We start from the raw sequence: 288,358 nt of genomic DNA, 5'->3' as shown, positions 1-288,358 counted from the left end.
TTAGGTTGATCCTATGTTGGCATACCTATGGATCAAAACCTTTCATGTTCATATACTCCTATGCAAATATATCTTTAAACTCCTTGAATAACTTTACTAATTGTTGCTTGAAGTATTTCTCCATAAAAATACTATTTTTTTTGTCTTAATATTTGTTGTAGTATCCAAATTCACCTCTTGTACATCATCTTCCAACACCCTTGTTGATTTACTCATAGTATGCTCAAATTTTGGTCATGCATTAATTATTTCCTATTGAATAGCATTCTCTAAACCCTCTTTAGTCTCTATCAGTTGCTTATCTTGTATATTCTAAACTTCGTCATCATTATCTTGGCTTTCTTGCATGGTATTATTGGTTACTTTCTCTAAACTACTACTTTCTTACATCATGTTACCACTTTCCTATAGCAAATTTATAGTTTCCTATAGCGAGATTATAGCTTTTGCAATGGGCTTGCAATTTCCCATTGCAGAGTTGCAAGTAATACATTATATTTTGCTAAGATCTATTCCACACCCACTTCAAACGTTGAATAACAGTAGAATTAGCTTGCAAAAATAACTCCTCTTCATCATCTCCAATTTCAAGTGCCACACTAATAGTCTATGCCACTAAAGGCTGAAATTTGGATTTCTAAATAACTTGGTTAGCCATAGAAGGCTTTACCTCGTGAGGGATTATAAATATGTATGTTCCTCAATCTTGCTTTAATTTAGACATTCAAAACCATGGGCTTCCCAATAGCATATGATAAGAGTGTCCTAACCCTTCCATCTAAAGTACAACGAAAATAACCTTGAATTTCAAACCCACAACTCTTATAAGCTAGTTCTTCAGAATTCGTGAAGATTGAAGCCTCCTCTAGTCTACCATTTTGACTTGAAAGGGTGCAAGCACTAGTCCTTGTATAAGAAATGTACAACTCTTCATGAATTATGTTCACCCCTAATCCTCCATCCAACAAGACAACATCAAACTTGTTGCCCAAGTATTCCACTTGGATAGTCAGTACTTTATAATCCACTACCTTTGACTGGGTGGGGATCATTGATTGACAACCTAGTATACTATGTTGGTTTTGTACATATTGCTTCCAAACTCTCACTTGGTTCATCGTGATCTTTGATAATAACTTCTCCTTAAAACTTAGAATCAAATCAAGAGTTTGCTCAAGACATAGTTGTAAGGGGGATCTAGCCAATGCTTTGGACAATTTGTCTGAGCCTTGATAGTGCTCATATAAATCCAAACTTTCTTTCGAGCCACTCTATTACTGCAGTTTCTACTACATTACTTGTTGCTCTTTGTCATATTCTTGATTTTTACTGCAAGAACCAAGTCTATGTTCTAAGTTTACTTATTTCTATTTTTATTTGCTATCTTTGCACCTCTTCTGTAGCCCCTTCTCTAGCCTTCTCTTACAGATCCCAATCCTTTTTTTCTTTGCTTTGGCTCTTGTAATAGCCAAGACTTCAGTGTCCTCCTTTGGACAATCTTCTACAATGGCGTAATTGGAGCAATCACACTCCACATGCTAATCCAACACATGGTTTCCTATAACCTTTTTCTCCTCACATGACACCTTTGTTATCATGACTCCCTTGATTCTTTGCTTTATCTATTGGCCTATAACTATCTCTCTATGATTTTTGTAGGGATTTTGACTAAGAACACTACTGTGGGTGCCAATAGTTATTGTTATTCTACTCCTGCTAGTCACATTTCTTGCTAATTATTGGTCTGTATACCTCTTTCAGCCCATGGTATACCTGTAATTCATAGTTTGGTCTTGACATATGTCCTTTCCATCTACGGTAGTTGCACGATATTCTAGCCTTTGCTATACATTATTAGATTGTCTTAGTTGGTCATTGCCGCACTATTTTTGTGGTTGGCCCTTCCTACCAAACCCTCTGAATTCCCGTTGTGGTGCCATCTCAAGAATTATTTGATTTGCAGGTGCTTCTATTGGTGTTGGTTGCATCTTTGCATTCCTTATAGTTGGATTATACCAACATTCATGCCCAATTTTCTTACAAATGGTGCAAGATCTCAAATTCCTTTGGATATTTACTACTTCTATATCCATCAATTACTTTTTATTTTCTTCTCTAGCTGTTTTTCCAAGGCTATCCTCTCATCTTTTTTCTTGATTTTCATCTTATCCCTAGAGTATTCTCAATCTTTCTTTGACTTTTTTTATTTCTTCTATGCCTTATTTTCCCCCTTTCATCATCTCACTCACAAAACTCACTATCACAGTTTGATTTGAAAAAGGAAGAATCCTTGCCATCATTGTTGTCATCCATATCAAAATCATCAAATTTGGAGTCAGAAGATTCCTTCCTAGCCTTCTTTTTGGACTTGCTCTTTCCAAGTCTCTTCTCTATCCTTTGGGCAACATGAGCCAACACATCTATAGTAGCATTTGCTTGCAATTAAATGTTAGCAAATTACACTCACAATAGTTTTATCCAAACCCTTTACAAAGTAAGAACTCTACAAATCCAAAGATGGTATGTCTACAACATCCAATCTTGAATTTTGATTAATAATATTGTACAAGCATCAACTTTTATTTGATTTGCTTCAACTTCTTTAACACATTTGTAGCTGTTTTATATTTTTTGAACCTATTCAAAATGCATTTTTGAGTGCATAATAGGTGGAAAAATGACCAACTTTATATGTGTTGTACCAATCCATAGCCTTACCCTTAAAAGGAAAGGTTGTAGCAAATTACTGAATTTTAACTTGATCCCCATACATATTATTGAAGCCAATGGCAAGCCATCTTGTCTTGAACTGGGTCATATGAAAATCGGGATCTTCTTTCTAGAAAACTCAGAAGCCCTAACCTAAGGGTTAATTGGTGGATTTGAATTCATTATGGGTTGTCTTCTTGGCCTTCTCAATAGAGCTAAGGGATTGAAAGTCAGAGATCTAGCTAGCACTATAGAAGTCTACAAGAAGACCACTCTATCCAACACTTAATGTTGCAATCTCTCAACTACTTGATGAGGAGGAGTAATTTGAGTTTGGGTAAGAGGGATTGGCTCCTCTTCTTTTATAGAACCAGTGGAAGAGTGATATACTATAGAGGCACCCACAAAGGTACCCATGTCCTAGGAATCCTTGGTATGGATTATATCTCCTTCTTCATCCAGGATTGTAGATCCTCCTACTTCTTCTCCTTCATCTTGCAATGGTGCATGCTATTGTTTCTTTGCAAAACAACTCCTACAATCCTCTAGATTTTCTCCTTTATCAATGTGGCAATTGAAAAATAGGGGCAATTCTCTAACATACAAAGAAAAATGTACAATTGACCCTTTGAACCACATCATCTTGCTACAAGGATTCACTAGAAATTTGGTTTTTGGCAAAAAACAAGATTGTTTTAAATGAGTTTTAAACAAGAGGTTTAGTGCGACAATGGCAAGATTGCCAAAGTGTTACAAACCTAAATCTATGTAGAATGCATAATAGGACTACATTGCTATATGAGAAAATACATCATACTACTATAGGCATTGTAGAAAATGACCTCATTGCTTTAGGAAACAAACATTCTCAGATATAACACCATGAGATAAAGAACAAACAATACTACTATAGTAGAGCACAGGAAATGAAGCTAAAATATGGTGCAAACTATAAGGATAGATTTCATTATCAAAATCCCATCATTCACTATGTTGTGATTAACAAAGAGAATGAGAATGCCCTTTCAGGCCGTGCTTGCCTGATCAAGAACTACCTATAACCATACATGACATGAATCCTAAAGTCCAGTTGCATCAACGGCTAAATAGACTAAAGTCAAGATACTAAGGGTAATACAAAGATTAAGATAAATATGATATCTAAATCCATGGCTAACAATGGCATCTACCGTTAAAGAAACATTTGGGGAGATTCCCATAACACCGTTGTCACCTTAGTAGAGGTATTGTACAAAATAATTTTTCCATTTTAGTGGGCTTACAATGCACAATTTGATCCTCACACCCCTAATGAGATGGGAGCCCCTCTCTCCCAATCATCTACTATCATGTTATGTTCCCATTGACCACTTCTCCCATCCCTCCATTTTAGTATTGCATCTTATTTTCCACTTAAGTTTTACGAGTACTAGGGACCATAACTCTATGGACCCCCTTAGCTTAGAGAGAGGAGAGACACTATTGGTTGGATAGAAGGCTCTTTGTAATATTTCTACTCTTTAATTAAACTCCTCTACAAAGCGAAAGGTAGAGCAAGGAGAGGATGGATAAACCACTAGTAGAAACATACTCACACACTTGCCCTTGTCAAATTTAGACCCCCCCCCCCCCCACTCCCATGCAAAACCCTAATCCATCCTCCCTATGTAAAAGAAACCCTTAGGTCCCTATTGAAACTCTAGGTGCCAAAAAAGAAGTAATAGAGAAAAAATAAGCAAAGTACAAAACAAGAACTTAAGAGGAGCAATCATTGGCCCATGTCTCAACCATTTGAGGCTACCTCTCCCCATCCCCTATGTATTATCATGTCAAGTTGGTGACACAAGCTAGAGCTCAAGTTACCTTATTTTGCACCTTCACACACCTCACACAACTATCCCCAATGTTAAAAGCGACAACTTTGGTTGTCACAACCACACAAAGTTTTCTCTTTTGTTGAGGTAGCATAAATTTGAGCTTGGAAAAATGAGTTAGGACTTTATAATCTTTGCAAGATATGGCTAATGATGATCATAGTAACATGTTCATTTATGTCTAGGGACTCTCTTTAAAAGCATCATGCATTTAAGAACTTCATTCATTTTGCACTTTTTACCTAGGCCTTAGTTTTTGCATTCATGTTTACATTTTTAAACATTAATGACTATGTGCTTGTGTTTGTTTTCATGTGTGAACCTCAAGAAATGCACAAAAGCATAAACAAATCATACATATTCTTAGCTCTTCTTACAATGGTAAACAAAGAACACACAAACATACTCCTCCCATGCAAGCATGTCCCCATGTATGTTTGTGTGGGGGGGATGCATGCGCACACGTGCGTGCACATGCATGCATGCATGCACACAATGTTTGGTTATGGTGTGAGAATCTATGCATATGCATGTCTATATGCTATTTTCTTTGGTATACTTTTATTGAATTTGATACTGGACTTGGCTTTTCTTTTATATTTTTTGTGTATAGGATGGCTTGCCTTCTCATGAATCTTATTGAGTATTAAGCTTATTAGAACTACCAATTTAAAAACAATCTTGTTGAACATGCTTATTTATTTAATTCACTCATTTTTTCCATATATGGTCGATGCATGTTCTAGGATGTTTAGACATGATGCTAACACTTTAATGAATGTTGGCATGTTTAGACATGAGTGTTAATGCTAATGTTGCACATTGAAGAGGGACATTGCAAAACAAAATGCATCAAAAAAGATAAAACGATATCAAAGGAGACTTGAAAGTGAGTCCAAAGAGTTTGTAGATCCACTACATGGCCATATCGCAATGAGAATTCAATGTATGTGCATAAAGTATGTTTGCACATTGATCTTAATTGACTATTTTGATTGCATGTACATGTGTAAATGCACCACTAGCCATGTTTGTTTAAAGTGAGAATATAGAGTATGCTCATGGTTTGGACAGATGGGTGTGCCTAATTGTATGGTGGGTGGTGTGCTTGCACACATGTGCATGTCTATAGATGATGGAGAATGAATAGACCCATATCCCTATATAGTTCACACAATTTTGTAGCCATCTCGCTATGCAAATATTTCCAATGCATAACTCCTATAAAGCCCCTGTGGACTTGCACACATGTTAATAAGATGTAGACCTTTCATACAATTTAGATAAACAATTATGCTAACTTGATGACTACATGATGAGTGTAAATTTTCATCTTTTGTTTTTTGTGACTGAAAAGGAGAACAACTACAATGATAAACTTTTGGTGCGCAATTTGCAAATATAGTTTCTCTCTAGTACACTATTTGTGAATATAGTTTCTCTAAGTCATGGGTGGCTATTTAAGGAGTGTAACTTGATGTGTTGTGTTTTTTGGGAATGAAAAGTGGAGTAGTCAAGATGCCAAACTGCATGAAGCACAATCAGCAAGCATGGCCAGAACACCAACTAGGTGAGCTAAAAAATTTAGTATCTCTAGTAAAAGTTGAATAGAAGTGAATAGTCCACTAAATGGCAAACTTGCACACGCTTTCCTCGGTAGAACTAGTGTCTCTCAGAGTATGTAGCACATATAATTCTTGTGAGTGAATCTCCTACACAAAGGCACCATATTTTGTAATGGATGTAATACAAGTTGGGCACCAATTCTTCTTCTCCCCTTTCCAACCTTCTCATCTTAGATTTTTATTAGAAAGACACATGAAATGAGGATCTACCACATCCATTTCTCATGTCCAAATGCTTTTCTTTGAAATACAGGCTATAGCATACTTAGATGTGGCATTTTTCTCAAGAGAGGACCGTAGCTAGCATCTGTATTACTACTCTAGTGCCATGGATAGTACGAGAGATTTTGTAGACACCCTTGCATCCTTAAAGTATGCATGCAATTTGTGTTGATGTTCCAATACCACGGATAGTATATGAGAGACTTTGTAGACACCTTTCCATTCCTGGACTTTACATATATTCATACATTCCTAGAGTATACATATTTTCATACCCACAAACTAACTAATAGAGCTATTTTTATAACAAGAAAGAAAAGCAAGTAAGATAGTATTCGAGATTGTTTGGTTCAAAACATGTAGAGGAGAGGTTGGGTTTCATAATCATGAGCACTAGCAAATGGAGTGTACAAGAGTAGGAAGGAGATGAAGAGGAGGGGTAGGAGAGCACATGGTGGGAATCACTCTCACTCTTGGGAAGAACACATGGGGGCAATCACACCCTCTCTCTCTCTCTCTCTCTCTCTCTCTCTCTCTCTCTCAATATTGACCAATCAAGCGTCTGAGGTGGTGAGGCCGGGAGCTTCCTCATCCTTCTGGGTGGGGGGCGTCTCGGCCTTCTTCTTGGAGGCTTTCTTGTTGGTGGTGGCGGGCTTTTTTTGGGGGGGCGGCTGAGGCTTGGCCTTGCTTGTCGGAGTGGGGGTGTTCCGAGGGGGCGCCTTCTTCTTCATGGGAGGCGCCTTCGCTGCCGCAGCCCCCTTCTTGCTCCTGGGCTTCGTCTGCTTGTTAGGCGCCATTGCCAAGAGCTCTCTCTCTCTCTCTCTCTCTCTCTCTCTCTCTCTCTCTCTCTCTCTCTCTCTCTCTCTCTCTCTCTCTCTATGGATTACAAGAAGACTCTCGTGCCTCTCACCACCAACTCTCTCTCTCTCTGTGGATTACAAGAAGACTCTCGTGCCTCTCACCACCAACAAAGAGAGAGGCAATCAATCAATCAATCAATCCTCTCTCTCTCTCTCTCTCTCTCTCTCTCTCTCTCTCTCTCTCTCTCTCTCTCTCTCATGAAGAAAGCCTTAGAGGAAGTCCATTTGTTGTGGTTGATGCTTAAGAGGCAGCAAATATCAACACACCTCTCACTCAAAGAGTGTCTTCCCCCCCCCCCTCTCTCTCTCTCTCTCTCTCTCTCTCTCACTCAGGGACAACAAATATCAACACACCTCACCACAAGAATGCCCTCCCCCTCTCTCTCCCCTTCCATTTTTACTCCCCATGTTAGCATTATTGGTCCCCTTTTAAATCATTGCTACAAACCCTTTCCCTTTGGTTTTACCCCAATTCCTTGGACCCACTCATCACCACCACTCAATAGCCTTTACTTGACTAGCCTCCCTTTAGGTGGGTAAAAATTCCCTTATGCCGACATCTTCAAACATTTACAAAAAATTTTGATATCTCCAGTTTTTCTTCTCGCACGAGAATTTGAAAGGGTCTACACTCATTATGAGTGTATTTATAGATGATTTCACCAAAGGATAGTTCATAAGAATTCTAAATAGAGCACTCGCAAATTTAGCTTATTTCCCTAATTTAAAGAGTAAGGAGCATATTGGCACCAATAGATTACTTGTACCTCACAATCATGTATTCCTACCATGGTTATCCTCATACATTCTCCCATGTGCACACTTTAATAAAATAATTAATGCACTTGAGAATGTTCTTTACTTGAGTCAACAATGTCTTTCTCATGACATGGACATACCACAAAGTGCAAACCAATTATTCATCATAAATTATATAAAAGTGTAGTTAACAAATTGAACTAAGTCAAAATCATGACATAGATTGTGCCAGATCATGTAAAATTATGGCATCTTTGAATTTTGCATAATCTTCAACAACTCGATCTATGTATAGAAAGATAATTTAAAGATTCTAAAACATGAATTATAATGTCAATTAGTATGTAGCTACACTAGGTATTTTATTTCTTGTGCTTCTTGATTGAAGTCTAATGTTTGCTAAGCACTTTTGGATTGCTAGTATAATGAGAAGTGTTCTATGGGACCCATATTCATTTTGCATTCTTTGAATTGGAACAAAATCCCCTTGTCATTTTGCAATGGTTTTCTCACTCATGAGATGCACAAACTTCCTTGCCATTCACATCCTTGCTTATGAAAAGTATCCTATTATTGAATCGTGTATTCAAATGAGTATTCAAATCAAACAGCAGAATATGTGGCCAATTGCATGAAAAAAGAACTGAGAAAAGAGACTGTGAAAATATCTCCCATGAGATCACACAAAATCACCAAAGATGATAAAGAGGAACAACAAAAGGGAAACTAGTCCTTCAACAACTCATTGTTGTTGATTTGCATCCTAAATGTAAAGTGATTTATAAACCCATGATATGAAAGTTTGATATGATATGTAAGGTTGTAGAGCGATATGAAACCTTGTACATCTTACTTTTGAACTGTAACTTGCACCACCCATTTTGAGGGTACCCTTTCTAATATTGTTGGGTGCTTGTTTCAAATTGCATTTGTTGTTGTCAACTACATTGTTCTTTTCATGTGTCATGCTTGAAGGATCACAATCAGAGTTCACTTTCTTATTCAAATCAATTAAAGCTTATTTTTTCTTGGATATCATACTAAGACTATGAGAATGTAATGCAGCCTATTGCAATTTTGGAGCAGCAAAATCCTTGTTTCTTGTAAAAAAATATAATGCCTCTCACCAAAATGACCAATTCTATATTAGCTATGTAAGGAAGTAGGAACATCATTACTAAAAGGTAACCTTGAAATTTTCATGGTAGCTAAGGCCAATGTTTGATCAACATCATGTCATTTTATTATTTTCTTTTATGTCCTTTGCCATGCACAAGAGGAATCTAGATAGTTACTTTTCGTACTTCCTTTAGTTAGTTAACCCATTCTCTTAGAAATATGCTATCCAAATCATGCATTAAAAGATTTTTATGTGTAAGATGCTTATCATTCACTATACACATTGCTTATAAGTCCAATTACTCACTTACTCTAAGCACATAAAGGCCTATTAATATTTTTATTTGATTGCCTATATCTCGCTTTATAATGATAGTAACATCTTCCTAAGTTCCTAATCCATAGATCTTTTGGACAAAACACGCAACAATACCTTTAAATCCTTGAAATATATTCTAAAAAAACATAATATTTTTAAGAATATTTTGGTAAAACTTATGAAAATATCTTAAGTATTCGTAACTCTTGCATCCTTTCTTGAAAAGTTCTTATTAAGTCTAATAAACTTTTCTATCCTTGCTCTTCATTTTTTCAAAAAATTAGTCAATCTCCAAATATTCAATATTCCTTTAACATAAGCCTATGGAGTTTTAAGTGTAATCTCACTCCCTAAAACTACCTTAATTTTTTATTTTTATTTTATTTAATCAAGAGGTCGTCACAATCAACACATACATAATATAAGGTTTATATACATGTGGAATGAATCCATTATTTCAAGTAAGAGCTATATCAATAAGAAAGTAAATGAGAAGTTCAAAACTACTAGGTTGTTGAATCACCTTGTCAATACCTCTTTTCACATGATTTGGAATGGAAAAAAGTTGTTTATGTTAGTGTACTTGGTTAACAAAACACCTAAGAAAATTTTGACTAAGTCTGTGTTGGACACAAACTCATCATGTAAGACAATTGTTGAGTGTATACGAAACATTACATACTAAAGAATTGATCTAAAACCGCCCAAAAGTAATCATGTTCAACTTACACTAAAATGATTTGATTTAGATTCACAATGGAAGGGAGATGGCACAGGATATGGAGGCTCAATCCATCTTCTTCTTCTTCTTCTCACATTTTCACTCAATGAGTATCTCCCAAAGTGGATAGATACTTTGACTTTTGGATACTTTACATAGAGCTTCTTTTCCATTTTCATACAACCATAGGATATGACTCAAGCTATGTAATATTTCTCAACACTCCCCCTCAAGCTCAAAATGAACTTGCATATATAACACCCCATGTGCACTTCTAAAGTACTCAAACTTACCTTTACCTAGTGCTTTGGTAGAGATATCCATGACTTGGTCATTGGTCTTGACATATACTAGGTCTATCTCTCCATCCGTGACTTTCTTTCTTATGAAATGATAGTGCACTCCAATGTGTTTTGTTCATGTATGATAGACTAGGTGCCTATCTTGATAAGCCAAAAATGCAATAATTATAGAGTCATCTTTTGGATGTTACCACAAAACGTGTTATTTGAAGGAGGTTGGCTAACCCTAATCTCTCTCTCTCTCTCTCTCTCTCTCTCTCTCTCTCTCTCTCTCTCTCTCTCTCTCTCTCTCTCTCTCTCTCTCTCTCTCTCTCTCTCTCTCTCTCTCTCTCTCTCTCTCTCTCTCTCTCTCTCTCTCTCTCTGTGTGTGTGTGTGTGTGTGTGTGTGTGTGTGTGTGTGTGTGTGCGCGCGCGCGCACGTGCGTGTGTGTGCGTGCGTGTGATATTAAGAAAAATATAACTAATAAACTACACATACACACACACATATAATTATAATAACTTTATAAAATATAGTAGGCTATTTCATATTACTATGATAAGGAATAAAGAGGTAGAATTTAAGAAATTTTCATAATTGGAACAAATGCTTATTAGCTATTCTTTCTAATAGGTTTTCTACTTTACTCATTTATTTTTCTATATTTATTATCACTTAGAAAAAAGTTACAATGTTATATTTAACTAATTTAATATTATAATGCCAGTGATCTTAGTAGTATAATTAAAACTAGATATTTAAATGATAAATTCAACTTAAATATATGCATTTTCTAATCATTCTTGCATGAGTTGGGAAATAAAAGGCATTATCATGACATTATTTTAATGTGGCAAAGGAAGTAGAACTTAGGCAAGAGATCACGGAATCATTATGAGTGACTTCTTACATCTTACACTCACTTGCAAACAAAGGCTCCATGACTTTGATTCCATCAAAGTGAAGGAAAAAAATAGAAGGGAAATTTTTTTGATAGAAAAAGGTGGGACTTGAAGGGGACTTGACAAAAGGTGAAGCTCTCTTTGTCTTCTTCTTTCGTGATCACACTCACTAGCTTGAGTTTTTCACACACGCACACACAATTCTCTCTCTCTCTCTCTCTCTCTCTCTCTCTCTCTCTCTCTCTCTCTCTCTCTCTCTCTCTCTCTCTCTCTCTCTCTCTCTCTCTCTCTCTCTCTCTCTCTCTCTCTCTCTCTCTCTCTCTCTCTCTCTCTCTCTCTCTCTCTCTCTCTCTCTCTCTCTCTCTCTCTCTCTCTCTCAGCTTCATGGGCTCCCTATGTGTTTCATCCTTTTGGGGGGGGGGGGGGGGGGGGGGTAAGAAACTAGCTCAAGAGTGCACAGGGTGGGGTGTATTTTTTTGTTTTATTATGATCAAGGGGAGGGAAGACTTTGCATGCTTGAGGGGGGGATGGGTGGGGATTTTGTGTGCTCAATGGGGGGTGCCAAGTGGCAATACCATGGGGGATGTGTGGAAGGGGGAGGAGAAAGAAGGCTACAAGATATGGGTGATCATGGCCACCATTGGGGAAAAAGATGGCGCATGAAGGAGGGGGTTGGGGGGTCACCATGTGGCCAAGGGGTGGGGGCCCCCCTAAAGGTGCGGAGCAACCCCTCCCCCTTATCTTCTATCATTAATCTTAATTGTTCTTGTTATTATTTTTTCATGTTAATATTATTTTTGAAGCTAGCTTATTTACTTAGTTAAACTAACCTAAGTTACTAACTACTAACTCTACTAACAAATGTCACTAACTGTGGAAGGGGGAGGGAAAAGAAGGCTACAAGATATGGGTGATCATGGCCACCATTGGGGAAAAAGATGGTGCATGAAGGAGGGGGTTGGGGGGTCACCATGTGGCCAAGGGGTGGGGGCCCCCCTAAAGGTGCCGAGCAACCCCTCCCCCTTATCTTCTATCATTAATCTTAATTGTTCTTGTTATTATTTTTTCATGTTAATATTATTTTTTAAGCTAGCTTATTTACGTAGTTAAAGTAACCTAAGTTACTAACTACTAATGCTACTAACAAATGCCACTAACTTAATTGATTAGATTACTAACTTATTAACATTCATGTTTTAAGGCTCATTCGTTCAGAGGGGGGGGGGGGGGGGGGGGGTATATGGCCATATGAGAGGGGATATTTCTAGTAAGATTGGGGGGACCATAAGGTGGCTGTGCCCCCCCCCCCCCCCCCCTCCAACTTCCCTGTTGCACATGAAGGAGGGAGGTGGGAGGTTTCCATGTGGACAAGGGGTGGACCCCTCCAAAAAGATAGCCAACTGGCTAACAACTCCTCCCCCCTTATCTTCTCTTCTTAATCTTTATTGTTATTATTAGTACTTTTAATTTTATTATTTTAACTAAAGGATTAACTTAGACTAATATAGGCTAACTGAACTAACTAACATCACTAACTTTATTAATTAGTTTCGTAACTTACTAACATGAATCATGTTTTAAGGTCATTCATGCATGAGTTTCAATCTGTCATGCCTCAAGCTTGTTTATTTCAGACTTTTAATCCGATGTCATTCCAGGATTTTATTCATGGGACAATTTTGGTCCTTTCCTAAAGCTTGTTGGTGTGAGAGTTTCGATCAATATAAGAGTCCACGTGGATGTCTAACAATGTGGTCTCATAAGTGGGGGAGAAAAGAGTTCATCCATGTGTGAAGAAAGATATAAGAAAAATATAATGATAAGAAATTAGGCTTGGCATTGGCTATGTTACAGTCTCTTTCCCTTAGAGAAATCAAGATGTTCTTATCTCGAAGGTGATCCCTTTGGAAGAGGGATTCCTCATTCTAGATTGCATCCTGCTCTTCATGGAAATCTTTCCATTGGACTAGATATTCTTGCAAGATGCAATTTCTTAAGGGTTTTTCTCTAGTTTCTAAGATTCTCTCTAACTGAACCTCAAGGACTCCTTCGATTGGAGGCTACAATTTAATTGTCATCAGGACATGGTCAGGATTGGAAACATATGTTCTTAACAAATATTCATGGAATACATCATGAATTTTTTAATGAGGAAGCAGGGCTAATTTGTAGGCATGTTACCAATACATTTTGTATTCGTATGTACCTCCATAGTATCTCAAGCTAAGCTTCTTGAACTTCCCAAGAGATAATGAACTCTTTTGGATCAAACTCTTAAAAATAACATATCTCCTTCTTTGAACATGTCAACCTTGGACTACCTTTATATCTAGATGAATGGCTTCAACTTGCTCCTACATCTCTTTAGAGCATTAGACCCTCACGGTTGGATAAAAGAAGCTAAGGGGAGATATGCATTCTTGTTTATATAATGGTTGGATGGCGATGATGGGATCTGAAATGGGCCGGCACTGGCTCATGCACTAGCCGAACCTCTATCATGCGCTCAACAACCCCACGACCTCGCGGCCAGGAGTGTGGATGACACATACATCATCTTCCCAAACATCTTGCATTTGTATCACGTCTCGTAGTCCAACTAGCACTCCTCAGAGGGAGTCCCTAGCACATTGCCAAATAGCACGAAGTACAAACATAAGAGGTCCTCCCACGACTGATTGCCGCTGCCTCATTGCGACTCTCCTACACCTTGGGGATTGGCCCCTCGATGCGTCGCTAAACATATATAACATATGAACACAAACTTCTCTCTTTTATGATTCACATATTTCCAGGAGATATACCATGCTTCCTCACTTTACTTTCCCCTAGACCCAACGCCTAGCCTACAGCTTGGACAACCTTACTCACTCAACATTGGTCATGTTCCCCTAGAAAGCAATTGCCATGCATCCAGGAGGTATTATCTGATACCTTTTAAACTTCTTTATGATTTATGCAACTTGTGAATGTCCACGTGCTCAAACAATTAAGAAAATCAGCATTTGTGCACATGTGGAAAACATTTCTTTCAATGAATTTGACTATTGCTCGTATGCGGTGTTGCATGAACCTAGCACCGAGAAACCCTCATGCTACTAGGTCCTTAATTTTCAATTATCGACCAACCTAAATAGTATGCATAAAACCAACAAGATTTCCATCATTTCATTTAGCATTTAAACACTTTTTATACACTCTACCCCCTCATCCGTTTAGGTTGTGCATGTTGCATAGGTTTAGGGTTCATTTTCCATGTTCTCATTATATAAAAGGTAATAGAAACTCACTAAAGCATAAAGGTAGGGCTGAACTGAGGCTAAACCTCATACTTCAGACCCCCCATACATCCACAAATATGGTTCTTATTTTTCCTTAATTTTCGGTACTCAAAATCCATTTTTCCCCTATTTTTAGTGGTTTTTCCCTATTTTCTTTGTATTTTTTCCATTTTTCTACATTTTTTAATTACTGAAAATTCAAAACAGGTTATGGGCTGCGGCCCTTAGTTCATTTGCAGCAAAAAGCACAAGTTTAGTTGGTGTGTCTTACTATATTTTCCATTTATATCTCAAAAACACCCAAATTTTCCATATTTTGTGTATTTTACGGGTTTTACACTATTAATTTCATCCACAATACTTATGATTTTTTGACTTCAAACAGTTGGAAGACATTGCAAACAACATTATAATGCAAAATCATCCCATGGGAACAAGTATTCATGAAGCAAATTGCATAAAACATCAATTTCCTTTGTAAAAATGAGATTACCGTTCTTTGCGGGTTGCGGGTTTTTATTTGCCATATCTCGGGACTAATTTCCAGCCACCATTAATGCTCATGACAGTCCACAATCAGCAATCTTCCTTCCTCTTACACCACGAAGCAATCCGGTCTTCATTGGACAAGCATCCGTCATCCATTCTTCTTCTTCTTCACCACATGAATTTGCCTTTAGGGAAGAGAGAGGGAGGAGAGAGAAATACTAGATTTCCATCTCTGCATTCAGGCCACCATTGGAGGAGAGAAGACAGGCGATAGAGTCCACAGGCAGAGGGGAATGAAGCCCCATAATTGATTAGGCAGGGTGTTTGTAAGCTGCATGATGCCTCCCAACCTCCCATGGCGCAAATTTCGGCGCCACATAGACGTCGTTTTCTTCCTCTCCCTCATGCCCACGATTTTTCATATTGCATGTCTTTTGGTTGGGGGGTTAAAATTCCCTCGAAGGGCAACCCCCCTTTGGTCCATGTTGTGGCCACCCTTTCAAATCTTGACCATTTCTTGGCCTTTTCCCCGTCTGGACTCGGAATTGAGCTCTGAAAAATCCTGGGTGTCCGGCTTGGCATCCTGCATTGGCTAGTAACTCTTGTGATCCCGCACGACAGTTTGAAAAATTATGAAAAATCAACAAGTGTCGCTCGGGCGCCTTTAAAGCACCTTGGCGCTTAAAAGCGTCCTAGATCGAGCCACCGCCTTCGACGTTGAATATTTTTCCCTTGATATTTGTAATTTTTAGCTATTTTTAAGCACTTCTCGGCACCAAAATTCCGCTTTCATTGGCGACCACGGGATAGGGCGACTTAGGCCGTCGAATCCCTCACCAGATATGCACAAAACAAACAAAGGGAGCATCAAGCTGATACAAAACAAATAGATACTAAACACATCACAACGCTCACCCTACCCCCTGACAAAACCAAGGCATGACATCCACAAGGAGTAGGCCTAGCATAATCTGATAGAAGGTCCGAAGCTAGTCACTGACCAACTGCTCCAACACGGCCAAACTAAAAAGAACTATCAAAGAGGTTGCCCGAAGTGGTGGTCTGAACTACCTACCTAACTAAGGACAACATAACTAGGAGCTCCTGCTAGGTGAGGTCTCCTATAGCCTGAGCAAGAAGTATTGTCTTTCAACACATTCCTTCCTTTAAGGTTTTTATTTTATTTGTATACTCGGGCATGTAAAAAGGAGGGAGCTGAGCGTAGTGACCCAAGGAGAACAGGGCATCGGCCTCAGGACCTGTCTCGGTACCCAAGAACCTTCCAAGCCTTCGCAAGGCAACACTTAATCCTTTTCTGACGCTCACTTTTATTTTCATTCCAACCTTCATTGTTTTCTTCTTTTTCAGCTAGATGCCACCCCTAGGAAGACAAGGCATCGGCCTTGGGTCTAACTCGTCCCCAGGAACCTACTAGGCCCTCGCTAGGCAATGATCAACTGCATATAAGTTTTTTCCTTTCTTTTCTTTGATAGGGGTTAGAACCCCTTTTTTCACACCTTCGTATATTTTTTTATTATCTTGGCATATATTCAGGGTTTTATTTTCTTTATCATCATTAGTTTTCGTCTGCATGCTTCTCTAACGACCTCACAACTAACAAGAACTCCTAGAACTGTTGCCTAGCAGGCTAGCAGAACAAGGTCACTAGGACTCCCTTCTAGCACAGGTCTTTCAATGCTTGGCAATGACTTTATAGGAGGCAACGACTACTCAGACCTCCCTCAAACATACTGAACCTAAACCGCGGGACTTCATCCCTTGGATGCCGGTCCCCAACAAGAAACGAAAAACCCCTCTTACAGGTACACAAACACATATAGCATAAAAACTACAGTACTCATAAAGGAAAGATTTCACCTGGATAGGGCCACGAGAAGTGTCCATGCCGCGACAAAAGGCTAAAACTGGCCCTCTTGGCCTAATGAAATAAAACACTTCTCCACAAAACTTAATCGGCCCTCTTGGCCTAACGAAATAAAACAGTAAAACCTCGCAAAACTGGCCCTCTTGGCCTAACGAGATCGAACAAAATAACACCTACACATCCTTCCCTGGAAGAATCCAAATATACAATAATAGGCTCCCTCCAAGGAGGAAAAACAGGCTCGTAGCCCTAAACTAAATGCATAATGTTATGGCCCATCCCTCCTGCATAGATAGCAAGAGGCGTACGCATAATATGTTGTCTAATCAACCTATGGATCCCAGATAATAATAGTAGATTGGTCTCGGCTACTCTTTGCATTACCCATATCAACCATCGTCTGCCATATACTGCATGTTCTGATAACATCCCCCACAAGCGACCAGGTCCTGTTTCATCATTGATAACAATATCTAGACTAGGACCACAATTAAAGAAGAGGTCTTCCTCATAAGCAAGATTTGCTAATGAATCCGCAAACTGATTCCAGTAACGTGGGATCAGCTGAAAAGACACTCTCTCAAACTCCTCAAGTAGGGTCATAGTAGTCCAATGATACATACAAAGAATGGGATTCCGCATTGTGTATATCCCATCTAGCTGATTCAGGATCAACTGGGAATCCCCTTTTACTAACAATTGACGAATACCACCTTGTTTGGCAATATGCAGTCCCATAATCAAGGCTTTATACTCCGCCATACTGTTAGTGAATCCTACCCCAAGATAAGCAGCTAACTTCATCGTCACTCTACGTTGGGGATCTCGGATTACGACTCCAACACTTCCTTTTTTAGTAGGGCCCTTGGACGCTCCATCAAAATATAGTGTATACGTCCACAATGGGTTTACATAGCTGGCCATCACGAACTCCTCTATTCGTAATTATGGTAATCAAAGTTTAGCATGTTGAGAGGATGAACCGACGCCTCCATCCCACCTTCTTCATTGAACTCAACAGGGATACTTGTCAACAGTCGTAAACAGCGATGGCAGAAGACTTTGATCTCCCACACAAAGGTTCCGTCTTCTTGCTCAATCACTTTATACCCTTTGCTCCACCAGATGAGTTTCCCCTGATGGTATCTTTGCTCCAGATATGGGTGCTCCAAATAAGGGATTAACTGACCCATCCACCAGCTTTTAAGCTCTTTTTCGCAGGTCTCAGATCATTCCTAGCAGGGACCTGCAATGCATTTCTTTTGTATTAGCATACTTAGAAGTAATAAGGTTTAATCTTATTAAGATTAACCTTATTCTTAAACTCTACTCCCTGTAGATCAGCTAATAGGGCTGTAGACCTATTTTTCCCTAACCTGACAATCTTGTAGGGTCCATCCCATTTAGGTTCCAACTTTCCTGGGAACAACTCCCTATGCGCATCGTAATACAAAACCAGTTGTCCCTTCTTAAATGTATACTTCTTCACTTTTAGGTCATGCAACGTTTAGCTACCTCTTGATGTAATAGGCTTTGCAATTTAATTTCATTTAGGTGTGCTAAGGTCATAAATCGCTCTAATAGGGTGTCTTCACTATCCAAAGAATGGTTTATTGCGAATCTAATAGTCGGCAACTCAATTTCTAAGGGTAAAACGCACTCTTCACCATAAACTAGTTTGAACGGCGTGTGGCCAGTGGCTCGCTTGAACTTGGTATTACATGCCCATATTGCCACATATAGCTTCTTATCCCAGTCACATTTCTTTTCAGATACGACTTTTGATAGGATACCCACAAGCTGCTTGTTGGTACTTTCAACCTGTCCATTTGCCTGTGGATTATAAGGAGTCGTTTTATTGTGCTTGATTTGCCAAGCCTCAGTCAAGCTTTTGATCACCTTATTCACAAAATGGGTTCCACGGTCCGACACTAATTCTTTCGGTGGACCAAAATGGCATATTATCTGTTCTAAAAGAAAACTAACAGTTTCTTTAGCATCATCTTTCCTTGTTGCACATGCTTCTGACCACTTTGTGAAGTAGTCAGTTGCTACAATAATATACCTCTTTTGCACAGTCGACGACGGAGTAATAGGACCCACAAAGTCTATTCCCCACTTCTCAAATGGAAGTATCGCCATAATAGGGGTGAGTGGTCTTTTCCTATTCTCTAGACTATCATGTCGTTGACAAATATCGCATCTCTTAACATACGCGAACGCATCCTGGAAGATGGCAAGCCACCAATAACCTGCTCTTAAAGCCTTTTGTGCTGTAAGTCGTCCAGCAAAATGACCTCCGCAAGCGGAATCATGGCACTCTTCCAAAATGAATGGCACCTTGTCAAGCATCACACATCGGCGATAGATGTCATCAACCCCTTGCCGATATAATGTACATGTGATCAAGGCAAACTTTAATGCTTACTGCTTAATTTTCCTTCTCTAAGCTTTAGATAGTTCGGATCCAGCCTCTCCTGTCGATAAATAATGCGTTATTGTAGCGTACCAGGAGGGAATAGACGCCGTATCTATCTTAAATAACAACTCCATGTCACTACCTTCAGCCACAGATTCTTTCGGCTCCCCAAAGTCCACAAGACATTCCACAATTCCCTATAACCTTGGTGGCTTACTCCTGATTTCATAATCAAACTCCTGCAAAGTGATTAACCACTTCGCTAAACAATCAGGCGGCTACAGCTTATTCATCAATAATCAAAGCTCCTCCACCTTCGTATAAAGCATAACTTTCTCATAGATGATATAGTGCCTGAATTTCTTAGTCCCAAAGACCATCGCAAGACACAACTTCTCCATGTAGGTATAATTGATCTCTGAAATGCCCAATTTTCGACTAGCAAAGGCTATCGGATGATACCACTTTTCCTCCCAGATTTGGTCTAAACAGCAGCTGATACTATGCATGTAAATATATAGAACACCTCGCCTCTTTTAGGTGCCTTTAAAACGGGTGCTTTGACTAGCTCCTACTTCACATCCTCGAAAGCTACCTTACAGGGGTCACCCCATACAAATAAACAGCTAAAGGACAATAGATTTGTAAGTGGCAACATTCTTTCTACCAAGGCATTTATAAACCTACGGTAATAACCAACTGAAGACAGAAAGCTATGAACTTCTTTCGGAGTGCGTGGTGGACCCATGGCAACTATGACTTTGACCTTCTCGGGATATATTGCAATTCCTACCGAACTGACCACATGGCCCAACAAGAGCCCATAAGGTACACCAAAAACACACTTCCGTGGGTTTAGAGCGATGCAAAATTGCCTACACCGCTCAAAGCATCTTCGCAAAATAATCAACTACCTTTCTCTCACGGTGGCTGCCCCTAAGTCATCAATAAACACCTTCAACTCTTCAGGGGATATGTCACTGAATGTCTTATCTGATGTTCGTTGCCACGAACCAAGCGCATTGCATAAATCAAAGGCCATCACATGGTATGCAAAAGTACCAAAGACAGTAATAAAAGTTGTTTTCAACTTGTCCTCCTCTGCAATTGCCATCTGGTTATATCCTGCAAAGAAATCCATAAATGAATATATCTCCCTACCCGCTAATTGATCCAAAATCTGGTCAATGAATGGCAACGGGTAGTAATCCTTAATCGTCTGCTTATTCAGCTCTCTAAAATCCACACATAATCGAATTTGATTATTTTTCTTCTTTCTGATCACAACTGGCGAACACCATTCCGTGTGTTACACAGGAAAAATCAAACCCGCTCTCCGAAGCTTTGTAACTCCTCAAACAGCCCGTCCCTAAGTTCAAAAGGCATACGCCTTACTTTCTGACGCACAAGATGACTGCCTTCTTTTACAGGAATAGTATGAACAACCAAGCTGGGAGGGATGCCTCTCAGCTCATCATAACTCCAGGCAAAGATATCACGAAATTCTTGAATCAAGGACACATGGTCCTCCCTTTCTACTGAACTGAGCATAGAACCTAATTTGATTGGCCGCAAATCATTTGGCGTGCCAAGGTCTACCTCTATTGGTTCGTTCAAAGTGATCTAATAGATGTCTTCCATGGTGGATCCCTCTTTGGACTCATCACTCAATGATGTCTCACTGGCGGATAAATCCTCTAATGTCTCCAATTCTATGGAAGATAGAGAAGCTCTCTCACTCTACGGGGACTCAGGATAAACATCAATCACCATGCGGTGAGCACCTCTGCCGAATATCAGCCGACCGGTGGGTATATCCACTTGGCAGTCCGCTTGCAAGATCCAAGGTCGTCCAAGTAATACTTGGTAACTTGGACGCCCTGCAAAACGAATCACCCTAAAGTCCAACAGGCATTCTACATTTGCAAGAGTGACATGGACCTTAATAATGCAGCCTTCCAGCTGTCTCAAACTATCATCCGCCATTCTGAGAATTGTGGAGGTATCTTTCTGGATCGCAAGACCCAACCTTTCCATCAGTTCAGAACTCATAATGTTAACAGATGATCTCGTGTCGACAATGGCATAATCTACTAATATCCCATCGACATAAGCTGCAACCCTTGGGCAATGCTTCTCAGCATGCCCAAACCAGTCATCACCAACTCGCGCAATACCCAAAGGTTCTACGATATACCCAGTACGCAGGATCTTTCTAAATTCCTTGCGTACTCCTGGGGAAAGCTTAATAAGCTGTAAAAGGTTCACATCTAGCTTGACTTCGCAAAGAGAGCTCGCCAAATCGAATTCATGATAGTTCAATAGAGTTCGCTTTTCACGCCAAACCATCCGCTCTTTAGGTCGCTGAACTGGCTTTATTGCCTCTTTTTTAACTTTCACCTTCTTCCTCGGTGGTTCCTTATCCTTCTTAGCATTGGCTTTACTCTCCACGGGCTTCAGAGGTCCCCCTTCCATGGCAGGATCCAGAACTTGCGTTCCTTTGTCACCCTGTTTAGGGTTTCCGTTGACATGCTTATCCTTGTCGGCCTCTCTGCCCTTTTGACCTCTTATAAGGACAGCTCGCAGATTAGAGGTTTTAGCATCATTAACGTGCACAGCCTCAATCAAACTAACCCCACTACCACTAGGCAGCTCCTCCACTGTAGCCTTTGGTCATTGGAGTATTTGTTTAGGTCTGTCTTCTCGCTGGGAATCATTTCCTTGCACAAGATGATTAACAAGCTCTGGTTGCTGACTACCTCACTGGAGGGAACTAATCTTACTCCAACAAGTGGCTGCTAAATGGTCGAATTTTCCACAGATGTCGCACTTGGCATTTGGGCAATTTCGTGGATAATGTTGCCCACCACACCATTTCAGCTAAACCTCAAAGGTGCACCCTCATCTGGGTATCTAATTCCTATCAAATTTTGTTGTTTTTTAAGAAAGTTGACATCAACGGCTATTTATCGATACTGCTCCGTAATCATGTCGGTATAATGCTTCATCATGTCCTTAACCTCGCCAAGAACATTAGAAGCACTCAACTCGTAGCCTTGATCATTACCCTGTCGTTCCATCAGCCTAACAATTCGATTAGGCACTGGTTGTTGAACCACAGGCATGATATTAGGATTAACTACCTGGCCTCCACCATTTGGAGCCATTTGACTACCCGTAGGCATCGACATGCTAGGGAGAGCTGGTAATAAAGGCACATTCTGCATCATATTCCCTCTCCCATTAGGATTAGCCATCACTATCCCTTGGCTACTACTGCCATTGGCCGTCACCATGTTATTTCCCAATGCTAGACCCATATTCGAATTGGCACGAGAGGCATAGGCTGCCTGTAGTTAGGATTCCACTTCTTGTGCTCGTGTAATGGCAGTATCTATATCCCCCAAAGGGACATTACTCAACTGCAACTGGATATTAAAGTCCAAACCATGCAGAAAATGTTGCAATTGGGCAGCTGCGGGGATAGGAATAGAGGTGTCCAACTTACGAAAAACCTCTTTTAGTTTCTTTGCATAAGCGCGAATATCCTCGTGTGGTTCTTGGGGGGTCACGTTAAGTACACGCAACCAATATTGCCCACCCCTTTCAGGGCAAACTCCCTTCGAAAAGCTCCATAAAATGAATCAATATTCAATATGGTTCTGGCTTCTAAACCATGATACCATATGGCAGCTCTTCCTTTGAGAGTCATGTTGAAGAACATCATTAAATGTCCTTCTTCTTGGATGCGACAGTTAAACATCAGCTTTTGAAACTCCCTGATGTGGAGTTCCGCATCTTCCTCAACTAGCCCATTAAAAATGGGTAGCGGGTAACCTAAAGCCGAAAAATCTGTCCTTCCTACAGGAATTTCAATGGGCTGCGCCATGACGGAAATTGGATTTGCACTAGAAATAGGAAACGGTGGGGTTACACCTCCCGCACTTGATGTACACTGGCTTATGGAAGGAAGGGGAGGACTAGAGCTCCCACCTTCTCCTAACTTACTCCTTGTGGCACCAAGACCACTAGATCCACTCCCTCGTAAGGGTTCAGCACCGCTACGCTTAGGGGAATATCTCCTAAAAATTTTAGCACGTCGCCTAGCTCTTTCATCTCTCTCTTGCTTTGGATTGCGGGTAGACGATGCTTATCGATGAATAATGGATCAACCTCAGTATCCTTTGGCATAAACTGCTAACTGTACCCTAGACAACTAGGACTCGAGGACCACCACTTATAAGCGGCTCCTGACAGACGCACCACTGATGGGACCTGAAAGGGGCAGGCACTGGCTCATGCACTAGCCAAACCTCTATCATGCGCTCAACAACCCCACGGCCTCATGGCCAGGAGCGTGGATGACACATACATCATCTTCCTAAACATCTTGCATTTGTATCATGTCTCGTAGTCCAACTCTAACCCAACTAACACTCCTCAGAGGGATTCCCTAGCACATTGCCAAATAGCACGAAGTACAAACATAGAAGGTCCTCCCACAGAGCTGACTGCCGCTACCTCACTGCGACTCTCCTACACCTTGGGGATTGACCCCTCGATGCGTCGCTAAACATATATAACATATGAACACAAACTTCTCTCTTTTATGATTCACGTATTTCAAGGAGATATACCATGCTTCCTCACTTTTCTTTCCCCTAGACCCAACTCCTAGCCTACAGCTTGGACAACCTTACTCACTCAACGTTGGTCATGTTCCCCTAGAAAGCAATTGCCATGCATCCAGGAGATATTGTCTGATACCTTTTAAACTTCTTTATAATTTATGCAACTTGTGAATGTCCACGTGCTCAAACAATTAAGAAAATCAGTATTTGTGCACATGTGAAAAACATTTCTTTCAATGAATTTGACTATTGCTCATATGCGGTGTTGCATGAACCTAGCACTGAGAAACCCTCGTGCTACTAGGTCCTTAATTTTCAATTATCAACCAACCTAAATGGTATGCATAAAACCAGTAAGATTTCCATCATTTCATTCAGCATTTAAATACTTTTTATACACTCTACCCCCTCATCCGTTTAGGTTGTGCATGTTGCATAGGTTTAGGGTTCATTTTCCATGTTTTCATTGTATAAAAGGTAATAGAAACTCACTAAAACATAAAGGTAGGGCTGAACTGAGGCTAAACCTCATACTTCAGACCCCCCATACATCCACAAATATGATTCTTATTTTTCCTTAATTTTCGGCACTCAAAATCCATTTTTTCCCTATTTTTAGTGGTTTTTCCCATTTTTTGCATTTTTTAATTACTGAAAAATCAAAACAGGTTATGGGCTGCGGCCCTTAGTTCATTTGCAGCAAAAAGCACAAGTTTAGTTGGTGTGTCTTACTATATTTTCCATTTATATCTCAAAAACACCCAATTTTTTCATATTTTGTGTATTTTATGGGTTTTACACTATTAATTTCATCCACAACACTTAATGATTTTCTGACTTCAAATAGTTGGAAGACATTGCAAACAACATTATAATGCAAAATCATCCCATGGGAACAAGTATTCATGAAGCAAATTGCATAAAACATCAATTTTCTTTGTAAAAATGAGATTACCGTTCTTTCGGGTTGCGGGTTTTTATTTGCCATATCTCGGGACTAATTTCCAGCCACCATTAATGCTCATGACAGTCCACAATCAGCAATCTTCCTTCCTCTTACACCACGGAGTAATCCGGTCTTCATTGGACAAGCATCCGTCATCCATTCTTCTTCTTCTTCTTCACCACATAAATCTGCCTTTAGGGGAGAGAGAGGGAGGAGAGAGAAATACTAGATTTCCATCTCTGCATTCAGGCCACCATTGGAGGAGCGAAGACAGGCGATAAAGTCCACAGACAGAGGGGAATGAAGCCCCATAATCGATTAGGCAGGGTGTTTGTAAGCTGCATGATGCCTCCCATCCTCCTATGGCGCAAATTTCGGCGCCACACAAACATCGTTTTCTTCCTTTCCCTCATGCCCACGATTTTTCATATTGCATGCCTTTTGGTTGGGGGGTTAAAATTCCCCCAGAGGGCAACCCCACTTTGGTCCATGTTGTGGCCATCCTTTCAAATCTTGGCCTTTTCCCTGTCCTGACTCGGAATTGAGCTCTGAAAAATCCTGGGCATTCGACTTGGCATCCCGCATTGGCCGGTAACTCTTGTGAACCCACACGACAGTCTGAAAAATTATGAAAAATCAACAAGTGTCGCTCGGGTGCCTTTAAAGCACTTTGGCGCTTAAAATCGACCTAGATCGAGCTGCCGCCTTCGACATTCAATATTTTTCCCTTGATATTCGTAATTTTTAGCTATTTTTAAGCACTTCTCGGCACCAAAATTCTGCTCTCATGCGACAATTCCAATACTTAGCTAAAAGGATCCATTATATGCAAACTTAACCAAGGGAAGGTACTCTTTCCATGTTATTGGCTTCATATTACAATAGGCTCTTAAAATGTCTTCCAAGACCTACTTTACCCTCTCTATTTGCCCATCAATTTGGGGTTTGGCTCTTGTGTTGGATGATAAAAGTAAACCTCTTGCAAAGTTAGATAATCTCACCAAAGCTTTAGGGCATGAACAAATGCTAGTAGCTCAAGATCATGGTGGTTCTAGAAAGACCTAAGGCTTTTAGATTCTCCTTAATCTTCTTATCCAATTTACTATCCTCTGTATTCTTCTTGATTCTATTCTTTGGCTTATTCTTCTTGTTCTTTGCTGAACCTAGTTTCTTTTTCTTCTTTCTATGCTTCTTCCTGCTAGACTCTTCATCAACCGAATTATTGGATTCATCTTCTGATGTTGAACTCAAGTCACTCTCCTCATACTCACTGTCATTATCTAATTTTGAATCTAAATCTAATGAATCCTCATCCTTGTGGGTCTTTGATAAAGAAATACCAAGCCTTCTCTCCACCCTCATAACTGTTGAGAAATTACAAATGATGTATGCTCCAGGAAGAGATGTCCTAAATCCCATATGCACATTAAGGATAGTGGAGAAGCTGGAATGCTATAAAGACATGTACTTGGTTCACTTTTAAATGTAATGCTATTGTCATTTCAATCAAGTGTTAGTGTCATTGTCCTTACACACAAGAATGTGTTTATGAGTCCAAGTCTCAATCTTGGAACCTAATTCACTTGTGTGACAATTGGTCGTGTTTAGTTTATGTCTTCATGAGTTTGTACTTTGAGTTCCAACCTCCATAGCTACAACCATACTCTAGATCTATGTTTTCTCACTTGGTATCAGAGCGTAATTGAGCATGGCTTAGCATGTGCTAGCTCATCTCTCTACCCCTATAGGTCTCCCCTCACTCCTCCTAGCTCAGCTCCACCTTAGCTTGAGTACATGAGCTCCATTTCCTCACTTTTGTCCATCTTGACTAGTTGGCAGCCATAGCCAACAGGACCTGCAACCATTTGAGCTCCTGGATCTCATAGTAGAGGCCATATCTCCACAAACTTTCTTCTAGACATATCTTTCTACACTCCTTGTGCTCCTTCCTGGCACCTTACAGTGCAACATTGGTCTCTCTAGGCTCCAACATTGCATCTGATCATCGCACTATCATATTGTGCCCTGTTAGTGGTCGTACCATCAGTTCTTTCCCTGCGTGCTGCGGACAGTCTTGTGAGTATAGGGCTTCTAAAGCCTACTCTATAGAGCACCTTCTCACAAAATATCTTGCGGAATGGGTTATGCATCAAGATGTTGCAACTGATTTATCAAGCACATGTGGAAACCCTAGTGTAGGACTCCATAGCCTTGAGCTTGAAACTCATAAACAACTTGAAATTCTCAATCCTGACAAGCTACTACCACTCTAATTTGAGTCTACACTCAGTTCCCAACAAACCATCACATTAAATCAGCAAGCAAGAGGCAGATCAAGCATTGACACCCATCACTAAGCTCAAGAATAGTAGCCATTGATACTCAACTAGTGACATTTGACATTGATCTTCTTGTGTCTCTTGGCACATTGACCTACAACTTTTTGCTGGTCATTTGAAGTTGATAAGCATGACAGAGCTTGAGCAAATAGCAAAGTTCAACAGTGAGGGCTTTCATGCTTGGAAGGAGAAAACCATATACCATCTCATGAGGAAAGACCTCTGGGATCTCTTTGAGGAAGATGATACTGATGACAATGCTAAAGAGGAAGATGCTGTAGAAGAATAGCCTAAAACAAAGGCTTGGAAGAAGATGAACAACAAAGCTCTAGGTATTATTGCATGGGGTCTATCAAATGATGTATTACACCACATCTCTAGCATCATGGATGCAAAGAAGGCACGGGAAGAACTTGACAATATCCTTGGTACACAAGCAAAGAACTCGAAGGTAAAATTACTTATGCCGTTTTATAAGTTGGATGTAAAAGACAACTCATCTATGACTGTACACATCAATAAGTTCAAGATCCTTAAAACTCAGCTAGCAACTCTTGAAAAGAACATTGATGAACATGAGGCAATAGCAGTGCTACTTGCCATTGTGAATCATGAACCATATAAGAACCTTATTTCAACACTAAGTAATGTTCCCAGTCTCTCACTCAAAAACATTGAGCAGTCACTGCTTGATGGAGAAAGCAAATTTAAAAGCAAAGATGAAAAAGAAACTAGTTCAATGGAAAATCTCTTATACACCAAAGGAGCTACTAGACCCAAAGGAAGAGGTGGAGGATTCAACACCAACAACAAAACTTGGATGGCATGCCATTACTATGATAAGACTGGTGGTCATATTGCCAATGAATGCTTTCACAAGGAAAGAGCACAGCAGATGCATAATGACCACCACCAAAGTCAATTCATAAATGAAGAAGAAGAAGATGATGATGATGATGCTTTCGTTACCATCAACAACTCTGACAGATTGTTCTAAGGAATTTTGTTCCCTTAGTGGATTTACTTTGTAAAAACCCTTGCCAAAGATGTAAGGTCTCAAGCTTTAACTTGACTAGGCTACCTATGAGCTAGTCTCCCGGGTCAGGTTATCTGTAGGGGGGCAAAATCCAGCAAGTGTAAGGACTCGTCATTTGAGGGGGGGTGTTGAGAAATAACAAATGATGTATGTTCAGGAAGAGATGTCTTGAATCCCATATGCACAGTGAGGATAGTGGAGAAGCTGGAATGCTATAAAGACATGTACTTGGTTCACTTTTAAATGTAATGCTATTGTCCTTTCAATCAAGTTTCAGTGTCATTGTCCTTACACACAAGAATGTGTTTATGAGTCCAAATCTCAATCTTGGAACCTAATTCACTTGTGTGACAATTGGTCTTGTCTAGTGTGACAATTGGTCTTGTCTAGTCTATGTCTTCATGATTTTGTACTTTGAGTTCCAACCTCCATAGTTGTAGCCATGCTCTAGATCCATGTTTTCTCACTATAACAACTCTTATCATGGTATATAGTGTATCTTTCAGACCCATCTCCACATTAGCGATTGGATTCTTGATTTTACCCCTCAAACCCTTAGTGAAATAAGTGATCTACATCTCTACTGTGATGGTGCATCTGCAATATCGAATCTATTAAGCATGTTCTTAAACTTTTGAGCATAATTCTCAACTAGCATATCCTTTTGCCTTATCTTTTTAATATTTCTCAATATGTGCCTCTTTCCTAAAAAATTAGCTTCCCAAAACTTAAGGTTTGAAGGCGGTACTATAGATGACATCTTTCTTTTTGGTTTAGTATCAAGGCCTATGGATTGTATACTAATTGTCTCTTTGCAAGTGGACCAAAAAATGTAGTACCTACCAAAAGAACATCATGTATTCTTCTTATGGTTCCTAATTGCTTCCTTTCCCAAAGGCACTTGCAAAAGGAACATCTTCTAGAGCTAGATTTTTAGATTCAGGTTCCTCCACATACAGATCTTCAACAGCCTATTCATGAAGGTGTCCCTCTAAGTCTTCTTGCACCTTTTCATCCTTCTAATACTTCAAATTCTGGCTCAAACAAAAACCATTGATTTTCTCTTCTTAAGGCCTCTCTCAATTCTCTCACTTACGCTCTTGTGATAATCCAATTCTTTTGTGGCGTGCAACTCCCCCTGACATAAATGTTGTTGCCTGTATCAACACTTCAAACATGATCACTACTATTACCATCTTGTAATCCTATAGCCGATTTTGTAATAATTGTTTCTGGGCTTGATGCCTAAATCATGAGAATTATGCCTTTGAAGTCAATAGGATCACTAGAGTGCTATGGCCTCAAAAGACCAAAACAAAAACACAAAAACACTAGTTTTGCCTAAAATAATCCTACTACTACAAAAAAAATCTTGAATTGATTTACAAACATATTAATCATTTACTCTTCAAGACTAATATGTAGACATAAATATATATATTATAATCATTCACAGAGCATTGCTCTCCTAAAAATTATCAATTAGCTGATTTTTCTTCAATAAATAGCTTATTACATATAGCACTAATTTTTAGGAAACAAGAACAAAGTAGTAGAATCGAGCATCAACAACCCTATACAAGTGCTACCTTGAAGATATTTCATTCTTCACAACCAAAAACATTTGAAAAGATACAACTAGAATACCCAAGATAGGCACCACCTTTTCAAATGAAGTCTCATGACATCCAAGGTCACTTTACATATGTTGATTTCATGCACCTACATGCTTACAAGTACTAAGGTGAAAAGTACTAAGGTGGGTGATGCAATTCGAGCCCTAACAAGATGTCTTGATAGTTTACTAGATTTTTTTGGTAGGTTTACTTGAGCTCTCTTAGGATAGGAAAATCTCAAATTTGATGGCTCTAGAAAGACTAGATAGTTCTACCTGCAGAGTTTCTCAATCAAGGGTTGAGCTCTCAATAAGGCATCTTCAAGATTGTAGGTCTTCATGTTCTCCAATTGATCATTGAGAGATGGATTATATCCTTGATAGAAATGGGTGATTTATTGGGTCATTGTCATGTTAGGGGCATACTTTAGAAATGGGTGACCTATTAGGTCATGGTCATCTTGGCGGCATACTTCAAAAGTGTTATGAAAGCAAGAATAATAGCCTTCCATAGTGTGACACCTCCTTGTTCCAAGTTGAAGAATTCATCCATTTTGTGAATCTAGTATTATGGGGACAAATATCTTCCCTCAATAGCCACTTTAATCTATTCCCATGATTGGGGAGTTTTGGTGACCACCTCATCATGGCACCATTGCTTTTACAATAGGTGGGATTTCCTCGTGTGTCAGAGTCATGCAATCATAGCTTGGTTAGCTATTATTGTTGTTGAGAAATAATCTTCCATTGTTCTAGCCATGTCCCAATAGCATTAGTTTTGATCTTGGCTTCCTCACCATTGAATTTTGAGGATTTTACTTAACTAAAAACTTTTACACTTGAAGACCTATTAGATTAGGTGGGGGTGTCCTAGGAATTGAGTGTGAGCTACCCATATATTGAGTCCATTCCTCTATCTAGGTTACATCTTCTTCCAAGAAATCAATCCAGTGGATTAGGTATTGTCATAAGATGTGGTTCCTTTAAGGCATCTTAACTAAGGTTCCTTTGATGTCATTAAAGATAATATTTCCTTTCCCAGAATGAATACTTTCCTAATTAAGGACTAGCCAATCCATGCCTAGGAGATAGTCATCGGTTCCTAGGGACAAGACCCACAATTTTTGCCTTTTATATTGGTTTCCTAAATGGAGTTCTACACTTTTGATTATTTGGGTTGAATAGGCTTCTTTTCCATTTGCCAATTCCATTATCAGCTTTCCAATAGGTTCAAATTCTAGCTGTAATTTCTGTATACACTTAGGAGACATGGAGTGAATGGCACCACAATCAATGAGAATTTGAAAGGAATTACATTAGTCCTCTTAATGAACTTGCAAGATGGTTTATTAGTGTCTAGCCTCTTGATTGTTTATGGTTGTATGGATGGTGCCTCTTTTTCCTTCTTCATATATATTAGAGTCTTCTTCTTCTTTCCCAGCCAAGAAAAAAGCTCGGCCCCCTACATCCTATCCTAATCCTCGTCCTCACCCATAGTTATTAAAGTTCCCTCTTGTTAGAGGGTTATGAGAAGGACCTGCATTGGCATTGTTTACCTTAGCGGGGCACTGGGCTCAAAAGTGGCTAACTGGTTGCACCTAAAACAATGGGGTTGGGTTTCTTTATTGACATTGGTATTGAGGGTTAGGATTGTTGTTGTTGGGGGTGGTTTGACATGTTGTTTACAAGGTTGAGATGATCCCAATTTTGATTTTCCATTTGGAGGTCCATTCTAGATGTCTTTGGATAGGAAAACCCTCTATTTAGAAGGTGTGGATTGCCTAAATTTTGCATCTAGAAAGCGAGTCCACCAAGGACTAAGCTACAATAAAGCATCCTCAAGGTTAGAAGGTCTCATGGCTTTAGGAAATCCATTAAGTGGTGGGTTTAGGCCTTGACAAAAACAAGCTACACACTATATCATTGTCATCTTAGAGGCATACTTTAGGAGGGTAACAAAGAAAGAGGCTCTTCCATCCATCGAATCCTCTTTAGATTAGTCTTGACCACAAATACAAAGTAGATTAGTATATAATGTGGAAGACTAGAAAGTCATGCAATGGCTCCTTATGAATCTATATAATGATAAGGTAAGTTAATTTAAATCGCAATTCTATTTAAGACAAGATTACTCAGAGAAAAGGAAGGAAAAACTAAATTGTATTATTCCCTTATTTATATACAAGGGCTTTACTCAAAATTCATGTGTCTCATATGAGATCAACCAAGGATCCCTTTAAGGATCTATCAATAATTTTATGTTATAGAATATGTGGCTAAAGGTCTAGCTTAGTTTAGAAAGTGAGGCATTTTTTGTCTAAATAAAATAAATCTTATAATTGTCTTGGAAAATACTTCCAATGATACTCATAGAGATATAGAACTTTAAAGTGTTATTTTGAGAGTAATAGTGGTAGAATTTTCTCAATAATAAGATAGTGAAAGCATAGAATGAAAGATAGGTCAACTATGTTAATGGAAAGAAAATAGTATGACTAAAGCAAGTTAAATCATGAAATACAAAATTATCAAAGCTCAACCTTTTTGGGAATTAAAGAATATCCATACACAATATATTCACCATATTTAGTGCCACATTGACCTACATTTTCTATTGAAAAACATTCTTTTAGGTCTAGTATATACAAAGAAAAATGATTGAATGTCTCAAGCTTGCCACATCTAATGGCACTAGGTACTACATTACTTTCATCTAGGTCTGTCGAAGATGTTGTTGTGGTACTATCGACCTTGTATTGATATTCACATGATTTCTTCGAGCATTAGTTGATGTCCAATATGCTAAAGCTTAACCCTATGAAAAGTTCTCTATTAGGTAGTATTAGAAAACATATAATCTCGTGCACATATCCAAGTTTCTTCTTAAATTTCTGCACACCTTATTCTTAAAAAACCGCATGATGCTAGACATTCTTTCATCCTCCAATAATACACTTAAGCATGATATCATTATCACTTTAGATATGTGATTAGTACTTTTACACATCTACACCCCTTATCTAATGGGGTCCATTTTTAATTATTAAAATTTAAACATTCAATAAATTTGTTAAAAGAAAGTAAAAATATCAAAGTAGCCAACAAAACATTAAGAATACAAATGACAAGTGTTGAACTTTGATTTGATATAAAAATATGACTAATAAACAAGATGTCGCTTAGTGCACTAAGCATAAAGTTGGGAGACCTAGATACCATGCTTAGTGCACATGCCATTAGCTTTGTCTCCTAGTCTCCCCTTGAGGGAGACATGGTTTTTATCAATACTGAGATAAGGATCTTGTTTGTTGCCAAGGACTCACTTGGGAACCACTATTTACTACTTCTATTCTTATGAAATATCCCTCCTTAAAATTATGAGCATAATTTGAATTGCTTTTATAGAAAGTATATATTCACATGCATAATATTATCACTTTAGATTTCTTAGATGTACAATCTACTTTAAAAACGTCTAAGAAGCTTATATAACCATGGAGATCTATTGAGACATCCTCATTTGTATAGAAAAATCTAAGAATATCATTTGTGAGCAAGAGAAAAAACAAGTGGATGAGGATTGATATACAAATATGAAAGCAATAAACTCTCAAGGATGCACCATGTGACCTCTATAAAATCTCTTTAAATAGCATCAATCAACTTCACTTTAGAGGTTCTTTTAGTATTTTATATATCCTTTTTATTGCAAAATACCCATCTAATTATAATGTTTTTCATTATACCATGCATATGAATTGAGCAAATTTTAATACATGATTGATGCTACCCAATGAGTTAAACATGTCTAAATATCAAACATTCCAAAAAGGTCAAAAGAGAAAAAATATGAGGAAAGTTGAGAAGACATCAAGAAATTGTAGAATGGTATCTTATTATCAAAGAGACACAAGCTTGATTAATTAAAGAGATCAAGAGGAAGCATATGAATGAGACATATTCTTATTAAAAGAAAGGAGAGGGCCAAGGGCATAAGAACATTGCAACATAATATAAAAGTGATAATGTTGGGTCTACCATCATACAAGCAAAATCTTTGGATATGTTTCAAGTCATTGTTGAATTTATGATGATGATGAGTCATATGGGGAAAGTAGGGTTGAAGCCAAAGTTAAGACAAAGTACAAAACAATGGATAAAAAGGTGAAGCTAGTTGTAGCATCATTGCCTCCGGAGAGTGAAGACTTAATTAAGTTAGCTTCCAAATAGCCAAACCTAAGAGATCCAAGGAAATTTGGCCATAAATTCACATAGGAATCTCTTGAAGAACTAAACATTGGTAGTATAGAGTTTCTCTTTTTTAGCAGCTTTATAGATATGTCACCTAGGCATGGCACCTCTTTCACATTTCAATCACATGAAATAGGCTGTGTGGATCCAAGAGTAGTAGCACCCGTGGTGATTTTTACCATACCACATATACCCTAGAATTTGCAACCTACATCAGTGCACTGGGCTCTCTTCCCTGAACTCATAGATCTATTAAATGAAAGAATAAGAATGGGTATCCTAGAGCCTTCATTTGCACCATATTGTAGCGCATGGTTCACAGTGTGTAAGAAGAATGGTAAACTCAGGTTTATATAGGATCTTCAGCCAATGAACAAAGTGACCATCCAAAATGTGACTGCAAGACTAGTAGTGGATGAATTTGCAGAAGCATTTGGAAGCAAAACTATTTATTCTTTGGGAGATCTATACTGAGAATATGACCAATTCTAGTGTGCATTAAAGAGCAAAGACTTGACTACAATGAAGACTCCACCACTTGGCTTGGTTTTTATGTCCATTACCATAGGGATCCACAAACTCTATGCATCATATCTTGGATGATGTGCCCATTAAGGGCTGTGCAAAGAAAGAGAAGGATGAAGAGTTGGATGAATAGTGTTGTAGGAAGTTTCTCAAAGATCATATATTAGATTGTGAGAAAATACTTGATAGGCTTGAGGAAATAAATCTAACCCTCTCAAGCAAAATTTAATATTCGATGGCTCTAGCGATGGTGGTGATGGTAGAAGTGGAAGTGGTGGTGCATATATCTAAGGATGGAGTAAGAGAACTATGTGGAACAAGAATAGAGGGGTTGCTAAAAAATCTCACTCAAAAATATTGCTTCTTGCCCTTCCCTATCAAGATGATGAAGAAGGAAATAGATATGCAATGAGGTCTCGTACAAAAGTTTCAAATGAAAGACAGAGGAGATATCCATAAATTAAGAGAGAGCTATGGGGTGTTATGATTACATTAAAGCATGATAAAGAGTACTCCATCGATACTCCGATGATAGTAGAGATAGACTAATTTGCCTCTAATAGGCATGATTACTAGTTTCTCTACTCCAAATATATCCATGTTAAGATGGATTGCTCATATAAATTCAATGAACCATTAGTTTAGACATATTGCAGGCAAAGAGAATTTGGTAGTGGATATGCTATCTAGAGATAGATATGAGCATGAAGAGGCTATGCTAGCAAAGAATGATGAGAATAATATTTCCACCACCATAATGGATCATAAATGTTAGGTATTTTCTAGAGAATATTTTGTGGAGGAATTGTATGAGGGTAAATGGCCATAGTTTGGCTACCATTACAGCATTCTATTCTTACTTACTATGAAAGAACCATACATAAGACATCTACTCTCTAAAGTAGATGTATGGTAAAAGGAAGAAAGATGAGAAAGCAAGGTTCAACCTCCTAGAATCCAATATGATAACCCAAGATATTGGACGAAATGCAAGAGAGTTTGGCCCTAATTTTGGTCCAAGAAGGTTCTCTACCCAAAGTTACAAAGAAAGACAATGGTCAGAAATCAAAAGTGGAATGTTACAGACGTAGAGAAAAGGGTTATATCTCCACAAACTATCCAAACCCTACAAGATCCATGGACTACAAGCCCTTATGTAGTTGATGTAAAGGAGAAGACCACATTGCTAAAGACTATCCAAGTCTCCAGCTCTTGCAAAGGCTAATGCCATTTGATAACCAGATAACCAGTAGAAAGCTCAAGAGCCAACCTCCAACTTGGTGGAATTGGACATAGCTACAATTATGTGTGCCAAGAAAAGAGAACCAATAGTTTTAAAGAGAATTTCCACTTACAAAAACCATAAAGTTCAAGCTCCCAACTAAGCCACAGAGCAGTACAGTACAATGCAGAATAGTCCACTGCAACAAAAGGATACAAAGATAGTCCAAGACACGTAGAGCCAGAGGTCCATGGGATAGAGGAGGTAGATGTACCCCCAATGATAGAAGAATTTTAGATGCTATCATGTCTAGAAGAAAGAGAAAAAATGAAAGTGAGTATAGCCCCATTTCCTAGCCAATTGGAGAAGCCCATAGATCCCATAAAGGAATATGACTTGGTTAAGGACCTAGATATCTTTTGCCCTAATCTGACATTCTAACAACTATTGATGCTATCTCCCAATCGCTAAAAAAGATTCAAAATCATTCTGACATGAAGATGAGGCTCAAGGTTTGCCAATCATGCATCTAGATCAAAAGCAAATAAAGTTATGGAGCCTATGAAAGAAGTAGATGTGGCCAATGCCTTCCTAGATCCTAGCATCTCAATAGAATGTTGTTTCATTGCAAGTGCACTGATTGATGGAGGTTCCTTAGTGAACACAATGGCTGATGTGATGATGAAATATTTGGGCCTATAAGGCATGCAGTTGAATCAGTGGCTCACCAAACTAGTGGATCAAAGCAAAATTAAGCCCTTAGGCATCCTCCCATATGTTAAGGCCATAGTGGCTAGGGACGAGACTATTGGCTTACTTACCTAGTGGTAAAGCCTAACTCTTATGGAACATCTTACCCTTTGTTGCTAGCTATTTAAAGCTAGAGCAAGGATTGATTGGTTTAAAGGAACCCTAACCTTGGGCATGGGACCAAATAAAGTGGTTTTAAAGCTATATGGTGCTAAAAAAGGACATGGGTCCACCTCCATAGAAATCTCAGCTGACCGTTCTAATGAAGATACAAATGGAACATCAACAAAAGAAGATACTATTAAACATATATTCTCAAAGAAACTAGAAGCATAGTCCCTAACAGTGGGCACTGTGAGCCAACTCCTAGCAAAAGAAAAGTCATTGTCAATGGGTGAATACATTCGTCATGAACCCGGGGTAATTCTAAAATTAGTTCTGACATTAAAATTGAAGCATGGATGTACTACTCCTGTTACTACATGGCCATCACAGAGCCCAAAGCAAAAGTAGAAATAGAAGATGCAACATACAACTTATTCTACTGTACAGATCCCCTTCAGATGCAAAAATAGGGATAGAAGAGAAATATATCAAAATTGAAAATCAAGATTCAAACAATGAAGAGAAAGAGTGTGTCCTATTAGAAGTAGATATAAATGGCAATGAAGTCCTAGAGACTTCAAAAGATGAATAGCCCTTCCTATTGGATGGCATGACGATGGTTCCTTTTAGTGTATTCAATGGTCCTCAGATTGTGCAGAAGATGTACAAGAAGTGGATTAAGAAAAACAAGCTTTCCTTTCATAAGGGTTCTTGTCGCATTGAGATGCCTTTCTCATGAGAAGATGATGATGATGATACCATTCCTACACGTGAGAACATGCATGGGGTTTTGTTCATACCATGGGGCTCATTGCTACTATTTATACGAAGCATAGTGCAACATAGTGGATCTAGGTACACGTCTTTCCACGCATAAAAATTTAAATTTTAAAAAATTTATAAAGAAAACAAAACAAACACAAATCTTTAAAAAATTAAAAAGTATTTAAAAATAGATAAAAAATTTGAAATTTTCTATAAAAACTTGATGATCTCATTACGAAAAAATTCAACAAACTCGTTGACAAAAAAAACAATTAAAAAAACAAAGAAAAAAATCCAAATAAATTTTATTAAATTTAAAAAAATCCGCACCAAATACCAAATCTTGTGTGTGCGTGCGCGTGCGCGTGTCCATGTGCGTGTGTGTGTATGTGTTTCATTATGCTACAAATTTGCTAATTGTTGAATTGCCTTTTGAAATTTTTTAAAGGACATGCCTATTGACTTTTTATGTGCGCATTTAGATTGTGGTGCATACACACACCCTGCAAGAATTAATTTTTTCTCTTTTTTTATGCACAACAAACGACATTTAATTACTAAACTTAACCCAACTAATCACATTTTCCACGCACATCTATACCCAATATACCATTGAAATGCAATAAAATAAACTTGTCATTCATATTGCACATGTTTCATGCACTATACATACACGTTTTTTATTTGTAATAAAAGGAACCAACCGTCACTCATACACACTGGCAACAAAAAGTGCTCCACACACAATAATTTTTAAGAATGAATTTGCATTTAGAGACCCTCACAGTCGGATATGAAGTTCATGCTATGTTTCATGCACTATGCAAACTTAGTAATTTTTAATGAAGAAAAGAAATTGTTGTTTCCTTTTATAAGGTTTAGTACCTAATAAAAAATTCACCCATTGGTAATAATTTTTTAAAATCCATCGAAAATTAAACTTGAATCTAAACACTTCTCATTCATCACTAATTCAATGAACACACTACGTGGGAGTGTGGATGATGCAGTCTACTAGTCAATCACTATCAACACAATCAGTTTAGCCTTGGTTCAGTTGTGTCCATGTGTTATGGTTTGTTTGGTTTTTGGTATTGTGATGACCATGATATTGTAGTTAAGGATATGATATTGGTTTTTGGTATTGTGATGATCATGATATTGTAGTCAAGGATACGATATGTATGTTTTGTTTTGTTTTTTTTTTTTAATTTGCTTGATACAAGGATTTCAGGGTACATGTGCATTGCATATTAGGAAGCTTTTGATCGTATCAGTGGGGGTAGGTCATGTCAAAATTTATGTAGGATGTGGTTTGCTTGGAGTGGTCAATGGTCCTATGTACGAGCTAATATTTTATCAATCTCTTATCTATTTTTGTTTCACCATTTTGCAATGTTTTTTTTCTGTATATGTGGTGTGTGTGTCTTATTATCATCCGAATAGCACCTCAACCCATCCAATATGTTCCTCTGGTGGTTTGTAGAGACTATTCCTCATTGTTGAAATCAAACTTTATTATTAAGGCTAGACTTTCCAATTTTGTGGCTCTTTCATTTCCATTGATTCCAAATGATCCTGCTCTATGTGATGAGTTCTTATCCTCTTATAGAGCAAACATGCTAGTTCTATCTGAGATACCACTATTACGATGATACCTAGAGGCTTGGGAAAAGTTTTGTCTCTTTCTTACTGTGGACAAGTTTTTCCAACTGCATGTTAGCTCTTAGCTAATGAGAATATTCTCAAGGTGTTGCAGAAACATACCTATACCATCCTAGATCCTAAGAAAGTTTTTATTACCTCAGGTGTCTTAGTAACAAAGATCTCTAATCCATTTTGAAAGCTATTGTGTTAATTTCTTCAAGACAAGTTTATGCTTCTCAAGACTCTATCCAATTACCTATCCAAGGAGTTGTTCACTACCTCTAGAACAGTGCTCAAAGGCATGATCATTGACTAGAGTTCATACCTTTGTACAAAAACAGATCAACATTTTATCAAGGTCACTAGGGGTATTGTGACTAATGTCACCTATAGATCGTATTTGTATGCTTTTCTGACATACTCTACACTTGCCAAGGAAACCACCACCTTCTAAAAACCCTCTAGTGGTTCCTCCTCCTCCTAGAGAAGATCCTGAATCCACCCCTAAAGATAGTTGTCCTCCTCCTCCTATGGTGATACAAAGAAAGTGCTTAAAGGGTGTGGTGAAAATTGTTCTAGTTCCAGTTCCTCCTGTGTTAGTCCCTACTACATCAAGAAGTGCTCTTCCTCCTACATGCCTTACATTTACAAATTTGTTTCATGCACACAGAGATGGTAATATAGAAATATCACTTCCTTCTCTACACCATCTGGTCGTAGCAGGAGATGCCATTCCTTTCTTGTGTAAGGATATTCAAAGCTCTATAGAGATATTAGCTTACTACTTATATTCAATAGATATATTCTTCTTTTTATGAGGAGATGCAGCAGTCCAAGGAGGAGTTATGCAAGGCCACTATAGAGCTTGCCTCCACTAAAGAAACCCTCTCTGATCTATTCAAACAAAAGGAGTAGTAGACTAAATTGTTAGAGGCTTATAAAGTGGAGATATTCTCTTTGCAACCCTAATTAATTGAAGCAAAAACTCAGATAGCTACTATTACTGAGGAAAAAGATCATCTTTCTAATAAAAACCAAGAGTTCAAAGCTTTGATTGCTGCCCATATAATAGAGTTATAGTTAGCAAACTCCACAATTGATAGTCAGGATACCAAGATCCAGGAGTTGCACTCAATCATGCTATGTTCCATCAAGTCTTAGGGTACCCCCTGTACCTTCTTTTTCAACTATGGACTTGGCTCCTCTCCAACATAGTGCAATGCTATGTTGGGATGAGACTTTACCCTACAAGTGGAGGGGTCAATGTGTTTATCTTCTTATCATTTCTCACTCTCTTTGAACCAAATGTGATATGGATTGGCTAAGATTTTGGTTTGTTTTGCATAAGTAGCCACCCATAACTGATGTAGAAACTTGCTAGGTGACCTTAGAAGTCATTTAGAAACCTTGCTCTATAAGTTGATCCTTGTAAGAATAGAGTGGAGCTTCCTCTCCAAGGGTAGACTCATGCGACCTAGGGAGCAAAATTTAGATATTCCATGAGAGTTCTGAATGGAGATGCAAAGGCATATCTCTTGATGAACTACCAAAATCATACCATCAAAGGTTGTTAGATAAGCATGTCACATATGGTATCAAAGCAAAAAGAAATTCTAGCCATGAAACTTAGGTATAATTGTTTGCATGCCTATATAAATTATGATTAAATTAATCATCTCTTGTATAAAATGTCTTATCACTAATCATTGATGAATTTTTATGAAGAATGAAACCAAGAGACGTTTCCTAATGTTCCAAGCTATGTTCATGTTTGCCATGCACTCTCTCAATTTTTATTAGAGAGATCAATTTATGTGGATTTTGGAGTGTATGTATGACCCTCCTCCTTTGTGTGAGAAATAGTGTTGAATGCACAATGGTGTATACTGTTTCATTAACGCTGATTGCCTTGCTACATCCAGAGCAACCTCATGCAAATTAGATGGATAGAAAACCTTAAGATTATCAAATTATTCATTTTGGAGGAGTCTAGATTAAATCCACCCTCTACATAAGTGCACAATGGATTCATCAAAATTGTTGTATCTATGAACAAGTAACTCATGATATTCTAACTAAGCATCTCACTATTCTAGGCGGCTCTCACCATAACAAATACTATAAAGAAGTGTTCCCCAACCTTCCTTCTAATATAAAACTCTAGACATTTTCACTAATCCTCCAATTTATTAAGCCATTATTGTATCTAAATTTCATGGATAAACCTTGTAAATATAGAAAAAACCCTATTATGATGCATCACCTTTTGGCTATTGCAATTATGAATAATAAATATGTCTTTAGATTTTCTTTTATTTGTGAAAGTTCAATGTTTCCTTGAGTCTTATGTTGCAAACATGTAAAAGTCTAAATAGAATCTCGGATGAATTGTACAAAATTGAGTATGTCTATTGTAAATCCAAGACATTGCACTTGCCCCTAATCCTATCGAGGTCCAAGATAAGAAATTTCTCCTTAAACAAGTCAAGCCACATGAGTTTAACAATAAGGGAAAAGATGTAGAAATAGATGTCAAGGTATAGATTAAGTTATGGAGGATTATTTTCTCGTTGTTGAAACTAGTGCTTTGAATTAGGCCATGATAGCCAAGCTTAACGTGACAAGGGAAGCTTGGCTATAGCGGAAGCAATGGTGTCAAGCCAATGGGACATTCGAGTTGGTTGCCACATGGAAATACTTGAAAGAAGATGTGTGCAAAATATACCACCATATTACTATAATATGAAAATGAATGAGTTATTTTCTTTGTACCTAATGGGGTTAAGTTTTGAAGCCTAATATTCCTTGAAACTAACTTAGCCTATCTTGAATTAAAATATCTATAAAATCAAGAAACAACATATGAGACAATTAGCCAAAGCCATGCCCTACTAACCTACAGCACAATGTAGCTATAACTGAATTGAATCAAGATACAAAGAGAATCATGATGAAGGATAAATCATGTTGACTATCTTGAGGTTGTTGTTGCTGCTACTAGAGCTCAATGATCACAAGGAAAGGCTCAAAGCAATGTGTCTAGAAGGCTCTTAGTAAGCTTGAAAGGTTAAGAGCTAATCAGAGAAGCAATAGGATTGATGTATATCTCATTGAGTGGCTACCATGAAAACTAAGAATGAAGCTCTATTCTTGGGTTGAAGTAAATGTTGATGAAGCTTCTCAAATGCCTACTTTGATACCAATAGAAAGTTGGAGCAAGAGTGAGAGCATAAGTGGAAGCAAGAGCTATGGAGGTTCAAGCAAGAAAGAGCAAGACAATATGTGGAAACTCCAATAGTCACAATGTGTGACCTACCTTTCCTTATTCTATTGTCATAGAAAGAATAAAGAATAAAGTGGCTATGATGGGCGGCCACCACCTACAATGTAAAGGTGTGTGGACACTATGTATAAAGTAAATATAGGTGGCTAGGCACAGGTGGCCTTTAACCCCTAACACACACACACACACACACACACACACACGTCATTCAATTTCTCCATGTCAATTTATTCTCTAGCCTTAGTTTTTTTGTGCCTCTCTCTCTACTTTCTCTCTTACATTGAGTTTCTCTCCTTCTCTCTCTCTCTCTCTCTCTCTCTCTCTCTCTCTCTCTCTCTCCAAAATATCTCTTTGTTTTTTCATTAAGTTTGAACTAATTATTTGAGAGACCTCTCTCTCTTCCCCCCTCCTTTCTTTATTCAGTTTCTTTCTTGGTCTCTTTGTTCTCTCCCCTTATTTTTTGGGTCTCTCTCTCTCTCTCCCCCCAAAACACACACACACATAGTTTGTTCTTTGTTAAGTTTCCTTTTTTGTATCTTTGTTCTCTCTCCCCTTATTCTCTAGTGAACCTCTCTCTTCACCCCCAAAAAATATCTATTTTCTTTTTAAAGAAGCTTGAGTTAATGAATCAAAATACCCCCTCCCCCGAATTTTTCTCACCTATCTCTCTCCCATCCATTTCCTTGGTCTCTCCTCTCCCCCTCTATATTTTCCTTTTATTCTCATGATGATTGAATTAATGATTGGAAATCTCTCTCTCTCTCTCTCTCTCTCTCTCTCTCTCTCTCTCTCTCTCTCTCTCTCTCTCTCTCTCTCTCTCTCTCTCTCTCTCTCTCTCTCTCTCTCTCTGTGCTTACTTTCCTTTGCTAGTTGGTTCTATTGACTTGTCCATTGTGTGGAGGAGAGAGAGAGAGAGAGAGAGAGCTAAAATCCCAAGCTTCAAAGAAGATGTGCCACCCATCCACAACATCATCACCGATTGAATCACCTCTCAATGGCCCACTTTGCTTGCTTGCAATACTATTGTGGCTGCCAATCTTGCTCTACTCGATACCATTTTCAATGTCCCCTACTCATCTTCTATGCTATTGGCTTACCACGCTACTTACCCACCATGCTCCTCTCTTTGCATTGTTGGCATCTATCACTTCTATTGCATTGCTTTGCTTGCCTCCATTTCATGAGAGAGAGAGAGAGAGAGAGAGAGAGAGAGAGAGAGAGAGAGAGAGAGAGAGAGAGAGAGAGAGAGAGAGAGAGAGAGAGAGAGAGAATACAAATGCCATTTTTGGCATCTATTGCTTCTCTTTTACACTCCTAGCTTTGAAGGGAGTGAGCTCGGAGTGGAAGCATCGAGTGAAAGCAAGAGCTATGGTGGAAGGAGCAAGAGCAAGAGAGAGAGAGAGACACGAGATGTGGAAACTCAAATAGTCACAATGTATGACTGACATTTTTCAAATGTCACTGAAAGAATAAAGAATGAAGTGATAGTGATGGGTGCCTGCCACCTGCTATATATAGGTGTGCAACTATTGTCACTGTAGTAATATATGAGTAGCTAGGCATAGGTGTCTTTATCCCCAAAAACCTCCCAATTAAAGGTGAGTGTGTCCCTAGAGGAGAGAGCAAGAAAAAAGTGACAATGTACAAATATACATAAGTACAACAGGATGAGGAAATATGTAATCTCATCCAATACCCATTAACTTCCTAAGAAAGGCAAAACGCTCCACTGAGATACTTTTCGTGAGCAAATCTGTAGGATTTTGGTCAGTTGAGATCTTGACAAGGTCAATAGAATTGTCCTCAATGACCTTTCCAATGAAGTGGTAATGTCAATCTATTTCTTCTTTGTATGGAAGACCGATTTCTTGGCTACTTGGATAGCACTCATAGAATCCAAATGCAATATAGAGACCACATTAGTAATATCGAGGTTAGAAAACCTAACCAGAGAGCCTCTTTGTAAGCCTCAATGGTTTCAATATACTCGGTCTTGGTACTAGAGAGGGCTATGCATTTTTGCACCCTAGACATCCAAGAAATAACACCTTGAGCAAAGATGAAGACATAGCCATAGGTGGACTTCCTACTATCTGCATGTCCTGCATAATCAGAGTCAATGTATCCCATGACTCCTACATCCTGGCCACCATAACATATGCACATAGCTATTATACCCTTTAGATACCTCATAATACCCTTGATGGCATCCCAATGCGGTCTGCCAGGTATAGCCATATAGCATACCACAACTCCCACTGCACATGCCAAATCAGGACGAGTACCCATGATAGATTAATAAGGGATCTTTGCCATCTTATCCTTCTGCTCATTAGATTGCAAATAATCCACCCCAACTAGCCTTCACAGGAGAAGGTAGAGGACAACTAATAGGCTTACCATCCTCCATATGAAACCACTCAAGGACTTTTTGAATATACTCCTTTTGTGTGACAGATAAAGGAGGCCCTTAGAGCGATCACATGTGATACACATCCCAAGAATATGCGAGGCCTATCCCATGTCCTTCATCTCAAAGCTCTTCTTGAGTTGGGTTGTCAAGGCATCCAACTCATCATGAGCTCTCCCAGCAATAAGCATAGTGTCCACATAGAATACAAAAATCATAAGGTTGCCATCATGAGCCTTCTTCGTGTATAAACATAGGTCCACAGCACTACAGCTATATCCTTGTGAATGTATAAAATCATAAAACTTGTGGTACCATTTCCTAGGTGTCTGCTTAAGGCCATATAGGCTCTTTCTCAACTTGCGCACTCGGTGTTCCCTGTTGTCTTTTTCTTCAAAGCCCTTAGGCTATTGCATATAGATCTCAACATGCAAGTCCCCATGTAAAAAAGCCATCTTGACATCCACTTGATAAAGTTCTAAATCTAGCTGAGCAACCAATGCTAGTACCAAGCGTAGGGTCATCATTTTGACGTTAGGAGAAAGCACTTCATCGAAGTCAACACCATATTCCTACTTGAAACCCTTAGCTACCAATCTGGCCTTATAAGTGTGCTTGGGGCATCCATGGATACTTTTCAGCTTGTATATCCACTTGCATGGCAATGACTTATTACCATTAGGCAAAGGAACCAAATCCCATATATGGTTAGTCTGTAAGGAGTCAAAATTTGACTACATAGCCCTATCCCATGAGTGATTATCATCTCTCTGCAGCATGGTCTCATCATAAGAGAGGCTCGCTTGCATTTGTCACCATAACATAATCCATGGAGGGTGTAAAGTGCTTAGGCTGATGTGTAGAGTGTTTCAAAGCAGGCTAATCCTGCACAATAGGTAGGGCTTGGGCCACTCGATCATCAAGACCTCCTCTATAACCTAGTAATCACAGTAGCAATGCAAGGGGATCAATTGATTAAGTGTACAGCAATAGCAACATCCTCGGCCCAAAAGTGCTGGGATAAGCCTACTTGGCTAAGCATACTAAGGATTCTCTCTTGAATTGTCATATTCATGCGTTCAACAATATCACTTTGGGGAGGGGTATAGAGAGCAGTTAATTGACACTTAATATCCCACTCATCACAAAATTGCTTAAAAGCTTTCGAGACATACTCATCCCCATTCTCAGACCTTGTGCATTTTAACCTATACCCAAACTAGTTTTCAACAAGAGTAAGCTAAGGCAGAAAGGTAGACAATACATCTTAGGGTAAGCCCAAACCTTATGTGAGTAATCATCAATGAGTGTGTTGAAGTAGTTTACACCACCTAGTGGGCTGATAGGTCATGGGACCACATAGATCAGAATGAACAAGAGCCAAAGGCTCATCTGTGCACTCAATGCCAAACTTCTTATGCGTACTATGTGTTTGCCTACCATATAAACAATGATCACAATACTCAAAACACTTATAGTCTAGGAACGGAAGATATTACAAACTAGTAAGCATTTTCATTCCTTTCAAAGACATGTGCCCAAGGTGATGATGCCAAAGAGATACATGTGGAATTGTAGCCACAGCAAAACACAGTCAACTAACCTAGATACAAGCGAAGGATAGAGGATACTAGGCTTAGCACCACGTGCTACAACAAGATTCCCACAGGTAATCTTCCATGAGAAATCACCAAAAGAGACAACATAACCTGCATCATCCAAGGTGCCAATAGAGATAAGGCTCTTTGTGAGAGTTGGTACATGACATACATCATGACATTGCCCAAACCAAAACACAGTTGGATATCACCAATACCAACTATCTCCAATACCACATCATTACCCAAATGGATAGATCCAGTCATACTGCAATAGAAGTGAAACCATTCTCTATGAGAGGTCACATGAAAGGGAGCCCTTGAATCTATCAACCAACACTGAGTATAGCCTGACAAAGCATCAACTAACTGTGAAGGATCCAAAGAAGAATCTACCAAGATAAGATCATCAGATATATTAGGTTGCACTACATTAATCTCCTTAATCTTGACAATAGACTTGCTAAGCACAATGTTGCGATCATCATTCTTATCCTGCACTTTATCATTTCCCTTTTCCTTGCACTTGTCTTCATGAATTTTATAGCATTGTGGCCAAATATGATTTGCTTTCCCACAGTAATGATAAGTAAGACTGAACTTACGGCCATGAGACTTACTACAAGACTATCTACATGTCCTAGACTAAGACCTATTAGAGTCTCTACCATAACCATTTTCATCCTACTGGCCTCTCATAAAATCAATGCATGTGATGTATGGGAAGTATCCACATTCTTTCTATTCACCTCTTCTATCAAGAGGGCACTCTCAACATCCTGTAATTTCAGCCCATCCTTAGCACAGAGAGCTGTATGGAAAGTATCCCACAACTCAGGTAGAGTACTAAGCAAAAATAAAGGATGCAAAGTATCCTTGAGCTCAATCTCCTACGAAGCTAAATGGTTGATGATGGAGTGAAACTCATTCAAGTGTATAGACGTAGAATTCCCTTTCTTCATGCTAAGGTCCATCAAGTGTTTTGGCCAATACAGTTGAGATATAGGATTGTGCTTGTCATAAAGATTCTTAATACGTGTCCAAAGCTCACATGCAATCTAATTTCTAGCAACAACATTGTAGTGAACCTGCTTAGAGAGTGATAAAATGATTGTGGACTTGCATAGCTCATCCACTTCATCCCCATGCTTAGCTGCAATGTTTTTGGGTTTGGCACCCCTATTTTTGAGTGGTCTAACCTACAATTTTTGCACTAAAACCTACCATATCTGGGTCTTCCAATAGTTGTAATTGGTCCCATCCAGTTTCTCAATATTGAAGATAGTACTGTTAAAAGAACCACTAGCCATAATGAGACGAAGAAAGTACACAAAAGGGCAAGACATCGAGCTGTTATAATACCCTACAAATCAGCCCTAAAACCACTGTTAAAATCAAACAGGAGATAGGAGATATTGCCAAAGTAATGAGCTGTCCACAACTTGTAAGCAAAAGATTGTCAAGTCTAGTTGACTACCCTTAAATAGAATGCATGAAACCAAAATGACATGTTGTAATAAACTGCAGCAATATGCCAACAACCAATTGTGAGCAACCAAGAAGGAAGAAGCCAAGACTAAGCATCACTGAAGACTGCCACAATTGCAGTGTGTTAGAAACCATATATGCAATATGCATATATGTCATCCATAGGGTAGGTCTGAAGGGTAAATAAAGAGAACGATGCATAACCCGCTAAGCTCAAGCTCAGTACATAACCTAGAAGCATATAAATACCACTGACAACACCATGACAGACATAAGTATAAGGCCCAAGTCAAGAGATTAAATCAGACCACGATAGGGTAACTGCATCCAATAAATATCAAGAGAGCATGTACATGTCACAATGAGTCCCATTGTCTCATTGTGATAAGCTCGAGCTTAGCTATATAAACCAAATGCACTGTAGTACATCCAAATGTTAATGTGGCTTAGTACATAAAGCCAAGTAGCTTCCACTAAAGCAAAAGTCGAATTCCAAATGAGCAAATAAAGCTCAAAACATCATGGTAATGTCATCCATACATCCAAGATCCATACATCATACAACTGGAAGCATAAATCCCAATATGTAGTCTTCAAGCCCAAAACTACATAGCCCACTAAAGAAACCAAGGCATGCAACCATAGTCAAGATGAATGTTGCCTAGCTCAAAATTGAAGCTCAAGAGCATATTCAAGTACATAGACCAATGCTAAATATCAATATAGTTGTATGAAGCACTTGAATGATAGCCAAGAGCAATAGGGATTTAGTGTTCCTAGAGAGAAGCTTTATATCCGTTGTATTACAACAATGAAATCTTTGCTAAAATAGAGTCAAAACAAGCTCAATTAAATCCCAAAAGCATTCTAAGACATGTGTCAAGCATCCCTAAGTGTTAAGCTAACATGCGGGCATCAATACCAAGTCCTGGAATCATAAAATGATAGGAGGCATATGCTTTTCCTAGATACATGACATTCAACCATGTTATTATAACAATGAAATCTTTGAGAAAATTGAGCCATAAGTGAACTCAAATCAGTCCAATAGGATCTCATAACATTGACTTATCATCCTCGAAGAATCTGACATCAATAAGTGTGCATATGGGCATCCCAAAAAGCATATACAAGCTCCAACATGCGAGAAAACTCTGTTTGGATCTATATAATAGCAAGTGTGCTACATATTTCAATAAGGAATGGAGGTTGGGAGCTCCAATATGCAAGTGACCAATGCCGGAAAGAGTCTAAGAGATTGCACAATTGTTGGGGGGTGTTGATGACCACACGGGAGGCAGGAGAGACACCAAGTTGATCAGGGAGGTGGGCTAGACAGCCAAGCACAAATCACGCTAGCTGGTTTGGTGTGGCTGTTCCTATGGCTAAGTGGAATGTGGCATAAGGGGAGCTCTAGTAGGTCCCAAGGAATTTGAAACAAGCCTCAAGTGATGGGAGAAGTCGGGAGAAGATGAAGCTCAATGCATACCTTAAAGGTTGCTTGTCCATGACTGTGAACTATTGTAGGTATTCGAATGGAAGTTGAAGCAATGCTGGGTTGGGGACTCGAGCTCTCAGGGAAGCTGGCTTTGATACTAATTAAAGGGAGTGAGCTCGGAGTGGAAGCATGCAAGTGGAAGCAAGAGCAAGAGCTATGGTGGAAGGTGGAAGGAGAGAGAGAGAGAGAGAGAGAGAGAGAGAGAGAGAGAGAGAGAGAGAGAGAGAGAGAGAGAGAGAGAGAGAGAGAGAGAGAGAGAGAGAGAGAGAGAGAGAGAGAGAGAGAGAGAGAGTGTGTGTGTGTTTCTTATGGTTGCTAGATAGAGGGAGAATTTCAAAATTTTAAATTTGGTAAGTTTCCCTTATCCTCTAGGTTTAGGAAGTCCTCTAGAGGTTATCCATGTGTCTTTAAATGCTTACATTATGATATTTTAAACAAAATATTAACATTTTTGGGTTCTTCTTTTGTGGGTCTTTGCATGAAGTTATAAAGCATTTTGATAGGTATTTAATAAAATGATTATGATTACTATTACATGTAAGACTTTCCCATTGCATGCTCTTACTTGTAGAGGTCTTAACTTTTTCTTTGTTCACCTCCTTTTTTATTCAATGTTTTGTTTTTTTTTTCATTTACTCGTGGGTTTTCACTTGGATTTCTACTTATTCCATTGCATATTTAATGGGATGATAACTGTTAGGCTTACATGTAAGGCTTGCCATTGAATGATCTTACTTGTAGAGGTGATAATATGTCTTCTGATTGATTGATGACTCACGAGTTCTTGTTCTTTAAGTGCTTTTTAAACTTATTCTCTTACTTATGCTTTTAGCTTGCACTTCTTATTTTTGAAGCGTCATAATTCTTGTTCAAGTAATAGTCTTTGATCTGTGTTTATCCCTCAATGAATATGGAGGACCATAGCTGATCCTTGGGTCTTGTTGCTTTGACAATGTAGTAAAAGCTTGCCAAGACTTGCTAAGCTTGTGCAATGTACAAAGTGATTATGGCTACACTAGGCTAGCCATGAGAGTTTAGACTAAGAGTCTCAATGTAAGGCTTGTTATACACTGAGCATTGGATGGGCAGTTCATAAAAAATAAGCATTCGTTGAGCAACGTGTCATAAGACCATTCAATTCACTTTTCACAGTTGATGGACAATTATGGGCGAGGGATCTCTCCTCCCCCCCCCCCCCCCCCCCCCAATTAAATAGGGCATGCCCAACGTACTATGATACCACACTCATTTTAAAAAAGAGAATTTGCGCCAATCCACGAGAAGGAAGGCTCTATACCAATGGGCCAAGCTACATTTGTTGTTAAATGTGGGAGCTGTTAGGTGTGTAAGAGGCCTAAGCCCCCACATTCAACAGATACAAAATCCTTTTGCGTCTAACAAATTACAACATAGTGGAAAATCTGGGGGTAGCTAAACAATTCCATCCCCCACCAAATTCCATCACTACCAACCCGCTGTGGCCCGTGACCCTTAACTGGCTTTGACGGACGTTCAAACTGAAAAGAATAAATGATCGACTGCGAGCCAGTAATTGACGGGCGTTCAGACAGAAAACAGTAAATGATCGATCGCGAGCAAGCAAAGGAATAAAAGCAAGGTGCCTCATTTTACCCACATTGCACAGATAGATAAAGAGAAGATTACTTTGTAAGCTCTTGCTCCTTCTTTCTGTTTTGGGTCTCTTCATCTGCGTGGTCTTCTATCAGATTGATCGGAAGAGAGAACAGTTACTTCTCGAAATTTCTCCTGCATGCCTGATTGAGCTGATACTTATTCGCTTTCAGCTTGAATGTAGGTTGAAGTTTAATGTTTGCTCAAATTTGCAGTAAAATCTCCTGAAAGCAGAAACTTCAACAAACAAACCATGCCCCATTCCTCAACGCGCGAACGTTCTGTTCGTTTATATAATTAGGAAGGAGATCAAGGTGCCCAAATGAGACATCTACAGATCGCTGACAGTATACAGTCAAGCAGATAGGCAGCAGTCTGAGATCAAAGACACACATAAAGAGGGAGGGAGCAGATACAATGCTGTATCTGCAAGCATCCCAAGCAGTCATGACACATTGGTTTATAGGTTGAGAGAGTCATGGGGAGGCTGTGTGAAGGCAGGTACTACAAGGATTTCTGGAAATTGTGAAACAGCAACAGTACTATATAGATGACCAAATTCCTCAATTAATCAATTGACACTTGAACATGTAGGGACCCTCAAGATGGGGACTTATTGATAACGTTTCACTTCTGACCGCAAATTTCAAAGTTCAGGTTAGAGCTCTGCCCAGTCGGTCAGTGCTTCTAGATTAACTCCATGTCTACAAGGCCAAAGTCTACAAGACCTGTTCAAATTTTCAGGTTAGAGCTCTGCCCGGTTGGTCAGTGCTTCTTGATCAGCTCCATATCTACAGGGCCAAAAACTTAACACATGACATAAGGTTTTGGGGGTTGTAGTTCAAGGGAAAGAATGATCAAGTCTGACATGTAGTATGTTTCATTTGTAGAGTGATGCTGCATAGCTCAAAACAAAAAGCAATTTAAGTTCGAAATAGCTATTGATTCCTTTGTTACCATGCATTGCTTATTATATACCCTAGTCAAATTGCGCCTTATATATCTAGGAAGTAGCTTTTAGGATGTAAGCCAAGTAGAAGAAGGTGAAGACCCAACATTGGAGGAAAACATAGAGAGGGCAACAATGCATGTAGAGATGTGTCCTAGCATAAGTTGGAATATTATGAAGGATGTTATAATTAAAAATGGCTCTTTAAAAGTAAAATTATTACTTGCAATTTTTTTTTTGTTTTGGTTGATTGAAATTGGCTGTGATTTGCCTAGTTATGGCTATTGATGAAACTATTCTAGTTTGGTTAGGACTGGTTATGGGATTCTATGGTTAAAATGTTTAAAGCCTAGTTATGGTGGCTGGTTATGTGTCATTAGGGATCAACCAATCCATTCCTAGCAAGCATTCATAGGCTCCTAAGTTCATTACTTTGAATCCTGTGTTGGAAAGATTCTCTCCTAGGTTAAATTTCACTTTGCTAACTTGCTGAGTAGAAATCACTTTTTTTTCCATGGTTAAAAAAAAATTCCACAAGAAACTTTGATGCAAGTACTATGTCTATTCCTAACCTTCTAGCACACTTTGGTGAGATGAATAATTGGATACTTCCATAGTCAAATCAAAATCTTAAAAAGTTTTACCTTGATAGGATGTTGGCGTTTGAATCATTGAAAATTCTTACAAATCGTAAGTTTAAGATCAAGTATGAGCAATTCTCTGTCAATGAAGGACTCATCTATTTTAGCATAAGGCTATGTACTCTTATGAGTAAAGTACTCAAGAAGAAGATACCATGTGAAGCTCATGATTCCCCTTTCTTAGGATATCCTAGCTATGCTAAGACTCTCAATATTGTTAGGAAAAGCTACTATTGGGAGAAACCCAAAGGTGACGTGCTTAAGTATGTTATTGAGTGTTTAAGCTGCCACAACGAGTGAAAGCTATGAGTGTGTCAAGATGCCAAGCAAGCTCTAGCCACTTGACTTCCCTCATATGAATGGGAATTTATCAACATGGATTTAATAGTTGGGTTACCTCTTGTTCAAGGAGGTTATAACTCAATCATGGTGATTGTGGATATGCTAGCAAAAGTTGCTTATCTTATCCTAGTCAAGACCAACTAGAGGATAGAGATGTTGGAGAATGAACTTCTTTCTCTTAAAATAGTGGGCTGAAGAGCTTGTTCCCTTTATGATTGACAATGGCTGCATGCAAAAGTGTCTACCATGGGGGAATAAAAGTGTATCAAAATCTTGGACAAGGGATAGCTCATCAAGAGGAGCTATGCCACTAGGACATGAGGATCTTTTGTGAGGCTTAAAGTTTTCAATTGAGAAATGGCCATATCATGTTGATGAAAGTTGTCTCAAAGAGATGTGTCTTAGGACTACATGTATCAATAGACAGTGAACTACTAATCGTGACACTTGTCAATGTGGAACTTGTTTGTGAAAAATCATTGATTTGTAGCATACGGAAACTTGTTTTTGACAGTGAGATTTTGAGAGCCATGTAGTGCACACACTAGTGCAGCTCTCGTCCAAACCGGTCTTGGATCCAATTCTCAAATGCATTGCCACCACCAAACAAAGTGTAGGGTGACTTACAACTAATAGGCCTTCCCAAGCACAAAACATGTTGAGGCAAGGAAGATCAATCCATGATTTTCAATCAAAAGCTAGCAGTTTTGGTGGTAGAGGTTATGGTTGCCTCCACCTTCTTAACTTCCACCTTGGAAGTCCAGCCATTCTTGTCCTTTGTGCCTTAAGGGTGATCTTGTTTGTGGCACGGTCATCTCCTGTCTATTAACCCGGCACTGAGTTAGTGAGGAGCATTAAGAGTTCTGTGTGGTCCTAGTCACTTTGGTCAACTTTAGTCAATACCCACATTTTTGGGCTTGCTTATGTTTATTGGGCCCTGGACACACTTTTGTGTTTCAGGTTTGAGGTCATGTGCCTACTTTTAGGCAGCCTGTTGACAGGGCGTCATCACATTAGTTATGTCCACAACTTCTTCCTTGTCTTCCACTTCCAGCTCTCTAGCCCAAGGTCCTCACCATTGGAACAAAGTGTGGTATGTGCAGGGGATGTCCTTGCCAGTTTGAGTTCTTCATTGCCTTCATTCTTGCTCTCTTCAGTTTTCTTGTCTCCCTGTGTGCATGTTCCTTCTTCAGTACAATTTGACACAGTATCATCACCTTTCCTTGTGAATGGGGTTTGAGTTCTCGATCAGCCACCTGAGTTTCTGTGCTGCCAACCATATTTTCAGGCTGCACATTCTTTGCCATCCCCTCCAGGTCTTTGCCACAGCCTTGTGCCATCATCAACAAGCTTCTTGGTACCGAATTGTTGTGTTTCCTGCTGTAGCTGACTGTAGCAGCTGGATTTCATCCTACTCCAGCCTCATCTCAGGCAAACACAGCCTCTACCAACTGCATTTTGCAGCCACACTGCTCCTGCGGCTGCTGTCATTGGATCTGCTGCTGATTGTGTCAGATCCCATGCTGTTTTGGCCTGTTTGTAGCAGTCCACTGCTGCTTTTCTGCCTGTTGGAAATCCTCTGATAGTTTGGGATTTGCTGTTTCATGTATGCTGGTGCTGTTCATGTGTGAAAAGCAGCTGTAGGCACTTGTGTTTTTGCATGGAGAGCCGCCTTCTTCAGCTTGGAGTACCTACGTTTTGGTCGATAGTCATCTTTTGCAATTTGTGTTCCTTTCTTCAACATCTTGATGGTGTTCTCTTCTGAGTTTCTCAGTCTTTTTGATGAAGCATCGTCTTCTACCTCTTTGTCCAGCCCTACCATGATGGCTCCATGAAGTAAACCCTGTTTTTGTCTTTTAGCACCAACAATGCAGATTCCCTTACAATCGATCTCCTAGAGGCTTGTAAGTTGGATAGCACTGACTATTCCATCATGAGATGTTAGACTTTTGTCTCGAAGCCTATTCCTCACTTGGTAATGATCGAGAGGATGGAGAGTGAGTTGGTGACCTGCAAACAATTGATAATTTTGTGGAGCCAGGGAATCACACTGCTGATCCGTGTTCCCTCCCCCACGTACAATGTGTTTTATTCTAGTTTGATTACCTCACGGGCATGTGAGACTTTGACATGGGAGGAGTTAATTCCTATGGTGCTAGAATACGAGGCTCAACATTTTGAGATATTTGGTGGATTTGGGACGATCATGAGAACCTTTGTAATAGGTCTTCTAGTGGAGGAGGAGGAGTGGTGCAAGGGTGAGGAGGAGAATATGGTAATACAATATTCATTTTTTGCAAGCTCCAAAAGATGTCAATCTATTCCATCAAGTCTACTACAAGCAAAAGACATATATGTGTTTATTTGGCAGGACATGGTCTCTCCAATTTGTTGCCTTTTGTCCTCATCTTGTGGCAAACTAGCAAGCTTGCATGATGATCTTCATCCATCTTGCTTCAATTGTGCTGCTATTGTGACATGCTATAGTTTTGATTTTCCTTGGTTGGTTTTGGTGAGTCTTATGTTTGTATACAATGCTAGCTTTGCATTTATTATCCATATATAACTTGAAGGCCATTCCACTTGAACCATCAATAAGTACTCCTAGCACATCTATTATGCAACCTAGCATTCCTTGGTGGGTTTTGGTGAGTCTTATGTTGGTATACAATGCCAGCTTCGCATTTATTATTTATATATAACTTGAAGGCCATCCTACCTAAACCATCAATAAGTACTCCTAGCACATCTACTATGCAAATTAGCATAGCCTTTTCTATGGGAGGATCTTCCAACTGTTGGTAGTTATGTTTGTCATGCATTGTCATCTCCTCCTTGTGAGCCTTAGTCTGAGTCAGATGGGGATATTAGGAGTTTTGACATGTCTGTCACGTGCTTTGACTGAGGAGGCAGCTCGTTTTAGAGTGTGCATTTTTTTTTTCAATTGTTTGGTGTTTGGCACTTGTGTAGCCCCAGATGGCTGTGGACTGCCACACCAGCATTTATTGTGTAGTTGCCAGCATTTATTGCTGCCATGTCAGCAGTTGCCAGCAATTTGATGCCTTGTCAGCATTTTATGCACATTGGACAGCATTTATGGCCTTATTTATTGCTGGTTGGCCAGTTTCCAGCATATTAGGCTATTTATAGCCGTACCCACTAGTTGGCAGATCATGCACTCCTTTGCTTCACAAGAGCTCCGTCAAGTGGCTGGAGTCTTCTCCCTCTTTGGCGTGGACAGCAAGCTGGATATTCTTTGTCTCCGTCACCATTGGTGCTATTGTCCATTTCAGTCTTATCCAGTGCCCTCATTTTCGCTTCGGGCTGCGTGCAAGGACTGATCAGTCCACTCCTTTGTTCAGCATTCTTTTCAGTTAGTGCAGATTTCTTTCTTCATCTCTTGCTCTCTCTCTCTCTCTCTCTCTCTCTCTCTCTCTCTCTCATGTTTGTAGTTCTCTTCTGTTGCGCACTCACATGGTATCAAAGCCGAAGTGAGTGCCCCCGGGGCTGAAAACACAGATTTTCAGCCACTTGCCCCTTGTTGGAAATGCATATGTCCCCTCTCCTTCAGTGGTTCCCTCGTACCTCCCCACCCTCTCAGAGCGGGACGATATCGGTGATGCGGGTGTGGATTCCTTGGCCCCTAGTGTTTTAGAAGGGGATTCCCAAGATTGTGAGGAGCTTCTTCACCAGGGGACTACATCGACGGACTTAATTGGCATTGACACTCTTCTTGTCACCCTTGGATTCGCATCTTCTTCGGCCTTCAGCTCCATTGTTAGCCATTGACCTAACATACTATGTTTGCCCTTAGCATGGTTTAGAGCCTTAGTCTTTACTATTTCATGTATGAAGCAGTCTTAAAATGCCTCATGAAGTTGATGCCTCACGAAGTACAATTTGTAGGTAGTTGTAAAAACGTGACTTGATGAGGCACATTGTGTCATTCTCATTTTTGGGCTCTTCTCTGATGTTCATGACCTGTGTATGATGGATTTTCATTATTATATAGTAGATCTGATAGTCGGCGCCATTGTTCATTGTGTTCCTATTTTATTCTCAGCATTTTCTCTGTGTTCTACTTCTCATTCTCTGATTATGAGTGCTGAAGTTTATATTATTATGTCTCTTTTTTTTTTTTTTCCCCTTTTCGTAAAAGGTAATTGTATTATGTCTCTATGTGATTATCTTTGAGTTTCTATGAGTTTCTAATATAAGATTAGGTATTTTTTCCATGAGGCTTTGTCTATCCTATTATGTATTCTATATAGATAGGGTAGCAACACTTTGGCAATCCTGCAATGATCCTACCATGTTTTTCTGAATCTTTGGTGTGGAAGTTTAACAACAAAACGATTTCAGATGATGCCATAAATTTGAAGCTATGTCAAAAATGACCGTGTTTTGGGGAAGACAACCTAATTTGCTGTATACAGTTTGAAATGTTTTCTAGGTGCAAAATTTGTGTAGAGACTTGAATCAATACTTGAGATTTGTGAAAAATGACTTTGTTTTTTTGGCCGAGACTAATTTATTGGCCACTAACATCAGAGGTGATATTAGAGACTAGGCATTAATTAATTAATTAATGCCAGTCTAAAAGCTAATAATTGCTTACGGATACTTGAAAGACAAATTGACCTAGCCAATTCAATTATTGGATGGTGAAATTTATTTTATGAGCACTAGAATAATTATTAAATTAATTTTCAAAATTAATATTTTAAAAATTAATTTGATAAGTTAGATAATGTTGGAAAATTGGATTAGAAGGGTGTCACTTGGCAAAACTTGCCTATGCAAGTGGAAAAACGTTTTTAGGGACTGGTGGAAGTTTATTTCGGCCATTGTGAAAGAGAAGGAGGTTGTTAGAGAGCAAGGAGAGACTACTGATGTCATTTGCAGCCACGAGGGATTAGTCCTACAGTATGTGATAGTAGTTTGGAGCCCTCCAGGAGCAAGTGACAATAGCCCAAGGTCCGTCTGGTGCAAGTGATAGTATACAAGTGGGGGCACTAATCTTTTGGTGGTCCTAAATTGAAGGTGATAGCTTCCATGGTTGCTTCAGTAGCATGCAACAATAGCTTTTCAGTGTTTATCATAATGAAACTCTAAAATTTCTCTCTCTACAACCTTCTCTCTCATTCCCCAACCATTTCTCAAGTTATCTCAGCATTTTTCAGCAGTTTGAGCCATCAGAGGAAGAGATTTCAGTCAATCTCTACTGTAAACCCTAATTTATAGCAGAAATTAGGGTTTTGACAAGCACCTTGGGATATATGCTTAAAATTGAGTGCCTAGGACTTGAATTCGAGCAGGTGAATTTGAGGAATTTCAGGGGAGATTCAAGAGGCCAACCAGCCAATATCATATTTGAGGTTGAATATGTCTTTCAAGGATCAAGGTGCAAGCATTCCCAAGCAAACCAAGGGGCAAATTGGTTTGGAGGCTTGGTGGTCAATGTTAATAGCAAGAGGCACTTGGATTAGATGAGGAGATTAGAAGATCTTAGTTGTACTCCTTTCATTTGCAATATAAAATAAAAAAATACTGCAAGGGATGTCAATTTTGGGGCCAACAAGGTGTCCAATGTCCAAGATAATAGTGGTAAAGTGTGTATTTTCAGTTTATGTGAATTTTATGCTTGCTGTAATTAGTACTTCATTAGGTTATTTACCACCCTATCCAAGGAGAAAGGCTAGTTTCAAGGTTCCATTGCCGAGAGACCATTGAATCCGTTGATTTCGTGGGCCCGAGACACTTGATTGCAAGCCAAAGCTTTGTGCTAGTGCTGAATTTTGCTCTCAGTTGAGAAATTATAGAAATGTCTTCATACAGTGATGATGTCTCTCAGTATGAACATTCACATGGAAATGAAGGAAATGCAATGCCTGATCTTGGATAAGACTTAGGCCATGGACAACAAGTTGAAAATGTTGTTGTTGGGCAAGATATAGGGCCTTTAAGGTATAATGACGCTGATGACTAGCAAAGTGAAGAGGAATTTGATGACTAATTTAAGAATCGAATGAGGATTGCAACAAATCTCTTCGCTTAATTGGCAAAGGATCCTTAGTTCACCTGATTTTTGAGTACTCCAAAGAGGGACAAAAAGGACAAGAAGAAAAAGTCATCTTCTACACCTTTGGGACAATAAGGTATATCGAAGGAAGTGCCAAAGCCTTCATTTGAAGCTCCCAAAGATGTTATAGAAGCAAAATAGTTAGTATCTATGAGGCAAGGAATGCAAATGCAAGACCATCATGGTGTCAAAAATAACAAGTATGTTGTGTTACCATGTCAAAATAAGCGACAATGTAAAGAGACAGTAGGGTTTGTGGGGAGTAACCTAGAGTATGTATGGCAAACACTGAGAGAGAAGAGAAACTCAGAAACACAAGAAGAACACGGTGATGATGCATTGAATCATGTTATGAGAAAAAAAGCTGATACAATAGAGTCGAAGCTTAAAAGATAACTGCACTGTCCTGTTTGAATCAGGCGGCAGCACCCATGGAAATTTGCACAGTGAAAGGAGCAAAATGTAGTCCTCAAGGTAATGGGCTATGAAAGTAATCACTAGAAGGTGAAAATGGAACTGTTGAGGAAGCGAACTGCAGTTTTTTGATGTCGTCAGGGATGTGGAGGTGATCACTAGTTGTTAAGGGAGCGAACTGCAGTTTTTTGATGTCGTCAGGGATGTGGAGGTGATCACTAGTTGTTGAGGGAGCGAACTGCAATCCTCTAATGCTAGGGAGTGAACTGGGTAGTACAATGCAAATCCCAAAGTGTTGAAGCTGTCAAATGTAGGGAGAGCAGTCTAGATGTTGACGCCAAGTGGATAATGATGACATCAGATGATGGAGGATGAGTTGGGCTGCAAAAACGTAGGTCCTTGTAGCCTCTGTGATAGATGAGTGATGCCTGGTGATGGAGGAGAAACCGGGCTACAAAAATGCAAGTCCTAGTAGCCCCTGAGATAGATGAGTGATACTAGGTAATGGAGGAGAAGCCAGGCTGCAAAAACGCAGGCCCCATTAGCCCCTATGATAGATGGGTGATGAAATCACCAACGCTCGATGATGGAGACTATCACAAGAGGCTAGGATGCTGATGTCAAACTGGAGATGATGGTGCCAGGCAAGGAGCAGACCTCCAAATTGAAAAACGTAGGTGAAGGTGAGCTTGATGGAAAACGGCGCTGATGCCAAGCAAATGATGGTGATGCCAAGTGGAAGATGATCCAAATGCAAAGCCTGATGTTGGAACATGGCACCTAAAGTAGAAGAGGAAGGGTGAAGGTAGCCACAAGATACAAATTGCAATGTTCTCCTAAAGGGGTGTGAGGGCAATGGAAGGGGCAAGTGAGAGAAGGGAAGTGATGGTGGTGACCAAAGAAGGTGGTCAAGAATGAGTAAAGAGAGGTGGTAGGAGTGAAGAATGAATGAAGTGACTACCTATTCATAGGTATAAGCTATCTAGGGTGGTGCACCATTTTGTGGGTGCCCACTGAAAAAGTGGCCAAGATGTGGACACTGGCTCTTTTTGGGGTTGTCATTGTAAAATCTTAAATGAAGTGTGTAAACTGAAGAAGTGGTTTCTCAAGACATGGAAGTGACAATCGAATGGATGACAGTTGGGCATGCATGTTATGATGGGGTAGCTAGGATACTTTGATGATAGCATGCTTTTTCGTGCTATGGTTGGACAAGGATGGCATATGGGAATGTATGGCATAAATCCCTATGGTATGCAATAACCAATGCATGGTGTTCAAGGCCCAATGTATGCGAGTATGGCTGGTAATATACGTAACCCCATGTATAATAATGTTGGCATGATGCTGGGGCACAATGTGGCAAATTTGGCAATGCATATATGCAGCCCATTGTGTTTGGGACTCATGGCATTAATACTGGTCATACAAATGCTCTGTATAGTGTTGGTCACGAGGAAAAATGTAGCTAGTAATACATGCAATGTATGGGAAAATGTATCTTTGTATGGTTGGTAATTTGCAAATTCCCATGCACAATCACATTGCAATGGTCCAAAGTATGCAAACAAGAATGTTTCCCAATGCATTGGTGCTCCTAGCATGTCAAATACACATCAGGGGTTGGTCAATTAGATGCAATGTTGCATATAAGTTAAGTTGGAATTACAACAATGTGAAAGTATAAAGCATCGCAATGCTTAAAGGGAAGAAAGGCCAATAACCCTAGTGGAGGTTTGCGGCAAGGAAAGTTAGAGGTTAAGTTTCCATATGCTTCTTGGTGAAGCTTCAGAATTACTCACCAATGGATGCAAAATAGATGGAAGAGAATGACTTGGCAGACTATTCTCAGTTGTTGCAACTTCACTCGGATGCCTTTCAGTTAGTGCCGACTTCAGATCAACTTGATGCTCAAGGGGGAGGTAGCACTTCCATTCCTGTAGTTGTGGACAGCTCTCATATGTAGTGGATCTCAAATGTATTTAGCATATATCCAAGGTACTGTGTTGACATAATGTCTGCCATTGGATCACTACTTAGTGTACTAGTCATTGTGAGATATATGCAAATGAGTATGGTTGTTACTGTGGCTTTGAAACTATACTTTTGCATAAGTTTGGGATCAGTTCATGATCAGGTGGACATGAGCTTTTGCCCCAGTTTTGAGATAAATTACTGATCAGTTTCAGTTGAGTTTTTGATAAGTTTGAGAACCGTTTATGGTCACTTTTGGGATCAGTTTTGCATCAATTTTTGCATTAGTTACTGATCAATTTTTACCATCACTTTGTGATGAGTTTGGGATCACATTTACAGCAGTTTGTGGTGATTAGTTCTCAAATCAGCAAATGATTAGTTATGATCAGTTTATGCTCAATTTTCAATGGTTTACAGCTGGTTCCATGGACAGCAGCATGTTAGTAAATGCCATTGACAGTTTCAATCATGGTTTATGTTGAGAATATGCTTTACTATGGTTGTGAAGTTAGAACAGTTGAGAAACATGAGTTATGGATACATCCAATAGGTTTCTAGCAACAGTTTTGGGCTAGTTCTAAGTATTATCGGATGTTTATGTTGATTGGAAATTTTCAACAAGGTTTGGGGCATATGGCTTGGTTAGACAATAATGGCCAGTGTTGTGATTGTGATGCCTTATGGAAATTCCAGTGCAGTGTGCTTTTGGTTTGATACTATATAGTGTAATCGAGGATGATTGCAAGGATTTCAAGGGGAAGGTCTGTCATGGGGTCATGAAATTTTGAGATGCTTTAATCTTATTGATAACATTTGATTAAATTATTAATCAAATGTGCACGGTTGTTTAGCACATATGATGCATATGGCAGCTATTTTATAGTAACAGGCTAAGGACCTTGAGGATGTAGTGGATGTCAAAAGTAAAAATTATTATAAGTTATGCTTGATAGATACTAGGTGGTACCCGGTCTTAGATTTTGGCCTAGACCAATTTATTGGCCACTAATGTCAGAGGTGACATTAGAGACTAGAAATTAATTAATTAATTAATGCCAGTCTAAGAGCTAATAACTGCTTAGGGATACTTGGAAGACAAATTAACCTAGCCAATTTAATTATTAGTTGGTGAAATTAATTTTATGAGCACTAGAATAATTATTAAATTAATTTCAAAATTAATATTTTGAATGAGATCCTTTGATCTCCTTCGCTAATTCAAGTGTCTCTTGTTGTCAAAACTGACCAGCAAGCCTTCAAACCAATCTGCCTCTTGGTTTGCTAGGGGATTGGCCATTATCCTACTCCTTGAAAGACAAATTCAGCCCCAAATCTAATATTGGCTGGTTGACCTTTTAAATCTCCTTGAAATTTCTCAATTTCAGTTGTCGGAATTCAAGTCCTAGGCCCTTAAATTTGAGCATGCATATTGAGGTAGTTGTCAAACCCTAATTTCTGTTATAAATTAGGGTTTACAGCAGAGATCTTCCAATATTTGTATCTATGATGACTCAAATGATAAGATTTTGCTGAGATAACTTGAGAGATGGCTATAGGATGAGAGAAAATACTGTAGAGAGAAATTTCAAAGTCTCATCGTGAGAAAGGCTGAAAAACTATTATTGCCTTGCTCACCTAGTCAGAGTTTTTCTAGCTATCCTAAGCTCTTCGCCTATCATCTGTTTGGATCATCATCTGAGCTTCACAGTGGAAGCACACAGGTGGACAGAGCTATCTTTGTATTAGTTTGTTTGAAATTAAAGTAGTTTCTATTTTTCTTATATTTGCTGTGTGTTCTCTACTCCTTGCTCAGATTCTGTTCATTGTGCCGTGCAATTTCTACACTTTCCTCCACTTGTGTGCTTCCACTCAATCTCTACCTTTCATATGTTTTCCCTTAGGCAAAGGACGTAAGTCTGCCACCTACAGCTTAGGACCACCCAAAAGGCTGCTGCTTCCTCTTGTATATTGTCATTTGTACTAGAAGTACCTTGGGCTGCTATCATTTGCACATGGAGGGCTTCAAACTGCTGTTGCCTATTGTAGAACTAGTCCCCGATGGCTGTAAATCACATCAACATCTCCTTGCTCTTTAACAACCTTTTCCTCTCTCACAATAGTTGGAATAGACTTTCACTAGCCCCCAAAAACGTTTTTTCCACTTCCATGGGCAAGTTTTGCCAAGTAAAGGACCTTGGGTTGCTATCATCTACTTGGAGGGCTCCGAATTGCTATTGTCTATGGTAGAACTAGTTCGTGGTGCACATGCGACCTTAGCAGAGCTCTGGACTTCCATCATCCACTCCCTCCACGGCCGATGGGACCAGGTGCAAGGCGAGTCCAGGGCTTGTCAGGAGCTCCGAGGTCACTTCATGCGCACTTGGGGTGGCCAGGGTCTATTCTTCGTGATGCAGGCAGACAACCCTAGTTGGCGATATACTCCCCCCCATGGCTTCTTGCCCCCATCCCCCCCCAGATCGCCTTGAGAGGCTTGTATACATGATGTATTGGTGACTTTGCATCAGCTCTAGCTAGCCTGTTGAGCATGAGCACTCTATTGTAATCAATTTTTTGAGTAATATAATTAGCCACATTTTACTTCCAAAAAAAAAAAGAACTAGTCCGTGGTGGTTGCAAATCACATCAGTAGTATCTCCTTGCTCTCTTTCAACCTCATTCTCTCTCACAATGGCTGGAATAAACTTCCACCAGTCTCCAAAAATGTTTTTTTTCCACTTGTATGGGCAAGTTTTGCGAAGTAGCAGCCTTCTAATCCCATTTTTCAGCATTATCCAGTTTATTAAATTAATTTTCAGAATATTAATTCTGAAAATTAATTCAATAATTATTCTAGTGCCTAGAAATTTAATTCCCTTAGCCAATAATCAAATTGGCCTAGCCAATTTGGCTTCCAAGTATCCGTGAGCAATTATTAGCCCTTAGGCTAGCATTACTCAGTTAATTAATGCCTAGTCTCTAATGTCACTGAAATTAGTGCCCAGTGCCCAGTAAATTGGTCTAGGCCAAAATCTGGCACTAGGTACTACCTAGTACGTATCAGACATAACTTATTATAACTTTTACCTTTGGCATCAACTAATATTTCGAGGTCCTTGGTTCTACACTAATTAATTTGCACCTCACATGTGCAAGTTACATTATCACATTTGATTAACTTTAAAGCAATAAAACTTCATGTCCTCATGATAGCAAACATATGGCTGACTGATCAAAGGGAGAGCCTAGAAAGCGATAGAGAAAAGGGCCCATTGATTGGGGCCAGGACTCCTATTATGATCCTCATATGGAGCTTGACAGACTCCTAACTCAACATGAAGATCTTGAAGAGGTCCTAGGCTAGCATGGCTCTTGGGGATTAACCTCCTTTATGTCTTACTCTTTTCATGCCAGCTCTAAAATCTTCTTGCTTGTCAACCTATAACTTGGAAGGGAGAGAAGAGCATCAAAGTGCATCCAAATCTCCAAATAATCTGGCCAGGCCTCCACATGAAACTAACTTCTTGAAGACTACCACGAGTCACAATACCTGAGAGAGCGGTGACCATGGTTCCCACTTGCATATAACCGGCTGCCTGACTATTTGCTCTAGGTTTTTCTTCCCCCGTGCAACAAACCCTCTCTGATGATGCCCACTGCAAAACAGTTAATGAAGCCAATGTTAAGGCCTGTAACTCTCATGTATGCAGAATCCATGTCATGCCAGGCTTGCATGGTCCTCTTAGTATAGTAGTTCATCCTTGGAGTCAATTCTTTTCATTTTGGCCAATAAAAAGAGTGGCCAATTAGATTACTGAATGAAATCCAAGAATACACCCCATGGTTTGGGGGGGGGGGGGGGGTGCTGCAAGTGTTCATCGGTCTTTAGCACATGAACCTAACCATTTTTACACATCTGATGGCACAACATGGCTACAAAGGACATTTTTAAAGGCAATTAATCTGCCCTGATCCAGAAATATTGTGAGTCACTATTTAACATGGCCACAATCAACTGTATTGGTGGTGATGAGAGTGTGATGTCCACCCAAATGTCTGAATAACAACGGCATAATGCTAGGTGGATGGTTCATCTTTAATGAATGGGCAATTTGGGTAGGTGAATGGGTTGCTGAGGGAGGAGGGTAGACCTCTTTGATTACTGAACAAACCGTCTTTTGAATTTGTGTTTTTTCATGCTGTGCAGGTGCAAGCCTGGCCCTTCTTGCTACATGGGAAATAGGCACTTGCCTATTGTCCGTACTCCCAACTTTTTTTTGAGTGCCTTGTTGCCTCATTTCTGTACTCCAAACTTTTTGGAGTGCCAAGCAAATGCTGTGCCATTTTTTACCGTAGGCACCTGAGTTGGTTTCTTGTGTTTGAAGATCCGATGTTTGTCCAAATTACTTATTTGCAAAGTGACAAACTACAGTGTTGCTCAAGGGATAGACTGCTACTGTGGAATGGGTGGGAAACCAGACCTTACATAAGATGTTACTGACCTTTTATTTTGTTGAAGAAGAACAAATATGTTTTAGAAGACGTTTCTGGAATTTGCTGTGTAACACTTCATTGTTTACTATTTGATACTATGCCACTTCTGGCACATAGACTATTGGAACTTGGGTCAGAGAAGTGCTCTGCATGGGCTCTAGCCATGCTGGAATGTGGATTTGGTCAAAGCCAAGTGTGAATATCATGACTCCACTGATTGGCATCCACCGTCCTTTTGGTAGATCCTTGTAGTCTATAAGTATAATCGCCTTTGGTGAGATTTTGGTTAACTAACTGGTGGATCTATTTCTTGAACAATTCATCCATGTAAAGCAATGGCTGATTGGTAAGTGTCTATTTTCATGGTGTTTTCTGGAAATTCAGGCCAAGAAGACTTGGGGCATCAATTGGCTGACATCTTTCTGATCATTTGTGTAAACGCTTCATCACTTGGAAATGGTAAGTCATCCAGAGGTTACTGGGAGTCTGGGACTGCTGATAGAATTTTCTTCTTACAAACTGTAAAAACTGGGTCAAAAAGCTAAAGTCTTAACACCTTTAGCTGTGAAAATGTGTTTGCAACTCAAAAATCAAAATTTTCTGAGATTATGAATCTACTGCTGGATTTTCATTCTTACAATTTAGGGAGTAGGTTGATGTTGGCTGAATGTGCATGTCTCAAACGGAGCTTTGTCTTAATGCACACAATTTGAAGTTTGATGCCTAAAATGATTTTTGCAGTGTCCAGATCATGAAGAATCTAATATGCACATCCTGGTGACTGGGGGGGCTGGTTATATAGGCTCCCATGCTGCACTTCGGCTTTTAGAGGAGGGTCACAGGGTGACAATTCTGGTTGGTATCTCTTGATCTCCCCATACCTGCATCTGTTCTTCTATATGGTAAAAGACTTTGTATATGTGGATGCAGGATAACCTATCAAGAGGAAACTATGGAGCAGTCAAGGTCTTGCAACAGTTATTCCCTGAGCCGGGGAGGCTACATTTTGTTTTTGCAGATCTGGAAGACTCTAAGACTGTATCCTAATTATTTAAGCCTCTTCAGTTGAAATTTGGGTAATGCAAAGTGCAAAGTAGCTCTGTTTGAAAAATTTCTGTGATTGAGCAGCTCCGTTCTCTGCGTGATGCATGATGAAGCTAGTAGTCTGCAATTTCCTGTTGAGAGCTCATTTAGTCTGCCCACTGTGAACAGCATCAATTTGCCTTAGTGGCTTGTTTGTCTTTCATCTTATGAGCAGCTTGGAGATAATAGTTGCAATCTCCTTTCTTACAGGAGAAGCTGGATCTCTCATTTTGTTATGTGTCCTTGCATGGTGGGTAGTTATCAACCAGTGGAGATCTGTGTCTCGTGCTGATTGCAACTGCTTGAGTTGCTCTATGCCATGAGAATTGCTTTCATTCCACATGGGAATGTGAAGACATATGCCATGTGCGTGTTAGATTAGTTTTCTGACAAGAGATCTCATGTTTATCACTTGTTTGGTGGTTTTTTGATTTGATCAAGACTTCATCTTTTTGATGAAGGAAGCAATTAGAATCCATGGCAGAGTTAGGAGATTCTTCCTTCAAGATGTCTTCTGTTCATGCTAACCTCCACAGCAAACTCTCTTGGTACTATTTGGGAGATTATGGACTGCATTTTTTGCATATGATGAAAGCACGGTGCACTTGAATGCTTGAGGGCTCTGAGGTCTGTAGTGCATACATCATTTGTGGCATGTGGAACAAAATCATCCACCACGTTATTGAATCCTGGATCATGTTCAGCATATGCATAAGCAAAAAGAGAAATTCTTCACAGACTCTTTGCCCATTATGTATTCTTCTGTCCTACAATTCAGGAACACATTTGGCCACAGTGTACCTCAACTTGGTTGAGAATGCCATACCTACTGGGAATGGCTTTTCACAATTGCCATAATCTCTAGATATTTCTTTTTACAATTGCTACTATGTGATTATTATGGCACTGAAGATGGCATGGTCTACTCACACAAAAGTCCCTATATCTTTGTCTACTTCTATGAGTTGGAGAGTGGCTGCTGACCTGTATTGAGTCTATGTAGTTGGGGACATTAGTGTTAATTTCATGTTTTTTTAAAGTGACATCTAATGTGGGTGCGTGGAGTTACCTATTTATTAGAAATTCTCAACAGAATATTGAACATCATTGCCATGTGAGATCTCTGGGTGTAAAAGAAAATTCTACATCATGGTCCCAAGTATTGTTGAATGCTTTCCTCTGTGCTTGTGCTACTATTGGGTCTCTTTGTATCTAAATTTAGGTGGCCATATTTCCACTCTGTTTGAAATCCTGTCTATTTATGATGTCTAAACCTTCTTGGTTTTATAGGCACTCAAGTACCTAAGACCTCAATGTTGTACAGATTGTGTTTGATGCTCTTCTTAAGCACATGTTGTGTTACTATTTGTGAATTGACAAGTATACTGGTATTTTTGGTGTTGATACTTTATCTGCTTGATGCATACTAGTCTGGATTGTCTGAACCTGAAATTTACTCTGGTGACATTGAGATCTTTCAAGATGCCTGACACAAGGGAATTTTATCAGAGTGTGTGTCATACCTTGATTCAGTACTGCAGGTGAAAGACATTTTCTCCCATAGTACTTTTGATGCAGTATTGCATTTTGCTGCTATAGCATATGTAGCAGAAAGTGTGGATGAGCCTCTTCGGTAATGATCAGTTTAGAATATTGCTATAGTTGAATGATCTTGTAGACTCTTCATTCTTTCAAAACTTGAATTTCTGGTAACCTTAATAAAAAATTTCTCCTAATTTGAGAGATCTATATTGCAGATTAATAAGTGATTGTGGCATGGAATGTCTTTCAGTTACACTTGTAGATTATTTTATTTCAGGCTAACTGATTTCTGCATCTATGGGTCTTGTGGGTCAGAATTGTAGTGGGCAGACCGCATAACTTTTAATTCAGTTTACATCCCAAATGGGGCCTTTGGCAGCAGGCAGAATGTAAAAGAATGAATAAAGTCGAACCAATGGGTGCATGAAACCCACTGTGTTGGCAGTTAAACCTCCCTCTAGAGAATATGGATGGATTACATACAAAGTCCAAGGCCAGGGCCTGTTTGTGAGAAACTAGCATAATGAGCAGAATTTCACCATTCAATGATCCCTCCTCACTTACATGCTTGCATGACCCTAAATGAAAATTCATGTGCAGCCGCATCATATACTAAAGTGCAGTGTATCAAACAATAGAACAGCTAAACTTTTGCTTGTGGATAGTGGTGCATCTTCACACGACATATGGTTGGGATTGGATCTATGACCTCCGTTCCAGAGGGGACAATGTCACCATTGGTTACAACTAATTAATGCCAGTTCGAGGAGTGGAGATGATTCCCCTCATTCGAGATCAACATGACTCTTCTGTCAAAGTTCTTTATGTTCGTGATTTAGGTTTTAATCTTTTTCTGTTCATGGTTTGACATAGCTAGGGGCCAATAGAAGGATGGGAGACAAAATGAAAGTGGATAGTCAACCATGGCTGTCCTATAACATGTACATATTGCATGGTGAACTAAATTGGTGTAAAATTCTTCAGGTGACAGGGCCCAAAAATAACACAAGCGGGCCAAAAAATAGGGCATTGATCTTAAACTAGACAAAAGGGGAAAAATTGGATAGAGCTCCTACCGTCTCCTTTGATTCTATGTAGGGTTCACAAATAGGAGATGTTGTGAGCTACTACATCCTCCTTTGATTCTATGCTGAGTCATCATTGATGGCAAGGCTGTTGAATAGAGACACGTGGCCTATGAGACAGACACCTTTAGAGATATGGATGATAGTGTGGAATTGTAATGGTTACTAGGTTCCATTGGGATGATGGAGCTAGTCAGATTCTTCACCATCCCCCCTTGGAGCGGATTATACCTACCTATCCCTCACAATATCCACCTTCCCATGCCCACAGGCTCCAGCCACCGCCCACATTGAGTCCACCACCTTCTATTTCACATGTGAGCTAGTTGATATGTACAACCATTACGTCTACGATGGGCTCATAGAGTTTGAGCACACTGCTTCCCTAGGGGCACTCACCTTCCAGCTCACCTCCATCCTACACTTGGCCGCTCCCTAGAACTTCCCACACTCCACATGCACTATTGGACTTATATGAGTGGGACCATGTCCTAGAACAAATGGTTTGATGATAAGTGTAGGGAGCTACACAAACACCTCCAGATTTGAAGAGGGATAGGATTTATTATAGAGTAGAGTAGTTTATTATCGTCCTCGGAAGGCCAAATTATGACCCATGGACCTTTCCACATATACAATGATTCTCCTCCCCCATGGTAGGAAAGGGTAGCTACGGTGAAAGAACGATCTATGTAGTGTGGTTCTTCTGAAAGCGTAACATGCGGTGATGAGAGCCCCTAACTTCGATATAGGAGTAGTAGTCAAAAACTGGTGAAGTGGCCCTTGTAAAGGGATATCAAAGTCAGCCCATATGTGTGCATTTGCTGGGCATGTCATAATCATGTGCTCCTCTGATTCTACACTCTGTAGTCCACACAACTTGCATAACCTCGTTTCTCTTCTTACTTGTCCACTCCATGCACCTGTCTCGATCAATAAAATGTGTGATCGAGTTCGAAGTCGTACAATACTCCGTCTAAATACCACTGAGAGCGGATTGGCTATGTATGGCTGCACGTGTGCCTCTGCCTGCATGTAGGATTTCCAACATGAAGGATAGATATGCATACTGTAATAAGCAAGTTGCCATTTGCCCCCTTACTTTGATGTTTTGCTTGGTACGCTCGTAAGAGGTCTGATTGAAATGTGTCCATGCATATATCTTCGGATGCCATATCTAGATATTTATCCACTCCCTACCCTTTAAACCATTTTCGAATATCCAACACCCATCCTGTTGAAAGTACTTTACTTTTCCATATTTTCTGTAGGCGTGTGCTAGCATCCCAGGCCCGTTTGGGGAGCCTACTGTTATCCATTTGATGTACTCGGGTGGCATATCTCAGTACTTAGATCATAGCATGTACCTCAATTGGCTGACGGACAGTTTCCAAAAGCATAAGTACATATGGTGTGGTGCTTTTGATGCCCAAATGTCTATGAATAAAAGCTTTCTGTAGCTTCTCAATGTCGTTCCATGCAGATGAGGAGATGTTTCCTCCCTACACTTCCACTCCATATAATACCGTCTGTAGAACATATATATAAAAAATCATACAATGTATTTTCTAGCATTTAGTATCTATACGGCTACAGTCTTTTTCAAAGTGATAATACTTGCTTTTCCCTGCCGCTAATCGCAGCTCCACACATGTATGCCATCTGTGGTCTGCAGGTATCTCAATCCCCAAGTATTTGAAAGTAGATACTACCTCTATAGGCTGTCCCGCATAGTGTACTTTTGGTGGGGTCTTTGATTGCTTGGTGCGCACAACCATTAGCTTTGTTTTTGTTACATTCACCGTCAAACCACTATCTTGACAAAACCGTTCAAGAATCCCCATGAACTGTTGCATATGTTCCCCAGTACATGTAAAGAAGATCACATCATCTGCATAAAGTAGAAGCAAGATGGCAAACATACCAATATGTGGGCTTTTGGCTTCCTCTTCATTCATAGCCGTGAGAAGTATTTTCTTCCTTCTATACTCTTGCAATTTCTTCATCCCCCAAGTTTCTAGTAGAGAATGAAACTGGGGTGCTCACCTTAATGGGTGAATGCACTAGTGACCCATGGGCTGGTGAGTGCTCATGTGTTTCTTCCACTACTTCTTCCCTCTCTACATCTCCCACAACTTCCTAGATTATGGCAGTTAGCACACCCCCAAATGCTATGTTGTCTGCTTTGGCTATTGGTTTCTTTCTTGATGCCTCTATTGTGGAAGCCAGAGACTCCCCACCTATTGCTCTAGGGCCCATGGGGCTAGCGCTTTTGCTTAAGACTCAATGGTCTTACTCACATACATAAACCAAATAATGTAGGGGAGAGAGGGCAACCTTGTTTGACTCCCATATTACTCTCAAATACTTGTGATAGCCCATTGCAACCTTTGAGGCGGCACACCACTCGTTGATATATCCTGTAAATTCCCATACATAGATCATTTGGGACCCCTAATTCTTGCATTCGTTGCCATAAGCCAACCCTTGGTATGGTGTCAAAAACCTTCTTAAAATCCACAAAACAGCAATACAAGGTTGCTCCCTCAAGGCGACTCTCATCCATAAGCACACGTAAAGTAACCAAATGGTCTATGGTGTTATGACCAGGGCGAAAACCTGCTTGTCCATAAGCTCGTTTGTTATTACTTTCTGCCCATTTACTCAATTGCATTTCCAAGATAGTGCTGAATAGCTTTGCCATGGCTGAACTGACCATAATCATGTGGTAGTTTGTGAGCAAAGTGCGATCTTCTCCCTTATACAATGGTTCTATCCAATTCTCCTGCCATTCTTGGGGAAAACCATATGCAAAAGCATGATGTATCACATGCAACATAGACAATCTTGTCTCCTTTGTTGTCCATTTCAACATCTCCGCATTCAACTGCAAAGTATCACATGCTTTTCCATTAGCTATCTTGTTGAGGGCTGTCTCCAATGTTTCTAAAGTGAACAGAGCACTAAATGGCTGCGTATGTACATCACATTTGATGGGCTGTACCCTTTTATACATGTAAAGTTCTATAACATACGATAGCATGTTAGCATCTGTAAAATCTCCCATAACACTTGACCATTTGGTTTGCAATCTTCTCCATGCTTGCCTTGGACATTTCTCAAACTCCCTAGCATCTTCACTTTCTTTCACCACTACATATTGTCATCGCTTTTTACGTGTGAGAGCATTATATCGTTTTTCCGCCTCACTTCGTTCTTGACCCTTAGGGAGGATTTTCAGCTTTCTACGTGCAGCCTTGCATTCATCATTAAACCATTTCTTGCATGGCAATCCTTTGACATTTTTGTGACTGCTCATTTAACATTGCATCTCTCAAATCAGCCCATGTGCTCCTAGTAAGATTTCTCATAAGACTATCTAGGTGACCAACATATGCTTGTTTCTTGTCTACATCAATACGGAATGCACTAGTACCTACTGTGTCCCTTGCATGTCCTACCTGGTGGCAAATATCAAGTGTCAAGCCCAAAACTATATGATCTGATTTTGGATGTTTTTCACCTAACCAGGACTCTCTAATCATTCATAAATCATTCATGTGTACCATTGCATAGTCTACCACACTGGAATCTCCACTAGCTGAGTAGCACGTGTATCCTTCAGTATCGGGGAAACAATTCATACCATTCAATATCGGCATGTGCAAATCATTAACCATATCCCTCAAAGCACGTCCATGAGCATTAATGTCTGTATCCTCAGACTCTCTATACCAACGTGCATCTACATCCACAACCTCTTTCTTGTCTAGCTCATCACACACTATGGGCTGAAATTGCATACGTCCAATTCACACATTTAAGTCACCTAAGACCATCACATGTCCTTGTTGCATATATTTGCATGCATCCATACTCAAATCTTCAAAAGGTTCTTGCGAATCCACTTCATGTCGTGCATAGAAGGGGGGACTCCTTATGTGGAATGTAACATCCCCCAATGTACATCGGTGTAGTGTGCTTGAGTGTAATCCACATATACCGCATATGTCGATCTACTTTGCATACATTAATCATTCCTTCCATATGACATTTGTATATGCATGCAACTCCTCCTTGCTCTCTTTTTCCTACATGTGGCTGATATGCACTATGAATTATGTACCCTGGGATATCCGGAATTCTACATGTCTCCCGCTCCCATGTCTCGGCGAGGAACACAATGTCAGCATCACCAACCATAGCATTATACAATTTCAAAACAACACCTTCACAAGCGTGCAGCTCCCATGGGTCGCGCATCCCTATGCATCCTTTGAAGTGTTATCACTAGATTTCTTTCGCTTATTGTATTGCTTCCGACGTTCCTCCTATTGCATGGGGTTGCGATTCTCATTTACATAAAAATCTGTTCCCGTAGAGAGGGAGACTCGTAGGCAGATGAGGAGAGTGACTTGATGTAAACGACGAACATACGAGGAGGCACAATATTGGGATTTGTAGCACTTATTCATGAATAGAGATGTAGCCACAGGATGGCGCAAACTGCGGGAGCCAACCCACATCTATCGGTGACTCGGAGATATGGCACTCCTATGCAGAGAGACTATGTGATGCAACTCAACCACTGATTTCTCAGCACTGGAGTCTCACCTAACCACATCCACTCTCCTCACAGATGATATGGATAATGGTGATGAGAGTGATAAGAGTGCCCACAACATGGACAATCGACGGATCACATAGGTATATAGGGTGAACACTTCATTTATGCAATGGACATCTTGGCTCCTCTCCTTGCTTTTATGTTTAATAGGGCCCTAGTAGAAGGATTCCTAGATGAGTGGACCAAGCATACCATTGTGTCTATTCACAGATCTAGAGATTCTCTAGATCTTGGTAACTATAGGTCCATCAGGGTAGGCCACACAGTGGCCAAGATATATGGACTAGTGATATAGGTGGAGCTGAGCGCCTATGCAGAGAGAGGGAGATTGAGAGCAGCAGGACAGGCTATATTCAAACAGGGGGTCCTCTACACCTTTGACAACATCTTCACCTTGAGAGGCATGACTAAGTAGGTGAAAGTGAGGAGGAAGAGACTCTATTGTTGCTTTGTGGATTTCCACAAAGCCTTTGATACAGTCCCTTGAGATAGACTACTACAAAGGTTATAGACATTGGGGATCCCATTGGATATGACTTGGGGCATCTATGCACTATACAAGAGGGTGATAGATTGAGTGAGATGTCTAGGACTTTTAGACATGGTATGTAATACCATTGGAGTGAAGCAAGGATGCCCTCTTTCCCCTACACTCTTTGGACTCTACATCGATGAGATAGAAGACTAGATAACACGAGGAGGATATAGGGTGGACATAGCAGGTACACTGGTCTCTATTATGCTTTATGTTGATGATATTGTTCTGGTCTCTAAGTTAGAGGAGGGTCTACAACAACATCTCCATGTCCTTCATGAATTTTGCACATGGCATGGAATCCAGATTGATAGGTAATCTTCGGGAAACCAAGATCTTGATCTTCCACACATCATCCCTAGTGAGGAGGAGATCAGTCTTCACTTTGGGGGCCAAACATGTAGAGATTGTGGACTTATATGTCTACTTAGGGGTCACATTCACTGCATCCGTTGGGAGATTCAGCATGGCAGAGGCAACTAGAAATCATCTTACACAAGGATATGTAGTAGCATTGACCATGCTGGAGAGACAATGCAACTAGGCACACTTCCATGAGCCTTGCACATGGAGATGGCTATTTGAGACACATTGGTCACACCAGCCATGATGTATGGTGCATTTGTTTGGACACCTGGTTTGGCTACATCTCTATGGACACGGATTGAGAGACCACAAATCATCATGCTTTCATGGATGATCTGCAGCAAACCATCGGCACCACATGAGATCATTAGAGTAGCGTTTATTGCACCCTCCATGATGTTGGAGGCTCGTTTTCAGACCATTGGCTTCATACAGAGAGTATGAGACATGCACCAAGACAGACTACCTAGAAGAGCTTTCAAGGCCTCCAAGTAGCTAGTGTCATGAGGATGTGTATTTCTAATGCTTAGCTTTGGCATTATTAAGTTGTGCATATGTGAGGTGAACATGTGAAGTGCAAGTCATTTAAGTCACTGTGACGGCCTTAGTAACCCAAGTGAACATTGGGTGACATTGGCAAAAGTTGTATAAAGTTATGCCAGACAAGAAGTTGTGGGTGCTTGGTGTTAGTTTGGGTCTAGCCCATTAATTTGGCCATTAAATGTTGAGTGGTGACATTGTGGGACTAGGCATTAATTAATAAATTAATGCTAGTCCAAGGCCAATTAATGTTGGGACCATTAGATGTCCCATGGGGGTTAGCACATTAATGGTGAATGGACACTAGCCAGTTATTAGGCAGGATCAAATGAATAATTAATTAAATTTCAGAAATTAAAACTTGAAAATTAATTGATTAAGCTGGAGATTACAACTAGAAGGCTGCCAAGTGGCAAAACAGGCTGCCACTTGTCAAAATTACCCATACAAACTGGGTGAGAGCTGTTTGGGGGACTGCTGGATGAAGGTCGTTCCAGCCATTCTGAGCTGTGTGGAGGCTGAGAGAGATAGGGAGAGTGCTGGTACAGTAGGTGCCAGCAGTCCCAGAGCATTCCTAGCTAGTCTAGAGGAGATCCCACCCTGCTACCTCCATCAGGAGGCCAAGGAGCAGCAAGTGGCAGCTTGGCTGGCCTCTCCAGAGAAGGGCGACTGCCTACAGGGGCTGGCAACAGCATGATGAGGCTCCAGACCAGCAGGCGACATATTTGCTGTCCCTGCTCAGGGTAACAGCTGGTGTGGGCACTTGTGCATGACAGAATTGAGAAATCTCTCTCTCTCTCTCTCTCTCTCTCTCTCCAGCTTTCTCTCATCCTCTAACAATCCCTCAGCTTGGGGTGGAGCAATTGTAGAAATTGCTGCTGAAACCCTAATTTACCGCAGAAATCAGGATTTCCACAGCCACCTCGAGATATGTGCTCAATTACCAAAGACCAAGGTACTTGATGTAGTAGCTGAAGGCATTAATTTGCAGCTGATCTGAAGTATAGTTCGTTCTCCAATTATTGTGGTCCACATGCCAGAGATCAAGGGGCAAATTGGTGCCCAAGCAGTGTTGGTCAATTATGACAGCCATTTGTATTGAAGATTGAAGGAGCTCTGTGTATTTCTTTGTGTGCTTCAACCTTATAGCAATACAAGATAAAGAAATGCTGCAATTGGTGCCAGCTATTGGGGCTGATTGGGTGTCAGCTATCAAAGATTAAGTGGTAATGCTTGCTGTAATTTGAGTTAAATGAGGTTATCACCACCCTTGCCCAGAAGGAAGGCTGGTTTCAACTAGCTCAAGCAAGACATGAGACATCATAGTACGCACAGGTCAAGTAGTGGTTCATGAGATACAGGATCAACATGGACTATCTCCCCCCCTTTTAGTATGACTGTGATCCCCCGTTGTACACCTCTCACACTAGTAGGAACTTGGTCACACAAAAGGATCTTTACCAGCTGCACATATGACATACATGGATCTCACCCATGTAGCCCTTTCCCCTAAAGATGTTATACTATAGGGACCACCTAATGATGACTACAATAGACGGTTTCATTGAGAGATGTGGATACCTAGACATATACATGCAACATGAGATGTGGGTAGCCATTGGCCAGCTTAGGGTCTCGTCTCATCAGCTTGTGATCGAGATTGGGGGAGCAGCCACCATCCGGAGAGCCGAGGAGATCTACAAACTATGGAAAAAGGGGGTGGAGAGCGAAGAGCATTACATTTGGAGATGTAGAGCCTAAGTATAGTTTGGCTAGGTATCCCACATTATCTAGAGGAGACTTCTCCCTCAAACTTGTGATGGAGTCCCTAGACCACTGTGCCTTGGGTGAGTTCCTAGTTGAGATTCAAAGGCTTTGCACATCATTACAATTAGGCACCCTACAGAGAGGGGGGCAACATTCACATCTCATTGATTTCTTCCAGATAGTGATCACACACACAACACCTACACTGAGGGGGTGATAGTCTAGAGAGCTGAGGAGATTAGAGCAATATGCTGATTGCGGGTACCATATACAGAGGCTATACCAGAGAGATGAGGGAGATTTTCCCTAGTGACACAAGTAGTACGTGACAATGTTGAGGGATCAATCTTGATGCTTCCACCACACAACTAGACGCGTACTACGCCATATATCCATCCCATTCTCCTCCTGTTGTATCTCTACATGGGCATCTTAGCTTCTTTGCATAGTATATTACTGATTATCTGTTAGTATGTCAAACTTTGATATCCAGTGATACATTGGCCCCACTCTTAGTACAGATGTTAGAATTCCCAAACAGTTGGACAATTTATACCATTGTATCACTTTATAGGGTGGAGATCCCATGGTCCCTTTCAATTACAGAACCATAATAATTGGTCACTACCTAGCCAAGATCTATGGCATCATCCTTGAGTATGAGCTGAGTAGTTGGACAAAGAAATACACGTATAGAGCCACATGATAGGTTGGTTTTAGACGTAACATTGGATCATATACTCACAATCAGGGCTATCATAGAGGAGGAATGCACATGGGGGAGGAAGATATATTGCTACTTTGTAGACTTCCGTAAAGCCTTTTACATTGTCCCACAAGCTAGGCTTACAAGGAGACTACAAGGAGATTGGAGTGCCAAAGAAGCTAAATCAAAGACTACAAGAGATTGGAGTGCTAGAGGACTACATCATCTTTAGCTTTCCAATTTTGCTATAATCTCTCTCTCTCTCACTATTACCATTGTAGATGATTCTGCCTTATATTTTGGTCTATCCCCATATGAGCACTATTTTGTTTTGTACATCACCTTAACTTCTTTTCATAGTATATCATTGACTATCTTTTAGCATGTCACACTTTGATATAAAGTGATGACCAACATTGAATATGGTTTTGTCTCATAGGCCGATTTTGGTCTCAAAAGACATTAATATATCTTTCTTTCTTTCTCTCTACATGATGCAAACCCTGACATTCACTATAGGATCTTACCCTGATACATTGCACATAGTAGTAGGCATAACCTTTCCACACTCACAATCCACATAGAGAGCGACTAGTGGATTGATGCCTCAAAACAGTTGGTATGGTGACAAGTGTAGGGAGACCAGAGCTCACCTACAGAGAGAGATAGCCTTGGGATCCACCACCTACAGCATAGTTGTTAGGTACGAAAGGTACAATACGGTACAGTAAGATAAAATATGGTACTAAATGGTACCTTATGATTTTATAAGGTACGGTACGATATTAGTACGAAAAAAAATTAAGATGATTTTTTAAATAACAAAAATCATAAATCATTAAATGATAGATCTGTTAGAGATCATTGCCAGGCAGGCAGGATTGCCTGGGCTGGCAGTCCGACTGCCTGCAGCCCAGTCGGCTGCATTTTAATGCAGCCGACCGACCTGCCCTATTTTCTGGCGCCCCATTTCAGGCAGTTTTTCGGCTATATATTGCCGACGTTTCCAGCAGTCTGTCCACTCTTCTCTGTCGCAGATTACAGACCGGTGCTGTGCAGTTTTCTGTCTCTGTTCACAGATTTCAGACAGCAGACAGTGCAGACTGCAGCAGACTTCGAGGTGGACAGCAGGTCGCATCGTCGAGGTGGAGACACGCAGTCCAGCGCACTGCGCCCGTGTATATCTTTGTATTCAGCATTCTTTATACAGCAGATCTTCATTGTACACTGTCTCTTTCTCTCCCTTTTCTCTCTGCGTCCTCTCTCTCTCGGTCCTACGCTTCCACACCGCTGCACTCTGACATGGTATCAGAGCAGTGTTTGAGGGCTGACTGAGCGCAGAATCAACCTGAAGTGGAGTTTCCATGGCGACACAAATTTGCGTTTTTTGCATTTAAGGGCAGACAGGAGGGCTGCGCCTTGGAACAAGGCTAAAACGAGTGTGGGCGCACAGGAAAGGAGTATAGGTGGTGGATTTGCTGCTGTTTACTGCTGTTTGACGCGGAGGAAGTTTTGAGTTTTCAACCTAAAAGTGCAGGTTTTGCTTTTTCATCGCCTCCGGCGGGTGAAGAAGCTTCAGGACGCGGAAGAGCCTTAGCAGGTTGAGTTTACCCAGTCAGAGGGGGCTGCTTTTGCGTTTGAGAAGGCATTGCAGGTGAAGATGTCTACAGAGATGGACTTGGAGTTCCAGGCGATTATGGACCGGAAGGTGCCTGTCCTACCGGCTCTTCCTACAGATCAGAAGCTCGACGGCGACAACTACCGCATTTGGCGCGTTATGATGTTGGCCATCCTTGAGTCCTATGATTTAGCGGAGTTGGTACAGGAGGATATTGACCGGCCTTCGGTAAGAGATGAGTCCAAACTCTCTTCCGATGCTCGTGTGGAGTTGGCCAGGGCCCAGTCTCATTGGGACAAACTGAATGCCAGGATTCGATCCTTTCTCTTTCTATCATGCACTACAGCCGTGATCGCTCACATCGAGCACTTGACGGTGGCTCGTGAGATATGGCTGGAGCTTGATCAAATGTACAATCGGATGACCCTGATGAAGAGGGTTTCTTTGGAGGTACAGATGCGGACCTTGTTCGTCAATAAGTCTTCTTCGCTAAGGGAACACATTAACAAGCTAAGGCAGCTACAGATGCAGGCTCAGAATGCGGGGAAGCTGATTTTCTTCGAAGACATGGCGATCACACTATTGTCCCAGTTGCCGCCACGATTTGGTACATTTTACTCTGCCCTTATTGCTTCGGGGCAAGAGTCTACTCTTCGGTGGGAAGAGTTGGTTCCTATGGTCTTGGACCAAGAGGAACAGTTAAAGGGACAGAATGCTTCCAAGACGGAGGCGTTGACAGGTCAAGCCTCTCAGAAGAAGGGGAAGGACCAAAAGAAGAAGAACGGGGATAACAAGTCCAAGAAGGACAAGGAGAAGGACAAGGACAAAGACTCCACATGTCATATTTGTGGAAAGACTGGCCATTGGAAGAAGGATTGCCCTGACAAAGACTCGAAGGACACCAAGAAGAAGGAAACCAAGGATTCTGGAGCGGTGGCTGCACCCTCATCAGCTGCATTTCTACATTTAGTTGTCATTGAGGACGCTTCACCGAATGCTTCTGATGCTGCGATGGCGGCTCCCCAAGCTCGAGAGTGGATTGTTGATAGTGGTGCCTCACGGCACATGACTCCTTCATCAGATGGTGTTGCCCAGCTGCGACCTTCGCGTGGGCAGGTTCTCATTGGAGACAGCTCTTTAGTTTCTATTGGAGGTCGGGGTAAGATGCAGCTTATTCCGGATAGACGAGGTGGCACCCATACCTTAGAGGTCTTGCATGTACTAGGATTAGGGTACCATCTCCTTTCAGTTCATAAGATTTGCTCCCTTGGTCTTTTGGTGGAGTTTGACAGTTCTACTGTGCGAGTCCTTGATCGTGAATCAAGGAAGGTTCTATCATCTGGATATGAGGAGAACGGCATTTACAAACTGAAGTCTTCCACTGCCCTCTCTTCTCTTCTTCTTACCTCACAGTCACAGTCTGAGTTATGGCATGCTCGGTTTGGTCACCTGAACTATGACTATCTTCGGAGGGCGTCACGTGGACAACTTGTTCGAGGGTTGCCGGATATAGTGGTGAGCCAGCAGCCATGTGTGTCCTGCATACGGGGGAAGCAGCATAGAGATGCCATTCCCCACACCGCTTTGCGGCGGTCTACTTCACCGATGGAGTTAGTATCTACGGATCTATGTGGCCCTATGCGGAATGAGTCCCTGCGTGGGAGCTCGTAATTCATGCTGATCGTGGATGATTATAGCAGGATGACATGGGCCTATTTTTTGGCACTAAAGTCAGAAGCTTTCTCGCACTTCAAGGATTGGCTTCTCTTTGAGGAGAACTGATCAGGCCGGAAGTTGAAGACCTTGCGATCCGACAAGGGAGGTGAATTTGTGTCTAATGAATTTGCTCGGTTTTGTGCAGATAGAGGAATTCACCAGGAGTTTGCCAATACCAATACTCCTCAAGAAAATGGTATTTTAGAACGGAAGAACCGCAGTGTGATCGAGATGGCGCGCACCATGATGGAGCACCGACAGACCCCTTAGGTTCTGTGGGCCGAGGCTGTGGCTACTGCAGTCCACATCCTTAATCGATCCCCTACTTCGGCCGTGGAAGGGATGACTCCATTTGAGGCTTATTTTGGGACGAAGCCAGATGTTTCTTACTTTCGGGTCTTTGGGTGTGATGCCTATGTTCACATTTCCAAGGCTCACCGTGATAAATTTGAAGCGGCTTCCCGCAAACAGGTATTTGTTGGCTACAGCTCCCAGTCCCAAGGCTACCGACTGTATGATCCCGTCAAGCGGGATGTATATACTAGCCGTGATGTGCGGTTTGTGGAGGTTCCGGCTTCTTCAACGGGTGAGGAGCACCCCGTTCTTGGAGATCCAGGGGAGAGTTGGGCTCCTTCTACAGTTCCACTGGAGCCCGTGCCTTTTGATTATGATTCTGTTTCTGACACAGAGTCTACTGTTCCACCGGACCCTTCTGAGGAGTTACCACCGATGGACATTCCAGAGTCTTCTACTGATGGAGAACGACGAGGGGAGGTTCGGCCTCCTCCTCGCTGGGCCCGTGACACACTCCGTGATTCAGGGATCGAGGGGGTTCCTGAGGAGGGGGGACCGCAGGATGGTCCGCGGCGGTCACGGAGGCACCAGGCGCATTCTTCGGAGCTTGTTTGCTCCAATTATTGTTTGATGTCCCGTGTTATGCAGGATCGAGAGCCCACCTCCGTGAAGGAGGCTTTACAGTCCGCCCCATGGAAGAAAGCTATGGAAGCTGAGTTGGAGGCTATTGAGAGGAATGGCACTTGGTCACTTGTGCCACGCCCCCCGAAGAAGAAGGTGATTGGAGTCAAGTGGGTCTTCAAGACCAAATATCTCAGTGATGGTACTTTGGATGAGCACAAGGCTCGCCTTGTTGCTAAGGGTTTTGCCCAGCACCCAGGGATTGACTGTCATGACACCTTTGCCCCCACAGCTCGTATGGCAACCATTAGAGCTGTTCTTGCTTTGGCTGGCCATAGGAGATGGCCTGTTTATCAGTTGGATGTGAAGTCGGCCTTCCTGAATGGTGATTTGAAGGAGGAGATCTACGTTGAGCAGCCTCTGGCTTTGGTTCTTCAGATGGGAAAGTCTACAGGTTGAAGAAGGCCCTGTATGGTCTCAAGCAGGCCCCCCGCGCTTGGAACGAGAAGATTGATTCGTTCCTTCAGACTCAGTTGGGATATCGGCGGTCCAAGGCCGATCCGCAACTGTATGTTCACACTTCCGAGGATGGTTGTGTGCTGTTTGTATTATATGTTGATGATTTGATTGTCACAGGTGATGATGCACAGCAGGTCCAGGAGACAAAGTCAGCTTTACATCGGACGTTCGAGATGACGGATTTGGGGCTACTCCATTTCTTTTTAGGCCATGAGATTTATCAGTCTCAGAGGGGGATCTTTCTCTCCCAACAGAGATATGTACAGGAGCTCTTGGTGTCTTTTGAGATGGCAGATTGTCGGGCCCTCTCTACTCCTATGGATCCGAACTGGAAGGCCACTTCCCATTCAGCTTCTCCTTTGGCGGATGTGTCCCGCTATCGATAGTTGATAGGGTCCTTGATTTGGCTTCTCAACACGAGGGTTGATCTATGTTTTGCTGTTGGGCTCTTGGCAGGGTTCATGAGTGAACCTAAGACGGTGCATTGGCAGGCTGCTCAGAGGATACTTTGGTATCTCAGGGGGACGTCTGATTTGGGGATTCATTACCCCGCAGGGACAGATGGGTCAGATCTCGTACTTGCAGGTTGGAGCGACTCGGATTGGGCCGGTGACGTGGACCACAGGCGGTCTACAACAGGTTACTGCTTTACTTTGGGTGCAGGTGTTATTTCATGGAGTAGCAAGAAGCAGCCCACGGTAGCCCTTTCGTCTACTGAGGCGGAGTATCGGGCCGCGTCTTCCACCACATGCGAGGTTGTGTGGCTTCGGAGATTGTTGGAGGAGCTTGGGTGCCCCCAGACTCGTCCTACATTGCTGCGATGTGACAATGAAAGTTGCATTGCCTTGGCGAGGAACCCTGTTTTTCATGCCCGGACGAAGCACATTGAGATTCAGTACCACTTCATCCGAGAAAAGCTTCTGGATGATACCATTACTGCGGAGTATTGCAAGACGGAGGATAATCTTGCGGATTTGTTTACGAAGGCGCTTCCTCAGGCTCTACTTCGGCAACATTCCAGATCCCTCAGGCTTCTGCCCTGCCCCGGCTCTGAGAGGGGGTGTTAGAGATCATTGCCAGGCAGGCAGGATTGCCTGGGCTGCACAGTCGGACTGTGCAGTCGGACTGCCACGTGGCAGTCCGACTGCCTGCAGCCCAGTCGGCTGCATTTAATGCAGTCGACCAGTCGACCTGCCCTATTTTCTGGCGCCCCATTTCAGGCAGTTTTTCGGCTATATATTGCCGACGTTTCCAGCAGTCTGTCCACTCTTCTCTGTCGCAGACTACAGACCGGTGCTGTGCAGTTTTCTGTCTCTGTTCACAGATTTCAGACAGCAGACAGTGCAGACTGCAGCAGACTTCGAGGTGGACAGCAGGTTGCATCGTCGAGGTAGAGACACGCAGTCCAGCGCACTGCGCCCGTGTATATCTTTGTATTCAGCATGCTTTATACAGCAGATCTTCATTGTACACTGTCTCTTTCTCTCCCTTTTCTCTCTGCGTTCTCTCTCTCTCAGTCCTACGCTTCCGCACCGCTGCACTCTGACAAGATCATAGAATATATGTTTAAAGTGGAAATAGCCATTTCATTACAGAATAAGATGAATATATGAGGGTGACCGTCGTGGTTGCATGGGCTGTGCAAAACATGCGATACAACTACAGTCTAGTATATCTGATACAAAAAAAAGAGAGACCTATGAATCTATGATGAGGTATCACTATCATCATTATCATCATCATCATCAGAACCATTTGAGTGCTCATTAAGAGAGTCTAAAGATGACTCCTTGGCATCCGATGATGAGACATACTCATACTCATCCTCATTGATGAGGTTATCATCATCATCAAATGATGGCTCCGTAGGTGGCAGCTGTGTAGCCAAGGGGGAGATGTCATCATGAGGCACATGATGTGAGCTACTAGAGCCCCGCCTTACATATGTTTGCAAGCCACTCGAACCACCCCTCCTCTATGATGGAGGGCATTGAATGACCATGCCCTTGCTACCACCTACTTGAACTCCTCGCTCAAGAGCACGCTGACTACGAGTGTCACGAGTATCTGTTGCTATAAGCTCTCTATAGAGCTTTGCAAAAATCATCTTCTCCTCCTCGTCTACCTCCTTATGTATACTCAGAAGAGTGTTGCCCGTCAACTTGAATGCATTAACATTCACCTAGACAATGCAGTGATGTACGTAAGATTGATCATTGTAAATGCTAAAGTCTAAATTGTAAAGTATAAAGTATAAACTTCAAAGCTCAAAGTTTAAAAGTTAAAACAACAAATTTTAAATGTTATGGTTAAGTGTTTAAACTTTATCTGCTTCGGACCACCCATTCTCATCATAGCCCTCATCATGCGTAAGTTAGTGCGGCAATAGACTGGCCGCTCTAACTGTCGTGTGCTAAGCCTATTGCGAATCTTTGTGTGAATAAGAGAATAGAAACTCTAGTTTCTCTCACATGCACCCGAAGAGCAATCCTGGGCAAGGACCCTCATGGCTAAGGGCTGAAGGGTCTCCATTGCATATCCAAAGTTTCCAAAATAAAGGCTTCACAAGTGACTCTCTCCTCAAACAAGTGGGAGAAGCAAAAACCACATGTCCTCTCCGATCTGCATAGCATCCTAGCTCCTTTAGCATTGCATTGTGGTCATCCACAGGGACCACATGAGTCAAATAAGCAAGCTGGTCTGAATGGAACTCTCTATCATCCATGACCGCCGGTGACTTGTAGGTTGGATGTACCAATGCGGCAAAACCATGGGTAGGCATCCACGCCCATCTCCTCTCTGGTATCTCTAAAACATGTGCACGTTGTGTCTCTGTGATCACCGTACAAGCACGTGCCTCCGCCAATGCCGCTCTAAAGAAGTGAACGAGAAGGCCCATGGTGGACCCCTCGCATACGTAACACCCTATAAAAGGGAGTCACAACAATGACAACGTCACGAACTTTTTGCCAAAATTGCTCATTAAGGCACAAGCGTTGCATGGCTTTGGCCTCCTTTGTCTCATGCTCATTCCACTTATTCCATAGAGTGGACACCACTGTCACGCAAGGCGGACCGCACCTCATGAAGGAAATAGCATTGAGTGGCTATCTTATCTTGTGAGGTTGAGCCTTAAACTTATCACCCTTTGGTGATTGATCATTCTTGTACTTCATCACATTGGTACTGTAGGGGGATATTAGAATTTGCCAATTCTAGACAGTGCCCATGTAATTCGTGTGATGTGGACACTTTGATAAGTGTCAACTTTAGTGTGTGTGTACCTAGTGTCTTGACATTAAAGTGGTGACACTAGGGACTAGAGTAAGTTAGCTGAACTCTAGTTAGTTGGTGGAAGGTTGGTTAGGTCAACCCTTGTCCTAACTTAGGCTGTACCTTCACTCTATCTTTTAAGTTCATTAAGTGCACTCTACACTCTTGCTTCAACTTACTCATTGTCATTGTCTTGTTTCTCTCTCCTCCATAGGTAGTGCATTTTCTCACACTTTTGTTGAACTCATTTGGCATTGGTTTGTTTGATTACGTGGGCCATTTATACACACTTTGTGGATGGTATGCAGGGAGTTGTAAAGTAGTGGAAGAGATAAAAAATGTTGTCTCACTTTTTAAAGGGGTTTTGACGCAAATTAATGGATAGCTTCAAACAAAGAAAGGTGGTGCTTTTCAAATGGTCCACAAAAAAGGGCTAGCTGTTGACATGGTTAGTGCAAGGTCATCTTTCTTTTATTGTTCAAACTAAGATACATTTTCAAAACAAAGGAATATGATACTTTTCAAATGGCCCACAAAAAAGGGCTAGTTATTGGCATGATAAGCACAAGGTCATCTTTCTTTTATTGTTCACACAAGGATTTGGAGACTTAGTACCATACAAGACTTTGCTTTATTGTAAGAGCCTCTTAATAAGTTCAATAGAGATTCTTTACATTAGTCTTCCTAGGAGTGTTATAATCACTTGAGGTAATGATCTAGGCCTAACGTCTTGATTTCTATTGAGTTACTAGACATTTAATGATTCTTTGTTCCTACTCTAGGCTTATCAAAGACAGTGGTGGTAGATATGAAAGAGTTGGAGATAGGAGACTTTTAACACCATAGTGGCTTAGGATGTCTCAATGCAATATATGAGCAAGTGATTGAGCAATAGAGAAGACATGTAGTAGTAACAACAATGGCCATATGGCTAGACTTTATCCAATTTGAAAGTCCATCAAGGAAAGCTATAGGGAGACCTAGAAAGGATGAGGAAATTTGAGAGGCATCTCTTGTTATTTTGTGGCAAGGGCCACTGTGTTCTTGAAACAATAAATTGCATGAGCATTACCAATTACTAGAAATTAGTCCATATCCATTTCCAAGACCTTCACTTGCATGATTTCCATTCTAAACTAGCATTCAATACGTCTTTGGTTATGCTACATGAAGGCCCAAGAAACTTGCATGAAAAGTGAAGACACCTGTGAAGATATACTAGGGTTTGCATTGAGGAAACACGACATGTATGACCAAGATTGAAACACAAAGACTCAGATATAGACAAGCAAAACTCAAACCCTAAATGCAAAGTGCAAAATTGAGACATAGAGACAAACACAAAGAGAAGAAACTCTGAGGTGGATGAATGCTATAAATGAATGCAAGAGTGTATAGAATGCCCAAGGGCAAAGCAATGATGTTTCAGAGAGTGACGTCCACTAGAGATGGTTGCCAAATATTGTGACTATTAGTTGGAGTGCCGAAGACGAGGAAAACACCAAATGCCGATCACTAGAGAGTCAGAGGCTTGAGGCGACAATAGTAGATGATGCTTGATGTAGTGGGCAGTTGAAAGCTGCAAATGCAGCAATGATGCAGCTGCCAAGAGGATGGAGATGGTCGCCAGTTGTGCCATTAGGTGAAGGGAGGGGGCAACGTTGATAGCAGAAGTCACTTGGAATTGAGGAAGGGTTGACAACTATCGCCTAGCTGATGGAGTGTCAAATGGAGACAGGAGGTAGTCTGTGAGCTCGTTGTGGCAGATGGACCAGACGTAGCAAAGAAGTGAGAACCTGTACAAAAGGGATGAGATTGAATGATGGGCAGCTTGTCTATTTACAGATGTTGAAGGGTGCCTCAACAATTAGGGTTTTGGGGGACAACTGAAACTCTCTTGAACCACATAACAATTTTGCATTTTTCATTAAGTAAGTGTGTTTTGGGGCTGTTTAAAGATGCTAATCAGCTGTAAACCGTGTTTTAGCTCAATACCCCCTCTCAAGCCCAAAATTGAGCCGAAAAGAAAAGGCCAACAATGTTTACCCCAAGGTGTCCCACCCCAAAGCAGCCAGGGCATTAAATAAAAGGTACACGTCGGTTGCCGAGTGGCCTACGAAGACTACAGAGGTAATGGTTATCTTACCAAGGGAGTCCAAGTAGTGACCCCAGAGAAGAGAGGGCATCGGAGAAAGGGTGCTCAACTGCCTAGTGGCCTACCAAGCCCTACGAAGGCTGATGGAACCACAATGAACTATTTTTTTGCTTATCTTTTTTTGGCTTTAAAAGTAAGTTGAAAGTTTATTTTGTGGGTAGCAGTTGATTAAGTAACAATGACCCAAAAGATGAGAGTAGAGATGGTATACCCAACACATCACAAAACAGTACAAGCTTATCCATCCACTCGAGAATATTGATGACGAGAGAGAAGTGATGAAGTATCATGTGAAGAAGAATGGTAGTGTAATCCGTCGGAGGAAACAACTTAGGATCCATGTATTGGTGCTTTGCACAATGGGATGTATAGTATGCTACATGTTGAAGAAAGCTCATGCAGTAGGTGCCACTTGGATAATGTCTCTTGTGGGAAAATTATTTACTTGCCCAAGCGCCCTTTACAAAGATGATGAAATCATGCGATGCCGAAGAAGGAAGAGGAGCTTGATGATGTTAGGCTTCATGTGGTGCTGAGAACCATGTGGATGAAGATGATGAAGCATCTCTACTGGAAGAGGAAGGATAGAAGTCACTGCCATGATAGCATTAAGAGAGATGTTGCATGATCTGCTGCAAAAGGGGAAGCCTCCATGTTGGTAGAAGAGCAAAACTACAAGTAGATGGAACCATGAAAGGAATGGCACGTAGCTTCTATCTCTAGCACAGGAAGGACTAGTGCAAACGTGCATGTTAGCCCTACACTGAAGTACAAACCCATGCAAAAGAGAGCAAAATTCGCAAGCACAGAGTTGAGTAGTGAGATGCTTCAGAAACCAAAACTGAAAATAAAGGAAAGCAAAACTAAGTGCAATGCAATGAGAATATAAGTATGCAACAAAGGTGTAAAAAGGGAAAGGCCAAGTGTATGGCCACCATGGCATATGGTGAGGTGGGGCAGTGGTCCTAGAAAGTGCAGTGGATACCTTAGGAATGGATGCGTAAATTGCAATAGGGGGGCCACTAGCAGACCAATAGGCTAGTCCTTCAGGAGTAGTAAAGGATATAGGCTATTGAGGCTATCTCTGTGCCACATTTCTAGTAGCCATTGGGATAGACAGAGTAGAGGGTGCAGCAGCGGGAGGCATAGCCCCATTGGATTGGCTTGTTGGAGTGGAGACAATTGCAACAGTTTGCTGTGGTTTTCTAGGTGGAAGACCCTAGGCCTTGGTACGACACTCCTCGTCCACATGGCTTGATCTTTGGTAGTGTGTGCAAAACCTATTTTTCTTAGGGATTTGCTGGCAAAGGAGTCATGTTTCTTTGGTTCCGTCGGAAGAAGGGGTATCACCCTTGCTTTGGCTTGCCTTTTGCATCTTGCAAGTTCTTGCAACTGTTGGTTTTCCGTCTCAAAGAAGAGGCAACCAACCCTCACCCTGTGCTGGATAAAATGGAAGTATTTGTCGGGCAACTTGTTCAAGAAGAACGTGACCTAATCGTTGTTTGACTTCGGGGAGCTTGGCAAACTCAGCAAGTAATCGCTGATATTCAGCCAACTTGACTTTTAGATCATCTCCTTCCTTAATGGAAAACTCTTGAAATGTTGTGGGTAAAGGCGCCTGTGCCTAGCCACCTATGTATTACTACACCGACAGTTTCCGTACACTTGTACACTGTAGGTGGCAAGCGCCCATTACTATTACTTCATTCTTTATTCTTTCAGTAACATTTGAATAAAGGGGAGGCCGGTCACACATTGTGACTGTTGGAGTTCCCACATCTTGTGTCTCTCTCTAGCTTGCTCTTGCTCCTTCCACCATGGCTCTTGCTTCAGCTCATGTGCTTCCACTCCAAGCTCACTCCCTTCAACTAGTATCAGAGCCATCTTCTCGGAGAGCTCGAGCCTGCCGACCCAACATTGCTTTAGCTTCCATTTGAATGCCTACAGTCATGGGCAGCCAGAGCTTCAACCTTCAAGGTATGTTTTGATCTCCCATTGCTCCAGCACCTACTAGGGTCTATTGAGGCTTCTGCAGGGCATCATTGGGCCTGCCTTGAGCCCACTTCAGTGAGCATTCAGCTCAGCCATAGCAGCAGCCATACTAGACCAGCCAGTGTGATTTGCGCCTGGCTGTCCACCCACCTCCCCAATCAGTTTGGTGCCTCTCTTGACTCCTGTGTGGTCATTGACACCCCCTGGCACTTGGGCAACCTCTTGGACTCCTCCGGCATTGGTCACTTGCGTATTGGAGCTCCCAACCTCCATTCCTTGCTGAAATATACAGCAGACCTGCTGTTATACAGGTCTGAACAGAGTTTTCTTAGACATTGAAGCTTGTGCATGCTTCCTGGGATGCTCGTATGCACATGTATTGATGCCAGATACTTGAGGGATGGTATGACATTGATGTGAGATGCTATTGGACTCATTTGAGCACACTTTTGGCTCAGTTTTCTCAGAGATTTCATTGTTGTAATAATAGGGCTGAGTGTCCTTTATCCGGAAAAGCATATGCCACTTGTCATTTGATGCATTTGGGGCTTGGTATTGATGCTTGAATGTTAGCTTGATACTTGGGGATGCTTGACACATGTCTTGGAATGCTTTTGGGCTTTGATTGAGCTTGCATTGGCTCAGTTTTAATAGAGATTTCACTGTTGTAACATAGTGGACAGCAAGCTTTTCTCAAGGAATACTAAATGCCTATTGCTCTTGAATGTTATTCAAGTGTTTCATATACATGTATTGATGCTTAGCATTGGTCTATACACTTGAATATGCTATGGGATACTCTTGAGCTTCAATTTTGAGCTTGGCAATATTCATCTTGACTATGGTTCAAGCCTTGGTTGCTTCACTGGCTTATGCAGTTACAAGCTTGAAGACTATATCGGGTTTATGCTTTCGGATGTATGCTCTATGGATCTTGGATGTGTGGATGTTATTCACATGATGTTTTGAGCTTTGCTTGCTCATTTGGCATTCAACTTTTGCTTTAGTGGGAGCTACCCGGCTTTCTGTATTGAGTAACATTGGCACTTGGATATACTACAGAGCATTTGGTTTATATAGTTGAGCTTGAGCTTATCACAGTGAGACAGTGGGACTCATTGTGACATCCACATGCTCTCTTGATATTTATTGGATGCAGTTACCCTATAATGGGCTGATTTGATTTCTTGGCTTGGACTTGGTACTTATGTGTCTCAGGGTGTTGTCAATGGTATTTATATGCTTTTGGTTTATGTATTGAGCTTTTGCTCAATGGGTTATGCATTTCGTAGTTCTCTTCATTTACCCTTGAGACTTACCTTGTGCATGATGTCTATGCCTATTGTATATATGGTTTTTGACACATTGCAGTTGTGACAGTCTTCAGTGCCGGTTGTTCCTCGCTTCTTCCCTCTTAGTTGCTCATAGTTGGTTGTTGCCATATTGTTGCAATTAATTACAGCAACTTGTCATTTTAGTTTTATGCTTTCTATTTGAGGGCAGTCACCTGGACTTGATAGTGTTTTGCTTACAAGTTGTGGATAGCTTATTACTTTTGATAGTATCTTCTGTCTTCCGCTTGATTTACCAGTGGTTTTGGCACTGATTTGTAGGGTATTACAGCAGCCCTGTCTTGCCCTTCTATGTACCTTCTTGGTCTCATTATGGCTAATGGTTCTCGTGACAATGCTATCTTCAATATTGAGAAAGTGGATGGGACCAATTACAACTATCGGAAGACCAAGACATGGGACGTTTTATTGCAAAAATTGCAGGTTAGACCACTAAAAGATGAGGGTGCCAAACCGGAAAACATTGCGGTTAAGGATTGGGATGAATTGGATGAGCTATGCAAGTCCACAATCATTTTATCACTTTCTAAGCGAATTTACTACAATATTGTAACTAGAAATTAGATTGCATATGAGCTGTGGACACAAGTTAAGAATGTTTATGACAAGCACAATCCTTCATCTCAAATGTATTGGTTAAAATGGTTGATGGACCTTCACATGAAGGAAGGGACTTCTATGTTTGCACACTTGAATTAGTTTCACTCCATCATAAACCTTATAGCTTCGCAGAGGAGATTGAGTTTAAGGATACTTTGCATGTTTATTTTTGCTTGGTATTCTACTTGAGTCGTGGGACACTTTCCATATGGCTCTTTGTGCTAAGGATGGGTTGAAATTGCAGGATGTTGATGGTGCCCTCTTGACAGAAGGGGTGAACAAAAAGAATGTGGATGCTTCCCCCCGTATGTCACATGCATTGACTGTGAGAGGATGGAAATGGCCGTTGCAGAGACTCTAACAGGTCTTAGTCTAGGATATGTGGATAGTTTCGCAGTAAGTCCCTTGGCCGTAAGTCTGGTCATTATTGTGGGAAAGCAAGTCATATACGGCCATAGCACCATAAAATATGCGAAGATAAGCGCAAGAAAAAGGGAAAGGGTAAAATGTAGGACAAGAATGATGATTGCAGCATTGTGCCTAGTAAGTCTAGTGTCAAGTTTGAGGAGATTAATGCAGTGCAACTTGATATATCTGATGATCTTATCCAAGCAGCTTTTTCTTTGGATGCTTCACAGCTGGCTGATGTTTTGTTAGGCTATATTCAGTATTGGTCGATAGATTTAGGGGCTTCCTTTCATGTGACCCCGCATAGAGAGTGGTTTCACTCCTAGCGCAGTATGACTGGATTTGCCCGTTTGGGTAATGACCTGGCATTGGAGATAGTTGGTATTAGTGATGTCCAGTTGTGTTTTGGTTCATGTAGCATGTTCACTCTTCATGATATATATCATGTACTCACTCTTCATGATATATATCATGTACTGGCTCTCACGAAGAGCCTTATCTTTGCTGGCACCTTGGATGATGTACGTTATGTTGTCTCTTTTGGTGATTTCTCACGAAAGATTGGCCGTGAGAATCGTGTTATTACACCTGGTGCTAAGTCTAGTACCCTTTATCCTTTGCTTGTTATTTGGGTCAGTTGACCATGTTTTGGTTGTGGCTGCAGTTCCATATTTATTTCTTTGGCATCGTCGCCTTGGTTTTATGGCAGACAGACATGTAGTATACGTAAGAAGTCTAGCATGAAGTGGATGGGTGAGTCTTTGGCTGTTGTTCATTCGGATGTATGTGGTCCCATGCCCTATCAATCGCTAGGTGGTGCAAAGTACTTCGTCATCTTCATTCATGATTACTCACATAAGGTCTAGGCTTATTGTATCAAGTAGAAATTGGATATCTTGTCTAACTTTGAGCGCTGGCTTGCTCTTGTTGAGAACCAATCGAAATGCCTAAGGTCAGATAATGGGGGTATGTCTCAAAAGCTTTTGAGTAGTTTTGCGATGAGCAGGGTATTGAGCGTCAGTTGACTGCCTGCTATATCCCTTCCAGAATGGTATTACCGAACACATGAACATGACGATTCAAAAGAGAGTCCGCAGTATGCTTAGCCATATAGCCTTACCACAACACTTCTGGGCTGAGGCAGTTACTACTACCGTACACTTGATTAGATGGTTCCCTTGTACAACTATTGATTGCGAGGTTGCAAAGGAAGTATGGACTAGAAAACCTCCATTCTATGCTCATTTGCACGTCTTTAGTTGTGAGGTATTCTGCCATGTTCCCAAGGACAAGCGTAATAAGCTGGATCCCAACTCCATGAAATGCATCTTTCTTGGTTATGGGGATGCATGTGAAATGGGTTATCGTCTATGGGATGTGTAGGCTCGCAAGGTTATCTGTAGCCATGATGTCATTTTTCATGATGAAAAGATGCATAATAGCTCGAGTAGGTATTTGATGTACGCAGGGTGGTCTTTTTGGAGGAGCCTCCTGTTTCCATATAGCCAACTAGACAGCCTGTAGCAACTGATGCTCCAGTGGCCGAGGCCCCGCCTGTTTGACTCCTTATAGACTAACCATACGTGGGATTTGGTTCCTTTTCCTAGTGGCAAGAAGGCATTGCTAAGCAAATGGGTATACAAGTTGAAAAGTATTCTTGGATGCCCCAAGCCCATTTATAAGGCCAGATTGGTAGCTAAGGGTTTCAAGTAGGAATATGGTGTTGACTTTGATGAAGTTTTCTCTCCTGTGGTCAAAATGACGACCTGGTATTAGCATTGGTTGCTCAACTAGATTTGGACCTTTATTAGATGGATGTAAAGATGGCTTTTCTACATGGGGACTTGCATGATGAGATCTATATGCAGTAGCCAAGGGCTTTAAAGAAAAGGACAAGGAACACCTAGTGTGTGCAAGTTGAGAAAGAGCCTTTATGTCCTTAAGCAGGCATCAGGAGAATGGTACCGTAAGTTTGATGCTTTTATGCATTGACAAGGATATAGTTGTCGTGCTATGAATCTGTGTTTATATATGAAAAGACTCGTGATGGCAGCCTTATGATTTTGGTCCTCTGTGTGGATGATATGTTTATTGCTAGGAGTGCTTATGATGAGATGGACACCTTGAAAACTTAGCTTAAGAAGAGCTTTGAGATGGAGGATATGGGAGAGGCCTCGTATATTATTGGAATGCATATCACGGGCGATTGCTCTAAGAGACTCCTCTCTTTGTCATCACAAAAGGAGTATATGTAAAAAGTCCTTGAGTGGTTTCATGTGCAAGATGGTAAGTCTATTGGCTGTCCTTTACCTTCTCATGTGAAGGTTAGTTAGGCCAATTGTCTGCAGTCTGATGAGCAGAAGGCCGAGATGGCCAAGATCCCTTATACATCCTCTGTGGGTAGTTTGATGTATGCCATGATAGCCACTTGTCTTGACATAGCATTTGTAGAGGAAGTTGTGGTACGCTATATGGCTACACTTGGCAGATTGCATTGGGATTCCGTCAAGGGTATCATGAGGTACCTGAAGGGCACAACAACTGTGTATATGCTATGATGGCTATGATACATGAGTCGTGGGATACACTAACTCTGATTATGTAGGACATGCAGACAATAGAAAGTCCATCTTTGGCTATGTCTTCACCTTTGCTAGAGGTGTTGTTTCTTAGATGTCCATGGTGCGGAAATGCACGGCCCTCTTTACTACCGAGGCCAAGTATGTTGCAGCCACTGAGGTTTGTAAGGAGGCTCTTTGGTTAGGCCAACCTTGGTATTATTGATGTGGTTTCTACACTGCATTCGGATTCCTATGAGTACTATCTAGTTAGCCAAGAATCCGGTCTTCTATGAGAAGACGAAACACATTGAGGTGTGTTACCACTTCATTAGAGAGGTCATTGAGAATAGGTCTGTTGACCTTGTCATGATCTCAACTGACCAAAATCTTGTAGATGTGCTCATGAAAAGTCTCTTAGTGCGTTTTGGCTTCCTTAGGAAGTTGATGGGCGTTGGATGAGATGATGTCTTTTCTCATCATGTTGTATTTATGTACATTTTTACTTTGTTACTTTTTCTTATTCTCTTCTCACTAAGGGCACATTTGCCTGTTAAGTGGGAGGTTGTTGGGGGTAAAGGCGCCTGTGCCTAGCCGCCTGTGTATTACTACATTGACAGTCCCACACACGTGTACATTGTAGGTGGCAGGTGCCTATTACTGTCACATCATTTTTTATTCTTTTAGTGACATTTGAATAAAGGGAAAGCCGATCGCACATTGTGATTATTGGAGTTCCCATATCTTGTGTCTTTGTCTCTCTCTTGCTCTTGCTTCTTTCACCATAGCTCTTGCTTTCGCCCGCGTGTTTCTACTTAGGGATCACTTTCTTCATGAAGCTGAAAATCGAGATCGATATGCCGAGTGTGATCTTATGCTATCAATGAGATGACTCTAACCCTCAGATGCGAGTGAAAAATGCCATAGTTGAGAGTGAAATTCAAGAAGCAATCTCTACATTAACTCAACATAGGCCGTGGCATTGTGGGCTCTTCATTGATGGATGTGATTAGGGTGAGCTAATCAAGGGTTCATCATAGGCTCAGTACCAACGACAAGGTCCCAAAGTCCCTGAGATTCAAGCACTTGTTGCATGAAGTTTGACCAAGCGGTAAAATTCAACTCATTAAAACGAGTCTTATCTATGAAGGCATTCTTGGCTGTTGCAACAAGAGTGGTAGTGCTAGGAGACAGAGAAGGTGGGTAATGGGGGTAGGGGATAAGGTGGAGGAGTGGAGTACACGTGGGAAGCAATCCTAGAGTGCCCACCATGCATATGAGAAGTGTGCACAATGGATCCAAATGTGGGCATGGGCGGGGCATGGGCGGATTGGGTATGAACATAGTAACCGCTTGAGGAGCCCATAGTGGAGGGATAGGGACACGGGGAGCAAAGGATGGAAATCCTTGCGTAGGAGTGACCTAAGGGATGTGTGACGATAGTCCATAAGTAGAGAAGGGATATCCTTGCGTTTGAAAGGTCGTGTTGGGGGTTGTGAGTATTCGGGGGCAGTGAGGGGGATGCTTATCATAGCCATCCGAGAGTGTAAGGATGTGGGAAAATAGGGATATGTGGATGGTATAGTGTTAAAGGGTGGCATTCCCCCTAACGATGCACCAAGAGGTGGAGTGAATGGAGGATAGGTAGATGGGGGGATGGGGAATAAGAAAGTGCTAGGAGCTGAGATGGAAGATCCAACCCCTAATGTGCTATGAGCGGAAGTGGGGTGTAATCCCAGGTTTTGGAATGAAGATGCGAATAGATCAAAATGTGGAGAAGATAGTGGTGGGATGGGAGAGAGTTGAGAAGTGTGGTTTACTTGCTCAAATGAAATAGATGGTAGAGATATACCTAATGAAGGGTATGTGCTTCGAGAGCCTCCTCTATTAAAGCTAATATAATGAAAATCATCTGGATTTTGCACAACAAAAGAAGAAACAGGAGAAGGTTTTGACTCATATGACTCAAAAGGGTGATATGAACATGACATAGGACCTGGCTATGATGAAGAAGATGGATTGCCAAACGTGTCGACTGTCGTGGTCCCTCCAAGATCAGAGAGATGGCCAATCTAACCAATCGGTCAAAACGGAGTAGTAGCACTTGTTGGAGGGGTGTAAACTTGATTGTACGTGATGTGCAAGTACTCCTTAAACTCCTCATCTGTAAGATAACAAAATCATGAAGAAGAAGATGGTAAAGGTGAAGGTGTGTCTACCTCCTCCTCGAGACCATAATGCCTTCTCAGAGCCTCCAATGATGGAGAAGCCTTACAAGGCATCATAGGATCCCCAGAAGAAGGTGCTTGAGACATTATGAGTTAGAATTGAGTCGCGTGTGAGTCTCACACAAAGACTAGTCTCCACAATCACCACATGCTACTCTTTAGAAGAGCACTAGCTCTCATACCATGTGAAGATATGCTAGGGGTTGCATTGAGGAAACATAGCATGTACGACCAAGATTGAAACACAAAGACTCAGATAGAGACAAGTAGAACTACCCTAAACACAAAATGCAAGATGCAAACACAAAATTCAAAACTCAAACACAGAGACAAACATAGAGAGAAGAAACTTTGAAGTGAATGAATGCTATAAATAAATGTAAGAGTATATAGAATGCCGAAGGGCAGAGCAATGAAGTGTCAGAGAGTGATGTCCACCTGAGATGGATCTCAAGTACTATGACCACCATTTAGAGTGTGGAAAAGAGGAAAACACCAAACCGTGATCACCAGAGAGTCAGGGGTTTGAGGCGACAACAGTGGATGATGCTTGCTGCAGTGGGGGGTAGCAGAAAGCTACAAATGTAGCAATGATGCAGCCACCAAGAGGATGGAGAGGGTTGCCAACTGCAGCCACGTGAAGGGAGGGACCAACGCTGACAACAAAAGTTGCCTGTAGCTGAGGAAGGGCTGCCACCATTTGTGGCTTGGCTGATGGAGTGTCAAACGCAGGTAGGAGGAGGTGGCGATGGCAGATGAACCAAATACAACAAAGCAGTGAAATCCTGCACAAAAGGGATGAGACTGAATGGTGGGCAGCCTGTCTATTTATAGATGCTGAAGGGTGCCCCAAACATTAGGGTTTTGGGGGACCACTGAAACTCTCTCGAACCACACACCAATTTTGTGTTTTTCATTAATTAAGTGTTTCTTGGGGCTATTTAAAGATGCTAATCAGCTGTAAAGAGTGTTTTAGCTTAACAGTACCTTCATGTGATGAGTCCTCTTAGTGAACTGCTACTGCTCAATCTGAGTGAATTAGTTATGTCCTTATAACCAGCTGCAGGTGTTGGAATGAATACCACAGCGTCCTCTTGAAGGATGGTTTGAGGGAGGACATATTTTTGATGGAGAAAAAGTTAGGGAACTGAAGAGATGACTTGCAAAACTATGAAGGAAAGAAAATGTCAGGTGGGATGTGTCTTGAGCCAAGGTGTAGTGAGATCCTGAAAGCAATTCAAGGATGAGGTGTGAAACATCATTACAGTGAGTCCTAAGGTTATGTGGTTGCTCAAAAATGCACAGTGAAGGCAGGAAGGTGCTGGTCTCAAAAGTTGTGCAGGTGAGAGTAAGGTGGTAGTGCTCTTTATAGCAAAAATAGAGGGAGGGTAGGGATAATGATTGGGTAGTGAGGCTCTTGACAGATACAATGGTGGAATTAGTGGTGAAAGGAAAGACAGAGGTGCGAAAAAGGCTCTGAAGGCAGAGCAGGTATGGTCATCGTTTGCTATCTTCTATTAAGAACCTGCCTTTAAACCTTTCTTTCCTTGTGAACACTGTAACGGATTTGTAATATTCTCCATCCTTTGAAAAGTTTTTGGTTGATAAAACAATAATTTCAAGTGACAAGAGAGTGTGTTTTCCAATGGTATTTTCAATGTAAACCGAACTGCTTTATGAGAATCTAACCCTCCATTCACTTGCAGATATTATCAAAACATTACTGCAAACACCATCGTACTTTTGGAAGCTTTGTCATCACAGAATTCAGTGAAATTTGTTTACTCGAGCACATGTGCAACATATGGTGAACCGATTGAAATGCCTATCACTGAAGAAACTCCACAGGTAAGAGGAACAGCACGTTTAGTGAGTACTAAGCATTACACTAGTATGAAAGACGGGCTTTAGAGAGCTTCAAGCTGGCTGTTCTACAGGTTAGCATCCTTGTGCAAAAGATGGTGTAGAAGAAAGAGCTTCATAGGTTGCCATTAAATCCCTTCTCCTTTGTAACGAAGAAAAGTATCTGGTCCTTTTGAACGTGCATATAGGCACACTCCCTCTTCACTTTGCATCCCCTTAGAGTTTCTCCAAGTAACCTCTCAAAGAGTGATTAGTGTTGGGTAAATTGTCTAAATGATCTCTATGAAAGTAGTCCTTTGGGAATGTGTAAGGTAGGATTTGCGGTCTCTTTTTTCTTGATATATCTGAAAAAAATATTTGTCAAAGTAGTGCTCTACTAATACATTCTTAGGGTTTGCAGTTCTTTTTTCAAGAAAAGAAGATCTTTCTATTGCTATTAATAAACACCTCTGTTAGATAAACCAAGTTCAATGTATAATATAGATCATGTATAGGACAACAATGATGGTAAAAAAAAAACACATCTCCAAGCTATCCCCTCTTAGTGAAACTACTTGGTTGACCAAACATGGAGTTTCTGAAAAGTGAACTTGAAGCAGATCCTTTGAAAGTGCCTAGGTGAAGATATCTCTTCCAACTTTCCCGAGTGTAGCCAACCACCAATCTTGATGCAGCAATCTGATGTAGACCACTCTGGCAGCAGTGTAGACAAAGAGGACTGTCCCGTGCAGGAGTTACGAAGAGGACAGATGATGACATAGGGCTGAACACAGCTGGGCAGCAGGCTGGGGTGACAACTGCAGCAAGATGTGATGGCTGCATTAGCTTTGTACATATCATGGGCTTTGGCACTCTTCAAGTGGCCTATTAGTGTGCATCTTAATGGTCACTTTCTGGGCCGCACATGCCCAGTTGGGTGGCAGCATTTATACTCTTTTGGCTTCTCATAGGCTGGCCAACCTGCTGCCTTCTCAGGTCCACTCTTGGCTATATATAGCTTATAGCCCCCACCCCCTCCTCCACACACTCGTCTTGCATCACACTTGCTTTCTTGGAGAGACGAACTGGAGGCACTGCTGCTGGGGTCACCTGAGGGCTGGTTACCCTAGTGGTATTGTATTTTTGTTCTTATGGTTTCTGTGATGGATTCCATTGCTCATTCATGATCCTATCTGAGTTCTTTGATCTTCTCATTCATTGTGTTTGTGCTGTACCTTGTGTTTGTTGATTTTGCTTCCATTGTGCACTCTCACATGATATCGGACTTGTAGCTTCCTATATTCTAGTGCTCTTGTTTGTTGTATTTGGCTGATTGTAGGTGATTAACAGCTGCGTTTTGACTGATTTGGAGCTGCTAATCATTCCACTCACACTTCTTTCTCATTGTCTTTGCTGGGTGGCCTGTCTACACAGCAAGACAGCTTGTCCACAGTGTGGATAGCCTGTTTTGGTGGCTGATGACAGCTTATCCACTTGTCTTCTCACCTAGACCAGCTGCCACCTTATGTTTTAGCTGCCTATGCTGATGTTTTCTTGCTTTTGACTGACGATTGGCTGTCGACATTTGCTGCTCCTATGTCAGGAAAAATACCCGAGGTAAAATGCAATGTACAAGGAATCTTGTAGAGATTAGCTGAGTATACACAGATTCGATGGTATCTGGTGGGCTATAATGCCAGACCATTTGTGGGGCAGTATGAAAAAAGATTCCCGAGTCCTAGGTCCATAGAAAGGCCTCTCCTCTGCTCCTCTTCCTCTCAGAGCTACCCTGCATCCTCTCTCGTCTCCTACAGAGTGTGGATGATCTCCATCCAAATCCTCGAAAGAGTCTATGTTGTGGATATGTCTTGAAGATCTATAGCATGACTGCACCTCAAGATCCAAATGTACCAGGCTATACCAGGGATCAGCTCCCGTCTCTGACAATGTCCTTGGTCCAGACTCCACTGTTCTTGCAAGTAATTTGGAGTGGGGATCTTGGTCAGATGCTCTCCTATAATGAAAAAAGAAAGGATACCTTGAACATCCTCATGCCCATTGTACATTGATGTTGTAAAGTGTGAGATCCAAGTTCCCAGTTTTTTGCACAAATGCTTTATTATTTTCTAACAAAAATTCAGCTTATTCCTCTCTAAATACATTCATGTTGTTCTTAGTGCTTCGTTGACAAAAAGAACCCATCTTCTTTATCAAACTATCATAGTGTAGCTTTATGTGCCTATATATCTCTGCTATGTTATTGACTTTGAAAAATTTCATACAAATAGTCTCTTGATCATGTTCATTGAATGCCTAAAATTACAGTCAAATCATATTATCATCTATTTTGATAATTGGAGTTTAAAAGAGTAGACTCATAGAAATAAAAACATACATTTTCAATGGGAGTGAGGATTTTATCACCATATTCATGGCGTATATCATCAAGAGCCTTTTAAACAAGTAAGAAGTTAATATTCTCAAAAAGTCATTCATCTTCATTTAGAAACATATCTATAATAATGATTTTTACCAAAAACTACTTTAAAGCATACCTTGACTTTGTTTAAATTTTTATTTGTAAAAGAGGATTGCAAGTAGCATTGTTGCATCTTTTTTGTCATTTGGAACTTATCTTTTGTTACTTTACATATACATTTTAACACAAACATTGCAAATAAGGTACTTACTTTACGTGGTCTCTTACTTGTTTTGTCTCAAATAGTGTTAGAAGAGAAGAGGTAGTCTTCTCTTCTCTTCAACTATAGTCGGTGGTAGTTGATGCAGACCATATGAAACATATCTCCATGCTTTAATAATAGTACTTGTTGATCTTACCTCAAAGCTCCTCTCTAAGTCTTTGGTCCTGATCTCTTGAAAAATCTATTGTATGTTGGGTTGCCATGGTCATTTTACACTTAATTCACAAAGTGAGATCAGCGTTCTGTGCTTGAGAGAGGGTTTTCTTTGTTTAATTTAGTCTTTTCACACTAAACATTGTTTATTATTGATTTTAGTCTCAATAGTACATTTATGTTTGCATTGTCCTCTCTTGAACCTTTGAACTCCCATTTTAATTTAGGCTCTTTGACCACTCAGTTGTCCTGGGCATCTCTCTCCACTTTCCTTATTTTTATCTTCATCTTGGGAAATGGGGGACATTGCCAGAAGTTGTTGGGCCTAGTGTGTGATCTTGGCTCAAGATATTGAATGTGCCCTTGGAAATGACTTTTGGTATCATGGAGGTTAGAGAATTAAAGCATTTAATACTTTGGTCTAAGGTTAATGAAAGTTAGAATACTTTCAAGCTCAAAGGGCTTAGGATTTTAAAATAAGGATAGGTAATGGTTAGTGAACCTTTTTTTCGAGAAAAGAAAATTCTATTAATAGTACCTAGGAGAAATCCCCCTGAGAAAAAAATACAAGGTACAAGGCCCTCTAGAGACAGTGTTTGTTGAGAAACTCTTCACCTATGTTTTGTGTTTTGCGTTTTTGCGTTTAGGGTTTCACAGTGGAAAACCCCAAAAAGGGGTTAAATGCCCATAGTGGGGCGCCACCCTAGTCAGTCTCTTGTCTATTTATAGGCTACTTGTGTCACTCATTCTTTACGGCTAATTCATTCAGTCCGTCACCTCTTCTCTTCAACCTCTCCATTGCCCCCACACCTCTTTAGGAGGACATTGTGGTTCATGGTTCATAGTTGTCTTCATCATATTCCTTGTGCTACGACATGCTTGTTCCCTTGTATCGCATTCACTCCATGATTCAAATCTTCATCATTCCATTCATCAGGGTTTCTTATCTCTTCTCTTCTCAGTGTTTGCTGAGTTCTCTTTGTGTTCCTCCCTGCAAACCCTATTGTCTCGCTGGTATGTTGTCTTTTGACATGTTATCAGAGCTAGATCTGCTCAAACAACAGCAAAGATCCTCCACTCCAGTGAAGGCAAAGACTGGTGGCGGGTTCGGCATCCACTTCTCTTCTTCTTCTACTACATCAACACCTTACCTGGCGGCTGCTCTCCATTGCACTTGCTGTTTTCTGCCTGTGTTTCAGCCTGCTGACAGCTGGCGGCTCCTCTCCCTGCTGTTGGCGGCTCAGCCAGTCTGCTGGGGGTTGTTCTCTGCAATCCGGCAGCTCTTTCTGATCTGCTGGAACTTGCGTTTCCAGCTGGCAACTCCTCCTCAGCCGGTGGCTCCTCCCTTTAGCTGGCGGCTCTACCATATTGCTGTACCCTGCATTTTTCTGTTGGCAGTTCCATTCTAGCACCTACTTCTGTTGCTGAAAGCTGCGTTTGCAGCTGGTGGCTCTTCCAAGTCAGCCAGTGGCTACTCCTGACTATTGGCTACAACCTCTTACTGCTGATAGCATCCACCTCCCACTGGCAGTTCACTTCCAGCCCTTCCATTACCCTCCCACCCTTTGAGTTAGACATTGCGGTTCATGCTTCGCACTGCCCTCGTACCCCTTTAGGTGGACATTGTGGTTCATGGTTCATGATTGACCTCTTCCACCTCTTCCTTCTTCAGCAAGGCACACTGGTACCCATTGCTTCTTTACCAAAAGATGACCGGTCTACTGGGTGCTCCTATTGTGGCATCACTGGACACAATACTGATGCTTGCCGACTTCAACCTTTGCTTCCCACCCATTGGGAGTATATGCGTCTCTCACCCGACACTACTTGTGCCACCTCTCCTTTCTGGGCCACTGAGATTGTTCTAGTACTACAACCTCCTAGAGATTGTCGCAATCCTAGCGGCAGTGTTCTCCCATCTATTTTTAGGAACAATGGCTACTACGGCCCGCAGTTTTGTAGTCTGCTCCATCTAGAGAGAGAGAGCAATTGTTTGGTACTGTCTCCTCATTAGTCCGCTCCTTCGAGAGATAGTGGTTGCTTGATTCCATCTTCTTTGGCTTCCCAGTTTGCTCCATTGGGAAGTAGCGACTCTTGCCCACTCGTTGCTCAATTTGAGCCCCGCCCTTCTCCACCCTTGCCTACTCAGGTTGGAGAGGCCACCTCTGGGAGTTTTTCACCACCCGAGATATCTTTTTTGGCATGATTGGCGGCACTTCCTTTGTCCTTAGACATTTTAGAGTCTGTGATCCATGAGTTTTTGGATTTTCTATCTACCTCTGAGGGGGATGATCTTTGTTTGCCCTCCGAGGGGGCATCTACATCTATTGCGACTTCAGAGGGGGCTCCTATTTCTCCAGTTTCAAAGGGGGTCCCCACCCACCGCTCAATCCTTTGCACACCTTGGTAAAGGACTTTTACCTTCTTCGTCTACCCTTGGATGGGGTGGCTTCCTTCCAACAGTCATCTCACCTATTGATTCCCAGGATCTCAAGGATCTCCCTAGATCGGGGCCTTGGAGGTTTAGCCGCAACTTGGTGGCGAGGTCTTCGTATTCCTTCCCGCATGGATGCACAGAGTTAGTGGCTTCTCTCCTGAGGTTGAGTTTCGGGTTCTCCAGTTCACTTTCTCTACTGTTCTTTACTGCAAGTTACCTTTCAGGTGAAAATCTTGGATTTTAGGGATCCTCTACATCTTCTTACTCCTCTTCTTCTTGCCTTGGTCACTTGGTCAACATGGAGCCAACTTACAAGATCGAGTACGGCAATATCCTTATGGTTCTCGGCACCACACAAAGTCTGACATTCCTAATGCATTGCATGATCTCATCATCTTTGTACTAGGGCGCTTGGGCAAGTGAATAACTTTGCTACGAGGGACATTGTCCAAGTGGCACTTGTTGCATGAGCATTCTTCAACTTGTAGCATTGCATCTCCATCTCACTCTTCTCTTGTTTTCCTTTTTGGGTTTGAGAGGGGGTGTTGAGAAACCCTTCACCTGTGTTTTATGTTTTGCATTTAGGGTTTCACAGTGGACATCCCCAAAAAGGGCTGGACGCCCATAGTGGGGCGCCACCCTAGACAGTCTCTTGCCTATTTATAGGCTGCTTCTGCCATTCATTTTTTACGGCTGATTCATTCAGTCCATCATCTCTTCTCGCCAACCTCTCCATTGCTTGCACACCCCTTTAGGAGGACATTGCGGTTCATGGTTCGTGGCTGTCTTCATCATCTTCCTTATGTCACAACACCCTTGTTCCCTTGTATCACATTCACTTCATGATTCAGATCTTCATCATTCCATTCATCAGAGTTTCTTCTCTCTTCTTTTCTCTTCTTAGTGTTTGTTGAGTTCACTTTGTGTTCCTCCCCGTAGACTCTACTATCTCACTGGTATGTCATCTTTTGACAGTGTTTAAGTACATAATAAATACAATGGTTGTGTGAACAACCAATCTTGTGGGCTACAGTATCAGACCATTTAAGGGACATAGGATCCTTGGATGTCTCCTCATCTTGTCTATGACCATATTCTTGGTGCTTTGCCATATATACTCTTTCTCTCTCTCTCTCTCTCTCTCTCTCTATCCCTTGTATAGCCGGTGATCTAGTTAGTGTTTGGACCCATGGTGTGAAAAAATTACTGATCTCTTTTAGGCTCTCATCTAAGTCTCTAGTTGCATGGCTTGTTGAGGAGGGTCTAGATCTTTAAATGTGTGAGACTTACTCTCTAAGGTCGTCATAGAACAAGTGCTTTGGAATCTTGACGCTGGACTGGTTCCTCCAACTCTCTCAAAGAGAAGCAACTGAATCAATGAGTGATTTGAGAGGGTTGTGCTGGGTATGATGCCTACTCGACTCCCCCTATTGATAATTGGAGGCCTAGTTATCTACATAAAATCGAACAATCCTATAGAAGGTCCTAGCTCATATTGCCATGTCTCTCATAGAGAACTGAAGTGAGCTTGTATGCCTACCAAACTTTGCTGTGAACCATAGGTACAGTAGTGCTACCACACGTGACTCAAATGAGAGGCAAGGAATACTTGTATCCAAAGCTGAATGTGCACCACTGTGGGTCGTTCCAAGTGTTGGAAAAGATGAGTGATGTAGCATCTAGGCTGAAATTTCCTTAACATTGGAAGATATATAATGCCTTTCATGTAGCTTGTTGAGATCTTTCATGGGGATGTGGCAGAGGATGTATTTGCTGAAATATAGCCTGCGGTTGAGCAATTGGATGACATTTTGGTGCTAGAGCAGATCTTGGCACATATGAAAAGGAAGGTTAGAGGCAAAGTCTCTAGATGCTACTTGGTGAAGATTTGAAATTACTCACCTATAGATGCAAAATGGATGGAAGAAGATAGATCTCATCCTCAGTCGTTGCAGACGATGCATTTTAGTCGGAGCTGACATTAGACTAGACTCATTCAGGTTTAACAGAGCAAAGTGTCCACAGTCCTACTAGATACTCAAATGGGAGGTAGCACTTCTACTCCTTTAGTGGATCTTAGATGCACTTTTCTTCCTTCCAAGGTATTGTATACTAACAATATTTCTGCCATTGGGATTAATATTAAGTGTACTAGTTAGAGTGGTTTGATATGTAGATGGATATAGTTTTTTCCATGGCTTTGAAACTATATATTTATATCGGTTATGGGCAATTTGCAGCTGATGTATACTTTGCATGAGTATGATGATACATCTTTGCTTGAGGCATTGTTTATACTCAGTTGTTGCATTACTTTACTTCAGGGGTCAGATCATTGTTTGTTTTTGGCATGTGGATGTATTACTTGTGGTTTTGACAGAGGTTATAGTTCATGTGTGGATTATAACTTACTTTTGCTGGCTGGAAATTTCAGCATGCAGCAGGAATTAGTTTGGTTAAGAAATAGGTACACATTTTTGACTATGATGTTGCATGCATTGCTAGTGGTAAGATATGGTTTTATCTGAGTGCAATGGAATTGAGGGTGATTTCAAGGATCAAAGGGGGAGGTCTATCATGGTGACGTGAAGTTTCAACTTATTTCTCTAAAACAATTAAGTTGTCCGCATGTGACATGCATTAAGTGGATGTAAGTTAATTATGGCTGTTGGGAAACATTGATAGACAATTTGCCTTGCGTGATATCTTGGTTTGAGATAGAGCTAAATGGGCTCGTCCCTGAGCATGGAAGGTAGCAGCAAACTAGGTGAAGACTACGTTTCAAGAATTAGTGTCCCATACCACCAGCCCACACCATCCGTATGGATGCGTCAGCCTTCAAACCAAGAGTCCAAGAGTGGTGATTACATGATGATGTGCACAATAGGGTGTTGAGTCCGATAAATAGGACTCGGCTGCCCTAACCTCGAATTGCCCTTAGCGCATTCGCGCTAAGTCACTTCATGACCATTGTGACTAATCCTACTAGCACCCATTTGGATGTCCAAGAATGTAACAACTATGATGTCATCAAAGAATGTGCGAATGAAATGCTTGCATGGTCAAAACATTTGATCCACAGTGTGAATGTTGCAAGCATATTTGTAAGCTGGAATGGCATTAGCCAAGAACTCATGTAACCCAAAAGTGGTGGTGAAAGCCTGTCTTGTGCATATATTCTAGCTGTATATGTATTTGATGATACCCACTTTTAAGGTCTATCCTCGATTGTACTTTTGTCAACCAATCAAGGATATAATCAATCCTTGGTATAGGGAATCTATTTTTGATGGGGCGCAATAATCAATATACTTTTGCCATGAACCATCCTTTTTTTGCATGAGTATATTTCGGTGAAAGGTTGATAAACATGGCTGAATTTACCCTTTTTCCAAAAGCTCATTGACTTAATTGATTATTTGGGTCTTGACTCTTTCAAGTGGTAATTCTCAAGGTAAGGAGTCACAAAAACAATCTTGAAATTCATTTAAGAGGTCTACTCTCTCGGTATTTAGCATTGCAACATTAGACTTAGCATTATGTTTGCTAATATCCTTTGCAAAAATCAAGTACACGGAAAAATGATTTTTTATTACCAATGAAATTGCTGAAGCATACATAAGAGAAATAGACTCTCCCTTCAACTTTACATCAAGAACATGCTGTCTTCCTTTGTGAGTGAGAGCGATTTTCCTATTATATACATCCATCGTAGCATGCACTCTATGATACTATGGAATATCCAATAATATAATGTAAAAATCCTCATTGTCGGCATATGATTGAAAATGAAGACAATTTTCCAGTGATAGGGCTGCCTGACTCTACATGTCTATAACAAGCCAAACTAGCCTCACCCAGAGGACCCATCGTGAGTTGCTCTAGGGTTTGTTGAGGCCTAGAGTTCAAGAGGGCCATTTGCTCAATTGCTTCATCAAATTTGGACATCATTTGGTGATGGTTGGTAACCATGTCATTATGTCTCTCCATGTGACGAAGCTCATGATGATATAAAGTGTGGTTGAGTAGGTTGTAGGGATCCATATCAGACACTTCCTCATGCATATCACCATGGTAATCTTGTGTTGAGATAGGCTCATCATTCATGGAGGTCATGGAGTCTCTAATCCCCCTTTGGAGCTCTTCATGGGGCTTACTTTTGCCTTTCTAGCCAGCCATCTAGATGTAATCCATAGGACCCACCACTGTTAGTAAATGGCGTGTAACTTTTTGGTGGAAAACTCCGATTGGTGAGTCTTTGATGCCAACTTGACTGCCAAGTTTGGAGAGCAAAGTTGGCATGAGCACTTGCATAAAAAAAAACTAAGGCATGTTGATTTCCCACTTTGGCCCAAGCATGACATAGCTCTGAAGCATTTAGATAGCTTTGAAGCATTTGTATTTAGATGCTCACAAACAAGATTTGATACCAATCCAATTATGTTTTTATGCTTCTTGACTTTTTTATCATTGTTAGTTACAATTTGTATGAATTTTAGACTTATGTTTTGGGCATTCATGTGCTATATATCCCTCTTTCTCACAAACATAGCATTTGTTTGCATCATACAATGCCTTCCTTTTAGTAGCTTTCCTGGCACTAGCAAATGTCCTTTTGCCTTCTCTGCTTGTTCGAAAGAATAACTTGGACTGATTTAAATTTGTTGCCTGAAATTTAGTCTTGATGCCCTTATTTTTAGCATTTCCTTTTGAAGCATATTTTTTGCCCCTAAATCCTATGATATGGCTTAAGATGTGTTTGCATTTTTAGTCAATTCATAATTGTGCCATGCTAGTTAGTTTTGTCTTTGTGCAATAGTCATAGATTTCTTTGGATAGACCAAAATAGTAAGTCTCTATTTGCTCAACCACTGTGACCTCATGAAAAAGAGCTAATTGACAAAGTTGCCCAAAATTATTGTATACTCTTCCCAATTAGCACATTGAATTGCATCTAATTTGTGAGTCATTGAAAAGAGAAAATCTATTTAAAGCTACACCCAAGTTGCTAGTGCCTTGCCTTATATAAAAAGGGTTGTCGATCATTGAAGTGTATTCTCTTAGAAAAGCGGCTACCTTATGCACTTTAAAAGTGCTCGAAAATATTACTGACAAAGTGTTACCATATTTCGGTAGTGATGTGCGTGAACACACTTAGGATGATTGGGGCACTTTTTTTCCTCTTTAGGAGGTTCTTTTCCCTCGGCCTTATATACATGTCTATTTACTTTAGGGCATATGAAGTCTTGTAAATATTCTCTATTGATACCTCTCGATACACTTTTAGTTGTGCACTCTTAAGCTTCTTCTCCTAGTGATTCTTCTAGTTGTGCACTTGCATTCATGCAATTCTAAATCCAACGCGTGGTATTAGAGCGGGCTTTGAATCTTGGGTATAGTCATCAATAGTCTACGCTTAATTTCCTCAAGTTGGGATGAGACTTGATGAGCGTTCGCAGATCGACAAATATTGCAGGTAAGTGGGTAAGGAGTTGGCATCGTAAGATTTTTGATTCGGGTTTGTTTTGGCCTTTGTTGGCACTAGTCCCAATATTGTGCATGCTATTTCATCCTTTAATGTAGAATTTTGGATAGTAGTCAATCCTATAGATAAGAGGTTTTATAGTTTCCTTTGTACCATGCTATATAGCACATGTTGGTTTTGTGGATATTTTCCTCTATATAGGTGACTTTTGCAACAAGCATAGTCAATGGCCATAGCTGGCAATAATGAGATTTTGCATATGTTATCTATTGAGGACAAGTTGGATGGAATCAACTATCCAGTATGGGATTATATATGTGTTATGTATTCGCTTATGTAAGACAAGTAAGGATGCTTGGGATATACTTGCACGTTGGTATCCAAGAATAAATGAGACTTGTATTGCTTATTTGTATAAGCAATTAGGGAATGAATATATGGATGATGGTGACTCTATGGATAATTTTTTGACAAAGATCAAAGATCTTAAGGAGCAGTTAATTGCTGTTGCAAATGAGATTTTGCTAGATAATTCACTTGTGTAGACTTCTCTCAATGCTCTTCTTGATTCTTATCACAGTTTTGCATTTACTTCTTGTTGGATGATGAAAGGCAATCTGAATGCTTTGTCATTTGATGAGTTGGTTCTGTTTTGCTTCAAGAAGAACAATCTCAGCAAAGTAGGATCACTATGCGTGTTGTAGATCAAGCTTTTGTGCTTAGTTAGAAAGGTGAAGGAAAAGTTGTCTTTGCTACTAGTAGAGTAGAAATCTGCAAATGCTGTTGAGACAAAGGAAGATAATAAGGATGAGAAGAAAAATGAGGATAAAATCTATTGCATGTATTGTAAAGGGAAAGATCATGTCAGTAATGATTGTCCCAAATTGGCTACAAAAATATCAAGAAAAAAGAGGCGAGTATGGCTCTTGCATATGCCTCTTCTTCTAAGTTAGAATCTCCAAATGTTATGTAGGATATAGAGTGGGCATTTAGTGCACAATGTAGCTATGATCCGTGACACACATCGATTAGAGGGAGGGCTTGGGATTATAGACCTAGAGTATCAGAGTATGGCCCTCTTGGGCAAGCTAGTTGTCCGCGGCCTCACACTGGGCAAGTAAACCTAGAAGGTCTTATTGCAGGAGGGCCTTCAGGACTGTAGACCGAGGCTTGGCGGTGAGTGGAGGCCATCCTTGAGATGAATCTTTACGTTATCCCAGATCACCTTTCCTACGCAGCTTACTCTGTGTATGACAGGGCCTTCGTAAGGCCCTAATCCAAAGCCCCCCAGGCTGCTAGGAGGAGATAGACCGTTAGCCACTGATTTGGAAGCCCTAGGTCAAAGATCAGGAAGGGACAGAGATCGGCGAGCGCCCCCACATCCAGTGGGCTGGTTGGGAGGCCGGCCTGGCTCGTACCATTAGGACATGGCGGGAGGTGTATTGGATGGCGGACGAGGAGGTGCTGCACTGAGTATTAGGCTGCCAGAGAGGAGTGGAGTTAAGAAGGAAGATAGACGTAGCAATACCTCTGGAGTGGCTTGCTCCCTTGATATAAGAGCTGATAGAGCTTGGGGAGGTATGGGCAGCTAGGTTTTCACCAATAGGCATCTCCCTACAGGTGACAGGTAGATTGTGCGTGTCAAGAATCGCATGGTGGGGGGACTTGCTCAAGATGCTGCGTCGAACACACACAGAATGCACAAGGAGAAGCTCACTCAAGAGACAAGAAGAGAGATGGAGGCAAAAAACGTTTTTTTGCTGGTTTCTTCTTCTTCCTCCACTCACTTTACAATGTACACAAAGTATAGATAAGATACAACATAAAGGAAAGTGATCTACTAAGTCAAACAATGCATAACTGACTACACTAGTCGACTGGCGCTATAACTATGCCAGTTGTAAATAGGTGTAACAACCTGAATATAATAAGTAATGAGTCAGTGGCCATGTGAGAGTCATAATGACTACCGACGTGCTAAGTGTAGACGTGTGGACCCATCTAACGAGGCGGTCCATCATTAATGTCCGCATGTGTTGAGCTTGTCATCTCAACACTCCCCCTCAAGCTCAACTGCATCTCTGCAACTCCAAGTAAGCTTCGAAACTTTTGAAGCTTCTTTGTACCCAATGCCTTCGTGAAGATGTCAGCTATCTGATCTTATGTGCTGACATATACCAAGTCAATCTCACCTGCTAGTACCTTCTCTCTCACAAAGTGGTAGTATATCTCAATATGTTTTGTCTTGGCATGGAACACAGGGTTCCTAGCCAACTGTATACTGCTCATGTTGTTATAATAAATGACAACTGGATCTTCCACCTGCACATCTAAATCAGCCAATAACTTTTGCAGCCATACTACCTCACATGCTGCAATAGCAGCACCTCTATACTCAGCCTCTGTACTCGACAAAGCAACTGTAGATTGCTTTTTGCTGCTCCAAGTAACTACTGCACTACCAAGAGAGAATATGTATCCGCTGGTAGATCTTCTATTAGACATACTACCAGCCCAATGTGCATATGTGTATCCAAACACCTGTACATCTATACCTGCCTCATAGAAAAGTCCATAATGTAATGTGGACTTCACATATCTCAATATGTGTCTGACTACATCCAAATGTGGCTTTCTAGGTATTTGCATAAACTGACTCACAAGACCAACAACGTAGCTCAAGTCTGGCCTTGTAATGGTCATGCAGATCAAACTCCCCACTATCCTCCTGAACATAGTAGGGTCTTCTATCTCATCCCCAACATCAGCACTTAACTTTACATTCTGCTCCAACGGGACTGAAAGTGGTTTGTATGCTGTCATACCATACTTGGACAACATATCCAAGCCATACTATCTTTGGGACAGCCATATACCATCATCATATCTGATCACCTCAATGCCAAGGAAGTACCTTAGCTCACCTAAATCCTTCATCTCAAACTTCTTCTTCAAAAAGTCCTTGACTTCAGCAATCCCACTATCACTATCACCTGTAATAATCAAGTTATCCACATAGATGACTATGATGACCAAATCTGCATCTCCCTTTCTCACATAAAGTGAGTGATCAACATCAGAAACATAAAAGCCAATATTGACAAGATACTCTCTGATCTTGTCAGACCATGCTCTAGGTGCTTGCTTGAGCCCATAGAGCGTCTTCTTCAACCTGTACACATACGTGGGATGCTCTAAATCTTCATAAGCTGCTGGCTGATCCATATACACTTCTTCCTCCTGCAAATCACCATGCAAGAAGGCATTCTTCACATCCATTTGCTGCAACCTCCAACCTTTGGCTGCTACCAAAGCAATCACACATCTGACAGTTGCCATCCTAGCAACTGGACTGAAGGTTTCTTCATAATCTATGCCATATGTCTGGGCATAGCCTTTTGCAACCAGCCTAGCTTTGTACCTACTAATAGAACCATCTGCATTGTGCTTAATCTTATAAACCCACTTACATCCAATAGCTTTCTTGCCCTTTGGCAATGATACTAGATCCCAAGTCTTATTGGCCTCTAATGCAGCCATCTCCTCATCCATTGCTGCATCCCAATGAGCATGACCAACAGCCTCCTCAAAACATGTGGGCTCAACATCCTCAATCACTTTCACCATATAAGCATAATGGTGAGCTGCATAACCTTCAAAACCAAATCTGTTAACAAGGTATCTCACCCTACTAGACCTGCGTACCACTGGATCACTCAATGGAGTGTTTGCATTGATGTGTGCTCTCTGCACACTTGGAGTCCTCACTGAAGGAATGCCAAGCTCATCATCCAAGCTCTTTGAGCCACTGGAGTCTCCATCAAGAACTGCATCAATGCCATCTGACACTTTATTCTTTTATTTGTCTTTACTTGTAGTGCTACTAGATGCACCTGAAGATGTAGAGCTACTCCTTAGTCTCCCAGACCAAGGACTACCAGATGATGTCTCTGGTTCACTAAGAGTCCGTAATTCTTGCTTTTCAGCCTGTACATGAGTGTCATGATCATCATCATCATCATCATCATCCAATGTATCACCACTAGATATATACCAACTGCTCATTTCATCAAAGATGACATCCCTGCTCACTCTGAACTTACATGTGAAAGGGTTATAACAACGATACCCTTTCTGCTCTAAAGAGTATCCAATAAAAACACATTTTTTTGCCTTTGGATCAAGCTTCTTCCGTAGCTCATCTGGCACATGAACGTATGCAACACAGCCAAATACCTTCAGTGCGATACATCAGGTTTCTTGCCAGTAAAGCATTCTTCAAGAGTCATACTATGAACTGCAACTGTGGGAGTTTTGTTCATAATATAAACAGCAGTATGAACAGCCTCAGACAAAAAATGCTTAGGCATATTCTTTTCAGCCATAAAGGCGCGTGCAACTTCTGCAATATGCCTGTTTTTTCTTTTTGCAACTCCATTTTGCTGTGGGTTATACCTGCATGTGAATTATCTCTTTATCCCATGAGATCTTAGAAAATCACTAAACTCAATCGAGAGGTACTCTCCCCCTCCATCTGACCTCAAGCACTTTACTTTTAAGCCTATTTCTCTTTCAACTGTAGCCTTGACAGTTCTAAAGTGCTCAAATACTTCACTCTTTTCCTTCTTAAAATATACCCACAGCTTTCTAGAACAATCATCAATGAATGTGACAAAGTATGAACTGTCTCCAAGAGATACATTTTGTGTAGGCCCCCAAATATCTGTATGCACAACATCAAGGACATTTCTGCTTACATCTCTGTCATGTGAAAAGGGTTATCTTGCCTGCTTACCAAACTGACATGCTTCGCATACCTTATGAAATTCTGCAACTCTAAATGTAGGCAAACTTGTAACCAACCCTTTGGATTGCATTAATTTCAGCCTTTGTACATTTGCATATCCAATGCGTTTGTGTCAAATTTCAATATCTGCAACAACAGCTTTTCCTTTAGTATACATAGCAGCATTTATGGTAGGAATTTCAGTATCCAGAGTAAACATACGTCCAACTCTACTTCCCTTTGCAACCAACTTGCACTTGTCATTGAAGTCTTCTACAAAGCAGCCCTTTGCATTAAATCTGATTTGCAGCCCTTGCTCTATCATCTGGCCGATTGACACCAAGTTCTTTGTAATAAATGGCACATATAATATAGCTGAAAGACTCTTTGTCTTACCATCATGCAAGGATAAGGGAACTTTTTCAATATGTGATATTGGGTGGCATGAATCATCACCCGTCTGCACATAACCTGTATTTTGCAAATCGTGCATCTCTCCAAATCATTCTGCATGGCTGGTCATATGATTGGATGTACCTGAATCAACATACCAAATATCATCATGTGTTCTCTTTCCTGTAACAGCATTCAGCATATGCTGCATAATAAACAGACGTTCATTTTTGTCTTCATTCTGTCGTGAAGACGATGCATAGTTTCCTTGCTACAACTTACCACTGCAAATATCATCTTTCTTAGCATAACATTGGGTTGCTATATGACTTGTTTTGCTACAGTAGTGACATACAATACCAGAGTTGTTAGAACCTCTGTTTTGCCATCCACCTCTTCCTCTAAAGCTCCCCTTGCCTCTAAAGTTACTACGACCTCCTGAAACTTGCATATCACCAAATTGTTGATTCAATCTGTTTTGCTGGTTGTCACTACCATGTCCTGTACCACGGCCTCTTGAAGAGGACCTGCCACGTCTCCTTCCTGAACTGGAGTAGAAAGCTTGGACTTGTTCACCGCTTTTTTCAGATGTCTCACTCTGCATGTTGATCTCTTCAGTAATCATAAAGGAGATCAACTCATCGAAATCTGGAAATGGCTTTCTGACATATATGGAAGTTACAAAAGATTTCCAAGCCTTTTCATTGTTAAGTCCACCCAACATAGACGACACCAAATCATCATCATTGGGCATTGCATCAATCGCTGCCAAGGCATCTGCAATGCTCCTTACCTTCAGTGCATACTCATTGATAGACATCTTCCCTTTTTTCAATGTATTCAACTCTTGCTTGAGTTGAATCTTTCGTGCTTTTATATTTACAGAAAACATACTTTCAAGTATGGTCCAAGCTGTATATAAATTCTCCACATTTTTAATATGTCCCAGCATATTATTGTCAATTACTGCAGACAGCCAATACATGACCTTTTTGTCTTTTGCATTCCAGTCCTTCTGTGCCTTTGTCTCTTCTGCAGTTGGAGGATCACTCACCTCTGGCTCCTTTTTTTCACCTGAAACAAACTCGTAAAGGCCTTTTCCAATAAGGAAGTTCGTGATACGGAACTTCCATGAAGGGTAGTTGTTCTTGTCGAGCTTCTCAATGATGGGATTTTCACTGTTTTCTGCCATTATCACAAAACTAATACCAAATAGCAAGCAAATCTTCTGCAACCCTCGACCTATAGTGTATAGCAATATATCAGGCAGCCTTTTTCACTGTCTGCTCAACAATACATGCAATCTGCAACCAGTTTGCAGATAAACCTTGTGTTTACTTCTTGCAAATACCTCAAAAATTACAGATTCGCAATCTGTAACCAAGCACCCACTTTCGGTCAGTACAGCCGAAATCACAGTGTATCCTAAAATTGCTGTCCGCAACCTTGCGGCTCTAAAACGGGGCCTGAAATGACCTCGAATGGCCAAAATAGCAGCGGAAGAGCCCTAAAGGGCCATTTGCAAAATACACAGCGCTCTTCACGCACACCAAATCTCACTGCAATTTGAGATTATTGCTCTGTCCTGCTTCTGGTGCCTCCACAGGCACTGTCCAAGAGAAAGAGTGGAAGAATGGGAGAGCTTCTTGCCCGTGGCTTGCTTGCTTGAACCTTGCTTCTTCTCCTTCACTTCATCCTTCGAAATCAGCCTCTCTCAGTGGCGCGGCTCTGATACCATGTCAAGAATCGCGTGGTGGGGGGACTTGCTCAAGATGTTGTGCCGAACACACATTGAATGCACAAGGAGAAGCTCACTCAAGAGACAAGAAGAGAGATGGAGGCCAAAACGTTTTCTTGCTGGTTTCTTCTTCTTCTTCCACTCACTTTACAATGTACACAAAGTATAGATAAGATACAACATAAAAGAAAGTGACCTACTAAGTCAAACAATGCATAACTGACTACACTAGTCGATTGGCGCTATAACTATGCCAGCTGTAAATAGGTGTAACTGTTAGATATGATCAATGCCCCACCCTCATAAGGTGCTACCAATGATCTATGGTGCTCAAAGTTATAAGGCCCCCATTATGAGGAGAAGCCAAATGTGAGCCTGGACATTGGTTGAGTCCTGACTTGTATATCAGATGAGGTCTATGTGACCGGATGGCAAAAAGGTGACTGTTGTGGGTCTAATCTTTAGGTTAGACGGAGTGGTTAAGCTGGTAGCAACTCGAGGCACATTGCATTGAGTTGCGTGGTAAGGGAGTTAAAAGGGGCCCCTATTGTGGGGTCCGGGGGCCGCGGAAGCGGCCCCTGGCTGGGGGGTCCCAAGGGGGCCAGCGGCCCCCCTGGCGGGGGTCTGGGGGCAGCGCCCCCGGCCCGATGGTAAAGGGAATATTCCCTGGCCGACTAGTGGAGGCTCATATGGTAGGTCGGTCAGCAGGCCGACCTAACGACCTTCGCGGGCTATAAAAGCTAAACCCCTTCGCAGCCATCACTGACTTATCTTTCACCCAGTCAGAGTTATTATTCCAGCTAGCCTTAAACTCTTCATCTATCTTCTGTCTAGATCGCCATCTAAGCTTCACACAGTGGAAGCGCACGGGTGGACAGAGCCATCTTTGTATCAGTTGTTTGAAGTTAAAGAATTTACTGATTCTCCTCTTATCTGTTGTGTACTCTCTATCTCTTTCTCAGATTCTGTTCGCTGCGCCGTGTAATATTTTACAGTAACAACCTGAATATAATAAGTAATGAGTCAGTGGCCATGTGAGAGTCATAATGGCTACCGACGTGCTAAGTGTAGACGTGTGGACCCATCTAACCAGGCGGTCCATCATTAATGTCCGTATGTGTTGAGCTTGTCATCTCAACAGTGCGGTGCCTTGCAGGGGACTTTCTTCGCCGTTTTGGAGGGGGGGCATCTGGCCCTTGACAGAGGGCAGCAGGATGAGGAGATAGCCACCCTTTCCTGGAGGAGGATTCGGGTGGTGGGCCTTCAGGGGAAGATATGGCGACTGGACTCCTATGTTTTCTAGAAGGAGCTCAGGGAGTGGCGCCTTTGGATTTGGGAGGGCATACCACTTGATGAGCTAGAGTGGGATCCAGGAGAGTGGCTATGGCCTGCCACTGCGGTCGCTAAGAAGCCACCCCAGGTTCCTAGAGTACACTGCCAGGATTAGCAGACATGTACTGATGTAGGAGGATATGGATTGGGCACCATCACGTAGTAAGCACTTGGCGAAGCACAACATCACGGAGCCTTTCCGACGGACCTTCTGGCGCTGCCTATGGGATAGCTGGAGGTCAAGGAGGGTGTCATATTTCTTATGGTTGGTGGTACATGGAGGCTTGGCGGTGGGAAGTTGGCTTGTCCAGATGCAGGAGGGAGGTTGTAAGCGCTGCACATAGCGGTCTCTAGATACCCCAAAGCATTGCCTTTGGTCACGTGAGGAGGCACAGCTCGTGTGGAGAGGAGCATGCCGCATCCTTCGCCGTACAGCACCCAACCTTGGATGTATCTCATGGGGAGCTTTCTATTGGCAAGCGGTTAGCCAGGGTCGTCACCTTCTGTATGAGGCCGGGATGCAGGACACGATTTTCATTATCGAGGCGGGTCGTACACAGTGATCGGTTTGGAGGCTCTACCCATCCACCAGGTACTAGAGTCCACAGCAGAACACTCGGAGGTATGGAAGATCATAGGGAGTCTTACTGGATGGCATATTGGAAGGCGCGGTGTCGAGAGGCTTTCGGCAGAGAGAGACTTTCAGTACAGGCGACCTTAGCAGAGCTCTAGACCTCCATCATCTACTCCCTCCGCGGTTGATGGGATTAGGTGCAGGGCGAGTCAGGAGCTCCGTTGTCAATTCATGCACATGTGGAGCGGTTAGGACCTGTTTTTCGTGATGCAAGTAGGCAGCCCTCGTTGGGCATACCACATTCTCTCCGCCCCCGCCCCCCCCCCCCCCCCCCGCCCCACAGACCGCCTTGAGAGGCTTGTATACATGATGTATTTGTGACTTTGAATCAGCTCGAGCTAGTCTGTTGAGCATGAGCAATCATTATAATCGGTTTTTTTTTTAGTAATATAATCAGCCACATTCTACTTGCAAAAAAAAAAGAGGACCCATGACACATTACTTCTCTGTGCAGTCTGTTCACGTCTCTTGAGTTTGCCTCCAAGGACATTACTATGACATTTGCCAATAATTGCTCTTATCTGGATAAAGGAGTTAAAAAATTTGTATTGACGGTTATTAATGGCAATATTTTCATACTTATGGATACTTTGTATGTACCAAAGATCAATAAAAAATTACTATCAATTTTTGCACTTGCCAAGATTGGTTTGATTGTGAAGTTTGTTGGTGATAAATGTACAATTCATGATCTCTCTTGTGGTGATACAATTGTTGTATTTGGTTCACTATGTTATGGGCAATACAAGCTTAATAACTATGGTAAATGTGTGGAAGACGATGCATGCACAGTTGCAAATTTGCAGGTAGTTTCAATGCAAAACTTCGGCATGCATATTTTGATTATTTGAATTTTACTAGTTTGCTGCGCTTGCAAAAATTTGGTATGGTTTCTTTATTGCTTACTCTTGAGGCACCTAGAAAACACATTTGTGAAGGTTGCATATTGGATAAAATGCAGTGTGCTTCATTTCCAAGAGATGGTTCAGTCAAAGCTGTTTGCAAACCTATAGCTTGTAAATAGTGATGTTGGTGGTCCAATGCAAATGATATCTTTTGGAAACTACCTATACTTATTACTTTCATTGATGACTACTCTAGGCATGCATAGGGATATGGTTTGAAAGCTAAGCTCGATGTGGTTTTGTGCTTCAAGTAATTTGTTAGCATGGTTGAAAATTTGTTGGGATGTAAAGTGGGTACTTTTTGTTTTGGTCTGGGGGACATATATGTCAAAGGATTCTAATGCATATCTGGTTGAATGTGGGATAAAACACCAATGTATAGTGCCGTATACACCACAACAAAATGGTGGAGCTGAGAGAAATAATAGATCTTTCATGGAGATGGCACAATGCATGATTAGTAGTCACGCTTTGCTACATAGTTTCTGGCTTGAGATTATTTATGTGAAGTCTATGTTTTTGATAGGTGTTCCACTAAGCCATTGCAATCCATCACTTTCTATGAGGCTTGGCATGGTAAGAAGCCATCTATGGCTTGTGTGTTGGTTGGCTCAGCAAAGGTTATAAGCTATATTTTCCACAAAGTAAGTGTATCTTGGTTAGTTGTGATGTTGTCTTTGTGAAATATGCTTTTCAAGCTTTACTTTCATGTGCGAAAGAGACAGATGTATGGTCATAGGATATCTCATCTCAAGGGGGAATCATCACTACTAGATTTACATGCTTTTTTGGATTCTGACAAGGATCATTGTTACGACACTTGTGCATCCATAAGTGGTTTTTGCTCCATGCTTGGCAACTCATACATATTCTGGTTGAGCAAGAAGCAGCCTACTATGGCCACTTCTAGTTGTGAAGCTAAGTATAGGGCAGCTTACTGTTGACTTTGTTCGGCTCAAATGCCTTTTGGCTAACTTGGGTGTTGGGGTAGTTATTTGTCACTACCATCTTCACTTATAGTCAGAGCACATGGAAAGTTGCATGAAATCCAGTGTTCCATGCATGTACTAAGCACGTTGAAGTGCATGATCATTATGTTAGGGAGAGATTCTTTGCAGGAGAGATCAGCGGGGCCTATGTGCCAACACAAGACAACCTTGTAGATCTTTTCACAAAGGCTTTACCTCATGAGAAGTTTGAAGCTTTCTGCAAAGCTTTGGACTTACTTCCCTTTGTGGATTGATCTAGTCTAGCGGGTTTGGCACTTCGTTGTACATGAGTGCTAGCTCTTATTCACCACATCACTCCCAAAGGGGGATTTGTTACCATATTTCGGTAGTGATATTTGGAATATACTTAGAATGGCTTGGGCACTTTTTTCACTCTTTAGGAGGTTTCCCTCCCCAACCTTGTATATACACCTATTCACTTTAGGGCATACAAAGTCTTGTAAATCTTCTCTCTTGATACCTCTCAATACACTTTGAGTTGTACTTTCTCAAGCTTCTTCTCTTGGCCGTGCACTTGTATTCGTGCAACCCTTAATCCAACACAAGTTAGGGTGCATCAAAATTTTGAATCAAGGTCAAAGCCTTCAATCTATCGTGTACACGATTAAAGGTTTGAAGTTTGACTGCTGCCTCATATGCTTTGTAGTCTTCAACTTGATCCTTCCATGATTCTTGGAAAGACAAAGATACACACTATTCAGGTGCTAGCATTGAATAATTTTAAATATAGGGACGTTTTAGAATGACACCATTACATCCTGGTTTCCCAATTTGGAAGGCTGTACAGTGAACGTGGATACAGTCTTAACTGTCACAAAGCTCTGCCCTTCAAAGGACCTCTGTTTATTTGCTCCAACTTTGAGTGTGTCCAATTAGTATGTGATGACTGTCTGTCAAGAATTCCACAATGACAGTACATGCTTGTATTGTCTCTAATATATTTACTGTGGATATTGATGTTGCTCTTGCCAGAGTCCTTGCTAACAGCTAATTCTGATACTCCTGTGCCCTGGTTTTTCTTTTCACATAGTTTCCAATAAACCCATATGGAAAAGCAAAGAAGATGGCAGAAGATATTATCAAAGATCATGCTATCAAATCCAGTATGGGTGCTGTCATTCTCAGGTTAGATCTCTTCTACAGAACTGATCAGTTGTTTCTGTGAGGGTCAACTAGTACATAAACGTGGTAACTACAAGGTGCAACACATCCTAACAAGTGCAATCAAAGTTATCCCATGTAGGAAACAGATGGAAATTACCTCAGTAAATCAGTTGCATATTTTTCTTTCAGAAGCTTGATATAATAACTTTTTTGGGGCTTCCTTACAGATATTTCAATGTTATAGGATCTGATCCAGGGGGCAGATTAGGTGAAGCACCCAGACCTGAATATCGCAAGTACGGACGAATTTCTAGTGCTTGTTTTGATGCAGCAAGAGGAATCATTCCTGAGATTCAGGTACATTGAAAACCTGCAGTTCTTTTGTATTGTTGAAATGTTTCTGTCATACTGCTTGTGTTTGACACACTGTGAACTTTATTTGGGTACTACAACAGTTTCCTTTTTAAACTGTTCAAGAATTTGATTTCCAAATGTCAAACGTTGTATCAGTGATATCAGCAGCTGTTGTTGATAAAATAGATTTTTTCTTATATTTATCCAGGAAAGTTTCTATCATTGGCTCAGGAAAGAGTGTAATCCTCATTGCAAGTAGAGATTTGTCTAGCAGACTTGCAGATACACAGAAATGCTTGATTAATTCAGAAATCTATAGTATGTTTAAACCTATCCCAAGGAGGCAAAAAGTTTCCTGAAAACCAAAAACTGCTTGCAAAAAGATGTATCCAAAAGTTGAGACTTGGAGTGGCCTGAGAGTCTGTCAAGGAGCTATTTGTGTCTTGGCGAGAAAGTGACCAACAGGGTAAGCAAGCTCCTCTTAAACATTGCCATAGTGACAGCCTAGAGGGGAGCTCATTCTTTCATTGATAGACAAAGACTATGCTAAGGTTGTTCTCCAAGTGCTATACAAGGAGGAAGCTCTATTTTGTAAGGCTTTTGCCTCAGTAAGCAGATGGGAGGAAAAATGGGGAAGATGGCTTTTGAACTTCCAATTGTAAGATCTGTGTTCTTTTTCAGGAGGGGAAGTAGTTGGCAATTTTGAAGTAATGTAGTATCTTACCAGTTTGTATTTTGTTAGGTATGCTCAATGTGCCACCCGGTCCGGACTGTTCCTCATGGGGGACTGTTATGGCCATCACCCTTCTCTCAAGCCTTGATGAATACTTCACTCTTTTGTTGCTTGGATTGGCAGCACCTTTGGCCTAGTCATGCAAAGGAATAAGGCCTTTTTTGATGCCGTCTCAAAGGGTCCTCCCTAATACCTATTGCTTAGGGTCTTTGTCCCTATCATTTTATCAACATCCTTTCTTGGACTGTTAGGATTACCTTTGTTTATAGAAGGCACCTCACCTAGCTAGTCTTCTACTTAGGCCTCCCAAGGCAATGCTTAAGTTGTAGGATGTTGGGTTATCTTGCAGCAAATTGCCCTAGGACACCTCGGAGATGGACCTCTTTTCAATATGAGGAAGGTAGTAGACCTTAACCTTGCAGAAGCAGCAATGCCAAACTGAAGTGGACAAGGACACAAAGATTTATAGTAGCGGAGACATGCAATGGGGTAGTGAAGAGTGGTTAGAGATCTCAGACATACTCCCTCGAATGGTAGCTATGACCCTTTAGCCACCTATTCTTGTGGCTTCCTAGGAGGTAGAGGTAGAGACGCCCCAACTCACTGCACCTAAGATGGCTGATCTATAGTGCATTGTTGATGTACCTATGTCTCCAACCTTTAGTGGCTACATAGACTCCTTGACTGAGAGACGTGCATCTCCATCTCTTATTGTCACTAGGATGTGAATTGAAATCAATAATTTAATTAAAATGAACTCTTCTTCTAATACCCCTAGCTCTTGCCATGGTGATTGTTGCATTGATAATGAAGGATTGACACTAGGCATACACTAAGCAATTGTACAGGCTATGTGGTACAAGTGAAAGGCAAAAGAAAACAAGGGGCAATGTGAAACTTCCATTAAATTGAAAGTTTGCACCTTAGTATTAAGTTAAATTAAGTGCAAAGTAACCCCCTTGTCATTAATGTAGCTTGTGGCATTTGTGGCATATTAATGTATTTGGCAAGGCATGTGTTGCCATTTTCAGCTCCTCTTCTTCCTCTTTCGCACACCATGCCCTAAGCCTTGGGTGTTGGGATTAGTTTATTGCAGTTTTCTCTCTCTCTCTCTCTCTCTCTCTCTCTTTTGGCTATGGAGAATGCAAGTGCAACATGTGTGGACTAAAACCAGCCTTCCTTTCGTGGATGGGCGGTGATTTCCTAATTACAACTTAGTTACAACAGTAACATTTATTACAAAACTAAGAAATGCAAAATAACTTACAATCTTGGACAATGGATACCTTGTTGGCCCCAAAACTAGCGCCCCTATCCATATTTCTTTAACTTTATTGAAAAAGAAGTTGATATACAATAGGATTCTCCCAATCCCTTTTGGTATTCCAACTCTCCTTGCTGCCCAAAATGAACAGCAAGTCTTCAATCTGATTTACCCTTGATTCGGGCAGTCAATTGGCCTTCACCCGCTTTGATGGAGATGGAAAATGCCTCAGATTTATTGATTTGTTGGTCCCTCCACTTGAATTTGACTGAAAACAGCTTCAGCCTTGTTGAATCCAAGTCTTGGAGTTTCCAATTTCTGGCACGCTTCTTGAGGCTACTGCTAAACCCTAATTTTTGCTGTGCAGATTAGGGTTTACAGTAGATAAATCTGAAATTTTTTAGACTGAGGTGATCTCAATGCCGTAATCTTCAAAGCAAGGCTATGAAAAGATTGGGAAATAAGAGAGAATGTTGAAGAGAGAGAAAATTCAGACTTTCTTCGCAGAGAACTGAAGAAAATCAATCATTTACTGCTGCTGCCTTGTCTCAATAGCTTTTAGATGCAAATAACTAAAGAAAATTAGTCATTTACTGCTGTTGCCCTGTCTCAACAGTTTGTAGATGCTATCACCTATTGTTGATTGGTCTTCTCTTGCCCCTAGGTATCTCAGAAGATTCTCCAATGGCTGCAAATCAGACCAGCAGCATCTCCTCCTCTCTTGTAGGCTGAATGTACTAAGATGTCTCTCTCTAGACTCTAAAGACGTTTTTTAGACTTGCATGGTATTTTTGATAAGTGGTAGCCTTCCCAAATGATTTTTTCAATATTATCTATAATTAAATATTAATTTTCAGTTTTTAAATACTGAAAGTTAATCTAATCTAATAATTATTTCAGTGCCCAAAAAAATAATCTGAGTGGCCAATAATTAAATTGGCTAGGCATCTTCCATTGCTTAGTGTCTTTGTGCCATCTTTGACCATCAGATTGGCCTTTGGTATCATTAAACGCTACTTCTCTAGTATCATCAATTGACACTTATGGCCAAATGAATGACTTAGGCCAATAACTGGCTCCAGATTCCACCAAGTACATGTGCGACATAACTTATAGAAAATTTTGCCTTTGACATCTCGTGATTTCCTCAGGTCTGTAGCTTGTAAATTTACTCTAACCTTAGTTACATCTCACATGTACAATATTTACCTAACCATGTGATTAGAAATTAATCCACATGTTATGTGAGGTTTCAAAAATACATGTCCTCATGAGAGTCCTTCCCCTAAAAATCCTTGCAATCATCCTTGATTGCACTATCAGATGCATTAAAAGAAAAATAGTGGATTGGAATTTCCACAAGGCATCATAGTTAACACAACATTGCACACTGTCGCTCAACCATTCCATATGCCCAACACATGTTAAAAATTACCGCCAATTATAACATAACATAAGACTCACAAAGAATCTCACAAACATTGCTTGATTATTGTATGACATTTCTATTTCTCATGAGCTCAACTTAGCTCGCAAAACCAAACCATAGCATAGCATAACGAAGCATAAATCATGGCTATAACATCAATGGCATCATAACATATACTGTTGTCCATGAAACCAGATGTAAGCCATTGAAAACTAAGCATAATCTGATCATAAATTGATTACTTGCTGATCTAAAAACTTATCACAAACTGCTGTAAATGTGACCCCAAATTGATCATAGACTCATTGCAAAAAATGACCAGCCATAGTTATCAGGTACGAAAGGTATGATACGGTACGTTACTAATTGGTACGTACCTTATGATTTTATAAGGTACGATACGATATTAGTATGAAAAAAAATTAAGATGATTTTTTAAATAACTAAAACCATATATCATTAAATGATAGATCATAGAATACATGTTTAAAGTGCAAATAGCTATTTCATTACAGAATAAGATGAATACATGAGGGTGGCCATCGCGGTCGCATGGGCTACACAAAACATGCAATACAACTACAGTCTAGTATATCTGATACAAAAAAAAGAGAGACCTATGTCATATGAATCTACGATGAGGCATCACTATCATCATCGTTATCATCAAAATCATTTGAGTGCTCGTCAAGAGAGTTTGAAGATGACTCCTCAGTATCCGATGATGAGACACACTCATACTCATTCTCACTGATGAGGTTACCATCATCATCAAATGATGGCTATCTAGGTGGCAGCTGTGCAGGCAAGGGGGGGATGTCATCATGAGGCACAGGATGTGAGCTACTAGAGCCTTGCCTTATATATGTCTGCAAGCCACTCAAACCACCCCTCCTCGATGATGGAGGGTGTCGAATGACCATGCCCCTGCTACCACCGACTTGAACTCCTCACCCACGAGCACGCTGACTGCGAGTGTTACAAGTATCCGTTGCTATAAGCTTTCTATAGAGCTCTGCAAAAATCATCTCCTTCTCCTTGTCCGCCTCCTTATGTATACTCAGAAGAGTTTCGCCCGTCAACTTGAATGTATCAACATTCACCTACACAATGCAGTGATGCACGTAAGATTGATCATTGTAAATGCTAAAGTCTAAATTGTAAAGTATAAAGTTTAAACTTCAACGTTCCAAGTTTAAAAGTTAAAACAACAAATTTTAAATGTTATGGCTTCGGACTACCCATTCTCATTATAGCCCTCATCATGTGTAAGTTAGCGCGGCAATAGACTGGCCGCTCTAACTATTGTGTGCTAAGCCTATTGCAAATCTTTGTATGAATGAGAGCATAGGCACTCCAGTTTTTCTCACATGCACTCGAAGAGCAATCTTGGGCAAGGACCCTCATGGCTAAGGGTTGAAGGGTCCCTAGTGTGTATCCAAAGTTTTGCCACCAAAATAAAGGCTTCACAAGTGACTCTCTCCTCCAACAAGTGGGAGAAGCAAAAGCCACATGTTCTCTTGTGAGAGAGGATAGGATCGAAGCTCAGCACACAAACTCAGTAGACAGTGTGAGAGTGAAGTTCGACACCCAATGCAATAGACTGAAAGAGTGTACCCTAAAAGTGTTGAAAAACTCTTCACCCTTCACCTGCAATTTGTGTTTTTGCATTTCTGTGTCTTGCGTTTAGGGTTTGCAGACCCAAAAAGGGGCGGCATCCTAGACTGACTGTGCCTATTTATAGGCCGCTTTCATTCATTCCTTACGGCTGATTCATTTAGTCCATCATCTCTTCTCTCCAGGCTCTCCACTACCCTCACACCCCTTCAGGAGGACATTGCGGTTCGAGGTTCGTGGCTGTCTTCATCATCTTCCTTGTGCTATGGCACCCTTGTTCCCTTGTATCACATTCACTCCATGATTCAAAACTTCATCATTCCATTCATCAGAGTTTCTTCTCTCTTCTCTTTTCTTCTCCATTTTTGCCGAAAGTTCACTCCGTGTTCCTCCCCGCAAACCCTACTATCTCGCTGGTATGTCATCTTTTGACATGGTATCAGAGCTAGATATGCTCAAATAGCGGCAAAGATCCTCCACTCCAGTGAAGGCAAAGACCGGTGGCGGGTTTGGCATCCACTTCTCTTCTTCTTCTGCTGCATCAAAATCTCATTTTTATAGATTTCAGGTGTTTCAGCTTGCTGTCCACATCCCGTTCGCGGAGGACATCTCAGTCGAAGCTGTCCATTGCTGCCTCCATCAGTTGGCGCATAGTTTCCAGCCCTCTTCACGTAGTTTCGAGCTGATTCCAGCCGAGCGACTGCTGTTCCTATTCAGATCTGCTACTATACAGCGTGCCACATCAGCATAGTCTTGTTGCCTATGTTTTTAGTATTTCTCTCTCCTGCAGGCTGTCCTGCCTGCGTTTTTAGTCTTTCTCTCTCCTACTGCTTGCGTTTTTAGTCTTTCTCTCTCTTGCAAGCTGTTCTGCCTACGTTTTTAGTCTTTCTCTCTCCTGCAGGCTGTCCTGCCTGCGTTTTTAGTCTCTCTCTCTCTCTCTCTCTCTCTCTCTCTCTTTTCACCTGCATTTTTCTACTGGTTGCAACCTCTTATTACTGGTCACATCCTCCTCCCACTGGCAGCTCACTTTCAACCCTTCCACTATCCTCCCATCCCTTGAGGCGGACATTGCGGTTCGTGTTTCACACTGCCCTCACATTCCTTGAGGCGGACATTGCGGTTTGTAGTTCATGGTGGCTGATCTCTTCCTTCTTCAATAAAGCACACTGTTATTCATGACTTCTTTACCAACAGATGACTAGACTAGTGGATGCTCCTACTGTGGCATCACTGAATACACCACCGATGCTTGCCGACTTCGACCTTTGCTCCCCATCCTCCCGGAGTACATGTGTCTTCCACTAGGCACTCCTTGTGCCACTTCTCTTTTCTAGGCCACAGAGATCGTTCTGCATCGGCTATCAGAGTACTATGCTCAAGGCAATAAGACACATCCAATGCGCACTAAGTCCTTTTGAGCACATGGAGAATCGATTGTCGCTACGACCTCCTGGAGATTGTCGCAATGCTAGCGGCAGTCTTCTTTTACTTATTTTCAGGTACAGTGGCTTCCACGACCTACGGCTCTGCAGTCCGCTCCACTGAGAGACAATGATTGTTTGATACCATCTCCTCGTCAGTCTGCTCCTTCGAGAGACTGTGGCTGCTCGACTCCTTCCTCTTCTTCGGCTACCCAGTCTGCTCCACTGAGAGACAATGGCAGTTGCCCACCTCTTGCTCATTATGAGCCCCACCCTTCCCCACCCTTGACTACTCAGGTTCGAGAGGCCATCTCTGGGAGCTCTTGGGCACCCCAGATACCTTCTTCGATACGATCGGCGGTACTTCCTTTGTCATCAGACATTTGGGAGTCCGTGATCCTTGAGTTTTGGATTCTCTATCTACTTCAGAGGGGGATGCTATTTCTTTGCTCTCAGAGGGGGCATCTACTTTTTCTTTGACTTCAGCGGGGGCCCCTCCACCTCCCACCTCAGAGGGGGAACCTACTCCACATGAAGTTCTTCACCCATCCTCTACTTTCTTGGGGTGGCTGTCTTCGACCAGTCATCCCTTCTATTGATACCCAGGATCTAGAGGGTCTACCTAGATTGGGGCCCTTGGGACTTCGGCAGCAGCTTGGTGGCTAGGCCTTCATATTCCTTCCAGCATGGAGTCACGGAGCTAGTGGCTTCTCTCTTGAGGTTGAGTTTCGGGTTCTCTTGACTATCTTCAAAGGTCTCCTTTTAGGTGGTATTCTCAGATTACAGGGTGGATCTTCTTCGTCACTTGGTCAGCATGGAGCCACCTCCCGAGATCGAGTACGGGCATATCCTTATGGTTCTCGGCACCACACAAAGTCTGACATTCCTCCTATGCATTGTATGTTTTTATCATCTTTGTAATAGGGCGCTTGGGCAAGTGAATAATTTTTCCACGAGGGACACTGTCCAAGTGACACCTGTTGCATGAGCATTCTTTAGCATGTAGCATTGCATCTCCACCTCACTCTTCTCTTGTTCCCCTTTTTGGGCTTGAGAGGGGGTGTTGAGAAACCCTTCACCCGCAGTTTGCGTTTCTGCGTTTTGCGTTTAGGGTTTGCAGCCCCAAAAAGGGGCGCCATCCTAGACTGAGTATGCCTATTTATAGGCCACTCTCTCATTTATTCCTTATGGCTAATTCATTCAGTCTGTCACCTCTTCTCTCCAGGCTCTCCACTACCCTCATACCCCTTCAGGAGGACATTGCGGTTCGTGGTTCGTGGCTGTCTTCATCATCTTTCTTGTGCTACGGCACCCTTGTTTCCTTGTATCACATTCACTCCATGATTTAGAACTTCATCATTTCATTCATCAGAGTTTCTTCTCTCTTCTCTTTTCTTCTCCATGTTTGTCGAGTTCACTCCATGTTCCTCCTCGCAAACCCTACTGTCTCGCTTGTACGTCATCTTTTGACAGAAAGTACAAGGTACAACCCTTAAACCTTAGGGTTGTAGGGGGTGTTCACACCCAAACACGGTAAGTGCACGTAAATGTGTGTCATAAGCACATACAAAATAATACCATAAGTCTGGGGGAGAAAACCTCTCCTACCGAGAGTAAAAAGTGTCCCAGTGTTCTACTGATCCTGAGACTCCTATGTGAGCGTAGGCGTAAGTGAGGCGTGAGTGAAATACCCAACAAATCCCCCTGGAGTGAAGAGTGATCAAGAGTACAAGGATCATCGGCCACCAAAGGAGATCAAATTTAAAGCATGGCGAAATGCTTCAAATTTTTCACGAGGAAGAGCTTTGGTGAAGATGTCTGCCACATTACTGGTGGTAGGACAATAGACAAGGTTGATATCACGTGCATGTAGCCTCTCTCTGACAAAGTGATAATGTATCTCAATGTGTTTCATGCGTGCATGAAACATTGGGTTCCATGCCAGTGCAATGGCACTCTGACTGTCAGTGAACAAAGGAGTAGGTTCTGTAACAGATACATCTAGATCAGCTAGCAAGCGTCTAATCCATACGCATTCAACTGTGGTAGTGAAAGCTGCCTTGTATTCAGCTTTACATGACGATGTGGCAACAATGGACTGTTTCTTGCTAAGCCAAGATATGCAAGACGAGGCAAGAAAGAAACAATTGCCACTAGTGGAGTGACATTAATCATAATCACCAGCCCAATCAGAAGCACTGTAAGCATGTAACTGCAGTGGTCTCCCCTTGGCGTAAAGAAATCTAAGAGATTTAGTACCGTGCAAGTAACGGAAGACATGCTTAACAGCTTGGCAATGTGACATGTGTGGCTGATGCATATATCTGCTCAGGGCTGAAATTGCAAACGGTATGTCTGGCCTAGTGTTGCATAAGTAAATAAGACATCCAACTGCTGGAGCATATGTGTGTATATCAAACAAATCACTGTCATCATGTAATGATAGCTTTAGTCCAGGTTCCATTGGTGTACAGATTGACTTGCAATCCTGTAAGCCAAACTTCTCAAGAAGTTTACGAATGTATCTTGATTGTGATAACCCAATACCTCTAGCATCATGTATGAACTGAATGCCCAAGTAATAATGCAAAGACCCCAAGTCTGACATGTCAAAAGTTTATTGCAAATTTTGTTTAAATGCTGAAATTTGATCAGCATGTGTCCCTGTAAGCAAGAGGTCATCAACATAAAGACAAATTATCAGCATGGATCCCCCTTCTTTACATACGTAAAGGATAGACTCAGATGAGCTGTTTATGAAACCTTGGCTAAGCAAGAAAGCATCTATCTTTGCATACCAAGTTCTAGGAGCTTGTTTTAAACCATATAAAGCTTTTTTCAGCTTGCAAACCAAGTGCTCCAAGCCCTCAACTGCAAAACCAATGGGCTGCTGTACATATACTTCCTCATGAAGTTCCCCATGTAAAAATGCACTTTTAATATCCAATTGATGCACAGTCCATCCATAATGAGCAGCCAAAGCAACCATAGACCTCATGGTCGTCATACAAGAATTAGGAGCAAATGTCTTCTCATAGTCTATGCCTTTCTTCTGTGCATAGCCTTTGGCTACAAGCCTTGCCTTGTATTTGTCAATGGATCCATCTGTATTCCGTTTCAACTTGTAGACCCATTTTGTTCCAATGGCTTTCTTCCCAAATGGCAAAGACACCAAATCCCGTGTTTGATTCTTAGTGATAGAATCCAATTCAGCTTTCATCGCTGCCATCCAATGCACACTCTCTTGTGCATCCTCAAAACATTCAGGCTCCTCATCATCAAGGGTGCTTGCTGCCATAACGAACTCTATGGTATGTGCAGTATCATGCATACGAGCTTGTCTTCTAGTATGACCAGCCATGGGTGCATCCACATGACTATCTTTCATAGTCTGTAAATACCATCTAGGCATTTGTCTTGCCTCCTGACTGTGCATAAGGTCTTACTGAATTTCAGTTTCAGCACTTTGCTGAATATTTAAATCAGCCAATGGTTGATTTTCTGCATGTTCCAAAGGAGCAGCTGGCTGAACATTGAGTTCACTTGCTGAAACTCGAGCTGAATCACCAAATGTAATGGGCAACAGCCCTTCAAATACATCACGGGCAGCCTGATATGTGTCTAAACTAGCCAAGGACAATTCTGATTTTTCATCAAATAGTACATCCCTACTGACAAACACCTTCTTAGAAACAGGATCATAGAGTCTGTAGCCTTTGCTCTCACTACTATATCCCAAAAAAATGCATTTAACAGCCTTGTTATCCAACTTTTTTCTGAGTACCTTTTGAATATGTGCATATGCAAGACACCCAAAGGTACGAAAGTGTCCAATAGAAGGTTTCCGGCTGTTCCAAGCCTCAAAAGGTGTAATTTTCTTCAAAGCTTTGGTGGGGCATTTGTTCGAAACATGGCAAGCACACATGATTGCTTCCATCCAAAAACTGTGAGGCAAGCTCTTTGCCTTCAGTATACATCTGGCCATCTCCATGAGTGACCGATTCTTCCTCTCTACAACCCCATTCTGCTATGAAGTATAAGCAGTAGTGTATTGATGGACAATGCCCTTCTACTTCAAAAAAGAATTCAGCATTGAGGACAGATATTCCCCCCCCTCGGTCCAACCAGAGAGTCTTAATTTTACAACCAGACTGGTTTTCAACAAGTGCAATAAAAGCCAAGAATGCATCATACACTTCTAACTTTTTGACCAAAGAGTAGACCTAGCAAAATCAAGTAAAGTCATCAATAAAAGTCACAAAATAGTAACATCCTCCCAATGACTTTGTTTGCATAGGCCCACATACATCTGAATGCACTAACTACAACCTGGTCGTTGCTCTAAAAGCAACATCATGGGGAAATGAAGAGCGATGCATTTTTCCCAAAATACATCCTTCGCACAAGTGCTCAGGTGGTCTCTCTAGTAGAGATAATCCATCTAGCATCTGCGTACGCTGTAAGAGCATCAAGTTGCCAAAGTTCACATGCCCTATCCTAGCATGTCATAACTCTGCCTGTATCATAGTAGGAGTAAGAGTGGATGTCAAATACGTTGACTGATCAATTGAAAGAGCATCCAACTCGTATAACCCATGACATAAAGTGCCTATCAAGACCAAAGTCATGTGCGCTTTGTCTCGCACCATGCATCTGTCATCATCAAATGTGACCTTCAATCCACAACGTGCCAAAGAAGAAATAGAGAGCAAATTCTTCTTTATGTCTGGCACAAATAATGCATCTTGTAGGCAGAGAATAGAGCCATCAATGACTGTAAGCACAATCTCCCCAATACCTCGGACAGGGTATGATTCATTGTTGGCACACTGTACAGACTTGCCAATTGGAGCAGCACTAACAGAAGCAAATAAATCTCTACGAGATGTAATATGCCTAGAAGCACCACTGTCAAAAAACCAAGTGCCTGCATCCTCAGTAGAGCTAAATGCTTGATTTGCCCAAGAGGTGTCATAACTGCATGTGTAAAAATAATAGTCCGTGTCTGCAACAAAGGACAAGGACTCAGTAGCAGTGGAAGGAGCATCAGAAATAGACATTCCTGACTCCTCCTCCTCCTCCTTGGCAATGCGCTTTCTACACTCAGTGATGTAGTGGCCTGGCTTCTTGCAATAATGGCATTTGCCCTTTTTGGCTTGCGTGCCCCCTTGTTTTTTACTTGCCTGTGACGTGCCAGAAGTTCCAGAACTCTACGGAGCATTCTTCACTTGGCTGCTTTTGCCCTTCTGTCTAGCCATAAAAGCCTGCTTAGAAGCTATAGCATCCACACCACTATTTCTTCTTGTTTGCTCCTCCTCTAGAAGCAAACTCACTAGCTGAAGAAAAGTGATTGGCTGTGCGGCAATCCTCATAGTGAGGTTTAAGGCTGTATGAAAAGCCAAGTACGAAGGAGGTAATGAGTTCAAAGTGGTAGATATCATTTGTACATCCGAATAGTACTCATCAACATTCATGAGTTGCTCTCGCAAGTCTTGAATTTTGTTCAAGTGATCCTGAATAGAATCACCTTCATCCATTTTCAATGTCTCTAGCTCTTTTTTTAAGAAAGAGATGCGAGTCTCATTCTTGCTTGCAAACATCTGCTCCAAAGTTAGCCAAGCTTCTTGTGAAGAAGCTGTTGAACGAATGTGGGGGATGATTGACCGTTGAACTGCCAATGCAATCAGTGACAAAGCCTATGCATCCCATGTATCCCATGCTTTTGGAGCTGCTGATCTTTGTGGAAGTGGCTGAAGTGGAGCAGGTTGAGGTGCCCATTGTGCACGTCCTCCTGGAGGAGGAGTAGCTAGAGCCACAACTCCAGGTCGAGCTTCTTCTCCACTGACATAATCCCAAAGATTTTTGGCCACAAGTACATTCTTGATCATGAAGGACCAAAGTGAATAGTTATTTCCATCCAGTTTGTCCTCTTTGGATACATAGGTGAAGACATCTCCTCCGTGATTTGCCATGATTATCAATTACCAAGAAAAAGCACAAGAGCAATGTCAAAGCAGGACCACACTAGAAATGTGAAAATTTTCAAAAATTACAGGAAATAACATTCTGCAATTAGTATACAGAGATGCACTCTGTCAAAACTTTTTGTAGTGTACGTAGTCCAACGTGCACTTAGTGTTTGGCAACACTGTACCAGCAAAATCCCCAAATTTTATTGCCTTAGACGTGTTTACAACAATCTTTCTATGACTATAGTTGCAGTACATATGCCAATGTCCTCAAAAAATTTAAAAGCCCCAATTTTTTTTTTTGAATGTGTCCAAAAATTTGCATCCAGTGTATCCCAAACACGTTTTTAAATACTGTGCCTGTTGCGTAGGAACCCTTGCTTCCAAAAATTGCAGCTGGAATTAAAAAATAAAAGAAAACGTTTACCATAGAAATCACGCGTTGACTGGCACAGTTTCATTAGTAGGTGTCAGGTGGGTTCGTGAGGTACAGGCGGTACTCAAGTTGAGCTGGCAGCGGGACGGACATTAGCAAATGGACAACTAGCGAGCTAGCGCAGGAGGTTGCAACTGACGTTACGAGGCAGGCTAACGAGCGGCCATTCTCAGGCGGAGGCAGCGTGATTGATGGGTTGCAAGATCTAGGTGGTGTTGTGGTAAGACTGGTGGCCGACGTAGCGGGTGCCGGCTAGAGCGGAGTAGCTACAGAAAGAGGCGCAGGCAGGAGAGCGCATACAAGGGCTGCACTGATAGGGTTGGGGCGTCACAGAGATTTGGCGGGAGCAACACAGAGGGCGGGCACTAGTCACAGGCGGTGTCTTGGTCGCAGTCAGAAAGGCAGTCAAGTTGATGGAGGTGTAGATTGACTGAGCAGGAGTAGGGGAGCTCCAGAGCTGACATTGGACAGGGGACAGATCTAGTACTGAGCAGGGACTGTTGGAGGTTGAGCGGCGCTCAGCTGCTCAGCAAAGTGAGAGCTCTGATACCAAATGTGAGACGACAGGATCGAATCTCAGCACAGAAACTCAGTAGACAGTGTGAGAGTGAAGCACAACACCCAATGCAATAGACTGAAAGAGTGTAGAGAGTACAAGGTACAACCCTTAAATCTTAGGGTTGTAGGGGGTGTTCGCATCCGAACACGTTAAGTGCCCGTAAGTGTGTGTCATAAGCACATACGAAATAATACCATAAGTCTGGGGGAAAAAATCTCTCCTATTTAGAGTAAAAACTGCCCTAGTGTCCTACTGATCATCGACACTCCTATATGAGCATAGGCGTAAGTGAGGCATGAGTGAAATACCCAACACCTCTCTGATCTGCATAGCATCCTAGCTCCTCTAGCACTACATTGTGGTCATCAATTGGGACCACACAAGTCAAATAAACAAATTGGTCTGAACGGAACTCTCTATCATCCATGACCACTGGTGACTTGTAGGCCTGATGTACCAATGCAGCAAAACCATGGATGGGCTTATGCATCCACGCCCATCTCCTCTCTACTATCTCTAAAACATGTGCACGCTGTCTCTGTGATCACTGTACAAGCATGTGTCTCCGCCAATGCCGCTCTAAAGAAGTGACAGAGAAGGGCCATGGTAAACCCCTCGCAATCACTCATACGTAATACCCTATAAAAGGAAGTCACGATAATGACAACGGCACAGACTTTTTGCCAAAATTGCTCATTAAGACACAAGCGCTGCATGGCTTTGGCCTCCTCTGTCTCATCCTCATCCCACTCATTCCATAGAGTGCACACCACTGTCTGGCGCAAGGGGCACCGCACCTCATAAAGGTGCTCCAGCAATAACCACATGTAAGCAAAGCGAGTTGAAGAAGGCTTCTTCAACTCCAGTGTGCTATGCTTATGATACATCGCAAGCACCTTTACCTTACCGTGAAGAATGTGACAATTGATGTAGCTTTGCGGACCACCCTCTTCACCCACCTGAGCTTTCCAATGTTCTCCATAAGCAAGTCCAAACAATGACTTACACATGGAGTCCACACAATCATAGGAAACTTGGCCTCAAGCAAACGGCCCATGCACTGATAATTCGATGCATTGTTAGTAACAACTTGCACCACATTTGAGGGGCCCACCTACAACCACGGTCCACAATTTACAAATTACAAGTTACATATAAATCAAATTTCAATTATGAATCATGATATTATCATAATGAAAGAAAGCGAAACAAATTTAAAAGGCAAATTGCAATGTATATCTCAATGATAGCTTGTCGAATGTGGTGGTAGATGAACGCGTCCGTTGTTTTCCTTTCTCATTAGTAAGCATAGGAGTTGGTCCCGATAAGCACTTCCTCCTCCTCTTGTGGATCCCCCTCTCATGTTAGCGAGAATCTTCTCCGCAATGTTTTGAGGGATCTCCTTGCATGGAGCAACTTGCCTTCATGTCTTCGAAAGATGTTGGAGAAGGCGAGTTGCACTACTTGTATAGTACTTTCCGCAATACTTGCACGTCTAATGGTGGGAGTTGGACTTCTTTGTGTTCCTCTCCACATGGATCATATGCAAGGCCTCATACTTCTCACAAGTCATGGTGTAACTTGTCTACTTGTTATCTTCAGGACACATCTTAGCTGTCCATCGGAAAGGATGTCTAGAAGGCTCCACCCGGCACTCCCATGGAATGTTACGGGGCTTGCGATCTAGGGCTTTCAACGTTTGCCACGTAGCGGAAGTATTCCGGCCGTTCCCACTTAGGACCAACCTCAATTAGGGTTTTCCCTATTGGTCATTTCCTAACGGCAACTAGCGTCGAACCCAAGCGAACTACTTTATGCAGAAATGCCAGGTCCGAAGCGGATTCACGTTGCACTTGGTTCAAGGAGAATGGGAAATGAGAGGGATGCGAAGCTCAATCTCTCTGCCATAAGGCATAGTCCCATTCCGTTTCTCCTAAAACAGCATAAATTGGAATCAATTATAACTCTAGGTCAACGCTTTTGTTGTGTGTGTTCTTTGACGATCTTCTGGCTGTCCATCGTGATTTGAGAAAAGTTCCTGGCCAACCGGGACCACCCATCCGTAGGACGGACCTATGGCCATATCCATCGCACTTTCCTCAGGTTGTTTTAGTTATCTAATTACCTAACACATTTAGTTGGACATGTAACAATCAGCTTCTTTAATTAGCCCGTTAGGCACTGGTTCTTTCACGTAATCATATCACTGGACATAGAAAAACAATGTCAAACAAGTTCCTTATTAACAGGTTATCATATTTATCTTTGAAATACATAAAGTTTAGCCGTAGGCTTATCCACAATCCGCCCGAAGGCTATCCAACCATCCATAGGGATTACTAATTCAAGTTTCCGCCCGTAGACTAGTATGCGGGCCTCGGGATCCAATCTTGAGTCACGTTAGGCTCTTGTGCAGGGCCCGGAAGGCGAGGGATTTACGGCCAAAGCCCCCCAAGGCACCTAAGCGTCCTCTTGCTCCAAGTAGCGCTCAACAAAATGACCTCTCGTAGCGGGTTCGGTCTACCTTCCCAGCGCGGTTAACAACCCCCTTGGTTAGGGTCAGGCAGGTAGTCGGGGGTAACTGAAGCTGCCTCTCCCTTCAGGCCTTCAACCTAAGGCATTAGATATCCATTTATCATTTAATTCATTGGTCAAACAAAGCAAAACAGTGCTCTTAAATCTGTAACAAGCACAAACATTTCCATTGGTCGTTTATTGTTGGCCAACTGCTAAGGAATGAATCCTTCCTTTCGAATGCGTCCAGCACTCAATCCGAGATGACTTGCGACTTGGCAAGATCCCGTATATCCTGGGTTAGGGCGTACCCTATTAACCCGAATTGGTCAAATTTTAAATTCATAGGTTATTTCAATTTATTGGCTGGTCTTTTGCTTCCAAGCAATTATCTTTACTCAAGAAAGATACTATATTAGGATGATTATTCATCCTCTTGCAAGATAACTTGCGTAAGGACCTGCCAACCTCATTCCGAGAATTGGCCATTTCCTTGTGATCCAATCACAAGATCATACGACTTTGCACTTGTTGCACAAGTGTGGCATCGAATTATGGGACTATTCTATCCATCAAATGGAGTCACGAAACAATCTGTTCGTGATTACATTAGGCTGACGTTGTTAGTCCTAGGGTTCTAAGTTTCATCTTTTTAGCGTAAGATTCTTAGGAACAAACCTTAGATCACTTCTCAAGTATGTTCCGCTATCCCTACATTTAGTGAATGTGGTTAAGTATTTAGGGTATAGGAGTTTCGGTTTTAGCAATACGTGCGACTAGGTCACGTGTTAAATCCTAGTGAGTTCTTTGGAATTGAATTAACTCTTTCTAAAACGAGTACTCCACGGGTTTAGTTGTTTAGGTTTATGCTAATTTGTTTAAATCAAGTAGATAATTACACTATCATTTCCATAAACACCTGACTCATTGTCTACGCGTAAATTGATTTCATCCCTAACTTATCGATTTAAGATCAAGCATAGGTTAGGTTATAACCTAATGCCAATTAATCATCCTATAACTTGCGAACAAGACTCATGCTAATCAAGCATCCTTTTTCTAATAATTATGTAGTTGAAAAACAATAATTGATGAATTTATGCAACTTAGGAATCATTTCATGCCTTGCACTTTATTATGAATTCTTAGCACTTCCCATGACGACTCATTTCAAAGAAGATATGGCCTAATAACGTGACATGATTTTATACTTCCATGCTTAAATGGAGTGCATTATCTTAATTCCGTTTGTAAATATGGACAATAATCTAAGTTCAGTTCATTAAATACATAAAACTACTTGCTAGGAACGCATATTAATCTTCTGCTCACTTTATTTTGTTCATTTTATTAGAAACACTAATGACTGAATTCCTCCGTCGTGAATTAATTTTTTTAAATCATTAAGACGAAAAATGCATCCTATTTTCAAAAATCATCTATGTCCAATTGAATCATAATGACGTAAAATAAAATTTGGAAGAAAAACCTGGACTTGTGGTGAGATGTCCATGTGGATGCTAGGAGACGATCCTCCTGCGACTGTGCCTTGGGTTTTCTTAGGAGGCATCACGAATGCAGCCTTTCCGTCGTGGATGCAGCTTTGCGAACTCTCTTTTTGAAGTACCACCGTCCTTTATGAGTCTTCTGTTCTTCCTTTCGTAGAAGCTCTTTGAAGGGATACTTGTGGAGGAGGGAAGAACCACGAAAAGGGTTCAAAACCGGGAAGCGTGTGTTTCGAAATCCTCTGCAAATAAGGCCCATTAAAGCCATGGGAAAGGCTTAATGGCCTTTTAAAGACTCAAAAGAAAGGGAGATAAAAGGTGTAGAAACCCTTACGAGGGCTTTTGTATGGGGAAAGATGGTGTAAAAGGACCCTTATCACCCTCTTTTTTTTTTGTAAGGGAGTAGAACAAAAGGGTATAAGAGGGTCCTTAGGGAGCCCTTAGGAGGGAATTATTGCTAGGGTTGAACAAAACTTAAGGGTTCATATGACGGTCCCTTACGGAAAAAAATTCGGGGGGGGGGGGGGGGGGGGAAGGGGCCGAAGGGAGCCCTTAGGGAGGAATTTTGAGGGAGGTGGGGAAAGGGCCTAAGGGAGCCCTTAGAGGAAATTTTCAGGGGGGAAGAAAAGGGCCTAAGGGAGCCCTTAGGGAGATTTAAAAACACGGGGGAGGAAAAAAGGACCTTTAAGGTCAAATCTTTTTGGGGGGGAAAGGGGGCTTCTTAGAACCTTAGAAGCTTCCCCCCAAGAAGGTTCTAAAGCTTCTGGGCCACGTGGGGGAGGGGGGGGGGGGGGGGAAAGCAGATACCGATTCGGCGCCGTGCTGACGGGATGGGGGCGCGGACTGCGATGGCAGATGGCGACGATGTCCTGGCTCATGGCGACAATCAGCGCCTCCACTCCTTCTCAGCAGCGGCATGTGGCGTGAGCAGCTGCATGTGGCGTGAGTAGCTGCACACAGCGTATCTCCTGGCAGCCCTTCCTGGCTAATTACTCCCTCTCCAACTCTCTGATAGCGGCCACCTTCAATCTCTCCCTCCCTCACAAATTGAGCACAGAGATGCACTCTCTCCCTCTCTGTAGTATGACGGCGTATATCGTCGTCTTCTTCGATCTTTGGCGGCCACCTTGGTTTAAATAGGGGAGGGAAGGGGGATTCTTTCTCCCCTGTGTGGCATGACGCATGGCTCGCCCTTACTCCAAGCTCCACCAAGGAGCTTAATCACTTCTTCTATTTCCCTTCCCCTCCAGCTCGTTAGTCGGTTGGGGGAACAAGGGGAATTTAAAAAAATTGTCATTTATCCAATTCCATTATATTTTATTGAGGCAGTTCAGGCGTGCCTTAGAGATGTTACATTACCCCCTTGGAGGAATCGAGATGTCCTCATCTCGAGATAAGCTGGGGATATTGATGGTTGAGAGTGCCTTCATCTATCCAAGTGGCATCCTCTTCGGGATAGTCTTTCCACTGGATGAGACATTCTCTCAAGGTTCTGGATCTCAGTTGTCTCTCCCTAACATCTAAGATCCTGTGAGGCCTTAGTTCAAGGACTCCTTGACTAGGCATTACAACTTGTTGGTCATGAAGTACATGGTTAGGATTAGGTACATACTTCCTCAATAGGCTGATATGGAATACATTGTGAACCTTTAGGTTCTCAGGGAGTTGCAGTTTATAAGTATTAGGTCCTAGGCACTTGAGGATCTTGTACGGTCCACAATACCTTGGACTTAGCTTCTTACAATCTCCTAAGGATAGGGGACTCTTCTTTGGGCGTACGCGAATGAAGACCATGTCTCCTTCTTCGAAGACTCTATCTTGACGCTTCAAATCCGCGTAGGCCTTCTGTCTATCCTTGGCAGCTTGGATGTCCTGTCTTATTGACTTTATTTGGTCATCCATCTCTTCCAACATCTGCCTTGAAGCTTCAATCCTCAAGGTTGGATCTGAGAAGTTTAGGGGACTTCAACAGTCATGACCATACAATACTTGGAAATGGGTCATCTGAATGCTTTGTTGGTAAGAAGCATTGTAGGCAAATTCAACCAAAGGTAAGTATTGAATCCACCTTTTCGGCTCACGACAGCAGTATGCCCTAAGCATATCCTCGATGACTTGATTGACTCGCTTTGTTTGGCCATCCGTTTGGGGATGGTAAGCTGTGCTAAAGCAGAGTTGAGTCCCAATGGCTTCAAAGATAGCTCTCCAGAAGTGTGATATGAAGAGAGAATCACGATCACTAATGATTCTTTTGGGTAACCCATGTAGTTTGAATATCTCCTTGATAAACAATCTTGCAATGTCCGAGGCTTTATAGTTTGTCTTTACTGGAATAAGGTGTGCAACCTTAGTAAGCATGTCAACCACAACCATGATGGAGTTGTATCCTCCCTAAACTTGGGTAGGCCAACAACAAAATCCATACTGATGAATTTCGATTTCATTTGGGGAATGTCAAGCGGTTGCAGCTTCCCTGGCATCTTGACATGTTCGGCTTTGATACGTTGACAAGACAAACACTTGGTGACATATTTGAGAACGTCACCTTTAAACCTCTCCCAATGGTAGCTCTTTCTAACTGCATTGAGAGTCTTGGCATAGCCAGGATGTCCTAAGAAAGGGGAATCATGAGCTTCCCACAATATCTTCTGCTTAAGTGACTGACTTGCCGATATACACAGCCTCGTTCTATAGTAGACAAGTCCACTATTGATAGAGAATTCATGATACTTAGCCTGTAGCTTTTGGTTCTGATCCTTGATAGAGATCTCCCTTACCATAGTTTGGTAGGCTGGATCATGGCATGCATCCTCTCTAGCTAATTCAAGTATTGGATTGTTTGGCATAGATACTTTTGTAGCTAGAGATCTAGCTATTGATGGATTCTGCAAGATTAGGGAATTAAGGAATGCCTTGCGACTAAGTGCATCGGCAACTACATTATCTTTTCCCGGTCGGTATCTAATTTCAAAGTCGTACTCTTCCGGCACTTCAATCCACCGACGTTGCCTCATGTTGAGCTCGTTCTGGGTAAAGATCCACTTGAGACTCTTATGATCAGTCACTAGGGTAAACTTGTTACTCAACAGGTAGTGTCTCCAAAGCTTTAGAGCATGGATGACATCTAACAATTCCAGATCATGTGTAGCATAATTCTTCTCATGACTCTTCAGCTTCCTTGAAGAGTAAGCTACAGGATGATCTTCCTGCATGAGCACACAATCTAAGGTAAGTGTGCTAGCATCTGTTACTACCTCGAACTCCTTATTGAGGTCTGGAAGTTTCAAGATAGGTGCTGATACCAAACTTTGCTTCAATCTGTTGAAGCTAGTTTGTTCGGGAGTTGACCATGCAATGGATGTTTGCTTCTTCAGTAAGTCCGTCAGAGGTGTTGCAATCAAAGCATAGTTTTTGATGAAGACCCTATACCATCCTGTCAATCCAAGAAAGCTGCGTATTTCTTTGACCGATTTTGGTATTGGCCATTCTAGCACATCTTTGATCTTGGCTGGGTCCATTGAGATTCCTTTCGTTGATACTATGAATCCCAGATATTGAATCTGACGTTTGAAGAATGCACACTTCTTCATTTTGTCATACAGCTTATGTGTCGTCATTGTCTCAAGGACAATCCAAAGTTGGGGTTCATGATCTTCTTCCTGTTTAGAATAGACTAAAGTGTCGTCGAAGAAGACGAGTACGAAGTCATCAAGATATGGCCTAAAAATATCTTGTATTAACCTGTTGAAGGTGGCAGGTGCATTTGTAAGTCTGAAGGACATAACTAGGAACTCAAAGTGTCCATATCTTGTATTGAAGGCCGTCTTGGGGATATCTTCTTCCTTGATCCTTATCTGATAGTAACCTGACCTGAGATCAATCTTGGAGAAGATGTTTGCACCCTGAAGACGATCAAGAAGCTCATCTATTCTAGGAATAGGGTACTTGTTCTTGACCGTTGATTGATTCAATCCTCTGTAATCAATACATAGTCGAAGTGTTCCATCTTTCTTTTTCCGGAACAGTACTGGAGCTCCCCATGGTGAACTGCTAGGACGGATGTAACCCTGATCTAGCAGTTGCTTGATTTGTTCCTTCAGCTCAATTGCTTCTGGTATGGACATTCTATAAGGTCTTTTTGCAATTGGCGCAGCTCCTGGTACTAGCTTAATCTCATGATCCACTTCTCTTTGAGGCGAGAGTTATGTCAACTCTTCAGGGAATACATCCACGTATTCCTTTAGCCAAGAAGATCCTTCACTAGACTCTTGCTTCTGATCTAACTTGTTGAGCTTAATTAAGTAGACAGGTAATCCTTTTCTGACTCCTTTTATGATCCGAGATGCTTTGGCCAATTGGATTTTTGGTAGTCTAGCCTCACCTTGAGTTGTGATCAAATCCCCTTCAAAGTTTCGAAAGGAAATTTAGCCCTTTCCACATTGAATGTGGGCGTCATTAGGCTTAAGCCAATCCATTCCGAGTAGACACTCATGGATACCTAAATTCATGACTCTGAATTTGACCGAAGTCGTTTTTCCTCCTAGAAAGAATTCCACCTTAGCAGTTTGCTTGGTACACGTAATCTCACGACCATTTGCCAATTCCACAAGCAAGGTAGGTACTTCTACTGTGGCTATTCCTAGTCTTTTTGCACAAGCTGGTGAGATAAAGGAATGTGTACTGCCACAATCAATCAAGGTCTTGAAACTTTTATCTTGATAGGCCGACAGTGTCTGAATCACCGAGAACTGGCGATTCGGACATTTCTTGTGTAGAGTGGCATGGACTGTCGCCCTTTCAAACTCTGCTTTCATGGTCGGATCTTCTTCTTCTTCGCACATTTGCCTATTGGCAACGCAGGCGGTTCTTCCTCTGTCTCGGGTAGCGGCTCCTTGACTACGGCCCGTTCCTTGGAAAGGTGCTTGGCGATGTCCTCCTCCAAGCTTGGGACATTGCCTCTTGAAATGACCGGGCTCGTTGCAGTGGAAACAACGAAGGTTTCGACCATTGCTTTGAGTAGGAACAAAGTTGTTGACAATGTTAGTTCTTGCTTTCTTTCTTTGTCCCTGATTCTGACCTTGAATTCTCTTCATTTGAGGTCTGAATGCTCCTCTATTCGGGTCATTATAAGACCAAGTTTTGTTACCCCTTGGTCTAGACTGCACCTCCTGAATTATAGGCGTAGCTCGAATGAGTGCGCACAAGATTTGGACACCTGCTGTGTCATGTCCATCTGTGGCGCATACTTAAGAAGTGAGACAAATTTAGAATAAAATGCATCAAGGGTGAGTCCCGGCTGTTTTAGCTCGTAGAACTCATTCATTTTCTGCGTGCGACATGCAGGTGGTAAATATCTTCCTTGCACGGCTTTCTTCAGCTTCTCCCAGGTAACGGATCCTTCTGCGATCCCTTGATCCCTGTACCATTGCTTCCACCAAAGCCTGGCTTCGCCGGTGAGCTTTAGCTTGGCGAGCATAGCCTGATTGGCAGGTACAGTACCGGCTGCTTCGAAGTAATCCTCCATGGATTCAATCCAAATTTTAGCATCTGCTTGGACAGACCTACCTCTCCCGTCAAATTCGGGCGGCTTAATCTGCTTGAGAATAAACTTCTTCTCTTGGATTACAGCAGTACTTGATGTAGGAGGCGAACTAGGAACCTGTACCTGGGGTTGTGCCTGGATAAAGGTTTCTTAACGTTATTACACGATAATTGTTATTGATTTATATTACATCTTTAATTCCGCTATCATCCAAGCAATCTAACTACTTAACCTTTTTAGCAATTCTCATGCACAATCAGACATTGATAAAAAGAAGTCTTATTTGTATTTATATGGGCATAGCCCTTTCGGAATACAACATGTCCTGGGATGATAAGCCAACTGTTTACATTTAGTTTGGGGAGAATAATGTTGTATTACATTTATCTACATGAATTATATAATAGTATGGTTTGGAGTCATGGATCTTCAAGAATCGGTAAGTCAATGGAAGTTCAGGGTATCCTTTCCTTTGGAACCCATTCTTCTCATGGCGCCCCAACACTTTAATCCTGTCGGCGGGGATTACACGGGTTACTTCCTCATATACATATGAGTTCAGCTCAACCCTCCGACCTCGAATTTGTAAAGTTGAATTTACGTGAGCTTCCAAAAAATGAACAGCTTCACGACTTTCAGGTCTTCCAACCACTTGATTCTCTTTAGGTTGGCTTGTAGATATGGAAACCGGTGGGCGGCTATATAGTAGATTCCTGAGGCACCCATCCATCTTCATTCCATGTATAAAGGCGATGGATTATAGATTTGCTCTAAGATGTTCATCATCTCAACCCTTTGTCGATAATCAGGGGAATCCATCGCAGCTATAAACATGACTCGGAACACTAAGAACTTGTTCCACGCTTCGTAATTCTGCAAGACAGCATTGAAAGTAAGGAAATGTTTGGACAACAATATTTGCTTTACTTTATCTTATTAATATTTCATAATAGCATTTCCGTTGTTGGTTCGCTCTGATACCAATTGTAACGTGTCCACCTGTTATCTTCAAGACACGTCTTAGTAGTCTATCAGAAAGGATATCTAGAAGGCTCCGCCCGGCACTTCCATGGAATGTTACGGGGTTTGCAATCTAGGGCTTTCCACGTCTGCCACGTAGCGGAAGTATTCTGGCCGTTCCCACTTAGGACCAACCTCAATAAGGGTTTTCCCTATTGGTCATTTCCTAACGGCAACTAGCGTCGAACCCAAGCAAACTACTTTACGCAGAAACGCCAGGTCCGAAGCGGATTCACGCTGCACTTGGTTCAAGGAGAATGGGAAACGAGAGGGATGCGAAGCTCAACCTCTTTGCCATAAGGCATAGTCCCATTCCGTTCCTCTAAAACAGCGTAAATCGAGATCAATTATAACTCTAGGTCAATGCTTTTGTTGTGTGTGTTCTTTGATGATCTTCTGGCTGTCCATCGTGATTTGAGAAAAGTTCCTGGCCAACCGGGACCACCCATCCATAGGACGGACCTATGGCCATATCCATTGCACTTTCCTCAGGTTGTTTTAGTTATCTAATTACTTAACACATTTAGTTGGACATGTAACAATTAGCTTCTTTAATTAGCCCGTTAGGCACTGGTTCTTTCACGTAATCATATCACTGGACATAGAAAAACAATGTCAAACAAGTTCCTTATTAACAGGTTATCATATTTATCTTTGAAATACATAAAGTTTAGCCGTAGGCTTATCCACAATCTGCCCGAAGGCTATCCAACCATCCATAGGGATTACTAATTCAAGTTTCCGCCCGTAGACTAGTATGCGGGCCTCGGGATCCAATCTTGAGTCACGTTAGGCTCTTGTGCAGGGCCCGGAAGGTGAGGGATTTACGGCCAAAGCCCCCCAAGGCACCCAAGCGTCCTCCTGCTCCAAGTAGCGCTCAACAAAAGGACCTCTCGCGGCGGGTTCGGTCTACCTTCTCGGCGCGGTTAACAACCCCCTTGGTTAGGGTCAGGCAGGCAGTCGGGGGTAACTGAAGCTGCCTCTCCCTTGAGGCCTTCAACCTAAGACATTAGATATCCATTTATCCTTTAATTCATTGGTCAAACAAAGCAAAACAGTGCTCTTAAATCTGTAACAAGCACAAACATTTCCATTGGTCGTTTATTGTTGGCCAACTGCTAAGGAATGAATCCTTCCTTTCGAATGCGTCCAACACTCGATCCAAGATAACTTGCGACTTAGCAAGATCCCGTATATCCTGGGTTAGGGCGTACCCTATTAACCCGACCTGGTCAAATCTTAAGTTCATAGGTTATTCCAATTTATTGGCTGGTCTTTTGCTTCCAAGCAATTATCTTTACTCAAGAAAGATACTATATTAGGATGATTATTCATCCTCTTGCAAGATAACTTGCGTAAGGACCTGCCAACCTCATTCCGAGAATTGGCCATTTCCTTGTGATCCAATCACAAGATCATACGACTTTGCACTTGTTACACAAGTGTGGCATCGAATTATGGGACTATTCTACCCATCAAATGGAGTCACGAAACAATCTGTTCCTGATTACATTAGGCTGACGTTGTCAGTCCTAGGGTTCTAAGTTCCATCTTTTTAGCGTAAGATTCTTAGGGACAAACCCTAGATCACTTCTCAAGTATGTTCCGCTTTCTCTACATTCGATGAATGTAGGCAAGTATTTAGGGTATAGGAGTTTCGGTTTTAGCAATACGTGCGACTAGGTCACGTGTTAAATCCTAGTGAGTTCTTTGGACTAGGTCACGTGTTATAACCTAATTCCAATTAATCATCCTATAACTTGCGAACAAGACTCATGCTAATCAAGCACCCTTTTACTAATAATTATGCAGTTGAAAAACAATAATTGATCAATTTATGCAACTTAGGAATCATTTCATGCCTTGCACTTTATTATGGATTCTTAGCACTTCCCATGATAACTCATTTCGAAGAAGATATGGCCTAATAACATGATATGATTTTATACTTCCATGCTTAAACGGAGTGCATTATCTTAATTCCATTTGTAAATATGGACAATAATCTAAGTTCAGTTCATTGAATGCATAAAAACTACTTGCTAGGAACGCATATTAATCTTCTGCTCACTTTATTTTGTTCATTTTATTAGAAACACTAATGACTGAATTCCTGCGTCGCGAATTAATTTTTTTAAAGCATTAAGACGAAAAATGCATCCTATTTCCAAAAATCATCTATGCCCAATTGAATCATAACGACGTAAAATAAAATTTGAAAGAAAAACCTGGACTTGTGGTGAGATGTCCACTTGGATGCTAGGAGACGATCCTCTTGCGGCTGTGCCTTGGGTTTTCTTAGGAGGCATCGTGAATGCAGCCTTTCCGTCGTGGATGCAGCTTTGCGAACTCTCTTTTTGAAATACCACCGTCCTTTATGAGTTTTCTGTTCTTCCTTTCGTAGAAGCTCTTTGAAGGGATACTTGTGGAGGAGGGAAGAACCTCAGAAAGGGTTCAAAACCGGGAAGGGTGTGTTTCAAAATCCTCCGCGAATAAGGCCCATTAAAGCCATGGGAAAGGCTTAATGGCCTTTTAAAGACTTACAAGAAAGGGAGATAAAAGGTGTAGAAACCCTTACGAGGGCTTTTGTATGGGGAAAGAGGGTGTAAAAAGATCCTTGTCACGTTCTTTTTCTTTTTGTAAGGGAGTAAAAAAAAAGGGTATAAGAGGGTCCTTAGGGAGCCTTTAGGAGGGAATTATTGCTAGGGTAGAAGAAAACTTAAGGGTCCATATGGGGGTCCCTTACGGAAAAAAATTCGGGGGGGAGAGGGGGTAGGGGCCCAAGGGAGCCCTTAGGGAGGAATTTGGAGGGAGGTGGGAAAAGGGTCTAAGGGAGCCCTTAGAGGAAATTTTCAGGGGGGAGGAAGAGGGCCTAATGGAGCCCTTAGGGAGATTTAAAAACACGGGGTGGGGGGAAAAAGGACCTTTAAGGTCAAACCTTTTTGGGGGGGGAAAGGGGGCTTCTTAGAACCTTAGAAGCTTCCCCCCAAGAAGCTTCTAAAGCTTCTGGGCCATGTGGGGGGGGGGGGGGGGGGGGGGAAGCGAAGCATACACCGATTCGGCGGCGTGTTGACGGGATGGGGGCGCGGACTGCGATGGCAGATGGCGACGATGTCCTGGCTCACGGTGACAATCAGCGCCTCCACTCCTCCTTTGCAGCGGCATGTGGCGTGAGCAGCTGCACACAGCCTATCTCTTGGCAGCCCTTCCTAGCTCATCACTCCCTCTCCAGCTCTATGGCAGTGACCACCTTTAATCTCTCCCTCCCTCACAAATTGAGCACAGAGACTCACTCTCTCCCTCTCTGCAGTATGACGGCATACAGTGTCGTCTTCTTCGATCTCTGGCAGCCACCTTGGTTTAAATAGGGGAGGGGAGGGGAATCCTCCCTCCCTTGCGTGGCATCACGCATGGCTCTCCCTCACTCTTAGCTCCACCAAGGAGCTTAATCACTCCTATTCCCCTCCCCCTCCAGCTTGTTAGTTGGTTGGGGGGATAAGGGAGATTTTTTTTTTGTCATTTATCCAATGTCATTATCTTTTATTGAGGCACTTCACGCGTGCCTTCGGGATGTTACACATGGTGCTGATGATGGATAAAGAGGCCCGAGAGAGAGAGAGAGAGAGAGAGAGAGAGAGAGAGAGAGTTGAGTCTCAACTCTTGAAACTTGAGTCTTGAAAGTTGAAGGGGATGGAGACTCAAGAGGCTTGAGGGTTGGGGTAAAGTTGAAAGAGCAGTGAGAGAGAGGGGATGGGAGAAGAAAATGGCAAATGCTTTGATAAGGTGTGGGATAGAGGGCATGGGAGATAATATTTGATGGAGCCCCAAGAAAGACACTAAGGAAAAGAGGTTTCTACTGCAAGAAAATCTATCTTGTAACATCAACAAGCTTTTGTTTCATTCTTTATAGAACCATAAAAAGGAAAATAACAAATCTTCATGCAGCAGCATAGTAGATATCTCCCACGGATTTGATGAAATCAACCATAATCTTTAACATCTTTATAGAATCCATCAATAGAACAATTAATACAAAAGAATACACCATTGTTGAATGAAATAATCACATAGTATTCATCTTGAATGTCTTCATATTTCTCTCTCTTGATGTCTCATAGATAGATACATTGTTTTGATAGAATTGGTTATCTCTGACTCTCTCTTTCTCTCTCTATCAATAGTACATCATCTCCTCACTACAATATTCAATAGTCACTCTCCGTAATCCTTCTTAGGTTGTGGATGTACCTCCCAAGAGGCATGGGAGATATGAAAGGGCACTAGAGCTACTATAGTGTCTTCATAGCTCACTACTGTCACTTCACTTCACTTTTCTCTTCAGTCTTGAGCAGTTACTTCTTCCATTTGTTTTAGCTCTTTTGAACTTAGATTCATCATTTTTAAAAGTTAGAAAACTTTCCCAGAGTCACACATTCATTTCACAGAATACTTATAGAAGATCTACAGAGGATTTACAAAACAGAAACAAAGCAGAAACAGAGGTTCTACAGAAGGTCAACAGAAAACATCAGAACCTCATAACTCATACTAAAACCATTCCAAACTATCAAAAACTATTCAATAAGCTTTCAAAAGATCTCAACTTTCATCAATCATCAATCCATGCTTCATACAGAAAAAAACAGAACAAAACAGAAGCTAAACAGAAGGTATCATAACCAATTATAACCTCAACAGAACCTATCAGAACATCATATTTCTACTGAGAATCATCATGAGCTTCCAAAACGTAATCAATATCATCCAAAAACACTTTCAAACACTTCCAAAACAACCAAACATCACTAAAAATTCAACAAAAGTCAACCATTCAGGCCTCAAAAACAACAAAAATCAACCAAAAAAATCTAGTCATTTCAACATTCAACATTTGAGAATGGCAAATGCTTCGATAGGGTATGGGAAAGAGGGAATGGGAGATGAGATTTGAGAATGTCAAATCACAAGTTCATTCAAGAATCAAGATCCAAGAGAGGAAGATGAGAATGGTAAGTCACGAGTGCTTGTTGAATTGGTGTGGAAGTATGGAGGAGAGGAGCACCTTTTCTAGATGAGAGAAGGGTCGAAGTTTAAACAGTCAAAGAGGGGTCAACGGTCAAAGGGAGGGCTACTAGCTAGAAGGAATCCAAAGAGGGCCGGGGAGGGGAGTGCATGGCTGGAAAAGGGGGTGGGATGAGCTATCTAAGGCTTCCCCCCCCCCCCCCCCGCGCCCCCCCCCAAAAAAAAAGTGCCACCCAAGCAGGTGGAGTAAAAGCGGGGGCACAGGAAACGTGGGATGCGGGATCAATGACGCGCAGGCGACGTGGCCCAAATAGGCCCAAAAAGTCGTACCAATTCGTACGGATACGTACCGTATGGTACCATATGAATCATACCGTACGAATTTGTCCGTACGACGTACAAAGGCAACTATGTGACCAGCAATCGATGCAAAACTGATCTCAAAAGTGACCATAAACGGTCCTCAAGTTGCCAAATTGATCATAAGCTGATGCAAAAGTATAGTTCCAGAGCCCGAGTGAAACTCATAGTCATCTGCATACGTCTCATAGTGAGTAGTACACAAAGTAGTGACCTCATGGCAAACATATTGTCAGCACAGTACCTTGGATGCATGCTGAATACATCCGAGATCCACTACGTATAGGAGCTGTTCATAATTGGAGTGGAAGTGCTATCTCCCCCTTGAGCATCAAGCAATACTCCGGACCCTTGCTAAAGCTGCAACAACTGAGGATGGTCTGCCAAGTCATCCTCTTCCATGCATTTGGCATTCATTGGTGAATAACTGTGAAATTTCACCAAGTATCTCCTTGAAACATTACCTTTGACCTTTCTTTTCTTATGTGCCAAAATTTTTTCGAGTACCAAAATCTTATCTAGCTCCTTAACCTCGGGCTTAATTTCAGCAGATATCCTCTCTGGCACATCACCATGAAAAGACCTCAACAAGCTTACATGAAAGGCATTGTGTATCTGCGAATGTTGAGGTAATTTCAGCTGATATGCCACATTGTTGATCTTCTCTAACACCACCTGGAAGGGCCCATAGTATCTCATACTCAACTTCGGATACAATCTTTCTCTTCCTTTTATATTTTTCAGCCTTGCCTTTTCAAACATAGCAGTGTATAATCACCCTCTGCAAATTGCAAAGCACGTTTGTGGCGATCAGTTTCCATCTTTTGCTTTTTTTGCGATTTCTGAAGTGCATATTTTATCTTTGTATAGGCTACATCCAAGTTTTTCACATAACGATCAGCCTCAAAGATCTTATCCTTAGTTTGCAGAATAGGAAGTACCTTCTTGCCACCCTCAACCACCTCAAATGGAGCTTTGCCCATGGAACTATGCATTGTGTTGTAAGAAAACTCAACCAAGGGCAAATAGTGCTCCCATCGTGTCTTGTGGTTTGAAACATAGCACCTTAAAAGATCTAACACTGTGAAATTTGCTTCCTTTGATTGACCATCTGTCTGTGGATGGAAGAATGATGAGAATTACTGTGTGGTACCCATTTTCTCAAACAACCCCTTTCAAAATAAATTGGTCATCCGAGGATCTCGATCACTAACGATTGACTTTGGCCATTGCTGCAAAAACAATCATGCCATATGATTAGCCTTTATTTTCTTTCTCACTGGAATAAAATGGGCTTGTTTGCTAAACTTGCAAATGATAGTCTATATCCCATCATTCCTTGTAGGTGTCTTAGGAAGCTCAAAAATAAAGTCAATTGTAATGCTTTGCCAAGGCCTATCTGAAATAAGCAAGGGCTGCAATAAACCCGGCATCTTTTGCCTATTATACTTTACCTTCTGACATACGATACATATCTTAACAAAAAATTGTACATCATGTCTCAAAGTTGGCCAATAAAAGAAATGCTCCATTGCCTTTACCGTGGCATCAATACCTTCGTGTCCTATATACAGAGGAGCATGACTTTCAGTGATAACTTTGACCCTAGTTGCTTTGTGACATAGTCTTCCATGCATCATAAAAAAACTATCTCTTAGCACAGATTGTTCATGCCTTTGGCCATTACAAAGCTGATCATAAACATTAACAAAGTCCGAATCAGCAACATATTGCTCTTTCATGGCATCCAATTCAGTGTGATAAGCCATAGTGACGACTGAAATTTGTGGCTTACATGATAGTGCATCAGCCACAACATCCTTTTTACATCAATATGTACAATCAGAAAATGAAACATAGAGAGAAAATTTGCCCATCTCATATGCTTCTCTGACAGCTTTGTCAACGTCAAAAAGTACCTCAAAGTTTGATGGTCTGTTTGCACTGTAAAATCAGCCTCCAACAAATAATGTTTCCACGTAGATAGTGCATGAATTACATCCAAAAGCTCTTTCTTATAGACTTGTAAATTCTTTTTTGCACCTCGGAGAATTTGGCTCTAATAAGCCACAACTCAACTGTCTTGCATAAGAACAACCCAAAAGTTGTTACCACATGCATCACATTGTACTACTATTGACTTCCTTAGATTGGGCAACAAAGCACAAAATAAGTCATCTTTTCCATTAACTTTTCGAATGCTAAAATTTCCACTACTGTCTATCTAAATGGCACATTCTTCTTTTGCAAAGCATTCAATGGAGATGCAATTTCAGCAAACCCATGTATATACTTCATGTAGTAAGAACATAAATGCAAGAAGCTGCAGATCTCATGCACATTCCTCAAAGGTGGCCACGACCATATTGCCTCAACCTTTGCAGGGTCCATGCGAATACCATCAGCTGATACAATATGCCCTAAAAAGTGTATTTCATGCAAGAAGAATATACTTTTCTTTTTATTGATAACTAGCCTATGGTCACACAACTCATTGAACATAATGTCCAAGTGTCTTCTATGTTGTGCCTCTTTCTTTGAATAGACAATCATGTCATCAAAGAAAGTGCCCACAAATACTCTATGTGACCGGAAGATGCGATCCATCATCTGATTAAAAGTGTCAGGAGCATTCATCAGTTCAAAAGGCATAACAAGAAACTCATACAATACAAAAGATGTCCTGAAAGCTGTCTTAGGCACATTTTCCGGTCTAATGCGTATCTGATTGAACCCACCTTTCAAATCTACACGGTTGAATATAGTTGCCTCTCGCAATCTATCCATAATATCATTGATCTGAGGAGTCGGAAAGCAATTCTTTATTTTGATCTTGTTCAAAGCACGATAATCAATGCACATATTCCATGAACCATCCTTTTTCTGCATCAAAAGCACTGGAGAACAAAAAGGAGATGAGTTGGGCTGAATCAACCATTTTTCTAATAGCTCATTCACTTGACTCATAATCTGCTTCTTTTGGGCTGCAGTGACTCTGTGGGATTATTAAGTGGGCTACTTCTAGGGATAAGATCTATGCCATGATCTTCTGGCCTTTTAGGCGGTAGCTGCCTTGGAAGTGATTGAGAGAAGCAACTAGCACACATTTTTAGAAATGACATGTGATCCTTCTCTAACTTAGACATGTTCCCAACATTCTCACTATCATCTTTATCCTTAGTAAAAACCAAGTGCGTTAACAGATGATTTTTCATTACTTTAGAAATGGGAGCTGCAAATATGATAGGGACAGATTCACCTTTCAACTTTACACAAACCGTGAGTACCTTTCACTTTTGCTGAATAGTAATCTTTTTTGCATGAGAATCAATCATTGCATGCATATAGTGGCACCATGGCATACTAAGCAATACATCACAACCCTCAAGTGGAGCAATAAAAAACTATTCGTTGTCCATATATCCTTATATATATATGCAATTGAAGCTTTCCAATGAGTGGTGTGGCGGGCTCTGCATGGCCTTTACATGCCATTCCAACTTTCCCCATGGGTCCCATGTAATCCTCTCTGATGCCTAGATGGGCTGCCATGTCAACAGAGATGAAGTTGGCTTGTGCACCATTATCAAAGAAAATCAATGTATGCTGATTCCTAATTTTGCCCCATTCTCTACACAACTTATGTGCATTATCATTGGGTTGATCACTAACAACATCGTGCACCAATCCCACTGATGTTTTGGGCTTCTTTCCTTTAGAATCTCCCTGATTTTCTAATTTTTCAGCTTGCTGCCTATTGGGATAGTCCCTTGCAATGTGACCCTTCTATTCACAACTAAAACATTTATTTGTAGCCATCAATTCCCTACGTTGTGCCAATGTTTCCAAGCCCTTTCTTTGCTATTTTGGTGTCTTTTCAAGCTAATTTTCAGATTTGCCCCTTTTCTCTGTCTTAAACAACTTTTTATTCAGCTTCTCCCCACTCTCTAAGAAGCCCAAATTTTTCCCATGCAACAAAGCATCGACTGTAGCATTAGTCTCTATAAGCTGAGACATGCTAGACACAGTGGATTTAATGCAAAAATCCTTGATTCCTTTGGGCAGCCCACAAACATATTTTTCCACTTGCTTATGAAGGGGTACAAGGTGATAAGAAGTAATAGGTAGCAATGCATTCCAAAACTTCTTATTATATTGCTGCAAATTTTTACATTCCTTAGCATCCAATTTATTCCAAGCTATCATGATGTCTACCTCAAAGGTACTTGTGAACCAATTCGATGCAAACATTTGCTTGAATTGTACCCATGTTGACGGTGCTCTACCTTGCATCAAAAGAGTGGGCCACCATTGTAATGCATTCCCTTTTCAAGCAAGTGGCTGCCTTTCGAATCTTCAAGGATTCCGTGAAGTTTCCCCTTGAATAGGCTGCATCAAATTGCTAAATGAAAGTCAAAGCTTTTAGCTTGTCTTGTGCATCATTGAAAGACTCAAACTTCATTGTTTTTCCAGCCTCATCATATTCTTTTGTTGCCCCTTTGGGTGTCAAGTTGTCATATCCTGGCTGCTGCAAAAAGGGTGCATTTGCTGAATTTATATCAAAACCAATGCCAAACGGAGCATTTGCATGACCAGCATTCATTCCTTACGCCTCATAAGCATTTGGGGGTGCAGATGCAGTACCAAACATGCTACTTTGTGCCCTAGGCATCAAGCCAATGCTGCCATAAATAGGGTTTTGCATATTTCCAATCATACCCGAATACATTGGGCCTTGGGCCTTGCACACCATGCAATGGTTGCTGCGTACCATAGGGATTTGTGCCAAACATTTCCGTATGCGATCCTTGTCCAATCATATGACTTTCAGTCTGCAAGCAAACGCACCAAGCATACTTCGAAATAGACAATGGATCATCATGATCGTTCCTATGCTCAGGTTGCTTCGGATTCTGCAGACTCTCAGGATGTTGACTGGGAGCATTTGCTGGAGTTTGCCAACACTCTACTTGGCGATTATGTTCAACATAATCAGGAAGCCTTTTTTGACTCTGCACCGGAAGATGTTCTGGAAGCCACTGTGGACCTGAAATCTGTCTTGCGCTCCTTTTTAGTATTTTATGATCGCGTTATGATACTCTTCTTCACTGGTAGAATCCCCTAGCTTTCCCGTATTCGCCAGTGGCTGCACAGTCTGCTACAAGGGGAATGTGTTGAAAAGATTTTTGTTGGGCCCCAAGGTTTTTTTGAGGTGCTGTTGAAATCTGAGACGCACCGTGCTGCTCTCCTGTCTAAATTGCCTTTGTTTTTTTATCGCCGTTTGGTCCATATTGTACCATGGCGCCCGATGGTAGATTTTCAACGCCTGCTCCAACATGAATGCCCTGTGTGGGTTGAAGTGGAAAATTGACCAGCTGTCTATTTGCCACTATTGAAGGACGCCATGGCCGCTGTGGGCACTGTTCTGGTCCCTCCAAGTCTAAGGGCCGTGAATCGTAACCGGTTGTGTATGTTATGGGACACTACTAGGAAAAGGCCTGCGTGGTTACGTCTCAATTGCTCTAGCATGCATCCTTTACACTTTCGTTTGAAATGGGGCAATTTTGCAGGACATTGCTTTTCTTGTGGAAAATTGGGGCATTTCATGGCTGAATGCCCAGAGCAGCAACACACTTCAGATGCTGGGCATGTTGCGCTGCCCATGGAAGATATGGTGTGTGATGCTCCGTCGCAGGATGCTATTCACCCACCTAAAGTTTTGGATAAAGGTAAACAACAGGTTTCGGGTTTGGATTCCCGTGGCACAGACTGGGTTGAAGTACGCGCAAAAAAAGGCACCAGGGTGGTTGCTGGCATGGAGAATTCTGTGCCTTCTGCATCACAAGATTCCATGCGTACTTATATGCGCAGGAAAGAAATGTTGCCTTCGGAGCACTCTGCTCCTGCTATGGTTTCCTCAGCCCCCCGTCCTCAGCCCACTAGGAGAGTGTATTCGGATCGTCCAAACATCAACAAGGCCTTCCCCCTAGAGTGATACCTACTAGATATGGTCCAATTGCTGCAACAAGAAAAGAAAACACAAGAAGATCTAAATGGAACAAGGAAGAAAGTTCAAGAATTGAAAAAACACATTAACCCGATACAAAAATGCAAAGACATGACCATCCATCAAGTACAACAATCTAAACCACAAAAAGAGATCCTAGTAAAGGAATTTATACCACAAATTGAAGAAAAAAAGCTTTAAACTTGGGTCACCAAGGAAATCGAGGTAGGAGTCTTGAAGGGTGAATGGGACAAGGTTGAAGTCTTGGAAGATGAAGAGATCAAGAACGTCATTTTTGTTCTGCATCACGAAATTATACAAAGAAAGATGTGTAGAGCCATCCCTTTCACTAACTTCGGGATCCTTCAATTATGGTCAAAGGAAAACAACAGGTTCTAAGATACAAAACTTTTGAAATAAAATTGCATTAGCTTCTTTAAAATAGCCCCAAAACATGCTTAATTAATAAATTTAACCAAACTTTATTAAAAGAAATGCAATCTTAGAGAGTTTCTATGTCCTACATAGAAATCCTAATTCAGGAGGTCCCAACCTTTCTATAAATAGACAAGCTACCCTCCTCCATTCAGCCCAATCTCGTTTTTGCAGATTGTAGGGGTTAGAGCTTTGTTGTCCACACCCTATTTGTGAAGGAGATCTTGGCCGGAGCTGCCCACCATTGTTGTCCATCAACTGGTGCCTACTGTACCAATTGCCGCCTGCTGCCTCCAGCCCTAGAAGGCTGCGTTTACTGCTGTCTATGCCAATGGTAGCGAGGCCAATACCTTAAAAAAGCTTGGTTTGAATGACATCTCTGCATGTAGATGGAGATGTAGATAGGACAATGGGGCTGTTCTTATTGCGTGTCCTAGCCATTTGAGGGACAACCCTTTGCCCTCAGTTGGTAGGGAATACTTCACCCTAAGGTTGCTAGTCTAGCAGAAACAGAGTAAAACAATATCAGAACTGAGAGTAAGGCGAGAAGAAGATGATGGCGGGGTTGGTCAGCAAGGGCGGGTGTGAACCTGGTGACAAGAAAAAACTTGGCGGCGGATCAGAGAGAGACTTAGTGGCAGGCGAAAGGAAGTGGGTGAATGAAAATCGAGTGTTGGAGGAAACAAAAGAAATGGGCAAGTATTAGGCGAAAGTGTTAGACAAAAAGCAAAGATAGTGAAAGGTGTTAAGCAAAAGGTGTTAGGCGAATGGTGTCATGAATATGGTAGCAAAGGATTTGGCGACACGAGAGAGAGAAAAGAAAGAAATATATATTTGCTGAGGCCAAAATCGGCCTATGAGACAAAAACATGGACAATGTTTGTTGTCACTGAATATCAAAGTGTCACATGCTAAAAGGTGGTTAGTGATATACTGTGAAAAGAAGCTAAGGTGATGCACAAAACCAAAGGTAGTGCTCATATAGGGATACAACGGGAGGATGAGGTAGTACATGTCTAGCTATGTGGTTGTATGTGATATCCCTATATCTAGTTTCATCCTATTAGGATTAGTGGATAGAGTATACCATACATCTCGGATGAAATAGTATGAAGGTAGCATTTGGACTGGGCTCTCAACTTTGTCAGCAGTTGCTGTTCATGTCATTGGTGGATCTCCCTCATCTCTCTCTAATGTAGTGTCTATGTTTGATACCCTTGTATCCATGCGCAACTTGTTGCTTTGATCTCCTTAGCTCTCTGGGCTTTCAGCCCTTTCTGTGTGGGTGCTCTGTGTGTGGTCATAGTTTGGAAGAAATCGGTGAGCTGACATTCCCCTTTTTGTGTAGTGTCACCCTATAGTAGTTATGTATAGAGCCTCTAAATCTCAACAAGGAACTATAGGTGGCGCTAGTGTGGGGAATTCATGTCCAATTTGAGGGAGGTGTCGCCTCTAAATAGCAGAGGGTACCTAGCTTGGACTGTGCTATAGGCTCTGCATTTGTAGATGTAGTGCTGCTTGCTCTCCACCTCCTCCTAGCATAGCTTGCAAATCCACTCCACTTGGGGAATGTGGGCTTGCCCTTCTAGTCTCAATCTCAAGCTGGTGAGAGGATATTGTGATCTAGATTCTAGCCAATGACTACTCGTTTTTGAGAGAGAGAGAGAGAGAGAGAGAGAGAGAGAGAGAGAGAGAGAGAGAGAGAGAGAGAGAGAGAGAGAGAGAGAGAGAGAGAGAGAGAGAGAGAGAGAGAGAGAGAGAGAGAGAGAGAGAGAGAGAGAGAGAGAGAGAGAGAGAGAGAGAGAGAGAGAGAGAGAGAGAGAGAGAGAGAGAGAGAGAGAGTGAGAGAGAGAGGGAGGTATCGTGCTCCTCCTGATCTGCACAGGCACTGCGAACCCTAATCTCGCCTGTTTTTTACAACGACAGAAAGCGTCATGTTATGGCCAGGGCGTGTTTGCGTCTCTGCAAAGGTCAGAGTGCTCATTGCCTAGAGAGAGAGAGAGAGACTGGTCCTGCGCGCCCTCTGCCCCACCACTCAGGCGGTTGCACTGTAGAATTCACCTCTTCTAGGTTTCTGGCATAACAGAAAGAATTCTGTGATACAGTAGAGGGTTGTCCTCCGCCGTGTGAGAAACCAGCTTACAGGGGTGCAGATTTCTAACTCAGCCGACAGCGATCTGCACTGTGTGTTAGTCCTCCTTCGAGATCAGATCGTGCTACACGATGGCTGGTTTGGATTTGGATTTCATAGACCAAACAGTGGCAGCACTTGGCCCGGATTATGATGCTGAGGAACCTGAGGATATGGTTCCGTGCACCGAAGAGATGCCCCCGGGTCCTGACATCCAGCCTGCGAGTAAACGTACCAAGCATACCTCGGAAGAGATAGGTGTTCATCAGGATCGTTCCTATGCGCAAGTTGCTTCGGATTTTGTGGACTCTCAGGATGTTGACTGGGAGCATTTGCTGGAATTTGCCAACACTTTGCTTGGCGATTATGTTCAACATAATCAGGAAGTCTTTTCTGACTCTGCACCTGACAATGTTCTCGAAGCCACCGTGGACCCAAAAACTGTCCTACGCTCCTTTTCTGTGTTTTATGATCTCACTGTGATACTTCTTCACTCGTCGAATCCTGCTGCTTTCCCGTATTCGCCAATGGCTGCAGAGTCTGCTACAAGGGGAATGTGTTGAAGAGATTTTTGTTGGCTGCTTTCCCGTATTCGCCAATGGCTGCAGTGTCTGCTACAAGGGGAATGTGTTGAAGAGATTTTTGTTGGGTCCCAAGGTTTTTTTGAGGTCCTGTTGAAATCTGAGACGCACCGTGCTGCTCTCCTGTCTAAACTGCCTTTGTTTTTTGATCGCCGGTTGGTTCATGTGGTTCCATGGCGCTCGAAGGCAGATTTTCAACACCTGCTACAACGTGAATGCCCTGTGTGGGTAGAAGTGGAAAATTGTCCGGCTGTTTATTGGCCACTATTGAAGGATGCTATGGCCGCTGTGGGCAGGGTTCTGGTCCCTCCCAGTCTCAGGGCTGTAAATCGCAACCGCTTGTGTATGTTATGGGACACTACAAGGAAAAGGCCTGCCTGGTTACGTCTCAATTGCTCCGGCATGCATCCGTTACACTTTCGTTTGAAATGGGGCAATTTTGCAGGACATTGCTTTTCTTGTGGACAGTTGGGGCATTTTATGGCCGAATGCCCGGAGCAGCAACACACTTCAGATGTTGGCCATGTTGCGCCGCCCATGGAAGATATGGTGTGTGATGCTCCGTCGCTGGATACTATCCACCCGCCCCAAGTTTTGGCCAAAGGTAAACAATAGGTTTCGGGTTTGGATTCCCGTGCCACTGATTGGGTTGAAGTACGTGCAAAAAAAGGCAACAGGGTTATTGCTGGCATGGAGAATACTGTGCCTACTACCTCACAAGATTCCATGAGTACATATTTGCGCAGGAAGAAAATGTTGTCTTCCGAGCGCTCTGCTCCTGCTATGGTTTCCTCTGCCCCCCGTCCTCAGCACGCCAGGAAAATGTATTCGGATCGTCCAAAGGGTCCACTTGCTAAGCTGACTTTTGATACCAGAGGCAACGTCATTACTCCGTGGGACCGTCGTTATCCCCGTTCCAACCCCAAGCCAGCAGATATGCCGTCTACTTCCAAATCTGGTCCTCAGAACTCTTTTGCGGTGTTGGCGGATTTCTTGGACGAGGGAGTCCTGGACATTCTCGCCAACAAAGTCAAATCGAGGCAAGCTGTGCCTCGTACCTGATTTTGTTTTGAATACACATGAAAATAGCCACATGGAATGTGCGAGGAATTTGTTCTCGACACAAGCAACATGCCATGTGGATTGCATTGTATGTGAATCAGTGGGATGTCTTGTGCGCTGTTGAGCACAAGAGTCACGATGAAGCCGGAAAAGTTGTGGATTGCCATGGCTTTTGTTTGTTCTATGCAGGAACACAGGCCATGCATTATTTGGGTGTGCTCATGATTGTACATGACAAATATCAGCTTGTTCTTATTAAAAATGATATTCATGGCCGCTTTTTGGTGATTGAAATTTTATTCGAAGGGGAAATCTTATGGTTACTTGGCCTCTATGCTCCGAATGATTCGTTATCTCGTCGGGAGCTTTGGCAGACTTTGCAAACCTCCTTGTCACTTGGCAGATGGGGCTTCTTCATGGGGGATTTGAATATGTGTGTTGATTCTTCCCAGTCCACATCGGAGCATTCGGTAATGGATGCGCTGGAAAGTCGTATGTGGTATGAGTTGGCTCTTGCTGTTCTTAAGCAAGATCTCTGGTCCTGGCTACACCCGTCTTCTACAGGGTTTACTTTCCATTCTGCCCAGTATGCAACAACATGGTCGCGGTTGGACCGTATATATATCATGCAGAATGATGATTTTCTTCCTGAGATGCTCGAAATAAAAGTGTTGCAGCAATATGCCTTGTCGGACCATTTCCCTCTGCAGCTCGAGTTGCTTGCACAACCCATTGCACCTTTCAAGCAATTTCTGGAGAGACTCCCTTTGCGTTTCAACTCGTCTTACTTAAAGCATGCAATCTTTCAGGGCTATATGCAGCAATTGATTGACAGATTCTTCTTCGACTTTTCCTCTCAGGGCACTGCGTCATTTGAAAGATTGCTCTCTAATGTGCAGCGGGTTGCTCAGCAGTATGGGATCTATCATGCCTCTCTTTGTCGGCGGCGTCGACAGGCAGCGGAGGACCTGCTGGTTTTGGTTCGTTCTCTGGTGGTGGACACTCCGGATGATGCATTTCTACTCGCACTGGCCATGCGGGCGGCTGATCTTATTAAAGAATTCCAGTTGAAATCATATCAGCAGGCCAAATTGCAACATCTGACAGAGACTTTGCAAGATAGTGCATGTCAGATCCATAAGTTCTTTCGAGCTCTCCACGCCTCTCCTGCTCGAGAGAATATGACCAGACTCGAGGATGCAGAAGGCCATCTTATCCTGGATCCACAGACTATTGTGCATATGTGCAGGAATTATTTCTGCGACCTTCTCGGTTCCACTTCTCCACCTTCAGCCCAAATTACTCAGGCCCGTTCGATTTTTTATGACGTGGTCCGCAATCAACTTCCGCAGGACATGCAAGCTACTATGGAGTCAGATATTTGTGAGGCAGAGGTTATGGACGTCTTGTTACACTTGCCCAAGGATAAAAGTCCGGGTTGGGATGGTCTCACCAATGAGTTCTTTGAAGCTTTCGCTACCCAACTGGCGAAACCATTGCAGGCTTTGTTTCAGCAGGTGTGGGAAACGGGGATCATGCCTTCCTCATGGACAGAAGGACTTATTAAACTGCTTCCAAAAGTTCCTTCGCCATCTAAGTGGACACAGTGGCGTCCAATTTCTTTGATGGGTTCAATGTACAAAATCTTTTCCAAAGTAATGGCGAATCGGCTCCATAAGCATCTCCTTGCCCTTGTGCACCCTCTCCAGTATGGTTTCATTAAGGGCCGAAATATTCTGCACAATGTATTGAATGCTCAACTGGCAATTGATTATGCAAGGCATTCTAATCAGGAGGTAGTACTGATTCAACTGGACCTGGAAAAGGCTTTTGACTATCTGGACTGGTAGTCTCGTCAAATCTACACCATTAGCGCTGCGGCGTCTTCGCGAGTCATGCTGAACGGAGGTGTTACTGAGCCATTTGTCCTTGCCCGTTCTGTCAGACAGGGGTGCCCTTTGAGCCCTCTATTCTTTGCCCTTGCAACACATCCAGTTCTTTCCATGTTATCTCATATGGCAGCCTCTTCTCAGTTGACCGGACTGCCGCTTCCTACAGGACAGCACTTCATTAGCCAATCCCTGGTGGATGATACCTTTATGATTTTGCGTGCGGACAAGGATAACCTTCGAAAAGCATTGGATGTTTGGGGTCTCTTTGGTCAGGCGTCCGGCCTTCGTATCAATGTGCTCAAATCAGCCATTCTAAGCTGCACGGAGTCGGATTTGCAGTCCTTGGACTGGCAGGGTCTGGTTGTTCCTCGTGGCTCCATCGTCAGGCATCTTGGGTACCCTTTGGGTGTTGATGTTTCCCCAAAGCAGCTTCTGCAGTGGATTTCTCAGAAAATGGTGGCTAAGTTTATGTATTGGAAGTCTCAGCCCTGGCCCTTCCATGTTCGCCTCAAAGTAGCCCAGACAATTATGTTGCCAATGCTCATATATTTCTTGCCATTGTTGCCCTGGACTACTACGACTCTGAATGGTCTTACTTAGTCTATTCGCTTCATGCTATGGAAGAAGGACTCATTGCATGCAGGTATTTCGTGGATCTCGTGGTCGCATGCGTGCACCCCCAAACGCATGGGTGGCGAAGCTATTTTAGATGTCCAAACTCACATGCAGGCACTCCGTTGGTCTCTTTTCCGCGCCATGTGCTCGGATCATCATCCGTGGGTCGATATAGCCCGTTATTTCCTTGAGGGCCATGGGCTTCTGCATGGCAATACCCAAATCCAGAGTTCTTGGTGGCATGTTCTTAATGCTGATTCGCGGTTCTCTAGTTCTTCTTCATCGCTGCTTACTCATTTGGTATGTTCCTGGAAACACGTCCTCCAGAAGGCTCAGCGGCATCCAACGGAGGATCGCTTAGCTACTAACTCCTTTTAATTGGAATTACTGGCAGTCTCGCGTTTACTTTCGTGGGAAGGTAAACATGAGCTTAGACCACAATTCAACCGGATGGCACGTTTGGGCTTGTCTTCGGTTGCAGATGCCACCCTTGCCAGTCGCAATGTGCTTATATCGTTTCGTACAGCTAGGAGGCTTTTCAGGATCCCTCGTGGATATAGGCCTTTATGGGAACAGCTTTTGAGGGTGCTCCAGAGCCGACAACCCTTTCCTGCCCTTGCTTCGGATCATCCCTGGCAGGATTGGGACCTACAAGGCCGGCTGAATTTAAGCAAAGCTTCCGCTAACCAAGTCTATCATCTTCTGATTAAATATCATCAATGGCTAGTTACTAAAGCAAATGCTTTATGGGGATTGCGTAAATCCCGGTCATGGTGGAGGGCAACTGTGATGGAGGGCTGGTTGAACAAGACACCCTTTAAATATAAAGTCTTTCTTTGGAGAGTGATGATTGGTGGTCTTCCGCTTGCTTTAGCTCTTTCCAAGCGACGAATCTCCAATGGCACCTGTTTCTTTTGCACCACTACTTTGGAATCCGCCCGCCACCGATTCATTTCTTGCCCCATCTCTAAGAAAGTCTGGTTATTTTTGTCGGCTGTTTGGCAAGGGGTGGTTGGTTTCACCCTGCGCCCCTTTGATTGGGTTTTTGGCCAGCCCAAATACCCCACTCCGGCACAGCCACATATGAAGCTTATGTATCACTTTCTTCGATATTGGGGCTGTTGGCATAACTGGACCATTCGAAATGCTTTTCTTTTTGACTCCGCCTATAATGTTCAGCGGCATATTGCGAGGCTTAAGGGCCTCTTGTATTGGCAGTTAGCTCTTCTCCACCATTCTAATTTGCTCTCTAGGGAGGACTTACGTCCCTGGTAAATGGCAATTTCCTCCGCGTCTTTGCCATGACATTGTAACTTGTAGTACTTAGAACCTCTTCACATGATGGCTTAGATTGTCGTCATGTATCTTGTAATCAAGTAATCTTGTATTTTTTTCGTAATTAATACAATTACCTTTTATGGAAAAAAAAAAGAGAGAGAGAGGGAGGTTTTGGTAGCCTTTTGGCTTGACTTTTGAGTTGTCAAGATTTTTATGGTTGGCTAGAAGGCCCGATGTAAATACTTTTATTTAATTTAAGCTTTTTCACAAAAAGAGAGAGATGAAAGAAATGCTATATCCACGTTTGTAAAAGGCCAAAATGACCTATGAGACCATGAGTACAATCATGTGTATACTAATACAATTGTCTAAAAGAAACATTAAATGGAAATGTAAATGAACAATAGAAGAAAGCAAAAAGCTATAAGCTAACGCTAAAAAAGAGAACAATATCATGGGCGTATACATCCCCTAGCTCTAGCCTGAGGAATAATCTCTTCTATTCGCATATAGATGTGTCGTTGACGTTGGTATTGGGGTCTAGGACATCTAGACTGGCCAAGATGGGTGCCTTGATCAATCAAAATCCCTGGTATATGCGTAGGCTGTGGTGGTGTTAGTCTTCTCAATGAGCCTCCCTTGTGTGGACTGAGACTTTGACTGCTTTGAGGCCTCTCAAGTCTCCTTCTGAAGGAATTTGCAATTGCCTTTAGATAGGGCCTTCATGTCCTGGGGCTGTACGCTTGTGGAGCATCTCACAAAGCTATCATATCTCAAGGAGGAAGAGGGCAAGGCATCATTGGTTAGTAAAGTAAACAGACAATGAAAGCGGCCTTGAATCTCATAGCATGCTAGGCAGGAGTAAATGTAGTGCTCCTTTGTCTTTAGCTCTAGTTGACACATCTGACATATGTGCTTCTCTAGTGGTATGGATTGATATCTATCAGTCTCAATCTCTAATTGATGTGAAGAGGTGCGCAATTAGCCAATAGCACATCTAATCCCATGTGAAAAGAGGGTGTCCATGTATCTCAAGCGGGTAATAAATCCATCATCTATAGTATGGACGAGATGCTCTTAGTAGAAAGCCATCTTTGTCACCAGCTCCAACACTAGTGCTAACTATGTCCTCTTGGTGTGCAGCTAGGTGAAGTTCATCTTGATGAACTTACGAATCTTTGAGCGGTTAAAAGTGAGGGATAGTGCATTGAGGGAGTTCTTGAAGGGGGGTAGCCTGTCCAAGCTAGAGCTGTGTAGCTCAAACCAGGCTGACATCTATGCATACCAATATGGCGTGTTGCCCTCTCTGGCAAGCTGTTGGGAGGACTCAAGAGCCAATGGTGCATACCTATGTCTGGGTAGATCTTGTAAGTTGTATATGTATGTTACCATGTATAATGCTGATCGTCACTATACATCAAAGTATGATGTGCTAAAAGATGATATACTATGTAAAGAAGATAAGTTGCGTTACAAAATAAGACAATGCCCATGTAGAGATACAATAGGAGGATGAAGTAGTATATGCCTAGCTATGTGGCTGAATATGAATATGATACACATATATCTAGGTCCACCCTCTTAGGATTGGTGGATAGAGTATGTCATGCATCCTTGATGAAATAGTATGGGTGTAGTATTTGGATTGGTATTGCTTGTGTCATTGGCGGATCTCCCTCATTTGTCTTTTGTGTAGCCGATATGTTTGGTAGTCATGTACTCCAGTCAGTGTGCTACCTTGATCTCAACTCTTTGGATTGCCACTCCTCTCTGAGTAGATGTTATGTGTGTGGTCATTGTTTGGAAGAGAAATCAGTAAAGTTGTGATTGACATCACCCTCTCTGCATAGTGCTTGCCTTTAGTGATGATATGCAGAGCCTATGAATCTCAACTAGGAACTAGCCTCCCTAAGTGGTGCGAGTCTAAGGATTCCATGGCTAGTTGGAGGGAGTTCTCTCTAAATACCATTGGGTACCTAGCTCAGATTGTACTATAGGCTCTACATGTGCAAATGTAGTGCTCCTTGTTCTCCACTCCCTCTTGGCATAATGTGGACTACTCTTGTGGTCTTGATCTCGAGTTGACCGTGAGCTAGCCAATGGCTACTTGCATCTATGTGGCATGCATACATCTAGGTATCCAAGTCTTTCAATGGAATCATTTGCTGTAATCATCATAAAGTGGTCCCTATAGTACAACATATTTGAGGGAAGGGGCCAAGGGGAGGGTGGGGTGGGTTCTTCATGTGTTGTATGTTTAGTTGGTAAAGGTCCTGCCACATGACCAAGTTTCTCTTAATGTGAGAGAGAGGTGTATGAAGGGGAGTCAAGGTCAATTTGAAAGGGGGGAGGTGGTTCATGACGATCTCGTGTCTTGTGAGCCATTGCTTGATCTATGCATACCATGGAGTCCCTTGTCCTAGTCTCATCCCATGAGGATCGCCTTGTAGGTTTCTAAGGACGCATCTACGATATCTAGCGGCATTCTAGTATTGAGCTAGACGATTAATATTGTGCAAGCCATCAAAGACTCGAGGCAAGCAAGCACTATAGTTGGTTCAATGAGAGTGAGAAACAAGCGACAACATTTAATGCAGGCGACAGTAGTTTGTGGGGCAATAGGCGATAGCATTTGGGATAGTTTCTGTTCAAGGGTTTCCGAGGAAGAAACTTAGGAATTTCTCTGTCTAGAGCATTCTCTCACCTTCTCTAGTCTATTCTCTAATAATCTCACTGAATCTCAGCCATTTGGAGCAGATTAATTCGGTGGACAGTAAGGGAATTTTTGCTATAAACCCTAATTTACAATAGAAATTAGGGCTCAACGCCAAGGATTTAAGATGCCATCCCATCCCATTTGATTTGGGGCAGCATTCGGTTAGTCAAGGGTCCATTTTGGCCAAGTCTTAGGTAAAGATCAAGGGGTAAATTGCCTAGAAGACTTACTGATCATTTGTGATAGCAAGGGGCATTTGGATTAGTGCAGGAGATTAAGGAATCTTAGTTGTACTCCATCCAATTGCAATATAAGTCAAAGAAATGCTAAAAGGGGCATGAGTTTTTGGGCCAATAGGGTGCCCAATGTCCAAGATTGTATAGTAAAGGGCATAGTTTAGTTTTGCAAATTTGTTAATTGCTGTAATTAAGTGGCTAATCAGATTTTCACCACCCTCTCCAAGAAGGAAGGCTGGTTTCATGCATAGTTGTCAGGTACGAAAGGTACGATATGGTACGGTACGATAAAATACGGTACTAATTGGTACCTTATGATTTTATAAGGTACGGTACAATATTAGTATGAAAAAAATTTAAGATGATTTTTTAAATAACAAAAACCATTAATCATTAAATAATAGATCATAGAATACATATTTAAAGTGGAAATAGCCATTTCATTACAAAATAAGATGAATACATGAGAATGTTCATTGTGGTCGCATGGACTATGCAAAACATGCGATACAACTACAGTCTAGTATATCTGATACAAAAAAAAAAGAGACCTATGTTATATGAATGATGAATCTATGATGAGGCATCACTATCATTATCATCATCATCATCATCAGAACCATCTGAGTGCTCATCTAGAGAGTCTGAAGATAACTCCTTGGCATCCGATGATGAGACAGACTCATACTCATCCTCACTGATGAGGTTACCATCATCATCAAATGATGGCTCCCTAGGTGACGACTGTGTAGGCAAGGGGGGGATGTCATCATGAGGCACAGGATGTGAGCTACTAGAGCCCCGCCTTACATATGTTTACAAGCCACTCGAACCACCCCTCCTCGATGATGGAGGGCATCGAATGACCATGCCCCTGCTACCATCTACTTGAATTTCTCGCCCACGAGCACGCTGATTGCAAGTGTCACAAGTATCTGCTGCTAAAAGCTCTCTATAGAGCTTTGCAAAAATCATCTCCTCCTCCTCGTCCACCTCCTTATATACACTCGGAAGAGTGTTGCTCGTCAACTTGAATGCGTCAACATTTACCTACACAATGCAGTGATGCACATAAGATTGATTATTGTAAATGATAAAGTCTAAATTATAAAGTATAAAGTTCAAAGTTCAAAGTTTAAAAGTTAAAACAACAAATTTTAAATGTTATGGTTAAGTGTTTAAACTTTACCTGCTTCAGACTACCCATGCTCATCGTAGCCCTCATCATGCGTAAGTTAGTGCGGCAATAGACTAGCCGCTCTAACTGTCGTGTGCTAAGCCGATTGCGAATCTTTGTGTGAATAAGAGAATAGGCACTCCAATTTCTCTCACATGCATCTGAAGAGCAATCCTAGGCAAGGACCCTCATGGCTAAGGACTGAAGGGTCTCCAGTGCATATCCAAAGTTTTGCCACCAAAATAAAGGCTTCACAAGTGACTCTCTCCTTAAACAAGTGGGAGAAGCAAAAGCCACATGTTCTCTCTGATCCACATAGCATCCTCGCTCCTATAGCAGTGCATTGTGGTAATCAACAGGGACCACATGAGTCAAATAAGCAAGCTGGTCTGAACGGATTTCTCTATCATCCATGACCACCAGTGACTTGTAGGTTGGATGTATCCACACCCATCTCCTCTCTGCTATCTCTAAAACATGTGCACGTTGCCTCTCTGTGATCACTGTACAAACATGTGCCTCCACCAATGCCGCTCTAAAGATGTGAACGAGAAGGCCCATGGTGGACCCCTCACAATCTCCATACGTAACACCCTATAAAAGGGAGTCACAACAATAACGACGGCATGGACTTTTTGCCAAAACTGCTCATTAAGGCACAAGCGCTGCATGGCTTTGGCCTCCTCTGTCTCATCCTCATCCCACTCATTCCATAGAGTAGACACCACTGTCTGGCGCAAGGCAGACTGCACCTCATAAAGACGCTATAGCAATAACCACATGTAAGCAAAGCGAGTTGAAGAAGGCTTCTTCAACTCTAGTGTGCTATGCTCACGATACATTGCAAGTACCTTTACCTTTACTGTGAAGAATGTGACAATTGATGTAGCTTTGCGGACCACCCTCTTTACCCACTTAAGCTTCCCAATGTTCTCCATGAGCAAGTCCAAACAATGACTTGCACATGGAGTCCACACAATCGTAGGGAACTCGGCCTTAAGCAAACGGCCCATGCGCCGACAATTCGATGCATTGTTAGTAACAAGTTGCACCACATTTGAGAGGCCCATCTACAACCACAATTTACAAATTACAAGTTATGTATAAATCAAATAATAAATTTCAATTATGAATCATGATATTATCATAATGAAAGAAAGTGAAACAAATTTAAAACGAAAATTGCAATGCATACCTCAATGATAGCTTGTCGAATGTGGCAGTAGATGAATGCGCCCGTCATTTTTCTCCCCCTCTTGCTGGTATCTACGGCCCACAAAAAGTAAGTGCTGAGTGGACATGAGAGGAGTATGTTGATAATGCCCCGTTTCTTACAATCACTCCATCCGTCGGTGAGAATGGAGCAACCATATTTTATCTATGCGGCCTGAATAGGATCAAGGGCTCTATCAATCCTCTTCTTTTCTTCATCAATCTTTCTCGTCCTCATGTCATTGTATGTGACACCAGTCTATCCTTCACATGGACCCACATTGGCAATGGATTTTACCATCTTCTTCCATTGCTCTTGCTTTAGAATATTGAATGCAAGATTGCACTCAATCACCGTGCGTGCAATTTCAATGTCCACAAGTCATTGTCTTTCTCTAAGAAAGGCAACCGATCCACACACATGACCGGGAGCTTGAGAGAGAGACGATTGTCTCTCCGGCACCGCATGAGCCTCCACTCTTTGTCTTTTATTGGAGCTGGATGCGGATGTGAAATCCCACCACCAATGGTAGAGACCTCTCCTGCATTGGTTGAAGATACACCCACATTGGATGCTTCCTCGTTAGTAGGCATAGGAGTTGGTGCCAATAAGCCACTTCCTTCTCCTCGTGGATCCCGCTCTTATCTTGGCGAGAATCTTCTCTGCAATGTTTTGAGGGATCTCCTTGCATGGAGCAACTTGCCCCCCCATCTTGGAAAGATATTGGAGAAGCCAAGTTGCACCACTTGTGTAGCACTTCCTGCAATACTTGCATGTCCAATGGTGGGAGTTGGACTTCTTTGTGTCCCTCTCCACATGGATCGCATGCAAATTAAAGGCCTCGTACTTCACAAGTCATGGTGCCGATGACGAATAAAGAGGCCAAAGAGAGAGAGAGAGAGAGAGAGAGAGAGAGAGAGAGAGAGAGAGAGAGAGAGAGAGAGATGGTGATGGCGAATATGCTCGTGACTTGAGGTTCCTGCTGCGGCAATTTTCCTTGCATCTCCTGCTCGTCTAGGGCAGCTCATCGACTCAGATTCTGATCCTGCCCCTTCATTTTGTGTATTTCGTGTGACTCTACAGGCAGTTGTGTTGTTGCAGACCTGCTACAACCTAGATCTGCAGTCGCGCAGAACGTGCCCATAGAGAGAGAGAGAGAGAGAGAGAGAGAGAGAGAGAGAGAGAGAGAGAGAGAGAGAGAGAGAGAGAGAGCCTGTACCGTTTCTGCCTTCCGTGAGCTCTGCTTTTTCCCTGTCATCCTACGAGCTCTGTCCTTGCACGCCTGCAACCTGTCATCGGTACCTGCCTTCCGTGACCTCTGCCCGTGCACGCTTGCAACCTGTTCGTGTGGCGCCCATATTTGTTTCTGAGACACAGACGCCACGTTGGGAGAAGGAACAGCTCTGTCGTAGGCAGAAACAGTCCTGCGGTCCGAGCAGTCTTCAGCACACCCTGCTTGAAGGTCGTCTTACTTGCGGATCGTGGCTCTGCATCTGACTTGCACAAGTGGTGATACAACATGGCTGGTCTGGATATGGCCTTTATTGACCAAACGGTGGCAGCCCTTGGTCCGGATTCTGATACAGAGAAACCAGAGGATATGGTTCCTTGCACAGAGGAGAGGCCCCCTAGTCCTGACTTCCAGCCTGCGGGCAAACGCACCAAGCATACTTTGGAAGATACAATGGATCATCAGGAACGTTCTTATGCTCAAGTTGCTTTTGATTCTATGGATTCTCAGGATGTTAACTAGGAGCATTTGTTGGAGTTTACCAACACTTTGCTTGGTGATTATGTTCAACATAATCATGAAGCGTTTTCTGACTCTGGAACTGAAGATGTTCTGGAAGCCACTGTGGACCTGAAAAATGTCTTGCGCTCATTCTCAGTGTTTTATGAACGTGCTGTTATACTCTTCTTCAGTGGTAGGATCCTAGTGCTTTCCCATATTCGCCAGTGGCTGCAAAGTCTACTACAAGGGGAGTGTGTTCAAGAGATTTTTGTTGGGCCCCGAGGCTTTTATGAGGTGCTATTGAAATCTGAGAAGCATCGTGCCGATCTGCTGTCTAAACTGCCTTTGTTCTTTGATCGCCGTTTGGTCCATGTTGTGCCATGGCGCCCAATGGCAGATTTTCAGCGCCTGCTTCAACGTAAATGCCTGGTGTGGGTTGAAGTGGAAAACTGTCCAGCTGTCTATTGGCCACTGTTAAAGGATGCCATGGCTGTTGTGGGCACTGTTTTGGTTCCCCGGAGCCTCAGGGCCATGAATCGTAACCATTTGTGTATGCTATGGGACACTGCTCGGAAAAGGCATGCTTGGTTACGTCTTAATTGCTCTGGCATGGATCCTTTGCACTTTCGTTTGAAATGGGGTAACTTTGCAGGGCATTGTTTTTTGTGCGAAAAATTGGGCATTTTATGGCCGAATGCCCAGTGAAGCAACCGACTTCAGATGTTGAGCCTGTTTTGCCTCCCATGGAAGATATGGTGCTTGATGCTCCGTCGCAGGATGCAACCCAGCCACCTAAAGTCTTGGATAAAGATAAACAACATGTTTTGGATTTGGATTCCCGTGGCAATGACTGGGTAGATGTACGTGCAAAAAAGGGTAAAAGGTTTGATGTTGGCATGGCGGATACTATGCCTAATGCTTCAGAAGATTTCTTGCGTACTTATACGCACAAGAAAGAAATGTTGTCTTCAGAGCACACTGCTCATGCTATGGTTTCTTCTACTCCTCGCAATCAGCCTACTAGGAAAGTATATACGGACGGTCCGAAGGGTCCACCTGCTAAGTTGGCTTTTGATGCTAGAGGTAACGTGATTACCCCATGGGATCGTCGTTATCCCCGTTCCATCCCCAAGACAATGGATACACGGTCTACCGCTAAATCTGGCCGTCAGAACTCTTTTGTCGTGTTAGCTGAGTTTTTGGATGAGGGAGTCCTTGACTTTCTAGCAGAAAAGGTTAAATTGAGGCAAGCTTTGCCTCGTTCCTGATTTTTTTTAAAAAAATACACATGAAGATAGCCACATGGAATGTGCAAGGCATTTGTTCTCGCAACAAGCAACATGCCATGTGGACTGTATTGCATGAGAATCAGTGGGATGTCTTGTGTGCTGTTGAGTATAAGAGTCACGGTGAAGCAGGAAAAGTTGTGGATTGCCATGGGTTTTGCTTGTTTTATGCATGGACACATACCATGCATTATTTTGGTGTGCTTATGATTGTACATGAGAAATATTAGCCTGTTCTTATTAAAAATGATGTACATGGTCGTTTTGTGGTGATTGAAGTTTTTGTGAAGGAGAGATCTTATGGTTACTTGGCCTCTATGCTCCAAATGACCCTTTATCCCGCCGCGATCTTTGGAATACTTTGCAGACCTCCTTGTCACTTGGTAGACAGGGTTTTTTTATGGGGGATTTTAATATGTGTGTTGATTCTTCACAGTCCACATCAGAGCATTCGGTGATGGACGCTTCGGAAAGCCGTGTGTGGAATGCGTTTGCTCTTGCCGTTCTTAAGCAAGATCTCTGGTCATGGCTACACCCTTCTTCTACAGGATTTACTTTTCATTCTACGCAGTATACAACTACGTGGTCGCGGTTGGACCGCATGTACATCATACAGGATGATGCTTTTCTTCCTGAGATGCTGGAAATGAAAGTGTTGCAGCAATATGCCTTGTCAAACCATTTTCCTCTACAGCTTGAGATGCTTGCACAACCCATTGCACCTTTTAAGCAATTTCTGGATAGACTCCCTTTGCGTTTCAACTCGTCTTATTTGAAGCATTCAATCTTTCAGGGTTATATGCAGCAATTGATTGAGAGATTTTTATTGGACTTTTCCTTTGAGGGCAATGCTTCTTTTGAACAATTGCTCTCTAATGTGCAGCGGGTTGTTCGGCAATATGGGATCCATCATGCCTCTCTTTGTCGGCGACGTCGACAAGCAGCGGAGGAATTACTGGCTTTGGTTCGTTCTCTACTGGTGGAGACTCTAGATGATGTATTTCTGCTGCCAATTGCAAAATTTGACTGAGAATTTGCAAGATAGTGCTTGTCAGACTCATAAGTTCTTTCGAGCTTTACATGCATCTCTTGCTCGAGAGAATATGACTAGACTCCAGGATGTAGAAGGTCAAATGGTCATTGATCCTCGGACTATTGTGAATATGTGCAGGAATTATTTTCTATATCTTCTTGGTTCTACTCCTTTACCTTCTGACCAAGTTACTCATGCCTGCTCAGTTTTCTATGATTTGGTCCGCAATCAGGTTCCACATGACGTGCAAACTACTTTGGAGATAGATATTTGTGAGGCGGAGGTTATGGATATTTTGTTACACTTGCCCAAGGATAAAAGTCCCGGTTGGGATGGTCTCACCAATGAATTCTTTGAGATTTTTGCTACCCAACTGGTGAAACCATTGACGGCTATGTTTTAGCAGGTTTGGGAAACGTGTTTCATGCCTTCCTCATGGAAAGGTCTTATCAAACTGCTTCCAAAAGTTCCTTCGCCATCAATGCTGAAACATTGGCGACCAATTTCTTTGATGGGTTCGATGTATAAAATATTTTCCAAAGTGATGGCGAATCGGCTCCATAAGCATCTTCCTACCATTGTGCATCCTCTTCAATATGGTTTCATTAAGGGCCAAAACATTCTGCATAATGTCTTAAATGTACAAATGGCTATTGACTATGCAAGGCACTCTAATCAGGAGGTGGTATTGATTCAATTGGACCTGGAAAAGGCTTTTGATTATTTAGATTGGTCTTTCATTGCAGAACTTATATCTACTATGGGCTTTGGTACTCGGATGTCTCGTTTGATCTACATCATTAGTGCTGCGACTTCTTCGCGAGTTATGCTAAATGGTGGTGTTACCGAACCATTTGTCCTTGCACGCTCTGTGAGGCAGGGTTGCCCTTTGAGTCCTCTTTTTTTTGCCCTTGCGACTCATCTAGTTCTTTCGATGTTATCTCATATGGCAGCTTCTACTCAGTTGGCTGGATTGTCTCTTCCTTTTGGACAGCATTTCATTAGTCAATCCTTGGCTGATGACAACTTTATGATTTTGCGTGCGGACAAGGATAATCTTCGCAAAGCATTAGATGTTTGGACTCTCTTTGGTCATGCTTCTGGTCTTCATATCAATACTTTGAAATCAGCCATTCTCAGTTGCATCGGAGTCAGATTTGCAGTCATTGGACTGGCAGGGAATGGTTGTTCCCCGTGGTTCCATTGTTAGGCATCTTGGGTACCCTTTGGGTGTTGATGTTCGGCCAAAGCAATTACTAGAGTAGATTTCACAGAAACTGGCAGCTAAGTTTCTGTATTAGAAGTCGCAGGCTTGGCCCTTCCATGTTCGCCTCAAAGTGGCTCAGACAATTATGTTGCCAATGCTCACATATTTCTTGCCATTGCTGCCTTGGACTACTACTATATTGAATGCTCTTACTCAGTATATTAGTTTCATGTTATGGAAGGACTCCTTGCATGCAGGCATTTCATGGATTTCTTGGTCGCATGCATGCACCCCCAAACGCATGGGTGGTGGGGCTATTTTGGATGCCGAAACTCATATGTTGGCACTCCGTTGGTCTCTTTTTCGTACCATGTGCTTGGATCATCACCTGTGGGTCTTTATAGCCCGTTATTTTCTTGAGGATCACGAGCTTGTGCATGGTAATACCCAAATTTGGAGCTCTTGGTGGCATGTTCTTAATGTTGACTCTCGGTTTTCTAGTCCTTCTTCATCCTTGCTTGCTCATTTGGTATGTTCTTGGAAATTGGTTCTCTAGAAGGCTCGGTGGCATCCAGCGGAGGACCGCTTAGATACTAACTCTTTTCAACAGGAATTGTTGGCATCCTTGCCATTACTTTCTTGGGAAGGCAAACATGAGCTCAGACCAAAATTTAACCGCATGGCACGTTTGGGCTTGACTTCAGTTTGCAGATGCCACCCTTGCTAGTCGCAATGTGTTGATGTTGTTTTGTACAGCCAGGAGGCTTTTCAAGATCCCTCGTGGATACCGTGATTTATGGGAACAGCTTTTGCTGGTGCTCTAGAGCAGACAACCCTTTCCTACCCTTGCTTCGGATCGTCCCTGGCAGGAGTGGGACCTTGCAGGTCGGTTGAATTTGGAAAAGGCCTCAGCTAACCAGGTGTATCATCTTCTGATTAAAGATCATCAATGGCTGGTTACTAAAGCTAATACTGTATGGGGATTGCGTAAATCTCAGTCATGGTGGAAGGCAACTGTGATGGAGGGCTGGTTGAACAAGACACCTTTCAAATGCAAGGTCTTTCTTTAGAGGGTGATGATTGGTGGTCTTCCTCTTGCTTCAGCCCTTTCCAAGCGTCGAATCTCTAACGGCAATTGTTTCTTTTTCACCACCAGTGTGGAATTGGCCTGTCATTGATTTATTTCTTGCCCTCTCGCTAAGAAAATTTGGTCAGTCTTGTCAGCGGTTTGGCGAGCAGTGGTTGGTTTCTCGCTAAGCCCTTTTGATTGGGTTTTTGTACCGCCCAAATACCCCACACCAGCATAGTCGCACATGAAGATCTTGTTTCACTTTCTTAGATAGTGGGGCTGCTGGCACAATTGGACCATTCGGAATGCTTTTCTTTTTTATTCAGCCTCTAATGTTCAGGGACATATTGCGAGGCTTAAAGGTCTCTTGCATTGGCAGATAGATCTCATTCAGCACTCTGACTTACTCCCTCGGGAGGACTTACTTCCCTGGCATATGGCAATTTCCTCTGCGTCTTTGCCATGACTTTTGTAACTCTTTTGTTGTTTAGTACTTTATAAATATAACATCCATTACGAAAAGAGAGAGAGAGAGAGAGAGAGAGAGAGAGATGCTTGAGTCTCGACTCTTGAGACTTGAAAGTTGAAACTTGAAAGGGAGGGAGACTCGAGAGGCTTGAGGATTGGGGTAAAGTTGAAAGAGCAACAGTGAGACAGAGGGAATGGGAGATGAGAATGGCAAATGCTTTGATAGGGTGCAGGATAGAGGGGATGGGAGATGAGATTTGAGAATGGCAAATGCTTCGATAGGTTGCAGGAAAGGGGAAGATAAGAATGGTAACTTGTAAGTGCTTGCTGAATTGGTGTGGAAGCATGGAGGAGAGGAGCACCTTTTGTAGATGAGAGAAGGGTCAAAGTTCAAAGTCCAAACAGTCAAACTTCAAAGAGAGGGCTGCAAGCTGGAAGGAATCCAAGAAGGAGCATCTTTTGCATGGCTGGATTTTGGAAAAGGGGGTGGGGTGAGGTATCCAAGGCTTCCCACCCCCCCAAAATTGAAAAAGCGCAAGCGCAGGAAAGTTGGAAACACGGGGCGCAAGAAAACGTGGAACGAGGATGCATAGGCCAGGTGGCCAAAACAGGCCTGTTTTAACGTACAAAATCGTACCGTATGGACTGTTTCGTACCACGTACGGAGGCAACTATGGTTTCATGGTTCCATTGCCGGGATACTATCAAATCCCTTGACTTGGTGGGCTTGAGGCACCTGATTGCAAGCCAAAAGCTCTGTGCTAGTATTGAATTTGTGCTTAGCTGAGTAACTACAACAAGATGTCATCATATAGTGAGATGAAATCAAGTAGTGATTATGCCTTAGTATGAACATTCACATGGGGAAGAAGGAAATGCAATGCCTGATCTTGGACAAGGCTCATAGCATGGACAACAAACTAAAAATGTTGTTGATGGTCAAGATGCAAGGCCTTCAAAGCAAAATGATGCTGATGACTAGCAAGGGAAAGAGAAATTCAGTTTAAAAATCGAATGAGGACAGCAGCAAATTTCTTTGTTGAATTGGCAAAGATCCTTAGTTCACTCAATTATTGAATGCTCCAATGAAGGACAACAAGGGCAACAAGAAGAAATCATCTTCTACATCTTTGGAGCAGCATGATGCACCCAAGAAAATGCCAAAAGCCTTCTCATGAAGCTCCCAATGATGCTAATGAAGAAAAATAGTTGGTACCAATGGGGCAAGGTATACAAATCAAAGCCCTCATGAAAGTGCCAATCCAATGGATTTTGGACAGTTGGGCCTACATACAATTATGGGGCAGCCAAGATACTTTGGAGGTAGCACTATTTTTCATGCAATGGTTGGTCAGGGACCACATACAAGAATGTATGGCACAACTCCTTTTAGTATGCAGCAACCTATGCATGGTGTGCAAGGCCCAATGTATTCAGATATGACTGGTAATATGCATAACCCTATGTATGGTAGCATTGTTTTGATGCTTGGGACACAAAGTGGCATGTTTGGTGGACATCATGAGAGCTTGGAATAAGCCAATTGCAAAAGAATGTAGGAACTTGGAGCAATATAATAAGAAGTTTTGGAATGCTTTGCTGCTAGTAACTTCTTATCATTCAATTCCTCTTCATGAGCAAGTGGAAAAGTGTGTATGTGGGCTGCCTAAAGGAATCAAGGATTTTTACACTAAATCCATCGTATCTAGTATGTCTAAGCTCATAGAGATCGCTGCTACAGCTGATGTGTTGCAGTGTGGGAAAGCTTTAGACTTTCAAGAGAGTAGGGAGAAACCGAATAAGAAATTTTCAAAGGTTGAGAAAAGGGGTACATCTGAAAATCAGCCTGAAAGGAGATCAAAACAACAAAGAAAAGGTTGGAAATCACTTGCACGACGTAGGGAATTAATGACCGTGAATAAATACTTTGTTTGTGAATAGTAGGGTCACATAGCTAAGGACTATTCCAATAGAAAGCAAGCTGGAAAATAAAAAAATCAGAGAGATCCCAAGGGTAAGAAGCCCAAAACATAAATTGATTTGGTTCTAGATGTTGTTAATGATTAGCCCAATGATGATGCTACTGAGGTATGTAGAGCATGAGGTAAAATCAAAGATCAATGTGCTTTGATTTTCTTTGATAATGAAGCATGAGCCAACTTTATCTCTATAGACATGGTAGGTTGTTGTATGGCATGCAAGGGCCATGCAGATCTTGTCACACTGTTCATTGGAAAGCTTCATTTGCACATTCAAGGATATGTGGACAGTGAAGAGATCTTTATTGCTCCACCTTAGGATTGTGATGTGTTGCTTGGTATGCCGTGGTGCCATGGTATGCATGCAATGATTGATTTGCATATTAAAGTGATCATTATTCAACATAAGGGCAAGACCCATACTTTGGATGTAAAGTTAAAAGGGGAATATGTTCATGTTGTATTGGCCTGAAAAATTACCTTTCAGCGTACTTGGTTTTTACTAAGGAGTAAGTTTGATAATGAAATGTTGGAAACATGTCAAAGTTAGAGAAGGATCACATTTCATTTCTGAAAATGCATGCTGATAGCTTTTCTTAGTTACTTCCATGGCAACTACCGCTTGAAAGGGAAAAAGATCATGGTATAGATCTTATCCCTGGGAGTAGCCCACCTAATAAGCGACCCGACAGGGTTAGTGCAGCCCAACAAGAGGAGATAATGAGCCAAGTGAATGAGCTATTAGGAAAAGGACTGATTCAACCTGACTCTTCACTGTTTTGCTCTCCAGTGCTTTTGATGCAAAAAAAGGATGGTTCGTGGCGTATGTGTATTGACTATCATGCTTTGAATGAAACCACAATAAAGAATTGGTTTTTGATCCCCCAGATCAATGGTATTATGAATAGATTGTAGGGGGCAATCATATTCAGTGGTATAGATTTGAAAAGTGGATATCATCAGATACGCATTAGACCAGAGGATATGCCTCAGACAGTTTTCAGGACATCGTGTGGATTATATGAGTTTCTTGTCATGTCTTTTGGACTTATGAATGCTCCTGCCACTTTTAATCGGATAAAGGATTGCATCTTTAGGCCACATAGGGGATTTATGCACACCTTCTTTATTGTCTACTCAAAGAATGAGACTGAGTATAGAAAGCATCCGGACATTGTTTTCAATGAGTTGTGTAAGCATTAATGATAAGAAAAGTGAATTCTTTTTGCATAAAATCCACTTTTGGGGGTATATGACACGTCTGATCACGTCCAATGGAAAGTGTCCGATAGTTTCAAAGTGCCTGTTTGTGAGCATTTGGGGTCACTTTTGGAATAAATTGTAGGTGTTATTTAGACTCCCTTTCCACAACACACTTTACATATCCCTAATCTCTCTCTCTCTCTCTCTCTCTCTCTCTCTCTCTCTCTCGTAAAAGGTAATTGTATTAATTATGAAAAAAGGTACAAGTTTACATGATTACAAGATACACGATGGCTGTACGCCAGCGTGTGTCAACTGTCAGTACAAAACCCGAACAAAGATACACAAGTCATAGCAAAGACACAGTGGAAATTGCCATATGCCAGGGAAGTAATTCTTCCCGAGGCAACAAGTCAAAGTGCTGAATGAGATCTATCTGCCAAAGCAAAAGGCCTTTAAGCCTGGTAATGTGTCTCGGAACATTAGATGCCGAATAAAAAAGAAAGGCATTCCGAGTGGTCCAATTGTGCCAGCATTCCCAGTATCTAAGACAATGGAACATGATCTTCATATGCAACTGTGCCGGTGTGGGGTATTTTGGGCGTACAAAAACCCAATCGAAAGGGCTCAGTGAGAAACCAACTACCGCTCGACAAACCGCTGACAAAAGCGACCAGATATGCTTAGCGAGAGGGCAAGAGATAAATCGATGACGGGCCGTTTCCACCGTGGTGGTGCAGAAGAAACAATTGCCGTTAGAGATTCGACGCTTGGAAAGGGCCGAGGCAAGAGGAAGACCACCAATCATCACCCTCCAAAGAAAGACCTTGCATTTGAAAGGTGTCTTGTTCACCCAGCCCTCCATCACAGTTGCCTTCCACCATGACTAAGATTTCCGCAACCCCCATACAGTATTGGCTTTAGTGACCAGCCATTGATGATCTTTAATCAGAAGATGGTACACCTGGTTAGTCGAGACCTTTTCCAAATTCAACCGGCCTGCCAGGACCCAGTTCTGCCAAGGGCGATCCACAGCAAGGGCAGAAAAGGATTGCCTGCTCTGGAGGAGTAACAAAAACTGTTCCCACAAATCATGGTATCCCCGAGGGATTCAGAAAAGCCGCCTGGCAGTGCGAAACGATATGAAGACATTACAACTGGCAAGGGTGGTATCTGCAAGAGAAGTCAAGCCCAATCGGGCCATGCGGTTAAATTTTGGCCTAAGCTCCTGTTTGCCTTCCCATGAAAGTAATCTCGAGGCTACCAACAATCCGAGTTGAAAAGAGTTAGTATATAAGCGGGCCTCCGCTGGATGCCAACACGCCTTTTGGAGAACCAATTACCAGGAGCCGACCAAGTGAACAAGCAGGGATGAAGAAGAACTCGAAAACCGAGAGTCTGCATTAAGAACATGCCACCAGGAGCTTCGAATTTGTGTATTACCATGTAGAAGGCCACGGTCCTCAAGAAAATAATGGGCTATCATGGCCCACGGGTGATGCTCCACACACATGGCACGAAAAAGAGACCAACAAAGGGCCAGCATATGAGTTTTGGCATCCAAAATGGCCCCCCCACCCAGGCGTTTGGGAGTACATGCATGCGACCACGAAATCCACGAAATACCTGCCTGCAATGAATCCTTCTTCCATAACATGAAACGAATGGGCCACGTGAGAGCATTCAAAGTGATAGGAGTCCAAGGCAGCAATGGCAAGAAATATGTGAGCATTGGCAGCATAATTATCTGGGCCACTTTGAGGCGAACATGGAAGGGCCAAGCTTGCGACTTCCAATACAGAAACTTGGCTGCCAATTTCTGTGAAATCGACTGTAGTAGTTGTTTTGGCCGAACATCAACACCCAAAGGATACCCAAGATGCCTGACAATGGAACCACGGGGAATAACTTGGCCCTGCCAGCCCAGTGACTGTAAATCGGGCTCCGTGCAACTGAGAATGGCTGATTTGGAAGTATTGATACGAAGACCAGAAGCCTAGCCAAAGAGCGTCCAAACATTTAATGCTTTGCGAATATTGTCCTTGTCCGCACGTAAAATCATAAAGCTATCATCAGCCAAAGATTGACAAATGAAGTGTTGACCCAAAGGAAGAGACAATGTGGCCAATTGAGCAAAAGCTGCCATGGAGGATAACATCAAAAGAACCGGATGAGTCGCCAGGGCAAAGAAGAGAGGACTCAGAGGACAACCCTATCTCACAGAGCGTGCAAGGACAAAGGGCTCTGTAACACCACCATTTAGCATAACTCGCGAAGAAGCCGCAGCACTAATGGTGTAGATCAAGCGGGACATCCGAATGCCAAAGCCCATGGTAGACATAAGTTCTGCAATGAAAGACCAGTCTAAATAGTCAAAAGCCTTTTCCAGATCCAATTGGACCAGTACCACTTTCTGACTAGAGTGCCTTGCATAGTCAATAGCCATTTGCACATTTAAGATATTATGCAGAATGTTGCGGCCCTTAATGAAACCAAATTGAAGAGGATGCACAATGGCTGGAAGATGCTTGTGGAGCCGATTCGCCAATACTTTGGAAAAGATTTTATATATCGAACCCATCAAAGAGATTGGTCTCCAATGTTGCAATAGTGACGGCGAAGGAACCTTTGGAAGCAATTTAATAAGCCCTTCTTTCCATGAGGAAGGCATGAACCCTGTTTCCCAAACCTGCTAAAATATAGCCGTCAATGGCTTCACCAGTTGGGTAGCAGAACTCTCAAAGAATTCATTGGTGTCTCTTTTTTTTTTCCCTAAAAGGTAATTGTATTAATTACGAAAAAAAGGTACAAGTTTACATGATTACAAGATACATGAGGGCTCTAAGCCAATCGTGTGTAAGATCCCAAGACTAAACCAGCAAAAAGGTACACAAGTCATGACAAAGACCCAGAGTAAATTGCCATATGCCAGGGAAGCAAGTCCTCCCCGGGGAGCAAGTCGGAGAGCCGAATGAGATCCATCTGCCAATGTAAGAGGCCTTTGAGCCGAGCAATGTGTGCTGGTACATTAGAGGCCGAATCAAAAAGGAAGGCATTCCGAGTGGTCCAATTGTGCCAGCATCCCCAGTATCTGAAAAAGTGGAATAAGATCTTCATATGCAACTGTGGCGGTGTGGGGTATTTTGGCCTCACAAAAACCCAATCGAAAGGGGTTAGAGAGGACTTCACCACTGTACGCCAAACATGTGACAAGAACGACCAGATCTTCTTGGCGAGCGGGCAAGAAATAAATCGATGTCGGGCCGATTCCACAGTAGTGATATAAAAGAAACAATTGCCATTGGAAATTCGACTCTTGCAAAGGGCCGAAGCAAGAGGAAGACCACCAATCATCATTCGCCAAAGAAAGACCTTACATTTGAAGGGAGTCTTATTCAACCAGCTCTCCATCACAGTTGCCTTCCACCATGACCGAAATTTCCGCAATCCCCATACAGTATTAGCTTTAACACCCAGACATTGATGGTCTTTAATCAGAAGATGATACACCTGATTAGCAGAGGCCTTTTCCAGATGCAACCGGCCTGCAAGGTCCCAGTCCTGCCAAGGACGATCCACAGCAAGGGCAGGAAAGGGTTGCCTGCCCTGAAGCACCAACAAAAGCTACTCCCATAAGTCATGGTATCCATGCGGGATTCTAAAAAGTCTCCTGGCCGTACAAAACGATGCGAAGACATTACGACTGGCAAGGGTGGCATCCGCAACTGAAGTCACACCCAGACGGGCCAAGCGGTTAAATTTCGGTCTGAGCTCATGTTTGTCTTCCCACGAAAGTAATCTCGAGACTGCCAACAATTCCAGTTGAAAGGAATTAGTATGCACGCGGTCCTCCGCTGGATGCCAACACACCTTTTGGAGCACCACTTTCCAGGAGCCGACCAAATGCAGAAACAGAGAAGAGGAGGGGTTGGAAAACAGAGAGTCTGCATTAAGAACATGCCACCACGAGCACCGAATTTGTCTATTGCCATGCCGAAGCCCATTGTCCTCAAGAAAATAACGGGCTATAATGGTCCACAGGTGATGATCCACGCACATAGTGCGAAAAAGAGACCAACGAAGAGCCAACAAATGAGTTTCAGTATCCAAAATAGCTCCACCACCCAGGCGTTTGGGGGTGCATGCATGGGACCACGAAATCCATGAAATACCTGCGTGCAATGCATCCTTCTTCCATAACATGAAACGAACGGGGCGAGTGAGAGCCTTCAAAGTAGTAGGCGTCCACGGCAGCAATGGCAAGAAATATGTGAGCATTGGGAGCATAATTGTCTGAGCCACTTTGAGGCGGACATGGAAGGGCCACGCTTGCGACTTCCAACACATAAACCTGCTAGTTTCTGTGAAATCCACTCCAGTAGTTGCTTTGGCCGAACATCAACACCCAACGGGTACCCAAGATGCCTGACAATAGAACCACGGGGAACAACCTAACCCTGCCAGCCCAATGACTGTAAATCCGACTCCGTGCAGCTGAGAATGGCTGATTTGAAGGCATTGATGCGAAGACCCGAAGCATGACCAAAGAGTGTCCAAACATCTAATGCCTTGCGAATGTTGTCCTCGTCTGCACGCAAAATCATAAAGGTATCATCAGCCAAAGATTGGCTAATGAAGTACTGTCCCAAAGGAAGGGACAATCCGGCCAGTTGATTAGAAGCTGCCATTGAAGATAACATTGAAAGAACTGGGTGGGTCGCCAAGGCAAAGAAGAGAGGACTCAAAGGGCAACCCTGTCTCACCGAGCGTGCAAGGACAAATGGCTCTGTAATCCCACCATTGAGCATAACACGCGAAGAAGCCGCAACACTAATGGTGTAGATCAATCGGGACATCCGCATACCAAAACCCATAGCAGACATAAGTTCAACAATGAAAGACCAGTCTAAATAGTCAAAGGCCTTTTCTAGATCCAATTGAATCAATACCACTTGTTGACTAGAGTGCCTTGCATAGTCAATGGCCATTTGCACATTTAAGATATTATGCAGAATGTTGCCGCCCTTAATGAAACCATATTGAAGCGGATGCACAATAGCTGGAAGGTGTTTGTGGAGCCTATTCGCCAGGACTTTGGAAAAGATTTTATACATCGAGCCCATCAATGAAATTGGTCTCCACTATTGCAACATTGACGGCGAAGGAACCTTTGGAAGCAGTTTGATAAGGCCTTCTTTCTATGAGGAAGGCATGACCCCTGTTTCCCAGACCTGCTGAAACATAGCCGCCAATGGCTTCACCAGTTGGGTAGCCGAGCTCTCAAAGAATTCATTGGTGAGACCATCCCAGGCAGGGCTTTTATCCTTAGGTAGATGTAACAAAACATCCATAACCTCCTCCTCGCAAATATATGCCTCCAAGGTAGCTTGCATATCAAGTGGAACCTGCTGGCGGACCAGATCATAGAAGGCTGAACGTGCACACATAACCTGGTCCGAAGGCGACGGAGAGGAGCCAAGAAGATCCCGAAAATAATTCCTGCACATATTGACAATGGTGAGCGGATCAGTGACCATGCGACCTGCTGAATCCTGGAGTCTGGTCATATTTTCTCGAGCAGGAGAAGCATGCAAGGCGCGAAAGAACTTATGAGTCTGACAAGCACTATCTTGCAAATTGTCAGTCAAAGTGTGCAATTTGGCCTGCTGATAGGATTTCAACTGAAATTCTTTAATAAGCTTTGCCAAACGCTGCGCCAGTGACAACAGAAATTCATCCTCTAGGGTATCTACCAGTAACGAACGAACCAAAGCCAGTAAGCCTTCCGCTGCATGTCGACACCGCCGAGACAAAGAGAGGCATGATGTATCCCATACTAGTGAGCAACCCGTTGCACATTAGAGCACAGTCGTTCAAAAGAAACTGTGCCCTCAGAGGCAAAGTCCAATAAGAATCTCTCAATCAATTGTTGCATATAGCCTTGAAAGATTGAATGCTTCAAATAAGAGGAGTTGAAACGTAAAGGGAGTCTATCCAGCAACTGCATAAAAGGTGCAATGGGTTGAGCCAGTATCTCAAGCTGGAGAGGGAAATGGTCCGACAAGGCATATTGTTGCAAGACTTTCATTTCCAGCATCTCCGGAAGAAAGTCATCATCCTACATGATGTACATTCGGTCCAACCACGACTATGTAGATGCATACTGTGTGGAATGGAAAGTAAACCCTGGAGATGAAGGTTGCAACCAAGACCATAGATCTTGCTTAAGTGCCGCAAGAGCAAAGGCATTCCACGCCCGCCTTTCCGGAGCATCCATCACCGAATGCCCTGAAGTGGACTGTGAAGAGTCAACACACATATTGAAATCTCCCATCAAGAAACCCCTTCTGCCAAGTGACATGTAGCTCTGCAAAGTCTTCCAAAGATCCCGGCGAGATAAAGGGTCATTCGGACCATAGAGGCCCAGCAACCATAAGATCTCTCCCTCAAATAAAATTTCAATTACCACAAAGTGGCCCTGCACATCATTTTTAATAAGAACAGGCAGATATTTCTCATGGACAATCATAAGCACACCAGAATAATGCACAGCATGTGTCCCTGCATAAAACAGGCGAAAACCATGGCAGTCCACAACTTTTCCAGCTTCACTGTGACTCTTGTGCTCCACCACACACAAGGCATCCCACTGATTCTCATGCAAGACAGTCCACATGGCATGTTGCTTATGGCAAGAACAAATGCCTCGCACATTCCACGTGGCTATCTTCATATACCTGTAAAAAGGAAATCAGGAAGGAGGCACCGCTTGCCTCGCTTTGACCTTGTCTGCTAGAATGTCAAGGACCCCATCATCCAGAAAATCAGCTAACACCGCAAAAGAATTTTGGCGGCCAGCTTTAGAGGTAGATGGAATATCCACTATCTTGGGGATGGAACGGGGATAACGACGATCACAGGGTGTAATCACATTACCTCTAGAATCAAATGCCAACTTAGCGGGCGGGCCCTTGGGACCGTCTGTATAAACTTTCGTCGTAGATCGATTACGAGGAGCACAAGGAACCATAGTACGCGCAGCAGGCTGTGAAGAGAACATTTCTTTCCTGCGCATATACGTGCGCATGGGATCCTGTGACACAGTAGGCCCAGAATCCGGCAGACCAGCATCCAACTTTTTACCTTTTTTGGGACGTGCCTCTATCCAGTCATTGGTACGGGAATCCAAACCCAGAACCTGTTGTTTACCTTTATCCAAAACACTGGATGGCTGGGTTTCCTCCTGTGACGGAACATCAAGCACCATGTCATCCCTGGGCGGCACAACATGCACATTATCTGAAGACGGTTGCCTCTCTAGGCATTCGGCCATAAAGTGTCCCAATTTACCACACGAAAAGGAGTGTCCCGCAAAGTTGCCCCATTTTAAGCGAAAATGCAAAGGATGCAAGCCAGAGCAATTAAGGCGCAGCCACGCAAGCCTCTTCCTGGCAGTGTCCCATAACATACACAAACGGTTTCTATTCATTGCCCTTAGGCTTGGGGGGACCAACACCGTTCCCACAACGGCCATGGCATCCTTTAACAATGGCCAATAGACAGCCGGGCAATTTTCCACCTCAACCCACACCGGGCATTCCCGTTGAAGCAGGCGATGAAAGTCTGCCATAGGGCGCCATGGAACCACATGGACCAAACGGCGATCAAAGAACAACGGTAGTTTGGACAGGAGCTCAGCCCGATGCTTCTCCGAGTTCAGCAACACCTCATAGAAGCCTCGAGGCCCAACAAAAATCTCCTCCACACACTCCCCTTGCAGTAAATGGTGCAGCCACTAACGAATCTGGGAAATCACTAGGATCCTGCCAGTGAAGAAGAGTATAACTGCATGGTCATAAAACACTGAAAAAGAGCGCAGGATAGTTTTCGGATCCACGGTGGCCTCCAAAACCTCTTCAATTCCTGCGTCAGAAAAAGCTTCATGATTATGCTGGACATAGTCGCCAAGCAACGTATTGGCAAACTCCAACAGATGCTCCCAATCAATCTCCTGCGAATCCACAGAATCAGAGGCCACCTGAGCATAAGAACAGTCCTGATGACCGATTGGCTCTTCCGGTGTATGCTTGGAGCGTTTACCCGCAAGCTGAAAGTCAGGAGCAGGAGGCATCTCCTTTGTACAAGGCACCATATCCTCCGGTTCCTTTGCATCAGAATCCGGACCAAGAGCAGCCACCGTTTGTTCAATAAAAGCCATATCCAGGCCAGCCATGCTTCTCTCCGAGCTGAGGCGGGACTACGACAAAGGCGAAGGGGCAGGTCTGGAACTGTGCGTCTCTCTCTCTCTCTCTCTCTCTCTCTCTCTCTCGCTCGCTCTGCAGGTCCCGCAGACCTGCACAATCAGTGCACCACCCAGCTGCAGCAACAGGACTGCAATGGAGAACTGGGTAGACACGCGCAGATGAACCAAGGCGCCGGGTAACGGGTGAAACATAGGGGAGGCATAAACGTGGCTGCATCAGCCCTGCACGCTGACGCAGAGCAGTCTACCACAGGCGGAGCAGACCTCAGGCAGGGCGGACATCTGACGGGGCTGACGTCAGTTGAGGTAGACGTCAGGCAGGGCGGATGTCAAGCGGGGCAGCCGTCAGGCAGGGTGGCCGTCAGGCAGGGCAGATGTGAGGCAGGACAGCGTTTGACAGGCGGGGCAGACGCCAAACGTCGACGAAGGCGGGCAGACGAAGTAGCAGCAGCCGTCCAGCGAGCAGGCGCGAGGCGTGGACGAAGGCGAGCGCAGGGACAGACGACGGGGAAAGATTGACGGGCGCAGGTACAGACAGGCGGCGGTACCTGCGACAGGCGTGGCAACGAGAGGTACTGACGGGCGCAGCAACGGCACGTACGGATAGGGTCCGTGGCTGCACAGGGTCGACGACGTGGTCGCTAGGTCACACGGGATGAAGGTCCGCCATCGCTCCTCTCTCTCTCTCTCTCTCTCTCTCTCTCTCTCTCTCTCTCTCGCACCCCCACCAATAGAGATGTCATTCATTGGTGTCTCTCTCTCTCTCTCTCTCTCTCTCTCTCTCTCTTGCCCCCCTCTCTCTCTCTTTCCACCCACTTCTCACCCCTTCTAGCAATATATTCTCTTCCTCTCTTCCCTTTGTAATTTCAAATTCAAATTTCAAGCTCAACTTTCATGCTCTCTATTCTCAAACTCTCTCTCCTCAAGCTCTCTAACCCCACTCTCTCAAGCTCTCCTTTGCCATATCTCCACCCTACCTCCAGTTTCAAGCTCTCTATCAGCCATCCTATCTATCCTCAAGCTCTTAATATGTAAACTCCTGGTATACAATCTATAAAGGTTTAAAGTGTATTATGCTGAGTTCCAACATTAAGTATAGGCATTAAAATTATATGTACAATTTTTTTCATCGGACGTAGGTCTAGGATTTATTGGTCTGATTAGTACCATACTAGTATCGGAGGGTACTAATTGGACGCCATCGGATGTGACAACCCTGACTAGAAGCAAGTTGGTGATCCGGATTTAGGCCACTTCTTGATCCTGTCGTAAATAATGAGATGGTGTTGTGACCCTAACTCCAGTAGGTGCTGGCCATATTGAGTACTACCTTCTCCCTCTCTCTTGCTGTGGGGGACTTCCCAATCTTGAGGGATCTCCACTCTGATCCACATGTACCGTGTGTCACAGTAGAAAAACAAAGAAATAAAGAAAGGTAGACCATTTGTACGTGTAGTCATGTTGTATTTCTGAATTTTGTGTTTTAATAATTAATACAATTACCCTTCATGAAGAGAAAAAAGAGAGAGGCATCACTGTTGCATCATGCTCCCAACAAGCATTGAAGTTCCATGCAGTATCACATCAGACAGTCGCCATTCGTCAGGCCTGACAGCTGCCATTTGCCAGATGTCAGACAGTCATTCATTACATCAGACAGTAATTCATCACCTCACACACACACTCACACACACACACACACACACATATATATATATAGAGAGAGAGAGAGAGAGCTGGTAACCACATGGTTAAAAATTTTCAACATCCTTCATAACAGATTCGAGGGCATGATTATCCTACAAGAGATGGAACATGCATTAGGGACTATATTCATGTCACAGACTTGGTTGATGCCCATGTGAAAGCTTTAAGTCATTGCAAACCAGGAAAAGTTAGCATTTACAATGTTGGGACTGGAAAAGGTATTGTATTTCTGTACTTGAACCACTACCTTTTTAGCACCTGAATTTGGAAAGGTTCAAATTTGCTTCTTATGTAAATAGGATTGTAAGATGACTGATTTTTCTATCACGCACTTTGAAATCTGAGTGTGTAGTACGTATGTACTGCTAGATCTTGGGTTGGCACATCAGAGATGAACAGACTCCAAAAACATAAGTAATGCACACTACAACATAATGCAGGGTAGAATGCAAGCAATTCTGTTACGAGGTGGCTTTTCAAGGGTTACCCAAGTGAGCTATGAATAGAGTCTCCACAATAAGCAAGTATTAAAGTTGAACTGTCACAACACTAACAGAGAGGAATGCATGTGTATTTATTTGGTGACCTTCATAGGTGAGCTTTTGGATCATGTGTCTAATTTGATGAGGCTTTTGGACATAGGCTCTATACTCAGACCTGACTACTAAACCCTTCAGAGATCCTTCAAAGTCATACACCCTAAGGTTTAGCATAGCCTTGAAAGCCCTTCCAACCAACAAATGCAACCCTGGACCCAAAGAGTCAATACTGAAAACACCATTTGTAATACACGGTTGTTCAGTGTAAAGCTATGGTAATAAAAAGTGAAATAGCTTCTTAATTCTGAATCCATAAGTGGCAGGCTAATTTCACCACGTCAGGAATCGCGCTTGAACCAGGTAATTGAATTCTCAAAAGCAATGATAGAGAACAAAATTAGGATCAAACACTGTGTCCAAAACAGTGTGCTAGTAGCATGCTAGCAGGGTGAAGTGGATCCTCACACTGATTGTTCAGGCTTCGCATACAGACAACGAGTATTCGGAATTCCGGACTGTGCCAATCGTATCATTTGCTTATCAGCATTTATGAATGCCCACTTCCAGACCTGCTCTTCCTACATTACAGACATGACCACAATGAAAGTCAGATGTTGTTGAGGCATCTTTACCCCTGCAAGCACGGGTCCAACTTGGTTCTAGGTAATGGTGGCCCACCTCTTTGCTTTGACGGCCCCCACTCTCCACAACTAACAAAAACACTCAATAATGTCACACTCTCGTGTGCAACTAACTTGAAAAGTAGGTGGCTCAAAGTTGAAGTTTTGCCTGCCACTCCAAAATTCTGAGAATAGAGGGCCTCTGGGATAATGTGAGTATCACATGAGTATATGAGGGACCTTGCATGCCAAATGGACATAAAGTATGTGCTGCTGAATATCCAAGATATCTGAGCACATATTAGATCTTATTTCAAAATTCAAACAGCTTTCCTTTCAACGTCAATGCAAATCTTCTCCTTTAAGTTATGCAATAATTTCTTACAAGTGTTGGTTCTCCACTCCAAAATACCTGTTCCATGTCTGCTTACCATCGAAGTTGGAAAATAACTGTGATTCCAAGGGCCAACTTGCTTCTAGGACTAGATTCGGGACTGATCATGCTTGAAACAGTTGTTTATATTAGCGGTATTTTTAAATCTTTTCTCTTCAGCCATTCCCAAAATGCAAATTCAGCCATGTGAGGGTAATGATCCAATGTTATAAGTAAGAAATCTCTCCTTGCAGTGGAAGAGAAGAAGACATAAAGACTAGCCTGGAGCACGGACATTCGACCAGCCCATGGATACAAGCTCGCACTATACTGCAACGGTTTAGCATGCACGAGCATCATTCATACTCTGGAGAAGATGCAGCCAGGTCTTATAGCAGCAGATGCATCTTTGCAGATACTCTGTGCAATTTGGACACAAGTCACATGCATACTCAATGGCAAATGGAGAGTCCGAGGACATTCTGAGCTCATTAGTAGGAGGCAGCTTTCTTGCTACCTGGGATTGTGGCACTCCCCCCTTGTTGGAAGTTTGTTGTGAGGACAGGAACTGCTTTAGTGTTCTGCTGCTAAGATATTATAACAAAATAGGAGAACCTTTCTGTTGGCTCTAAAGCCTTTTAAAGCTCTAACGTTTTGACCCTCTATGCACCATCGTTGATTAGCTTTCGATTTTCATGTAAGGTGAATTTGAGATAAACATATAAATATAGAGCTTAGTTTTCCAATAATACTCATGTATTGTTCTTAAGTAGGTTAGATATGTTGTAAGGACACATTGTTGAAAGCTATCTTGCATTTGCAGGTGTGTCAGTGAAAGAGTTTGTGGAAGCCTTCAAAGAAGGAACGGGAGTAGACATTAAAGTTCGCTATCTGGACCGAAGACAGGGTGACTATGCAGAAGTGTGGACTGATGTGTCAAAGATAAACAGAGCGCTCAACTGGAAAGCTCAACATACGGATCTGAAAGCAACCTTAGCTGATGCCTGGAGATGGCAACAGGCTCATCCAAATGGCTATGGGCTGCCTGCGAAGATGCCTGGATGTTGCCAAGTTCAGGAGCCCTCTTAGTTTTGAGTTCACTCAGATAGCAACATGACTGTTAGGGGTAGGCTGAAGAGGATATGATCTGTTATACATTTACTGATAAAATTCTTTGACTCTGAATCAACACTCAAAAAGAGATGCCAAAATCATTCATCTACTTCGGTCAGTCCTATTTTCGATTTATTGATGATCTTTTGTTCTTTTCAAATGACATGCCAGTCTTAATTCTTCTAACTTTCGGACTCAAAGCAACCAGTTTTGATGTTCAAAACCTATATGAAATGCTAGTTTTATAACTAAAATACCACAAAATCCCATAGGTATTTAAAAGGATATTTGGCGAGGAAGAAATTGCCATTATCTTCGTGTACGCTAATTGTTCCTTCTCCAAAAGGGCTGACACATGGAAGTCCCTCCAAAATATCACTTGTCCCTCCATTTTAGTAGGGGATTTTAATATGGTAGAGTATCCATAGGATTGCCAGGAAGGAAGGAGTTTGGGTTTAAGACAACATTCCTTTGAGCCTAATAGAGGTAGATTCACAGAGGCTGCTCACATGGACCAACAAACAAAAGGGAGAAGCCCTGAGAAAAGCCTAGCTTGACAGAGCATGTCTTTGCAGGTCTCATGGGGTCTTTTGTTAATTCCTCTTTGAATGTCTACAAGGACGTAGTCATGTCCAACCGCTCCCCCATTCAACTCATCCTTTCTAATACAAATAATGCTATGAGAGTGGGCTGGTTCCATGCAGACCCCGGCCTATTCAAAATGGACTTGGTGAAAAACAAATCAGGGATATTTGGGGATGGTCCTTCTCATCCTTCCCCTCCCCAGAAGCTGCCTGGGACCCTGCCACAAAAATGACCCAAGACCTGCTTAGGAGCCTCAAACAGCAAACGGTCACCCATAGGAGGGCCTTGAGGACGCACACTTGAGGCCCTTGTTGAGCAAGGGTACATACAAGTCCAACATGAACTCCTCCAATTGAAACTTGACCATAAACGAGGGGAGGAGCTTGAAGCTAAAACAATTATGCTTTTCACAAGAAACTGGTGGGCAGGGATGTTGGATAGACCCACCAAAGAAATGTTCTAGATAATTAAAAAGGAGAGGGAGACCCTCCCTCTCCTTATTGATGATGAAGGGAACCAAGCTATAAATAAGGAGCAAAACCTCCTGCTTGTCCACAACTACTATGCCAACATCTTTAGCTCAGTCCCCACCTATAGCAAAGGAAAAACCAATGCATTGATTTCCGTTTTGGCAGGATTGGCTAGAGACCTCGAGGCTACGCAGAAAGTGTGAATGCATGACCATAAAGCTTTTATGGAGCTTTCATAATTGTTTACTGTTCCATTAGTGTTATCAACAAAGAGGTTTAACACCATATGTTTGTTGGGTAGTTTAATACCTTGGAGCATACCCTCTTTGATTTCTTCTTTTACTAGCTAGCCCAATGCATCTGATGAGATTGTAAATAACAGTGGAACCAAGGGGCATCTGTGTTTGATAGACATGTACAAAGGAAAAGCTGATGGATACTTCCCCATTGATTGCAACCTTAGCACTAACATTACTAAACAAAGTGCTTACATATTTGATAAACCTTCTCCCTAGGCCCATGTCTTGCAATGATTCTACTATAAAGCACTAGTCCAGTCTATAAGCTTTGTCAAATCAATCTTGAAGAAAAAGAAGTCTTGATTATTTTTTAAAGCATAGCTAAAGCCTTTCCATAAGCTAACTATGAAATCTAGGATGTATATGTAGAAATTACACTGCATAGTGGGACAGAATTTGAGCAAGGAGTAGAGAACACAGTAAATATGAGAATAGAAACTGCTTTAATTTTAAATAAACTGATACAAAGATGTCTCTATCCACCCATGCGCTTTCACTGTGAAGCTTAGATGGTGATCTAGGTAGATGATAGGTGAAGAGCTTAAGGGTAGCTAGAATAACTTTGACTGTGTGAAAGATTGGCAATGCCTTTGAAAGGGTCTTCATTTTATAGCCTAGAAAGGTAGTCTGGTCGGTAAACCTTCCCTAGTCGGCCAAGGAATCTTCCAAGGAGGTCGATGCATTGCGCCTCGAGTTGCTACCAACATAACTACTCCATTTAACCCAATGGGTAGATTCACAAAGACCACATTTTTGCCATCCGATCACTTAGATCTCATTTGGCATACAATTCAAGACCTAAACCATGCTCACACATGGCTTGTCCTCATAATGGGAGCCTTACATAGCACCATGTATCATTGGTGGCACCTTACGAGGGTAGGGCATTGAGCATATCTAACACACCCTCTCAATATCCTCATCCTTAGTCCAACACCAAGGCTCTAAATATGAATTCAAAGGAGATCATTCATAAGAGATTTGGTGAAGATATTTGCTCCTTGGTAGAAGACAATGTGTCAATTGGTTTCTTCTTATTGATCCAAGAGAATATTTCTAAACTTAAAGAGAAATAATATTTAGAAATTGATTTCTTGGAATCACTGTCACTTGTCCAATTTGAGTTATAGTTCCCCATAAGAGTACTTTCAAATCTGTATATGATACTATAGTCAAGAGTTTCCTTTATGTATATGAGCACTAGCATCCCAGCTTTGCAATAGCTTTCTCGTGGTTTGTTTGAGAAACTGCTTAAAACACCCAAGAGCAAAATTGATACTCAATGTTTGCTAGTATTGAAGTATCCTCAATGGATAACTTTACATTGATCTCCATAGGTGTAGTTATCTCCTTACATCAGTCATGCCACATGCTTTTAAGATCTCCCATGCATACTTCCTTTTTAGAGATGAAGATTTTACCAAATGTCGATTTCCAAATAATAGTGTAACAAGCCCAATCATGTCATTTCAAACTCAGAGCTCAAAGCCTTTCGAGTTTGATGGATCATGTCTTCATAGTTACTTGTAACAAGAAGATCATCTACATATAGGACAATCACTACAGACTTTTCACAATCCTTGTAAACATATAAGTTAGCATTTTGGTACATCTTTTAAAATTGAAGTCTAAAAAGAATTTATCTATCCATTGGTACCATGCTCTAGGGACTTGTTTTAGCCCATGCAATGCCTTCTTCAGCTTACAAGCTTTGTTATCAAAATGGGACACCTCAAATCCTAGTGGTTGATCCACGTATACCTCCTTGAGGTCTTCATCCAAGAATAGTGATTTAACATCCATTTGGTAAATTGACCACTTCTTATGGGCTGCCATTGCAAGTATTGTGCGAATAGTGGTTATTTTAGTAGTTGGAGCAAATGATTCTTAAAAATCAAATCCTTCAACCTGTGAAAATCCTTGTGTAGCTAATCTAGCTTTGTACTTTTCTAAGCTACCTTCAGCTTTGTACTTTACCTTCTAGATCCACTTGGTGCCAATAGTCTTTGTACTTTTCTAAGTTGCCATCAGCTTTGTACTTTACCTTCTAAACCCACTTGATACCAATAGTCTTCCTCTTTTCTGGTCGATCTACTAGCTCCCAAGTATCATTCTTCATTATGTTGTCATACTCAGCTTGCATTGCTACTCTCCATACTGGATCGGCAAGTGTTTCTTCCAAGTCTGCTAGCTCCTTTATTTCTCTTATAATCTCAGCCATCAAGGCTATATTGACTATGTGAGTAAAAGCCTTTCTTTGCTTGTCTATTCTTAAATATCTCCTTGGTCCATCTAACTTTTCCTCAATTGTGATAGGCAAAGGATTACTACAATCATAGAGTTGTGTCACCGATCGCGGCAATGGCTTTTCCGGTGGTGTGATTGTAGGTTGGCGAACTTTTTCTTCATCATCCAAAGATGATGCATCCTCCTCCTTAACCATAGGGACAGCTCTAGGGATAGATTCATAGTGGATTACTTCTTCGTTGGATGATAAAGTGGAATAACTTATATTCTCCTCCTCCATTGTAGATGATTGCTCCTTGAACACCAACCACATTATGACTCGCTATAATCTTCTTTGCCTCTTGGTCATACAATTTGTAAGCCTTTTAGTCATCATTATAACCCAAGAATATACATTTTATGCTTTTTAGGTTTAACTTGTTTCTCTTATCCTTTGGAATATGTGCATAACATTCAAATCTAAAAGTTCTAAAATGTGAGAGAGACGATTTCTTACTAGAATAGGCCTTATGAGGAGTTTTACCCTTAAGTGCCTTTGTGTGACTTCGATTGAGAATGTAGACTGCAATATTAATAGCTTCTACCCAAAACTTGTTGGTAATCCCTTGCCCTTAAGCATGCATCTTTCTATTACCACAATACTGTGATTTCGACGTTCAACAGTGCCATTTTGTTGAGGTGTATAAGGCATCATAATTGATGCCTAATCCCTTTACTCTTGCAAAAGTCTAACTCCTTTAAGTTAAACTCACTACCACAATCTGTTCTTAACTTCTTCACTCTTTTCCCTGTTTCATTCTCAACAATTTTTAGCCATTATTTAAGCTTACTAAAAGCTTAAGCCTTAACATGAAGGAAGTACACCCACATCTTCCTACTGTAGTCATCAATGATCATATAAAATAAGAAGATTTTCCCAAGGCTTATGTAGGCATTTTACTGCACAAGCTAACATGCACCAACTCTAGAGGAGCCTTTGCTCTATTCTTGCTTTTTTGTGAAAATGCCTTTCTTTGTTGCTTGGCTATCATACAAGCTTCACATGGTTCCTTCATTTCAGTTACTATATGTAGGTGAGCAACCATACCTTGCTTATGTATCTCCTTTAACACTACAAAACCAATGTGACCAAATCTTTCATGCTGAAGTTTACTTGTGTTCACATCAGTAGTAACTGTAAGAGCACTTAGCTCATGCATGTTCTTGGTTTTTCCTTTGCAAATAACTTTACCAACATTGTCGATAATTTCTGCACCTGTATTATTGAATCTCACCTCATGGGGCCAAGATAAGTTATAAAAGCAACTAATAGTATATTTCTCTTAATCTCTAGAACATATAACATATTTAAAATATTTTTGAGTTCACCGTTTGCAGCAACAAAGGAAATAGTATGTGTGCCCTCAACAAGGCATTTTGCATCATTTCCAATCATCACATTGATGGGTTCTTATAGAGGCTTCATAGAACTATATAGACATTTCTTATTGGTCATATGACGAAAGGCACCACTATCCAATACCCATGAGTTAGTGGTAGATATTTCTTGCACCGAGGAACACACTTTCTCAATGATCCTCGTGAATAACTCCAACTCTACCTCAGCCATATTGGTTATCCTTTTCTTTAGTCTTCATGATACTATTCTTTTCATCTGCCTTCTTGACATAACAATCTACAATCGCATGACCTTTCTTATTGTAGTAGAAGCACTCACCTTGAAACTTTTCTTATCACCCTTCTTCTTTTTGTCACCGTTGGTAGAGGAACCACCTTTGTCTTTCACATTGGCATGGAAAATGTAGCATCTCCATTGCTGCTACCTTCTCGGGCTTTAAGCTACAACTCCTCCATTAGTAATGCACAAAATCAAAGCTTGGGGGTCTCACTTGAGTATTTAGGGCAATTACCAATCCATCAAACTTTAGACAAAATCGAAGACACCTCTGAGCTAGCTTCTCACTAGTATTTTGTATCCCAACGCTAGCCATTTGGTCGCACATATTCTTGATTTGAGTGATGAATGCTTCAACTCTCTCCCCTTCAGCAAACTTATATGTTGCTAGTTGATTCTCCAAGTTTTGAATCCTCATTTGATTTTGGGTTTCGTATTGACTCAGTACATTCCAAGCCTCTGATGCCTTGGTTGTATGGAATTAAGGTCAAAACACTGTCAGAACAACTTATACCTAAGATACACAATGCATCTATGTTCCTCCAAGCTCATAGAAGATCTGCATTTGGAGGAACCATAACGCTCGAATTTGATGGGTCAAGAGTGGGTTGTGATTTTGGGTGAGTTTATACCATCTAACTTGCCTTTGCTAAAGGTTGGTGGATGAATCCTCAATGTTTAAATTGTCGGTATAGCAGCACCGCCACTTGATGCGCTAGCACTGCTACCTGATGTAGAAAATGATATTTCTCCTCTTCGATGTTGAAGCCCTTTCCTCTTGTATACTCTTCACTTCTCAAAGCCCCTTGGACTCAAATACCATGTGGAAATTACACGACACAATGAACAAAATCTGAGCAAGGAGTAGAGAACACACAGCAAATATGAGAAGAACAAAAACTGCTTTAATTTCAAATGAGCTGATACAAAGATGGCTATGTCCACCTATGCACTTTCATTGTGAAGTTTAGATGGTGATCCAGATAGATGATAGGCGAAATGCTTAAGGATAGCTAGAAGAATTGTGACTGGGTGAAAGATAGATTAACGATGGATATAGGGAGGTCTTTCTTTTATAGCATGTGAAGGGAATCTAGTCGGCTTGTCTCCAACCATATTATGAACCTTCCCTAGTCAGCCACCACAGAATATTCCATGGAACTCAATGCATTGTGCCTCAATTCCCTACTAACATAACTATTATATCCAACCTAAAGGGTAGATCCATAAAGGTCACCTTTTTGCCATTTGGCCACTTAGATCTTATCTATTATACAAGTCAAAATCCAACCAATGTCCGTGCTTACACATGGATTCTCCTCATAATCGGGGCCTTACAATGTAGGGCGCCATGCATCATTAGTGCCACCTTACAAGGGTGGGGTATTGAGCATATCTAAATGTATTTACGTTTGACAAATCTTTTTTATTCTTTTTTGAGCTAGCCATGTAAGTACTAAGGTTTTAGCAAAGAATTTGTAAGTCGAAGACAAACATGTGATTGGTCTCCAATTTGAAAGATTATTGTTAGCATCCCTTTCATGTATTAGTTTGATGATCCCTTGGTTTATATCTAGAGATAAGGGCCCATTTCTAATAGACTCCTTCCAGACCTCAAAGAAAGGATGAATGAGGAATTTTTTGAATTTGTTAAAGAATTAATTAGGGAGACCATCCAGGTCAGGACTCTTCCCTTTGGCTAGGCAGTCAATGGTATCACTCAACTCAAAGTGTGAGGTCTGAATCTTGTATTTTGGAGAGGGTAGGTGGAATAGTTTTGGGTTTGAGCCTTGCCACTTTTACCCTTGCTTACATTATTTCTTGGGATTGCTATCAGGGGAGAGAGAGAGAGAGAGAGAGAGAGAGAGAGAGAGAGAGAGAGAGAGAGAGAGAGAGAGAGAGAGAGAGAGAGAGAGAGAGAGAGAGAGAGAGAGAGAGAGAGAGATTTCTTCAAAGGAAGACCTAGCTATCTCTAAATTCTCTTCCTTGCTAGCTACTAAGGTTCCATCTTTTTTGAGAAGCATAGGGACCATGTCTTTATCCTTCTTCCTTTTATAGTGTTAAAAATATTTTTAGTGGGCTTGTCAATTTTTCCAACCCACCATATTCTAAGATATAGTTTAACATTCTCAATTTCTTCTTTCTCAAGAACCCTCAACCTTCTCCTAGTTTCAATTAGTTGGTCATGTAAATCTACCCTCCCTTGACTGATTTTTTATTCCACTTCTATCAATTAAGAGTATCTCTTACTTCTTCCTTCTTTTCTCTTGTTGATTTTATCCTTCTTTTCCTTTTCAAAATGTTTGAGGTATTTTTAACAGCTCTGTCCATTTTTGAGGAGGATGTTTGTAGTTCTAAAAGGCTTCTTTCCAAGTGCTTTAGACTTTATCTCTTATCTCCTTGTCTTGGAAGAGGCATGGATCTATGTGGAACCAACCTACTCTTATTTTCACACAATAGGATCTTAACATGAGGCAAAGAAGATGGATTGAAGTCGCTAGGAATTTGATTTTGAAATTAAGTTCTGCCCTGGAAAAGATAATGTGGTAGTTGACACCCTAAGCAAGAAATCTTTCCTAAATTCTTTACTTTTGGAAGAGCCAGCTAGTATATGATTTCTTGCAAGTTTGATTTCTATGCCTAGCAACCCTATTTTGGAAGCTATAGCTACTGAGATTTCTAATGATCCTGACTACCTTTAGATAAAGAGGTCCATCCAGACAAGAGGAGATAACTAGAATGCAAAGACCAAATTCAACCACTACATATGGAAGGTGAGCTATTTTACTATCAGCATAGGTTGTGTGTGGCAAATAGTTGGGACCTCAAGAAGAAGATTCTATGGGAGGCACAATAGTCTTTATGTAGCTGGACATCCTAGCTACACAAAGACTATAAATGATGTGAGGAAAAGCTAGCATTGGTCACGAATGAAAGCTGATGTGTTGAGATATGTAACTCAATGCTTGAGTTGTCAGAGCGGATCAAGGCTAAAAGGATCAAACTACAAGGGGAACTGCAACCACTTAATATATCATAGATGAAGTGGGACTGAATCAGTATGGATTTTGTGGTAGGTCTTCCAATAGTGCAAGGAGGATATGACTCGATTCTAGTAGTCGTTGATATGCTGACAAAGATTTCGCGGGTTAACCTTGTGAAAACTATCTTCAAAGCATCCCGTATTACTAGATTGTTTGTCAAGTGGATTTTTAAGATGCATGGGTTTCCAAAAAGAAACATAGATGCATTATTCACTTCAAAAATTTTGACATGGCTCTTTCAAGCCATTGGCATACAACTTTGTTTCAATACTGCCTATTATCTTTAGAAGGATGATCAAACTAAAATGGGCAACCAAGTGTTGGAAGATATTTTAAGGGCCTAATGTAGCAAGGAGCCCAATAAATGGTTTGAATATTTACCCTTGGTAGAGTTTTCTTACAATGCTTCATACTAGCAAAGTATTGGTTTTGTCCCCCTTTCAAGCATTGTATGGGTAAGAATACTTATCCCCTCTCAATTTTTCTAATCCAACCTTGAGGGTTGAGGAATCCAATAAAATACTAGAAGAGATGGAGGAGCAAACCAAGGCAATACGACAAAACATCAAAGGAGAACAAGATCGGCAGCTATGTAGACCCCAGGAGGACACCTCAAACTTTCAAAGAAGGAGACATGGTTTTGCCAAGGGTCTAACCAAAGAATAATTCTTCGCCTCTTAGGAAATTAAAAAATCTCAAGTTACAGTGGACCTTATAAGATTGACAAGTGTCTTGGTAGAAATGCCTATAGATTAGAGCTTCCACCTCATCTCAAAGTACATAATGTATTTTATGTAAGTCTTTTGAAACCTTATGTTACTAACCTTGATCGAGTGTTGATCCTGTCCTAGATGATGGAAAAAGTGTAGTGCCCACTCAAGGAATTTTGGGAATTCAACTATATAGAATCCTAGAGATTAGAGAAAAGCCTTTTAGAAATCATACTCTCTACGAGTACCTTGTATAGTGGAAAGACTTCCCCGAAGAGGATGTCACATGGATTGAGGAGTCCATCCTTATGAGAGAGTTTCTCTCGAGATGAGGACATCTCGATTTCTCTGTAAGGAAAGAGGATCTAATGGATCCATATCTTTCTAAAACATTTCCACACCTTATCCTTTTTCTTAGACTTGGTTCAATTCTTGATTCTCATCACACACGTGTGCAACATTTTCAAAGTTTGTACAATAAGACTCCCCTTTACCTGTTTGAATTTCAATTAAATATCCTCCTGCAGAATGCATAAAGTTCCCTCCTTAAAAACTTGCACATGACCATGGCCTAGGCTTGAGAAAAAATTTTGAACCTTAAGGCTTAAAAAAAAGGAATAATAAGAAGGAGGTGTCAAAGAGGCCACCAATTCGTCAATGCCTCTGTCCATTCATGATTATAATTTTTTGTAAAAATAAGAGGGGGGGGGGGGGGGGGAGGTGGCGTAAGCAAGTTGCCATGATGGCACTCCCCAACAATCAAATTTTTATAAAACAAATAACTTTATAAAAAAATCACTCCCCCTCTCCTTCATCAAGTCAACATCACCCCCCCTTTTTTAATCAAATTTGGTTTTTCAAAATAATGCATATAATATGAGAGAGAGAGAGAGAGAGAGAGAGAGAGAGAGAGAGAGAGAGAGAGAGAATGATAAGGAGTAAGTTACGAATGATTTCCACGAGAGCTTGTGGGTAGGATACATAGGAGTACAAGCTACAATTGAGAATATTAAAGAGTGCTACTTGTGAAATGGAATTTACAAGGATGTATCAAAGTTTGTTAAGTCATACAGAAAATGCCTAAGGTACTCTTTAGTATGGCAATATAACTTTCACCCTACGTATCCTTTATGCATGCATTATAAATGGGTTATTAATCTTGTTACTATGTCTCTAGGATTGTGGCAAATGAGATACATAGTGCTTGCAAGAGAAGATTAGACTAACCAAGTTGAAGGGAGAGCATTAACGAGCAAGATTACTAGTTCAGTATATAAGTTTTTTCTTGAAGATGTCTTTTGCATGTATGGACATGTACGAAAATTGATTATAGACATAGGAGAGTTAGATGCAAAAGAAGTCAAAGAGTTCTTTTCAAGACTGGGTATAAAGTTGGCATTGACTTGAGCTTATAATCGAGAGGATAATGGAAAGAGTGAGAGAATGCATCAACCCATAGTGAAGACCTTAGCAAAATCTTGTAGAGGAAGAGTCAATGAGTGGCTGTAGTTATTGCCTTTCGCTTTATGGGCAGATCATATCATGCATATATGTCGGTTGACTCATGTATGGGCAAAAGCCAGTGATGCCTATAGAGATAGTGACCACTATATGGAGTATGATTCCATGAGAATAATTTTTTTACTAGAGAAGAGGTCTTCTCTCTTAGAATCCAATAATTGGAGAGGATACCAAAAGATATTGAAGTTGTAGTGCAGGGATTGAAAGAGGCAAGACTAAAGAACCAAGATAAGTTTTACTAGAGACATGGGTTGAGACCCAAGCTATTGAAGAGGGTGATTGGGTGTTGATATATGATAGTAGTCTAGATAATTAGATTATTTCACTTAGGAAGATATCCAAGAGGTGGTTTGGACCATACATTGTGATGCGGGTGTTTGTTAATGCTACATATGTCTTGTGCAAACTAGAAGGGACAGAACTTAGGGTTTTACTTGCACGTAAAGAATCAAAATACTCGAGAAGAATTTTAGAGGAATATGAAGAGATAGAGCTTGAAGATGAAGAGGTAGATTAGGATATCAAATAGGAAAAAGATTTAGAACTTATGGAAAATGATGAATAGCTTGAACCTATAGAAGAGTTAATAGCACATGTCAAAGGATGTCTAGGTTTAGAGGGGGTGGGTATCGAGACACTACATGTCTAAAGTGTGAAAATAAATAGATTCTTCAATGTTATAGGATTTCAATGTGTACCTATAGGATGAGTTATCCAGTTATCTATATTATGTATCAAGAGAAAGTCAATGTATAATAGTATAAATTACTAGTCTATATGCAATGTAAGTGATAAAAATAAAGTGTTAGAGGCCATTACCATTGTGTCTTTGAGTGGTAAAAGTCTTCCGAGATGAAAATTTATCAAAAAGTGATTTATTTATGAAAAAGAGGTTTCTTTGGCTATTTTGAGAGGATTTTTACAATTTTATTAGTGTTGACTCATCAACTAGGCTTGTTTGCTTCAATTTTCGTACTCTGATGACCTTTTTTGAGTTTATATGCAAAAATTATGATTGAACCAAGTGGTAATTGAACACATAGAAAAAAATGCATACAAAAAAAGAAAAAAACAAGAGTTTGGAAGGAAAAAAGCATGAAAACAAACAATGAAAAGAAAACTTGAACTATTGTAAATGGTTATAAATTGAGATCTAAGCCAAAGCTTAGAAATTGTAACCATCCTAGGGTTAAGTCTTAGAATAGATTTAGAACCATTTTAGGAGGCTGGTGTGAGACTACCTTATGGGCAAAGGCATTGATACTCAGCTCCCCCTTGTTTCTCTTTCTCATTAAACCAAGTGTAGTGTTGGTCTTCTTTGAGTTTGTGATGGTTCATATAATAATGACTATATTAGCCTAACACTAGATTGCTCCTAGACTTTGTAGTTATGTCTTTAGGAACCTACATGTCAATCCTTGTGGGATGAGGCCATACACTTTGCTTGCAATGTAGACCTAGGGAACACCTAGTTACCAAAGTCTGCATGCTTGTGAGTAGCATAGATGGTAACGGCTAGGACTAGATCCCTAGATGACTACCAAACTACCCTACTTATGATTTAGGGTTGAGTACATTTCTAGTGGTATTAGAGTATAAATTTTAGTATGATCCATCGATGAAAATAATGTTAGATTAGTAGATATTAAATTTTGCTATATAAATATACATATTAACTTGAAAATTCAATTCTTGTGAACAACTGATTGAAACTCGTATTTTTAAAAGGGTTTATTTAACCATCTCTTGAACTAGAGGTATTTCAAGAAATATACATTGTGCCTTGTGAATTAAGCAATTTTTAGTTTGGACGCAATGTTGCCTTGATTACCTTCAAGGCTATCCTTGGATTTGAATGGTCAAAAGTCCAAGTCAATATTGAAAATAGTGGGATGAAAATTACTTGATTGATAGTGAGAAAGTTAGGTATATCAAGAAGGATGAAAGAAAACAAAGATCCTTGAAATTTTTAATTTGATTGAAACAAAAGATCCTCAAGCTTTTATTTGTGTGAATGATTAGATGAGTAATCAAAAATCAATATGTATACTCTCAACTCATAGAAGTAGTAGATGCTAAGGGAATTGGAATAAGGCCTCATAGATCCTTTGTACTACCCAATCTAAAAATATCAAGTCATCTTGATTGTATATTGTGAAGCTTAGTAAACCTATCGCTACTATTTTGATTGAATACCAATTTAGGCCAGCTAAAGCCTTGTAAATAGAAATAATTTCCTATTTTACAAATAAAACATGAGGCTCAAGATATTGACCCATAACCTTGCAAAATATTAAGATGATTAAGAAAACTACTATAAATAGTTCCAAGGATCATTTCATTGTTGATGAATAAAGACAAAACCACTATAATAAATAAAACTTGTAAATAATAAGGAAACATAATACTCTCTTAGTTCTTTTGAGATTCTATATAGGAGAAATTTCATACAATGTTCCCTCTTGTTTACCAAAAAGGATCATAGTGTCGTCTACCCTTACAAGAGTATCTTTTCTAGATGATGGATTAGATCTTTGTCTCACCATGCTACTAGTTCTCAATACATGCCAGTGGACATAGTACATGGGATAGTACATGATGCCTCCCAACTACTGCACGCATGTTGATCATATCGTTGGCAACCCAAAGTATGAGTTGTGGAGAATATATAGGACCAAAAGACTCAACATTGTCTGACTATTTATTTTTTACCCTAGTCCCCCTGGTCCTATCAAGTATTATGAGGGTGAGTCCATGACTCGAACCAGTGGGTTTATAAGAGGAATACATGGGTCATTTGATCCAACGATATTGTATTTTCCCATTGATCTCAAGCTTCTAGATATCAAGTGGAGGGATTCCCTAATCTCCCTTTGCAAAGTACTTAGCCCTAGATATTATGCGTGAGCTACTCGTTGGGGCTAAAGGCACCCCCGCCTAGCCGCCCATGTATTACTACACTGACAGTACCCGCCACTGCACACTGCAGGTGGCGAGCGCCCGTCACAGTCACTTATTCTTTATTCTTTTAGTGACAGTTTAAATAAAGGAAGGCCCAGCCACACATTGTGGTTGTTGGAGTTCCCATTTGTGTCTCTCTCTCTTCTTGCTCTTGCTCTCCACCATAGCTCACTTCCAAGCAAGCTTCGATCCTTCTCACATTTCAACTGGTATCAAAGCAAGGCTTCCCAACTTCCTGAGCTTGGTTCATGGCATTCTTAGCTTCCATTCAAATACCTACAACATTGGGTCTCCTTCTCGGCAGTCATAACCAACCTTTCCGAGCTCCCATCACTCCCGGACTTCCCGAGCACCTTATCGGCCTATTGAGGCACCCTCAGGGCATTGCTACACAGGTTTTGAAGTGTTCTTTTAGTGTTTTTCTTCAGTTATTAGGTTGTCGTCAAACAGGGCAGCCATAGCTCAAACCTTTGGAGCTTGGATCTTGCTCCCTCTTGCATTTGGGCACTTGAGGCTTGTTGTGGGCCTCCCTAGGTACCCCCCGAAGCCTCCAACCACTACCATTGAGGCCACGTGGATGCACATGAGCAGAAGAAGGGATCAGCAAATTTGCATCATTTTTTTGGTTGTTTTGGACAGCATACTACAACAACTCACCTACTCCTCATTGATGGCTATGACATGCTTCTTCGGGCTTGGCAATGCACTTGGCAATGGTCTCTAACTTCTATTGAAGCCTCCTTGATCATTGACATCAATTTTGGGTCTGATATGTACATTTCCATGACTGTTTACAGTAGTCCCACAGTCATGTTATGCAGAAGTAACATTGGCAGCTATGCTTGTTTGGGCAGTTCTACTTAACCGGTTTGGTACCTCTATTGATGCCCGATTGTTTGGGGGATGCAAGGCCCATGTTATGCCATCATTTTGGATTGATTTTCTTGTTGAAAATACTCAATTTTGAATAGTAAATCACTGCTGTACCACAGTGGGCTGAAACCTATTATCTCATGTTTGGTTATGCCTATTGGTTTCAGGCTATGTCTTTGGGATATGCAATGAAGTATGAACCTTTGGGGTATGACATCGAGCTTGTCTTTGGTTTTGGAATGCTTTTGAGCTTGTATTAAGCTCTGACTTGGTTGTTCTTCACTGACATTTGGCTTCAATTGGCATGCTTTGGACCGATCTATGCCTATTGTCACTGCTTGACATTTAGGCCTCTTGCATTTATGCTTTGGTCAAATATGGATGCCACTTGGTTTGCCCATGCTTGACAGTTACTTGGAGCTTCATCTTCACATGTATTTGAGCATTTTGGATCTACTGGGCATTACATTTGGTTGTCAGTTACATGCTCTTTGAATGCTTTCAGGCTTATACTTTAGGGGTCTGAGATAGCTTGGGATTTATGCTCCGGATGTACCCTACTGGGATTTGGCATGTCTAATGTTATGTATTTGATGTATTAGGGCATTGATTTCTCTCTTTGCATCTGACTTCACTTCCAGTGAGAACCTCTTGGTATATTCGAATGTACACAGAGTCTTACTTATAGATGAGCTTGAGCTTGTGGGACAGTTACATGCATTTGCTCTCTTGAGAGCTTTATGTTTGCAGTTTGTTTGTAGTGGGCTGATTTGATATGCCTATTGTGGCAGGCACCTATCTCTATCATCACAGGTTTGTCAGTTTTGTATGCATCTTGGGTAGTTATGTATTGAGCTTCTTGCTCTATCAATTATGCTTGTGCTTGGTCTCTTCTCTTACCCCAAGACTCATTACATGCATGACTTCTAGACCTATGAGATGTCTCTTGCCTGACAGGTTATTGGTTTGATAGTTCTTGATACCTTCTTGCCCTTGGAAACTCATTCTTGGATGTATCTTGCTACCCGGTAGTTGTAGTGACATATGTATCAGTGATTGCTTCATTTTGGGACAGTTTTACATACTACTATCATTTATTATAGCAAGCTGAAATCTGTTGATTTTGAGCACTTCTATGAGGGTAATGATTACTATTTGATGTTATCTTGATCATATTTGGTGGATGGGTGTTTCTGTTGGTGAAATCCACCCTTTCAGTCAGTTTTAGCAATGGTTTTAATGCATTTTTTGCTAATTACAGCAACCTGCAATTTTACTTTTTTGCTTTGCTTTGGGACAGTATGGCTGGTCATTTGAAAGATACAGCTCTCTTTAACATTGCCAAGTTGGATGGTACCTACTGTGGGTATTGGAAGTCCCAAATATGGCAGGTTGTGATGCAAAAGTTGCAGATTAGACCCTTGTGTTTCAAAGGTGTCAAACCTGAGGATATGGATGATGATGTTTGGATGGAAGTTGATGAGCTATGCAAGTCTACCATTATTTTGTCACTCTCAAAAGACGTCCATCATAATGTTGTTGAAGATGAGAATCAGAGTGCATGGGATTTATGGGAGAAGATTCAGGAGCTTTATGCGCAGTAGAGTCTTGCATCACAGATGTATTGGCTAAATCAGTTAATGGACCTTTGCATGAAGGAGGAGACCTCCCTTTCATCTCATTTCAGTCAGTTTCATGCTATCATGAAGAGTCTGTTATCATAGGGTATTGAGTTCAAAGACAACTTGCACCCGTTGTTTCTGCTTGGCACCTTGCCTAAATCATGGGATGTCTTCCGTACTGCCATATGCACGAACAAAGTTGATGGGCTGAAAATCAAAGATGTTGAGAGTGCTTTATTGATTGAGGAAATCAACAGGAGAAATAATTATGCTTCCCGCTCTTCACATGCAGACCGTTAGAGGTGGCAGAAATGGCAAGCATGATAATGATCATAAGGGCAGGGACTCTTAGAAGTCCAGGTCCAAGTCACGTGGTCGCAGTAAGTCCCATGGATGGAAGTCTGATCTTACTTGTCATTATTGTGGAAAAGCAAGACATATTAGGCTGCAGTGCCATAAAATACACGATGATAAGCGCAAAGAAAAGGGAAAAGAAAAAGTGCAGGAAAAGTCTTCTAAGCGTAGTATTGTACCTGCAAAGTCTAGTGTGAAGATAGAAGAGGTTAATGTCATGCAGGCCATTGATTCAGATGATAATTACATACTTGCAGCTTCTTCATGCGATGCCTTACAGACTTCTGAGATACATTCTATGTATGCGCAGTGCTGGCTCTTGGATTCGGGGGCGACCTTTCATGTGACACCCTGTAGAAATTGGTTTCATACCTATTGTACCATGTCTGGTTTTGTGCATCTTGGTGATGACAGGTCTCTTGACATTGTGGACATTGGAGATGTTAGGCTACAGTTTCCTTCTGGCAACTCTTTTGTTTTGCATGATGTACGCCATGTACCTGCGTTGACTCGCAGCCTTATGTCAACTGGACAGCTTGATGATGCAGGGTATTTTGTGTCTTTTTGGAGACTCTGCATGGAAGATTACTCGTGGCAGGCTTGTACTTGCAAGAGGTGCCAAGTCTAGCAGTCTTTATCCCTTACTTGTATCAAGAGCTACATTGGATCATGTTTTGTATGTGGGTTCTATTCCCCATGTATCCCTTTGGCATGCTCGTTTGGGGCATATGTCTCTTAAAGGAATGAAAATGCTCTGTGCTTTGCAGTATCTTTTGCCTTTTGACTCTTCGCATTTTGATTATTGTGATCATTGTTTGTATAGCAAGCAGACTAGATATACGCATAAAAAGTTTGGGAAGAAACGCATGGGTGAGCCCTTGGCTCTTGTGCACTTAGATGTATGTGGGCCCATGCCCTATCAGTCACTTGGTGGGGAAAAGTACTTTGTTACTTTCATAGATGATTACTCACGTAAGGTTTGGGCTTATCCCATAAAGAGAAAATCCGATGTCTTAGACACATTTTAGCATTGGCTTGCATTGGTAGAGAACCAGTCTAGGAAAAGGCTCAAATGCCTAAGGTCAGATAATGGGGGTGAGTATGTATCATGTGCTTTTGAGTAGTTTTGTGATGAGCAGGGTATTAAGCACCAGTTGACCGCCCCTTACACCCCTCCCTAGAATGGTATGGCTGAACGCATGAATAGGACCATTCAAGAAAGGGTCTGTAGCATGCTTAGCCAGGTTGGCCTACCGCAGCACTTTTGGGCTGAGGCAGTTACTACTGCAATGCATCTCATTAACAGGTCACCTAGCAATGGCATTGACTTTCAGGTTGTAGAGGAGGTATGGACAGGCAAGCCCCCCTCTTATGATCATTTGCGTGTCTTTGGATATGTAGCATTCTGCCATGTGCCCAAGGACAAACGCAATAAGCTAAATCCTAAAAGTGTCAAATGCATTTTGATTGGCTATGGAGATGCAAGAGAGATGGGTTACCGTCTATGGGATCCGCAGGCGCGGAAAGTGATCCGCAGCCATGATGTCATCGTTCATGAGGACAAAATGCATATGCAACCTAAGAAAGTGGTTGAGGTATGCAAAGTTATCTTTCAAGAGGAGCCACCTGCTCCCGTTCAGCCCACTCCACGGCCAGCTAGACAACATGCAACATCACCTGATGCTCATGGCCCAGATGTTAGACATATTGATGTTACACAGGATGTTTGTCAGGCAGCAAAGCCTGGATTGAGGCATTCTACTAGAGATAGACAACCTCCTGACCGTTTTGCACCCTCTATGGATTATGTACTGGTTACAGATGCAGGAGAGCCTCTCACTTATGATGAGGCTATGCGCAGGGGTGATTGTCACTCTTGGGAGAGGGTTATGCAGTCTAAGCTTGACTCATTGCATAAGAATCAGACTTGGGATTTGGTTTCCTTGCCTCATGGTAAGAAGGCTTTGCCATGCAAGTGGGTGTACAAGCTAAAAAGTATCCCTAGACACCCCAAGTCGGCATACAAGGCTCGATTGGTTGCTAAGGGTTTTAAGCAGGAGTATGGTGTTGACTTTGATGAAGTTTTTTCTCTTGTGGTCAAGATGACCACCCTACTCTTAGTCTTGCCCTTGGTTGCACAGCTTAACCTGGACTTGTACTAGATGGATGTCAAGACAGATTTTTTACATGGGGACTTGCATGATGAGATCTACATGGAGCAGCCTAAGGGCTTTGCAGACCTTGGCAGGGAACACCTAGTGTGCTAACTAAAGAAGAGTCTATATGTCTTGAATCAGGCACTTAGGGAATGATACCATAAGTTTGATACATTCATGCAATCACAGGGCTACAGCCGTAGTGCTATGCATCTGTGCTTGTACACAAAGAAAGCCCGTGATGGTTCTTTACTGATTTTGGTACTCTATGTGGATGACATGCTTTTAGCAAGGACAGATCATGAGGGGCTAGATGCTCTTAAGGCTCAGCTCAAGAAGAGCTTTGAGATGAAAGATATAGGACAAGCATCTCATATACTTAGTATGCGCATTACACATGATAGATCTTAGGGACTACTCTATCTATTAGAGGGAGTACATTCATAAAGTCCTTGAGCGCTTCCGCATGTAGGATGTTAAGCCTATTGGCTGTCCATTACCTTCTCATGTGAAGGTTTCACAGGCCAATTGTCTATAGATAGATGAGCAGAGGGCCGAGATGGCCAAGATTCCCTATGCATCAGCTGTGGGCAGTCTTATGTATGCCATGATAGCCACCCGTCCAGATATTGCTTTTGCAATTGGGGTTGTGGCACGTTATATGGCTACACCTAGCAAGAAACATTGGGATACCATGAAGGGTATCATGAGGTACCTGAAGGGCACATCAGATATGTGTCTTTGTTATGGCAGCCAGGATACACGAGTCGTGGGGGTACACTGACTTTGATTATGCAGAAAATGCAGCTAGTAGGAAGTCCACTTCTGACTATGTCTTCACTTATTCTAGAGGGGCTATCTCTTGGATGTCTAGGGTGTAGAAGTGTACGGCTCTTTCTACTACAAAGGCCAATTATATTGCAGCCACAGAGGCTTGCAAGGAGGCTATCCGGTTAGGCCGTTTGATTGCAGACCTTGGTATGACAGATGTTATGTCTACACTGCATTCGGATTCTATGAGTGCTATTCAGTTGGCCAAGAATCCGGTCTTCCATGTGAAGACGAAACATATTGAGGTGACGTATCACTTCATTCGCGAGGTCGTTGAGGACAGGTCTGTTGACCTTGTCAAGATTCCGACTGAGCATAATCTTGCAGACTTACTCACAAAAAGCCTCACTACTAAGCACTTTGCCTTCCTCAGGAGATTGATGGGCATTGGATGAGATGACATCTTTTTCCTCATCCTGTTGTACATGTGTACATGTTGTACTGTCTTTTCTTTTTCTCTCTCATTGGGGTAGATTTTCCTTTAAGTGGGAGGTTGTTGGGGGTAAAGGCGCCTCTGCCTAGCCGTCCATGTATTACTACACTGACAGTACCTGCCACTACACACTGCAGGTGGCGGGCGCCCGTCACAGTCACTTATTCTTTATTCTTTTAGTGACAGTTTGAATAAAGGAAGGCCCGGCCACACATTGTGGTTGTTGGAGTTCCCATTTGTATCTCTCTCTCTCTTCTTTTTTTTGCTCTCTGCCATAGCTCACTTCCAAGCAAGCTTCGATCCTTCTTACCTTTCACTACCTAAATATTATATTGTTTCCTTAGAAAACTTTCATGGTTGATCTTATATGAAACACATGGCTTTTGAGTGAAGCCCTTGTATATAAATAAGGGTATAATATAGTTTGGTTTTTTCTTCTTTTTCTCTAAGTAATATTGTCTTAAATAAAATTGTGGTTTGAATTAACTTACCTTATCACTATATAGATTCAAAATAAGCCTTGGCATGACTTTGTAGTCTTCCGTACTATGTATCAATTTTCCTTGTATTCGTGGAATTACTCTCAATGAAAATACGTTATGAAGAACTCAGAAAGTCTCTACTATCCCCCATGATATTGCGTGGCTTGGCGATGGCCTTGGTACAATGTCTACTACTTCATTGATGCCGAAAGGCTAGCATACCTCGAGACCAATGTAAAAAGGATTCAATGGATGTAAGAGTTCAAGCTAGCCAAGATATGAGGAACCTATAGTGAATGCAATAATAAATGTAAACTATTGAAATATCTATCAAGATCGGTATATTTAAATCAATATGGCCTCCTCAAAGTCCATGAGAAGCCCCGTGTGTATAAAGAAATATATGTTGCCAACTTCTATGATTGAATCCCTAACTAGTGTGCTAAAGAGCTCTTTCTAAAGCTTAAGCAATGTACATATCTTATGCAATAAAACTTGAGATTTATATGGGATGAATGATCATGTCTAAATTCTATCAAAATTTTCATGTACCCTTACCTTTTAGCACTTTGTCTGACCACCAAGTAAAGAAGTTTATGTTGAAGCATGTAAAGCCTCCCAAATTCAATAGTGAGAGGCCCAAAATAGAAACCAACATTGAAATCTTGATTGAGAAAATGGGAAACTACTTCTTTGTTGCCAGGATGAGTGTAGCTGATCAAGCTATGATCATCCAACTTTGTCTCACTAGAGAAGCATGTATCTAGGAGAAACAGTGGTGCTACAACAAGTTGTCATCAAGACCTTCTAAACCTATCATCTAATTAAAGTATCTATCCAAAGAAGATACTTATCCCCATCTTATCAAATTTTGAAGATGGATGAGTTCTTTAGTTTGAGGCAACAAGGTCTAATAGTGTAAAGATACTACTCCCACTTTGTTATCCTCTTAGAGGATGCCCCCAAGATGACAATGATGTAGTGCATAGCTTATTTTTGTTAAGGTCTAACCCCACCACTGAATGGAAATCCTAAAGCCATGAAACCTTCTAACCTTGAGAATTCTTTATTGTGAGCTTAGCCCTTGGACTCACTTCCTAGATGCAACTTTTAAGCAATCTCACACCTTTTGAATCGAGGATATCCCTATCGACTGAGGGCTAGAGTCAACCTCCAAATGGGAAATAAAAATTTGGATCATCTCAATCTTGTAAACAACATGCCAAAACACCCATTCAATAGCAACAATATTAACCCTCTCAATGGCAATTTCAATTAAGAAACCCCATTGTTTTAGGCCACTTATTTTTACTCGGCTAGATCTCAACATGAGGGTAAAGAAGATGGATTGAAGTCCTACAAGAATTCAACTTTGAGATCAAGTACTACACTAGTAAGGAAAATGTGATGGTGTCTAATACTCTCAATCAAAAAGCCATCTTAAATGCCCTAATAATGGACGATCTTTCAAGAAGAAAGGGAACACTCACAAGTCTTATTTCAATGGCTAGCAACCCCATTCTGGATGTTGTAGCCCCATTAAAGCTCCTAGTGGCCAAGAATATCTAGAGATCAAGAAGATGATTCATCTAGAGAAAAGGACCACAAAGGATAAGGTCAAGTTCAAGAACTATCTTCTTCGTTATGAATTGCTTTACTATCATCAGAGGCTATATGTCCCCAAAAGTTGGAAGGTGAAGAAGAAGATCTTGTGGGAAGCACATGACAACAATGTGGATAGACATCTAGGCTTTTCCAAGATTAAAAGCTAGGAGAAGGAGCTACTACTGGTCAAGGATGAAAGCCAACACTCGTAAGTACATGAACTAGTGCTTGAGTTTCCAAAGGGTCAAAGGCCGAAAGGGTCATGACACCCTCTTGATATTTTGCAAATAAAAGGGGAATATATGGGCAAGAAATTCATAGTGTGGCTACCCACTGTGCAAGGAGTGTATGATTCCATCTTGGTGATTGTGGATACACTTATTAAAGTAGCTCATGCTATCCCTATTGAATCAACTCATAAGGCTTTGAATATCGCTAAGATATTGATCAAGGAGATAGTCGGACTACATGGCTCCCGAAAAGGATCATCAATGATTGTGATACCCTCTTTACCTCCAACTTTTGGACTAGTCTCTTTCAAGCCATCGAAACTCAACTATGTTTCAACATGGCCTATCCTCCCCAAACCAATGTATAAACTAAAAAGCTCAATCAAGTCTTGGAGGATATTTTGAGATCCTACTATAATAGGGAAGCAAAAAGGTGGATTGAATACTTTCCATTGGTGGAATATGCCTATAATGCTTCATTCAAGCAAAGCATTGAGATGACACCATTCCAAGCATATTATAGGGGCAAGAGTGCTTATCTCCTCTCAATTTCTTTGACACTACCATAAAAGTTGAAGCCTCCAAAATAATTCTAGATGATATATAGGAGCAAGTCAAGATAATTTGTCAAGACATAAGAGCGGCCTAGGACTAGTAGCATGCCTATGTGGACCCAAAGAGGACAAATCAAATCTTAAGGAAGGTAGCATGATCTTTCTAAGGGTTTGACCTAGAAAGAGTTCCTTATACCTTACAAAATTCAAAAAGCTTAGTATGAGGGGAGATATTGTGGGCCATACAAAACCATAAAATTCCTAGGAATACATGTGTACAAGTTAGCTTTATCCCTATCTAATTTCATGTAAGCTTACCGAAATCCTATGTTTCCAAGCCTAAGCATGTCCTCAATGATGCACAATCGTAATGCTGACTCAAGGAATCCTTGATATCAAAGAGAATCTTGGAAATCAAAGAGAAAGTATTTAAGAAATGCATCTTACAAAAATACCTAATCCAATGGAAGGATTTCCCAAAAGAAGATGCGACCTGAATAGAGGAACCCATCCTCTTAAGGGATCATCCCAAGTTTCTCTCAACACAAGAACATCTCAAAATTTTTAAGGGAAAGAGAATGTAATATACCCAAAATTTTCAACGCGATCATGTTTGATCGTCCCTTATTCTCACTGCCTCACATGCATATCATCGAGCTTTTTGCATTTAAATATGTTTATATACCCTCTTAGAAGCTTCAACTAATCTATTTTACATAATTTTTTATTGAATTGCCTTAAAAATATTTTATTATGATTTAATTTATATTTTTCTCTCAATAAGTTGAAGTATTCTTAATTCTTATACTTTTATTTAGATTTATTTTCAATTATTTTGATTTTTCAATCATAATGATTTATCTCAAATTTTTAGATTTATTATCAAATTTTCTCATTTATTCAAATTAATTTATAATTTTTTAATTTACTATTAATTTTCTCAATTTATTTTGATTTATTTGCTAATTTTTCTAGATTACTCTACTTTAATATAAAAAATTCAATGTATTATTGATTATTCATAATCCAAGTGCCATTTGATGACAAGAAGCAAGATCAAAGGTTGGCTAAAGCCATAGAGGCTTAAGAAGAGAGATATGGAAGATATCCACCATGAAAGCTTGCCAACAAGCTTGAAAGGGTAAAGGGAAACCATGTCTCTAAAATGTAAAGAAGATAATTTCCATTATGTCCATTAGATCCTTATTTGTCCTCTCCAAAATACCACTTAGAAATTGTCAAGACATGCTCAAATGGTAGGAACTCCACCATTTGCTCTAGATCTTGACCACGTCCTTCAAGATTAACCATGGTTTGTTGTAAAAGAACTTGTTAAGTCACGATCGGGATGTAACCAAATCCTATGACCAAATTTCTAACTGTAGTACCCTACCTTGATGTAACTAGATTGTGATATGAAAATGACTCCATGATAGGACCTAAAACCATGCTTTGATATTAATGTAAAAGATTCCTACTACAGCCAAGGAATCTAATTGAAGTATTCCTAATGAAACAAGTAAATACAAAAGAATTGCACAAACATGGCCATACCATAGATCATTCTTCCATTAATACAATGGCACAAGATAGCCATGGTTGCCAACTAAAAAAGTACATGAAAGTACTCTTGGTACATACCCCAAGTTGGTGCTAAATCAAGAAGATTAATTTTAGTAGAATGAGTAAAAGATAGCAAAATATTACATGTCCCCCTTTTATACTTGTCCCTAATACTAGTAACAACTTTTCTCCTAATGCTCAAGCTAAATATTTCCTACACTACAGTAAAGAATAGAGAGTATACAACAAATAAGAGAAGAATACAAGCTTGTTTAATTCCAAACAAGTTTATACAAAGATGGCTCTGTCCACCCATGTGTTTCCATCTAAATAGATTACAGGTGAGGAGCTTAAGGCTAGTTGGAAGAACTTTGATTGCGTGAAAGATAGATTAAGGATGGATTTGGAGGGATGTCCCTTGTGCTTAGGTCAACTTGCCTGAACTACCATATTGTGAACCTCTCCTAGGAATCTAGGAAATATTTCCTTTACTATTAGGTTAGGGGCATTGCCCTTGGAACCCTATCTCATAGCGTTGGTCCCCATGAGACTCCCCTAGATGGGGGCCACTTTCATAGGCCTCAAATCCTAAAATAGGGGTCTCTAATAACTTCTACACTTCACAACTCGATGCAATGTGCCTCATTGTTGCTATCCACTTAAACAATCTATCTAACCCAAAGGCTAGATCCACAAAGATAACCTTTTTGCCATGCAATGACATAGATCTAATATGGCATACAAGTTAGGATGTATAGAGCTCACACATGGCTTATTTTCAATGGGGGCATGACGTTTGAGAACCGTGGATCGTTGGTAGCACCTTATGAGGGAGGCGTATTGAGCATATCTAACAACCATCTAGCAAATTCTCATTTGTGGCAAATCAATTGCTTTTTAAGATATTTGATCTTTGTCAAAAAACTATTAGTAGAGTCACTTCATCCATCTATTCTCTCAAATTACTTATGCAAATAAACAACATGAGCTTAATTTCTTCCTCGATACAAATGTGAGAATACATCCTAAGCATATTTAGTTGGCTTACATGAGTGAATATGTGTAATCATAATATGCTTAATAGATAATGCAATCAAGGTATAAGCCTTTGCATCTCTACCATCCTAATGAGTTTGCTCCATGAGTATGTCATGCTCTAGTATTATAATGAGAGTAAAGCTAGAACTTATAACATCCTCAATAACACATGTTGCTATTGCACTCATAGCTTTGAGACCACCACCATGATGTACTTTAGTTCCATGCATAATTTTCTCAAACCCTTTTGCAACCAATACATGATGTATCATACAAGCCCATGGTGGACACTTGCTTCCATCCAAACTTTCCTAAATGACCAATACATGGAATACATCATTGTTGCTAATCATGGTCATTGATAGCACTTGATACAAAAGTTGCTTGTATAGAGAAAAATATACACCAAACCAACATATACTATGTAGCATAATGTAGAAGTGGACTATAAAGGCTCTTACCAATACAAAAACGATTGTTTTCAAAAAAAAATCACAAAATGATCAAATAGCATTTGTAATGCTAATAGGAATACAAACGGAGGTCAAAACATACCTAACTAGAAGGAGAACACTTAAAAAGATAGCAAGAGTGAAATAATTTAAAATTTCTCTCAAAACCATATGTAAGGATAACTAGCAATTGTAAATAAGTCTGGACACAAAGAGACTGATTTCATTTGTAAGTAGGGAGGATGTGCATGGAATTTGATTTATGAGGTTGGATAGCTTTGTTAATCTTACTATCTAGGAAAGTGGGCATTCACTTATTCTCTTACTTCTTCATTATCTACTTTCCTTTTCCTTAGTTCATCAACAGTTTTCTTCTCCCTCTACCACCCACTCATATGCCCTTGTTGTCTTATTGAAACCTCATGGTAAAAAGCCATCATTTTAAACGTTGTGTTGTTCTATGTCTCGTTGAGTTTACTTTTACATGTGCACTCCATGGCATCAGACACATGGCATTGTTTTTTCTTAGTATTTACTGTGCTACCTATAGATGTGATCAAGATTGTCTCAAAGATGCTCCTTTGACAACATCATAATATATGTTTGACTAAGAAATAGTCATCCATTCATGGATTCATTTCCTAATGGATTCAAGCACTAGCAAAAATGCACCACCTACTCCTAACTCATGGACATGTGAGGCGCGTACTTCTATGGGTGTAGCAAAGAAAGAATACTATCTTTCAAGAGTTAGCCCTTGTTGCTTGAGGCTAAAGAACATTTTCATTTTGAGAGTCTGATAGGTAGGAGATAAATATCAACTTTGGATATGCTTCAATGGATGCACTCTTGAGATACTTGTATTTACTTGGATATTTTGTATTAGAGCTTTGGGTTCTCTACATAGTTGAGCTTGGTTTACACATAGATAGTGGGACTCTTGGCTTATGTACATGCTCTCTTGGATACTTTGGGATGCAATTATACCTACTAGTAGGCTAATTTGATTTTTTACATGCTTTGAACACTGGTACATTACCTCTATTAGCAGGATGTTAGTGATGTATACATGCTTTGTTGAGATTGAGAGAGGCAGAGACAGAGTAAGGAGCAAGCATGCTCTCTTCTTCTTCCATTCATTCATTCATTCATTATCTCATAAGCACACACATAGAGTAAGTGTATACAATAGTACTAAGACCCGTAGGACCATTCACACTGGGTCTAAGACCACCGACTTATTTAATGTCCCACACTTGCTGATACAGTTGGACACAGCTAATGTCGGTCATACATACTAACAGGAGAATAATATGAGATGATATTCTAACACTCCCCCTCAAGCTCAAATCATCTAATGAACTCCAAGTAGCTGTCTAAAACTACTAAACTTATCTTTACCCAAGGACTTGGTAAAGATATCTGCAACCTGTTCATCAGTCTTCATATGCATAAGATCTACTCTCTCTGCAAGAACCATCTCTCTGATAAAATGGTAGTGTACCTCTATGTGTTTTGTCCTGGCATGGTATACTGGATTCATTGCTAGGAGTACACTACTAAGATTGTCACATAATAAGGTCACTGGAGCATCCACCTGAATATCCAAATCAGCCATAAGCTTGAGCAGCCATGAAATCTCGCATGCTGCCAATGGAGCACCCCTGTACTCTGCCTCGGTACTAGACAATGCAACCGTTGGTTGCTTCTTGCTGCTCCAGCAGATCATGCCACTTCCAAAGCCAAAAGCATAACCACTCGTAGATCTGTGATCATATGAGCATCCTGCCCAATCCGCATCTGTGTATCCAACCAGTTTCAAGGGCTTATCTCTCATATAGAATAGCCCATAATCTACAGTGGACTTAACATATCTCATAATCCGCCTAACAGCATCCAAATGTGGCTTCCTGGGCTTCTGCATAAACTGACTTATGAGCCTAACTGCATAACTCAAATCTGGCCTAGTGATGGTCAAGTAGATCAGACTTCCAACCATCTGCCTGTACGTAGTCACATCCTGAATTTCAGCTCCAGTGCTAATGTCCAGCTTGACATTTTGATCAAGGGGTGTATCCAATGGTTTGCATTCAGCCATGCCATACTTCTTTAGCATTTCCATGGCATAATGTTTCTGCATCAGCCATAAACCATTTTCAGCCTTGATTACCTCAATACCCAAAAAGTACTTCAACTCACCGAGATCTTTCATGTCAAATTCAGATTTCAATATCTTCATTACATGTTGTATGCCCAAGTCATCATCACTGGTGATTATCAAATCATCAACATATATGACCAGCACTACCAAGCCTTTGTTAGTATTCTTTGTAAATAGGCTGTGATCAGCCCTACCAATAGTAAATCCCAACCTCTGCAAGTACCTAGCATGCCAAGCTCTTGAAGCTTGCTTCAGCCCGTATAGTGCCTTTTTCAGCTTGCATACATAATGCTGAAAATCAGGGTGAACATACCCTTCTGGCTGAACCATATAGACATCCTCTGCTAAGTCACCATTAAGAAATGCATTCTTAATGTCCATCTGCTGTAATTTCTAGCCTCTAGCAGCAGCAAAGCAATCACAGTGCGTATGGTTGCCATCTTGGCAACAGGGCTGAATGTTTCCTGATAATCAAGTCCATACTGTTGGGCATACCCCTTAGCAACCAACCTGGCTTTATACCTTTCCACACTGCCATCTAACTTGCATTTGATTTTGTAGACCCATTTGCAGCCAATGATCTTTTTTCCTTTAGGCAGTGGCACAAGATCCCATGTCTTCTTTTCAGCCAAGGCATTCATCTCTTCATCCATGGCTACACACCAGTTCTCATCTTCCACTACTTCAGCATATGTACTTGGTTCTTTGATCTCCATCACTTTTGTCATGTAAGCATAATGCTTTGCAGTGTAGCCACTATATGTCAACCTGTCAACATGGTATCTAACCCTCTATGAGCGTCTAGGCTGTGGTGCACTGCTTGATTCCCCTCTCTCATGAGGTGAAATGTACCTACTCTGCCTTGCACCAGGCATATAGACAGTTGGAATACCAAGTTCACTATCTAAAGTGTCAGCAGACTCATATCCAGAAGTCATTCTACCAGGCGTCATCATCCTAGATACATCCTCAGTAACTTTCTCTTTTCCTTTGCTATCCACGACATCATATCTCCCCCTCACTGACATACTGGTGTCAGTGGACGGTGAGCTCCTCAATCTCCCTATCCATGGGGATACTGTCTGACTACTAGGTCCTGTCATAACAGTGCTCTGCTGTATATCAACTGTAGATACATGAGTAGAAGGCATATCTGATGGCACTGTAGCCTGTGATACATACCAAGAACCCATCTCATAAAAAATAACATCCATGCTCACCAAGGTCTCCTTGATAAAGGGATCATAGCATTTGTATGCCTTCTTCTCCTGCGAATATCCAATGAAAACACACTTATGCACTTTTGGATCCAGCTTCTTCCTTTTTTCATCTGGAATATGCACATAAGCAAGACATCCAAAGACTTTCATGTGACTTACATCCGGCTTATAGCCATACAGCTTCTCAAACGGTATCATCTCATGAATACCTGCAGTGGGAGTCCGATTCAAGATATACATGGTTGTCATAACAGCCTCAGCCCAATAATAGAGCGGCATCTTCTTCTCATTCATCATGGCATAAGCAGCTTCCATCAAGACCCTGTTCTTTCTTTCAGCTACCCCATTCTGCTAAGGAGTGTAGCTACAGGTAAGCTGCCTACGTATGCCATTTTTAGCCAGAAAGTTGTCAAACTCATTTGACACATACTCCCCACCGGTAATCTGATCTCAAGCAAGAGATATAGCAGTCAAATTCCTTTTCAACCTACTTTTTAAACTGCTGAAAAACAGCAAACACCTCATCCTTTGTCTTCAGAATGTAAACCCAAGTATAGCGGCTGTAATCATCAATGAATGTCACATAATACTTCAAGCCTCCCATGGATGCATTATGGGCTGGCCCCCAAACATCAGAGTGCACTAACTGCAATGGATGTATACTCTACCTTACATGCCTGACAAATGGCAACCTTGACTGCTTACCAAACTGGCAAGCATCGCATACATGACCAATATCTAAATATTGGAACTTGGATAAACCTGTAACAAGCTGTTTTTTTTGCATAATTTGCAGCCTTTGCAAATTTACATGCCCCACTCTCTTGTGCCAAATTTCCAAGTCTCTGATAGTGCCAGAACCATGGGCAAACATAGCTGAATTCAGCTATGGCAAGGTAGCATCAAGAGTAAACATTCTGCCATTCCTGTGGCCACGAGCTATCAACTTGCATCCATTGCCAAACTCTTCAATAAAGCAACCATGCTTGTTGAATCTAACCTGCAAGTTCTGCTCTGTCATCTGAACAACAGACAGTAAGTTCTTCGTAATCGAAGGAACATGCAATACATCATGCAAATTTTTCTTTCTACCATCATGAACCACAAGAGGCACTTTGCCTTTATGCTCAATGCTATGTTGCATGTCATCACCTGTACAGACATAGCCATGTTTTTCAGCCACCATATCAGTGAAACAATCACTATGAGGAGTCATGTGGTTCGATGCCCCTGAATCAATGTACCAAACTGCATCATTAGTGCATTTTTCAGCAACTCTGTCTTTTGCATACTGCATGGCAAACAATCTATCTCCTGAAGTATCATCTGCCTGACTAGATGTAGCAAAATGTCCATGTTGTTTGCCTTTCTGATTGCCCTGCTTCTTCCAGTAGTCCTTGGCAATATGCCCATACTTCCCGTAGTAATGATAATCCTTATCCTTGTTCGGATTGTCAAATGGACACTGCTGTTGCTAGGAGCCTCTACCTCTAGGGCTACATCTCCTCCTGCCTCTAAAGTTTCCACCACCTCTTGCATTCGATACCTACTGGTTGTTATTGCCATAGGATGCATTTTGCTGGCCTCCTCTGCCAGATCCATAGCCTCTACCACGGTTTCCACGGCCGCGTTGATTGGAATAGAAAACTGCATCCTTGTTTTTAAAACTGCTAGATCCTGTAGCCAAGCCAAGCTTAACCTCTTCATGGATAGGCAATGCAACCAGCTCATTAAAATCAGGCATTTCAGCCCGCACAGACACAGAAGTGTCAAAAGACTTATACTCAGGCCCCAAGCCATTCAAAGTCACAGCAACCATGTCTTCATCTTCAACCTGTGAACCAACAGATGCCAACTGATCTGCAATGGTCTTAACCTCCATGACATAATCCTGTATAGATCTGCTCTTCCTCTCCATGTTGTTGAACTTCTGCTTCAAATGTATCTTCCTAGCACTTGTGGTTGTGCCATAATACTTGACCAAAATGTCCCACGCATTCTTAGGAGAGCTGCAGTTCATTATCTGCATTACCATGGCATCTGAGATACATAAAGAGAGCCAGTGCAAGACTCTACGAGCTCTTTCTGTCCAAGCTCGGTGTAATCGTCTCTGATCAGCCGTAGGTCGATCTGGGAGCTCAGGTTCAGCTTCCGCTCCAGTCTCCAACTCCCAATAGCCTTTCCCTATTAATAAGTTCTCCATGCGGAACTTCCATATGGCATAATTGTTACTGTCAAGCTTTTCCCCCACTATCTGGGTTATGTTGTTAGTCCTCTCTGCATTAGCCATGTCGTATGCTCTGTCTGACTACCTGCAAGCCAACAAGTATCCCTGAATCACTCCAGTTCTTGACTATTTTTGTCAGTTTTATGCAACAAATTTATTGTCAAAACCAGGGTATTTCAGCCTTTTTTTGCTCAAAAACATCCACAAACATGTGGTCCCACCTATAGATACATTTGTCAATACATATGCTATGTAGTTGCTTCAAGTCTATAACATGCAGCCTTACTGCCAGGGTTCCTACATGCAATCTGAAAATTATAAACTATCAGTGAGACCAGTAGCTTATTCAAAGCCAAAACTGAGTCATATACATGTCATACATGTCCCAAACCTTCATAGACAACTGCTAGTACATGTAGCAGTCCAAACATAACCATACGGGCACAAATCAGTGCATAGACAACAAGTATAGGTGTTAAACTTCATGCTCATAGATTGCAGTCAGCAAATGCTCAGTAAAACCTTGTCTATCCAGCTCCAAAGTAGCCTCAAATCATGTCATACATTCACTTTGAAGTGTTAGGTTCAATACATGAGCACTCGGGTAACCATAGACATCCTGTCTTCACAAATCCAAGTCATAGATTGCATTTACAGTTTGTACCCAGCCAAGACAATGAACTGCATTAATTTCCAACTCCAGACTTCAGTTTTCAGTAGTATTTAATGCTTGTCTTAGTCCTCCAGACATTCAGTAGGCATATCCCAAGTCATACATTTGACATGAACCAAGCAATGTCATGTAATGCTTCAAGTGTAAACAATGCTTGCTGTCTATAGATTCATGACAGTTTTCCAACCAAGTAGATGCTTCAGATTTGAGTATACTTGATCAGTAATCTTTAGCTTACAGGCAAAACATCCAAGACATATGTCTGCATTAGCATGTATGTACTTCAGTAGACCCTTTTTGGACATCTCTATGAGCTCAAGGCTCTTTCCAAAGTCATGTACATGTTGAATACTCTCTGTCTACAGCAGTTTTGGACAGATTTCAGATCTGTAGTCAACTCTCACAACTCATATCTCATTCCCAGTCAAGCATTAGCATGCCACAAGTCTTTAGCAACCTTGCCAAGGCTTGTTTATAAGCCATAGATCAATGTATGACCAAGTATTAGCATGGAGTACAGCAAATGCATTCATCCCTGCAAACAGGCGCAGTTCATGCAGCCTGTCAGGCTCTTCCAACAGCACGTGGTGAAGGTAATAATGGTTGTCAAGCACTCAAATGTGCTCAATGATGCTCCCAAAGTGTCCCAGACAAGTCTTCACCACTGCCATGAAGCATAAAACCTCACATGAACAAATGCATACCTTGGAGAAACAATGGCAGCCTATTTGGTCTTTTAGAAGTCCTGATCTTCAACTCCTGCAAGTCTTCTTGACTTCCTCCTGCTCTAGAGAGCCCACCTAGCATGGCTCTGATACCATGTTGAGATTGAGAGAGGCAGAGACAGAGTAAGGAGCAAGCATGCTCTCTTCTTCTTCCATTCATTCATTCATTATCTCATAACCACACACATAGAGTAAGTGTATACAATAGTACTAAGATCTGTAGGACCATTCACACTGGGTCTAAGACTACCGACTTATTTAATGTCCCACACTTTCTGATACAGCTGGACACAGCTAATGTCGGTCATACATACTAACAGGAGAATAATATGAGCTTGATATTCTAACATGCTTATTGGCTATGTATTGAGCTCCATTACTCTCTGCTCAATCAGTTATGTATCTGATGGATCTTTGCAGTTGATCTTGAGATCTCTTAAACATACATGATATCTATACCAATGGGATGTATTGGTTATTGACTCTCTTGAGTTTATGACCAATTTTAGTACCACTTCTATACCTATTCACCTGCTAGTTGCTTTTACATATCCCAATTGTTACCCAGATATTCCTAGTAATGGGAGCTTGGTATTTTTTGATTATTTTTCCAAAGTGGTCTTGGTTATACTACTATCTTTATTGCAACAATGTTGTAATCCATGTTTTCAACATTGTCTTGTGGTTGGAGAGCAAACATTGTGCTTTGGTAGTTTATTACTTACAATTGGTCAATAGGTCTCTACTTTCATATTTCCTCCAGTTTTGTTATTGGTTGGCTAAGTTTGGGGCTGATTTGTAGTCATTTACAACAACCCATTCTCTTGGATTTTACATTGGTATACTATCTTTATGGTTGCTTCTTCAAATGATAATACCATTTTCAATATTGAAAAGCTCGATGGCACTAATTTCACTTATTGGAAGATGCAAGTATGGTAGATACTAGTTCAAAAGAAGACAGTTAGGTAGTTGAAAACCAAGAGTGTAAAGCCTAAAGGCATGGATTAGGATGATTGGGATGAGTTGGATGAGCTATGTAAATCTACTCTTATACTATCATTGTCTAAACATGTTTATTTTTATATTGTGGCACCTGAGGATAATGATTGGCAGTTATGGAAAAAGATATGCAATCTTTATGACAAGCAAAGTCTTGCATCATAGATGTATTAGATAAAACAACTTAAGGAATTTTGTATGAAGGAAGGAACTAGTGTGTCTGTTGTAATACACTAAAGAAAAAAAGTGATACACACACATTAGTTTGTAAAAATGAACTTGTATTTAGCGACCCTGAGTCAGGACATAGTCCAGGAACATTAATAAGCACTGTCTAACTTAATAAGTTTTTAATAGATAAATAAACCGTCGTTTTCTTATTAAGATTTATCACCTAATAAAAATTCACCCTTTGATAATTAAATTCTAAAATGAACCTACAATTAAATTTCCCTTTCCCTTCACATTGCACATTTCCCTTTTTAATAAAGTGTTCGTGGAGTGGGTGACGTGGTAGTCAATCGAAGTTCTTATTAGTTGTATTAGTCAGTTGTGCGATTTTGATTTTAGTTTGGCACTTTTATTGGTCATTTGATTGGAGTCAAGGATACGGTGTGTATTCTTTTCCTTTTCTACCTGAGACGGGGATATTGGGTGCTTGTTTGTATTCATTGCATGAAGCTTTCGTTGTTTGCATAAGTGAAGAGGTCATGCCGAAATTTTTCTAGGATGTGGATTGCTTGGGGTGGTAAGTCAGTCGATCAAGTCCGTGTGAGTTTTTGTGGTCGATATCTTATCTACCATTATTTTGGTTATTTTGTAGGCATTCTTTGTGATTGTCTGTGTGTGAGTGTGGTGTGTGTAAACCATCTGAATGACACCTCGTAATCCTCCCCCGGTCCAATATGTTCCCTTGGTGTCTCATGATTACTCATTGTTCCTGGATTTGGACCTTGATAGAAAGGCAAGATAATCCAAATTTGTGATACTTTCATTGCTACTTGTCCCAAAGGATTCTGATGTGTGTGATCAATTTTTAGCCTCTTACAATAAGAGATTTGGTCCTGTTCGGGGTTTAGTTATCCATATGATCCTTATCATACCATGGGAAAACTTTTCCTATTGCTCATCAATTGTTCTTTAATGAGGATATTCTGAAGTTGTTGCAGAAGCACACCCAGGATGTCTTGGATCCTAAGAGGTTTATTACTACTTCAGGAATTGGTGTGTCCATAATCTCCAATCCTGTCTAGAAGTAATTGTGCCAGTTCCTTCAAGATATGTTTATGCCTACCAAAACCACCTCTAACTACCTTTCGAAGAAGTTATTCACAGCTTCTCGTATTGTGCTAAAATGAATTACCATTGATTGGAATTTGTATCTCCTAGCCAAGATGGATCAGCATTTTACTAGAGCCATAAGGGGTAATGTGACTAATGTCACATTTGGATCTTATATTTCTATTGTTTTGACATATGTTGCCCCTATAAAGGAAGTTCCTACATTACCAATTGATCCTCCAAAGGTTCCTCCTCTTCCTCCTACTGAAGATACTGATGTTATCATTAAGGATGTTGATCCCCTCCCTCATGTGGTCATTTAGAGGAAGCAACTTAAACGAGTGGCTAAATCAGTCCTAGTTTCTCCTCCTCCAATCTCAATTCCTATTAAATCTAGCCGTAGGAAATGGATAGGTTGTTGTAAGAGTCTTAAGAGCTAAAAGCTTTGATAGCTGTCCAAACAGAAGAGCTTACGTCAGCTAATACCATCCTAGAACAAAGCAATACTCAGATTCAACAGCTCAAGGAACAATTGGCTCAATCTCGTTCTACTTCATAGAGTCCTATGCAGCCAGTTCCTTCCTTATCCCCTACGGATTTAGCAGTCCTTCAAAGGAATGCCACCTTATGCCATTTATTCCAAGCCAAGTTGGAAAGACTTCAGTCATGAATGGATTTATTGTGGTCTTCATTTGAGCAGTTTCAGGAGTTTGTTCCTCCTAACCCACTCTTTCTTTTTCCATTATCAACAACACAAGTTTGCCTTCTATATTAAGCTTTCAACTATGGATTTGCCTCTTCTAGAGGATAGTTGCAGTGGAGTTTGGTCTTGTAATTTGTTAATTGAAGTAGCTAGAATGGTTTTTGAATATTAATATGTGACTATAGATGCCATTTTGATATCTTATATGTACTTGCGAGGTGATTTGTTGATCCCAAATGATGAAGACTTGGCTTGGTATATAGGGGATGTGGTATTACAAGATATTTTGTATGTCCGATATTTGGAGTTGTATATAGATTATATGTTCTATACATATTTCTCCAAAGTGACTAATTGTCGTGAGACTTCTTGGCATACCATGATTGATTCTGTGATCCCAAATCAACATCAAAACAAAGCTTCTATTCATGTGCAGAATACTAATCAGCTGAGGGTGGACCTCTTAGCCCATCTTTCAAAACAACCTCCTTTTGATTCATCTTTCTTTGATGCCTATAATCATAGATCCATCTTAGGTCCCCATCTTAGGTCCATTAGTACCTTGTTTATCTTATTATCAAAACAGATGGCCATAGATATGAAGCATGTCTTTCCCTCTATAAATCTAACTTACAAGTTATTTTACCTCTTTTATTTCAATGTCAAGGTACTCTTCAAATCCCTATTTTCACTCTATGTTCGTTTATTGAGGATCATGTATTTTTCCCTCCTCCTTCTTGTCCTTTCCCATCCATAACTATTCCGTCCACTTTTCCATCATATTTTTTAACACCCTTTTTAACGAATTTCCCTAAGTTCTCAGCTAATCTCTCTTTAGCTCATTCTTCATTTTATAATTTTTCTTACCCATCCCTTCATCCTCTTTCACTTATTCCTCTTCCCTCTTCTACCACTTCTATCCCTCATCCCCCTCAATTGGTAAGTGATTATACAAGCTTTGATCAAAAGATTTCTAGATGATGGGGATGAAGATTCTCTTATAGGACCTCAAATCAATTGGCCGCTAATTCTAGGAGAATGGACAATTGCCAGCCAAGCTTTTTAGAACTACCTGTATTTTGCTCAGTAGTATTCACAGTCTTTAGATCCTTCAGTGAGATTGACTGCTCATTTTGCTTGGTATTTGGTGTATATGCACAGGCATTCACATAATGATCAGAAGTCAATCCCAAAGTTGTGCATGAATGTGAATGTGACTATTGATCCTCAACAACTAGATATATTGTACTTTCATGCCCTTTGTTTGCCTAGTAGATATATTGTATTGGTGGAGAGGATGTGTTGCTTGCAGTTTTTCCAAAATCCTCCCAAGACTTTTGTAGATAAATCTTTATCTATGGATCACTTCCATAATCACCAAGCCTTTAAGAGGAATCATCTTCATTGATTCCCATGAATGTAAATTTTTATAATTTATAATGTTCTCTCTCCTTTGGAGGTGCCATTCAGATGGCTATTTTGTGTTGTGTGTGTGTGTGTGTGTGTGTGTGTGTGTGTGTGTGTGTGTGTGTGTGTGTGTGTGTTGCCATTCAGATGGTTATTTTGTTCTATGATGAGGTGATGATGGTTGAAAATTCAACATTATTCCAAAAGCTATCTTTTTGAAGATTCGTGGTGATGATGATGATGGATGGATAGCTCAAGATGCAAAATATGCAAATCCTCTTATATTCTTTAAAAGTTTGTCACGCTTTTATGTTTTTAAGCGTGATAATGGATAAAGGTATTTTCCTTTCATCGTATTCTTTATTAGATGTAGGCTATAGGTTGGGGTCGTATTTGGACGGTGTTTCTTGAAGATATTGAAGAATATCAAGTTGAGATATATTTTGAACTTCTATTCTCTTTCCAAGGCCACAAGGATGCTCCTTGATTAAGTGTGGGGATATATGTTGAGGGTTGAAATGACCTGATTTTTTGGTTGATTTTGGTTATTTTTTAGGACTGAATAGTTTATTTTTTATAGATTTTATATGATTATTAGATGTTTTGAAAGTGTTTGGGAGTGTTTTGGATAAGGTTGGATGGATTTAAGAAGCTTATGATGTTTTATAGTGGAGATATGATGTTCTAATATGTTCTGTTGTGATGTTCTGATAATGTTTAATTGATTTAAGTTGAGCTTTTGTTTTACTATGTTTCCTTCTGTATGAGGGGTTGGAATAATGATTGATGGAGTTTGAGAGTGTTTTGGAATCTTATGGATTCATTATTTATGGTTTTGAATTATTTAAGTTAAGCTAAAGGCTTTCTGATAACCTTCTATATGGTACTATAGACCCTCTGTTGAGCTTCAGTAGAGCCTCTATCTCTGTTTTGTTATGTTCTATATGCCTTTGTAAGTGCTGTATGGGATAGATGTGTAGATTGGGGAAGTTTTCTAACCTTTGGAAGAGATGAATATAAGTTAAAAATAGCTCAAAGAAGTGGAAGAAGTAGCTTATAAAGACTCAAGTAAATAAAGACTAAAGTGACAGTGACACCGTTAAGCTACGAATGGACACTGTAGTGGCTTTGGTGACCTTTCATACCAAACATACCTCTTGGGAGGGATATCCACGACCAAAGAGGGGTTATGGATTATTATTATGGATTATCCTATTGTACTATTGATAAAGAGCATATATGAGAGAGAGAGAGAGAGAGTGTGTGTGTGTGTGTGTGTGTGTGTGTGTGTGTGATAGCCAAATTTATGCAAAACGATGTAAATATGAGTGAGAGATTATGTAAGAGGAAGCTATGGAACCTTTGAAGAAGAATACTATGTGATGATTTCCATTCAAAGTGGTGTATTCTCTTGTGTTTTTGTTGGTGTATTCTCTTGTGTTTTTGTGGTCTCTTGATAAATTCTATAAAGAATATGAAGAGCATAATTGATTTTGTTCAAGATAAAGCCGTAGGAGAATAAGCTATGTAAAGATTTGAGAAGATTGTGTTCTTTTCCTTGTTGTGATCATATAAAATATGAAAAACATGCTTGTTGATGATACAAGATAGATTTTCTTGCAGTAGATTTCCCGTTTTCTTGGTGTCTCTCTTGGATCCCCACACCAATAAACACATACAAAATATATTTTTTAATAATATTTTTCCATATTGTAGAGCACATAGCTTCCACATATTAAATTTTACACTCTAAAATAATAATTTCAATTAACCCCATCTAAATATCTACTCAATCACCACAACATAATACACATTAGTATCCTTCCATCTATCTATTAGGCATAATGCAACTAGTATCATATGCATGTGTTTGCATGATAATTCACAAATTATATGATAAATAAATAAAATCCACAATAAAAATAAAATGTATATTATGCTGTGGTGAGTAGATAATTAGATGGAGTTAAGAAATTTTATTATTTTGGAGTGTATAATTTAATGCGTGGAATTTACGCACTCTACAGCATGAAAAAATATTATCAAAAACACTATATTTTGTATGCACCCATTAGTGCAAGGACTTTGCATGCATACATACTAATAGATTTGTTTTAATATATTTGTTAGAGAATACTAATTTTTCTTTTTGTAGAGCTATTGGAATAAAGTGTGCTTTGATTTATTGGTACAAAAGCAAGTCATGTAAGATGAGGAAAAACAAAAGACACAAAAGCTTATTCTAATATTATAAACTAGCATTCCGCGCACACGCAATGCTAGGCCACTTTGAAATAGCTTCAATGCCCCGAAGTAGCAAGCAAAGCTGTCGTGCTATCGCAAGGCAACTTCACTCAATAATCCATTTCTCATGTTTCTCTCTCCTCTTTTCTCTCTCTATTTCTAATTTTTTTCTCATCTTCCCTCTCTCTCTCTCTAACTTCTATTTTAGTTTATTTTTTCTTCTCTCCTAATTATCTCTTATTTTCTCTCCCCACTTCTCCTCTCTCTCTCTCCCCTCTCCTCTCTTTTCCCTCTCTTCCTCTCCTCTTTCTTCCTTTTTTTCTTATTCTTCTCTCTCTTCATTCTCTTTTTAAATTTTTTATTTTCTCACTCTCACTCTCACTCTTTTTAAAATTTTATCTTTCCTCTCTATTTATATTCTCTCTTCTTCTTCTTCTTCTCTCTCTCTCTCTTCTCACTTTTCCTTTTCTCTCTCTATTTTTTCTTCTCTCTTTTTAAATTTTATATTTTCTCTCTCTATAATCCTCTCTTTGTTCCCTCTCTCTCTCTCCTCCTTCTTCTTCTTCCTTTCTTCCCCCCACTCAATCTCTCTCAAAGTATGTAAATTTTATATTTCCCCTATGTATAATTCTCTCTTCTTCTCCCTCTCTCTCTCTCTCTCTCTCCCTCTCTCTCTCTATCTCTCTCTCCCCATTTATTCTCTCTATCTCCGCCCCCTTTTCTTCTCCTCCCCTTTCTCCTAATTTTCATTTTTTCTTCTCTCTCTCTTTTAAATTTTATATTCTCTCTCTCTCTCTCTCTCTCTCTCTCTCTCTCTCTCTCTCTCTCTCTCTCTCTCTCTCTCCATTTTTCCTCTCTCAAAAAATGCTTAAATTTAAAAAATACTTTTTTCTTTCCTCTTTTCCCCCATCTCTCTTTCTCCTTTCCTCTTTCTTCTTCTTCTTCTTCTTCTTCTTCTTCTCTCTCTTTCTCTCTCTATGTCTTCTCTCTTTTCTTACTCTCTCCCTCTCCTCTTTTTTCCTTTTTTCTAAATTCTTATCTCTCTCTCTCTTCATTCCTTTTAATTTTTTTCTTCTCTTTCTTTTAAATTTTATCTTTCTTTCTCTATAATTCTCTCTCTCTCTCTCTATTCAAATTTTTTCTTCTTCTTTTCTCTCACTCTCTCCTTTTCTTCTCTCCCCGCTTTTCTTCTCTCTGTCTCTCTCCCCCTCTTATTATCCCCCTCTCTCCTCTCTTTTTCTTTTTTCTTTTCCCCTCTCTCTCTCTCTCTCAAATTTTATATTTTCTCTCTATAATTTTCTCTATGTTCCCAATCTCTCTCCTCTTTATTCTTTTTTGCTCTCTCTCTCTCTCTCTTCTTATTTTTCTTTTTCTCTATCTTTCTCTTTCAAGTTTTTTTATCTCGCTCTCTTTTCTCTCTATATATTTTTTCTTCTCTCTCTATTTTTCTCTTTCCTTTCTTTCCCTTTCTCTCCCCCTATTTCTCTCTCTTTCAAATTATATATTTTCCTTATGTCTCTTTCTCTCTAATTCAAAAACTATATTTAAAAAGTTTAATTTAAAAAAGACTATTATGTTTCCTCTTTCCCTCCTCTCTTCTTCTTCTTCTTCTTCTTCTTCTTCTTCTTCTTCTTCTTCTTCTTCTCTCTCTCTCTCTCTCTCTCTCTCTCTCTCTCTCTCTCTCTCTCTCTCTCTCTCTCTCTCTCTCTCTCTTCTCCTATCTCCCTCTTAAAGTGTGTGAAAAACTATGTCCAATAAATTTTAAATTAAAAAAACTTTTAAAAATATTTAATTAAAAAGAAAATTTAAATTAAGAGAGAGAGAGGGGGGGGGAAAGGCGGAGGAATTTAATTAAAAAGGGAAGGGGGAAGAGAAAGGGAGAGATTATAAGTGAGAGAGAGTGGAGGGGGTTTTAATTTTAAAGAGAGAGAGAGAGAGAGAGAGAGAGAGAAGGGGGGGTTTAATTAAAAAGGGGAGGGGGAAGAGAAAATGAGAGATTACCATAGAGAGAGAGAGAGGGGGGGGGGTGGGGGGGGGGGGGTGGGGGGGGGGGGTGGCAGGCGGTTTTAATTTTTAAAAGGGAGGTTTGGAAAAGGGGGTAGGTTTAGGAAGCCCTCTAGAGGTTTGGAGCTTCCCGAACCAACAACCAAAATAATATAGTAGTAAGATACATGCATCGGGGAAGATTGTACCCATTCTAGTGTCGTGTAAGCTTTTGGAGTCTTCTTCTTTCATACTATGTGTTTTTTTCTTATTTTATTCTTAATTATTGGCTACTCTATGATAAAGGCAAGTGACATTAATATTATATCTTCTCTAATAAATCCATCAAAATAAATCTATTGTGCATGTGCACATGCAAAGTTCTTATGCTAATAGATGCACACAAAATATAGTGCTTCTAGTAAAAAAATTTAAATTTCATGCATTAAATTACACACTTTCAAATAATAATCTCATTAACTTCGTCTAATTATCTATCACCACAACACAACACACATTAGTATCCTTCCATCTATCTACCAAGTATAGTGTGACCTATACCATATACGCGTATTTGCATGATAAGTCACAAACTACCAAGTATAATGTGACTTGTCCTTAGGAAGATGATGGGTGTAGGATGAGATTGTCTATTCCTCATCCTATTATACTTCTATGTACACTTTGTACTTTGTCACCTTTTTCTTGTTTCTCCACACTCAAGCATATTCACCTTTAAGTGGGAGATTGTTGGGGATTAAAAGCCACCTGTGTTTAGCCACTTTCATTTACTTGTATATTGTACTTGCACACATGTACATTGCAAGTGGAGAGCATCCACCATCACTGTCACTTTTTTCTTTATTCCTTTAGTGGCAATAGAGAATAAGGGAAAACAAGTTACACATTTTGACTATTAGAGCTCCCACACATTAGTCTCTCTCTTCTTGCTTGAAACTCCATAGCTCTTGTATCTATTCTTGCTTCCACTTTTGCTTCACCTTTCACAAATGGCCCAAGTGTTTGTGTCCCTTGTTGAGAAAGAAAAGGTGGCAATAGGATGGTACCAACTTGATCAAAGAAGCTTGGCAATGAGGAAGTATACAAATTAGTTTCTGAACTTAACCACGTGTGTGGAGAGTGTTGGTAATGATGCAAAGTTGCACAAATAAATTTATGGGTTGGAATTTAGTGTTTCAAGAGATGGTATGGCTCAAAAACCTTCCACTTTGTTCTAGGTGATAGAGTTGGCTAAGATATATGCTTGTAAGTATAGAAGATATGTGAATATTTAACAATCTTTTGGACAGACCAACACTACCAACAAATTGGGACAAATTGGAGGAACTTTGGAGGTAATAATATGTCATATGGCAGCCCTAAAGTCCCAACATATCCACCTTTTAATGTGGTAAGGCAGTAAGGGAGTTTTAAAACAACAACCAACTCCAAAAAATGATAGCAAACAAGGTGATAGTAGGCCACGAGATACATCGACCACCACATGGATAAAAATTTATTCCCATGGATCTTTTCAAAGAGCAAAAAGAGAAAGGTTTATATTTCAAATGTGGGGATAAGTACATCGATGATCATGCAAACAAGTGTACCTATAAGAAAGTAAAAGTGAATAGCATGCTTATCATAGAGGAGTTGAGTGATGAAGAGGAAGTTCCACCTATGATAAAAAATGCTAAAAATGAGGATTTAATGATTGTAGTATACAAGACCAATTTTATGACCCTCACGAAGGTTTTCATTTTGATCTAGGTAGCCACATTCCTTTTGATCCAAGTGGACAAGAGAGTAGTGAACCATTGCCTATCGCTGCTTTAGCCTACATGGATGCTTGGACAAGTTTATGGGTCCATCCATGCTATGGATACAAGGAAATATCCTTGGAAAAGCTATATACATTTTAGTGGACAATGACAGGTGACACAATTTTTGTGAATAAGCAAGCAATGGATCGTTTGCATTTCCTTTCCACTGAAATACAGTAGCCTATAAAGATTCAATAGCCGTAATAAATTACATAAAATAAAAAATTAGAATATTAAAATTTAATTGAAATGTTTTAATAAAAAACTTACTATTGAAGATTTAATATTAACATTTTATTTTAGGCAAAGTTCATATTGCTTTGAGAATTAAAAATTTTTAGTTTTTATTATAGAAAGTAATAAATAAACTATTTATATAATACAAATCAATATTAAAAATTATAATACATATTAATATATATACCTTTAACATAGTTTCAATGATTCATATTAATAATACATATGATGTAATATATACTATAATATTATTAATTATATTATATTATATAATACTTATATGTGTAATATAGATATGTTAGTGCATTATTACATTAGTTTCATTATATTTTGATGTATTTTTATAACATTTATATATAACATATAATATGCAACATACTATTATATGCACTATAAAGTGATGATCACTATATTAGGGATTTGTTTTGTTATATTAATCATATAACATATCATGTATGTATTATATCAATGTTATGTTATTATATGAATGATAAAATATCACTTATGATATCAAAAATGTATTTTATTTTATTTTAATATTTTGTCATATATTACATGTAAGATGTTATTATAAGTATATCATATTTACATATATGCATATATATATTATATTAATATGCACATAATATTTATCTGATAGTATATTGTATAAAATGTATTGTATTATGTTAATAATATGCTTTATTCATTTGTATTATGTAAAACATAATAATATTGTATTGACACGTTACTATATATATTTCATATTGTTTATACATGTTGCCCATAAGCTATTGTAGGCTACACGCGCACACACACACACACACGAGAGAGAGAGAGAGAGAGAGAGAGAGAGAGAGACAGAGAGAGAGAGAGAGAGAGAGAGAGAGAGAGAGAGAGAGTGTGTGTGTGTGTGTGTGTGTGTGTGTGTGTGTGTGTGTGTGTGTAAATGATCTTACTAGATGTATTGTACCTTAAAATGAGAAGTGCCCTAACTATTTCTAAAACTAGTGTTAAGCACTAGCCATTCTCTCATTATTTAGGCTTGTGCCTAGTTTATGTTTATATCCAAGCATGCACGTATTTATCCATTGTGTATGCACATGCATGTGAATGCATGTAGGTATGTACACGATTGCACATATGCATGCATGCTTTCACACCATCTCTTCCAAATCATGAAAGCCCAAGTCAAGGATAATTTCAATTTTACGTACTAAAGCCATTTTCTCTGTTGTACACATTAAAATCCACCTTGAGAATGGCCTCAACTGTAAATAAAGGATCACAATCTATATGCTAATGCCTTCTGACTAACTCGTCATATTTGATGGCTTGGAAATATCCATAGATAATCTCTTCGGACATTCCCCATGATATAATGATGCAAATCATTGTTTAGTTCTTTATGTACATGCTTGTGGTTATCATCCCTTTTTAGGATTACATAGGGTTATAAACATATGTGTGTATGATAGCATGTTACACATACTTCTACAAATGTGAGAGTTGAATTTTGAAGGAGTTTTTAGAGTGTCAAAGTGGCCCGATGTCATGGGATTTTATGCTTACAAAGTGAAAAATGGAGATGCTGTGGATCATGTAGGTCTACATACTTGGTCTATAGGAGCTTCAAGATAGGTCATAGGATAGAATGCGGTAACTCTTTGAGTTCATTTTTGCTGGGAAGTTACTAAGTTCAGCAAGTCAACTAGGTTTGAGCACAAGACATGGAATAAGCCCTTTTAGTGACTTAGGTAACTGAAGATTTTCTATATGAAAACTTTGAGTTGTGTGGGAGAGAACAGGGAGATCAGCGTGATTTGCGCTACAAAACATGTGTGTGGACTACGAGGACAGAGCTGGACCATAGGTGGAGTTACCAAGGGCATGCAACTAGAGTTTAACTAAAAAACGGGCAAGAGGAAGGAGGGGAAGGTAAGGTGTGTCTATTGTATGCATTTTGGGAGAGAGGAAGAGAGCTATGGTGATGTCATGAATAGGGAAAAACAGGGAATCCATGACCAGCAAGGTCTCTTTTGGCTTCTTCTTCATTCTCTTGACTTTTCTTGATGCCCAAAGCTTGAATCTTGCTATTGAGATCTAGTGTACCACTTGGGGCAACCAAAGGGGTTACTCCCCCCTCTCTTTCTCTCTGCCTTTGAGCAACTAAGTAGTGTACTTCAAGAAGCAACTCTTAGATGCATCCTTATAATGACATCTAAGTATGGAAGGTTCATTCTTGGGTATTCTAGATGATACCTTTCAATGACATTTGTACTTGAACCATCTCCTTATGGATATGGGCTCTTTTTCATATTTCCTTTACTCCAATCTTAGTCTCTCGCATGGGACCTTTTATAGCTTTGTAAAGTCTAGAAGAGAGGCCATAGATTACATGACTTAGGTACGCATAAGTTGTTGGGGGTAAAGGTGCCTCTGCCTAGCCACCCATGTATTACTACACTGATAGTCACCACCATTGCACACTGCAGGTGGTGGGCGCCCCCGTCACTGTCACTTTATTCTTTATTGGAAGGCCCGGTCACACATTGTGACTGTTGGAGTTCCCATTTCTTGTCTCTCTCTTTCTTGCTCTTGCTCTCCCGCCATAGCTCTTGAGTGCAAGCTTCGATCCTTCTCACCTTTCAACTGGTATCAGAGCATAGCTTCCGACTCTTGAGCTTGGCTCATGGCATTCTCACCTTCCCAATGACTCCCCACTAGCATTGGATCTCCTTCCCGACAGCCATAGCTCATTCTCTTGAGCTCCCGTCACTCCCCGGCTTCCCGAGCTTCTTCTCGACCTATTGAGGCACCATCAAGGCATTGACATTGAGGTATTTCTTCATTATTTCAGAGTTTTACTTCAGTCCGCAGGTCTAGGTAAATAGGGTTTTCACAGGTTGTGGGCAGCCATAGCTCACATCTGTTGGAGCTTCCTTCACCTGGATCTTGCTTCAGCCTATTAAGGCTTGCTGAGGCCTAGCCAGCTCACGTTTTTTTTGTGCCTGTTTCAAAATCTGGCCCAAAAATCACTCTTTTTGTCATATCTCGAGCATTTGGAACCCGATTCAGGCAAGGTAAGAGTCTAAGTTGGGGTTTTGGCACGCTCCAGACACGATGGTGATGTCGGATTTGCCAAATTCTGATGACAGAATATTCTGCAATAGATTTCAGGTCTGAGACAGCATGTATTTGTATACCTATGGCTTATGCGATGCTTCTACTGATGTCTATTGATACCGGATCACTTGTGGATGTTATGCCTCTTATGTGAGATGCACATTAGGAGAGTTTTGAGGTCTCAAAAATGCCTTTTAGGATGTGGAGAGAGAGTGCTCTAGACCAATAAGAGCAAAGCCTCCGTAACGGAACTTCTATTTTTAAAAAAATTAAAAAATCATTTTACAAAAATATATAAATATGATAATATTACGAATTTGTATTTTTATTATGTATTTTTAGTCTCTTATATTCGTGATTATGACATCTTTTGCATTAATGGCATAGAGTCTCGGCTACTTTTATTTAATGATGTTTCTAGATTAATGATAATGACTGATGTAATTGAAATTCAAATTGGTGAAAGGCATGGCGCTCAGTTTTTTCCCTCCTTTCTTTTATTCCTCTATTGTTTTTCCCTCCGTTATGATAGCCTAGTCCTCTCTCTCTCTCTCTCTCTCTCTCTCTCTCTCTCTCTCTCTCTCTCTCTCTCTCTCTCTCTCTCTCTCTCTCTCTCTCTCTCTCTCTCTCTCTCTCTCCTACCATGGATACAGAAATTCGACCTTCAACAAGGCGTCCAAGCTCCCAAATCACATCCATATCAGTATTTAACTCATTCCAAACTGATGGAAGATGGATTCCTACTATCATTAGCAAAGGTAGTTGGATCACCATGCAACAAGCAAAACGTGGAAAAAGGCAAAGACATGAGAGCTCGTTTATCTCTGCTTGGAAGGGCAGAATCCAAGATTTTAAGCTTGGAGCAAATAAGAATAGTATCAAAGAGGTACTAGTGCAACATGTGTTCATGCATAGAGAGCTATGTTTGAAACCTGGATCTTCAAAGCTTCCAATGCATAGACCAAATTGTAAGAATTTGATTCTTAAAGTTTTTCCTTTCTTAAACATGGTTTAGGTTTTTCCATTATAATATTTGTTTGTCTTGTAGATGTCTATCCCTCTAATCTTGAGGAATGGCAACCAGTGGAATCTATTATTGATGTTATACATGGTTCAATTGGAGAAGAAATGTATAGAGGTAGAAAGAAGACAGAGCTTGCAGAGAATGGAATATTCTTTTATGACCATTCTTATGTTATTCCTATGCGGCGTTGCCAATGGGGATCAATAAAACTCCTTCCTTTGCCAGATTTTTCAAGCTTTGAGTGGCCTTTGCCAAGTCCAGCTACTAGTGAGGGCTATAGATGTAAGATATTTTCTGAGATCCAAAAAGCACTAAAATCTAATATCTCAAGTAGGCTAAGCAAAGTTACTTTATTTATGCCTATTAATATATTTATTGATTTCTTCTCTAATATGGAGATAAGAATAACAAAAACCATGCTTTCAATGAAGAGACTAACATATGATCATATCATACAATTTGTTGATGAAGGATGGGATACAAGGACAGAAGGAAAAATTATATGTAAGATAGATCAAGACTCTATAGCTTGTAAATATATGATTGCTACTCAAAATTTTATCCTTAGCTTTTACTATAGTCGATGGCATTTTGTTGGTAGTAGTCTAGTTGCTTTAGACCAGAATCTTAATGATTTCAGCAAGGAACCTATTGTGGATCTTGATATTTGATTCAACGAGGATATTATTGCAATCTTAAAGATCAGAAAATCATGTACGCTACATCAAGTGAGGATGGATTTACAAAATGAAGACATTGAACTACCATGCTCCTTTGTATTCCAACTTGACAAGAAACGAGTAAGTTTTCACATCATATTATATCTACTTAGATGTATATCAAGATCTCACTTTCTAACTAACAAACATTTGTATTTTTTTTTGCAGATATAGAAAAGGAGAGAAAACAAAATACACTGCAATGACATTCAAGAAAATATATCTTTACTATCAATATAAAATACATGTACAAATTTTGTAGCAGATGTCTATCTACCATCTCTATGAGATATACAAGGGCTGAAGGGAAAATTTCTATATATGAAGGCCTACAAGGCAATATGGCAAAGCTATTTCTTTTTTGGAGAACTATCATTTCTAGGCATGCTTTTGCCTTTCTTTGATGTCTTGGGTATAGAAGGTGTTGAAGCTGTGGATTTGCCTTCCGTGGTTATAGGCACCGCATCTCCTTCATGGTGCAAATCCCCACCAATCTCTGTTGTTGGTTGTATACAATTGACCATTATATACTTCAAGAGCTTTGCTTTGATGTACCAAACATGCTCAGATGTATAGCAATCCTTTGAAAACTGTCACACATTTATAGAAAAAAGAGTTTTAGTTCATTATTGTTCTTACAATAGACTATATTTTTATCATCAATGGACTATTTGCAATTAATATCTATCTTAAAGTTTAGCATCTTTCATATTACCTTTACATGTTTATCATCATTAAGATAAACAAAGTTAACCATTCTTCTAGCATTTGCAATCACCCTCCAGCCACAAGAATGGCTATCATCCTGATGGGGACACTGCAACCACCAACACAAAGTAAAACTATAAAGAGGACGAATGGTAGTTCATAGAATAAACTCATGTTTCTATTATTTTAATGAATAACTTACCGCAACTTGTCTATATTGCATTGTTGCAAGCAAATCAGATGGCATAAGGGATCTTTTCTCTAGCTCTTCAATTAATCTTTTGGCACCTCTGTATATAAAATATGTTGAAATTTAGAGTACTTACAAAAAAAAGAATTGAAATATCAAGGAGCCCTTGGATAATATAACTTACAATTTAGCATTTCCATGGCTTCCTTTCATAGAGTTGATTAAAAAGCATTGCTTATCCACAAGGTCTATTGCAATCAAGCTCCAATGAGAACTAAAAGCAATCATATCTCAACAAATTAGTAGGATAAAATCTCAAAAACTCTAATAGAATATTGAATCACTTACTTTTCATTATATGGAATTATAAGCAGCTCCAAAGTATCGAAGTCAATCAAATTGAGCCAATGCTCAATAAAACTTGCATCAAGCTCATTCCTCATAAAGAATGAGATAGATGGATCAAACACCTCAATTTTTTGTTGTATATCCAAAGGAAACTCATGCATTATACACCTAGAAAAGGCATAGAAATAGTGAGTATAAACAAGAAAAATCTTATTACTAAAAAAATATCAAAAAGTATAAGTAATTATGGATGGACATAGCTTAGGCCAGCAAGAATAAGACTGTCATTTACTTCTCTTCTTTTATCCTTAAGAATCTGAACACATGCAGCATCAAAGGAGATAACCTCAGTTCTTTTGCCTAAGTCACCACGTAAGAAACAAAACACACTGAATCCTTTTGGATTAGCTGCTTCAAGAAGGGTGGCTAGCTCATTTTCAAAGGACTCTAGTTACTCTATTTCCCTTTCTTCAACCCTTTGCCTCCTATACTCTCTCCATTTATCTACTTGTTCCTCTTTAGCCTTCTCCTCTTTTTTATGTTGCCTTGTATCCTTCTCATGGGTGACATCCTCAACCCTGACACCAGAATCATCTTTCTTTCTTCTAGCTGGGGGCACATTAAGGATATTAAATGTCTTCATATCAGTGAGGGGAATTGGCTCAAGGACCTTTGAAAATCTATATCTTAGCCTCCTAAGAATTACCATGTCCTTGTCCATGAGTGTGAGCCTATGAGCATGAGCAGCACAAATGTAGGCATCTTGGAAAAACTCAATTAGAAAATCCTCTGTGGCTTCTTATATACAATTAAGAGCTATTCTTGTCCATCTGAAACTATCCAAACTATATCTGTCACAAATTTCCTAGAGTATTTACTGCCTTCCTAATCTCCCTTAGACACCTGACATTTTGAGAAAACCTTCTCCTTGGCTTTGACTTTCTAGAGAGCTTCTGAGGCTTTGAAGACTGATGAATCTTTGATGCTAAAACCCTAGGATCAATCTTCTCTTTTCTTGCTGTTGCCTTAGTCCTAGCTATCTGCCAAAAAAACATATGTTACTTCTTCTCCAGCATGTAAAGCAAAACGCGAGTCCCAGACAAGAGTTATCTATGCTGCATGGTGTTTTCTCGTATCAGCTAAATTTTTCTCGAGCTGTCTAGTGAAACGCGAGTGTCAAGCAAGGCGCCTCCTTGCAACTGCTTCTTTTCGCGTTTCACCGAACTTATTGTCCATTGTGTCCAGTGAAACGCGAATTTAAGCCAGGAAACCTGCTTGAAGTACCTTATTTTCGCGTTTCACCGGACAGCTCACGAATAGCATAAAAATTGACAAAACCAAGAAAAAAGAGCTTTGATCCAAGGAAAGCTTTTAAGATTACATAAAATATCCACAGAATTAGGGAGGAAATTTGAAGATTTCCTTAAATATCCACAATATTAAGGAATGCTGTCATTGTGGAAAAATTTCTTTTGTAGTGGTCATAAGCTAATAATAACATAAAGGATTAAGGAAAAGTATCAAAACAATGCATTGAATGGAGCTTGTTATTGAAAAGCAAGATGCAGAAACCATACCTTCTTTTTAGCTTGTTCTTCACAATCTCAGCCTAAAGATGACAATATGCTCGAAGGTTTGCTTTGTTGGGGAAGCAGTGAAATGCTTGGATATTGGAAGGAAATGCTTGGAGACTGGAAGGAACACCAAAAACAAAGATGGAGTAGCAATGAAATGAGATGAAAGGTGAAGGCGGTGAATTTGCATGGACTCAACGTTCTTCACAAAGTGTTAATAACACACGTGTGACGTACTCTTGCTTACCGAAATTTTTTATTTACTTGGAAAATGATTATTTAACACACGTGTGACATATTTTTGGAAAAAGAGAATGCGCACGTCTTCTGAGGAGTTTATTACGCTGTGTTAAGTCAGACACGTGTACACGTATTTTTCCATTATTACACAAAATTTTTCATTGGAACTATCACCACATGCTTAATGGTCGATATAAAAGCATTTCAAACCCATTTCTTCGACATTGTCTTCTTCTCTGCCAAAATTTCGTCTCGACTTCCCTTCAAGGTCCTTGCTTCCTGTGTGGAGAGCAGTTCAACAATCTTTGATAGGTAACAAATTTTTTTATTACAAGCATTTTAACAAAATAAATTCGATTAATATAGAAAGAATATTTTATAACACTTGAACAATTAAAGATGTTATGTGCTTTCTATCTTTCAAAAGCAGCATAGCTTTTCCAAAAATGATTTTATCATCAATTTGTGTGTTTCCATAGAATTTATTTATTATTCATGTTTATTTTCTTCATTTGCAATTTTTGACCAGTGAAATGCGAAATAATGTCTCTGTTGATGATATTTTGCTTAGTATCGTGTTTCACCGGCCACATATTAGAATAATTTTTGTCTTCAAGCTAGTGTCCGATGAAATGCGATTCCTTCACAGGCATTTGCCTTACACACTTGAATTTTCGCGTTTCACCGGTCAACTAAAAAAATTCTCCTTTTTTGATTTTTTTATCTTGGAAAATCAATGTTGGGGCCTCTTTCCATGGTTCCATCTTGTTTTATTGGATATTGGTTCTATTCTGCTTTTTTTTTCAGGGATAAATATTTTTCTGGTCAAGATGACAAAGAGGAAGTTATCTCTGGAAGGAATGGATGAGGAGGAGATAATTGAGACATCTGATGATAGGCTCTTTGATTTTTTACACACCACTGGAAATTCTTCCAAGTTTTGCTATATCAGGAAAATTTTCAATGTTCCTTTTGATTTGAAGGAGTTATTGGAGGATCTTGATGATAAACTTAAGGAGTACAGATGTTTTTATGATAGACATGTGCAAGGTTTGGAAGTCAATGGATTTGTTCATTATAGTGATGTCATGGGAGCCACCAATACATCCAGGTCAACTTTGCTAGGCAGGTTCAACCTCATTGATGAGGAATTCAGAAAGAAAGAAACATGTTGCCCTTTCCACAGGTATCAACACCAATGCCTTCTGATCCACAAGGACGTTGGATTTATTGTGTATCTTCAGTACATGGAAAATTCTTCTCTAGATATAGACCAACAGAGAAAGCTAGAGGATATTGCAAGTATGGATAAGGAGGTCGAAGAGAAGGAGGAGATGTTCCAAAAAGATGTTGAGAATCAACTTGTCCAAGGTTTTGATGTAGGTTTATTCAAGAGTGACAATATCACAATGGTGGAAGAAAAGGAGATTGAGCCAAGTGCACAGGTTGATGAAGAAGGTCCTCTTGCCTGTGTTCCAACATTTTCCACTTATCTTATCAACAAGAAGAGATATGTGTTGCTAAATGATATTCAACATCTTTTTGATCTTAGAGAAGATTATTGCTTAGCAATCCTTGCAGGTTGGGGCAAAAATGACATGAATTTTATAGGTTATGAATAAGAACCACTAGCAAGTCTTAATGTTGAGGGAGAGAATTTCCAAGATAGCTCTATAGCCTTACATACATGTATTAATCAGATTATAGAATACGAAAAGGGGGGGCTACCTACAGAAGAAGAGTTCTTGCAGGTCCAGAAGAAACTTCATATTGATGATGTAGGGTATGAAGAGAGATTGAAGTCTCCATCAGATGAGAAGCCCAAGAGTTCAATAAATCTTTATGATAATAGTCTTCTTGAAGAAGATGAACACCCTAAGGTATGAAATATAATTCGAAGTTACCCATTGAGTTTATGTTAGACTTTATTATGCATTATAGATAAATATCTTATATCTTGTACTGTTGTGGTTTATTCTATAGATTGAGATTGAAGATTTGGACAACTTTCTTGGAAGGGCCAAGGGCTCTAGGCCAATAAAGCTTGGAAAAAATCAAAGCCTTGGCCATTATATTGGAAACTTAAACAATCAAACAATTGTAATATATCATAGTAGATTGTCAAGCTCTCCAAGTCTACCAATGATGGCTTTGAGAGCTATCTCAAAGGTAATTGGATCTCAAGTTTTCAACAGAGGTTTGGACAATATCATTTTGGTGGAGAAGAAAGAAGCCATAAGAGTTTTTGGCTTTATGCCTGGATACAGTGGATCTAAAGCTGGATATTTTGGAGTTCTTGGCTTCTATTTGCTCTCTTATGTAGGAGATAGTAAGAATTTGAAGCTTCTTCCAGGCTATCGGAAACAAGAGTTTTTGAAATACAGAGGTCTTATTGAGTGGGATGAAACAAAAGATTCCTCTAGAGGCCCTGTCGAGCTACCTGAAACCAAGGACTCCTCTGAAGGCCTTGTTGAGGTGCCTAAAACTAAGGACTCTTCTGCAACACAATCAGACTAGAAGATGCCAAAGATTAAGGGTTTCTTGAAACCCATCTTTTCCCAACTCTTTGTTTGGTTTGTAACCATTCTGTAAATCTTTGCTTTGCCCAAGAATTTAAATATCTATCTTTTCTTCTTTGGGTAACAATTTGTATAGTCCTTGCTAAAGATGATGTATTGCTTGATGTGGTTGTATCTTTAAGCTTGAATTTATGCCAAATTTGTCGATAGAACCATTGAAAGACCTCTAATAAATTGTTGGCTTTGTGTCTTCCACCTCCATGTCTTGTATGTCTGAAATATTTTATTCTTGCTTGATAATGTGATTTTTCCATACCTTGGGTTGACCAGATAGATAGAGATCCATATTGTTTAATAAAGTATGGAGCATGGTTGTATAGAATATGCTGCATAGTCAACAAATAAGGAAAGTTATTAAAAAACATTATATGAGTTCGACAATGAAGAAACAAACATATACAAACTTCTTACCATATAGTGAGTAAAGTGTTGATCACCCCAAGCTTCTGTCATCGCCTTTTTGAAAAGGTTCAATTGGTTTTTAAAGTCTTTGAGATCATCATCATTCCATTCAGTATTATCACAATAAAAAAACACTTTGTCTAGTGTTTCCCAAACTTTAGCTTTTCTATTTCGAGCTTGTCCATTATCAGTGTGATCCTTAACTGCATTATGTAGGTATTTCCACTGATTAAATTTAATAGTTGAGCCACCATTTCTCGAGTTTATCTTGCCAAGTCTCCCATGAAAGCCTAGAAACCTTTTAGCCTTCACTCCACCAATAGATGGTTTTTTTGGGACACAATTACCATCCTTAGACTTTTGAAGATCTAGTTCAATAACAACATTGCCACCATGCAAACCAATTGCAGAGAGAACTTTTTCAACCTTTGTTATAGCATCTGTTCTAGTTGATAATGGCTTCAACTTCCATGCAAATCCTATATATGTTGAGAAATCAAATGATGTATGCCTAGAAGAGGCTTTGTATAAGAGAGATTACAAAAGTTGTATGCTCCAGGATGCTCTAGGAAGAGATATCCTAAATCCCATAAGCACAGTGAGGAAGAGTAGAACCTCCGAAAGCTATATAAGCATGTACTTGGCTCTATTTTCAAGGCAAGCTATTATCATTTTGTGACACTCAAGATTGTGTTTATGAGTCCAAGTTAATCTATCTTGGAACCTAATTCACTTGAGTTACAATTCTTTATCTCGGTCATGGTTTATGTGTATGACCTCCGTCCACCATAGCTAGCATAGTTCTAGATCCGTGTTTCTCAACATGGTATCAGAGCCATGGTGAGCTATGTCTAGCCACACCCATTCTCTCTTCTACTTCTACTACGTCATTTTTTGGTCCTCACAGTGGCCCCAGCCTCCTCAGCAATGCATGCTTGCTCCGCATTCACCACATCCATGATGACACCTCCTCTCAGAATCTGAGCAAGGCCCACCTTAACGGCGTAGGATGATTTCTTCGGGTCTGAAATAGGCCCATTCCCATACACGGCAACAACTCCATTGTTTGCCATTTGCGAGTGGAATCAGTCCCGGTAATCTAAAAAGCACAGCAGACCACAGAGAGGCGGTGAGGGACGTGCGCAAGAGAGTGTACCACTGATATAAGGGCTGAAGGTGGAGTTGCGAGAATGAGTGACCCCGGCCTGATCAAGGAAATCAAGAATGCAGTCACTATCCCTGTTATGGCAAAAGCAAGGATTGGGCATTTTTGTTGACGCCCAGATACTTGAGGCTATTGGTGTTGATTACATCGATGAAAGCGAAGATTTAACACCTGCAGATGATGTTAACCGCATAAACAAGCACAATTTTCGTATTCCTTTTGTCTGTGGATGTCGAAACTTGGGAGAGGCTTTGCGAAGAATAGCAGAGGGTGCAGCCATGATCAGAACAAAAGCTAGTCACGAACTGTGGAGCTTGTTGAAGCGTGAAAGGGAAGCCCTCATCGCAGTCGGTATCAGCAGATCGAAAGATGCCATCAGATCAATCGCGCCATTAGATCAGTTGCGAGCCACAGAGAAGCGACGCCTGCAATTCGTCATTTCATCTTAACCTTATCCTAAGGTTCACAAATTTTTTTTTTATTTAAAAAAAAGCCTCTTTCACACCTATTCACACCCTCTCTATTCAACCTCTTTTCACACTAAACTATTTTGGACTGAAATTTGTTTGCATTGAAAAAGGTCTATTGTTCTAGTCAGAATCTTGATCTCAAAAGTGAGTTTATGCTTCAGTGATTAAAATCCTTATAAATCTCTAGTTTATTGTAAAAGGATAGACACTGCCCGAGAGTTCTCGTGGTAAGACCTCCTACTAAGATGACTGAAGTAGAACATATAGCAAAGTTTAATGGTGAAGGCTTCCATGCCTGGAAGGAAAAGACCATGTATCACCTAATGCGGAAAGACTTGTGGGACCTGTTTGAAGATGATGCAGATAACAAGAAGGAAGATGATGAAGACGGGTTTGTTGAAGAAGACCAGTTCAAATCCAAAGAATGGAAGAAGATGAATAATAAGGCACTAGGCATCATTGCCTGGGGATTAAGTGATGATGTGTTACATCATATATCTGGCATTAGAAATGCTAGAACCGCCTGGGAGGAACTTGATAAAATGTTTGGTACTCAAGCAAAGAATTCAAAGGTAAAACTTCTCATGCAGTTTTATAAACTAGATATCAAAGACAGTGCTTCTATGACCATACACATTAATAAGTTTAAGAGTTTAAAAACTCAGCTTGCATCTCTTAAAAAGAATATTGAGGAAGATGAAGCAATAGCCGTACTGCTTGCAAGTGTAAACAAGGATCCATATGAAAATCTTGTGTCCACTTTGAGTAATGTTCCAAGCCTCACACTTAAAGATATTGAGCACTCACTACTCGATGAAGAAGGCAAAGTAAAAACCAAGAATGCAAAAGACAATGTCTCATCATCTAGGGAAAATCTTTTGTACACCAAAGGAGCTGCTGGACCTAAAGGAAGAGGTCGAGGATTCATCAACAACAATAACAAGGATCGGATTACATGTCACTATTGTGGTAAGACTGGCCATGTAGCCAGTGAATGTTTCCACAAGAAGAGAGCCCAACAATTGCAAAATGATCATCACCAGAACCAATACATGGAAGAAAGAGAAGAAGAAGAATATGCTTCCACTACCATCAACTCTGACAGACTGTTTTGAAGAACTTTCATTGTATCTTTCATATATATATTTTTTTCCATAGTGGATCTTTCTTTTCCTTAGTGAATTTTACAACCCTTGCCAAGATGTAAAGTCTCAAGCTTTAACTTGACTAGGCTGCCTATGAGCTAGTCTTCCGGGCCATGTTATCATGAAGGGGGGGCAAAAGCCAGCAAGTGTAGGGACTCATCATTTGAGGGGGGGTGTTGAGAAATCAAATGATGTATGCCTAGAAGAGGCTTTGTATAAGAGAGATTACAAAAGTTGTATGCTCCAGGATGCTCTAGGAAGAGATATCCTAAATCCCATAAGCACAGTGAGGAAGAGTAGAACCTCCGAAAGCTATATAAGCATGTACTTGGCTCTATTTTCAAGGCAAGCTATTATCATTTTGTGACACTCAAGATTGTGTTTATGAGTCCAAGTTAATCTATCTTGGAACCTAATTCACTTGAGTTACAATTCTTTATCTCGGTCATGGTTTATGTGTATGACCTCCGTCCACCATAGCTAGCATAGTTCTAGATCCGTGTTTCTCAACAATATAGAGATGAACAAGCTTTTCGATTATCCTACAAAGTGCATGAAGTGTACAAATATGGGCATTCGCTAAAGGAATGTCCAAGACTGGTTTAAACTGTGGATCCTTATTGTGCCTAGAGGGAGCTCTATTCCAATTGCTTGAGTTTAACTCTACAGCTGGTGACATGCAGTATAAGCAAGGAGATCTCGAGTTAGCTCCCTTTGATACATTATACATACATTTGAGTGTCTTTAGGTCACCAGCTATGTGCCACTCAATCCTGTAGTTCCCTAATCCTTCAACAAATAGCTCTTCTCCTGCTTGTTGCCTTTGAATAACATTAGGTATTGATGTTTGATGAAAAACCCAATATAGTATATCAAAATTCTCAGTATCTACCTCAAATGCTCCTAGCCACCAGAGGTTATATTCAGATTGAACACTAAATGATGTTGAGTGATTGCAATGACTTGACGAAAGTGCTCTATTCATCAAGGTGATAGAGATTCTCTCCAATTTTTTACATTTCAGAATCTCACTTTCATAAAGTTTAATCACAAATCTAGCCACTCCCTGTGCCTCTACTACTGACAAGTCATAAAATTTGATCATTAAGCATTGTAGGGTGGGCAAGTCAAGGAAAATATTGTTAAATTCATTGAATGTAACCTCCTTTTTCTTGCCCTTGAAGCTAGCCTTGATATGAAAAGGCTCACCTAGAATCTCCATCACTTTGTTATTAACTCTCTATCTGATAGTCCTAACCACAAATGGTTTCGGAAGTATGCAATTGTGTACCTGTCATTGCTTCATATTTGATTGTAAAAGTTGGAAAAGTTGCATATAAGCATCTCAACTGATACCAATACTATCCAGTGTCTTCTGTACTAACTCAGAATCCAAAGAATGATCCTTCACAAATGACTCCAAGCATTGTTTCTTTGCCTTTTTAAATTTCTTCTTCTCCAAAATATCCTTTGAAACCACTGAAGGAAGAAGATGATAATAATAAAACTGAGCTGCTTTTAAAGAATCTCTTTCACTTGCATTTGGTTGTAGAAGAGATCTAAGCAAAATTAACATCACAAATCAATGCAAGTAGTTTAAATAAAGCCATATTTAAGATTTTTCAAGTGAAAAAAAATATACCTTGCTACTTGGATTATTTTATCACAGCCTCCTCCTCCTTGTTTGAGATTATCAATATTTTTAAGAGCTCTTTGCCGATTTCGAAGGCCTAATACAGTTTGCTTTTGTTGATAAGCTTTGATACGCTTTTCCAATGAATGAATTTTTTGTTGACAATCCTCTAGCTTCTGCAACAACTCTATATTGTGTTTCATCAAAAGATGATTCTCTAGTCCAAGGATATCCTTTTCTGCAACAAGATTAAGTGTATAACCTAAAAATCCATTGTAGCCATCACCAATAAACCTCATTAATGACGAGCTATTATAGAAAGGAGGAGTGCTATTTCTGCTAGGATCTTTGGGATATAGCTTTCATCTAACCAAAGATCAATATTCTTCTTTCCTTCAAACCTCAGTATATGTTTCATAGACTCTGTAACCGTGATAGATTTTGTTCTCTTTCTTATCGGTTCATACTCATTGTCCAACTCAATATGAAGATGATAGAGAGGTCTTTTATGAGAGCTACAGAGATCATTAGATGATTGATCCATAGCTGAGTTACAGAGATCATTGGGTGATTGATCCATAGCTAAGGATATGATTAGAAGCAAGAACGAAAACAAAGAAGAGACTAATAAGGAGGAGAAAAAAAGAAGAGAGAAACGATGGAGAAACGATGGAGGGAGGCAATCGAGTATCCACCAAAATTCAAATTGAATATTACTTTTCACTTTAATGAGGAGATGTAAGATCTTCATTATGACAACCTTGCCAACTTTATGGCGACCTAGATTTCTAGGTTTGATGTGACCACGAGAATATCACGACAATGACTTATTAACGAATTTTGATATTTTAACTTACCAAAATATAAACCTTTTAAAAATTCTATAAAATGATTTTATTTCGTAAATTGTTTTCTCTCTCTAGGATCTCTTACAGGGCATTTTCGAGACCTCAAAACTCCCCTAATGATTTGGAGCTGATTTAGCTCAGCCATTGATTGTTTTGAATATTCCCAGATCTATCCAAAACCGGGCACCCACCTGTTACTTCAATTTTATGCTTACAGGTCTTGGCATTTTATGCTCGATTTATGCCCGGTTGGTGCCTGTACATACGTGAATGTATGCATGTGGTTTGCTTATGGATTTGAGCTTGGATTGAGCACTGATTTGTTCACTTTACAAATATTATATGCTGCTGGAAACTTCAGGGCTGAAGCTATTTATGCTACAGTTGGGTTATGCCTATTGGTCACAGGGTGCTCCCGGCTACTCGGTATGATGTCATGATGTATTTGGACTATGCCACATGTCTTGTTTATGTTTGAGAATGCTTTTGAGCTGAGATTAGAGCTCGATTTGGGTTTGACTGTCACTTCTTTGCAGCTGGCATTTCATCTATGACATGGTTTATGCCTAGGCTACCCAATACGGGTTATGATGTCTTGGTGAATGCTTTATGCTTTGGCTGTGGATGGCAGTTGCTTGAGCTTGTCTCGACATTCATTTGAGTATTTCCTTGAGCAGTTGGACATTGACTTGGATTTTTCCGTTACGACTTGGCTTTTTCCATTACGACCTTGGATGCTATTGAGGCATTGTCTTGGTTACCTATCTTTGGTACTTTGACTTGGTTTGCTTGAGTTGTTGAGCTCGTTTATCCACCTTTTGAGCCTGTTGGAGCATCTTGTATGCTTGATCGACATTGAGGAGGAGGTTTATGCTATTTGAGCATTTCGCAGTTCATACACTGATATCTTGGAGTTGCTTTTGACCTAAGCTTGGGCTTTGCACTCTTGTGAGCATACACCTACTGGTGTTAGGTCTTGCCAGTGTTATGTATACTTTGCCCTATTGTCCAGGGGGCATGCCTACTCATTGACGGATGCTTTGGTGACATGTTTGGGTGTTTTCTCAGGGTCTTAATGAATGTTTGGTGTTGATTTATGCCCGTTTATGGCTAGTCATGTCTTGACTGTCATTTCTTGACTTGGTGTAGTGATTTGGTCAGCAATTGCCTCTCACAGTACCCTGTTGTCATTTATTACAGCAAGCATATAACTCCGGACTGACATGGATTTTTCATGCTGAAATATTCTGAAATGATGTAACTTTCACTAGTATTTGGTGGACAGCAGCTTTGGTTGCACTTTTCTCACCATTTTCTCTCGATTTTGGTGATTTTCTTGTCATTTTCTGCACTAAACAACAAGCAGTTTTGAATTGTCTACAGTCTTCCAGCCTACATTATAGCAAGTTCGTCCACTGATCATGCTATTTTCAACATCACTAAGCTCGATGGTACGAATTACTCTTATTGGAAGAGCCAGATTTGACAAGTGTTGGTGCAGAAATCGCAGATCAAACCATTGAGGTTGAGCAAGCATCCGCCTGCAACTATGCCAGATGAGGAATGGCTTGAGCTTGATGAGTTATGCAAGTCCACTATTGTATTATCTTTCACATAATAGGTTCATTACAATGTATTTGAGGAAGAACAGAGTGCATGGCAGTTGTGGGATAAAATCAAGAATCTCTATGACAAGAAAAGTCGAGCGAGTCAGATATATTGGCTGAAGCACCTTATGGATCTGCGTCGCATGAAGGAGAATGTGACTTATGTCTGCTCACTTGAGCCAGTTCCATGCTATACTTAAGAACTTGACTTCTCAAGACATCACTTTTGCAGAGGATGCCACTCCTCTTTTCTTGCTTGGTACTCTTAATGAGTCATGGGATGTATTCCGCACTGCATTATGTGCCTCTACTGCTACCTTGAAATTATCTAATGTTGAGAGTGCTCTTCTGCAGGAAGAGGTTAACCGTAAGAATTTGGATGCCTCTCGTGTGTCGCATGCTATGACAGTTAGAGGCATGAATGATGGATATGGAAAGCATGGCAGTGGCAGTGGTCGTGGACGAGATTCTCAGATTTCTCAGTCCAAGTCTCATGGGAAGTCACGTAGCAAATCCCGTGGCAAGAATGCAGATGTTACTTGTCACCATTGTGGAAAAAGAGGCCATATTAGGCCACAATGCCATGAGCTGCGCAATGAAATGTGCAAAGATAAGGGGAAAGACAAAGTGCAGGATAAGTCTTCTGATCGCAGCATAGTGCCTGCAAAGTCTAGTGTTAAAATTGAAGAGATCAATGTTATGCAACCTGAGGATGTTGATGATGATGATTACATCCTTGCAGCTTCTTCTAGTGCTTCGTAGATGACAGAGATAAGCTCTATGTATGCACAGTGTTGGCTCTTGGACTCAGGTGCGTCCTTTCATGTGACACCTTGTCAAGAGTGGTTTCATTCATACCGTACTATTTCGGGTTCTGTGCGCTTGGGTGATGACAACTCTCTTGATATTGTGGCCATTGGTGATGTTAGGCTTCAATTTCCTTCTGGCAACAGTTTTGTTATGCAAGATGTACGTCATGTACTTGCTTTGACACGCAGTCTCATGTCAGCCGGACAGCTTGATGACGTAGGTTATCATGTATCTTTTGGAGACTCTGCATGGAAGATCACTTGTGGCAGACTTGTGATTGCGAGAGGTGCCAAGGCTGGCTGTCTCTATCCCTTGATTGTATCCGCTTCTTCCCTTGATCATGTTTTGTCTATGGGTTCTATCCCACAAGTATCTCTTTGGCATGCCCGTTTCGGCCATATGTCTTTGAAGGGAATGAAAATGCTTTTTGGTTTGCAGTACTTACCATCCCTTGATTATGCATGTTTTGATTCATGTGAGCATTGTCTTTATGGCAAGTAGACTAGGTCTACGCATAAGAAGTCTGGTAGGCCATGCATGAGTGAGCCCTTGGCATTGGTACATTCGAATGTCTATGAGCCCATGCCTTGTCAGTCTGTGGGTGGTGCAAAGTATTTTGTTACGTTCATAGATGATTTTTCACGGAAAGTTTGGGCTTATCCCATTAAGCTGAAATCCGATGTCTTGGATGTGTTTCAGAGATGGCTTGCATTGGTTGAGAGCTAGTCTGGATATAGGCTCAAATGTCTAAGGACAGATAATGGGGGTGAGTATGTCTCACATGCTTTTGAGGGGTTATGTGATGAGAGGGGTATTAAGCGTCAGTCGCCCCCTACACCCTCCCCCAGAATGGTTTGGCTGAGCGGATAAATAGAACCATCCAGGAGCGTGTATGCAGTATTCTTAGCCATGCAGCCCTACCACAGAGCTTTTGGATTGAGGCAGTTAATACAGCTGTGCATGTCATAAACATATCACCTTCTAGTGGTTTGGATTTTCAGGTTTGCAGAGGAGGTATGGACTAGAAAACCTCCCTCTTATGCGCATCTCCGTGTCTTTGGATGTGAGGAATTTTGCCATGTGCCTAGGGACAAGAGAAGTAAGTTGGATCCTAAGAGTGTTAAATGCATTTTGCCATGTGCCCAGTTTACCGTCTCTTAGATCCGCAGGCGCGGAAAGTCATCCGCAGTCATGATGTAGTCTTCCATGAAAACAAGATGCATCGGCAACCTGAGAGAGTTGTTGAGATCTGCAGGGTCATATTTCAGGAGGAGCCGAGAGCTCCCACACAGCCAGTTGGACAGCCTACAGCTGCAGCAGATGCTCATGGTCAGGGTGTTGGACAAGCAGCTAGGCAGGCAGCCGAGCCTGCCATGAGACGGGGTCTACTAGAGACAGAGGTCCACCTGATATATTTCAGCCCTCGATGCATTATGTCTTGGTTACAGATGCAGGAGAGCCTTTCACCTATGATGAGGCTATGCGCAGGGGTGACAGTCACTCTTGGGAGAGAGCTATGTAGTCTAAGATAGAATCCTTGCATAAGAATGAGACTTGGGATTTGGTTTCCTTGCTTGAGGGCAAGAAGGCTTTGCCATGCAAGTGGGTGCACAAGCTGAAAAGTACCCCTGGATACCCCAAGCCAGCATACAACACTAGACTAGTAGCAAAGGGTTTTAAGCAGGAGCATGGTGTGGACTTTGATGAGGTCTTTTCTCCTATGGTTAAGATGACGACCCTGCGCTTAGTCTTGGCTTTGGTTGCTCAGTTTGACTTGGATTTATACCAGATGGACGTCAAGACGACTTTCTTACATGGGGACTTGCATGATGTGATTTATTTGGAGCAACCTAAGGGCTTTGCAAAACCTGGCAGGGAGCACCTAGTGTGCAAATTGAAAAAAAATCTTTATGGCTTGAAGCAGGCACCTAGGGAGTGGTATCATAAGTTTGATGCCTTTATGCAGTCACATGGCTACAGCAGGAGTGCTATGGATTCGTGTCTTCACACGAAGAAAGCCCGTGATGGTTCTTTAAAAATTTTGGTACTCTATGTGGATGATATGATGATAGCAGGGAAAGCTCATGATGAGCTAGATGCTCTTAAGGCTCAGCTCAAGAAGAGCTTTGAGATGAAAGATCTCGGACAGACCACTCACATACTTGGTATGCACATTAGATGCGACAAGCATCAGGGACTCCTCTGCTTGTCACAGAGGGAGTACATTCATAAAGTCCTTGAGCGCTTCCGCATGTAGGACGTAAAGCCTATTGGCTGTCCATTGCCTTCTTATGTGAAGGTATCATAGGCTGATTGTCCGCAAACAGATGAGCAGAGGGCCGAGATGGCCAAGATTCCCTATGCATCCACAGTGGGCAGTCTTATATATGCCATGATAGCCACTCGTCCAGATATTGCCTTTGCAGTTGGTGTTGTGGCATGCTATATGGCTACACCTAGCAAAAAGCATTGGGATGCCGTGAAGGGTATGATGAGGTACCTGTAGGGCACTGCATATAGGTGCATATGCTATGGCAGCCAGGATACAGGAGTCATGTGGTACACAAACTCTGATTATGCAGGACATGCAGATAGTAGGAAGTCCACTTTCGGCTATGTATTCACCTATGCTGGAGGTGCTGTTTCTTGGATGTCCAGGGTGTAGAAATGCACGACCCTTTCTACTACAGAGGCCGAGTATGTTGCAGCCGCTGAGGCTTGCAAGTAGGCCATTTGGTTGGGTCGTTTGGTTTTCCAACCTTGGTATTGATACTATCCCTACACTGCATTCGGATTCTATGAGTGCTATTCAGTTAGCCAAGAATCCGGTCTTCCATGCGAAGACGAAACACATTGAGGTGAGGTATCACTTCATACATGGGGTCGTTGAGGACAAGTCTGTTGACCTTGTCAAGATCTCAACTGACCAGAATCCTGCGGATCTGCTCATGAAAAGCCTCTCTATAGAGCGCTTTGCCTTCCTCAGGAGGTTGATGGGCGTGGGATGAGATGACGTCTTACCTCATCCTGTTGTACATGTGTACATGTTGTACTGTCTTTTTCCTTTTCCTTTTTCACTCCTCACTAGGGAAGATTCGCCTTTAAGTGGGGGGGTAAAGGCACCTCCGCCTAGTCGCCCGTGTATTACTACACTGACAGTCACCGCCACTACACATTGCAGGTGGCGGGCGCTCGTCACCGTCACTTTATTCTTTATTGGAAGGCTCGGTCACACATTGTGGCTATTGGAGTTCCCATTTCTTGTCTCTCTCTTTCATGCTCTTGCTCTCCCGCCATAGCTCTCGAGTGCAAGCTTCGATCCTTCTCACCTTTCAACATGAAATTTTATTGTGATCCATATATGCATGGTAACTTTAAGTTTCCATGCTCGTAGTCGATGCTGTGTGTATTGCACCATTATAATATCTAGACTATACAAGGTGTATTACATAGCACTTGGCACTTTGTTTTTTTCAAGTGAACCATAATTTTTGCACTATAATCTATCTTGTGCACCATATGAACTTCATTATGAGATTCAAGTAAAGCAACCTTCTTAGCAAAGCAACTACTCAATTTGGATATCACACATGAAGTGTATTGTCATGTCTAGGAGCTCTATTTCTTTGACTGCAAATGTCAAGGCTTTGCACTTTTCATCTTCAAACCACACACATACAGTGTGTGTGTGAAGATTCAATATGATAGATACTTATAAAAAGAATTTGGGTTATTCCATATGATAGATACTCATGCGTATGTATGAGTGTACATATGTGCACACACACATGAGTGGTTCCTTTTGAGACCTAAGCAAGGGTTAAATGTTGTTGAGAAAATGCATTGATTCTTAGATAATATATGCTCCATATGTACTTCATCTTCAACTTATGCATCTCAAGATATTCCTTATCTTGCATTTGTGTAGTTTTGTAATTAGCTATATTAATATTCTAGAGAGACATTGAAGTGTTTATAGTGCTATACAATCCATGTGGATTACATTATTTGTAGTTTGTAGTGAGCTTCATATGCCCAAGTGGAAACATGTCCTTAGATATTGATAGTCACTTTCAAACATAGTAATACCTTTTGGTCATTAGCTCAAGACTTAGTGATATGCATGCACTTGAGTGGACAGATGTTTTTACTTTTGAAAAAGTAGGGTAATTCTATACAGTAGCCCTGAATAGAAATTGATATTTTTTTCTTGCTTTCATTGTGGTTGTTGAACAAACTTTAGTTATGCAAATCAATTTTGGCAAGAAGATGCTATATATTAAGGAGAATAAGGCAACAATGCTTACTTCTATATGGGCAAACTTGTTTCTACTTATCCTTTTCTTTGCCACATCCCATGTGTCGACACTGATGATCCATTGATTTTCCTTTTGATGAGCAAATACACTATACAAAAGCGGTTGTCTCGAGGGAAGCTATAAAGGCCATTTTAATTGGAGGAAATATCAAACACATGAAAACAAAAAACAAGTGCACAAACATATCTAATGGATATGTCCCTCAAGCTTTTTGGTCAATCTAATAAGGGAACAAGTTGTGGTCTTGAGGGAACTTAAAGATGCCATTTAAAATCCATGGTAAATCCAATACATGAAGACATAAAAGTTAAAAACTCTATTCAATGAATGTGTCTCACATGATTTGTTGATGCTGTGAGGAAGAAATTGCTATGTTAAAGGCCTTCATAAATGACAAAATACCTTTTGATGACTGGAAAAAAGAATTGTCATAGAAAGGTCATCAATGATGCCTAAATACTTGAAATTAATAGAATATAGCAACTTGTATCCTCGATAGTATAAACATGTTGAGGGAATCCTTCTTATAGAAGCCCTTTCCACGGGGAGTTGATTTTATAAGAGATGATTGTTTAGTGTTAATCTAGTGCTTAACTATACTAGTAGATATAAAACAATGCTCACCTATTATTTAAATAAAAGTAATGATGGCTTTGTCTATCTAGAGAAATGTATGAAAGAGATGTGAGTATAACAACAACCACACGTGAATATATGAGAGGGGTTGCCACAAATAAATGCATGATTGGAGATGCACAATTGGTTCATTTAAGTGGGGTCCTTTGAGCTTATAGCTAGCAAGAATTCTTGGATACGATAGATCCTTTTTCTCATTCTAAGATGGTTGATGCATGCTTGCATTGATGTGATCTTTTGTGGAGTTCTAGTAAGTGGTGGTAGATTGGTGGGAAGATAAAATTCCCATTAGATAAAAGCAATCATGGCCCATGGGGAATAGAGGAAGAGAACATTTTACTTTCAACTTGCTTTTCCCCTTTCCCTATGGCATACATGTCATAGTCCCACTTTTCACATTTCTCATCCAAACTAAGGTGGCAAATCATATCAACAAATGGAAATTTTCACAAGTCCAATTGGATAGAGATTGGAAGCTCTCAACTTGAATTGAATACAACTGTGGCATACATAAAGAGGGAAAACTAAAGAGTGTTGAAGTTTTAGCGAACAAGCTTTATGGTCTTAGGTGGAGCATGGATATAAAACTAAAACTAGAAAAAATAATGCAAATTATCGAAATTATGAAATAAGACCTCTATATGTAAGGGCATTCAATGGCAAGTCATTTTGCATGTGAGAGCAATGATAGGAAGAATCATGCCACACACATATTGTGAATAGACTTTTCTACACCAATAAGGAAAAGTTAGCCCCTTTCATAGCAATAGGAGGCTTAGACAAGGTGCCACGTGCAACTCACTATACTTGCTATGTGTGTGGCATCACAGTAAACATCTTCATCTTCATTGATATTTAGTAAAAGAGCCAAATGTGTCTAAGGGAAACCCACAAAAGAAGGACCCAAAATTGTTACAATGTATGTTTATGTGCAATTCATGATCAACCAAGCATTTCCATGTGAAGATTTAAAAGTAAACTTTATTAGCCTTAATGACTTTGGCTTGAGAAGGGACATGTTGTGCATATGTCTTACCTTCTTCATAGGACCCAAAACCTCAAGTTAAATTTATTTTGTAATCTATACTAAAAAAATTCAAAACTTTTTTGTAATCATTGTTGATAGTGTTATTCATGAACTTGGCTACTTGACACTACTTGTGCTTGGAGTTAGGTCACATCGGTTTTAGTAGGTGTAGGAGAAAGATAGTGAGGTGATGAGATCCTCCGATGGTTGTGCAAGGTGTGATCATTGTTTGTTAATTGTGCAATAAAAGGTCATTCTTGAAGGTTCCTTGTGTTGGCATCATTTTATTGCTTGCTTTGCTGACATCTTATACCCTTTTTCATTTGATAGTGTGCTTGTCATTCTATTTAAACCTCCATTTTACTTGGAATTAATGACGGTTGTGAGGGTTTTATCAAACTCCTCTCCATTCATGCTTCTTTGTGCAAGCATGTGGTGATGGGGTTAATCTACCTTAAGTATCCCCTCTATAGTGAGATGTGACCCTTAGGGTATGCATTAAATAACATTGTTGCATAGAACATCAATTAGTAATAAAATTCATCAATACTTATAAGATGTGCACCAGGATTGGGACATTAACTATCAAGAAGCTCCGTTTGCATCCCCTCTTTGATGGCTCAATGCCCTTTTTGTGTAGTACCTGAATACTACGTTTCTAGCTAGCATCATCCCATTGCTCACTACATTTGTGTTGATATAGTTGATGTGAGTTCTCATTCGTTGGCATTGGTGATGTGGTGCTAAACCTACATTTTGCATTCGAGTTACCAGCGCTTGGAGGGTTTGTTGCAAAACCTTGCTCTGTCACTACCTCCCCATGCAAGCAGCTGCATGTGGGGCTAATTCACTCCCAACGACCCCAATATACCTCAGTGTGACATAGACCTAAGGTGAGAGACGTGGGATGTGCACATTCGAAGAGCTAGGGCACATCCATGTAAACAAACTTGCGCATGCTATTCTCTTAAGTAAAGGCATTGCAGCCACACGCAAGTGTACATTTCAAAGTCAGTGAGGAGAGAGAAGCTAAATTGAGGGGTGAGAAGCTATATCGAGGATAAAGAAGCGACAGTCTATAGTTGAATGAGGAGAGAGAAGCCTAACGACAACCAACCAGTAGTTGCCACGTTGATAGAGTAGTGATAATAGATAGGGTATCTGCATTTTTGGGGGTACTCCATCCACCACCGGGTACATTGTGGTTGCTGATGGTGTTGAGAGTGGTCCTTCTAGGTCATGCAAAGTCAAGGGTATCACGAACATGATACAAGACAGCTTGCACTGAGCGGAGGTGGTAGGTCGATAGACTTGGAAGTTGGGCATGTCCCGGCTCAAAGGTGATTGTGGTGTGACGATGGATCATCATGCCACATATGCACGTCCAAGTCCAAGCCTCATGGTGGTGGGCCGTGGCGATGAGGATGATGCATTGCTGATGATGGAAGGGCTTACATAGGCGAGGAGACCAACGTGGGAATGTCACGTTTTTTTTAGTAGTGAGGCGTTAAATGAAGTCTGCGCCTCTACTCTCTCTCGCTTTGCCGCGGGCTTTTTCCTGTCTTTTATCTGAGATCTCCTCTGCGAAGGGTTCGAAGGTCCTTGTTGAGCACGTCTTTACATGTTCGTGGTGTCTCGACGACCACACACACACACACACACACACACACACACACACACACACACACGACTATGAAGTTTATACATACTCCTGGTAGGTGCGCCTCGCCTTAAGTGACGCTCTTCTTCTTCTTCTTCTTCGTGTCTCGACCTCGATCGCAGGCGGGTCTCCAGTCGAAGAAGAAGAAGAACGTCAAATCCGAATACATACAGGCAGACCGCCATATCTGATTTTCTTCTCCTTCTCCCGTCGACGCCCTGTACACCCTCGTCAGAGATTGAGATTGCCGCCTTTCCAGGCGAGACTCGAGAGGCTGCGCGTAGTGTTGTCTGAGGGAAAGTGAGAGGTAACGGATCCTTCTCCTCCATCAACGCGGGGCCTCTCGCATCTAGATCGATCTCCTGGCTCGTCAGCTCCTTCACGAGCCAACAATACGTCTCCCTCTCTCCCTCTCTCTCTCTCTCTCTCTCGCGTCGACGCACCATTTTTGTATCTACAAGTCCTTTTATTAAGCGCACAGTTTCCATGAACACAAGGTCAGGGATACCTCATACACGTATCTAGCCAGTGAGTGCATTGCCAGCATCAGAATCTGAAGCTCCAGGATCGGCATATTCGGAGCTGTTAAGAGATCTTATAGTTTCTCTCTCTCCCTCTCTCTCTTTCCCTGTGTCTGTGTGCGCTTCTCTCTTTGCCTCGGCATCGAACATACAGCACCATACCAGGCTTTCTCTAGTGCACTCGCTTCCCTCGTGGAGCGTATCCGAGGTGCAGTACAGGTTCTAAGCTTCTCGGTCTTTTCTGCCTCTAGTTCGTAGGTCTGTGCTTCCCCGCCTGGCTGCACTGCTCATAGCACGCCGCCTCTGATAGTACCCCGTGTCTTATTTATTCCTGCCGTTCCATCTCTAACTGTCCTTCCCGTAATTGTCCGGAGGTGAAACCACGAAAAGCGCGACTAGCAGGGAACTAAACTAGCTGGACGGAAGACTGTCTACTCGTCGGAATCATCGGCGACCTCACTCAACGCGTTTGGGAAGGGACTTTTGACTAGACAAGCTGATTAAATTTTGCGAGAAGAAAGGAGCATCAGTCAGAAAAAAGAAAAACCTTACCTACAGGGAACGAGGAAGAACGAAAGCTTACCGAAAGAAGAAGAAGAAGAACATTACAGACGATTGAAGACAGAAGGCCACGAACGAAAGGAGAGGAGACCTTTTGATGAGATGGCCCGTCGCGTGGGCATGTACGAGGTCGGGCGAACCTTAGGCGAAGGCAGATTTGCCAAAGTCAAGTATGGAAAGCACAAAGAAACGGGTGAGCCCGTGGCCATCAAGATTATTGAGAAGGACAGAGTGCGCAAGGCTGCTAAACTGGTAAACTCACTCGTCTCAAACGGAATCACCTGGATCACGATCATTTCCCCCTCGCACCAATCATCCGTTCATATCGCATTAATCACCCGTATACACACGCCCGTGGCAGCAGATAGATTCCTTTACAGATGAAATGTTCTCAGAGTGTTATCAAGTAAACGTATCAAGGTTAATCCCCTTCTCTCAAATTTATTATGAAAGAAGCTGATTAAGCTATCTGCATGGTCGCAGGTGAAACGAGAAATATCCACCATGAAGCTCATCAAGCATCCTCATGTTGTAAGACTTCTAGAGGTAGGATTCAAACAAATCTATTGACAGCTGAAGGAAGGTCTGTAGAAGTTAAGCCTTTAGAACGCGGAAGCATTCAAATATTCCCAATATAGAAGCATTACACACTGTCCGCTCTCAATGCAGGTTCTGGCCAGTAAGAAAAACGTCTACATCATATTAGAATATGTGGATGGAGGCGAACTCTTCGACAAAATAGTAATAGTTCTCGCCCCCTCCCTGTCTCAAAATTGGACTTCATCTGGGGCTTACGTTCTGTTATTGTTGTTTAACTCGTGTGTCGCTAGGTGGAATCAGGCAAGCTGGACGAGAATGAAGCTAGAAAGTACTTTCGACAGCTCATTCGGGGGTTGGACTATTGCCATAGCAGGGGCGTCTATCATCGAGATCTGAAGGTGAGTTCGCCCTTTCTTTAAAGTGCTCATGTAAAGTGTGGTGTAGGAAATCATTTACATGCATCGGGGTTTTGACTTCCGCGCACAGCCTGATGAGTTGTCACGTTGGGCGGTTCGCCGCCGATTGTGTCATCTGAAATGTTTTTGGAGCAATGCTAGGCTCCTACGAAATGCGTCTCTTCTGTGTATTTTCACTGAGTTAGTGCTGGTAAATTTGTACTGCGTTAACGACCTTCTGTTCTGTTACATATGCACATCAACAGCCTGAAAATCTACTCCTGGATGCCAATGGAGATTTGAAGATTTCAGATTTTGGTCTCAGTGCCCTATCACAACAGCTATGGGTGCGTATTACTTTGTCTACAATCACTCGAACTGATCACATTGCAATATCCTGTACACACATGACGTTACCTTATTCTGGATGACAGGAGGATGGCCTGTTTCATACTACATGTGGAACACCTAATTATGTGGCACCTGAGGTATATGATCATGCCAGATCTTTTTCTATTGACTAGCAGCTGTTGAATGGCTCATAACCCCTTATAAGAGGCGGTGCACACATCATAAAGATAACATATTTTCTTCAGCCCGATGTCTTCCCATTTATAGGTTATGGATGAGAAAGGGTATGAAGGTGCTCCTGCAGATCTTTGGTCCTGTGGGATCATTCTTTATGTACTAATGGCAGGTTCACTTCCATTCAATGACTCGAATCTCAGCAGATTGTATGAGAAGGCAAGTTGTTTTCTGAAATAAACATGCTAGCATTTGTTTCTGGCATTTTGTATGGTTTTCATTAGGGCCAGAAGACAGTGCAGAGTTTTAGATGTGAGCTTTGTTAAATAGCTGATCTATAGATCTTGGACGCTTGCAGATCCACCGACCTGCCTTGGAATTTCTGCCTGATTTCCCTATGGGACCTCGGGAGTTGATAAGAAGACTGTTGGATCCTAACCCCAAAACAGTGAGCATCATCCGCTTCTTTTGCACATTATCTCCGCCAAGGGTACTGGTCTTCTTTTAACTGATTTCTTTTTACTCATGGCAGCGCTATACTGTACAGGACATCTACCAAGATGAGTGGTTCAAATGTGGCGAGCAATCACCACTGGGTAATAGTGATGATTGTGAAACAGACTTTGGGAACACATTTGATTTCTCTGAGGTACGAGGCAAGTGGAACAGTGTTATGTGGCACAGCTCTGGTCTTGACACTGTAGTGCTCAATTATGCAATTGGTAATTTAATGAGGCTGAAGGTAGTCATGTTTATTTTGTTGATAAAATCAGCTGATGCAGGATGTGCCTGTTCAGGACAGTAGACCTGTTTTGATGAATGCTTTTGAGATTATTTCTATGCTGTCTCAAGGCCTAGACCTGTCAGGCCTTTTCATTGAGAAAGAGGTTTGTTGAATCACTTACCTTGTTTAATTATCAAATTGTGCAGTGGTGCTTACTATGAAGTTTGGACATTGCTACTTTGTACACACCTCTAATGATTATGTTTGGTGAATCCTCTGGCTAGGATGTCTGTAAAAAGGAGACCAAATTCACGTCAGTCCATCCAGCCAGAGAAATAGTGACCAAAATAGAGGAATTTGCAAGCAAGTTGGGTTTTCTTGTTAAAAAAAGAAATTACAAGGTTTGTAGGGCTCATTTTTCTGGTTTTGTATGGTTGTCCTTTAAGTCAGCAGATGAAAATGTAGTAATGGCCAGGGGCTTTTCCTTACTCATAGTATTTGTGGTTCTCTGCTTGTAGATGAAGCTTAAGAGCTCCAGGCCAGGCAGAAAAGGATGCTTGTCCGTTGCAACTGAGGTTTGTATTTGTAAACTCAAGTGCACTACAATCAAGTATAAGGTACCTGAAGTGTAGAGAGTGACTTTGTATACGCTCTCAGGGTTTTCAGATTTTTTTGCTTGTCATGGTCAGGTACTGGAGGTTGCCCCGTCTCTGTTTATGGTGGATATGCACAAAACAAGTGGTGACACTCTGGAATACAGAGATGTAAGTGCTGTAGACCTCCCCTTGCAAGTTTGCTTTCAAAGCTTGTCTCATATCTAACTTTCACAATCCACTTGCAGTTTCAGCAGCAGCTATCAATCGGACTAAAAGACATAGTTTGGAAAACTGAAGAAGATATGGCAGGCTAGTTGTTCTGCGGTACACAAACCCTCTTATAGATCCAGCCCATTTTTATGGGATGGTTAGATGTAGCTAGCTTGGGTCTTACGATCCTCTTGCCCTATCAAAACTTCTCAGAAGCTATCTGGCTTCATCAAAACCGGTATAACACACCACAGTCCAAGAGCTATCTGGCATACGAAAGTGGCAACAAGGATGGCAAATGGATTCTTTAAAAGTGCTTCCGAGACAATTGACATACTCACCTTTTATACTTTATATCCCCATTAATGCTTGTGACTAACAAGCAGGTGTGATTTGTGCTTGGGACTAAGAGCCAAGCAGGCGACAGCGATCATTAGTGACGTGTACTCTTTGCTGTACACTCTTTGAGAATTCATAATCCCCATTCATGATGGCAACTAACTAGCAGGTGTATGGTTTTTGCTTGTGGCTAAGAGCCTAGCAGGCCATCATCTAGAGACATTTACAATTGCTGTAACACACTGAGAACAGCCTAAACCCCAAAATCTTGGGGCTGGGCATCCTTAGGCACTTTGAAGGAGAGGGAGCTCACAAGAAGAGTTGCCATCCTTGCAAAAGTGCTGTAAGGCACAATTTTTGTTGTATGATCCTCATGAAGAGAGTTGATCTAATGTAGATCATGGAAATAAAAAATTGAGTATGAGCTCTTAAAAATTGAGTATGAGCTCTTTGACACAACATATACGAGTGAGAGAAAAAGGGGGGGGGGGGGGGCGCGGGGGTTTGATGATGCTAGTGGTGATGTATGAATGGCCACCTGTGTAAAGCCTCAACTCTAATTTTGAGAGAGAGAGAGAGAGAGAGAGAGAGAGAGAGAGAGAGAGTGTGTGTGTGTGTGTGTGTGGGGTATTAAAGTCCCCATAGACTCCTCAAAGGAGGGTGTATTCGACATGTAGTCCAATTTGGGGTGTCATTAGTAGAAACAGAATGCCACTTCGAGGTGTCATCGGCACAGAAGGAAATCAAAAGGGTAAACTCATAAAAGGTATTAGACACGCGATGGCGCTGAAGCAACTTACTGCTTATATTTTTTTAACTCTTGACGGTTGTGTCTCGATAAATTTTACCCATTTGCTCTCTTTCCCGGTGGCCTTCATTTTGGCGATTTGACTTGTTCGTGCTTTTTGCTCCACGTTTTTGTTCCGGCAAAACACACTGGTCGCTTTAACACCATCAGCGCTATCTTTCATGCAATATGATTCAAATTTTTGTTCTATTAAAACACTTTGGTTACTTTAATACTTCTAACAGTATCTTTTACATGCTTCCAAACTTCAAAGCTCTTGATTGTTTCCTTCCTTGGTGAGGTTACATATCGTATCATCTACTCCGATCTTTTTCTTCTTGCTTGTATCTCTAAACATCCTTTGCCATTTTCATTGCCTAGAATCTATTGTATTCTTTTAATGCTGTACATCAGGAATGCCTCCTAAACATGCATGGAACACAATTTTCCTTTGCAATGTGGTTTAACTAATTACTGAGAAGATTGTGTATGTCATGCTTATCTGCATTCTTCGTTGTTTCAATATCTTCTAATGCTCTTGTGCTTCGGTTGTCATTTCGCTCACTTTTTATTTAATCTTATTGGTTGTAGCCACCTTTGTTGCAAGCTTTCTTCTAGCTTTGTAAAGTATATAACACTTTGGCAAGTGAGTCTAAAAATTGCATTCTCTAATTGCAACTTGCACACCAAAGTGAAGTTGAAGGACTAGTATCATAAAACAGGGGTGAAGACACTTATGCGGGTGAATCGAACCCCGTATGAGTGGAAACATTTTCAGCAGCGGAGCCCTTATGAGGCAAGGGTAGTTGATCTCGACCTCGGAGTACGAGCAGGGGACAGGGTGACTGCGGCAACCAACCAAGGTGGGCAGCAACGTGCTGGGGAACACTTGCGGTCTATTGTGGGAGGCTACTTTAGGAGTCCTGTTGCAGAGCCATGCGTGAGGCGATGTCGTATCTTGGTATTGGCTTTTGATTTGGCTTGGTTAGTAATGATAAGATAGTTGAGGAAGTCTTTGGGTACCATCTTGTTATTAGGGCAAGAGCCCAAGTTTAACTCTCATTCATATGTGCTACCCTTGCAACCATAGATGGTCTTAAAAATATTAGAAAAATCTTGCTCTTTGTGCATGTGTTAATAAATCTTTATGAAGGGGGGAGAATATGAATTGCCAAAATATAGAGGAACGATTTGCTAGATGTTCCTTTTTGTGAAGAGAGAAGTTGATGCTCACAAAAGAGAAACTTAGAGGTGATTAATGTTTTGATTGTTCAAGGAGAGAGAGAAGTTCTATTCTCATTGTAGTGTTGTGGCGATGAGTTGATGAGATGTATTATGATTGACAAGACCTTGGTTATAATCCATGTGCTTTAGACATTTTGTCACTGCTAGGAAAGGTGCATAGCATAAGATGGAGTTAGGATTTTGATTATAATCCCTCTGGAGGTGCCGTTGATACAAATGAGAACAAATTGTTGACACTACTGAAGTTACTACATAAATCATTGATTCTAAAGTGGCCTAGTATTAAAACTTATTGAAGGCCTTGAGAAATTATTGTCCACCTTCTTTTCTAGCCATCTTTACCTAGGTGATCTCAATCAAATGTGCTTTTTGTTGTGCTATTGTAAGCTCATCCATAATCCAAATTTTGGTTTCCCTTGAAGCATTTTCATTGCTTTAGTGCTTCGACTTTATCTTGTGTCTTGTGGCTCCAAATTGCTCAATTATTCCCTTGCTCGGTGATGGATCATGGTGTTATCACTTACTTTTCCAATATGAGAGAGAGAGAGAGAGAGAGAGAGAGAGAGAGAGAGAGAGAGAGTTGGTGTAGAAATTGTAAATGAGTAACTAGAAATGCAAAAAAAAGGAATCATCTCCATAGCAAATTACTAATGGTATAACAAGAAGTTGAAATATGGAAACTACAAGTATTGAAGCTCCACACTCTTGGCCTTACACCCAATATGCTCCAAAGAAAAATTGCATTCATTCAAAAGATTGCCCATTGCTTAAAGCCAACCAAGGGTAGTGCTCTATGGTTAGTATCACATGAGTACTGGGCATATCTATTATAGGTGCAAGTCTCTTGCAGTGAATAGCTTGTTGAGAATTATAGTTCTCTAACGACCCATTTAATTTGTACTTGATCTTCCAACACATTTCATGTGAAAGGTTTTTAAAATTATGGCTAATGGATTTAGTCTCAAGTTTGACTTTAGATATATTGTATTGTTGATAGCTTCATCCAAACTTAGTAGCCTCTTTCTCTATAGATGTTTGAATCCCCTTTAGAGACATGTTTGTATTGATAATCTATCCATTTGTTTTCTTTGCTCATTCATCTTTTTGACCTTTCAAATCCATTTGCACATGGATCCTCTTTTATTGAAATTGAAATTTACTCACAAGAAGATTCTTCTCCCACTTGGAAAGTTTTCATTATAATGCAAGGCATGTTTTAGCCAAGGAATTTCAACTTTTCAAGAGTCCCTTCCCCTTGTTTATAAGAACTTCAAGAGTTGGTGTGGGTGCAATGTGGGTTACTTTGGAGGGACAATAATGTAGCTATTCCACAAACATCATATCATGCACGAATTTTTTATTAGCCTTACATGCACACAACTACTAAGCTTTAGATTCCTAACTATATCTAAGAAAGGCACACTTGCTCTTGGCTTTCAACTTCATCATTTTCTTCTCTACAATTGGTGTATCACAATCACATCCAAACACCCTAGTTTAAAACATGTTGTTAGAGCATGAAAGTTTTCTTGTTTGATGTCTAGGTCCATCGCGTGCGGAATGGCTAGTTTCACACAATTGTCATGAAATTGAAATTAGTAATGTGTTTCAACCTTAGAACAACAACAATAGATCCTTTTTACATTAGATATTTTTTGCTAAATAGACAAGTTAAAAACATGGATGTATGATCACGATTATCTTGGCTTGATATTTTTAGAGTTCTAGTTAACAACCCTAGCTATACTTAGTACTAGAAAGTAGGTAATAGTTTCTAATTAGTTGGGGTTTTCATATTTGCCACTACTTAGTGCAGATTCATGATTATGGCCACTAGCATTGCCAGTTAATAGTGTTAGTAATAATATCAAATGTGCTTTATTGGCATATATTTTCCAAAGTTCTCACACACATGCATCACAAAAGCAAGACAATTTTCTACATGCCAATGCAGTTGTATCACTTGGGGGTTTTGACCATGAATAGCATGCAACAAGGGTATTAGGAATACTAGAGAATCTCCATTGAGTTTCTCTATGCATATTTGTTACATCTTACCCTCGTAGAACACGTGCTACATCTCTTTGCTTGCAAACCTAAGTTCCATGTCATAAGTTGACATTTAAGAGAGACACCACATCTATTGCACACTTTGAAGTTATTCTTTTTGGATTTAGACATTTGTGTCAATGACCTCTTTACAACTGCACCAACCCCATCACTTTTCCTTGCCATTCATGGAGCCATAAAAGTTCCAAGTCATATCCATACCCATAATTGAAGGATACGTTGCAAACAAGTACAAGGGTCTAGTAGCCTTTGATTAGGAAGCATCCATATCTAGCCAAACCCAATGCCACTTTGATGTGAGCCTTGATCCCTCAACTAGTTGGCATGAAATCTAAAAAGATGTTGCAACAAATATGTCGTGCACTTTCTCATTCGAAATGAATAAGTGAATTCTGTCTAGTACATCACTCTCCTTTCAAGTAGTAAGTGATGTCAAGAATATTGTTACATGAGTGGAATGTGAATGCATGAACTAGGTGCCATCATGCATCTCAAACGAGCAATCCATAGCTAACACAACTATATCATTAATACATCAACACATATAATTGTGTTTGATGAGAAGAATTATACCTTACTCTTTAAGAGCTTGACAAAATTCATTGCATTTCAACTTTGTGCATGCAATACCTTTTTTTTCTCTTTAAATTCCCCTTCTCTTCTACCTTCATAGAATAGTTTTATTCTTGATTAATCATCTTTGATGGACAACATGGTAATATATTTGCATCTCAATTACTACATTCATGTATGAGACACGGTGAAATATTACTTCTTCTTCTTTTGGGCATCAATCGGACTCAAAGTGCCATGATACTTTTGTACATTTAAGTAGATTCAATGCATGCATCAACTAAATCTTAATCACTACAAGTATTCAAGTTTCACTATCATGAAGATTTATGGAGAGAGCACATTTGGTCGAGGACATACTTGAAATAGGTGATTTGCAAATGATAGATTTGACAACATGTATTTTCATCCTTGAAATTTCTACAAGAAAGGGCTTCTAGGGATCAAAAGATTGAAGTTAAATTGTGCAATCCATATGTTGTGTCTTCAATAGTTGAAATAACTCCACTTGTATAAATTCAAACAATAAATGCATTCGCAACCTTATATTATGTTAATAAATAATAACTAGACAATGCTAGCTAATGGCATGTACTAGCACTAATAATTTCCACTATAGGCCAGACTAACACTCATGAGTACTACTTACAAATACTAGTAAGCAATATTGGTTGTACTAATATATGTTAGTAGTTTTAATTAGCACTATTATTAACATTGATAGCAATTAGTGACATTATTAACATAATACTAGTAGTTAGCAATCTTAGTGATATTGTAAGTAATCATCAGTATACTACTATAAGTAATATTTATAAAGGATGCAAAGTGGGCCAAAAATAAAGAAGGAAAGGGAGACAACTCCCTTTATCAATCTATCTAGCTTTTTGAAGAAGGTTTTAAAGATTTATGGGCACCTTTAAAAGTAAGGCCTCAACTATCTTAAAAGTTGTATGAAGTGTCAAAAGGTGGGTAGATCTCTAGAATCATAATCAATTGGAGTTCCTTACTTTGAAGCAAATCAAAACAAGGTGGAGACTATCCAATAAATAGACCTTCATGGGGCTTCAAGTCATATAACTTGTCATCATGAGGCACAAAAAGGCATAATGGAATGGCATACAAGATATATCAATAAGGAATCTTTGTATTCATGATATCGAAAGATACAACATTGAGGCACATATCAGGACTACACCCTCATGATGCCGCATATGTGAGGGGTCATCTTTGAGTATAGGGAATTGCATGCAGAGTGAAAAATAAGCAGAGCTTAGAGTCATTACTACTCCCTATATAGGTGATTTTGGCTCTAATGCCATGGTATAGCTATAAAGTCTATACCCTTACCCTTACACTCACCCTTGCTTAATGGATTGCTATCCTCAGCAATCTAAGGGTGGTTTCTTAACTAATTCCAGGGTCTTAACAGAGTTTATGCTATCAAGTTGGTTAGTGTCTTGACTCCTTAACAAGGTCTTAACGCAGCCTTTTCTATCAAGCTGGTCAATGTCTACCGCACTATGACTTAGGGGTTTTAACAAAGCTTATTCTGTCAAGTTGGCCAGGGTCTACCCATCTAGACTTAGTTCTTTTATTCTTCTGCATTCTAGTCCACCCTCAACTCAATGGTATTTAGGAGTGGAGGTTTCGTAGTCCTAACTTGAGGTGGCTTGGCATTTATGGCTTTGCATGCTAAGCTTTGTAGGTGCAATCCCAATTTATCGTGCTGTTGGGGTCAAGGTAGCATGGTGACATGATTGTAGCCATGTTGTGTCACGCCTCAAGGGAGACAGTCCATTGCATTGCTCCTTGTGCTGTTCCTCCCTTTCTTCATGTCATCGCCTTGGGCCTTGGGGACTTGGGTCTCTTGGTTCGTTTGCCAAGATGCTTTGTCCTTGTTGTGAAGTCAAGAACTTGGGTTGTTTTCCTTGGCCTCCTTGCCAGATCTTTTGTGCTTGCCTTGAACATAGACAAACTGGTTGGTTCGGCTTGTCTTCTTGCATGGAAGGTGCAACCTTGGTGCATGGCACCTCTTTTTCTCTTCTTAGCTGCATCTAGAGTTGAAGTTCTTAGAGGGGAATGGACTAAGTCGTCACACTTATATTGGATTTTGGTTTGTAGAAGTAGAGGTATCCTTGAAGTTGTTGGGGTGATGAACATAGGTGTGGTGCTTGGTGTGTCATAGATCCATAGGATCAAGATGATAACTCTTGGCACTGCTTGTGGCCTAAATGTCGAGATCTCAATCTTTATCAGCATTGAGTATGGTCCCAATGGGTTCCATATTGCAAAGACATTCACCTTAAGAGTGAGTTGGAGAGTTCTCCAAGCCTCAACTAGCAAGGTTCCCTTCCATGGAAATAAGTTACCTTGATTGGACCATATTGTGAGCACTCTCTCATGCTCTCCCTTCTTCGAGGCTTTGTTCTCTGACTCATTCTGTCCAAGCTTATAAGGGTTTTCCTCTTCGGGTTCAAAGTTGTAGCCAATGACTCCATTGCTGAAGTGCACTTGATTCCGACTTTGATCAGAGTTGGGTGGGATGGGATGTGGCCTTGGATCAAAAGCTTGGTTTGCTTCTCCTTAGTCATGAGTTTAGCTTGGGGGGTTTTGGAGGCATCTTCATTCTCATCTCTCATCTTGGATCTAGCAGCCTGCCTCCACTTCTTGGCGTTTGGTTTCGCCCTCTTGTGCTTCTCATTCTCATTCTCCTCTCTCTCAATCTTTTCTTTGTCCTTTTAGCCTATTTTGCCTAGGTCTATCTTTTGCTCCTCTTCTTCCTTTGGTTTTCTTGCTCTCCATATTTGTTCTCCTAACTTGCTTCCTCCACCTCTTTCTACTTGCTCAATCTTTTTCCTAACTTTCTTCTTCTTGCTTTCTTGGACTTGGTTCCTCATAACTGCTCTAGCTTGTCTTTCTCTTCTAGCTTCTTCCTAGCTAACTCTAATTGCTCTTCTATCTCCTTTCTTCTCCTTTCTTATTTCATATTTTCCTTTACCTTCTCTATGGCTCCATCTAATAAGTCTCTTTCTTCTTCTTTCCTATCATGTTCTTCTATCTCATCCCATATTTGTATGATTCTCTCCTTCAATTCCTTTCCTAGCCTATCATTATCAAATTTTGAGGGTTTAGTTGGTTGTTGGGGTTGGGGTTGTCGGGATCGAGGTGTTTGAAGATCTAGGTTGAGCTCCTCCTTACCCTTTGCTTCTTCTTTGGGTTGTTGGGGTAAAGGTGCAAGATTTGGGCTGAGTTCATCCTCCCCCTTTTCTCATTTCTTCTCTTCTAACTCTTCTCTTCTTTCTTTTCCTTCACCTATATCATCATCTAAGGTAGAAGTGTTGGCTTCATGGAGAGGATGCCCTACCCCCAGTGCTTTCGCTCTTCCATTCTCATCTTCTAATTCTATCTCCTCATCTACTTCTTCATCTTCCTCTTCATCAAAAAGTATCCTGTGCCTCACACGAGGGTGCCAACCTGGCCTCACCCTCAATCTTAATGGGTGGAGGTGTTCCAAGATCAGGATCGAGCTCATCCTGCCCCTTCTCTTCTTCTAACACTAGTTCTTCTTTTAACTGGACTACAACTTGTGGGTGCAATGGTTCATCCTTATGACATGTCCACCTAGCTTCATCTTATTTCTTGTATCCTAACTCCATCATGATATTTTCTATCTTTGAACAAACATCCATTCTCTATCCTTCTCCCTGCACATAATACTCCATCATTTCTTCATTTTTTGAAACTTCTTCAAGTTGGCCTTCTTTGGGATAGGGGTAGTTGGTGTAGAGGTATTCTCATTCTGGGCGGTAGTTGATGGGGACATTTTTAGGGTAGTAGTATTTATCTCCTTTAGGAGGGTATTCGTTGTAGAGGTATTGGTATTTAGGGTAGCCTTCTTGGTGGTAGTCTTCTGGGTAGTAGTAGTTGGCTCCTTTCTTGTTTGAGACAAGGTGTTCCAAGATCTGGGTTGAGCTCATTCTCTCCCTGGTCTTCATCTTTATCTTCATCTGACCATAATTCTTCTTCTTCTTTCACATTTTCTTCTTTTCTTGGCTTCTTGGTTCTCCTTTGGTTGTCTTTGCTCCATTCTTTAGCTCTTGGATTCTTTTGGCTCTCATCTGCTTCAAGTATGTTTCGGCTCTCTCTTTGGCTTCTTTAGATCCAGAGGTAGTCTCCTAGTTCCTCCTCAGCATGATTTTCTCTTGCAACTATGTGTCGAGGTCTCGGGCCATCTTTACTTACCACAGCTTGGCTCTCTCTCGCACCATGATCAACTGGTAGTCCACCTTCTCCAAGTCTTCATCCAGCTCTTCAGCCTTCTCTTTGAGATTGCACAGCACATTCGTTCCTTTGTGGGTCGGGCCTTAGCACTTTGATGGCCTTCTTTGTCTGCTTGATCAGTTTGAGCTAAACTCTTTCTTCTTGTATGTGATTTTGAGCGAGTGACATAGCTCGTCTTCCTCTTAAAAAAAAGTGTCCTCCCACAGCCTTAGCTCTCTCTAAGATATTTTTTGAATGGTATGCCACACATCCCTATCACGCCACGGATCCCTCTCATCTTTGTTGGCACATCATGTTCTCTTTCAATTTTCAGCAGTAGCAAGTAACACGCCTAGGGGACATCATGATGTGGGGCGTCATGCCATGTCGTGTCGGGGTCGTCACGTTGCATTGCACGATGTGTTATGGTAGGATCTCCTTGCCGTCCATGAGCTTTCTCCCCTTTTGAGCTAGTATGCTCTGCGCTAGAGTTGCTATGCTACCAAGTGTTACATACCTTGATGGGGCTTCAAGTCATGACTTGTCATGAAGCACAAAAAGGCACAGCGGAATGGCACACAAGATATATCAATAAGAAATATTTATATTCATGATATCGAAATATACAACATTGAGGCACATCTTAGGACTACACCCTCATGACATTGCACATGTGAGGGTTCACAACCATTGAGTATAGGGAATCACATGTAGAGTGGAAACCAAGTAGAGATCAAAGTCACTACTACTCCCTATATAGGGGTTTTTGGCTCCAATGCCATGATATAGCTGTCAAGAATCGCGTGGTGGGGGGACTTGCTTAAGATGCTGCGCCGAACACACATAGAATGCACAAGGAGAAGCTCACTCAAGAGACAAGAAGAGAGATGGAGGCCAAAACAGTTTCTTGCTGGTTTCTTCTTCTTCTTCCACACACTTTACAATGTACACAAAGTATAGATAAGATACAACATAAAGGAAAGTGGCCTATTAAGTCAAACAATGCATAACCGACTACATTAGTCGACTGGCGCTATAACTATGCCAGCTGTAAATGGGTGTAACAACCTGAATATAATAAGTAATGAGTTAGTGGCCATGTGAGAGTCATAATGACCACCGATGTGCTAAGTGGAGACGTGTGGACCCATCTAACGAGGCGGTCCATCATCAATGTCCGTATGTGTTGAGCTTGTCATCTCAACACTCCCCCTCAAGCTCAACTGCATCTCTGCAACTCCAAGTAAGCTTCGAAACTTTTGAAGCTTCTCTGTACCCAATTCCTTCGTGAAGATGTTAGCTATCTGATCCTGTGTGCTGACATACACCAAGTCAATCTCACCTACTAGTACCTTCTCTCTCACAAAGTGGTAGTGTACCTCAATATGTTTTGTCCTTGCATGGAACACATGGTTCCTAGCCAACTGTATACTGCTCATGTTGTCAAAATAAATGACAATTGGGCCTTCCACTTGCATATCTAAATCAGCTAATAACTTTTGTAGCCATACTACCTCACATGCTGCAACAACAGCACCTCTATACTTAGCCTCTGTACTCGACAAAGCAATTGTAGATTGCTTTTTGCTGCTCCAAGCAACTGCTGCACTACCAAGAGAGAACATGTATCTGTTGGTAGATCTTCTATCAAACATACTACCAGCCCAATCTGCATCTATGTATCCAAACACCTGTACATCTGTACCTGCCTCATAGAAAAGTCCATAATGTAATGTGGACTTCACATATCTCAATATGCGTCTGACTGAATCCAAATGTGGCTTTCTAGGTACTTGCATAAACTGACTCACAAGACCAACAACGTAGCTCAAGTTTGGCCTTGTAATGGTTATGTAGATCAAAATCCCCACTATCCTCCTGAACATAGTAGGGTCTTCTATCTCAATTCCAACATCAGCACTCAACTTTACATTCTGCTCCAACGGGAGTGAAAGTGGTTTGCATGCTATCATACCATACTTAGACAACATATCCAAGACATACTGTCTTTGGGATAGCCATATACCATCATCACATCTGATCACATCTGATCACCTCAATGCCAAGGAAGTACCTTAGCTCACCTAAATCCTTCATCTCAAACTTCTTCTTCAAAAAGTCATTGACTTCAGCAATCCCACAATCACTATCACCTGTAATAATCAAGTCATCCACATAGATGACTATGATGACCAAGCTTGCATCTCCCTTTCTCACATAAAGTGAGTGATCAGCATCAGAAACATAAAAGCCAATATTGACAAGATACTCTCTGATCTTGTTAGACCATGATCTAGGTGCTTGCTTGAGCCCATAGAGCGCCTTCTTCAACCTGCACACATACGTGGGATGCTCTAAATCTTTATAACCTGCTGGTTGATCCATATACACTTCTTCCTGCAAATCACCATGCAAGAAGGCATTCTTCACATCCAATTGTTGCAACCTCCAACCTTTGGCTGCTGCCAAAGCAATCACACATTTGACAGTTGCCATCCTAGCAACTGGACTGAAGGTTTTATCATAATCTATGCCATATGTCTGGGCATAGCCTTTTGCAACCAGCCTAGCTTTGTACCTACTAATAGAACCATCTGCATTGTGCTTAATCTTATAAACCCACTTACATCCAATAGCTTTCTTGCCCTTCAGCAATGATACTAGATCCCAAGTTTTATTGGCCTCTAATGCAGCCATCTCCTCATCCATTGCTGCATCCCAATGAGTATGACCAATAGCATCCTCAAAACAAGTGGGCTTAACATCCTCAACTAGTTTCACCATATAAGCATAATGGTGAGCTGCATAACCTTCAAAACCAAATCTTTTAACAGGGTATCTGACCCTGCTAGATCTGCGTACCATCGAATCACTCAATGGAGCCTTTACATTACTATGAGCTCTCTGTACACCTAGTGTCCTAACAGAAGGAATACTAAGCTCATCATCCAAGCTCTTTGAGCCACTGGAGTCTCCATCAAGAATTGCATCAATGCCATCTAACACTTTATTCTTTCCTTTGTCTTTACCTGTAGTGCTACTAGATGCACCTGAAGATGTAGAGCTACTTCTTAGTCTCCTAGACCAAGGACTACTAGATGATGTTTCTGGTCCACTAAGAGTCCGTGATTCTTTTTCAGCCTGCACATGAGTATCATGATCATCATCATCATTCAATGCATCACCACTAGATGCATACCAATTGCTCATTTCATCAAAGATGACATCCCTGCTCACTCTGAACTTACATGTGACAAGGTTATAACAACGATACCCTTTCTGCTCTAAAGAGTATCCGATAAAAACACATTTTTCTACCTTTGGATCAAGCTTCTTCCATAGCTCATCTGGCACATGAATGTATGCAACACAGCCAAATACTTTCAAGTGCGATACATCAGGCTTCTTGCCAGTAAAGCATTCTTCAGGAATCATCCCATGAACTGCAGCTGTGGGAGTTCTGTTCATAATATAAACAACAATATGAACAGCCTCAGACAAAAAATGCTTAGGCATATTCTTTTCAGCCATCAAGGCGCGTGCAAATTCTGCAATATGCCTATTTTTCCTTTCTTCAATCCCATTTTGCTATGGGGTATACCTGCATGTGAACTGTCTCTTTATCCCATGAGACCTCAGAAAATCACTAAACTCATTCGAGAGGTACTCTCCTCCTCCATCCGACCTCAAGCACTTTACTTTCAAGCCTGTTTCTCTTTCAACTGCAGCCTTGAAAGTTCTAAAGTGCTCAAATGCTTCACTTTTTTCCTTCATAAAATATACCCACAACTTTCTAGAACAATCATCAATGAATGTGACAAAGTATGAACTGCCTCCAAGAGATACATTTTGTGTAGGCCCCCAAATGTTTGTATGCACAACATCAAGGATATTTCTGCTTACATCTCTGTCATGTGAAAAGGGTTGTCTTGCCTGCTTACCAAACTGACATGCTTTGCATACCTTATGAAACTCTGCAACTCTAAATGTAGGCAAACCTGTAACCAACCCTTTGGACTGCATTAATTTCAGCCTTTGTACATTTGCATGTCCAATGCGTTTGTGCCAAATTTCAATATCTGCAATAACACATTTTCCTTTAACATACATAGCAGCATTCATAGTAGGAATTCCAACATCCAGAGTAAACATACGTCCAACTCTACTTCCCCTTGCTACCAACTTGCACTTGTCATTGAAGTCTTCTACAAAGCAGCCCTTTGCATTAAATCTGACTTGCAGCCCTTGCTCTACCATTTGACCGACTGACACCAAGTTCTTTGTAATAGATGGCACATGTAATACATCTGAAAGACTCTTTGTCTTACCATCATGCAAGGATAAGGAAACTTTTTTAATGTGTGAAATTGGGTGGCATGAATCATCACCCGTCTGCACATAACCTGCATTTTGCAAATCCTGCATCTCTCCAAACCATTCTGCATGGTTGGTCATATGATTGGATGCACTTGAATCAACATACCAAACATCATCATGTGTTCCCTTTCCTGTAACAGCATTTAGCATATGCTGCATAACAAACAATCATTCATTTTTATCTTCATTCTGTCGTGAAGATGATGCATAGTTTCCTTGCTGCAACTTACCATTGCGAATATCATCTTTCTTAGCATAAGATTGGGCTGCAATAAGACCTATTTTGCCACAGTAGTGACACACAATACCAGAGTTGTTAGAACCTCTGTTTTGCCATCTACCTCTTCCTCTAAAGCTCCCTCTGCCTCTAAAGTTACCACGACCTCCTGAAACTTGCATATCGCCAAATTGCTGATTCAATCTGTTTTGCTGGTTGTCACTACCACGTCTTGTACCACGGCCTCTTGAAGAAAACCTGCCACGTCCCTTCCTGAACTAAAGTAGAAAGCTTGGACCTGTTCACCACTTCTTTCAGATGTCTCACTCTGCATGTTGATCTCTTCAGTGATCATAAGGGAGACCAACTCATCAAAATCTGAAAATGGCTTTCTGACATATACGGAAGTTACAAAAGACTTCCAAGCCTTTTCATTGTTAAGTCCACCCAAGGTAGACGCCACCAAATCATCATCATCAGGCATTGTATCAATCGCTGCCAATGCATCTGCAATGCTCCTTACCTTCAGTGCATACTCATTGATAGATATCTTCCCTTTCTTCAATGTATTCAACTCTTGCTTGAGTTGAATCTTTCATGCCTTTGTATTTACGGAAAACATACTTTCAAGTATGGTCCAAGCTGCATATGAATTCTTTGTATTTCTAATATGTCCCAGCATATTATTGTCAATTACTGCAGACAGCCAATACATGACCTTCTTTTCTTTTGCATTCCATTCCTTCCGTGCCTTTGTCTCTTCTGCAGTTGAAGGATCACTCACCTCTGGCTCCTTTTCTTCACCTGAAACAAACTCGTAGAGGCCTTTTCCAATAAGGAAGTTCGTGACACGGAACTTCCATGAAGGATAGTTATTCTTGTCGAGCTTCTCAATGATGGGGCTTCCACTGCTCTCTGCCATTATCACAAAACTAATATCAACAGTAACCAAATCTTCTACAACCCTTGACCTGTAGTGCACAGCAATACACCAGACAGTTTTTTTCACTGTCTGCTTAACAATACATGCAATTTGTAACCTGTTTGCAGATAAATCTTATGTTTGCTTCCTGCAAACACCTCAAGAATTATAGATTCGTAATCTGTAACCTGCGCACCCTCTTTCGGTCAAAACAACCGAAATCACAGTGTACCCTGAAACTGCTGTCCGCAATCTTGCGGCTCTAAAACGGGGCTTGAAATTGCCTTAGATGCCCAAAATAACTGCGGGAGAGTCCTAAAGGGCAAATCTACAGAATACACAGCGCTCTTCACGCACACCAAATCTCACTGCAATCTAAGATTTTTGCTCTGCCCTGCTTCCAGTGCCTCCACAGGCACTATCCAAGAGAAAGAGTGGAAGGATGGGAGAGCTTCTTACCCGTGGCTTGCTTGCTCGAACCTTGCTTCTTCTCCTTCACTTTAGCCTTCGAAATCAACCTCTCTCAGTGGCGCGGCTTTGATACCATGTCAAGAATCACGTGGTGGGGGGACTTGCTCAAGATGCTGCACCGAACACACATAGAATGCACAAGGAGAAGCTCACTCAAGAGACAAGAAGAGAGATGGAGGCCAAAACGTTTTCTTGTTGGTTTCTTCTTCTTCTTCCACACACTTTATAATGTACACAAAGTATAGATAAGATACAACATAAAGGAAAGTGGCCTACTAAGTCAAACAATGCATAACCGACTACACTAGTCGACTGACGCTATAACTATGCCAGCTGTAAATGGGTGTAACAACCTGAATATAATAAGTAATGAGTTAGTGGCCATGTGAGAGTCATAATGACCACCGACGTGCTAAGTGGAGATGTGTGGACCCATCTAACCAGGTGGTCCATTCAATGTCCGCATGTGTTGAGATTGTCATCTCAACAATAGCTACAAAGCCCATACCCTTACCCTTATATCTCCTTCTCCCTCCACCCACCCCAAAGAAATCAAGAATGAAAAAGGGTGCAAACTATGGGATTGCAATAGAAGAAGATATTTTCTAATGTTGGATGGTAGGCATATATTTAAGATAGTTGAGTACTTGAAGATTTGGTTCTTGTGGACAAAGATCTCACCAAGACGAGGACAACGAGTGCTAGAAGGTTTAGTTACCATGGACAAAAATGCGGATGCGGAGAAGTAAAGTATGAAATTTGTGGAAGAGATCCCCCCTAGAAGACTCAATTTCATTTTATTGATGATAGCGATGAGCAAGTTCCCTAGAGACTGACCAAGTCAACCCATTTGCATGTTGTGTGAGAGAGCAAAACAGAGTATGCACCACCTTTTTTGGAGTTAAATGGAAACAAAGAAATTGTGGAACAACATAAGGTGTTGGGTCAATGAGACTAGTTTTCTGCTAAGATTTATGCCAAGATAGTTCTATTCCGGGGTCCTACCAAGCAAAATAAGGGCTCGCCTATTGCTTTAGAATACTATTAGAGATGTGGTCATCCAATATGTTTGGCTCTTTAGGAATGCTTAAACCTTTGGAAGATGTAGGAGATATGATGTACTCGATAATAGTAAGTGCAAATATGATATTTTGGTGGCATTTAAAGGGAAGGTAGAAAAATGGCATTTTCAAGGCTTTTTGGAAGGCATTGCCAAAAGAGCTTAATATGGCCTCATATATGTGATATGACACATGGCTTACTCATTGAGTAAGTTGATGTTACTTTTTCATTCTAATATAATACATGAACCATTAAAAATACAACAAAAAACACCAAACGAAAACATCATTCTATGAAAAAATGGTTAAAATTGAATCTCATTAGATTGACAAATTTTGCCAAGCTTCCAATTTAGCTAAATTAAAGTAGAAATCAAGAGTAGAAGTAATTATTTCTTTACTATGGATAGGAAAACAAAACCCAAAAAGGGTTACACTCATGCATGTTTGTGTGCTATTGTTTATTATACACACTCATGCTCCATATTGGGAAACTTTTACTCTATATACTTTTGTCCACACATGTTCAACAATATATTATTATATAGTGTGTATTGGGAATTTAGTCCTCTAAAATGTTGTCCAAACATGTTCTAAGGCCATTGTTAATACAGAGTTTCTAATGGCATGTATGGTTGAACAAAGGCATCCTATATCAAATGTCGATGGTTCCAAGAAAAGAAAAAAGGAAGGAATTTTTTGTGTGTCTCAAATCAATCACTATCAAAATGCCATTTATTCCTTAAAGATTCCATGAACATTTGCCATGCGCATTAATTTGCTAAATAAAATTATCATGTAGGTGCCATGTTATCTTTCTAATCAAGGTCTAGTGTTAAAAGAATTGTTAAATTTGAACTATATCATTGAAAATTTTAGAGATACGGTCCTTGAACTTTAAAATATAAGGTCCTTTTAGCTATGATACAACCTACAAAATATAAGATTTTCATACATCATCCCTAAAAAAATGTTGGTAGTTATAATATAAGCTTTTTGGAGATAAGATCTTCTAATTTAAAAACATAAGGTCATTTTAGGTATAATATGACCTACATTTTACAATATAAGGTTTTCTAATCTTTAAGGTTGAAGGTTTCTTTGTTGGCCACAAAAAATGTTTTCATGATCACCAACCATACTTGGAGAAATGTATCTTTGAACAATATTTAAATTTATTTGGTGGTATCAACCTTTTTTAAATGAGAACACTTCTATTTTCTTATAACCTAGGAGTAAGATATGTTGCAATGAATTTTCCATCCATTTTTAAATGCTATGACAACTTGTAAGGATAGTAGATTTTGGTGAATCTTTATTTGTCCCCCAAGTGTAGGTGCACACATGCACACATACACACACATCCACCCATGCATATGTATGTGTATTTCATTGCATGAAAAAAGATCGCAACCATGTAAATTTATGACTTGCGAGTCATGCCACTAAGCCTCCATGATGAATAAGTACAACCACCCACAACATCCATAGTGTGGTGATAGACATTATGTAATGGTTTGAAATACACTTTTGCCAACCAATTTACTTTTCCAATGGTGTAAAATTATGAGTGCAGCAGGTATCCCCAAGTCCCAATCATACATGCAAAACACTAGGCTGCTTCTTGCAGTAGCTTCGCTACCACAAAGTGGCAAGAGAAGTTGCCGTGCTACCACATGCCAACTTCGCTCAACAATCCATTTTTCCTCCTTCTCTCTCCTTTTTTCCCTCTCTGTTTCTAATTTTTTTCTCCTCTCCTTTCTCTCTCTTCCCCCTTTTCTTCTTCCCATATCTCTCCTCTCTTTTCCTTCTCTCTCCCTCTCCTCTTTTTTCCTTTTTTTTTCTTCTTCTTCTCTCTCTCACTCTCTTTTAAATTTTATCTTTTCTCTCTCTATTATTCTCTCTCTCTCTCTCTATGTTCATATTCTCTTTTCTTCTTCTTCTTCTCCTCTCTCTTTCTTCTTTTCTTCTCTCTCTCCCCCCTTCTGTTTTTTAATCCTTCTCTCTTTCATCTTTTTTCTTGTGTGTATGTGTCTCTCTCTCTTTTACATTTTATCTTTCCTCTCTATCTTCCCCTTTTTTCTCTAATTCTCTCTCTTTTAAATTTTATCTTTTCCATCTCTCTCTCTTCCCCCTTCTCTCTCTCTCTCTCTCTCCCTTCTCCCCTCTCTCAGACTTTTTCTCTTTCCTCACAGAGAGAGAGAGAGAGAGAGAGAGAGAGAGAGAGAGAGAGAGAGAGAGAGAGAGAGAGAGAGAGAGAGAGAAAAAAGATGAGGTTTGGAAAATGGGGCAAGTTGGAGAAGCCCTCTGGAGGTTTGGGGCTTCCTGAACCTATAACCAAAATAATATAGTAGTAAGTTTTATCCTTGTGTGGATTATGAAAACAACAAATATAGACTAGTCTCACAGCTATACAAACATGTCTGTGATCTTAATAATCTTTTTTTCAATTCCATGAACAAAGGTTGCACTTGAGCCATGTAGTTCTTAAACATCAAGTGTAAAGTATGGAGTTAGATAGGATGTCACTCATCATTTGATATCAAACATTATGTACCTTAGAATAGGATGCAATAACAATAACACATGTCTTTGGCTTTGTGATGATTGTGCTTGGTCTCTTGTAAATATAACTATAAAGGTCAGTTTTATCTACACATCACTTGTATTACTATCATTTGTCAACATCTTTTGACAAGCACCAATGGACACAACCTATTAGCATTCAATTTCCATGTCCTTTGAGGAGCGCAATATAGATCATGCCAGAAAAACTTCACTAGCATGCAACCGTTAAATCCATGTTATTTGTAACACTTATGAAGTCAAATCTTAACCTCAAGATAGTTAGAAATCACAACTTAAAATTTGAGTTTCCGATTCAAAGCAATAGATGGGTACACTTTAATGTATATAAAGGTGATGTTAAAATATGTCTACTTGTCAAAAGTTCCTTTTCAATGAATGATTCAAGTCATCATAATATAATATGCATTTTATGGAAATAGGTTGCTCCAAGTTATGGAAAGTAAATCCCTCACTTTTAGGGAACATCATTGCACTTCACAAAAGAATATGGAAGTACAAGTTGTATTGTCGATAATTTATCTACTCAAAATTCATTAATATGGAAGCACAACTCATATTGTTGGTAATCTATCTACTCAAGCTTCATAAACCTAATCTTGTGTATATGAACTACTTTTGTGTGGCCTTATGAGCTCTTGTATGTTAGCAGCTTTTTACATGAAAATCTAAAAATTTCTTAATACTAACCCCCCCATGAAAAATATAGTGGTATGAAGCATTTGGAAGGACAACATGCAAAAACCAAAATGGTGTTATTTTTCTTTGCTTGAGATTTTTTGGGGAAAAGATCAAACAAGGTGATGTATTCATAAGGGCATGTTTCATAAGACTAGAGGCTACAATTCAAATGTATCGTGAATGTGAAAGAACTACTTTGAGATATAAAAAAAGGCATGACTAAAGGTAAAAATCTCTTAGCAATGTATCAAATTTCTTGAATGGTTAGGATAAAACTCATATTCCATAGAGATACCAATCAAAAGATGAACACATTGTCTTCTTTTCAGCATGATTTTTATTTTAAGAAAATAAACAATACCTTAGGATTTGGGATGGAGCTTTAGAAGTGGACATATTAGATCTAAAAGAAATACACCCTCATCAAGTTTAGGTTTTCACTATAGTAGTTAAATGGAAACATATTAAGACCCTTTGAAATTTGCTCATTGGGATTTATTATTCTTATTTAGTCTAGATGTTCAACCCACAAGTTAGATGTGTGTGTGTCTATATGTTGTAGACCAATGCTTGATGGAGCTTCAAGGGTGTAGCAATGTAGAGAGAGAGAGAGAGAGAGAGAGAGAGAGAGAGAGAGAGAGAGAGAGAGAGAGAGAGAGAGAGAGAGAGAGAGAGAGAGAGAGAGAGAGAGAGAGAGATCTTCTTGGGTACTACTATGTACCACTTATTCATTTAGATAGGTATACGGTATAATGTCTAGTAAAGGGACATTCGTACCTAGTGTGGGTGTAGGCACAGTGGCCCTTTATTCCCAATAGCCTCCCACCTAAAGGCAATGTGCCTGAAGGTAGTGAAAGAATCAACCAAATTTAAGTATGTAAAAAGCTAAAAACCTATACCCATCCAACTCCCATCATCTGGTGGCAATGAGCAAACCATTTTGCTAACTAGAGCATTAGGCTACCATACACTTTAGACTGATAAAAAAATGGTGCATTAAATCAAGAGATCTGATTTTAGTATTTCTCTCTTATCTCTTGTCTCTCCTCTTGTTGTACGTTTCCATGGGTTAATGTATGAGAGAAGGGGGTGGGCTGATATGAAAGATTTTGATCATGCGATGATGTGAGAGCATGAAAGACATAGATTGGGGTCAAAAGGATCGTCAACGACTATTGGAGAGCATCAACGGGCCTCCAATTACG

The 288,358-nt window shown here is 41.1% G+C and overlaps 3 protein-coding genes and 1 pseudogene across 19 annotated transcripts; 3 read left to right on the top strand and 1 right to left on the bottom strand.

Annotated features, from left to right (window-relative positions):
* Positions 1 to 51,005: 51,005 nt before the first annotated feature.
* LOC148011874 (putative UDP-arabinose 4-epimerase 2) lies at positions 51,006 to 194,052 on the top strand. 17 transcript variants are annotated; one of them, XM_087669976.1, is made up of 15 exons: positions 51,220 to 51,322; positions 51,423 to 51,708; positions 51,802 to 51,951; positions 65,817 to 66,076; positions 66,221 to 66,341; positions 66,488 to 66,562; positions 66,845 to 66,958; positions 67,034 to 67,141; positions 68,728 to 68,819; positions 92,156 to 92,317; positions 99,395 to 99,536; positions 122,136 to 122,230; positions 122,437 to 122,566; positions 191,318 to 191,462; positions 193,600 to 194,052. In XM_087669976.1, exons 6-15 carry the CDS (start codon positions 66,560 to 66,562, stop codon positions 193,863 to 193,865), a joined length of 1,257 nt encoding a protein of 418 aa, XP_087526102.1. In that variant the 5' UTR covers positions 51,220 to 51,322; positions 51,423 to 51,708; positions 51,802 to 51,951; positions 65,817 to 66,076; positions 66,221 to 66,341; positions 66,488 to 66,559; the 3' UTR covers positions 193,866 to 194,052. The 17 variants fall into 17 exon arrangements, with proteins under 17 accessions (XP_087526113.1, XP_087526106.1, XP_087526105.1 ...); XM_087669975.1 differs by having other exon boundaries at positions 66,221 to 66,377; XM_087669980.1 differs by lacking the exons at positions 51,220 to 51,322; positions 66,221 to 66,341 and adding an exon at positions 51,007 to 51,193.
* Positions 169,954 to 188,541, bottom strand: LOC148011875 (uncharacterized; annotated as a pseudogene).
* Positions 194,053 to 249,393: 55,341 nt separating the features above from the next.
* On the top strand, positions 249,394 to 249,783 carry LOC148011873 (putative pyridoxal 5'-phosphate synthase subunit PDX1). The gene has a single exon (XM_087670422.1). It carries the CDS (start codon positions 249,394 to 249,396, stop codon positions 249,781 to 249,783), a length of 390 nt encoding a protein of 129 aa, XP_087526548.1.
* A 13,551-nt stretch (positions 249,784 to 263,334) lies between these two features.
* LOC148011872 (CBL-interacting protein kinase 32-like) lies at positions 263,335 to 268,359 on the top strand. Its single transcript, XM_087670256.1, has 14 exons — positions 263,335 to 264,823; positions 265,055 to 265,117; positions 265,241 to 265,312; positions 265,402 to 265,509; positions 265,773 to 265,853; positions 265,941 to 265,994; positions 266,125 to 266,250; positions 266,390 to 266,479; positions 266,564 to 266,680; positions 266,814 to 266,918; positions 267,040 to 267,156; positions 267,274 to 267,330; positions 267,445 to 267,519; positions 267,597 to 268,359. Exons 1-14 carry the CDS (start codon positions 264,674 to 264,676, stop codon positions 267,663 to 267,665), a joined length of 1,284 nt encoding a protein of 427 aa, XP_087526382.1. The 5' UTR covers positions 263,335 to 264,673; the 3' UTR covers positions 267,666 to 268,359.
* Positions 268,360 to 288,358: the final 19,999 nt, after the last annotated feature.

This window comes from Lygodium microphyllum, chromosome 28 (assembly GCF_053477565.2).
Source record: "Lygodium microphyllum isolate KBCC chromosome 28, Lygodium_microphyllum_v1.1.10, whole genome shotgun sequence".
Taxonomy (NCBI): Eukaryota; Viridiplantae; Streptophyta; class Polypodiopsida; order Schizaeales; family Lygodiaceae; genus Lygodium; species Lygodium microphyllum.
The sequence above is the reverse complement of the archived record's forward strand: the minus strand, read 5'-3'. Positions and strand labels throughout refer to the sequence as shown.

Coding starts and splice junctions, on each gene's coding strand:
- LOC148011874 (XM_087669971.1), top strand. Junction 66,959..67,033: donor GTCACAGGGTGACAATTCTG/GTTGGTATCTCT, acceptor ATGTGGATGCAG/GATAACCTATCAAGAGGAAA. Junction 68,820..92,155: donor AGTGTGGATGAGCCTCTTCG/GTAATGATCAGT, acceptor ACTGATTTGTAG/GGTATTACAGCAGCCCTGTC.
- LOC148011872 (XM_087670256.1), top strand. CDS start 264,674: ATGGCCCGTCGCGTGGGCATGTACGAGGTCGGGCGAACCTTAGGCGAA. Junction 265,510..265,772: donor TCTATCATCGAGATCTGAAG/GTGAGTTCGCCC, acceptor GCACATCAACAG/CCTGAAAATCTACTCCTGGA. Junction 267,331..267,444: donor GCTTGTCCGTTGCAACTGAG/GTTTGTATTTGT, acceptor TGTCATGGTCAG/GTACTGGAGGTTGCCCCGTC.
- LOC148011873 (XM_087670422.1), top strand. CDS start 249,394: ATGCAGTCACTATCCCTGTTATGGCAAAAGCAAGGATTGGGCATTTTT.